Raw genomic sequence first — 242125 nt, forward strand, 5'->3', positions numbered from 1 at the left:
TCAGTCCACCTGGTGGGGGGTCGGCCAACACTGCGCTTACTAGTGCGGGGTCGCCATTCCAGCACTTTGGGACCCCAACGTCCATCGGCTCTTCGAACTATGTTCCCCGCCCATTGCCACTTCAGCTTCGCAACTCGTTGAGCTATGTCGGTGACTTTAGTTCTTCTGCGGATCTCCTCATTTCTGATTCGATCACGCAGAGATACTCCTAACATAGCTCGTTCCATCGCCCGCTGTGTGACTCTAAGCCTTCTTATGAGGCCCATAGTTAGCGACCAAGTCTCGGAACCATAGGTCATCACTGGCAACACGCACTGTTCGAAGACTTTTGTCTTCAGGCACTGAGGAATATCGGACGAAAAGATGTCGCGAAGCTTCCCGAATGCAGCCCAGCCGAGTTGGATTCCACGGTTCACCTCTTTCTCGAAATTGGACCTACCTAACTGGATCATATGTCCAATAATGTTGATTTTATATTTGGTATTTATTCTTGAATAGTTGTTGGTGATGAGAAGTAAATGAAAATGATAGATAATATTCACAGTGACACATTGCAAATAGGTTGCCTAGTTAAATTGCTGCCAGACTTTTTTCGTTTCAAATCTAGGAAATCATGAACTAAATTAAGCATTATATAAGCTTTCATTTGACATATTAAACGACTAAATAACTGATGAGGTTATAAAAATATCTTTGCTCAGCTGTTTATATCTGGGAACCCCAAAGTTCCAGTGTAGAAGCAGGTCACCTTTACATATTTTTTGCCAATTCTGTTGGATATGTCTAGTCTACATTTTTTTAATTAACCAATGAGAAAAGTAGATTAAATAAATTTAATAAATAAAATTGTCATTTAATAATCCGGCCGCAATTTTACTAGACCTATTATCGAATGAGGATATTTTCTCTAATTTATTTGTTATTCCAAATTCCTACAGATGAGGGTAGGAGGAGGAGGAGGTTTTTTTTATGCCGGATCTCGTACTGCGTTCGTCGTATTTGCGTTACAGAGTTAAACACCTGAAAGTTATCACCTAATCAGCTCCGTAGTAAACACCAAAGTACTCTACTAAACACAGCCATTAAAATAGGCTGAGTTCTTTTAAGTTTACCAAAATAAAAATTATATTTCCGGTTTCCTTTGATCCCGTGGGACCCTAGAAACCTTTGGAATGCCAAACCGTTTCGCTTTGTTAAGGCCACTCTCTGTTATTGAGTGTTTGGCTAATTGTAGCCCTTCATTTCTGTATTTGATTTAGCTTTTTGTTAAGCCGTGTTTCAAATAATTTGATTTTTTTTAAAAACAAAATTCAAAATTCATTTATATCAAGTACTCTCAGTTTACAAGCACTTTGATACGTCAGTTGACTATTTGTAAAGATTCTACCACCGGTTTGGAAGGCAGGTTCTGCTGAGAAGAAACCGGCAAGAAACTCAACAGTTGCTCTTTTAAAAAAAAATCATACAATATTATAATTTACAATTGATGACAACATTACAATTTCTTATAGTTTTACTTCCTGTGTGTGTGTGAAGGCAGGTTCTGCTGAGAAGAAACTGACCAGAAACTCAACAGTTGCTCTTTAAAAAAAAATCATAGAATATTATAATTTACAATTGATGACAACATTACAATTTCTTATAGTTTTGAAAGCTGATCCAATGGCCTCCAAGCGTCTTTGTCATTGAGGAACTCATCAATGATATAGTAACCACGACTAAGTAAATGTTTTTAACACATTGCTTAAAGCTATGCATTAGCAGGTCTATCACAGTCTTGGGGATCTTGTTATAAAAACAACGAACGCTTTTATAACGTCCGTTAAGGAAACTCTCGTGCAAATGAAGGCTTATTAATGTCAAAAGAGTGCTTTTAAATCTGTGTAAATAGCAGTACAAACGCGGAAGCTCTGCCATATTTTATAAGCCCTGAGGCGATACTAAAATACGAGATGAAACTTTAGAAACGTGGCTTCAGATCAGGTGGTGTAACAAGTATGACGTTAAACTACAAAGTACAACAAATTGCAACACTTCATATAAGAGTAACTGAGACTTAAGGTCGCTGCATACGTGACGTGATATAACACCGTCGGAACTGCTTAAGTTTTGGAAATATGCTTTATCAACACACAAACATGGTATAAATAAAATTGAAGTATCTATCTGTGATTTCAATGTTTTCTCAAGTGCCTATAGTTATTTACACCAGAATTTACAGAGATTAACACAAAAACGAACTTTTTGAAAATTTTTGTCTGTTTTCCGTCCTCTCTCTCTGGACCGGCTAAAACAATTTAAATAGAACTTTTACTGGATGACACACATAGGCTACTGCATTTATTACTGCATTTATTACTCCCGGAAAATTTATGGTTTCCGTAGGACTTTTGAAAAACTGGGTTTCAGGCGGACGAAGTCGTGGGCTTCCGCTAGTACAAAATGTATACGAAAGTGTATGCGTCCAATGTGCAAGGATGGAATGTGTGACGGGATAATTGTAATGGCGACACACTAAACTCACACAGTAAACTCACATGCCTGAAGTCGCGATCAGCATGATATCATGTACATCGCGACCAACACGCGAACAGTTTTTCGTCTGTCAATGCGCGCCACGTCTCCCACGTGTTTCCGAACGCTCCGAAGATCACAGTATGTATTTAGTTAAACAAAATAGACGACGCAAACAACGGCGCATAATATGCATTAAACTCTCGTCCATGTTATATAGTTACAACATATTAGCACGTTGCGTCGTCGTCCGATCCGCGCCTATCGTTACTTGTACATATGTTTTCTGTGCTATCGTCCATGTACATATAACCACGTTCCGTCGCGCCCTAGAACCGTTCCATATGCAGTGACCTTAAGTCTACTTTAAACTTAGTGTAACTAAAACTCTGAACGACCTCCCCGGAATATTCATACAAGTTTGGAGGTCGGCTAAGACTAAATTAGCGTTTTAATAATTTAAGGCAGCCGAGGCGCCGCGCTGTAGCGTTGACAAAAGAGTTATTAAAATTAATATTTTACGAGTTAACAGTGGCTGCCCTCGACCCGGTTACATTCACATTGTCAAAGTGTATGTCGACGTGTGTTCAACACCGACACTATTGTTTTATAGACCCGATAATAACCGCATGGAAATTCGTTTACTATTTCCGAACGTTTTAAACATTAAATTGTTGTATCAATTACTAAACTTTTATCGTATTTGTAATTTAATTTATCGCTCCATTTCGTTTTATTAATAATAATTTTATATGTGATTGATATTTTGTTTCACATTTTTAGAGTTCCGTTAAAATACGAAACCTTCAGAGGATCGCTCAGTTGTCCGTTTTCCTCAGAAGAATTATGTAAGGATCAGCAGGCTAATTCTCTATCTTTGACGTGTGCTTGTTAACATATACGAAATTTTATGTACAAATGTCATCCGGTGCTTACTGGTACATAAGACACAGTATTATACTATAATGACATTTTGTCAATTTATTTGATGATTATTTTAATAGGTTGATAATAAGTTCGAAATTACAGACCATTTTGTTAATGAATTTGGGTGGAAAGTCTATAGGTTTGGTCTGAGCTTTTTCTGTTTATTATTCAATCTCATCTTGTATCTTAAGTTGTTGTATAAGATTTGTTTCTTTGTGTGCATTCTACCAGAACTATAATAGACACACCCTGGTTGCATGCACTACCGAAGCCTGCCAAAATAGACAGGGCTGAGCCAATAAATATAAAATCTTCATTTAACCTGAGCTGGGAATGGATCCCTGGAACTTTCTATATTAAGCCATGTCCAACCAACTGCATAAAACAGTTTTGTTTAAATGATTTACTTACCGATACTTTACTCTTTGCCGATCTTACGTTGTTACATCTCTGAAGTCGGTCTCTTTTAAATAAATTTCAATTCTAATTGGAGCCTTTTAATGTGCTCGTTTCAATCCTTAATACGCTTAAGAAAACTTGTTATTGAGGAAGCCTTTGATGAAATAAATATTATTTTTCAACGAGCATCGAAAGCATTGTGAACGTGGAAATCTTTCCCGATCGTCAGTAATCCGATTGATTAATTTTATATTGAGTATGCCTAACATCAAATTGTGTAACATAATAACAAAAATGATATTTCAAGTATCTCTATTTTATGAGATAGCTTTCGAGTTTATCGCTGATTATTTTCAATAGATTACGCTGTAAGATTTAGTACTATATCAGACTTGATTTTTTGTATATTTTTTTGTAGATTTATCGTAGGGATACCAAAATACATAACCACAAAACTCTCTATCACCCAATAGTTCGGAAATAAAAAAATCAAGTACAAATAATAAGTCAATATTGGGGCAAGAATATTTCTATTCTGTAAATTGTTTTTATAACTTGACAGTATGAGTTTCGAATTCGTCTCTATTTCTTACTTTTACAATCACACAATACTGTAGGATTGTGTTAGAAAGTGATAGATGCGACAGCGATGAACTCGAAATTTACTCTGTCGAGTTATAAATATCGTTACACATTTAATGATATTATAAAGCTAAAGAGTTTGTTTGTCTGGTAATCTCAGGAACTACTGGTTCGATTTGAAAAAATTTATCGAGGAAGGCTGTAGGCTAAATATTATTCCCATAATCTTAAAGGAAATGGGAACCACACGGGTGAAACCGCGGCGTCAGCAAGTAATAGATAAATAAAACTTTCCTAATTTCCGGCTTTAACAGTAATAAATATAAGAGGACATTTGGTTGTAAAATCTGGTAAACTCGTCACGAAAGTCATGTATCTAATATGAGCCGACTGTAGTCCCAACTTTGGTTATAACATGGTCATAACTTTGGTTATAACATGGTTACAACCAAACAACCTGTCGTTGAGCCGAACTAAATGAAATGAAGTGAATCCACCGGAGCTTAATTATCAGTTTGAAGCGGAAAATTGTCTCATTTCATTGAAGAGGGACGACGGGCGTGAAACAACAAGCTACACGTTTACGAGACTTTTTTATAGTTACACCTAATTTACTTTTTGACCAAGGACCAAGCAGATTCACAAACAAATTGTAAGTGGATGACCAATCAAAGGGTACCTAAGTGAAAAGTCATGGTTTTTTTAGGGTCACAATCCTACCAACATAATATTCTAGTACGTATCTACATATATTATTATTCTTATATCAGTTATTGTTAATCAAGGTGTGCAACAAATTGATGTCTTATGTCCATCAACCTGATGTGTCACTTAGTTGTAATTATACTAGAAACCAAACCCTTCAGAAAAAACAGTAAAAAATGGTAAGACTTTTTTGGACGAACGTTTCAAAAGTGGTTGTAAACTTCTGTGGTTGATACTTGACATAAATGAATTTTGAAAATTTTGGACTTCGTATCGAAAACTATTGCCATCAAATATTATCATTTATTTACAAGTTCAATGTTCAACTGCAATCTCACCCGGTACACCGTTTAATTTTTTAAATTGCAACAGAACGCTTGAGCTTACTTTTAGGCCACGGGGTCTTGTATTTTGTTCCAGGGGAAATACGTTAATGTCTCCCCTTCAAAAGAGGTTTTATTTTTTGGACAGAGGACGCCAGGAGAGAGAGGAGAGTAATCGTCGAGACTCGTGAGTCGTCCACTCTAGATAATGACTGACTGTGAGATACTGCGAAACTCGCATACCAAAATCCGCATGCACTATTATTAAAATTAAAATGTATAGTTTGAGGTTTGTCTGAGTTGAGCACCGAGAGATCCTACGATCGATTTTCAAATTGGGTCATTGTATGGTTTTATTATTGTTGTCCATTAAAAAAACCACATCAATAAAACCATTATTGTTGTGTGTTGGTCGACCCCCACTAGGTGGACCAAAGACATCAAATGGGTTGCAGGGAGCCGCTGGATGTTGGCGGCTTGAGACTGATGTGCTTAGAAGTCCATGAAAGAGGCCTGTGTCCAGCTGTGGACGTCCATCGGCTGATAAAGATAATGATGATGATGATGGTGGTTTTATATTTTTTAAATTGGCTCCTCTCTGGTCTGGCTTGCTACCATCTGTACTAATACTTTATACTCTAACTACCACTCTTTAGGAAAAAAAGTAAGGTTTCAAACTAAAATGCCCTATTTAAAAAACAAAGTAACCATTTCGCATAGAAAGTCTCTACTAGTATTCATTATATTTTAAGACTATAATATATTACGTTAAATGTGTTTGTCTGAATAAAATACACGCAACAGTGTTTGTAATTTACCTACATTACGACATATATTACGGTACGAGCACGGAGCGAGTTAGCATCGCTTGTTGGGTCCAAGTGGGCTCCCAGCTGACGCTATATTATAATGTCTGAAAGACTTATAAGTGATGTTATAAAATATGGCGCTGTACAAACTTGCAGAAAATACTGCTTTATTATATTAAAATGCTTAACTTTGCGTTACTAGACCTACGTATTAGTCATCTATAAATATTATAAAACAAAGTCCTCCGTTTTTAGGTATATTTGTCCGTGATGATCTGATGTTCTGATGATGTTTTTTATAAAGAGTAGTAGTTAGAGTAGAGAGTAGTAGTAAAGAAGCCAGAAAAGAGAGGAGCAAAAAATATAAAACCACCATCATCATCATCATCATCATTATCAGCCGATGGACGTCCACTGCTGGACATAGGCCTCTTTCATGGACTTCCAAGTACATCGGTCTCGAGCCGCCAGCATCCAGCGGCTCCCGACAACCCGCTTGATGTCTTCGGTCCACCTAGTTGGGGGGTCGACCAACACTGCGCTTTCCGATGCGGGATCCTTATTCCAACACCTTAGGACCCCAATTATATAGCAAATAATTTACAATAGTGAAAATATCCAAGCTCAATATTTCATATAACGACCTTTTACTCTCTCACTGTGTCATTGTATAACATCGTTAATTAATTTACGTCTACATATAGATAGTTATGAGAACAAACCATCAAGATTCGTTTATTTCATGTAGGCTTTTAACAAGCACTTTCAACGTCAAGTTTGACTATTTGCAGAGGCTCTACTACCAAAGGCAGGTTCAGCTGCTTTACAGTCAACAGTAAACTCAAAAAGTTGTTTTTTTACCTTAAAGTTGTTTTTATCACCTTGCTTTAAAATATTTATTGTTTATACTAATATTATAAAGAGAAAAGATTTGATTGTATGTTTGTTTGCATTGAATTAACTCTGAAACTACTGAGACTATTTTTTTTATTCTCTAAAGTTAGCCCTTGACTATAATCTCACATGAGGGTAAGTGATGATGCTAAGATGGAAGCGGGAGGGAATAGGATTAAACCACACTTCTTTCGGTTTCTATGCGACATAGTACCGGAACTCTAAATAGTCTTTGTCGGTAGGGTGGTAACTAGCCACGACCGAAGCTTCCCACCAGCCTTACCTGGATCAATTAAGAAAACCTCAATCGGCCCAGCCGGAGATCGAACTCAGGACCTACGTCTAAATAAAATTTTAAAAATTCTTTCACTGACGGGAAGCTACACTGTCCCCGAGTGCTATAGGCCCCCGTATATTTTACCCCATATTCCTACGGGAACGGGAACCACACGGGTTGAACCTAGTCTGTTAGTCATTACATAGAATATCTAAATAATTCTAGGTAGGTACTTTTAGTTGTAACTTACAGGTGAATACGTAGAACACAACATAGTACAATTTCCTACTATTTAGGATTAAGCAAACAACGACCATTGTAACACACGGGTCTGAGTCCTTTGTAATACAATATTACCTCTTCACGACTCGCGCTCTGTGAAGCCTAATTCCCGTCAACACGGGCCCCTGCGTGCTTCAATCTATAATACAAAAAGGAAAGATTTTATGTTTGTTTGTTTATTCAATGAAAATTGTCATAGTGCCTATAGGGCACTTGACTCATATCAAAGGCGATGGTTCATTTCACTCTTGTACCCCGTATCATTAAAAATTAAAGAATAAATAAATAATAAATAAATATACTTAAACAATACACATCACTATCTAGCCCCAAAGTAAGCAAACAGAGTAGCTTGTGTTATGGGTGCTAAGATAGTTGATATTATAATATTAAAATACAATTATATACTACATATAAATACTTATATAATGTATAAATAAACACAGACACTGGAAAACACCCATGCTCATCACACTAATATTTTCCAGTTGTGGGAATCGAACCCACGGCCGTTGATGCAAAAAGCATGGTCACTACCCACTGCGCCACGCGGCCGTCAGAGTTTATTAAAATATATTTATGTAAAAAAAGTTTACTAAATATAATGAAATAAATAAAACGAAAACCCAAATTGTTAAGTTATATCAAGATGGCGCTCATAGAGCAAATCAAATCAAATCAAATCAAAAATCATTTATTTCAAGTAGGCTCAGTTTACAAGCACTTTTGACACGTCAGTTGACTATTTGTAAAGATTCTACCACCGGTTCGGAAGGCAGGTTCTGCTGAGAAGATACCGGCAAGAAACTCAACAGTTGCTCTTTTGAAAAAGTCATACAGTATTATAATTTACAATTAATAACAATTACTGTTTACATTTCTTATAGTTTTACTTTCTGTGTGAAGGTGGAAGCTGATCCAACGGCCTCCAAGCATCTTTATCATTAAGGAACTCATCAATGTTGTAGTACCCTCGACTAAGTAAATGTTTTTTAACACATTGCTTAAAGCTATGCATTGGCAGGTCCATCACAGTCTTGGGGATCTTATTATAGAAGAGTACACCCAAACCTACAAAAGATTTTTTTACTCTTTGGAGACGATATGCAGAAATAACTAACTTATGCCCGTGTCTAGTAAGACGTGGGTTTAAATCTCCTTTTCGTTTGTACAAATTAATATTTTGTCTTACATATACTATATTGTTATATATATATATATTGACAGGCTACTGTTAGTATACCTATTTCTTTAAACTTTTGACGAAGGGACTCGCGTGATTTTAATTGATATATTGCTCGAATTGCTCTTTTTTGAAGTACAAATATAGATTGTATATCGGCAGCCTTGCCCCACAATAAAATACCGTAAGACATTACGCTGTGAAAGTACGCAAAATAAACAAGCCTAGCTGTATCAACATCAGTAAACTGTCTTATTTTTCTCACGGCAAATGCCGCTGAGCTAAGTTTACCAGACAGTTTTTCTATATGAGCACCCCACTGAAGTTTACAATCCAAGGTCACTCCCAGGAAAACTGTGGAACTCTCCATTTCCAGTGTTTCACCATCGATCATTATAGACTTATCTAATTTTTTAACATTTGGCAATGAAAACTCAATACATTTAGTTTTCTTGGCATTCAAAAGTAGATTATTTGCAGTGAACCAATGCGACACATGCGATATGGCACGGTTTACGTCGTCAGAGTTATCTTTATTTCTGTCGGACTTAAAAATTAAGGATGTGTCATCAGCAAACAGTACAATCTCACATATGCCGCTGACATGGTATGGTAAATCGTTTATGTACACTAAAAATAGAAAAGGACCCAAAATTGAACCCTGTGGGACGCCCATTATGGTAGTGGAACCGTGCGACTTTATATCATTTATGCATACCTTTTGTGTTCTATCACTGAGATAACTATGACATGACAATTGACAGCATCAAATCCACTACTGCATTAAAAACGTCATCAATCCGCCATTATTACCCATATTAGTGTTGCAATTTTGGGAGAGAATGAATTTAATTTCGAGCAGTTGGACTCATCACCGAGGGGCTGTGGTTCGATCCTCACCCTGTTGGTCTATTGTCGTACCCACTCCTAGCACAGTCTTTCTTGACTAGTTGGAGGGGAATGAGAATATTGGTCATATTATAAATGATGTGGCAAATATTCTTTAAAAACAAAAAAAATAACTGCGCCTGAGAGGTCGTTAATAATCACTTTGTTTGTTCATTTGTTTCAATTAGGCTCCGAAACTACACCATCTATAATTATTAGGACTTAGTCGTAGACGTGGATGAAATATACCACACTGTTTAAGGTTTTTGTGAGACACATTTTGATCGTTATTAAAGTACCTATAAATCGTATTCCGTTATGAATAAATTGGAATCATATTTCCACCTCTTTCCGTTTGAAATTGTGTAAAATTTCCAAATCTTTGAGTTAACTGGCGCATGAATACGCTCAACCTGGCCGCCCCTAGGGTTGCCATACTAAAATAATAATTATTTTAACACATTTTTGGAATCTTGATTATAAGACCCAAAAATGAACCCCGTATTAATATTATTCTTTTCTTGATTACAAGTTTATCTTGTATTTTATTTCCTGTTTAGAAACTATTTATATTTCGAATTTATCTGAATTCGTAATGCCAATATTCTTAGTCAGTTTGCATCAAAGTTAATTCCTGTTTTCTAATAATACCATGGATTTTCTGCCCATTCCGACAACACATACAACGTGAGAATTCAAAGAGCCTTACAATAATAATTATTATTACTACCATAATATGGCTTTTTTTAAACTCTATGGCGTTTGCTAGTACCTCATCATTATCAGCCTATGGACGTCCACTGCTGAACATAGGCCTCTTGCATGGACTTCTAAACAAAACGGTCTCGAGCAGCCAGCATCCAGCGGCTCCCTGCAACCCGCTTGATTTCTTCGGTCCACCTAGTGGGGGGTCGACCAACACTGCGCTTTCCGGTGCGGGGTCGCATTACATGGCGGTTAAACTAAGCGCTGCGTCAGCCCCTACACCAGCACATTGGGACACCAACGTCCATCGGCTCTTCGAACTATTTGGCCTGCTAGTACCTATATAGTTTTATTGCCATACTATGTGTGTCATTCTCAAAAGAAATATTACGCTTTGGAAAGAAAGCCTTCTGAAAAAGTTATAGTTTTTAAAGTATTTTGATGCTTAGATGTGGCAACCCTGAATGCACCGGTTACCTTAATGCGATGCACATAGTAATGCCGCTGGAAGCGCCTTGCTATCAATCTGCCAGGAAATATACAGGGTGAGGTTTTGAGATGAGTCAGTAAAAATTTAAAATGTGATATAAAGTCAGTTTTTTAAATATCTTCTGAGAGTTCTCGCTGCCGGGATTTTTGCTGGTTCTTACATTGACCTATATTAGGAGATCGGTGGGTTATTAACTTCTTTTTCACTACTCTTGCTCAAAGACACTGTTATATTACCACTCCACAGCGGGGCTAAACAAGCACATTAGCCTCTAGGGACTAAAATAATTTTGTTTTTTTAATTCTTGTCTGTTACGAGTACTAGCCAAGTACTAGCCTACTATAAAACGGAAGAGGTTTTATTCGAAAATAAAATCATTATAGGTAAGGCCCCGATTGTTTTGAAAAATAAATAAAAAACTTTAAATTGGAATGAAATGCACCGTTCTTGTCTGTGGAATGCGTTTACTTTTTTATTTAATTTTATTGAGTTGCGAAAAGAGCGAGATTTGAAGACTTGGGACATCCTTTACGGTGTAAATACCTTTGCCTTTTTCTCATGTGAAAAAAATAAAATTAAAAAGCGAGAATTTAAAAAAACAATTGGCGTAAATAATACACCCTTAATTTTTTAGAAATTCATTGTAAATTTGTGACCGTAACTTACATATTTTTCAACAATGATTGTTATTGTTGTCTTTATCTATTGAGAATGGTAATCTTAATTTGGAGATGGATGAAATTTTCAATCTGTTACCATCAAAGTCGAGACGCATTTACTTAAATACTTACTTACGATACCTACGAATACCTACGAAAAATTTGTGAGAAAAAAAAAAGTGGAGAAAACAACAACGAATGGATTTACTTACGAAAGGAGTTTTTTAAACTATTATCTCCCACGTTTACCTCAAATTCATTATTCATCTTCACAGTAGTCGGAAATTATGTTACCGGGTAAAAGCATCTCCCTTAATATCCAAAATTGTAGACTTTGTACATTTAATTTTCAATTAAAATAAATCATTGAACATTGTACTAAACTATTTTATTTTCTCGCAATCGTAGTGAAAAGCAGAGTGTAACACGTGGGGCTAAACCCGTTATAAACTCGGTTTCTATTTAGGCGGCCCTCGCCTTACGTCTCGGGCCCTAAAAATACCTCGTATATAATGGGTCTTTTTAGCCCCTTATATAACAATCTACTATTTTATGTCGCTAAAGACCCAATCCTGTATATAAAGTTTCGCTAACAATATTAACAGCTTGTGATTTTCAGGGGTTAGATCATATTTCAAACATTCTACCTACTTTACTTACCATAAATTATTACTATACTAATTAAGTCGGCAGCGCCGTCTACCGCAAATAACCATGTTTCTATATTTTTTTCACTGCTACATCCCTACGCGCGCTGCATGCAGCACTGTCGACTTGGTCGTTAGTGGTCGGCATTATGACAAAAGGGATTAGAGTTTTATTGCGTTTTACGAGAATTTATTACGTACAGAGTTCCTTAATAACCCGATATCACGAGGAACAAACCGATTATCTACTCGTATGTTGTGATAAAAGAAAAAAAGTCTTTCCCCGATATTCCGGCATACGTGGGCCCTTTCAATTCAGCTGAGAGAGAAAAAAGGCGAACGTTTTCAGCGTTATCTTAAATGTTAATCCGCCATTTTACCTTTATAAGGATTCTTGTGCTTTGATATTACGTCTCATAAATGCGATGAGATACGAGTTCCCTTTGGGAGCTCGCTTGCGCGGTTATAGGTACCTTTGTAGATATTTGCTCGTATAAAAACGCAGGAATGCTTTATGAAACTTTTTTATTTCTCGGATATTAGGATTACAGTTATTCACGTTTCTGGAGCTTACTTCCCTTGTCTGACTTGGCCGGAGATAAGAATCCTTCGAAGATAAGTTTTTGCAGAATCATATCATCGTAAAGTTCTATACAATATCTATGGGAAGATTAAGATTTACTCCTATTTTTGGCTGGTGGGAGGCTTCGGCCGTGGCTAGTTACCACCCTACCGGCAAAGACGTACCGCCAAGCGATTTAGCGTTCCGGTACGATGCCGTGTAGAAACCGAAAGGGGTGTGAATTTTCATCCTTCTCCTAAACAAGTTAGCCCGCTTCCATCTTAGACTGCATCATCACTTACCATCAGGTGAGATTGTAGTAAAGGTCTAACTTGTAAAGAATAAAAAAAAAACCTTACATTATAGAGATTTTTGTGACAGAGCTCGTCGGAGGAAGTGCTACCACTGTGATTATGTCTGCCGCCAAGCAGCATTGCTGTTATAATTTGAAGGTCATGGTTGTCGATGTAATTACAGACACATACGGCTACATTTACAAAAATGGATTAAACCTCAATTTTCTTCAAAGAAAAGTGAACTTTTAGAAGTAGTGATTCGGTCCAATTTACTTTGAAAAAAATTGAGGTGTAACTCTTAATCCTTATTTATAAATATGATCGATAGGGCTTAACAGCATCAGGTTAATGGACACAGGATAAAACTTTACAGGATGTTCTATGCTATGCATGCTCTGCAGAATGGTGCGATAGTTTTCCACTTACCCTCAGGCGGAACATCTGATTGGAATGGCGACCCCCCATCGGAAAGCGCAGTGTTAGTCGACCCCCGACTAAGTGGACGGAGGACATCAAGCGGGTTGCCGCTGGATGCTGTTGTCTCGAGACCGTTGTGTTCTGAAGTCTATGCAAGAGGCCTGTGTCCAGCAGTGGACGTCCATATTCTATAAATGATATGAGATGGAAGTATGGCTTAGCAGCGCCATTAAAAAAATTATAAATGTACATGGATCACGAACATTTAAGTAGACTTTTAGATGTAGACAAGTGGATTTTAAAGTAACCTCTCTGGTTAGAGGGAATTATTTATCAGACTCAAACGCGATACAGTTCGTTTAACTTTAAGTTTAGAGTTTGGAAGTTTCTTGACGATGAAACATTGATGCTTTACAAAGTATCCAAGCAAGTAGTAGTATAGTTAGAAGAGCATCCTCATGCCTACATTACAGATAGAGTGAGTAAAGTAGTAAGTCATTTTTTAGGTAATTTTAGATTATAAAAAAATTATTGTTTTTCGGCTTACGCCTATATCCGGTGCGGTGCCGGAGAACATCGTGTGACATGCCACAGATATATATGTAAAACGCAGCGACACCGCTCCGGCGCCGCACCGCCACCGCATCGCATCGTGCGACATGCCACAGATATATATGTAAGACGCAGCGACACTGCTGCGGCGCCGCACCGCCACCGCAACGCATCGTGCGACATGCCACATATATATATGTAAGACGCAGCGACACCGTTCCGGCGCCGCACCGCCACCGCAACGCATCGTGCGACATGCCACAGATATATGTAAAACGCAGCGACACCGCTTCGGCGCCGCACAGCCACCGCATCGCATCGTGCGACATGCCACAGATATATATGTAAGACGCAGCGACACTGCTGCGGCGCCGCACCGCCACCGCAACGCATCGTGCGACATGCCACAGATATATATGTAAGACGCAGCGACACCGCTCCGGCGCCGCACCGCCGCCGCAACGCATCGTGTGCCCCTGCTCACACATCGAGAAAATATCCAAATACGTTTCCAAATAAATCGAGAGCCTGTAATAGTCAGAACTTTGTGATTTAAAAAAGTTGTAAGTAATTTTTTTCAGTTCATGCTTCCATTCTCTCTTTAAACTCTTTATTTTGAGGGGGCTTTGTGAGGTCATAGAATCAGAATCAAGAATCAAGGGTCAACCATCCAATCAGTCAGCAACGTCTCGGCGGCAGGCGACGGCGTCGCCGACTGCAGTCAGCGACGTCTCGGCGGCAGCCAACGGCAGTCGACTGCAGTCGACGTGGTCTCGGCGGCAGGCGACGGCGTCGCCGACTGCAGTCGACTGTGGTCGTCGGTAGAGTTGCCGCCCGTGTAAATGAACCCTTACTGGTCACTGGGAATATAACTCATAATATGCCAAAGAAACTGTTAAATTACGCTAATTAATACGCCACTGCTTGACACCGCCTTCAAAATGATCAGAAGGTAGCACATACAATGTTATTTTTTGCTTTTTACTTTATTTTTGTGATTTTGAAGTCGGTTGATTTTTTTTGTTAAAAAAGTTTTATATAATGATTTGTTTATTTTGCTATCATCTGCGAAAAGTCGACGAACCCACGACTTCGACTTCGTCGACTTTTCGCGGATGATAGCAAAATAAATAAATCATTATATAATCATGATGAATTTCCGCAAAGTAACGCCTGCTTCTATCCAATATTTAAAAAGGTTTTATTTATAATGCAAAGATCTGGACCTCACAGGCGCTTAGTCCAATATTGTGAAATTGTATACGCGCGAGCTCGCGTCGCTAACGGCATGCAATTTTCCTATTTCCGGTGCGCTGCACATCGCAACATCGTATGGAATACATTTTTGACGGGAACGCTATAGGTCAATCATTGTCAGCATATTTGCGAGTCGTTCAATCTATATTAATAGCCCGCGACTTTCTCTGTTGATTTATTTTTAAGGTGTTGTTAAACTAACCATTATACCCCATATTGATGAATAAGTTAATAAGCTATTAATAATATAGGCTATTATCTAGTATTAAAAGCTGCTAGACTTAGAGACCCAGTCACTTAGCCGCGAAACTGTAAAGACATATTGTTTTAATTAACTTAAAATAAAGTTAAAGTGTATTTATTCTATCTTTTAGTAATAAAGATCTTTTTTTTAAAAGGGGCTTTTATTGACCCCCATATCAGTGCGTTTGGAACTTCATGACTAAATACTAAATAAACATAATATAATTTGTGTTAACGCTAAAATGTGGCTAATTGGTAGTGCGCCCTCGGCCTTATAATTGCATAGTCAAATCAATTTCTATTATCTGTGAATATTTGTTTTATAAAGCATAATTCTATAAAGTCTATGACAATTTTGTATATAAATAAGAAATTATATAGTAACGGACACTCCGCTGCACAATTTCGAAATAATCATTTTCTTTCTTAAGCTTTTTGTGATCCTGCAAAATATAAAGAGATAATGTAGTTAGGTTTGTGTAAATTCAAATAATTTAAAATTTACTCTATGATAAAAACTCCGGTTTGTCATAGATCCATACATATTCATTACAGTAATAATTCGTAAGTATGTACTTATGGATTTTAAAAGGTAACCCGGTAGGAATCAATCTGTATGGATTCTTCGCCGCTGGTAGGTACATAAATAGAGACTTGGGTGTTCCTTTTAAGTGTTAACTGTCTGTAATTTCACCGATAAAGGAACCATCAAACCGGAAAACAGCATGGCTACTTTGTGGCAGTATTAAATATGGTGGTAGTACTTCCTTAGTTCCAATCTCACTAACATACATATTCATACATGTTACATGCAGTAATATGATAGTTAATTACAGTATATTTGAATGTAATCGAAGTATTAAGTTAATATGACCGCTCCCGTCATACGGCAGCGTGGCCGAGCGGTCTAAGGCGCTGGTTTTAGGCACCAGTCCGAAAGGGCGTGGGTTCGAATCCCACCGCTGTCAATTATTTTTTTACTTTTTTATGATGTTTAACATTGTGTAGAACGCACTAAACATGAGAAATACTAGCTGTTACACGCGATTTCATCTGCGTGGAATCAAAAATAAATGAAAGTAACATAAGTGACTCGTCATACCATCGGCTATCTGCCAGCGAAAGTCTCGACAAAATTGGTCTAGCCGTATTAGAGACTGGAGACAAAACATACATACAGACAGACAATTTTTTTTTGATAAATATCGTTTTTCACGACATTGCTTTTCATGTATGCATGAAAGTTATTTAATAAAAATTACAAACAGATACTTCAATTTTATTCAGCTTCAAAGTCTTACTTATCTCTTTATCAAATTTCATCCAAATCGGTTTGGCTTAGCTGCCAAAAAGTAACAGACCGACATACCGTCAGACTTACTTTCGCATTAATTATAAGTACTAGCGGACGACCGCGGCTTCGTCCGCGTGGAATTTACTTTTTCACAAATGCCTCGGGATCCATGGATTTTTTCAGGATAAAAAGTAACCTATATGTTAATCTATAATATATCTCTACTTCAAATTTCAGGCGATTCGGTTTAGGAACCGAGGCGTGAAAGAGTAACAAACACTCGTACCATCAAAATCATAAGGTTTTGGTAAATCTCATGAATCTAAGGATTTTTTTCGGGATAAAAATTAGCCTATATGTTAATCCAGAGTAAAATCTATTTCCATTCAAAATTTCAGCCAATTCAGTTCAGTAGTTGTAGCTGTTAAAAGAGTAACAAAAATCCAAACATCCATTAAAACTTTTGCGTTTATAACAGTAGGATTAAGTAGTTCTTGCTACCATTCCACGTGGGCAAGATTTGAATAGTTAGTAAGATAAGTTAGCTTAAGTTCCTTATTTTATATATATTATTTTCTCAATAAAAAGTAGTAAGGATTTCATCGTTTTCAAATGTAATTGCAAGAAAATAGTGATCTAATTACATTTAGAACTTAAGCGAATTCGATTAAGTACGTTTCGCTTCAAAATTTAATTTTGATCCGTAAAAGGGACGTAAAATCTGCGTAAAATGGCTTCAACGCTTTGTCCTGTGACAGCGGCAGGTGCTGGGTTATTGTTTCACGAGCAACGAGCTGGGGAGGGAAGAAAATCGATCTAAACGCCCCTTTCATCTTTACTTGTGAAAACAAAATTGACTTTTTACCTCCATTTATATTTTTGTTTTTGAAATTCGAAATTATCCTTTTACGCGTAGGTACTCGTAATCTACGTTTACGTGAAGTCTAACTTTTCACATTGTGTACAAACGAAACTATTATTTTTATTTATTTTATTTTTTTCTATATTATTTTTTTTAGGTTATAGGGTATTATGGGTAAATTACAGAAGTGCTTTAATTCCATCTTAAAGCACCTTTCAAAAGACACTTGACTTCTACTAGTAACTTTATAAATTAGAAAAAATACTCGTCGAATTTAAAACTTCCTCCTTTTTTAAGTCGGTTTAAAAATATTACAAGAGCCAATTTTTGCAAGAAAGATATTTAAAATCAAAAGGGAAAATTTTCAGTGAACATATTTGTTACTAGCTGACGCCGCGCGGTTTCACTTGCTTGGTTTCCGTTCCCGTAAGAATCCGGGGATAATATATAGTCCATTGCCTTCCTCGATAAATGGGCTATCTAACACTGAAAGAATTTTTCAAATCGGACAAGTAGTTCCTGAGATTAGCGCGTTCAATCAAACAAACAAACTCTTCAGCTTTATTATATTAGTATAGATGAGACGCACCGAAGTCTGGAAGTTAGCTTCGAAGGAAATCGCCTCCTTACCATGTTATCCTTCGTTCATAGTTTAATCCGATTCGCCATGTACATCTTATACAGAAAGTCTGAGTGTACTGCGGCCCACAAAACAAGTCCCGTAGACGCGGCACTAATATCTTAAGGGCGCTCATTGTCATTTGGGAATGGCGACCTTATTGTCATTGGTGTAAGGCGCTGTCAATTTTAGTTCAGGTTTTAGCCGCGGGACTTCTTTCGTGGCGCGGAGTCTAGTATGATAATGTGACGGCGGAACAGACTATATATTACTTCTGATGTCGGCGAAACCGTAGTCTAAGAGCAGGTTCTAAGCTAAGTCAAGGATGGCAGATACACAAAGTAACACTAACGTTCATCACCGAACGGATCATTTAACTTACTTATACAGTTCTACCCTCTAACTACAATATTAATCAAATACAGCGCTGATACTATCACACGTAAACCAAGATTAAACTAGCTTAAGGCAGCCACTTGACGGCCTCCGTGGCGCAGTAGTGGATATATAAGACGAAGGTCCTGGGTTCGATCCCCGGCTGGGCAGATAGAGATTTTCTTAATTTGTCGGCACGGCTTCGGCCGTGGCTAGTTACCACCCTACCGGCAAAGACGTACCGCCAAGCGATTTAGCGTTCCGATACGATGCCGTGTAGAAACCGAAAGGGGTGTGGATTTTCATACTCCTCCTAACAAGTTAGCCCGCTTCCATTTTAGACTGCATCATCACTTACCATCAGGTGAGATTGTAGTCAAGGGCTAACTTGTAAAGAATAAAAAAAAAGCCACGAGTGAAATTGCGGGCTGGTAACCGCCAGTGGCAGGGTTAAAGGATCTTTTTACAGTATACTAATACCCCCCTTCTCCACTCGTGTTGCCTTCCAGCTAAGTAACTAGCAATGCAATGTTATTATTAAAATGGCCTCACTATACGTATAGCTGACTCACCCAATTCTTTAACACACTGCAAAACTGACCAGATCAAGGCAAAGCGCTCAACCGAATACACATAAAATGTACCGCGAGCTCTCTCAGAGATCGCCAACTGAGAGACGTCCACAGACAAACAACTGACAGATAAACGACACGCACTCTTTGACGTTTCTAACAGATGTCGCCACCTAATCAATGTAAGATGGCGCTACCATCCAATCCTCCAACAAATACATATCTTGTTTCTAGCCCTTTGACTATTTTGATTTCGTTTGAGGTGATACGTATGAGTGACATGCAGTATCACTAGATAAGGCTCGAATGAGTTTAGATAGGCTATCTAACTTAGTTGATTACATTCGAGGAGTGTCTCCATAGTCATTATCTGCATACATCGAGCCGGGTCAACGCTCGCAACGAATTTGCATGCGCTAACCACTTGTCCACCTAAGCGTACGAACTCAGGGGCTATCCAACGATTTTATACTATAGACATGTTACGTGCCTATAAAATCACCGCAAAATGTGATCCAAATTTAGCTGCTCCACTGAGCGGCACACATGCATAATTTTGTGTTTACTTACATTATTTTACATTTATGTATATAATATATTAGCGGACGCCCGCGCGTTCAACCACTATTGCACCCCTTCTATTTTTATTTTATGGTCAAAAATTACCCTATATTTGCTCCAAGACCCCATTTGGCATATACCATAATTTCATCTTGATCAGTTTAGCCGTTTAGCCGTGAGAAGGTAACAGACAGACAGACAGACAGACTTAATTTAGCATTTATAATATTAAGTATAGGTATTTTTTACACTTCCTGAATACACAACTCGACATTGTAGACAATATTAGGCAACTAAATGAAATTAAGACAATTAGCCACCTTTGTTCGCCTCAGTTTCGACGCGCTAGTGACATATCTATTATTATAAAATTTTTGGAGGCTATTACTAAAATCAATATTTAAATATACTGTTTATTTTAGATATTCATAAGTATGCTCTTCTCATATCAAAGTTTTTTGTTTTTATTCTTAACAAGTTAGCCCTTGACTACAATCTTAATCTAATGGTAAGTGACGATATAAACTAAGATAAAAGCGGGCTAACTTGTTAGGAGGAGGATAAAAATCCACAAACCTTTCGGTTTCTACACGGCGTCGTACCGGAACGCTAAATCGGTTAGCGGTACGTCTGTCTGTTGAGTTTAATTATCACGTTTTGCTTATTATATTACTCTTATAACGAGTAGGTATATACTGAAATGATGATTCATTTTGTCTTTGATTTTGTCAATAGACCTAAAATATGTAATTCATTTAAAGTCATCTATTTAATTAATGAAGGGTCTACCGCTGCTACATTTTCAAGTCTGAGCACGTAATTCGACACAGAAACTCATCAATACTGTGACAGTGCATCCTCATCCATTACATTCTAAACATACATTAGAGCCTCAATAGCTCAGCGGTAAGAGCGGTCGGTCTCATTACGGGGTGGTGGTACGATTCACGCCCCGTTGGTCATTGTAATCATCATTATCAGCTGATGGACGTCCACTCCTGGACATATGCCTCTTGCATGGACTTCCAAACAAATAGGGGTTGAAAATTTGTATGAAGGACTCTCCATACACATTTTCAACCCCTATTTCACCCCTTTCTCATTTTATTTCCACAATAAATAAATTCTATAACCTTCTCCGTATTATGGTCTAAACTGTGCCAAGTTTAATTTGAATTCATTCAGTAGTTTCAGAGTGATGCCCGAATATGACATGACGGACAGGACGGATGCGGACAGACAGACAGTGTTACAAATAGTAAAATCTCAAATTGCGAATTAATTGTATAGAATTTGACCAGTTTCATAATAAGTATAGAGTATAGAAATAGATATAGATTGGCTACTGTACTTACCTTACTTATATGGTATATGGTAATAGCATCAGTTGTCAAACGATCACCTTCCAAAGCAGAGAAAGATATGGCCATCGCTGGGTCCATTTTATCGTCATTCATAGAGTACTAGAAAGAGAGTGAAATCACTTTATTTGGAACAACCAAAAATACAGAAATAAAATGTACCGACACGTTTTTCCTCAATTTACCGTTAGCCCGACATTATTGCCCGATGTTACGTTACCTAATACGCCGGGAAATATGGACAATATGGGAATTGTTGTCACTTATTAAATTCTTCGGTTACGGCGTACGACGTTCTTACAGATTATGCGACAGATATTAAAGCCGCTAGCACACTGGCGTTTTGTAAACGCGCATTTCTCAAACATTTTACAAGCGACTATTTTCCCAAAATTATCTGTGATGCTATCCTTTATGTTTCACTCATACCGGTAGATCTGAAGTATCGTAAATATAAGCATTAGAAGGCTCAGTCACTCAGCAGACGCGTATTTCTCAAATACTGCTGCTGCTATATTTTCTTGAGTGCTGCCGTATTTAAGAATAAGATCAAAGAATTTTTTGCTCAATAAATGTGATTATTTTATTAAAGATTATTTAATTGACATTTTTTAATAAACTTTGACGTAATTTATTGACACTTTAGAGAATAAGAGAATAGTGCGCATATGTTATTGTAAAAAACTAATTTAATATTGTATTTATTTTGACTAGTGATTTTTAGATAGTGTTTTAAGAAATTTGCATGCCAGTATATGGCGAATTGTATAATGTACCTATTTCAACATTTATTGTATACCAGCTAATGTAACTGTACAATTGCAAATAAATAAATTGAATTGAATTGAATACCGACAAAGACGTACCGCCAAGCGATTTAGCGTTCCTGTACAATGTCGTGTAGATACCGAAAGGGGTAATTTTCATCCTCCTCTTAACAAGTTAACCCACTTCCATCTTACATTGCATCGTCACTTACCATCAGATGAGATTGCAGTCAAGGGCTAACTTATAAAGAATACCAGACTACAGCGAAGCCAAAAGGAAGGGTAATGATTTTGTCAGTCTATGTATGTATGTATGTTTGCTCCATCGTAGCGCTTAAACTACTGAACCGATTTTAATGAAATAGGTGTCAAAAGATTCGTAATAATACACATTGAGCGAATAGCGAATTTTTGAAAAATCTTGTAATCGTGTAGATGACATTTCTCAATTGATTTGATGATTATTTTAATAGGTTGATAATAAAGACCACAATAGTGAATAGGCCAGCAGCAGGTTTATTCACTAACTTTGACATTGTTATTTGACATATAACTAAATCAAGATGTGATCTCAATTTCGTTATTATGTCAACTGACATAACAATTGTCATCCGGAGCCTACTGACAACCCTTCGTGAATATCATACAGTAAGACATTTCTCAGTTGATTTGATTTTTATTTTAATAAGTTGTTATTATAGATCAAATTAGTGAATAGGCCAGCTGTGGCTCCTATAAAACAGGCCTTTTTAGGGTTCCGAAACCCTTATTTAAAATTATGTTGACGAATATAGTCATATCCAAAGTACCAGGGAGGTAGGGGTTTATAAAATAAAATGAAACGCACAGAATAGTATAAATCAGATCGCTTTAATTTTAGTTTTATACAAATCGAATGCTACTTAGTCAATTTAACGAATAAACGTATTACTCGTTCAGTTTTAATATTCTTTACAAATTTACCTTTGTATCTTTTATTATGACGACTATTATAAAAACCTCCATAGGGGCTTTCTTTTTAAAAACTTACATTACACTCGGTAGTTATCTTACCTGCAGTCGTATTTTAATTAATTTTAATTAATTATTTTTTTGACTATGGATAAGCCACAGGAACACAATGTGGAGTGAATGCATACAAAAATAAATTATATTGTGAATGGTGATCATGCTTATCGATAAATAATTCCAAAACATGACGTCACTTGTTGCTATCCATCGCTTCCTAACATACGTTTTTTTTAATAACGAACATAACATCACAAAACAAAGATGGGAAATTAATCTATAAAATTTACCCCAATACTCACTTTACGAGTAAATGAGAAATTAAAGTGAATATTTATACTCGAATAAATACTCAGATTCATTATTAAGTAGATACATTTTGAAAAATTTCATATTGCAGAAATTTATTTCTGTTTTGGTGCGGTGAGATAGTTTATTATTTATTTTTATTTTCTTAAATGTAATTTGTGTACCTACTAACATAATTTTTAAGATAGCCATAAATAAAGAAATTTATTATTATTATATTATATTAATTACTGTTATTGTGATATATAAATAAACTAAGTTCAGAATGAACAACAGAATGATCGGGATCAGGATCACGAATGTAATTTTAACTAATATCGTTCAATAAAATTTAATGCAAATAATTTATAATAACTACTTACGATGGATAACAACAGTTTGACATTATATTATAATATTCATAAATATAATAGCGGTATATAATATAGCAGTGTATAAAAGAGAAATGTAAAATACAGTTTTGATGTATAGTTCAAATTATTATATGCAATCTTATAAGTATAATAAGCAGGATATGGCATTTTTATAATTATTATTATCAGTAACTTTGAAATCAAGGAATTTTTGAAATAAATTTTTACTCTCCGATGAATATTCGGAATATATTTTCCAAATATTACTTGAAATATGTTCATTTTCCATATATAGCTTATATTCAATTATGAAGAAAAATACCGCTGTGGCCAGCTTTTATATCGAAATTGGCTTGTCCAACTGAACTTGGCACAAATTCGGAAGCCGAATAGCTCGATATCGGACAGTGTGTGTACAATATCTTATCTCGTTTGCATCGTAATTGTCTGTGGATTTGTTTCTGGTATGGACGATATTTGTTTTAGGAAACCTTTTGTGCTTTTTTAGCTCTCACACAATTAGAACTGTATTTCTATGGAAGTAGGTATATACACACTGTATTGTAAGTATGTTATTATCTTATTACGTCAAATTTGACACTAAAATTTTAGTGTCACATAGAAACGAAACGTTAGTGTTTGTAAATAAAACGTTGCATAAATAAAACCTGGGTATTGAGTGGAAATATAAGAATAATAATCAAAAAGAAATAATGTAACCCTTGACTTTAAAGTTATTGTTTTAAAATATTAAATGTAGTTGTTTGTAAAACGTTAGAAATAAGGAGCAAAAAATATTTATTTCTTAATTTGATTACACACGATCGCCGTATTATTACCTTTTAGGACAGCAAGTTATAAAATATTAGCTAATGTTGCTTTAATTATAATTTTTATAGTAAAATGAAACTCTTAAGTTAGGGTCTTGACGAACAGTTTGATGTGATACCTGATAATTTATTAAAATTATTATTAGTCTGGAGAAAAATGCTTAAGAGTAAATTATGGTTATGGTTCAAATAAGAACACTTTCATGTTTTTTTAATGAAAAATAGCAAGATTTTCCAAATAAATGCTACAAAACTTAAATATACACTGACATAACTGATAGTGACAGTCCATTGTGATATTCAAGTGACGGAATAACAACTATCATTAAGAAATCATCAGTAGTTCGAATTCTGATGATTCTTGAGCTACGAAATCAATTCATTAGCTCGTAGCTCACAACTATTGCTGTTAAATCCCAACTAAAGATATTAAAAATTATTAGATAAAAGAATGAGAAAAGAGTAGATATTAAAAATGTAACAAAATAGCTTGGTCAGTAAAGACATCGCATGAAACCGCTCGCACAAGACAAAGATTTAGGGATAGTGTTTAAAAAGTGGTTAAAATCTTAGACTAAAGTCGTCAGAAGTACAGAATAAGTGATAAATGTACATGAAAAGTCAAAAATACCTGTTTTATAATTAAAGCATTTAGTTTCTGTCGTGCAATACGCATGAAATCTCGTTTTAATTGTGTCGTATTTACGGAGGTTTATAGTGTATTTATTTAGTATTTTTGATCTTTTACTATGCCTAGCTTGCCGGTGGCGATGTTGAATGGAAATAATTGAAATATATTTAACTCAAATGCTGCACAAATAACCAAAGAAAAACAATTAAACTACGAATAAACAAAACACGATTTTAAACTTATTGCAATTAATGAGAATGAAGTTAACAATAATGATATTGTTGGTGATAATAACACTGAAATAGATGCAGTGCAGTCTACATCTGCAGCATATAGTGATTTGGTTGAATAGGTTAAATCTTCATCAGATTAAAGAAAGTGATATTGGCTTTATTACATAAGATACTCAAAATTGTAATTAATAAATGCTGCATTAAAATACGTTAACATTATTAAGATAGACAATAAAGCCACTCTTTAGTCAGATTTCTTGATTTACTAGCTTTAGTAATTAGCAATATGAAAGAGTGGAAACAAATGTTATATTAAAAGTTTGGAGTGTTTTGCAAGGCAGATTACTATAATATTAATGGATGCCACCAGCTTCCTAGTACTAATAGTAGTAAGAGTTAATGGTATAATTATACTTGAGTGGGTAAATAAATATTAGTGTTAGAAAAAAAATGTCAATTTATTTATCTTACAATCTACAAAATTCAAGAGTGTCGATTTAGAAAATTATAGTGTTTTAACTTAATTTGTTGGATAATGTAGTAAAAATAAAAAAGCAGACACACAATCGGACGTTGCAGTTATCATATCATTAGATATTAAGACAAATATTTAAACTTAAACAATCAAAGTAAAACCCAAGCTCAGAAATAGTATGAGATAGCTTTGAGTGCACAAATCGTACAAATGTGTAGACATGTCAAAGATCTTAAAAAACTTGCTATGTTTTAAATAGTTATTTTATAGCTCAAAGTTATGCAGGATTTACAGGTGTTTAGAATATTCGCAAAATCAACTTATAGCCCATTTAGGTTAGAAACAATGTTTAACGATGTTAAAGGAACAAAAACTACCGATACTACCAGCAAAATTTTACTTTTCTTTAATGTAAGAGTCATTTATGCAAAAAATGTATTCCATTATTTATGAGCATGATTTCTGCATAATCTCTCTCTTACATTAAGAAAATAATTACTAGTTCCCATCGTTTCCCACATTGTAAACTTGGCAATCTTAGCTTATCAAAGGGCATCTAAAACATTGTTATTCGTAAATAACATTTAAAAATGAGATAAATATGGCAGCTTTATTTTCTTATTTTATCTATTTCTATAAACCATTGACTACACTCGCAATTAATTTATTATTTAATTTACTTTTTGAAATGTAATCGAAACTACTGTATAGCAATTTTAGTAGGCCACTTTTTGAAGATTTGAAATAAATTATTTAAACGTCCAAAGCTTTTACTGAAAAACAACAACTAACTATGAAATAAAAAAAAACGAAAAATACCAACCTAAATATGGGATTTGTCGTATCAGTAATTCTTAAAAATGTCAAAGTGGCGTATTAAAAAAGCTGAACTTAAGCTTAATGAATTTGAATAAGTACTTCGATAATTAAATAATTGTTTGTTTAATTCATCATAGATTTGATTTTGATTCTAAATTCAATATTTGCTTTTCAAGTGGCGAATACATTACTAGTCAGTATTATTTCAAGCGAAATGATAGCAATCAATGTAAAGTGAAGCACTGCAGATGAAATAGTGTTGTAATGCATCAGTTCTTTTGTACGTTTATTTCTAACCCGGTCCCAAACAGGCGTTTTAGTTATTTCATTTATTATTTAATTTTAAACGTAGACTCAACTCTACGCGCTTTTAATATACAGTTTATTAAACATAGAATCGCAAACTACGGGTTCCTTAAAACCTTTTCACAACCTCTTTATTTATTTATTTAAAATAAACTAAGCTTTTAAAATTGGCTGATACAACCCGTGCTTGCGGCCCAATGTTAAGTTTAACATTAACGTTAAGTTAACAAAGACACTATTTCGTTTTTTTTAAATAAGTTTTTACAATAAAATTTTCAACATTATCGTTTACAATTTAAATATCTCTATGAACAAACTTAATTTTATAAATCCTAAACTTTGGCACTAACAAATCTAACTTATTTTTACCGATTCTTAAATTTCCACCACTTGCTTTGAGAACACTCATACGAACATTGATCATCATGTCAATCAGTGCAATTAGATGTTACACAATGGAATCCTTCTTATCGATAACTTAAATATAACGAATACAGTAAAACATTTAAACTTTCCGTTAATCATTTAACCTGCTTATAGTTTCATACTCTACATACAAATTAAAAAGGAACTGGCAGTTGGAACACAGCAAGAAGTTTTAAAAATACAGCTCCATTACTGCCATTACTGCCTGATACAGTACAGTACAGTTAGTATGAAGAGTTTCCTCACTACATCTAATTGCACTCAATACATAACCACTTAAAAATACCAAAGTATAAATAAACCATTGAATAATCGAAAAATGTAACTTCTTAATAGTATAGGTATAATGCAAATAAATCTGCAAATCTTGATATATTTGAGCACCATACAGTATGATATACAAAATAAGTAATAACAATATATTAGATATACACTTAAAATGGAACAAAATTACCAAATAAGTTATTTCGTGCCATAAATAATGCTTTTTCTTCAAAATTAAACATGTATTTATTAATTTGTAAATTAATAAACGCCAACAAAATACATATTTGCAAAACTTCAAATGAAGATAACTATGTAATTATCAATGTTTTATCTGCGTTTAATTAAATCGCTAAAATTAATGAGCTTTCATTATAATTACACAGTATGGCTCAAGAGAGAGAAGAAAATTTTCAAGACGTGCTTGATAAGAAATAACGAGATTCTTTTTTCTTCCCTTAATTTGTTCATCTGGTATGTCAGTTGGTTCTGATTTCATAATAGTTTACTATTTTTTATTGCATTTAAATTATGTACCACAAAGAGCTCAATCAGCATTTATTTTAATGAATAACAAAACAATATTTTTTTAGTTGTGTGAATAACACAAACAGGCTATAATTTGCTACAAACATGTTCAAAGAAGATAGTCCTTTCAAATCTATCCGCAAAATGTGTTTGATTAAGATCAGAAATCTTATACACACATATTTTGCATCACTTACACTGCATTTTTATAAAAGCACGTTACAACCATTAAAGTAAATTATTTTTTACAAATAATATAATTATTTTACTAGTAGGCAGATGCACTTACTGATTTTTATAGAACAAGAAAATCTTATCAATTTTCAGATCTTCACAAGCACGTCTCGATAATTCACCACGCACTCTCAGTATAGTTGCCTTATAATAAGAGACACGACATTCACTAGGCTATCACGACACCTATAAGAGCGAAATTGAGGAACGGACATAGATTAAGACGTGAATAAATGTTATAATTACATAGTTTATCTATGTTACAGTAATTATCTAACTCTACGGTATGTGCTAAGGGATTTGTTACCCAGTACCTTAGATTGGAATTGCCACTCGATTTAATACAGTCAACTACCCCCTGGTTTCAGAACATCCGTTCAAATCAAATTGGTTGATAAAATTAAAAAGCTTTCCACGATGTTGCAGAAACAAGTAATTCTGTTAACACAAAGTAAACTGTACTCGTAGTAAGGTATTTACACCTTTTCTAATGTTAATGAATTTTAATCTTAATACATTTCAATATTAATTCTATGAGCGGAATATTATTTTGTGGATTTCAGATATTAAAATGTTATTAAAGGTTTCTGTGTTTGTAAGTATTGTTAAATCAAAACCGAAGACGATCAATGATTTATGACCGATTTGATAATCTAAAAGTTGACCACTGTTACTGAAACTGGAGTCAAGTAGTTGACAAAATATTAAATAAGTTCGCAGTGACCTCTAGGTTGCCTTTGGGTAATATCTACGTATTTAGAACGTTGCTTCTTATTTTCGATTTCTCGTTTCTAATAAAAAACTGCGTCATCGCCTTAATTATATACAAATACGTACTTTTGTATAAAATAATTAATAACAATAACATATAATCAATTTTCTAGCGTGATATAATTTGAACTACGCTCATAGGGTTGACTACAAGAACAAAAGAACTATTATTCGCATATCTATTAAATTTGTTCTAACACCGCAGGGTGAATGACATCAGTGATTATCCTAATAATATAACTATATTCTGAAACTAAGAAGTAAACGACGAAATTACGAGATTGCTGTAGTTCAAGATTCTAATTACAATATTAAATGAAAACAATGCAACAAATAATATAAATATTCATTTTAAAATGCTCCAACTTAATGCAGTACAGAAAATTCTTGAATTTTAACTCAGAAAATTTTATTTTTCTTTGTTAAATTAAATTAACTGTAAATAAACCATGCCATGTTATTAAAAGAACATATACTTATTCGTTATATTTAAATATTTTTAAACAGTATTTATTTTAACAAAAATCGCAAAAATTTTGTTATGTTTTTCCTGTTTAATAAGATGAGTGGTCGCCTGTACGCCTCACCTTTACGACAAAAGCCAAAAAGTCTTCCAACAGTACAAAACCTACAATCAGTCGACTTTATATGGTTTATTCTAGAACTTTTAATAATGCCACAGAATACAAATTAGAACAAGTTAATGGTAGGATGTTCGTAAAACCACTGACGTCATTTCCCATACGATTCATGTGGGTATAACATAACAAGATTGTATCTACCTGTTCATTCAACTCTCACACGTCACTTTAAAACAATACTTTTGTGATCATCATTCGCTTATTTCAAATATATCATTTATTTTATTATTTTCATAAATTTTCAGTAATTAATAATTATTTTTATTAAAATTCATTTTATACGCGTATCTACTTTCTATTCTACCGTTACTTTGGTTCCTTTTACTTATTTTATTCTGGCTCAATTCCGATACACTCAGTTTAATGTACAGCTGTAGACAGCTGTAACTGTAGTCTTGGACGCGCGAATACGCCCACCTAACGACAACCGATTCCTGATAATACAACTAAACAAACCAAGGAAATGTTTCAAAATGTATAGGCCCGAAATTAAGGCATACTCAGAAATGTTAAAGAAATAAGTGAAATGATTTTTACTTAAACATATGTACAATACCAAACTCAACTCGGTCGCAATAATGAAGTGGCAATTGTCGGGTACTTAGTTCAAAGAGCCAATGGCGACATTGCATTGGAAAGTATAATGTTGGAATGAAGACAGTAAACGGGCTGTAAGAATGCCTCTGGTTGCAAGCAGCTCAAGAAGGTGGTGTTTGTAAGTCCTTACAGGAGATCTATGGAGTTTCATCGTTTAAGAATGAGAATGGTGATTATATTTTTCAAAATGTTGCCCCACCCCGCAACCAGCAATTTTTATCAATACGCCATTCAAATATTATTTTTAGGAATTACTTTTCATGCCAACAAAAAGCTTAAATCAATTTATGTTTCGTAAACTAATGAAATCAATTAATCATGATTGGCCCGTTTTGAAACATCTCCTTTATCTTAAACATGATACAAAAGTCGTATTATAATTATTATTATGATACTAACAATAGTATTATTTAATCCTTTACGTTATGTACATTATTTAACATCCTACGGTAATGTCATTGATAGTGATCCCTCATTTACTTATAAAGGATTTTTTTCTCATTCCAATTTCAATATTTCCTCCGCAAAACGCAATCAATCCCTTAAGGTGTTAAAATTTTATTGGTATTACATTTAATTTGATAGTCTAAAGTAAAGCCAGCGAAACGAGATAAAGGTTTTAACAAAACTTGACGTAAACTTCGTGCGGGAGAAAAAGATTAGGATCTCAGTAATTTTCTTTCACATCTAAAATTGTTAAATTCTCTTTTATAATATCTCTTTTCACTGTTTTTACTTAACTAAAATTATTTTGTGTATCAAAATTACTTAATTAGAGATAATATATGTCTTGTGTATCAAAATACTTTAAATTATACGCGTTTTTTGTGTGTGAACCAAAGTAAACCGATTCACGCCTGCCTTGCGTTTTCCTTTAAATTATTTAACTAAACGTTTTAGTCTTTACATTTAACCGTATTTATTAGAAATATAATTATATATTTAACAAATTATACGTCAACATTTATATGTATTACATCCTAATCAACATCACAATCGTTTTATAATAATTAATGTTGGACTTAACTAATCTATATGTAACGTTTTATTCCTCTTTTTTACGTTTACCGTCTTCCGACTTAGTTAATAGAGACGTGTGCGTTTGAACCACGTACCGAAGTATATTAATAATAGTCTATACATACTTAAGTTTAGGTCTATAGCTAGGATTAGTTCTCTCATGTATCAGACACGGGCTCGGTTTGGGATGTTCACTGCACGATAATATGCGGCGCCGACAACAGCACTGCCACTGTTGCGATGATCGTGAACAAAGTGAACACGAACAAACAGAACCTGAAGACAAAGTATTTCAGTTTATTATAACATATCAACAAACATTTCTTTATTAAGATGTGCTAAGAACAACCTATGTTGCGTTTGAGTTACCACAACGCACAAACTATAAAGTTCATCGTATTCCATGGTAGCCCTCAAATGTTACACCTTGCAAACCACAGAAAGAGGTCTATTTTCTCTTTATAAGACGAATGAAAGGACATACGAATACTTTGCTTACAAAATTTGCTACATACTGCCTGCTAAACTAAAAACTGCTGGAAATAAACGGGGCCATCACTGAAACGTTGAGATTACCAGTTTGTATCCAGTAATATTATAATAGAATTTAACCCTATTTGAATCCTAACAAGATAAGAAAGCAAAATCGATGGAAAAGTGGAACAATCAGAAGGTACGATCTTAGCAGCTTTAGGAAAGAAAGAACGTTTACAGAGCGATCAATAAATATGAATGATATTAGAAACCACAATCATCATTGTGCGGTTATTGAATCGAGTTTCTCAGTGTTTGAACACGGATGAGAATAGTTCAGAAAGGAAAATCGCGGTGAAATTTGGCTTACAATGTGTCATATTAAAACTAAGGACAGCTTTAAAAACTTATTTGGGCTAATAAAATGCTGAGATTTTGATTCAACAAGTAGCAGAAGCAAAATATCATACCTCTGAATTCAGCACATATACAATATACATACCTAGTCTAAAAGTCAAGTCCGATAAGAGTTCAGCTTTCGACTAACAGTAAATAGATGAGATTGTATTCGATTAAAATTGCTTTGATATAACTCTTTTATAAAATCAGTTAATTTAGGTACACAAGAAGAAATGCGACATCATTTTTGTTTTAATTGTAAAATAACTGCATTATTGAAAACCATCGACATTTAAGTTGATAATAAATATAATTCTTTATTTCTAACCTCAAAAGTTAACTGGCTATTTAATGCATTAAATGAACTCATTGGAACTCACCTATCTACGACCATCGCTGCGAATTTCCAATCACTAATTAGTTCGGCTTCTTCGTCTGCCTTCTTCATTCTCGCTGTGATGAACTGCAATTCTCTCAAGATTAACTGTAGTTCTCGCTGATGCCCTCCGAGACCTCCAGCGACGTCCTCCATTGTTGAGGGTCGGACGAACGACCGCCGAAAGTCCGTGCGAAATATTGAACATCTGTTTACAAACAAAATTTAAATTAGTAATTGAAGTCATCACTAATGTTATCATCATTTTGTTTTTATAGTTCCCATTCCAATTACAGAATGACATTTTTTTTGTTGATAGAATGCTTTTTGGTATACCTCCAAAAAGTGTATTAATTTTGATCTCCTTTTGGCATGGTTCAGTACTAACGACCTATATACCTACGTGTCTTTTATCTTTTGGTTTTACCAGCCGCCTTTATTCTCAGATGAAAGTTTAAATTTACATCAAAATCGAGTCAAACGTTAAACGGATGCTGAATAAATGGATTTTTTTTATACTTTCAATCTTTTCAACGTTAGAACCAATATTTTTGTTTAAACATTAAATAACATAAGTTACTAAAACAAGTTTATTTTAAACAAATTACCCAGGTCCTAAATTTCCTGTAGACGCTGTATTATTGGGTGGTGGGGGTACATGTCTGAAATCGTCATCGATATCCAATACGTTAGCTAAGAGAGACTTGGACGATCGCTCCTTTAGCTCTAACTCTCTCATTCTGTTCGTCATCATTATTGTTTTTCTAGTTATCTTCTTCCCGGGCCTCGACATGCGTAGAATCCACGGCAACCATTGTAGGAACACAGTTTTTATCTGTATCAATGAACAAGGTGAGATGTGAAAAATAACAAATATATTTGGCAATATAGACACTTCTATAAAATCGTAATTGGTTACGTGTTCAAATCTTTATACGTTTGACATGAAAGAATACTTCCTAAAATATATGCGCTTGGCATTTTGCTTAATGTTAAAAATTACTGTTCCCCATTTTCTATCAATTGCAAAATGCAAATTTTTTTAATAATGTTGGAAAAGATTTCGAACAAAAAGTCTACTATACAGTCAATGTGAAAACGACTCATATCAAAATAAATCATAATCATGTTCCATATATGTTTTTAGTGAAACGCTATAAAGAGAAAAAGTAACAAAAACAAAAATTACCAACCTACATGATTTGTTCAATTTGAGCATCGATAATATGTATGTATTTAGTGTCCACTGACAATGCAATCTTTCCGTTCATAGGTTTTTCAAAATTAATTATGTATTAATGGAATTCTAATTTAATTTGAATGAACATAAGATCCAAACAATATTTTTATGTGAATGAATGATTTTCTCTCTTTCAATATATTTCTTGACTTACCCATTGCGGCATTTCGTGTATGTCTGCCGTCCTATGGTGGTAGTTTAGCACCACCACCGTTAGCACCACGGACGAGGCCACCATAAACATGATGCAATTGAAGTACGTCCCTGTTAGCCAGAATTTTTAAATTTCTAACTAAATTTACAATAACACAATGAAATTCAAATAATTTAAATTAATAAAATAAACTTGTCTACCTAAATAGTGATGTAGACTTTAAAAATAATCTAATAAATGTATGGTGTAAAAATATAACACTATAAAATCATGATAAGGAGAAAATTAAGTACCTTAAATTTTGTTCATTATTATTTATTTACTCAGAGCATTAAATTTTTTTTACAGTTTCAAGCGTATTTAGTTCTTTTTCACTATTTTATAAAAATACCTAAAAAAGCATCGTTCATGCATAATATACGGAAGAAAAACAACAACGTAAAGGAAGATTTTCTATGTGCAAATTAACATGAAAATTTAAATAATTAATAAATCAAGCTTTGAATTATTATTAATGGAATTGATTTAAGATAGTTGAAAAAATTATTACAATATAGTTAGATAAGTAACTATATCGGTATATCAAAAATAGCGTTATAGCAAATCGAAAATCAAAAATATTGTGAATATTGTCAGCATATAATACTGAAAATAAAATTATAAAAAAGTGAAAATTATCTTAAATGTAATTAGTACTGAATACATAAACAAGTGAATATATACAAATATTGAGTTATCGAAAGATACTTGGAGGCTGGGTAATATATTGATAATAAATAACACTTAAATACTACCAGCTAAAAGCTTATCTAATTTAAAAATAGTAAAAGTATAAGAAAAAAACCTTAAGTGAAAAAAGATATCCATGCTTCGATTAACGTTACTTTAAGTTTAGTATCAATTTTTAATGAAGAAAATAATTAAAATTGTGTGAATTATACAAAATTAAAATTGCAGATGGATAATTATTTTAATACATTACAAGAAAATCTAGATTGGACAGTTTGGAAAGTACCTTGTATCAGTTTAAAAGACATAGCGGTTATATATCTAGAGCTGTGTAGTTGCAATACCCCTTTGGAATATTAACAACCCATAAAGCATATGAATTCCAGAATCCTGAGTTTCTAAAATGCAAGTTAAAATTAAAAAAAGTTTAGGCACTATGCTGTTTAGATAGACTTCATTCAAGCATTCTATTTAGATATTTTGGTCTATCGGGAATGAGTAGAGGAATATTTATTGTGATAGCTAAAACTAATGAAATAATTAAAATATAATATTTAAATAACGTTTCTTGAATTGCCTTAAATTTCCTCGCAACCCATTCCCACGTATAATTTAGAAAATGTACTAATTCATTATTCAGATTTAAATTACTATAGTTATTTTGTATTTTAGAAGTTTATTTTTAGTCATTAGCAAACGCGTATTTCTCACCTATTAGGGGGATCGCCTCAGAGGTTTTAGTAATTACATGTCCCACCAATAGAGAGAAAACAGTTTGCGACAGGAGAATTGTTACACCTGCAAAGATCAATATACAAGTTCTATGATAAACAAATTCTATTTACAACTGCTTCTATAGAACCTAGTGAACTTAGTGACAGACTTCGTATCGGTTTTGGATGTACTTATTTGTCCTGATGTGTGCTGTTGGTAAAAGGATCTCAAGTGAAATAGTAAACAAAATAGAACGAAGTATTCATGCATAACACTGTTTTAGAAAATATTTTATATTATATTTTATAAACTGTTTAGAGATAAGATTTAATAAAGTATTTAAAGAAAGGAAACAAATTATCAACTTATTAAATTATATTGATTCCATTAAACCACCCTCCAAGTATCTATATTAAAGTAAACTCTAGGGTGCCTTAAATAAATGTCTCCCAAATAAGAACATCAAGACACAACACAATACACCATGGAATCGACAACGTTTATGGGATGTACAAATAATCGAAACTATCGTACAGTAATTTATTAATCCAAATGTCAGACTTACCTTCGACGTCCTTATAATACCAGAAAATACAACAAAATATGCTTCCACATGCAAATTCAATATTTGGTGATATTATAATAATGTTACTACGAAAAAATATAAATTTACTTACGTAACTTGAAATTGAGGTAAACGGCTATTATTAATGTGAATATTAAATGGCTACTTAATTGATGTATCATATAAAATTTATTTGTGTTGCATTTCCCAAAATGGTTTAACCAAACAAAATCGAAATCGATTCCAAGATTTATTATTTATTGAAATACATGTAATGAACAAACGTGATGCATTGCTGCTACGATGGTATGGATGGTGTTTAAGAAAATTGTCTGAGAAATAAAATTGTCTTTGTTCATAGACAAGCGAAATCATAGAGCTCTGCAGTTCATTTTATCACACAAAAAACTGTTATTACTGACATTAAAAGTTAAGATTTAACTGAAGAAACATTTCGTATTTAAGCATTTACAGTACATAATTAACTCCTTGTAATGTTTTAAAATAATGTTTAGTATTTAATTTTAAAGAGGATATAAACTATAAAGATAGCATTACGTTAAAAACAAAATGGATAGATTTGAAACAATAAGAAAATAGTAGGAATATGAAAATAAATGAAAAAGCGGGAAGTTCAGGTGTGGACATCGGGGTTTTGGTCTGGACTGTGTACCTAACAGGGGGATAGCATCGGAGACCTGCGGCAGGGTCTCCGCTACCAAGTTGAGGAACACCGTCAGCGAAAGTAGAATAGTGACTCCTGTAAACAAAAACATTGTTAGCCCTAAACACGACTTGTGGCAGTTTTGACTGTGATAGCAAGCCACAAATCAGCCAAGAAAGAAACAGAGTTTTGTAAAAGAAGTATATTATTTAATTACATAAATGGTCCAAATTAAAATTAACACTTAGGTATTAACAATACTAGAAAATGTAGTTTCGGGATTCCGATAGCGCAGATAATTAAACAAATTAATATCATGGACATCACGGGAGTAAACTACATATTCTATGGAATACCACGATGGAAAATGGTTAGGTTAGGACCTAGGACTATTAACGTTTGAACGTTGTTATATGAAGTTGAGATCAGAAATCCTACGTACTGCCAAGAGATTAACTGTTCTTAGTGTACCTATAAATTATAAATACACCTTATAAAATAAACCTTATTATGCCACTACAATAATACACATAGTCATTAGTCCTGACAAAAATTCAATTCTAGCACGTAAATTCAACTTCTAAGTGCCTAGTGGGAGTTTTCAATGTTTTCATACTGTGACGATCGCGTAAACGTAAACATGAATTTATAAGGAATTGAAGCAGCGCCATCTAGCGGCACTACTGCACAACAGTAACGAAGTGACTTCACCAGATTTTATTTCTCTAGTCTTTATTTTAAATAATACTCTCTTACAACGTTTTCTAAAGGTTTTACGTGAACATAGGATTGATACAGGTTAGATTATTAGAAAATTCTTACCTAGAGTTAATTTTTCTCCGGAATCCGGTGGCAGTGTGAACCCGAGGAGGGCCATTGAAGATATCAAAACACAAGGAACTATGAGATTGAAAAAATAATATAGCGTTCTTCTTCTAATCATGATTGTGAAGGTGACGTCGACGTACGGCTCTGGACAGCAAGCGTACGTTATGGTATTCTTTTTCCCTGGCATACCTGAGAACATTTGTATGAAAATTAGATTTATTGCATTTACACTGGGATATAATTTATTCCTGTGAGTGATTTATTTCTTAATCTCGGGAAAATATCTTATTATTTCAACGGAACCGTCGTTAGCATATGTTAGCGTGATATAATATAAATCGCTTTACTAAATTGTGTGTAATTGTGTAAATAAATATTATATATTGCTAAAAGACTATTTCCTACAATCAAGCTTATATTTCTTTTAAGTATCATTATCAAATTAATTTGTGAATTTTACACAATGATCAATATTTGCCCTTGAATGAGTGCGAAAATAGTTTCTTTCTTTCTAGGAGCTTCTTAGGACATGATTCCCGTTATTTAACCATAAAGTTGATATTGCTAGTAAATCAACACATTTTACATAATCAGAGAAAAGCAATTTTGAAACCGAAATACCTATCAGATATCTTACCGGTAAAATCTAAATTCAACAGCATAATGTTAATCTATAAAACATTATTGGAACTACACGAACCACATCACATCAAACCAAATGAAATACATTTCTGAACCATGAATTTCAATTTTCTTTGCCACAAATTGTCTTACCTATTAAATACCACTCTCCATTCGTGATGAAATCTGAGAGATCGCCGCCTGCTTCATCTTTGAGCACAAGATCCAACTGTTACAGTAAAAAAAGATTAGTTTTTGAATCTAATATGTTACTGTAATTTATAGCTAGAAGCTAAGCAGAGATAATGACTACATATGCACATTCTATTGTTGAAAAAAACCATAATACATTTAAAGAGTAAGTAAAAACAAGAATTGAAACAACACAAGGATACACCTTACGGAATGAGAAAACCTCTCTTAAGAAAGAGCATGCTTTAATCGATATTTAAATTAAAAGCTTAGACCTCGATATCTTAAATAAAGAATATACATATAGAATATCGGTTTATAAAGAAAACGAAAACATAACTAAATGAATAAGGTTTATTTAAATTGCATAATACACTATCAATAACATGCATACGAGTAAAATTCACCATTTTGGAGAAAGTAAATTTTGGACACAGATTGAAAATGTTTTGAAAAAATATAGTTTAGAAAATTTAGTATAAAAGGACGTATAAAATATTGAAGAGTTAAATGTATAATCAGAAGGGTGTAGAGAGTATGTAGTTTTTTTGCACCATGCAAAATAGTACATACAAAACTTTTAGGATAGACGTAATCCTTTTGGTTTCTCACATGGTTCCCTTAATGGTCAACTCTGCCCTTTCTAATTTGCCCTAGCTTAAATTGTGTTTACAAAAACTCGAATAGTAATTATTATAGAACTGTCACTAACATTGAATTCAAACTGTTCACTAAAGTTCAAAGAGCAAAATCACGTTTATATAGATTTTACTTAACCAAAACGAAATGTTTATAATGATATGCAAAAGAACTTTGTACTATTGCTGTTGAAAGTTAAAATATGCAAGTAAATTAATATATATTATTATTAGGAAAATTGGAATATCTTAAGAAAGGAGCTATTGCAATAAAAACTATTTGTGCTAATACCATTAGTTAAAATTAAATTGAGCTAATTCTTTTAAATTATAACAATAAGATCTTTGTGAACAATTTGCTATTAATAATTAGTTAACTTTAATATCTTTATAAATCAAACTCTCTTCTAAATTGTGGTTTACTTTCAAATATTCAGATGAAACAACTGAACTAATTCAAATAATAGCATCTTCGAAAACATTTTGAAAACCTTTACGATAAAACTTACTAATAATATTATTGAAAGGCAAAGCTATTTCTTCTTTGTTAAGGTTTTAATATTTTAATAACCAATAGTTTTTAAATGTCAAACCATTTTATTGAAACTCTATGTAATTCTTTAAAGTTTTAAAGAAAAACCAAGCCCAAAAAGGTCAAGAATCTTTTGCACAGTAATTTTATATGACCACCCTAACTCTGTACCTGATTGCCGTCGTACGTCCAGCTACCGAACTTCATGTCGCAATGTTGGTCATCGAAGGGAAACCAGGTGATGTCTATCTTGCATGTGCTCTTGAAAATGCCCGGGGGTACGTACAGGCAACTGCCGTTGTTTCTGACCACCACGTTTGTCTGGTACGTCCCATCAAAACCCTCGTCAGCACTAGAAAATCGTTAACTTTTAACCTAACATCCACTATACAAAGTACTGTTTCTTAAAATCCAAAATACAACAGTATTTTGCTCATTTTCTTTAAAAAAATACGCCAATTACACAATACCAACTGTTAGCGAGGTTACAACCTGACCCATTACTGATAAAAGAAAACCCCGAGCGAACGAACCTAATGAATCCCCACTCAAATAAATACGCTGATCCAAATCAAGACCCAAATTGTTAACCTAAAAAAGCTTTTTAATCAATATAAGAACGCTTTTAATTTACGTAAAACGTTCCGCTGGTGAACCATTAAAATTTATTAACACTTCAGCATTTTAAAACTTCGTGAAATATATTACAGTATCTCATACGACACTGTGTAGATTATAAATTAAATTTCAACGCTGAAAATTGAAATTTTAACATCAAAGCATTATACAAATAAATTGCAAAAGAGCAAGAATAAAGTTGAATTAAAACTAAAATGTTAATTAGACAAAGCTTGTTGTTAGAGAAACGTTAAGAAACAATTTTAAATTTATATATTTACGAATTAAAACTTTTATTCGAAGCTGTGACAAAAGCGTATATTTTTTATATTAGTTTTTACATTTTTATTAGTGCTTAGGTTTTATCAGGGACGGCTTTAATGTCGACCTGTCAACAGTAAAAGAACGTTATGGGAAAGAAAGTTCTTTTATCGTGGACGTCGAACTTCATCCCATCGCTTATTCAGATTATATTACATTTTGCTTTCATCGGGGCAATGAAAGAACATATTTCATCATTATTGTGATCAAAAGTTAAAACTTTTGCAATCTGATAAGCGAGACGATGATCGTGGTGCTTCAAATCAACGCCTAGCTAGCCATGTACTTTTATTTGATCATTTTCAAGTGTGGCAACCCGAGTAGGAACTGAGATGATTCTACGCACACGACTGTTACTTTCTGAAAGCAATGATCGTGATTTTTGCGTCTCACCCCCTACTGAATTGTCATCTTATCTGAAAGAAGCGTTGTTATGTTTATCCTTTTAAACTAGGTGTTAGATCGTAAAATTAAATTGTGAAGCAAGCTTTAGTTATGACTTTAATTGTAATTACTAACAGATTAGTTATAATATGACATATACTTACCTTTAATGTGCTATTGTTGTAAATTTTATGTAATATTATGTTGAGAAACAACACATCTTAAGTTATAAAGATTATTTTTATCAAACCCACCTCAAAGTTTTTAATTTAACTAAACTCTTTAATTGCAGTATTCGTTTCATTCTTACAATTTTATTTTAAAGTGCTTGCATTTTAAAGTAGCAAACCTTAATTAAGACTTGGAGATAACGTTCTAACGGCCCTAGCACACTCACTGCTACATTACAATACTTAATACAACTCGCTTTTGCTTCTAATGGCCGGAGTAATTCACATAGATGAATATCAGTAGATAACCACAACGTCAGACTTAAAAATTCTCTTACAAAATTGAGTTTTGCACTTTTTTCGTTTATCTTGGAATGAAACTTATTTTGTACATTAAACAATTCAGATTCACATAATAGCCATTTGCTTCTATTAAATAGATTGTGTACCTACTTAAGATTATGTTTGAAATGAAATGAAATGAAGATCTTCTCAAAAAATTTAAGCATAAATTAAAATATCGAGTGTGCCAATGCTCTAAATGTTACAATCTTAGTAATTTTCAGCGAGCCATAAACCGATACTATTTAGAGTACGCTTAAACTATTATTTGTCTGGACAGTTATCTGGGGAGCGTCTGACTTCAGTTAAATTGTAGATTATTTTGTGATACCCTCAAGTAGACAGATCTTGGGTATTAAATTGTGTACCATTAATATTTGAATGGGTGACGGTTCCTTACATTGTGCGATAAATGGAGGAATGATTCTTACTTCTTCTATACCTCGGGCGACTTTATGCATTCGCATAAAGTTGTTTTTTCTATATTTTATCGCTTAACGGGGATCTCGTCTTACAGTAACTTACGCTGAGATACTGATGCGCATCCTGTAGAAAATCTTCATTCAAATCTTGAAAGTTTTCTGTACGAAGCGTACTAGAACGTTAAGTCGCTTGGCAATACATCTTCGCCGATAGAAAAACGAACTAAAGAGTTTAGCTAATTGAGAGGTAAATGCCCATTTAAACTAATGTAAAAGATTTTCATATACTGAAATAGACAATCGGCTTAATTCACGGGGAAATAACAGAAACTTAGCCAGCCAAATCCAGCATATACCTCGGACCACCTGATGTTATTGGTTATAGGTGTATTACAGTAGCGAAGACTGAAATATTTTCGTAGGTAACTCGATCGTGTGTTTTTTTTAGTCTGATTTTGTTTCTGGCTGAGTACGTCAAAATATTTATGTCCGTAAATATCGTGGACTTTTAAAAGGTAACCCGATTGGAATCGGGTTGCTAGGAACCATCGCCCCTGGTGTATTATAATAACATACATCAATATGAAGTACGAAGGACCAATAAAGATTAGTATACATTCTTGAAATGGTTAGTTTTAATATAATTAAAAATAAATGGTTATTTATTATTAACTAATGAACTTATTTACTATATCAATATGTATAAGTGAGAAAATCACATTGAGCCTATATTTCTTAGTATGGATATCTTATGTGCATTATTAACGTGTGTTAAATGTTAAAAATTTACAAATAAAGGAAATTAATTGATTATGAAACACGACTAAACCTCAAGGTCGGAGTATGCCCGAATAGTTTTGAACCCTTAGTCATGAGCTGGTTCTTGCAACGCGGCACGATTAATTTAACATTGTAAAAAAATTACTGAGGGGAAAAAAAAAACTTTAAAAAGTTGTACGTTTATTTCAAAAACTTCTTTAAATCCTGTGTTAACTAAACTACAAAAAAGGAAGTTCGATAAATTGCAGCAAACCGTTAAAAAGTTAACTGAAACGCAACTCTGAGCATTCCACACAATCGATCACTATTCCACTTGAAATTAAAAGATACTCGGGAGAAAAGTAATTACTTTCTTTGCATTCAGACGGAGAGAGAACAAATTTCTTGTTAAATGTATTTCTTATTAAAACAAAGTTACCAAGATAGATCTTAATGCTTTTGTTTGTTTACAGTTTAATGGGAATCTCATTCAGTGCGTAGTTACTTTTCCAGTAAGTAAAAATGGCAATGTAGTTATTTTCTATTTTTTTTAATTTAACTGCTATATCCCGCAGTTCCCATTCTTATGGAAATATCGCTCAAAAATTACTTACTATTAGAAAGACTATCTTTCTCTGTACCAAATTTTATCCATATCAATTCATTTGTTGAGCCGTGAATCAATAAAATAATCATAAAATTTTCTAAAACTTTCTAAATTTTTGCGCGTTTTTCTTAATTCCAAAAATACTCTATAAAGAGAAAATAATAAAATAATTTAAATGAAATCTTCAAAATTGTGTGAAAACACAAATTATGGTATACTGAATTTCGGCCATGGCGGCCAATCTCATTTTAACTCACTCTATTATGAATCACATTATATCGAATAAATTTATGCTTTGTGACTAATTTTAGTGCATAATGTGCGCGCAAATACAGGTGCATTCTCTATATCTCATTCACTTATTACTTTAGACCTTTATATACCGTATACCTCATCTACTACTCTATAGTTACAGCCCACAGCAGGTAATACTTAAAATAATGCTGATGATGGGTATGGTTTAACAATGATAGCATTGTATGATAACACAATTTTTTTTTTATTCTTTACAAGTTAGCCCTTGACTACAATCTCACCTGATGGTAAGTGATGATGCTAAGATGGAAGCGGGCTAACTTGTTAGAAGTAGGATGAAAATCCACACCCCTTTCGGTTTCTACACGGCATCGTACCGGAACGCTAAATTGAAAACGAGATTGAAGTAAACGTCGCGTCGTGAAACGTTTGGCCGCGATCCAAAGTGGCTGTACAGTGGCATTTGATAAGGGAGGCTTTTAAATCACTTACAGGTTTCAGTAATAAAGGCTGTGTTTACTGTCGCTGTGGTGTTTTGCCGTCGTCGGGCTTAAACTGCCGTCCATCACACCGGAGTGTAACAATAATATGACAGTCATACGTTTTAATGATACACAAACTATTATAAATTATTTATTTATTTTATTATTATTTCAAGTTAAATGTTTTCATTTATATTCGTTGGTTTATTAAAACACAATTGGATTATATGTAGGTACACTATTTATAACACGTGACTGAACTGATTTTTACTATTTTTAATTTATTGGGTTTCTTTTGGTTCCGAATACCTAATTAATTGTTGGAAAAATTGGGAAAATAAATATTTTGAATGAGTGTGAGAAACCTACATAAACTTCGTATATCTTTAAAACAAATGGGTTTAAATTTTGTTTTCTAGTTTAGTATTACCCGAAAAACGTGACAAGTAATAGGTTTGTTTAAAATAAAAATCAGCATACTTGTTCTTGTAAGGCTTCGATTTCTTAAAGGTAAGTTAAGGTTGATAATATGTTTACCTACTCCTGGATATTAGCGCTACTTCAAAACTCTAAAAGGTGTGATATCTTTTAACTCATTTTTAATTGCTAGCATTTATTGGAAGTTATTTATTAAGTTACCTAATTATTATTGTAATTACAAAATATAATCTAATCATACAAATACCTGCCTTATTTTATGGATAAGACAGGATATCCATTTTTTTATTTATGGATAGGATTCATTTGGATTTAGAAGAATTCAAATATTTATAACAAATTATACCAATGAATTTAAATATAATAAAAAGCTTGTAATATCCAGACCGTTAAACCAATTTTGCAAAATTCCTACATCAAATTCCCCAAAATGTTTTTGGGAGGACAAACAGAAATTCCGAATGAATGATTAGACATAGCTTAAACATAGGTAATTGTCATTTTATTGTACGTATAAAGATATCGCGCAGTGAATCTATGTAAACACACCCTTTAGATCAACAAAAACTTCACCAACAAAAACATTCGGCAGTAAATTTTCTATTCAGACAACATGTTTTTCGAGTCCGCCATTCGAAAATAAAGTACAGGCGACAATAAATTCAAAGTATCTTTGCCCGGAGGCGAGACTCGGAGAAAAATATTTATCCCCCAAAAGGTGTATGACCTCATAAAATATTTTGTCCCGGCATTGTCCGGTGTGATAGTAGGACCACCTTAATACGGATTTGTTGGCGTCCTGCCAGCTTAGCGTCGTACATATAGTGGTTCCACAATTGTACTGGAATTTGAACCTTATTTTTATAGACATAAAGGTCAATGAGTTAAAAAGAGTTTTACGTCGCTGACCGTACAACTCATGAATTTTACATCCGCCACTAGAGATTTCTGTTGTCACGAATTTGCACCGATTTTGGGTTCTCTCGCATTGATAATGCATTTACTTCTTTTATAAGCTCCTGGTTGTCTAGTGGCTTTAGCTCCCAATTTGTACATACTTAAATAAAAACTAAGCCCGGCTAAATTAGACAGAGCGTACTTAATTTGAAATTACATACTTTTACATTACATAATATTTTAAACGTGATACGGATACGGTTTCACCCACGTGATTCCCGTTTCCGTAAGAATAGAGGGATAGCCTATAGCCTTCCTCGATAAATGGGCTATCTAACACTGAAAGAATTTTTCAAATCGTACCAATAGTTCCTGAGATTAGCGCGTTAAATCAAACAAACAAACAAACTCTTCAGCTTTATAATATTAGTATAAATTTTCATTTTAAGCACTTCGATACAATTAAAAAAATGGAAGTACTTAACTTCTAGTAGCACCTAAATTCTAAATTTGAAATAGCACAATGTGTTTCAGAATTATAGTGGCGCACGTGTAAATAAATACAAACAATTAAAAAGCATTTTTTTTTATTCTCTACAAGTTAGTCCTTGACTACAATCTCACCTAATGGTATGTGATGATGCAATCTAAGATGGAAGCGGGCTAACTTATTAGGAGTAGGATGAAATCCATACTCCTTTCAGTTTCTACATGACATCGTACCGGAACGCTAAATGGCTTGGCGGTACATCTTTGTCGGTATGGTAACTAGCCACGGCCAAAGCCTACCAACAGCCAGACTTGAACTAATTAAGAAAACCTCAATCGGCCCAGCCGGGAATCGAACCCAAGACCCCCGTTTTGTAACTCTCATACTCTCTACTCATAGTTCCAAGCAATTCTGCTTATAATAGCTCTGACAGAGAGTTACATATTTGTACCTTTTGCCGTGGAGACCCTTGGGCCGCAGTGCCAAAAAATTTTATCGTATCATTTCACCGCGGCTAGTTGCCCTGACTGGTGACAGAAGGGCTGGCTTTTTTTTTGCGCAAAGGATCAGCCTGGCTGACCAGCGCGGAAAAGCCGCCAGTATTCTTGCCACCATTCCACGTAGGCATGATTTGTATAGTTAGTTATTAGGATAAGTTAGCTTAAGTTCTTTAATGTATTCTTTCTCAATAAAAAAGAACTAATTACAAATTAATTCTTAATTGAAATTTTAGCTAATACAACTAAATGGCAGGCGTCCACAGATTCGCATCGTTCGTATCGGAAACATCGCGTCAAACGGATTTTAGAATTCTTTGTATAGAGTCATACTAGTGCCTCCACTAATCCGCGTCATACAGATTGCATTGAGCGCATTTTCATCATTATCAACCCATATACGGCTCACTGCTGAGCTCGAGTCTCCTCTCAGAATGAGAGAGGTTAGGCCAATTAGTCCACCACGCTAGCCAAATGCGGATTGGCAGACTTCACACACGCAGAGAATTAAGAAAATTCTCTGGTATGCAAGTTTCCTCACGATGTTTTCCTTCACCGTTTGAGACACGTGATATTTAATTTCTTAAAATGCACATAACTGAATCTGGAATTCTGGAATCGGAGACAGAGGTCATATCCACTGGGCTATCACGGATCTTTAACGAACGCATTTTGTCTACCGTAACATTAAAAATCCATTTGATGCGATGCGTCCGATACGAATCAGTGGACGTCTGCCATCATACATACATAATTGAAGTGAGAGTTTATAAAACTAGCGGACGCCCACGACTCTGTTTGCGTAAAATTTTGTTTTCCAGAAATCCCGCCAGAACTATGGATTATTTGGGGATGAAAAGTAGCCTGTGTGTTAATCTAATCTAGTCTATCCCTGATCTGAATTTTAATCAAACAGTTAAAGCGTTAAGTATTAAAAAACATATACACACACTTACAGATACCCACAAAAATTCGCCTTTATAATTTACTAGCCGACGCTCCGCGGTTTCACTCGCGTAGTTCCCGTTCCCATGACGATACGAGGATAAAATACAGTCTTTGGCACTCACAAATAACGTGGCTGTCTAGTGGTAAAGGAATTTCCAAAATCTTTTTTTTTTTTTTTTATTCTTTACAAGTTAGCCCTTGACTACAATCACACCTGATGGTAAGTGATGATGGAGTCTAAGATGGAAGCGGGCTAACATGTTAGGAGGAGGATTAATATCCACACCCCTTGCGGTTTCTACACGACATCGTACCGGAACGCTAAATCGCTTGGTGGTACGTCTTTGTCGATAGAGTGGTAACTAGCCACGGCCGAAGCCTCCCACCAGCCAGACCTGGACCAATTAAGAAAACCTCAATCGGCCCAGCCGGGAATCGAACCCAGGACCTCCGTCTTGTAAATCCACCGCGCATACCACTGCGCCACGGAGGCCGTCAAATCGGTTCAGTAGCTCCAGAGATTACCCCTACAACAACACGAACGTTACCTCTTTATAATATTAAGTATAAAGATAACATTACAAATTATAATAAGTAAAAAAGCGGAAAGTTACAAGCGACGCGGTCGGCGACAGTCAATGATACTGCAGCAGTTATATCCGACTTTATTCGGCTGCATGTCAAAGGAATAAGGTAAAGAGTCCTTAACCTGTCAGCGCTCTTCACTCGGCTCGCGTGATTTTTATTCTTATAAAGATTATAAGTTTATTTTATGATTCAGAAGCTTTTTGCTTGTATTTTTGAGTTACTTCTTGTTAACAGAAAAAACTACGTTGCATCGATGGATTGGCGGTTGTGATGTCTGACCCCTCTCATTTTGAGAGGAGACTCGTGCTCAACAGTGAGTCGCATATGGGTTAATGAGGCCTTAGTCCACCACTTTGGTCCAATAGAAACATACACATAGAGGATTAAGGAAATTCTCAGGTATGTAGGTTTCCTCACGATGAGGATGAGTTTGAGACACGTGATATTTAAATTCATAACTGAAAAGTTAGAGGTGCATGCCTTCGGAGTCGAACCTACGCCGTCTGAATCGAAGGCACAGGTCATATCCCCTAGGCTATCACATCTCACGTATTCATGAGGTTGTAGGGGGTAATCTCTAGATGTACTAAGCCGATTCTTTTACCAACAGAAAGCAAAAGTTGTTTGTGAGTGTTATAAAGTATATTACATCTATAGCCGCACGTAAAACCGATTTCTGGCAAGGCAACGCATGCCGTGGCGACGCGTCGCCACGCTATATGATGGTATATATTATATACAGACTATATGCAGTAGTGTGTACGGTGTGGCGACGCGTCGCCATGCGCAATCGACTGTGCGATTCTCTCCCACTCGATCCGGCGTTAAGCCATCTCTCTCGCTACACTTAGCTCGGATACCTATAGTGTATACTCCGCAGTGTTACAGTTGTTGTTGGTATACAGTGTTGTTTATCGTTTACAAAATAATGTCGATGTTTCACATGTGTGAGGCGTCCCGTGACGGCTGACATTTTTTTTTATTACCGTGTTCCTACTGAAACGGGAACTACGCGGGTCAAACCACAAGGCGTCGTCTAGTGTAAATATAAACAGCGATAGTCGAATCATTACTGTGACCCGATGACACATGACGAGATATGTTATTATTAAAGTTGAGCGTCATTATTAAATAATGATAACAAAGACTCCCCAGTAGGTATAGTTGTTGGGTTTTTTAAACTACAATCATCATTATCGTGTATTGTCCTCGAACAGAAGTTTGGGGGTCAATATGTAAAAGGCCTTCCTATTTTTAGCTGCTGCTTTTCAGCCTTTTTTGATGTGACGACGTTTTATAATTCGATGGAGTCGGCTGCACACTCGAAAAAAGATGACGTCATGCATCGTTCCCTCGCTCTAGGGTTGCCAACGTAACAAAAAAGGTATATTCTCGTCTATAAAGATTATTAAACAGTATTTTTCTCAGTAGAGTAGCTAAATTCGGGTCATTTTTTGCGGTAATTTTGTAGGAACGTAACATATCTATAACATAAAATAACGTTGAGTATCATCCTATTAAATTGTGGAATATTAGAATAATAAAAAGACATTAATATAAAAATCGTATTTAATTTTAACGCATTGTAAGACTTACAATGACAAGATAAAATATATTAACTAATTACTGAATAAATAACTAGATTGATAGTATTATACATTGCCGATATTTTTGAATATATAGTGGTATGCTATATATGTAATATGATTTTCATACATAACTAACTTCGTTACACAAATATACTTAAATCAGATAAAGAAATTTATTACTCTCTAATTCATTATACCATATGAATTAGTGACTCTTATTCATATATTTTAATGTCACAAACATTGCAAGTAATTCATAAGTCAAGTTTTACTTTCATATTTTAGGTGTAACCATAGTTGGCACAGTTTCAAAGCGAGTTCTCATAGAGATAATATTATTGGTTTAAGATTTAAGCTGTGACTCAATTATAAAGGTACGTGTTCATGATATATTCCAAGTCTATTTGAAAACAACAGAAAAGGTTTTAAAAAGCTAAAGAACGTTAAATTTAAACTTTTCTCCTTAAACAACATCCATTGCTTTTTTCTAAATATTTTATTCAATATGTCTTAAGTGCAGTAAATGAAAAATAGTTTTGGAAATCGGAAGCGAAAACATTAAAAAATATGATAATTAGGCACGTTAAAGAAACATTGACAAAATCAATGGAAAATAGAAGCCTGCTAACTTACGGCTAACACTACGAGTATATCGCAATTGGAATACTATTTTGTTACTTGTAACACACACACAATACAAAATCTTGTAAAATCATTAACAATATTAAAAAAAAAACCATTCGTATATTTGGTAATGTAACTCCCTAAAGAACTTATTAGAATTAGTTGTTGTGGTTTACTAATCCGAGAATCAATTTGAAAGTAGCTTTACTAAAAACTGTCGGTTAAACCTAAATTTATTCTGGTGTCTATGCCTTCAGCTTTGGGCACACTGAATGCCTCAGTGCTAATAGCTTCGCAGGTTGCATTGATTTCTTTGCCAATTGGAACTTTATAAGGAAATCGTATCCCTAAATTTCCCTCCACAAACGTCCAAGTCGCTTCTTCCGGCCTCACCATTCCTGGTATTATCTTCAAGTCTTCCATGATCAATGTGGCATTATCAGTAACCTTACTTTGTACAAAACGATGGAAAATATTCACAGTGATGTTGTAATTATCGTTTTCTTTCAGTACATATGTCAGGCTGTACGCGCTATCATCGTATATTTCTTTTGTAGGTATTTTACTGTTCTGATTGCACACCCTTTGCAGTTTAATCTCCGCTGCGATGATATGTTTTTTAATATCATCAAAATCTGTTTCGATATGTCGTTGTCCGCAGAATTTACCCACGTGACGATGTTTCCAAGGACAATGTCTTCTGTGATGATGCTCCCAATGGCCACTCACTATAATAAATATTGTCAGCATGTATAATATTGTATACATTTTGATGAAATAATATTCCTGATTCAATAAACACGATTATCTTGTGGCAACGCTGTGGAGATAACTGACGAATTAACTCATTATTAAATACAATAATAATAGATTTGTGATAGCTATTTCCTCTTAATAGTCACATGTATTAAATGATCATCAAAAGCTAATCAAGAACGAATCGGACTTCAATTGAATTTTCTATTTACTTATTTAAATAATAATTTTATGCTACTATATATTTTTTTACATATCGTAAGTGATTTGTGTCAAGCAAAAATATTTAACTAAAAAAAATATTCAAACTTTCACAAAAAACAAGACAAACTATCAAATACAAAACCATTATAATATCGATGGATAATTCACAATTCTGTTATATTTCAAGTTAAGGATTATTATTATTGGTAATATAATACTTACACCACACAATAATAAAAAAAATGTAAAAATATTAAGAAAGTACACATAATATACATGTATTAATTTTGTATTTGATTATTATTGATATTACTCTCCAACCAACTTCTAAGTTAATGTTGTAGACACATATATTTTTTCTGTCCCTATTATTTTTGTCCTAAAACCAGTCTTTCTGAGCTTTTTACATCACTAAAAACTATTTTATTATATTTATCAGTTATCTCATTATCGGTTAAATCTAAATTTATTCTGGGTTCTATGCCTATAGCTTGGGGCACATTCAATACTCCAGCGCTAATTGCTCCACAGCCTGCAATGATTTCTTTGCCAATTGGAACTGTATACGGAAAGCGTATCTCTAAATTTCCTTTCACAAACGTCCACGTCGCTTCTTCCGGCCTCACCATTCCTGGTATTACCTTCAGGTCTTCTATGATCAATGTGGCATTATCAGTAACCTTAGTTTGTATAAAACGATGGAAGATATTCACAGTGATGTTATAATTGTCGTTTTCTTTAAGTACATATATTAAGCTGTACGCGTTATCATCGTAAATTTCTTTTGTAACTATTCCACTGTTCTGGTTGCACAATCTTTGCAGTTTAATCTCCGCTGCGATGAAGTCGTTTTTTAAATCATCCAAATCTGTTTCGATATGTCGGTGTCCGCAGAATTTACCCGCGTGACGGGTTTTCCAAGGACAATGTCTTCTGTGATGATGCTCCCAATGGCCACTCACTATAATAAATATTGTCAGCATGTATAATATTCTATACATTTTGATGAAACAATATTCCTGATTCAATGGACACGGTTATCTAGTGGCAACGCTTTGAGATAACTGACGAATAAATTCAGAGTTACAAATAATATTTGTGATAACTACTTCCTCTTAGCAGACACATACATTAAATAATTGACCACCAAAAAGTAATTAAGAGGGAATCGCACTTTAAATTGATTTTAACATAATATTTACTAATTAATATTTATTACAAGTTGTCATGGAAGTAAATAAGTTCCTATCTATCATTGACACAGTTTTAAAATATGTCAATTGTCCAGTGATTTAGATAATCGAATGTCTTATATTATATTAAATTATATATACAAATAAATGAATAAATGATCCATGAATAATGGTTATAGGTATTAGATAATGATGAAACGAAAAATGCAATCCTATTACTAACTAGCCGACGTCCGCGGTTTCACCGCTTAGTTCCCGCTCCAGTGAAAATACGGGGATAAAATATAGATTATGACACACAAATAACGTAGCTTTACAAAAAAAGCAAAAAAAACACACGGTCAGTGAGTAAACTGAGAACCACAGCTGCGCCATAAAGGTCGTCTATCTGTACGGATATGATAAAAAATGTTCCTGGAATATAATATTCGACCTTGTTATATATGTCACTACTGAAAATAATAATCTATTTACTAAAATGTGGTAATTATTTATTTATTCACCCAACAACAAATACGTAAGTAAGTATTGTTTACTGGTGTGTAATATGCAGGATTTCGTGATGAAAATTCGTTCTACATATTTTGTCCTATTACATATATTACCTATTACACTAATATTATAAAGGCAAAAGTTTGTGTGTTTGTGTATATGTATGTTCCTCCTTTGGTACACCGGATTATCACATAGGCTACTTATCATCCTGGAAAATTCCATGGTTCCCGTGAGATTTGTGAAAACCTCAATTCCACGCGGACGAAGACACGAGCGTCCGCACGTAAAAAAGTAAACTTTGTGGTGTTGAAAATAATCTCTGGATGTACCGAACCGACTAAGATTCTTTTTCCACTAGAGAGCCACGGTATTTGTCAGTGTTATAGGCTATATTTTATCCCTGTATTCTCATGGGAACGAGAACTACGTGGGTGAAACTGCGGGATGTTGGCTAGTATAGAATAAGTTGCAACAACGCACATATGCTATCCACTGTGTTTGTTTGTTTGCTGTGGTCTCCTAAAATACTAAACGGATTTTACGCATGTGCGATCTATGTTTTATATTTTGAAAGTACCTACTACAAAGATTTTATTGTAATTTTTGCATTTAGATTATGCATAGTTTGAGTATTGGCTATAACAAACAGGCTTTGTTACATTAATTACTAATGAAAAGGCCCAGGACAGAAAAAGAAGAAGACTATTACAGGGTGATAATGTAACTTACTATTGGTGAAAGAATTTTTAAAATCGGTCCAGCAGTTTTGGAGCCTATTTGCAAAAACAACCAAACATTTTCCATTTTAAATTTAATAAAAACTTACGTTTTTATTAATTTCATTAGAGTAAGTTTACTACACAATTAATTATTTATAGTAATTTTACTATGACTACATCTAAGAAAAGCACGGGAGGGTACGCTAGTTACTCTTAGCATCCTATCCGAATCTGATTACATTTGTTACATACTTCCTTTGCCCGTAACAGCAACGTTTTCATTCTCGTCACGAAATCGTAATTCTACTCTAGATAGATCGACCGGCCCAACCCTGGCATTAAGGGCCTACCTTTCCAGTGAAATATCAAAACGTTTTACTTTCGCAGGCCAAGAGAAAATTAAGTCTATATGCGATCAAAAAACAAAGATGTCGTTTTAGTAACAAGGAAAATACGGATTTTTCTTTGTTTTTTGCATTAAATGTTGGATAATTTGTGATAAAAAAAATAATATAGGATTTTCGTTATCTACTAGGGGCCCAACCTACTATGTCCATTGTCCAGCGTCAGCATCCTGTATCCATCTACTAATACTAATAGATGTAATTAAGAAATAATTAATTGTGCAAGTTTCATAGGTAGCACAAACACAAAATAATGCCACAACAATATAGGTGCGTTTGCGTAGTCAACGAAATTGAAAATTACAACGAAAATAATATCTAACGGTAGAATGATATTTAGTTAAGTTTAGATACTAATAAAAAGTTAATTGAAAGTACTAAAACATATGAGTTAACAGATATACTCGTATCACATAAGTACATAAAGGCGGGCCCTTAACACGTATGTGATAAAACAGAAAGTTTTCTTGATTTAAGTGAAAAAGTTCTCGAGATTAGGTTATTGGCCGAATTTATTGCGAAAGCGATAAAATGTAGGTACACTTTATCTTATTGAAAATGTTATCGAATTTATTCAATAATGTATGTTTGAGCATGATACCTAAGCTCGCCGACCTCTTTTGAATCAGTAAGCGGTGTTTTAGTTAGCGATTAGAGTTAGCCCCCATTCGCACGAGCGTTTTTTAACGGGCCTTGAAAAAGCGTTCATGTGAATGTCTATTTCCAACGCCTAAAATTGAAAATGCAACACAGCTCGAATAAAAGCGTCGCGTTTTTAAAATTATGACGTGTGAACATTTACTAGGGAATGCATTTGTTATATTTTAAAGGACGTTAAAAAAGCGTTCGTGCGAATGCAAAAGTTCTAACAAAGCCTACTTGAAATAAACGAATTTGATAATATATTCATGATTTAACTGCCTCGTTGGTCCAGCGGCTAGCGTTGGCTGTGGTTTTGGATCAAAAGGCCTTAATTTGAATCTTGAGTCGGGCTATAAGAGATACATTTACTTTTTTATATCTCGCGTATAGACGCGCCTTTTGGCACACCACGCCCAACTCGTACGAGCGTTCTTTTTTTACGCGTATACGGTCGTTTCAGCATACGCGTCTACACGCGCGCTAAATAACGCGCTTCAAAAAACCGGGCTCGCGTAAACGGGCATATTTCGGTGGTGTCGTATCAATATCTGTGGCAGATGTCTCTCGCGGCTCGCGCTTATACGAGCTTAGAAGCGCGTCAACGTTCATCGGAGTTGAGCGTGTGCCAAAAGGCGCGCATACATGCGCTTCCAAAAACGCGCTCATACGCGTGTATAAAACGCTAGTCTGAAACCGCTCTTACCATAAAAATACTCTCACAAGCAACACATGTGGTTGCAAATGTAACAAGCTACGAGTATTTAACCGTAGCGAGAGCAGCGCACGGAATGTGGCAACGCGTTCGGTAAACGAGGCTCAATATCCCCTTACATTAGCGCTGGCTCGCGGCCAGGTAAATGGAAAACTACTGGCTCCTTAACTTCTTAGTGCCGGGGGACTTCGGTTTACTACACTCGTAGATGTTTTATTGCTTTGTTGATCCAGCTACGTGAGGCTACGGATCGCGAACGAGATTCGAGTCCTGGTTAACAAAAAAATGGGTATTTATAGTTTTTTTAATTTCAATGGTGTTGGTATATTATCTTCGTGCCTCTTATGATCTAAGATAATACCTAGTAGGCGTCCGTGTTTCCATGATCTTTGCCTGTCATCTATTAAACAAGCGTATCCCAATAAAGACCTTATCATGTATCATGATTAGGACATATAAAAAAAAATTAACTTACGAAACTAGTCTCGAAGTTATAGGAATAAAGATTGCATCTGTATTTCATCGCTTGGGTTTTTGGTATAATTCCTGAATCGATAGCGATAGTAAGTCTAGAAATGAAACTGATTGGAAATTGACACAATAATTACGAATCAGTCGGTATTAATTATAACGATACGCCAATTATTTTTTAAGGCAATTTTAATTTAAATTTTAAGTTTAACTTCCCATGCACTCAATTAACGAACTTTGCATCTATTAGTTAACTTAGATGAAGATTATTAAATATGCATCACTACATTAAAACTCAAACATATATATAATAATCATAAAATGCAACGTAGTCAGACACTGGAAATTTAATTTAAGATGAAATATATGGATATTTGAGCAAAAGTTCCAAACTTTTCATCGCCATAACAATATCTCTTGCGTTTAATGATATTTTGTTACTTGGCGAATGTTCAAACGCATTAGCAAAAGTGGGTGCAGCTCCTATACATATTCGCTAATTTAATGACGAAACTTTTACTTTAAAAGAGAAACTCCCCGAGTTTATAATGTACGAATTGTCGTGATTTTCGAAATGCAAAATATTTCGTCGTATTTAAAAGATCATGTTTGTTATACTTTACTTCTTTTTTCTCACGTTAAAAAATTACGCTTTAATTACGTGTATTTAAAAAAAAATATGCTTTTTTTCGAGCAGTGGCGCATTTTAAATTTTGGCCGTTAGAAATAGACCTTCATTTAACTTCATACTATATTTCAACGCTTATTTAATGTCCGTTAAAAAACTCTCGTGCGAATGAGGGCTTAAGGACATAATTAAATCGGATATTATCTACCGGTTCAAAAGAAAATCCCTCCTGACTCCAAGGCGTTACTGATTGATCCATCAACATACAGTTCAAAGCACTGAACGGATTACGGATTTTGCTATACTTTGTATCCAGTGGCGCGCACAACGTTTTCAACGAGGGTAAGCGTACAAATTGTACAAAATGAACAAACAATTCCTCATCCAATACAAGTTAGTGAGGAATCGTCAGTACAATATGCATTGCGTTGATGCATGTATGAAGTGCACGCCAATGCTTGTATGCCTGTATCTATAGTACGGACGCGTTATATATTGCTTATATATAACGCGTCCGTGTATAGTGTATTATTGTCCGTCCGTGTATATTGAATACTTCCTTTCCAACGTGATAACGTGATAATGCGAATTGTTAAATTGGAATTTAAGTTCAGAAGACTACATTATACTATTACAGCTCGTGCGAAATAACTCGACACCTTGTTTGAATGATGTTTGTACTGTATTTGTTTGGTTGAGTTTTTTAGCCAGGTGTCAAGTTCATGTGCACGAGTTCCACTTACATATTATGCTTTAAGCAACTTACATATTTAAAAAAACATCAATTAGTCTGTCAATAATAATATAATTGGTTTAGTAATTTAGTCAACACAGGTTTTATAATAATGTAGAATTATATGACACTGTTTGCCATACAAAAAATTTAATTTAAAAGTAAGCATATGGTTAGCGAAATAAAAGGTTCCAGTGCTATAAAATATATTATTATTTAAATCTGAACTGTTAAATTGTAAATGGAAAAATAATTTAAATCTTTAGTTTCAAATCAAGAAACAACTATAAAAAGTAAATAAATTGTTTGATATATTTAATAGTTGTATTTGCTGACTTATAGTGTATAGTTTTTATAAACCGAATGGTACTAGGTCCACATTGCCATCCTTTATCAACTACTCGCTGTTGAAAAGGATAGCAATAGCTATTAGGCTGAATAATTTTAATAGCTTTAAGACTCTGGGTCTGTGCTCTTTACAGCCTCAATCTAAATCGAACATCTACCATCTTTTATTAAAGGTTTTAATTTTTTTTTCTAAGTTTACGGCTGTGGGTTCTAGGCATTTGAACTTGAAAGCACAATGATGAAAGTAAATGAATAAAAATTACCAGTTCCACCATGTTTCTCGAGGCTGAAAAAAGTAAATTAAACATGTAATTCCATTCCACATCATGCAACAACTCTCACCTATTGTACATAAGAACGTCCGGTTTCCATAGTTTGTTCGGTGTGATGCGTAGATCTTTGACTCCGCCATAGTCACTGTCGTTCCACCTTAGGTTGTAATCATTCCATTCCTGTCGCACACAGAGAAACACGTATGAGAAAATGAGACAAATACTATTTATCATTCATGGTGTATCTAGTATAAGGCTGAGCGCATACCTATTGAAAGGCAAGCACAGCAGATAAACAAATTTTGGAAACAGGATAGACGTATATTTTCGTCCGCCTTGAATATGTTTATAGTAAAATCAGCTTTAATTTATCTGCGTCTATCATATATCCAGCTTAAAGACTCGACCATATCACCAGGTAACACAATGACGTCTGCAATATTTTTAAATCATTTTGTTTTAATTCAATCAATACGCTCGATAGCCCCAAAAATTAAGCGTTTTGAATTTTAATTAACCTTGCAATGGTGATGTGGCTAAACTATATTTTGAATTAAAGGGAAGTATGTATAAATCACAACAAAGAGTTAAAAATAAGATTTTAAACATTATAACTGAACAATTGTCATAGCAGTACTAAAAGCTGTACAATTGTGAAGTCTACGATATTTAAAGCCGTTATAAGACTCCAATAGAACTGAAACTCTTATTGTTAACTCTTTGTATAGAAATATTGTGGACAATAGTTCAGTAACGCTGCCAACTCTAGTTCTATAATACAATCACTAAAATTATTATATGGTTGTACACAAATACTTAAAATAACATAAAATGGCAAAAGTAAACAATTCGGTTAACACAGAAAACATATATTTACCGCGCACTTGCAGTACATCATGTCCTAATTTAGTTTTGAAATTAATTCGATGTATTCATAACATATCGACCATTTTTACTAACAAAAGCTAAATGATTCTCGTGATGTCATTGTACCAAGCAAAAATCGAATACGGTTAGATTTTGAACTATTAATTGGATTTACTAAATATAAATTCGAAAAACCGTTATTTTTATTACTTTATTATTTGTATACAACATAAAAAGCACAAGGCAAGCGCACATTCAAAAAGACGAAACCAAAATCTTGAATACTAATGCATAATAATATTGTTGTAACGTAAGAAATACATTCCAACATTTCAAAATCCGAATGCGTCGTCGTGCTAACATTGTGTGCGCTTACCTTAAAATATTTATTGAATCCTCAGAGCAGATAATAAAATGTCGGAGGATACAAACGGTATTCGAAAAGTGCGGGAAACAGAGTTCTTGCATTTTTATGCACAGTATAAAATACACTGTATTTTCATGTTATTTCGACGAATACAGTTTGTACATTCGATAAAACATATGATTTAAAAGAAATTCTGTCATAAAGCCTGTTGGAATGAATTTTGAACGTTTTTTTATTTTTTAAAAGAGAAATTTATTTAAACTGGATTTATATTTCTGTCTGTCTGCTTAATAATGTAATTCTAGCAAGATTTTATTTATACTAATATTATAAAGAGGTAAAGTTTGTGGTGTTGTAGGGGGGTTCTCTGGATCAACTGAGCCAATTCTGGAAAATCTTTTACATTTAGAAAGCCACGGTATTTTTGAGTGTCGTATGTTACATTTTATTTCCGTATTTTACGCGACACGGGAACTACACGAGTGAAACCGCAGGGCGTCGACTAGTATCTGATAAATAATCAATTAAGTACACTGAGCTGAAAATATACGTGACAAGAAAAATTAAGCATGATTAGCAACATTTATACGACAACGATATGGACACAATATGATTCTTAAAACTTAGTCTTAAAAATGATACTTGAACCAATTAAAATAGGATTATCATATATTATAGCATATATTCTCACAAATGTAAGAAGTAAGTGTGTTCAAAATTCCTTCCAACTAATCTTCACACACCATGCGGGCTATAGAGGCATACAACAACCGAGTGTCCTGACAACTGACAACTGAAACAAAGCGGTGGAAACTTCGCAGTTCGCTCGCCCGCCACTTATATTACAAAAGTTACCAACAACTTAGCGCCAATATCTAGGCGATGTGTTTAGAACCTTTTATAACAGACGATACGACACTGCTTTGGTTTTATAAAACATAATTCGATTTATTTTCACCTAACTCATACAAATGCCGTTATAGCCGCTGTATAATAAAATAAGTGGAATAAACAAATATTATCATTTAATCTTTTATACTCAATATTAAACTTATTATATCGTAGATAGAGATGATACATTGAAAAAAATGTATAATTCAAAAATAGTATAATATAAAGAGATTTCATAAGAAATACATTTTTATAACTTGTCCTTTCAGATAAATTTCTAAACTTTATAGTTAGTCTATAGTTTAATACGAATGCCCCAGCTCCTGTATGTTTTATTCGTATACGTATTTTCACAGCTAGTGTAAGGTGTACAATTTAAATGACGTTGATGCTTGCCTTGATAGCTCGTACGGTTAAAGCGGAACAGATGTAAGTCTAGCTCGTTTCCTCCTTGTTTTCTTCTCAACACAATAGAGACAATAGCTGTTGCTTCCACCACAGACATAATAGCAGACTACAAAATATGTATGAGGGACCCGTTACCACACAAATAATAAAAAAAGACTCTCTTTTTAAAAACTACAGCAACAGTGGAGTGGCTATATCGTTTATTGTGTCTATGGTTTTAGCAAATTAAATGATAATAAGATTATGTTTTGTTTCGTCATTTGCTTCAAAAATTTACTAAATGTTTGATTTTTACGTATTTCAAAGTTTTCTGTTATGACAAAACAAAATAATTGCATTTATATAATATAATCTTATATGAAGAAATGAGACTAATTTAATTAAATTGCGTATGTTACTTAGAACTAATATTTAATTATATTAATATAACTATAACAACATCATATAATGCTAAGAAATCTAGAGATATAAAAACAAACAGTAAACATACTAAACAGTTAAAAAATTAAACCATTATTCAAAAACCGTCAAAAAAAATTATAGCCGGTTTGAAGGTTTGAAAAAAGAAAATTCAAAGTAATAATTTTAATTAAAATATAAGATACAGTAAAAGAAGAATCTTTTGATAATAAAGAAATACTGTAGGAAAGTTTTCATGCCTGTCTTCATGCAATCCAAAGGCTTATAAAATAATACACGGATATACGAAAGCGCACACAAGATATGGAAAGGTTATTGACCGCTCTCGAAGATTTTTGTTATTAGGAATCGGGTGACTACTCATTTCTGAACAAACTAAAGCTGCCATTTTGGTAAATGCTATAATGGTACTTATTTAAAACTGCCATTAACGCACTTTTAAGGTTTAAATAAATTTGAATATCAAAACATCTGTGAGTAGACTTAAAAGTGCGTCAGAGCTGCGTAATTATTATTTTTTAATTAATGGATAATTATGGAAAAGAAACAAACGAAAAATAAAACTATTACATTCCATTTGGATCAAAACAAACGGGTAAGTAAAAATTCGTATTTCAAACGATTCTTAATTTTATTTAATCCTATTTAACATTCACAATAGTCTACTGATCAAAAACGTTCTAAATTTAATAGAGGTTGGGAAAACTTTGACATTTGCACAACAATGGCCGCCAATATGGCGCCGTTCTTCAAATAGTCTTTCACAACCGATCAGCGTGGCCATGCAAGTCGCAGAGCTTAATAAACCCTATAATCTCATTGTAGCGAAACAAAAAATAAACATTAACAGCGGGCATTTTGGGATGTGCAGAATAAATTTACAGTGAAATTCACATCGCATCCTCCATACATAATATACAATGTGCAGTAACATACTTTCTATGTTTTTGATAACTTAATAAACATAATGCATAACAAACACCGCAAAATGTTTTATTGTTGTTTCCATTGGAAAATTAATTTTATTCGTTTTTACCTATACACTTTATTTCAATTATATTTATAACTGTTATTAAATGCATTGCAGTTTACACGGCAGTTCGAAATTAAATAAATCGCGCAACGTATTCCGCAATTATTGCTGAAATTATCTTTGTGCAATAAGTTCAATTCACTTCAATGTCACTAGCATTAGAGAAAACTTTTTGCAACGATCAATTTGAAACTTTTCAGACAATGGCCAATGACAACATTGCACCAAAGACTCGTTTTAATCAAGATGTTTTTGCAGTCGGTGCTGCGGATAGTTTCGCCAATATTCACAAACTTACCTGAAATAGAACAAGTGACACTAAAGAAGTCGTACCATCCAATACTTAGAAACTAAAGTATAAAGTAGGTACCCAAAAGAATCAAGATGCTAATCAACAAATGACAGTCTCATGATGGGATGCATACAGGGACTACCGCTAAACTACTTACACGAGCTGGAAGTTAGCGCAATGATCAGGATTTTAGAAAAACACTAAACAATATCCATACAGGTAAATATATCAAAACTGCCGCATACGCCACAATGCAATGCAATTTTCAATACAGATAAAAGAGAAATCAAGGATAGAGTCAACATAATGAAAAGGAATCGAGAAATAAGGAAATAAAAGTAAAAGAAGTCGAACACAAAGTAAGAAATTTTATCAAGTGTTAATTTAGGTTCATTTTTTAATCACACTTACCAATGACAGCCATATATTGGTTATAAGTAGTTGATTCTTCTCGTCCTATTTGGTTAGACGATGTCAACATAAACAGAGAGAAAGGGCGCAGTCAGTACAATATTCTAAACAGCAGTGCCACTGGGGGGCCACGGAACAGAGGGGGCGGGCGAGGCGCGAGCGCCCCAAGCTACAAGGCGCTCGCGGCTCGCCCCACACACAATCTAATGTTAGGCGAAATGACGGTACAACAATGTAACACCGACTCTCCATGCGACAATGTGCCGCGATGGCGGCGCCCTCTAGCCGCTCCCGCCTCCTGTAATCGTCGGTCAAGCTGCTCAGTGACTTATCAGTTAGCCGTTTACAAATTCAAGATCGGTGCGGCTCAAATTTACTGTGAAAGCGTGTAATAGATAGAGATTGATTGCGTTTGCGTAGGAAAGTTTACCGTCGAGATGATTGCAAGGGCGGGTACAGCGAAGGCGCCGGGCCCGGCTCCTACCACTTACCAAGTTGAGCCAGACGTTCGTGGTGAGGATTTGATTTTTCTCGTCCTTATTTTGTAAAATGAACGCGGGTGACGCAAGAAAGGAACGAAAAAATCATCATGAACATTCAGAATGGAATTCTACGAATTGTGTAGCATGGGTACTAGATATCCTCTACAATTATACATACATGCTCGACGCTTACAACACAATATTGATTAATACATTTCTTTTCACTATAAAGATCATATGGAAAATGTACCTAGAAAACTTAGAGAATTCAACCCAGAATTAGTAAAAATTACAACATATAGATTTTTTACATAACAAAGGCGAGCGATTGGCTGCAATCATGCTTGACAGTAAGCGATAATGCAGCCTATGGTGGAACGCGCTTGCCTAGAAAAACCTATTCACTATTGACTTGAAGATGCCTTGACCTTGTTGTAAGTAGTAGGGAAAACGGAAGCTGGAAGGACATTCCTTAACTTTGTAGTGCGGACTAAGAACGATGAGCCGAAACGCTTCGTATGAGTCCAAAGGACATCAACTACGGAATAAATCCTGTAGAAAACCGACTTTTACCTGACCGATTCAGATCAATGTCTCAAATAGACTAAATGTCTCATTTTTACGCACTGGCTCACATGCATAATGTATGTGTCCTCTTCACGCAACGAACTTCAGAGCAGGATAGATATCAATGTTTTTGCGTGTAACGTTTACTCTCGCGCCTTAGTTTGTATCATCGAGCATGTATTTTAGTATATTACAATTTTTGTTTTTCTTCTGAGTATCTAAATGTACACAGCTGATAATTTATTTGCGATGAGTCTCTTTATATTTATCAATTTTATATAATTTCTTATATATATAATTGAAGTAATGCATTCTTACTATTTATTCTTATTTTAAATTTTAAATATGTTAACTAATTAATTTAATTTGTTTTAAATTAACTCATTCCATTATATATCAAATAAAATACCAAGTCTTAAATTTTGGCGCACAATTTAAGAAAGCCAACTTTGTTTTATAGAAGATCCGTTGTTAATTATTCTAGTTATTCTACTTACCTTTGATGCCTTATTAATATTAATATCTTATTAAGATATTTTGACTATATATTTCTCCGAAAATTCGCTACGCTTTACTTACCAAATCCATGATCAAATAAACTTTGCTTGGCTTATACAAAATTTAATATCGTCTACATTCTATCCTATTATATTATCTAGACATTATAACATGAAAAATGTTTTAATTAAATTTTGTATTAATAATTTTGTAATGTAATTACTCAATTATGGAATAAATAGATTGTAAATCTTTTGTTAACTTTGTGTCAACTTTTGTTGAATAGTTACTATTACCTACTTTGTATATGGATTGTTTTATTTTATTATTATTCCTTAATATTATATAAAGCGATATACCAAGTCAACCTTAACACTTCATTTAAGTGACATACACATTTTTAAAAAATTGTTTACTTTATCTATACTAACCTAAATTAAATAAACTTCTCTATTTTAGAAAGGAAGAAAGAAAATTATTTTTATGGACACACACACACACAATTTAACACAAAACAAAAAATAAAATATATATTACAAATTAAAATAAAGAAAACTAAAAACTAAAATATATAAAATAAAGCTAAAGATGATGTCTGTGGTAGCAAAATGGTCACCACTCAGCATGTGCTGCGCTGGTCTTCCGTGGGGTCATGTGGTAACGCGGGCGGAAACAAGAAGAAGTGTTACTAAATAATAATTGATAATAAGTAATTTTCAGTTGGATCGGATTTAACTATAACTGAACTACTACTACTACACTACACATAAACGCATTTAAATTAACACGCACCAATCATCCTCGTAATCTGTCTGTCTGTCTCAGATGCACACACACACGCACACACATACACACACACATACACATTTATGCATAATTACACTTACATTGTGAATTTTTAAAAAATGTAATAGATATAAGTTTTTTTTGGACGAGGCGAAAGCTGATCTATGACTCTGTATATTATATATTTTATGAGAGTATTTGTTTTAAATATTATAATGTGTGTTTTTAAGTAGGTATAATATAAAGATAATATAAAGTTTCTCTTTCTTTTGACACATTGATTTAGTTAAAAAAAATATTGATAATGATAAGTGGTAATTTATAATTTGTAATACTTGTAATTTATCTTTACTTATATTTTAATGTTATACTTATTTGAAACTGTATTGTTCTGTAAAGTTACAATATATACTGTAATCCTTGTAACCTTATGTATTAGTTAATGTTTTCTAATAATCATATACTATAACGCTGTTGATTAAAAATCCTACTTCCTACTATCCTACTAATATTATAAACGCGAAAGTTTGTATGGATGTTTGGATGTTATTATAAATAATTTAGAATAAGTTTAAATATATTGTCAATTTTAATTTAATTTTGTATGTAATTTTACCTAGTAATCTAATTTAATAATTGTATTCAATGAATTTATTTTCCTTTTATGCTAATGTTTTTATAATAGTATACTTTTATTAATTTTGACATAATATAATATTATTATAAGCTTGACATATAATTATTATGAAAGTGTTGACATGAAATTATATAAAATGTTATGTGCGCCTAGCGTTAATATACATATCAGATTTTTTGTGGCATATTGTATTGTTCTTAATGGTTAATATGTGTATTGTTGGCATGCTTTAAATAAATAAATAAATAAATGTTTGTTACTCTATAACGCCGCTACTACTAAAGCGATTTAGCTGAAATTTGGAATGGAAATAGATTTTATTCTGGATAACCATATATGCTACTTTTATCTTGAAAAAATCCATGGTTTCCCGAGATTTGCGAAAACTGATGATTTTGATGATATGAATGTTTGTTACTCTTTCACGCCTCAATTACTGAACCGAATTAGCTGAAATTTGGTATTAACATATATTGTAGCCTGGACTAACACATAGACTACTTTTTATCCCGAAAAAATCCATGGTTCCCGAGGGATTTGTGAAAAACTAAACGAACGAAGTCGCGGGCGTACGCTAGTAAATAAATAAATAATTTGGAGTAACGTTCGCTAAATTGCATCAACCGGCATGCGGCATGCTCGAATTGATTCAATCGTCGCCATCCATCGCCCGACACTGACGCTGCGTCAGCTCCATTATGTCTCATTTACACGCGACCACATCAAAGCTGTTGTGATTCTGTACACAATTCCCCGTTATTCGCTCGGCGGAAATTTAAAAATAAAATCCTACCATTGCGATTTTTGTTCTTTAAACTTTTGGTAACGAGTACTTTTATTATGTTTGCGAACTGTTCCGCGATTTAAGCAACTGGTGTTTTTAACTTATCAAAAAGATGCAATAAACGTAACTACGTTTAGGTACTAAATAACGATACTAAAGATAGTAAGTAAGATAAAATCAAGAAATAAATAGGCAGCTGGTACTAAATCATCCTTTTAGCCGTGATAGCCCAGTGGATGTGACCTATGCCTCCGATTCCGGAGGGTGTGGGTTCGAATCCGGTCCGGGACATGCACCTCCAACTTTTCAGTTGAGTGCATTTTAAGAAATTAAATATCACGTGTCTCAAACGGTGAAGGAAAACATCGTGAAGAAACCTGCATACCAGAGAATTTTCTTAATTCTCTGCGTGCCAACCCGCAATGGGCTAGCGTGGTGATATAAGCCTAACCCCTCTCATTCTGAGACGAGACTGGAGCTCAGCAGTGAGCCGTATATGGGTTGATAACGACGACAAACATTTTAAATTTCCCTTTAAAATATAATACATAAAATAATAGGCTATATTACCAGTAGTTATAGTATATTTAACCAATGGTTTAATGAATCCAGGTATGATATAACAACGTATATACCAACCATATATAAGATGAGCGCAATGTCTTGTAAAATATAAAATGTACCAGCAATTCGCTGGCAACTCGGTGAAATAGTGCAGAGTTCTCTAGATAATAAGTGAATTCTTCGTTCTATGCTAGATACAAAGTACAATATTGGCCGAGTCAAAGGGACTCACAAAGGACGGATTAGTGTTGTATCTATTCTCAGATTACTTTTATGTTAGTACCGTCTCGCGAGAAACGGATTTCCAATAAGAAGAGATACTTTTACTTAGAATTTAATCTGTAAGATTGTTATGTAAATATGTGACGCATTTGTTTCCAGATATTTTGTCTGCGTGGTATATTTACGGATTTTTTTTTAAATAACTTTCTCTTACAAGTCCATCTGATGCGGGTGGTATTAACATTAATTAATTATATTTTTGTGGAAGGGAACAATCAGTGTTGGTACAAATAAGAGGATATTTGAAGACTTAAGATCAGTTGTTTGTTAGGCAACGTGGACACCGTCACGCTGCCAGTCGCGTTAGTAATTCTGTGCAATGTTGTTCTTTGTTGTAATTATTGATCATAAATTGTTTAGTGTGGGTATGGAGAACATGTAAGGCAGGAAAGTGAGTGTTTATGCATTCTAAAAAGAATCCTTTAAACCAAAAGGTCACAAGTCCTGAGACCTACTCGATGTGTTTCCTCTACCACAACATAATGGTACAATCACTGGCGCTGCTGCCCGTCACGTCACATTTGTGTCCATATTCTTGACCTTAGATTTGTATTCATATAAGATATTTATTTCTTAATTTTAATTAGAAGGTGTTTCATGTAAAGCCTATAATGTATTGCTCTGAATTTAATATGCTTAATCTACCCGGAAATCACATAATCCCAAGATTAGAGTGGACCGGTAGGTAATAAATAGTTTGACATAAGTAAGCTATGTTGTATTTGTATCCAAAACTGAATTACACCAATCGACAGTCAATCCCACAATTTCATGTTGATTAAATAAAAACCAAGCCTTATTTATTTTGATGAAGCAAAATCCATCATGTTGGCATAGACTTTAGGTTAATTTATATTTGTGAAAACAACATTATAATGCGTTCAGTAAACCTATTTCATTAGCTATTCAAAATTAAGTTTTTATGTTTCTTCTTCTTCGTCTTTCAACCCATATTCGGCACCCTGCTGAGCTCGAGTCTCCTCTCAGAATAACAGACTTTAGACACGCAGAGATTTAAGAAAATTCTCTGGTATGAAGCTTTCTTCACTATGTTTTTCCTTCACCGTTTAAGACACGTGATATTTAATTTCTTAAAATGCCCACAACTGAAAAGACGGAGGTGCATGCCTCGGACCGGATTCGAACCCACACCCTCTGGAATCGGAGGCAGAGGTCATATCCACAGGGCTATCCACGGCTTGTTATTTTTTTATGTTTGGTATTGTTTTATTGTCATAGCTTTGTTGATGTTCATTTTATTCAACAAACAAGAAACACAGTTTCTGTACATAATTATATTAGAACAATATTAATGGATTATTATCACTTAATCGCAAGATACAGAAATCTAGTGTTTAAAGTTTTAGTGAAGTTTGTCAGATCGCTTTAACTGCGAGGCTAAATGAATTTCGGATTCCATTTGCAGTCCAGTTGTTGATACTGCTTTTGTTAGTTGCGCTTTTGTTGTTAGTTGCAGCAGGACTGTGAGTGCGCTGCAGGCATTCCATTTTAAGGCTTTGTTCGGAACCGGGTCACAAGTGTTAGCTTGTCAATCTTTCTTGTTAAGGTTGTAACTGTTAAGGGTTAACACCCGTTAGTGCAAAGCTGAAGCTTTAAGGCTGACACTACCTATTTTTGTGACCCTAATCAATGCCCAGACCTTCTTTGGCTTGCACACCTGGGGCTCCATCCATCATGCTGCGCTGATAAGGCTTTGTGGGCAAAGGCATTTACATCATTATCAACCTTTTTAAATGTTTCACTTACCTACCCTTATAGGATAGGACGATAGGTGATATGAAACTTAAACCCCTCAGGCTACTCCAATGCGTATTGGCGGGCATTTGTTAATGTTAAATTGTTAAGATTTGCTCTCGCATAGATAATTTTTTTTCCTAACAATGGCTCACTATTAAAATAAATCGCGTTGAAATCGGGATAATAGTGTGGGAGTAACTTTGAAACACAATGAAACAAGAGGTAAACTTACAGGATCCATGTTTCTCAGATTTATGAGACAAATGACTCGTTGATTTATTGGATAGTTCATGAATTACAAAATAATGAATTGAAATTTAAGAGGCAAAATATTTAAGACAAAAATATACGCCATCTAATTAACATGGTACCCAATACACTGGTGGTATTACTTTTCTGTACGACAAGGCGTATTCTTTGGGCCAATTAAACGCCAGCTCTTGGGTCACAATATTAATACATTTTTTTGGTATCTGATGACGGAGACCGAAAATCTCAAATGCAAGTCCAGAGGTTACCAAATCCACCACACTTATATAAAATTGAATATTTCAACACCTAATGGTCCTAATATTGATAATAACAGTGAGTGGATGTTGGATGTGATTGATGTTAAACTAATGTGATGATTTGGCACGTTCCGTGGAGGCTTTTATCTCGATTGCTTTCTGTTTCTGCCTTTTGGGCGCGCGTGGATGCTACTTTAAAATGAATATTTGTAAAGCTGTTTCAGCAGTAGATGTTTTTACCAATGCGCTGTATAAAAATGTGGTATTCATCATTTTTTCCGTTATAAAAATAATATGAGCTCCAAAAGTTATTTGCAAAAATTTAATTTATACAATTTTTTTTTTATGAAATATAGGCTTACGCTTGAACACAATTAAGCGTGTGGAAAGCATTAAAGTGGTTTAAGTTGAACCGAGCATACCTAGAAGATGCCTGTAGTGTTTGTGTATACTAAATAGATACCTACAATACTACATACACTATCTCATGTACATTGGTAGTAAAGGTTGGAGGCAAAGGGACGGTCTATCACCGGCGCTTGACCGGGGTGGTCGTGTGCGGTCTGCTTGCCATACTAGTGTAAGAATGAGCCTAAAATTTGTTAAAAAGGAAGGGATGTAGTGTTTGTGTATACTAAATAGATACCTACAATACTACAATGCCTATAACACTCTTGCTTTGAAGGTGTTTAAATTATCAGAAAACACAAACGCCGGAAAGTCGTTCCAAATGTTTGCTTTACAAATTAGAAATATGGATGCAAATCATTTCGTACGAATAGCCTGGACATCCACAATGTATGGATGCTACAGCTCGCGACGTCTTGCTGTTCTGTGGTAGAAAGGAGAAGGAGGAACTAGAAGTTCCTGTCAGACTCACGGTATATCCGGTAAAAAACCGTCAGACAAGCTACGTTGCGACGGTATTGCAAAGTCTGCCATTTTGCCTATGTACTATACAATAACAACTATATTGTTTGAAAGTTTAAACTTTATTTAAAAGTACTGTTATCGCCGCGTTGCAACGACTTGCGGTACGGACGGCTTCAGTGTGCTCGTGGCATTTGAGCCTTCCACATCTCTTGTTGTGTAATTTTTATGGGTTACTTGGGATAGGCGGGGAGAGTGACTTGAGTGGAAAAGGGGAGTGTTTGTTAACAGTCAAAGGCGCTTTTAACCCTACACACAACGTTCACAAGTGTGTGACTTCACTCAATGTCATTCTCTGCCATTCTAGGGTCATATTATGGTTACAGTTTGATTTGTTAATTAAATTGTCCTGACAAGTGTTGTGAATCATCCTTTGTTCGACATTAGTTTTCTTATTTTTGTAATCACTTAGGAGTCTGCTAAAAGTACATTACATTGTTTAAAAAAACAACCGCGGGTAAAACCGCGAGGTGAAGCTAGTGTAAGACAAAATTGTGTATTTTAAAAACAAGAATGCTATCCGAGATATTACGTTAAAAGTTATGAAGACATTTATTATCTTCGTAAAAGTTTAGCTCTTACTGAAGCGACTTATTTGTTTGTCAAATACTTTGAAAATAAATGTACGTACAAAATGTCCTTTTGTATCAACAAAAGACCTCTTAGGAAGTTTTGGTTTGATTTTGAACTTAGGTATATTTTGAAATTCTACGCCTTTATACCAAGGTAATGAAGCCGGGATTAAATTAAAGAGGTCCGGCTGATTAGCTGATAATGATGATGATGATGATGATGATGATGATGATGATGATGATTATGATGTGATGATGATGATGATGTTGATGACAAAGATACACAGAACGCATAGGCATATGTGTACAGAATAAGAAGGGTTAGGCCAATAGTCCATCACGCTGGCCCAAAGCGGATTGGCAGACTTCACACACGCAGAGAATTAAGAAAATTCTCTGGTATGCAGGTTTCCTCACGACGTTCTTCCGTTTGAGACACGTGATATTTAATTTCTTAAAATGCACACCCATGTGTACCCTTACCGTGCTTTAATTAGGCTTTTATTAAATAGTCAGCCAAAAAACTCGATAAAGCACACCAACCGATTCTACGAGTAATTAACAGACCTAGAATTTTCCAAACGAATGAAAACGAGAAAATCCCTATTAGCTCGATCTTGCCAATCCCCTCCTCTGGATTGCTGGGCCAATTGGACGGAAATTTGGAATGCATTTGCGAAATTGCCGACCCATTCTGCCAGTAGGTGTATACAAACCATCTTTTACTGCAGTGTTTAGTAATAATATGGCGGTGGCACACAGGTGTATCGTGGCCATTAGTTTATTGAGAAAGGTATGAAGTACTTAATACCTATAGCAAAGAGTACCTGATTACAGGCTTAACACCTACTCTACCTCTCTTACTCTCTACCTCTCTCACCTACCTTAAGTTATGGAAAACGTGCAGTACGTAAAAACGGCAAATAAAATAGAATCAAAATTCATTTCTTTTTAACCGACTTGAAAAAAAGGAGAAGGTTCTCAATTCGATGCGTATGTCTTTTTAACCGACTTCATATGTTTGTTACCTTCGTTCATTAACCAATTTTGAAAATTATTTTTTTGTTTGTAAGAGTATACTTTAATACTTTCCAGATTAAATGGGACCACCATTTAATGTTCACAAAAATCGGTTCGGTTATTTTGTGTTAAAACCAAATTAACTGTTAACTGAAATAAGTGAATGAAGTTGTGTGAATTTTAAGAAATTAAATATCACGTGTCTCAAACGGCGTAGGAAAGCATCATGAGGAAACCTACATAGCAAAGATTTTTTTCAATTTTCTGTGTGTTTCAAGTCTGGCAAACCGCATTGGGCGAGCGTTGTGGACTATTGGCTTAACCTCTCTCATTCTGAGAGGAGACTCAAGCTCAGTAGTGAGCTGAATATGGCTTGATAACGAAGTGAACGAAATTTCCCTATAAACTGCTAGGACACACTAAAAATAGAAAAATAATCTTTTTAACAATTAACTGACTTCAAGGATGCATTTTTAACCGCCTCTTATTTTTAAATCGCTATTTTGTATTTTTTTATTTAGCTTTTTGTATTAAATAAATGTATATAACAGCTAGTATCTTTGTGTATTGATTTCAATATTAAATAGAATTATTATTTAACAAAAAATTGTATTTTCATGATGTCTCTCGTGCCTCTAAGCGTTCTTGATTTCATAGATGTACCTTAAAGGCAAAATTTCGCCAAAACGTTATTATTTGGTTGGCAAATAAACAAGTCACGCAATTCAGTTTCCTCCCGAGTCCCGCATTAAAAGCGTGTTATTTATGTGACTTTTATTTATGAGCAACTCCATATTTTCTTTGGCAATTGACTACGTAAATATTATTTTAAGTAGATACTTGTTTGTAACATCGAATTAATTGCGAGAGTAAAAATATAATCCACTCTTCATCGTCATCATCATCATCATCATCATCATCATCATCATCATCATCATCATTATAAACCATATTTGGCTCACTGCTGAACTCGAGTCTCTTCTCTGAATGAGAGGGGTTAGGCCAATAGTCCACCACGCTGGCCTAATGCGGATTGGCAATACACACAACTGAAAAGTTGGAGGTGCATGCCCCGGACCGGATTCGAACCCATACCCTTCAGAATCGGAGGCAAAGGTCAGTCTACTCTTACGAGTATTTTTACCTTGCAAAACTGATTTCATCTGAAACAAATTTTTGAGTAGAAGTTGGTCTTCAAAGAAGGAAAAACTGTCTCTCAAACTTTATGTCTGTCTGAGTTTATTTGCGTGATTTGCAGAAGGTATACAATGAATTTTCATGTATTTGACTGGCTCTTTTTTTTACTTTAAGGCAAAGTAATGAAACTATAGTCTTAATTAAAAGTTGCTTCATTTAAAGCAACTTTTAATTAAGACTATAGTTTTAACTGGCAAAGTGAAAGGAAAGAGACCTCGAGGACGTAGCCCGATGCGTTGGTCAGACCTAATCTACTGCGCTCTCGACAACAAGATACACGAGGCTCTGCAAGTCGCGAAATCCGACCAAACAAAGTAAACTTATAGGGGTCACGACCCTCAGTAATGAGGAATACTACGCAAGAAGGAGTATTACTGAAAATCTTTCTGCAAATGCATTCTCTGTTATAAAATATAATGTGTTTTATATCAATTACATTTAAAAAATAAAGTAACTTATTTTTCCCTATTTTCTCTACAATTTTCGTTGTGGTTTTGCGTAAATTAAATGTAGTTTCATTACCATGGGTTATAACGAAGCTCGTATTGAATCAGTTCAAACCGCACTTCGCTGAAAATGTTCACCGTACAAATATACGAGGCTGTTGGGTAAATACTGTCAACTTGCAATCAATGACGACCGCGTGGCTCAGTGAATAGTGCTTTCTGCATCCACGGCCGTGGGTTCGATTCCTACAACTGTAAAACATATTTCCATTTACTATCTTCGTATAAATAACACAGGCTCTACTCACTTTAGAGCTTGATAGGTGTGTGAATTGTCCGAGTATATTTATACTCTACACTAATAATAAAAAGCTGAAGAGTTTGTTTGTTTGGTTGAACGCGCTAATCTTAGGAACTGTTGGTCTGATTTGAAAAATTCTTTCAGTGTTAAATAGCCCGTTTATGGAGGAAAGCTATAGACTATACATTATCCGCGTATTACTACGCAAAAGGGAACCATGCGAGTGACGCCGTGCGGCATCAGCTAGTTTATTTATAAAAAATTATCAACAAGGTTCATTCGAGCTCAGCACTGAGACGAATATGGGTTGATAACGAAGTGGAACCTCAGCTTACGCAATCACCATTTTTTTGTTTGTACTACTCGTATGATAAACGTATACGTGGTAAGATTTTGGACACTTCAGAATCTTAGGATGAGAAATTTTCAGCCTTCAAAAACTTGCTTAATATAAGATTTTGGGCACTTAAGAATCATAGGCTGCGAAAATATCAACCTTCAATAACTTCTTATTCAAAGCTCTCTGTCTATATCAATTTCTATTGACAAAGGCAAAATATAGAAGACTAGCTAATAAAATCCATGTGATATTAAAACCTTCATTTTAGACAGAGCGACCTAGCGACAGATGGTATTAAATTCAAAGCGGCAAGCGTGAGCGGCTGTAAGTGATTTGAACTGGCTTTGGTCCATCGCCAACTATTTCCGTCTTTAAACAATGTTCTAGCTATATCATTATAGCTCTTATGTAGAATTGTTTGAAAGAAAACTTAAAATTTTAAAAATATATCAAGTTTAACTCTATTGTATTTACAGAAACCGGCCAAGTGCGTGCGTGCCACAGATAAACGTCCCTAATATATTATATCGACATAGAATGGTGGTATGTAGACTTCAACTCTTTAAATAATATATATATATATATATATATATATTCTCTTTAAATAAATAAATATATATATAATATATATATAATATATATATAATAAATATATATATATATATATATATATATATATATATATATATATATATATATATATATATATATATATATCTTTTTATTCTTTACTAGTTAGCCCTTGACTACAATCTCACCTGATGGTATGTGTTAATGCAGTCTAAGATGGAAGCGGGATAACTTGTTAGGAGTAGAATGAAAATCCACACCCCTTTCGGTTTCTACACGGCATCGTACCGGAACGCTAAATCACTTGGCGGTACGTCTTTGCGGTAGGGTGGTAACTAGCCACGGCCGAAGCCTCCCACCAGCCAGACCTGGACAAATTAAGAAAATCTCAATCTGCCCAATCAGGGATCGAACCCAGGACCTCTGTTTTGTAATAACACCGCGCAAACCACTGCGCCACGGAGGCCGTCAAAAAAATAATTGACTGTATTATTTTTCATTTTGTTCTATTTACTTCTTATATATAATAATATCAACACATTTTGGACGCAATTCGGATTGGTTCTTCACACTTATAAACACGCAGCAACCTTCTCGAAATACTGATGGCTCACTACTGTTTGCGTCACTTTCAAACCAAATGTATGCGAAGGAAAGATACCTAAATATGCGTGTACCTTTTTTTTACACCAAAATACACATATGTTTTATTAACAGACGATATAGCCCAACTAGCTAGTATGACTAAAAGTCAAAATCTAAAAATTTTTAGTAGTAGTACTACACGTAAGTTAAAACTTGACTTTGAAATCTGTTTCCGAGAAATATCATATCAAAAAATATAAGGGTATTTGGAAATTCGTAACTCGAATCTCTAGTTTTTGAATTGAGTCTCGCCGCTGTAGAAATATTAGACGTCTGTCACATTGAATGAAATGGGTTTATCTGTTACAAAAAAGGGAAATAAGAGGAAAATGAGTTTTAGGATTGAGGTCAGATAGTTCGAGTTTGAAAGATCTTTTACGATCTCGATCTCTTACGATCTTCCGCAACCATAACACTAATAAAGTTGCAACTAGCTAGATTAATGAACCCTTATTTATCCCAGAATATCAAAACATAAACATAATACAGATATTAGATATACCTACAATATTGTACATCTTATTTTATAAACATTTTTATTTTTATGCTAATTTTTAGTTATTATTATTATTGTTTAATTTGTTTTAAATAAAGTATTTCTTCTTCTTCACTTAAGCCATTTTTTAGATTTAAGGACTATCTTTGGAAAATGATTTCCTATATCAGAGCAATACTTCACAGAGCACATCAAAAGAAGGCGTCATTCTCCAGCGGCGCTCTGCCTCCGATTTCGAAGGGTGTAGGTTCGAATCCGGTCCGGGCATGTACCTCCATATTTTTAGTTATGTGTATTTTAAGAAATTAAATATTACGTATCTTAAACGGTGGAGGAAAAACATCGTGAAGAAACCTTCATACCTGAGAATTTTCTCAATCTCTACGTGTGTGAAGTCAGCCAATTCGCAATGGGCCAGCGTGGTGAACTATTGGCCGCTCTGATTCTGAGAGGAAACTAGTGCTCAGTAGTGAGCCAAATATGGGCTGATAATGATGATGATTATTATAAGAAAACAAGTCGTACAATGCACTGCTCTGTGTCTATTAACCAACCAAGAATATGTGAGGTAACACTAATTCGAATATTTTTTATACACATGTGTTGATCAGTCAGTAGGCCTTTAACAGTGTGAGTGTTAGTGAACTTCAAATTTATCTTTACCTCTATTTCTCAACACCATACTGTAGATAGAGAGAGATAAATACGATTTTGTAACTCCCATTGTCGAGTTATAAGAGCGTAACAGAATAACGCTAATTATACCGAATCATCTTCAAGAGATGTCAGCAATTGGATTTTCACAAAGTAAATTTCAATAACATATCAATAAGAAAAAAATACTAATAAATAAATAAAATAATAATAAAAAATAATATCCATTCAAATTTTTAACTAAACGCAAAACAGGAAGGGAATGTTTCAACGTGAAGTAAAAATCGCATCGTTTATTTTTCAGCTTTTACTGTGAAAGGTTTTCCAGTGAATTGAATGAACATTTCTTTTCTAGGAAATAGATGGAATAATTCAATAAACCGATATACATTTTCCAACTCGTTGCCATAGTTGTAGACACAAAGAAACGTAGCTGATGTTTTAGAGGCTTTTTAGCGATAAATATTTTGAAAAGAGAGACGAATATCTTAGCATTCCATGGATTCACCGTGCAGGTGCCGGGTCCATCGCGTGGTAGAGAGAAAAACACCAAACAAAGTCCAGAACTTGTGACTACTGGATGTAGGGTTAAGGAATTCCTTGACGATCGATCAACACTCCCCTTCTCTGCTCGTGTTGTTCTCCCTACCTATCCAAATTTGGTAAGATCCTATTAGAGCAGCTTTGGATACTCGTTCTAATATAGAACTAGCTGCATTTCTAGAGAGACCAAGGTCTTTAAGCAAGTTATAGAGAGATTTTGCTGGTAATCCTCTCGCACCTACTTCTACGACGTACAAAATTTTTAGTTAGTTCATTTGTTAGGTCACAATATTTATTCACTTTTAAACTGTGGTCCTTCGGAATGTTAGTAATAAAAATGAAAAATCTATGTAATAAAAGTGGGAGTTGGAATTGCACATATTAATTTTGAAATCGACTCACATTCTAAAGACTATTTATTTATAGAGGCGAATTATGGTCAAATAGTTTATGGATTTTTTTGAGAAATTTACAAAAAATGTACCAGATTTATTTTCTTTATTAGTGATCGGGACATGATTCTTGCTAGATTCCATGATTTTTAGTGAGTTGTTTAAAATTAGTTTAAGGTATAAATAGTTCCAAATTTGAAAAATTTGTGACTTTTCAAAAAAAAAAGTAAAAAGCATTTTAACTTTGATTTTAGTAAATGCAAAACATTTGTACCATTTTTTCATGTTTATGTCGATCCTTTTTCACTTCGAGCTAGTTGGGCCACATGAAATTCAGCATACATCGAGGCAGGGTGAAAAATAAAACGGTATCCGACGCAATTCCTTTGACGCGTGCTATGAATGCGGAATATCCCCGCACCTGGTTGTATTTTTAAAGCCACCCCATCACGTCATATGCCGGCTATTTTCATAGAAGTGGACGCAGCTTCGCGATTTACTGAAAGCTTTCTATGTATAACTAGCGGACGCCCGCAACTTCGTCCGCGTGGAATTCAGTTTTTCACAAATCCCGCGGGAACCATGGATTTTTCCGGGATGAAAAGTAGCCTATGTGTTAATCCAGAGTAAAATCTATTTCCATTCCAAATTTCAGCCAAATCGCTTCAGTAGCCGCAGAGTAAAAGAGGAACAAACACACTTTCACACAAACTTTCGCCTTTATAATGTTAGTGTGATGTGATATATGGTCTTTGGTGTGTATGGTATAATTCGTTCGATTTAGGTGACGATGCATGTAGTACGTAGGGAGGAAAGTCATATTACTAGAAAAATGTTGAATGTACAAGTGGAAGGACATAAGAGGAGAGGAAGACCAAAGAAGAGATGGCTGGAGTGTGTGAAAGAGGACATGTGTTTAAAGGATGTGTATGATGAGTTGACGAATAATAGAGACGAATGGAAAAGATTTTCATGTTTTAAGTGGGTTACGGGAAAGAAGATGATGCTTACGTGATGAATAAAAGGAATATCCTGATGAAGTTTATTATCAATATCTATATATCTTCTATACCTACTTATTATGAAACTAACAGGTCAGTATAACAGGTTTTTTTTTTTTAATTCTGTTCATTGAATATATTTTACGTAGGAATACGTGTATGTTATATAACCTATAGTCTTCCTCGATAAATGGGCTATCTAACCCTGAAATAATTTTTCAAATCGGACCAGTAGTTCCAGAGATTAACGCGTTCAAGCAAACAAACAAACAAACTTTTCAGCTTCATAATATTAGTATAGATATATAACCAAACTTTCTATATAACATTCACACATTCACGCGGAAATATTGGCGCAAATATTTTATGTTATTTTAACACAAAACTCTTAGAGCAGCTTAAGAAATGTTATCTTCAAGTCGTGCATGATTTACGTAGGTTACATTTTACGAACGTAACCGGATGCTGGCTGCATTTATCTCTGACGGCGAGATTAATGGTCCAGAGTTGCCCGCAGACTTGCTATGTGGTTACAAGTCAGCTGTGCTCGGAGGCAAGCGGTGCTTAACTATAACTCAAAATTTTGATATAATTAATTATATTATCAAAATTATAAGTTTTACTTTACTACATACTCGTATTTTGTGTTAAATAGTAAGTAATTTTTTTTTTTTGAAAAGTCGGTAAAAACCCGCTAACCGAAATTTTTAAATCGAAAATTCGGGAAAACAAAAATCTAAGTATTTGGTAATATGTACTGAAATTCCTTTATATACAGAATACTCGAGGGTATTTCCCATAACTTCAAGGTGTTGACAAGTCCACCTATTAGAGCTGAACTGCATAACTAATTTTTTTAATAAAAAAAAAAACTTTTTATGTTTTCATACAAAGTAATTCAAGCAATTCCATGTACGTAACACACGCCTTTATCAATCCTTGCTTTTTTTAAATATTTAATAGTAGTGGTAAGACTGCCGATATCGACGTTATATTGCAACTGGCACTTCGCACTTCACTAGTAAGCTACTTCATGATATTTATCAATGAATATGTTTGGCTAGGTAAGGATACGGTATAAGGGATATAATTTAAGATCTATTTATAAAAGAAATGTTCTTTACTCCGAAACTATTCATTTTAGAACACTATTTTTTAATTTTCATTAGAGAATATAACCCTAGAGTTATGGAAAATACTCCCGAGCAGCCTGTATAATGTCTGCTCTTATTGAATTCATTTGTTTTATAGAATAACTACATCTCATATTAATTATTTTTAACATTATTTGATTGAGTGATTCGATTGTTAAAAAATTTGGGATACATAGTTTTTTATAATCAGCGTGGTTTCCAAGCTCCAAATCTTAGTCTCCCTCTCTAAAATATGCAGATGATGATTACGAATCAAGACATCGATGTTGAGCTTACCTTTATCTAAAAGTAGGAATGCTAGTGTGAAGTGTTTACAGTTAGAGGACAAAGAAGTTCTTAACGCTTTGACAATCACACAATATGCTTAGAGGCAGTGAATGTCAAAGCGTTAAGAGCTTTGTGACTGTCAAAGCGTTAAGAACTGTGCCTAAACACAGTAAATAGCAAGTGTAAAGGTCTCTGACTATGCCTAAGGATATTGAAGGGCAAGTGTGTAAGGCCTCTAACTTTGCCAAAGTATATTAAAAGGCCCAGTGTGGCCTCTAACAGTGGCTAAAGACAGTGCGTGTCAACCAAACAAGCAGTGAGTACGACTCCGGATAGCCGACGATCATTAATCTCAGCGCACGAGACAAATGTATCCGCTGCGAGCGCTGTCAGGACCGGGGAACCACACAACTAGGACATACCACACGACACGAGACACTGCCATACTCTACCAAGACAAAGGCAATTAAGTTAAATAGTTGTTATTAAAAGTAAAAGAGGAAATTAAAAGAGGACATCAGTAAACGTATAGAAGCGTTCGAAATGTGGGCGTTTAGATCTCAGACCAATTATTGTATAGCACCTGCCTCGCTAGTCGTTACTTTTCTGTCAAAGTATATGATCAAGGATCTAATGCGATTTTAGAAACTGTCTCTATAGAATCGATGTTAAATAGTTGTAATAGTGTTCTTCGGTTAAAGAGCTCCGTAAAAATACCTTTTTGTGTAAATGAATTGTGTAAAAAACGGGCAAAAACTTCTAGTTTACTCTAAGACCACCAAATTAAGCTAAGCTCGTTTTCTTCAGAAAATGACAGACAAATTTGTTTGTGACTATGAGTGCGATACAGGTCCTTCTATAATTGGTCTGAGGTTTAGACGCATGCTGGCTATCAATTTTACTCACAAAGTGACGAATGCCGAAGTTCTGCGACGCGACAATCAGAAGCGTGAACTTTTGCAGACCGTCGAGACGAGAAAAGTGGCGTATCTAGGGCACGTGCTACGACACGAGAGATACGAGCTTCTACAGCTCATCTTGATGGAAAAGGTTGCTGGTAGAACAGGCGTTGATCGCAGGAAGAAGTCTTGGCTGAGAAACATCAGAGAGTGGACCGGGATCGTGAGCGCCGCACAATTATTTCGCCTCGCGAAGGATAGAGACGAGTTCAAGAAACTGACTGCCAACCTTCGCTAGTCGGAGAGGCACCCTAAGAAGAAGAAGGAGAAGTTGTTATTTGTTTAAACTGAGCCGTGTTAGCCCAGTGGTTATGACCGATGTTCGAATCCGCTCCAGGGCATGCACCTCCAACTCTTCAGTTATGTGCATTTTAAGTAATTAGATATCAATTTTTCAAATGATGAAGGAAAAACATCGTGAAGAAACCTGAGAACATGAGAATTTTTTTAATTCTCTACATGTGTGAAAACTCCACATTGGGCTAGCGTGGTGGACTATACGCTTACCCCTCATCGTTAATGATAATGATGATAAAGTAGAAGTCATGTCTTATTTCATGATCATGATCTTATTATTTAGATTTACAATCTTTATAGATTTGGAGGGAAAACCCTTCATTTCCGTAATAAACTCAGAAACTACTGAACGGATTTTAATGTAGTTCTCATCCACGCGATACAGTGATTTATGACGAAGGTGAAAATGCTATGTAATTTGTTAGGGTATCCGGTATTGTGTAAATCGATCGAAATATGACAATAATTATTGGAAGTTTAGTAAAAGCCGTCTGGGCTAAATTTTCATTGAAAACGCTGCTTTTTAACTATTCAAGATATAACAAAGCAGTAGGCCTGTCTTTTTATGTTGTTTGAACCCATTTGGGCAAAAGGTATTGTATTTTATTCAACACTCGAAAAATTGTGGAAAAATGTTTCCACACGAAAAACTGCGAAATTTTTGGACTTGTTTCCGATTCTGCTCTATCTGCTCTATAACTCGTAATCCATAGATTCTTCGCCGAAAGCTATCATCTTAAATCATAGCTGTACAGGTGTACTGTAATGATGTTTTAAATAAACTTGCTTAATAAATATTATAATATCATGAGAGTAATTGATTATGAATATTTAGATTAATATGAATAGCTTAAATTCTAAAATCATGAGAGACTTTATCAAACCAAAGTCACAGGTATAGCTCAGCGAGTCGCGAAGCTGAAGTGGCAATGGGCAGGCCACATAATTCGAAGAGCCGATGGAAGCCAAGATGCTGAAATGGCGACCCCGCACCGGAAAACACAGTGTTGGTCGACCCCCCACTCGGTGGACCGAGAATATAAAGCGGGTTGCAGGGAGCCGCTGGATGATGGCGGCTCGAGACCGTTGTACTTGAAAGTCCATGCAAAAGGCTGTCCAGCTGTGGACGTCTATCGGCTGATAATGATGAATGATGAGATACTTTATCACTAGTCTGTGACGCAATAAATATATTGCCCCTTTTCGAAAATATATCAAATGAAAATAAATACGCTCCGGGCATTACAAAGTGTTGACGTTACGTTTAAAGAGCTTACGAAGTCATGAATGGAGGTTTTGTTACGTGAATACTCTCACACAGGCGTCCTCATAAGCCCTTTCAATATTTCCCCTCTACGTTGCCGGTCTCTTTACACTCTATTTAACATTTGACGGTTTCAATAAATTCCTCTTCAATGGATATATTTAAAAGGAACCTATATAACCTAATAATATTTCAACGTCAAGAATTCATTTAGATTTTTTAGTAACATGAATATACTCCTAGGATTTTGCTTCAAATTCATTTATCTTCGGTGATGTTTATTGATTTTCAGTTTAATTGAAGTTTATCTATTTCATCATCTTCATCATTATCAGACAGATTTGAGATTTGATTCGTAGCGACTAGGTTTAAATCCAGTCCGAGGCATGCACCTCCAACTTATCAGTTGTGTGCATTTCAATAAATTAAATATCACATGTCTCGGTGAAAAATGCCTGCATACATGAGAATTTTCTTAATTTTCTACGTGTGTGAAGTCTGTCAATCCGCATTGAGCGGGCGTACTATTAGCCGAACCCCTCTCATTCTGGGAAGAGATTCGTGCTCAACTGTGAGACGGCTGTGATTGTTAATGATGATGATGATGATCATCATTATCAGATAATCGACGTTCCTCGTCGTTGACGACATAGGCCTCTCGTGTGCTTCCAAACAACACGGTTTTAAACCGTTTACATCCAGAAATTCCATGCAATACGGATAATGTCGTCGGTCTACCTAGTGGAAGGTCGTCGTCAAGCAACCTGGGATACCAACGTTCATCGACTCTTCAACTATGTGCCCCGCCCATTGCCGCTGCATCGCCCGCTGAGTAACTCTGAGCCTACCTATGAAGCACATAGTTATTTATCTACATACTTGTATATAACATCGGAATAGTACTAGTACCAGTAGTACAATGTACAAATCAAAACATGAGCTGCTTCATCAAGTGACAGTGAATTCCTTTGTATTTTCAATCATCCAACATGTTTATTTCAACAAAATTATGTCAATTAACGTCATTTCTTTGAAATAACCATACTAGATGATCGAAGTATAATAAAAATATTATTCCACTACACGTAAAATTATCCCAAATTATTTTGGAAATAATTTATAGCAATAAATAATACATTATTTCGTATAATAATTTATAACAATACATTAATAATTATTTCGTTCATATTTCATTGCAAAATAATTATGAACACGCTGCATTGTATATCAGTGTTTCAATTAGATATTTATGTGGAGATTTTAATCAAATTATTTTACAAATTGAATAACAAATTTACTATCATGAATTAAATAATTTGTACACTTTTATCGTTGTAATATTATTAAATTACATTGTCATTAATAATGTGTATTATATGAAATAAAGGAATTAAAATAATAATTTATTATCGGAATTCATGGAATGATTTATTCAAGAACAATTCGCACAGAAAAACTCATAGTTGATATTTTTTCATCAGTGTTAATATTGTTTTTATTAGTTTTTGTGTGTTGATTGAATCACTAAGAATTTGATTTTAATTAACAAAACCGTTTTTATTATTTATTGTTGATAGACAAACATGACCCACCTGCTGAGTTATTCGTTATTTTGGAGGACATAGGCAACCAACCCTGTTAGAAAATACTTCGTTTAACATTGCAAATGCGTACTCATATATTAAGTGATACAAAAATATATTTCCTAACTTAGCCGAGAAGAGGTCTTCTGTTATAGACGATCCCAATTTAAGACAACCTTCACCCATCCGGATGAAAAGTTTTTATATCAACCTAATTATACTACTAAATATTATTCCAATGGGTTGCCTAAAAAATCAGCCCAGATTGGTTAATCAACTATTTCATTTTTTTATTTATTTTTCACTTGTTTGGTCTCAATCTCAACAGACAATTTACAGACAAACGACTGACTTCTGCCGTGACTTACGTGACCTGGACCAATTAAAAAAACCTCATTCGGCCCAGCCGGGGATCGAACCCAGGACCTCCGTCTTGTAAATCCACCGCGCATACGACTGCCTACTACAACGGAGGCCGTCAAAAATCTATACCATTAAGTAGCACTGGTATGGTAAATGAAATAATTATTACGAATTCGGTGTGCGATAAAACTGTCCTGGATTCCGGAAATCATCATATCATGGAATGAAATCTTTTAGACAATTATTTAATGACACATTTAATATGATATAAAATATATACTTTTCATCCAGTAAATATTTAAAAGCATCACGAAAGCTATAACACCGCTTGACGTGGAAAGATGAAATTTGGCAGCGAGGCAGTTTATAGTAGATGCCCGCTAAGAATGAATTTTGCGCCAGTGCTGGATTAAGGAGGTCTAAAGATGGACGCGGGCATCTGCTAGTAGACAATATGGAAACTTCGGTTGTAAACCACGTCATTACTCAGCGCCAGTACTTACTGCTAGCTGATATTATTAATGGTCAGATTCCAATCATCAGACAAACTCCACACATCACAACCGCAATTTACTTCTGACCACATAATCCTCTTACACGACTATCGCCTACAACAACAAACGTCTTCATAATTACGTAATTAATATTTTCTTAATAAGTATCATAATAATGCTTATTAACGTTGGCAATATTAATTGGTATATCGCTTTATATATTTGGTGAATAAATAAATTTCAAGTTGTATAATTATTTACATACCCTACATAAATTTCTCATTACGAGTACATATTATTTGTATATATTTTTGTGTATTTTGTGTATAAAAATAAGGATTTAAATTTATTTTCTCTAATATTATTTTCAGAGCCAGTACCATTCGAACTTAAATGTTTAAGTAAGTAAGAACATAAATATTTTTTGTTTTATGAAAATTCAATTATAATATGAATATTCATTTAAACATGACTATTAGTACCTGTTATCATTTTAAATTATTCTGTTCACAGTTCATAAACATGTCAATTCAAATCTCGTTTATCAATTTAATAAAATTCGTACAAAACTGTTTTGTGCAAATCCATACATCCATTCGTCTTTTTAAACGTAGATTCAGATATGTATTTTTGTGTCAAAATATCTAATAAATCACATCACTGATATATATTTTATCGGATTTACAAATACATTAATCATTCATTCATTGCTCGATCATAAATTATATTTAAAAAAATACATTTGAACGAAATTGAATAACCGATTGCTTCGATTTAGATGAATCGGCAAGTGAGTTCTAGATTTATTCATATATTTCTACAACCTTGCCAAACGATTAACTATATTACTTCTACGAACTTCTTAGAACTTTTCTACATTAAGAAACAGTATACGAGTATATATGTAAAGTACGTTTTCTTTGATATGTTTTAGACAAAATCTGTTGAAAAAATGTCATCACGATTCAGTTATATACCAAATTCTTGATATATATATCTAAAGCATTTATATAGAGCCTTCCAAAGAGTAGAGTCACTCGTCACAGCGAACAGACAAACCTGAAGTTTCTAACTACTAACTAACTGGCTGTCCAGATGAGGCAGTTTACTCGCGAGTTCACTCGCACGTCGCCGAGATACTAGAGAAACATATGTCCCGTGCAATCAAGCGATTTACGCGCGAGCGACGAAACATCACCAAACATAAGCATCTGCTGACCTATTCACTATTTTGATCTTTATTACTATTAAAATAAACATCAAATCAACTGAGAAATTTCATCTACTGTATCATATTTACATTTATTTGTATCATATCACGTAGGCATCAGATGACATTTGTAACATAGAATCTCAATCTATAGTAAATTTTATAAAGCTGAGGAGTTTGTTTGTTTGGTTGAACGCGCTAATCTGATGAACTACTGATCCGATTTGCAAAGTTATTTCAGTGTTAGATAGCCCATTTATCGAGGAAGGCTATAGGCTGTATATTATTCCCGTATTTCTATGGAAACGGGAAGCACGCGGGTTAAACCGCGCGGCATCATCTAGTTTCGTATACGTCACAGATAATGAATTAGTCTGCACGGGATATATGTATCTGTAGTCTCTTTATAGTCTTGGGTCTAAAACGCCTCATCTGGATAGGCTCTAAGACTTTTTGTAATAAATGAATTTTGAATTTTAGAATATCTCTCTGAATCTTATCCAATATTTATTTACTCTTTGAAGGCACTCTTTTCCCGTACTATCAGAAGATCGGCTCATTTATATATCCGTTCCTAAAATATTACGAATTTTTTTTTTTAATGAAGCATTTATTACTCAATTTCATTGTCTTCCTGATGATGTAAGTACCAATGTTACGAATTTGTTAGGGTTGCACAATAAAACTTAAATGTCTTTATGTTAGCACAGTTTACAATATGTACCACATATATTATACTTTAAAAGTCATAACCTGTTAAAAATAAACATTTAGCTTCATTAGCTAAATCTTTATTTAACTTTGGCAAAAAAAAATACTTATGTAATTGTTTTGTAGCCATTTTGTTTCACAAATTCAATGTATCGTTATGGGATAACTCTACATTGACGCTAAAAATTATGTGTCATGACCCTCACATATGAGGAATACGACTGAAGGAATGTGTATGAAAATTAGAAGATTTTTATGTTTTCTTAAGCGAGCCACACACGATCAAATTTACCAGTTTCTAGTGCGCTTGGGGATTTTTTTTTTCAATAACAAGATGTTACACCTGATGTTAAGTTTCGATGCGGTCTAAGATGAAAGCGGGCTTAATTGGAAGAGGTAAAAGTTTATTCTAGCCATACCTCTTACGGTTTCTACGTGGCATTAATACCCGAACCCTAAATCACTTGGTGGTACATCTTTGCCGTTATGGTGGTAACGGTAGCCGTTACGGTAGTAATTAGCCACGGCCGATGCCTACCACCAAACCAAATAATAAATAGAAATAATAAAATCTTAAACAAACCTGTGCTGGGAATTGAACCCACTGCACTACCAACAGTGATACAGAGATCGTCAAAAAAAATGTGAACAGTACAAAAAAAATATCGAAACTAACCCTTAACCATAATGATATAATTCAATCTTTTTTTCACTGCACATCCCTAAACGTTTTGCAAACTTGACAATCGATAAACTTGATCGTGTATGGCTAGCGTTACGCAAGCTGAGCGAAATATACTAATTTTTATACCTTGGTAGATACCTACCTACTGTTTTGTAAAGCGAATATTTTTTAGAATACACTGAAAACACATTACTAATTCAGTGTTAATTAGGATATTAATCAATTTAATAGGCCGCTGTTGTTAACTTTAGTATGTATAATTAACCTGTAATTAGTAATTTATCTTATACATAGAAACTGTACGATGCTTGTGCTAAACATACAGGTGATGTTTAATAAAATATTTTATCATATTTTTTTTAATAAAAGAAATATTGTCCATGTCTCACATGACTGTAATTTACCACGGAATCGGAAGCTAAAAAGTCCGACTCCATGTTGATGGATCATTGAGTTTGAAATCTTTCGAGTCATGGTTCAAAACGTTCGATTTTCAAAACGTTCTAAATCGCAATCTAAATTCGATTTTTAAATTTAGCAAGGCAAAGACTCAATGGCAAAGAGTATGTTTAATCTGTAGTTGGAAATGAAAGAAGTGTGAACTCACCACGTCAATGATCTGTTGCAGGGTGAGGCCGAACTTGACCTCGAGCGGGTCGGTCTCGTTGGCGACGGGCCGCTCCAGCGTGTTGTAGGAGTTGAGGAGGGTGTTCAGGAGACGCTTCTCGTGCGGTCCTTGCTCCGATACTGTGGACAAACACTTTCTTAACATTTCAAATGCCCGAATACTGAAACGTTACTTAATAGCTCAGAACAATTATTGTATAGGACCTGCCTCGCTAGACGTTACTTTTCTGTCAAAGTTATGATCAACGATCTAATGCGATTATAAATACTGTCTGTATAGTATCGATGTTAAATAGTTGTAATCGTGTTCTTCGGTTAAAGAGCTCCGTAAAAATACCTTTTTGCGTAATTGAATTGTGTAAAAAACGGGCAAAACTTCTAGTTTAGTATAAGATATATACCAAATCTAAGCTCGTTTTCCTCAGAATATGACAGACAATTTTGTTCGTGACTATGAGTGCGATACAGTTCCTTCTATAATTGGTCTGAGCTTAACCCATTTGAGGTCACTGTACGCAACTGAGTACAGACATATCCATAGGTGTAGATTGTAGAACTCGGAAAGTTAAGTAGGGTAATCATATAATTTTACTTTATTATAAAACTGTTTAGATATTTTGTTAAACATTATGCGGGTAGTCTGACATTTTTTGATAAATAGTGTCAGTTGAAGTTGCATCACGGAAACGTTGTGCACGTAAGTGAATGATATTATATTTTTTTTCATAACCATCGATAAAAAGTCTGTTTTTTCATAACATTAGTAGAAAATAGATGTCAAAGTAAGATTTGAATTAGAATACAATAAGTTATTTACAACTACAACGAAAATAGGGTCATACAAATTGTACTGTACGCGTTTGCGTACAATGACAACATACGTAAGTAAAATAACTGGTTTAGTTTACATATTCCTTGTAATAAATAAACAACAATTTACACCTCGAGAATGCTACTACATAGGGCTCGAGGCAGCTGTTGATGGTGTTTTACGAAATAGTGATGACGATGAAAGTGATTTTGCTATCATACCACCCGATCCAAGCACATTGACTGATGAAGAGGAAGGTGCCGAGGAAGATATAGCAGGGTGTTTCATGCCCCATGATGTACCTCATACTATAGAGGTATTTACGAATCCCGAAGATGGCAGTAACGACGATAGTGATGATGAACTGGCGTCAAAAAGAGGACGACCAGATGTTACCCGCCAATCCAATCCGATGCCAATCTGGCGGAAATGTGCCCCTTCATACACTTCAACATCACAACACCTTGCGAAGTCAGTGATAGGAAAAATGGGATTTGTGAAGAGCTAAGGGGCCTATACAAATATTTGAAAAGATTGTTGATATGATTATATTATATAGAAAATCTCGTATTTGGATATCACAAGTTACCCCAAGAAGCAATGTACTGGTTTCTAGATGAAGATATAGGCTTGGAATTCGTCGCCAAATCTATATCAAGACGTACGTTCCGGGATATAAAAAGAAACCTTCATCTTGTTGACAACAACTTAGCAGCAACATCTTATGATAAAAGATAATGCAACGATAATAGTGTATGTATAATGGCAACTAAGTACGACACCATAGAACCATAAGGGACTGTCAAGCGACGGAGTCCAAAATAGTGGGAGAAAACAGACGTAGCGATACCACATTTATTTCAAACTTACAACAAAAATATAGGTGGCGTTGATGAACTTGACGAGTCTATCTCGTTATACAAAATTGCTGTTCATGGTAAAAAGTGGTGGTGGGTGTTATTTACTTACATATTCGATTTGTCCGATGCTAATTCTTGGCTTTTATATGTAATGAATTTTGATACTAGTAACGATCAACGAGTACTATTCTATGAATAGGTCACACCATCAAAACTGAAAGACCGCTGCAGTGTGTCTTTTGTCATGTAAAAGTGCGCTGGTAATGTAAGAAGTGTCTCAAAACACTTTGTTTTGATAAAGCGTATTTTGAAAATTTTTATACATAAGCGGTCATTGTACTCAGTTGTGCACACCCCTGTAATTTCATGAAATCTAATATTTTTCAGTATTTTCTTCAATTTCATGCTTGTTTCTTTGTTTTTTAATAAGTAAGTGAAGATTATTTCAAAATATCATTTGTACTTTTCATTTGACCTCTAATGGGTTAATAGGGATGATGACATTTTTTTACCCGACTACGGCGAAGCAAAAGGAATGGGTTTTGACGGCCTCCGTGGCGCAGTGGTATGCGCAGTGGATTTAATGACGGAGGTCCTGGGTTCGATCCCCGGCTGGGCCGATTGAGGTTTTCTTAATTGGTCCAGGTCTAGCTGGTGGGAGGCTTCGGCCGTGGCTAGTTACCACCCTACCGGCAAAGACGTACTGCCAAACGATTTAGCGTTCCGGTACGATGTCGTATAGAAACTGAAAGAGGTGTGGATTTTCATCCTCCTCCTAACAAGTTAGCCCGCTTCCATCTTGGACTGCATCATTACTTACCATCAGCTGAGATTGTAGTCAAGAATAAAAGAAAAATATTTTGGCAGTCTATGTATGTATGTACCTACTATGCATGTTCCACCGAAGCGCCTAAACTACTTAACCGATTTTAATGAGTAAGATGTTAAAAGATTCGTAATATTAGCGTGGGTAACAGTTGCTATATATATACTTATTATAAAAAAAATATGACGAAATACAAACCTCATATTCTAACCTTGATAAAATTAAACAGGAAAACCTCCATTAAACATAGGTACACGTAGCACGGTAGGTATAATAATGGATGCGACCACGACTCTACCATAATCATTTTAGTATCTATGCATTTCTCGATTTCTATCTACAATATTTTCTTGTTTTGTCCTTTTTAGACCACTTTTTTACGTACTCGTACTCGTAGTTTTTAAAGTTATTTTTTTATTAACTTGTATCTAAATTAAGAATATGATAATAATCATTTGAAAACTTAAATTTACGAGGGTTCCAAATGCGCCTTGGTCCGAGAGGAGCCCACAACAAACTCAGCCAGGTTTATCCTTTATGTTTATCACTATTTAACAATAGGTATATAAGTAGCCTGTCATGTAATACATTTGATTTCCAAGCAATTTTGTCGTTTACGTAATCATTAACACTATAATACGACTTTTCTAAAAGCTTACGTTTAATACAAACTTTGAACTTGAGAGACATGCCAGTGGTTTCATGTGGCAGTTTATTATAAAAACGTATGCAAGTGTCCTTAAAAGAATTACTAATTTTAAAATCGCTCGAATCGCTTTTCATAGTATTTTAGTTTTTGTGATCAAAGTGTTTTCAATGAAGTTCAAACATAACCTCAACTCCGTATAAGCATCCACAACACGATAACTCTGCAATCAATGTAACTAAATTGAAATGAAAAAAAGGATTCCTGGATTTACAAAATGCTTTATTTACCGCTGCGTTCTCTCTGTCTCCATTTTTCTCCGCAATTCTTTTGTTCACTCGTTTGTACTTGCTAATTGGGACAGCCTTCCACTCAGTTTTATTGGACGTCACCGAAGACATTGATTCGAAAAACAGAGCGGAGAGATTACCTATACCTTGGCAAATTCGTTGATGACACTCCCATGATATGCGGGCGACAAGGGGAAGGACTGCGCGGGTGTGAAGTCGTACGCGCGAGTGTTACGAACGAATTTGCCAAGTTAAAAGTATTGTCCTACCGACAAAGACGTGCTGCCAAGGGATGTAGCGTTACGGTACGGTAGAAACCGTCAGAAGTATGAGTAGAAAATACTTCTACCTCTTCTGATTCTTACTTAGAAGAGGTAAAAGTTCCATTTTATATTGGACCTCTTCTTGGACCGAGGCGGATTTGGAACCCTCGTAACTTTAATTTTAAGTTTTCGACCAATTTTTATCACCATTATCTAATAATATTATTATCTCACCTTACGAAAGTGCGCGTAAACTAAGCCTTATTGAAATAAATGAATTTTGACTTTGAATTTAACATCAGCTAAGATCGCAGTCATAGGTTAACTTGACATGGTATAATAAAATAAAAATAATATCTGAGGTTGATTACCAAATACTTATACAGGAACAAAAAAATATGTTCATGATTATTGATCATACTGATCATTTGAGTTTGAGTTTGTGTATTATGTCATTTATAGCGAGTCAGATAAAATTATGATCGTAGCGAACCATTGGTGGGGTGTTTTCCTTTCACAACACACAAAGTTTGAGCAGTAGGGTCATGAATAAATATTATATTCCTGAGCCCCACAACTATAGAACTTGAATCAACACTCAAACCTTCAAGATGTACATTGATTGATTATTTATTAATTACCATCAGAACTTATATCGACGTAGGTATATTCGATATTAATAATTATAATTCAAATGAGTTCTAAGCGCTTACCGCGCATTAGCAGGACATAATCGCGATCGCTACTGAGCGATAAGGGCGCCTTTTACTTCTTTTGTTTGCTTGTTTTTTAATTATTGTAGTGTCCAAATAAAGAGTATTAAATAAATAGAATAATGCTTCGATCGTGTTTTAATATTTACTGTAGGTACAGATGTATTATTTTCATTAGTAAATCGTCGATATCCCACAAACGTTGTTGTATGAAAATAAACTCTGTAGGGGTAAAAGTGATCAAGAAAGATATAGCCTTACAATTTTTTTACCTGACTGCGTCAGAAGGAGGGTAATGTTTTTTACACTAGAAAATTCATACTTCGCATGTTCAATAATACCAACCAAGGACATCTTCAGAATTTCAGCTTTTTACGATATCACACCAGAATTACGACTCATGTTAATTATCTCCGACAAATCCTAAACATTTTTTATTAAAGAACTAGTTTGATTGAAAACATGTCTTATCTGACACTAATCTAGCGCTTAAATATTTCTTTTGTATCTGTGGTCGAGCGTGAGCGCTCCTTGTTTGGTCGGGTAGAGGCGAGAGGTATTAGGTCTCCCTTTGATGAATATTTCAGTATTTAAATGCTCGAGGCCTTCCCACGTAACTGTTGTGAGCATTTTGTTTATTTTACCCGACTACGGCGAAGCCAAAAGAAATGGTTGTGATTTTAGTCTCTGTAATCTTTTTTATTATTATAAAGAGGTAATGTTTGTGGTACTTTAGAGGGATCTATTTAAACTTACTTAATTTTCATTATTTTTTACCACTAGAGTGTCATAGGCTATGTTATCTCCGTATTCTCATGTAACAGAAACTCATCATCATCATCATCTGATGATGATGATGATGATGAGTTTAAGGACGTCCATCAGCTGATGCTGATGGACGTCCACTGCTGGACATAGGCCTCTTGCATGGACCTCCAAGCACAAGGCTCTGTGCAACCCGCCAACAATTGGCTTTCTGATGCGGGGTCGCCAGTCCAGCACCTTGGGAGGGACCCCAAGTCCATCGGCTCTTCGAACTATGTGGCCTGCTCATTGCCACTTTAGCTTCGCGACTCGCTGAGCTATGTCAGTGACTTTGGTTCTCCTGAGGATCTCCCCATTTCTGATTCAATCACGCAGAAAAACTTCAAGCATAGGTCGCGCCATCGCCCGCTGAGTGACTTTGGGCCTTCTATTGAGGCCCATAGTTAGCGAACAAGTCTCGGATTACTGGCAACGCGCACTGTTCGAAGACTTTTGTCTTCAAGCACTTCTGTGGGGCGTCGTCTAGGTTGTTAAATATTTATAGTCATGTTAAATTAAATAATCAGAGGCATAAATTCCCAACTCAATGTACAATTTAATTAAAACTAAATAAAAAAACGTTAAACGACAACGTTCTCACTCCCGACACCTTCAAAATTGTCGAGCGTTTGATTCATACGACGAGCGTCCGCACAATCAAGATGAACTTTTTTCTCACCTCACTCTCAAGATGAACTTTTTGGTTATTGCAGAGCTCTTTGTTACAGCGCTCCTCCGAGAAAGTACTACTTCTATGTCGCACACTGGCACCAAGTAGTATTTATGTGTTCCAATCCGAATAGAATGGTTGCAAGAATTAACACCTAATTAGAAAAAATTTTTTTTGCATGCGAAATATAACTTTATTATAGGCATGTTTCTTCAACTATTACTATTATTGCATCACTATCAAGCATTTACTTAATACAAAACATACAAACAAAGATATAATTTTCAAAATTGTTTAATAAATGACGAAGCTATGAGGTAACAAGCATTGAAAAAAATAATACGCGTCGAATTCCGAAGCTCCCTTTTTATAAATTGGTTAAAAATAGGATCCTTCCTAGTCCTTTCCTTCCTTCCTTCCTATGCAGTGAGAATATACGACAAAATCTCAAAGAAGCGCTCAAATTTTATAATTTATAGGTCGAGTACCTTAACGGGGGATTTACAAATGGCCGCGCACGCAACTACCCGCAACAAATTCCCCAAATCCTCGTCGGATACTCGAAGCGGACCGAACCGAAGAGTTACGACTGGATAAACCCGTTATCCACGCACCTGAACCTCTCGACTAAAATTTACGACCAATCCTATAGTGAAGACAAAAAGCGCAATTTCTTTTGAGCAGTCCTACAAATTCACCGAAGTCCGGCTCGAAGGACCAGCAATAAACACTCATTTTAGGGTCTCGGATCGCTCCTATGAACGTGATATACGGAGGTAGGAACGTGACAGGTATAAATCTCTTATAGCCGGCTTATTACGCGTGAAAGAGATGGGTATGTACTAATATTAAAGAACCTGCGATAGCCAGACTTACTTCTTTGTATTAAGGCTGACAACTAGTTTGTCAGCCTACGCTCTTACCATAGATAAGTACAAAGACAGCCAATGGAGTTTGAACCGTGGTGGCTAGAAAGATAGCAGGTTTCAAGGGCAGAGATTTCAGATAGGTACGGTCCAAGTATAAAACATAATTTTGTGATATTCTCGACGGGATATCACGAGAAACCATGTCTCCAGTCACCAGACAACCTGTAGGAAACCCATCAAAATAAATCTTTATGATGACTTTTGATATTATCGACTGGCGATTGGAAACATGATTTTTCTAATTATACCGACCAAATTATATTTTAAAAAACACGCTTCATACTTGGAGAGTTGAATAACTGTACCCTTGTAACCTGCTACCTCTCAAAACCACGACAGTCCTATCTCCATAAATAGTTACCGTACTTTCCTATGGTAGTAGTAGAAAATCCGAATCAGAAACGACCTTCGCCCATTTTTATATGAAATTTAGTACGTTAAAAAATCAATTGCGAGTATTGCCTCGAAAATTCCTGGCCAAACTATTATTAACTAACCCATCTAACCCAAACAGATGGGTGAAGGTCGTTTCTAATACGGATCTTAGACTAAAGAAACATAGGCTGACTAAACTCTCAGCCTTAATAAAATGTGGTATGTCTGACCATGACAGGCTCTTGGTCCATATAGCCTTGCGAACAGGTGATTCATGTCGCAGGGAATTTGACGGTACAACGGGGCGATTTGCGCGTAAGAGCGAGTTCCCACTACACCGCCGAGTGTTTAGACGGAAACCGGAGTTCGGCCGATCCATTAGCGAAATTGGTCAAGTTCTTAGCTAACCGCCTATTATTGTACAAATAATGGCGGTCGTATTACCCAGGTTGTTAGAGCTGATGAGTGGTCTTCAAGATTACGCTTTGTTTAAAGGTGTGGCCAATATTGTTATATAAAAATTGGCCAAGTGCGTTTCGGAATACGCTTACGGTTCCGCATAACGCGTATACGCGAATACGCGTACGTAACAAATGACTTCTTAGAATGGTGCGTTTTGTTATTAACAACAATATATTAAATTAGCACTTTCAACCTTAATAATGCACAAATAGATCCCGGAATTAAAAAATGTGTTTCTCCCAAAACATAAAACCTTTCCAACCCCACACCATGGGATAGAAGAGAAGAATAAAATCTCACTTTTTTGTGTTAAGGAAGTAAGATAAATGCCACCAAAAACAAAACTTGTACAAATATACAAATACTAGATGACGACGCGCGGTTTCATCCGCGTGATACCCGTTCCCGTAGGAATACGGGAATAATATATAGCCTATAACCTTCCTCGATAAAGGGGCTATCTAACACAGAAAGAATTTTTGAAATCGGACCAGTAGTTTTTAAGATTAGCGCGTTCAATCAAACAAACTCTTCAGCTTTATAATATTAGTATAGATACTTTAGTTTCGAACCCATACCATATGTTTTCTGTGCCCATACGGATTGCGCCTCATTGCAAGAACCAGGACATGAGAATATGAGTTGTAGCCGTATTTCATAATAAATAAAAATCTTTTATACTTAATAACATAGATTGACTTTTTAAACGGGCTCCTGTATGATACTAATTAATCGCTAATTAAAGGGCATGTTTATGTGAGCGCGACATGTTCTGTTCAACGGCGGCGTGTTGACGGATGAATAATAATAATAATTAACAGCACCCGATGAATGAGTACGAGTTATTGTGTCATTAATGAGCAAATAATGACGGTCGAGTATAACGGGAAAAATTAAATGAATCACAATCACATGCTTGATTTCATATTTTCTGGTTACGCCAGCGTTTAAATCCTCATATTATACCTTACCTGTTCCTAAACCATTAAACCTGAAGTCCCTAACCTTACCTTAAAATAAGGCACAATATATACTGGCCACACCATATTGTGGCTAGCAACACTGCGTGGACATTATGGCCGCGCAGACAGTACGAAACCTACAGTGGTGATGATATAAGCCGTTAAGTACTATCGAGAACTGCCACGTGTGAATGCGAAGTGCATCTCGGGATGGTGATGATATAAGCCATCCGTTCAGTGTGAACATTATATAAAAGTGTAATGTGTGCCTAAACTGTACTTTCCATTTGTCTCGGGGTTTCTTAGTTGCTGTATTCCCCGAGCAATCATATATATGGTGACATCTCATAAACCAGTGGTCGGCCGGTCATCTTCTCAAAGTCGGCGGGAAACGCGAGGGGATATCAAAGGTATGTGCCTTATTATTCCCGTCTGGTTCCTGTCTGAGTCCTGCCATATCACATCTTAAATCTAATTTTACAGTCCATTTTCGAAGTATACGTTGTCGTCATCATTTTCCATTGGTTAATATGAAACTTATCTATTTCATTGATGTTTTATGACAATTAAAGAAAAACGTCAATGAAATAAATTAATCTTAAATTCAAAAAATATTAAAATGAGAAATTGGTGATGTTCGTATCGGGTGATTGCATATAAGTAATAAAATCATCATAATAAGCTTTCTTTGTAAGTTTAAAAAAAAAGTGTAAAGCTACTGTTACACATGCTCATTTCAAGCACGAAAGCAGGCTACTATTGAGAAGTTGCTACTTATTAGCATGTGTATCGCAGCAACATTGCTAATAATGAGCATGCTTATTTCGAGCTTGCTCAAGAACTACAGAAGCTTGCTACAGGGGTAGGAATCAAACCCATGGCTACATAATTTGTAGCCGTACGCTTTAACTACTGTTGAAAGCAGATTACGTAGAGGCACTGATGAAGTTATTAAAATCGCATTCCGACACACAACAGCCAATGACAACACGTAGCCGTTAGCGCTGGACGTTTCAATTAGCCCTTGGGCGAAACAAACAGATTTCCTAATGGGGTCACTCGGTTTGTGTCACGTTCCACCGCGCTTACCCTCAACACGGTGTTTGTGTTAACGGAACAGTAGAATTGATTTTGACTAACGAAAAAGTGTAAACAAATTCGAATTCCCTTTATTTTTTTGTAGTAAAAGTATGACTAAAACGAACAGATAAATGTTAGAGAACATTAGATAAAGTACAGAACTAACCATTAAATAGTAATAGCGAGCATAGTAGATACATGCTAGGACTACTGGACGAGTACATCAGTACAAATGATTACTATCACAAATCACAAAATATGATTACTATCGCAAACAATATCAGTAGACAATGTCCCACACAATTTGTAGGATATTGTGGCTGTTAAGTTGTATATCGATTAATAAAGCAACAGTAAAAAAGGGGTTAGTAACAACTTCTACTAACCTCGTTATTGATACAAGTTGGGAGGAGAGTAGTTTACCAAAAGTTACTAACCAGATTTTTTTTTTACAGTTGCATAATTAATAGTTATACAATATATTATTTCGTTCCGACGCTCAGAAATTTTCATTACCTGATAATCTGTTAGCTACCAGAATCAAGAATATTCGTAAATACAAAAGTAGAGCGGCTCATCCAAATGAAGCTACTCACGAAAAATGTTGATAGTAATCACTTGTAAATTTGTTCCAAGGATTCCGGGCTAGATCACTTGTAAAGTAGACAGATGGTAAACTTATAACACCATCCTTTTCAGTCAGAGGTTAGCAAAAGTAGGCAGTTTCACCTGACTGGCTGACACAAAACCAAACGTCATCATCACATGCAGCGCAAACCACGCGGCATGCCATTACAGAAACCGTTTTCCTTGACAAAGAGTTAATTAAAACGTCCATCGCTCTAAAACGTTCACTTGTCGGATACAAAAGCTATTTATTGTTACCGCTCACAAAGAAGCGAAGTAATAATCACTCTCTCTATCTCATAATCGATAATAATAATCTCTCATAATCGATATTTACCGTGGACAACAAAGAGATTTTGCTGTACATTTTAATGGAATGTCACCGAATACAAACATCTCAATCTTACTCAATAATGCTGATATGGAATAATAGTTTTCGCTGACAATTTGTAATGGGAAAGGTTTCTTCCCTAAATACGGATTGGCAGACTTCACACACGCAGAGAATTAAGATAATTCTCTGGTATGCAGGTTTTCTCACGATGTTTTCCTTCACCGTTTGAGATACGTGATATTTAATTTCTTAAAATGCACACAACTTAAAAAATTAGAGGTGCATGCCCCGGACCGAATTCGAACCCACACCCTCCGGAATCGGAGGCAGAGGTCATATCCACTGGGCTATCACGGCTCTTCAATATATTTCATTTTGTACATATTTGAGAGAAGCGGAAAAGTCCTGTACTTATTCTAAACCTACAATCCCAATAGTGGGGCTAAAGCAGTCTCTAATCCCTTTAGATCCAAAGATTTATTTTTACAAATAATATATTTATCTAAAATTTAATGAGTAAAATTAAATTTTTCTCTTAATTTAGGGAATGCGATGGCTGGATGGATGGTTGGATGGATTGTTGGATGGATGCTAATTCCTTTTCTATCAACACTGCCACATACAAACAGAGAAGGAAATAAAAATCCATCGCATTCCTAAAAACAGAGAAAGATTTTCAGATTAAACTAAACTTAGAACAGGTATTGCGTTTGTTTTATTAAGATTTTCATAGTGATGCTATTTAGACGATTTTAAAATGAGTTTTTTTACCAGCATTTTTTCTTCATAGTTATGTACAAATACACAATGGAAATACATCAAGTGAGGCTCTAACGAGGGACAATTTGTTTTAATATTATTACAACGAGTATACCGCGATCTCGACTATAAAATACAGCACTACGGACGAGGTGAAATTGAATTTTCATGTAACCACCGTAGCTGATAATTATTAAGTTTTTATTTTGTTCGCCGTTCGCCCCCGGGAGCTGTCAATATTTATAACACGTATAACATTTCCAGGAATATTAAATTGGTACTTTTGATGCTACAATTAGCGTGTCAATAACAAGCACTCAAATCTGCTTTCATGTACACGCAATGTTTTTTGTAAATATCATGTACCTATTTAAAATATTTTTATACTTTTATATTAGTAGTAGATGTTCAGACCAAGCTGATGGTCAAAATAAAAAAAAAACATAATCAAAATTCATTTATTTCAAGTAGGTATAATTTACAAGTACTGTTGAAACGTCAAGTTTGACTATTTGTAAAGACTAAAAAGCCACAATAGCTCAACGGTAAGAGCGGTCGGACTCATCACCGAGGGGTGGCGGTTCGATTCCGGCCGCGTTGGTCTACTGTCGTACCCACTCCTAACACAGTCTTTCCCAACTAGTTAAATGGGAATGGGGAATATATACTTCCTGTGTGACAGTGGAGGCTTATCCAATGACCTCCAAGTACCTTTATCATTAAGGGACTCATCAATTATTGTTGTCCCTATGAAAACCGTCGTTTATGAAATCGGTTAATAATATAGCAATACTTCGCAGGGCTTTCAAGAAACTCCTTCTACAAAGTGCCACCTAGAGTCATCAAAGTGAGGTGTAGCAACTGTAGGTGGTAAGTTAAGGTTGTTTTTATTCTTTAGGAATAATATTTTTTCTTGCTTTAGAAAAAACGTAGCAGTAGTACCTAGGTCACAGGATAAGCTGTCACAAAAAGTACAAATACTAGAAACAATACAAATCCTTTGATTCGTCGGTTTTTACGGAACATACGGAAAGAATATTTTCTGAAATTTTCTTCTATCTGTATTTGATGCTAATCTCTGAAATTACTATCGTACATAGACAATGTCATTCAGTGTAAATTTATTTTCGTTGAACGGAAGTTTCATAACAGCGTATTTCCCCTGGCCAGCATTTCCCCTGGCCAGTATTTCACCTGGCCAGTATATCCTGGCGTAATGGTAACCGAGCGGTTGATTGAATCTTCGTGTCACCGCACGTACCGCGGCCAATTACGGTAATTATGCTAATTATTCCCCTGCACTCTCCCGGGGGCCATTAACGACGTTACTCGTTCGCTTCAATTATCCTCCTACCAGATATATCTAAATTATTTTAACCTGGCAGCCTGGCACCGCAAGACATTTTCACACTACATCAAGAATTACGGTACAATTACTTGGTAAATTTATGGAGCAACTATAACTAGACAACAAGTATGGATCTATCTGGAGATATGGAGCAATCTTGAGCAATATCAATAAAATTGGATAATTGTTTCGGCAGTATTTCTACGTATATACGAGTAGCTCAATAACTCAAAGTCAATTTATACAAGAACTCAACTAAACTCAGATAAATGAAAACCTCAATAGATCAACGGTAAAGAGTCGGACTCATCGCCGCAAGGTTGTGATTCGATTGCCCTCGCTGGACTATTGTCGTACTCATTCCTAATAGCCTTTCCCGTCTAGTTGGAGAAGAATGGGAATATTGTCATATTTAAAAGTTAAGGCACATGCTATTAAAAAAATATCTATTCAGATGAAAAAAAAAATCTCTTGTTGGCATAACTGTATGTCTCGCTATGGCAATTGTGCATGGCATTTTACTGCCGAATCCAATATTGCCTAGTTCTAGATTGATCCATATTACTCCATGTTACACAACACGTAGCACATGATGCAACTTTGGTGATTTCAGATATTACAGTAAATTGTTTCATGTAATCTTATCATCATCATTATCATCCTATATTCGGTTCGCATGAGTCTTCTCTCATTATGAGAGAGGTTAGGCCAGTAGTCCACCACGCTGGCCCAATGCGGATTGGCAGGTTTCCTCACTATGTGTTTCCTTAACCGTTTGAGACACGTGATTTTTAAAAAAATCAAAATCAAAAAATCAAAGGTGCATGCCTCTCATGTAGTCTATGGCATCATTATTGTTAAGAATGGAGTGATTCATATTGATCATAGTGTGGACTTTTAATGAAGTTAATTAAAAATAAATTATAATAAAGACGTAACACATAGTCTATATGCAAATTATGTGGCCGCCTGTACAAAACTACCTAGTGCACTCGTGTGCAATGTCACATGTAAGTTGCATGTAACCCATTTAATGGGCCGGACTGTGCTTTATTAAAGCGCTTTTATTAAAATTTAAAATTGCAATTTGTAATAAATGCATTTAATTTTAGATGTAATTTCACCTTCACACTGCTTTTAATAATAATATTTACTCGGGCGCAAAACCAATTTTGAGGGCAACAATAAAATTGGTTTGGTTAAAATGTGTTGGTTTTAATTTAAATGGAGATTTTATATTGCTTACATTATTACAGTGGGATCAGGTTAATTACATAAAATGACTGCGCTGTTGCACTATTAAGTAAATTTTTTATACTAGTTTAACTTTTTACCCGACTTTAAGAAGGATTATGTTTTTTTATATAAAACTAGCTGACGCCACGCGGTTTTACCCGCGTGGTTCTCGTTCCCGGAAGAAAACGATGTTAATAAATATATAATTTTTTTCAAATCGGACCAGTAGTTCCTGAGATTAGCGCGTAAAATAAACAAACGCTTCAGTTTTATAGATTGATATAGATATGCGTATGACTACGATGATGGTAGGTGCGGATGTGGACTAAGATGAAACGCGTTTCCTTAGAAAATGACTATTCAATCTTGATTTAAAGATACAAAAATTGTAAGAAGCGAAATTGAAATTGTTGGTAATGAGGCAAAAGAAAAAAAATGACGCAAAACAAAGACTTTTAGATACATCAGGAATGATAAATCATCCTAAATCATGATAGTTATTTAATAGTGATAGTGATCTTTAGGACTAACTCTTTCATAACACTGATCAATCATGTAATTCAGAGACTTAATGTGCACCAAACTATGTTGAAGCATGGAGCTGACAAACTAAATAAATAAATAAACAAGCTCTGAGACAATAATGAGAGTTCCTATAATTATTATAATTAAAGTTACTTGATATGAAAGTCTCTCTTTTTTTTAAGAATAGTTGTTATAGGTATTTTTTTTAGATATTTTCATTCCCCTTCAACTAGTAAAATGAAAAAAAAAGGAGTGGTATACTACAATGCCACAGCGAGTGGGTATTGAACCACGACTAGAGATTGAGATTAAACACCTAAAAACATAACATTTTATAAACAAGCGCTCATTTTTAGCTTTCTTGTAGAGAATATAATGCAAGTAAATGCAAAAGTACTCACAGCACTCACAGCACAGCACAGCAGTCTTTACTAAATTCATCTTGGGAAAATTATTATAGCTACGTGAACTTCTGCGAGGCATTAGAGCCGGTCTGTCGTAATGACCGAGCTTTTACCCTGCATTAGTACTACGAGTAGGTATACCTAGCTATACATTCCATTACTAACGCGTCCTGTGTGGTACTTTGATACTTAAAGTAGAAAATCCGTATTAGAAAAGATCTTCACCTGTTTATTCGATTTGACTAATTTCATGACAATCTAGCGGAATTCGGCGGCAAAGCGGGAACTCAGTTTTTCACAAATGCTGCGGGAACCATGGATTTTTTCGAGATGAAAAGTAGAGTAAAATATATCTTTTTCCATTCGAAATTTTAGCTTCAGTAGCCGCAGCATAAAGGAGGAACAAACATACACACAAACTTTCGCCTTTATAACATTGGTGTGTTTAAAAAATATATTTCGATTAGTTTGCCTAAAAATTCCTGGCCAAACTATTATTACAAACTGGCCAAACCATAATCAACTATCATTAATGATAGTTTGGCCAGGAATTTTTTAGGCAATCTCACAATATGTTTTGTACCGTACTAAATTTGATATACAACATTTTTCGTCCAATAAACAGATGGGTGAAGATCCTTTCTAACACGGATCTTATACTACTATACCTAACAAAACTTCTATTATCTTTTTAATTATTTTATTAATTACTTCAGTGTAAAAGTTACTAAACTCCGTATAAATTCTCTTTAAAACAAAACTTACATCTTACTTTTTTAACGTTTGTATGGATGTTTGTTTGTATGTTTGATACTCTTTAACGCAACTACTGAACCGATTTGGTTGAAATTTAAAACGAATATAGATAATTCCTTGGATTAACACATAGGAGACTTTTCATCCCGGAAAAATCCAAGATTCCCGCGGGATTTGTAAGAAACTGAATTCCACGCGGACGAAGTTGCGAGAGTCCGCTAGTAACTATATAAATCAACTCATCACCCGGTAGGTATCTCAAGGCAAGACCGTGCGCCCCCTCCCTCTGTGGTTGTCATGGCAACCGGCCTCGATGCCGACCCAATTCCAGGCGTCCGAGGAAAACGCGCCAAACGTGACCCCTCAATTTAATTCCTTTATTATCCTGCACCTTTGATTTTTTAGTAATTTGAAAAGAAATTGTTAGCAAAATATTAAATCTAGAATTCTAATCGTTTTGGTATCGTATAAATTATAAAGAATATATCTATCTTAGGTCTAGACTTTCTTCATATACATTTTATAGAAAGTCTAGATCTTAATCTACCGTTGAATAATAATCAAAGTTTTTTTCGCGTTTTCGGCGTTTATCATAGAGCTAAAAACATAATGAACGTGCAGGCACATTTACGATTATATTTATATAATGACAATTATTTCTCATGAATGTGATAGTAGTAATAAAAGCTTGTTTGTGTTTCTATAAATAAAATATAATTGTTATTTACAATATTAAGTTTTACATTAAATAATTAAATTAAATACTAAACTAAAACTTACCTATAAATAAAATATAAAAACAACATTCAAAGCTATTATTTACATCTACTTTATATTTTAATAAAAATTTTAATGTTTTGCTGTTAAGTCAATAATAATGTTTCGAATATTTAAAATGTGACAATGTCATGAAAAAAAAAAGTAAATTACCAAAAAGAAATAATATTAAAGAGGTTTTCTTTTTACATCTCCCCCCCTTAAAAAAGAACTTTATCTAAATAATGTTCTCTAATTTATAATTGTTCTCTCATTAAGAACAGGATACAGTTTTGTGATATGATAAAAGTTTGATTCCGCTTTTTTGTGGCCGGTATCAACTTCATAGATTGAATTGGAAATCCTTTGTACAATTTTGAACGGCCCAATTCTTAATTCATCGGTTTTCTTTCTATTTAAACGATTTCCGTTTTCTACATATACTCTATCTCCTATTTTCAATCTATATTCTTGCCTATTCTGGTCGAATATTTTTTTATTATAATTGTGGGATTTTAGTGTGTTTTCCAGAGCTAGTTTTCTGTCTCTTTCTAGATCGTCTTTAGTGTATCTTGATTTCAGTTCATTTGGCAAAATATTCACATTTTCTCCTTGTAAAAGGTATTTTGGAGCAAATTTCGTAACAGTGTGTTCTGTTTCATTATATTTTTCTACACATTTTTGCGCAATTGTACTCCATGCTGTTTTATTCTGATTTTCATTAATCTTACACCTTATTTTATTGACTAATGTTTGATTTAGCCTTTCATTAAGTCCATTTGAAAAAGGTGTATCCACAGCAGTGAAAATCATTTTTATATTTTCCTGGTTCAGAAATTCTTTGAATTCCTTGGAATTGATACCAGGGTACTGGTCTGTTAATACCATATCTACTTTGTAAGTTTCTGTAACATTTTTCATTAGTTTAATAAAATCTGTGGAGCTTTGTGTCTTTGATGTAGAAATATAAGCATATCTTGTGAAATGATCAACTAAAAGATGTAAGTATTTTTTTGTTGATCGTGACCCTCCAAAACCGCCAATGGTATCAATTGATACAATGTGAAAAGGTTGTGTTGCAGGACCTAAATGAGACATTAAACCATATTTTGATTTCTTCCTTGATTTGTTTTTAATACAAGTTTCACATTCATCACACATTTCTTTAATGTTTTTGATGAAATTTTTTGCTGTATAAAATGGTGTTAATTTATTTATCATCTGGGTCCTCCCAATGTGACAATAACTAACGTGAACATCTTTTATAAGATTTATGCTCATCTCTTCTGATAATATAATCTTTTCCCGTCTTTTATTCTTTGTGTAGTAAATTCCATTTTTGTTAATAAGTTTTTGTTTTTGTAGGTCTTGATTTCTATATTGGTCATTCTTTATATCTTGTAGACTTATTAAATTTACAACTTTTAAACAATCATCTCTGTTTTCGTGTGGTTCTAAAACTGGGTTTCTGCTTAAGCAGTCGGCTTCCTGGTTGGATTTTCCTGGGTTATATTTTATCTTGAAATTATATTGAGATAAATAATACATCAAATCTCCTAGTTCCTCATCAGTCCTTGATTTAATGTTCATGTTTTCTAATGGTTTATGATCTGAATATACAATAAATTTTTTTCCCATAAGCCAGTGTTGCCAATATTTTATAGATTCTTTTATTGCTAGGCACTCTAGATATATAGCTTTCTTCTTTTTTTGAGTTTCAGTTAACTTTTTTGAGAAATAAGCAACTGGTCTTATATCCTCATTTTTATCTTTTTGTTTCAAAACCGCTCCTACACCCTTTATACTAGCGTCTGTATAAATGTATATTGGTAGTTCTGGGTCAAAAATATTTAAAACTGGTTTTGAACATAATAATGTTTTTATTTTATCAAATGCTTCTTGACATTCTGCAGTCCATATGAATTTCACATCTTTTCTTAATAAATTGTGTAATGGATCTAAAATAATTGCACCGTGTGGTATGAATTTATGATGAAAATTAACTTTTCCTAAGAATTGGCGTATATTTTTTTTTGTTTTTGGAAGTGGAAAGTTTTTTACAGCAGACAAATAATCTTTCAAAGGCCTTACTGAATTATTTTCTATTATGTGACCCAAATATTTTGCGTATTTTTCCGCAAAAGTACATTTTGAAAATTTCAGTTTTAAGCCTTCCTTTAGTATTGCCTCAAGTAACTTAGATATATGTAATATATGTTCTCCAAAAGTTTTAGAAAAAATTAAAATGTCATCTATAAAGTTTACTGCAAAACCAGAAAGTTCGTATTTTCTTATAATATTTCCCAATATTCTTTGGAAAATGGCTGACGCAGTCTTTAATCCAAACGGAAGACACGTCCATTGAAAATGTCCTTCTTGTGTAACAAAGCCAGTTTTGTATCTATCTTCTATTTTCAAAGGAATTGACCAAAAGGCTGAATTTATGTCAAAAGTAGAAAAATATTCGCAATTCACAGCTTTGATCATTAAATCTTCAATCAACGGAAATGGTTGTGATTGGGGAATAACAATTTTGTTCAATTCTCTAAAATCTATACATAGCCTTGTTCTCTTACCGTCTTCTTTTTTATATGCTAAAGTAACTGGGGCAGCAAATGGGCTATAAGATTCCTCAATTAAATTATTTTTTAATAGTTTTGATATCTGGCTTTCTATTTCTATTCTGTCTTCAGCTGTACATCTGTAAGGACGTTTGCAACAATATTTATCTACACTTAAATCAATATGTGCTTCATAATCCCGTACAGTGCCAATATCATATTTATCCTTAGCAAACACTTGTTTATATTTTTCTACCAACTTATCAATTTCTGATTGTTGGGATAAATCAAGATGATTTACCAATATTTCAAAATTTTCCGTGTCAATATGTTCATTGAAATTCACTTCACATTTATTTATGTCTTCATTTTCTTTTGGATCATTAAATTGTACGATTTTTAGTTGTTCATTTTGCATCAACTTAAAGTTTTTAATACAATCTAGTCCAATCAAAAAGTCATAATTAAAATGTTCATTATCTATAACGAAGATATCCATAACTCTTTCAATATTGTATATTTTTATTTTAAGTTTTATTATACCTTTTGTTTTCTTCTCACCATTAATAGTTTTCAAGCTTACTATTTGGGTATTGTTTGAATTATCATTTTTCTGTATTTTTAATAATTTTGCATTAATCAATGATACATTCGAACCTGAATCATAAATTCCAGAAATATCTAACGTATCATTCAATAGTAACTTTACTTTTATTAATGGTGGCACATCTAGTTTTTTGGACTCTCTTCATTCAGTTCAACTTCCAATTCAGAGTTATTTACAGTTTTAACAACTCCTGTTTTATCTTTATCCTTAAACCAACAATTTTCTATTAAATGGTAACGTTTCCCCTTTTTTTCTTTCACACATATGGGGCATGGTTTTGTTTGTTCCTTTTTAATTAATTTAGTGTCAGAGCAAATACTGTTTTTATTATCATATTTATTATTTCTTACAAGGTGTTCCAATTTCCCAATTTCATAATAAAGATCCTCAGTACTTTTTAAAGCTGCTCGATCAATCTGATCCCCCACATAATTCGGTAATCCAACCGCTATAAGGTCAATAAGTGTTTCGGTATCAATTGATTTCCTTACTTCCAGTAAAAGTTTTTCTTTTTTTAAACCATATGCGAGTAATGAACCTGTTTGATATTTAAAGGACAGAGCATATCTAATGGGTGACAATCCTTTGTTTGCAAATGTTTCACAAAAACTTTTTTCCCATTTGTCCCATTTTGATTCTATTGTATATTTCATTATCATACAACTATACCAATCGACACTAGATTGCTCCATAAAATTTTTTAAAACTTTAATTTTCTTTATATCTTCCTTTATGTCAAAACGTTCACATTCTTTATTAAAATCCTTTAGCCATTGATAAGCATTTGAGTTTCTACCATTGAATTTTTCAATCATGAAATCTTTTGCAATATTCCCTAAATTTTGATTTTCAGGTTTGTTTTGTCTTTCTTCAAGCATTTTTTCTAACAATTTTTCTAGTACTCCATGTGAACTACTAGGTATAATTTCAGAATAGTTTAGAATTTCTTCGAGATAAAAATCATAAAATTGTACATTTTGCTCCGCATCCAAATAAATATCTTTTATTTCCTTAGTTAAGGTTATCCAGACTTTCCTCGTTTGGTATCTTTTATTCAAGGATTTTTTTACCTTAATAAAGTTTGGAGTATTATAAATTGTTTGGTGGAGATTTACCGGCTGATATTCCTCTGGTATACTGAAAGTTTTACCATCAGGTGTGGCAATCGAAGTTACACATATTGCGTTTGATTTTCCATCACTTGTTGGTTTTACTTCAAAATCAAACCTCAGTTTCTCCATTTTTCGTAAAATAGTTGCATAAATGTTGTTTTATAATGACAATTATTTCTCATGAATGTGATAGTAGTAATAAAAGCTTGTTTGTGTTTCTATAAATAAAATATAATTGTTATTTACAATATTAAGTTTTACATTAAATAATTAAATTAAATACTAAACTAAAACTTACCTATAAATAAAATATAAAAACAACATTCAAAGCTATTATTTACATCTACTTTATATTTTAATAAAAATTTTAATGTTTTGCTGTTAAGTCAATAATAATGTTTCGAATATTTAAAATGTGACAATGTCATGAAAAAAAAAAGTAAATTACCAAAAAGAAATAATATTAAAGAGGTTTTCTTTTTACATTTATACTTATACTTACAATTAAACTGGTCGAATTCAATACATTTATTCGCAATTTGAGATTTTACTTATACCATTTGTAACAACAAACGTTAGCGTGGTATAACGGACGCCAGCGCCATCTAGAATCTATTTCATTTCATATTCATTTTGTACATTCTGTACATTAAAGACATTTTGAAAATTTCTGTTGGCATTATATAATCGATACTGAAGCTAAAAATATTTTTTTTCGAGTTTTTGTCTGTCTGTTTTTTTGTTATTCGGGCATCACGCTGAAACTACTGAATGAATTCAAATGAAACTTGGCCCGGTTCAAGACCATAATACGGAGAAGGTATAAATAGTATAGGATACCTTTTATTGCAAAATTAAAATAAGAAGGGGGTGAATTAGGTGTTGAAAGTTTGTATGGAAATTCCTTAATTTTTAGAGTTACAGTTTTAAAAATCATTAAAAAAAAATACGAAATATAATGGGATTTAAAAACTTTTAAAATTCAAACTTTAAAGTGGTGAAATAGGAAAATAGTTTACATTGATTTCCACGCGGACGAAGTCGCGGGCGTCCGCTAGTTTAGTGTAATAAAACAGTTGTGTCTTTTCAGCGTCGGCTAATTCGGTTTGCGGATTTTGCATGTGTAGATAAAAGCGATGCAAGAGGTCACCTAGTTACGTGTCTGTACTGTATATAGAAGCTTGTGCACTTTGCAACGGAAATTGGAAGACTTAATAGTAATTACTGTTGTTATATTTACTTCACATTTGACCAAGAAACTTTTACAACTTAAGACAAAATAAAAATCGGGCGGCTACTTTGTAACTTAAACGATGTTTTGTCGAATTCATCTATACAGGATTATCAACTCATATTCGGCTCACTGCTGAGCTCAAATCTCCTCTCAAAGTGAGAGGGGTTAGGCCAAAAGTCCACCACACTGGCCCAATGCGGATTGGCAGACTTCACACACGCAGAGAACTAAGAATATTCTCTCAGGTTTCCTCACGTTGCTTTTCTTTTACCGTTTGAGACCCGTGATATTTAATTTCCTAAAATGCACACAAGTGAAAAGATGGAGGTCATGCCCCGGGCCGGATTCCAACTCACACCCTCCTGAATCGGAGGCAGAGGTCATATTCACTGGGCTATCACGGCTCTAGCTCTACTATAACCAAAATATCATGCAGAAAACGTTAAAATTTTTGACGGCCTCCGTGGCGCAGTGGTATGCGCATTGGATTTACAAGACGGAGGTCCTGGGTTCGATCCCCGGCTGGGCAGATTGAGTTTTTTTTAATTTGTCCAGGTCTGGCTGGTGGGAGGCTTCGGTCGTGGCTAGTTACCACCCTACCGGCAAAGACGTACAGCCAAGCGATTTAGCGGTTCGGTACGATGCCGTGTAGAAACCGAAAGGGGTGTGGATTTTCATACTCCAAGTTAGCCCGCTTCCATCTTAGACTGCATCATCACTTACCATCAGGTGAGATTGTAGTCAAGGACTAACTTGTAAAGAATAAAAAAAAATCGACTAAAACCCTATAGTATCAGAAATGCAGAATTATTAACTGTAGCATTAGCTGGTTTTGATCCCATGGGTATTAAAACAACATAGCCGGAGCTACAGCTTAGTTAGCGAGCGTGAAAAAGTGTCAACTTTATATTTTCGCGTTAAAATATTAAAAAGTTTTGCGGGCACTTAGATTTATTAGCAGCCGCGGACGCGCGCAGCCTTTGAATGTTTTATGAACGAATGTTTATTTAGGCGAGATTTATATTTATTTATTTGCTGTTAATGCATTATGATATTGCTTCTATACATTTTAATTGATTTAATAAAAGGTTCAATCTATTACTATCCGGTACTTTTACAACAGTATATTTATAACAGTGTATACTCGTAAGATTGTTAATCTTACGAGTATACACTGTTATAAGCGGACGGGCTTTTTTCCCGTCAGCTTATTTATATTACTAATATTATAAAGCTGAAGAGTTTGTTTGTTTGTTTGATTGAACGCGCTAATCTCAGGAATTACTAGGCCGATTTGAAAAATTCTTTCAGTGTTAGACAGCCCATTTATCAATGAAGGCTATAAGCTATGTATTATCCCCGTATTCATACGGGAATGTGAACCACGCAGGTAAAGCCGTGCGGCGTCAGCTAGTTTAAAATAAAACATCTAACCTAGCAGAAACTTCTCGACAGTGAAGTGTTTTAGGTGAATTAACCATAATTTTCACAATTTTCTGACAATTTTAACCCTTATAATTTCGTCTGTCTGTCCGTCCATCCATCCGTGAGTTCGTTCGTCCGTCCGCGGTTAAGCTCAGAGACTATTACTACAAGAAAGCTGTAATTTAGCTTGAGTATGAACATTTAAAATGTGAACATATGATGACGGTTACCGTCATGTAGATGATGACGGTGTTCAACCACTCCACATTCGCTCCGAGGTGTACTTGTAACAAGCAAACAAAGCAAATTCGAGCTAATAATTTCTTGAAGCTCAATCATTTAAAGTCCTACACAATATTCAAACTCAGGTCCTCATGATTCGAAACCACACACGTTAAGCAATGTACCAATATAATACTCGTAGTTTTAAACAAAAAAAAAATTGGTTGCCTGTAAAGTCGGTATACGGGCGAAAGTTTTACGTGACAACGACTTTGAGTGGTAAAATAATTTTAATGTGAATATTCATAATTTGAACCGGTGTGTATGCCTATCTCTCTCACTCTCTCTCTCTCGCTCTGTCTCTCTCGCTCTTAGGCGGGCTAACCATGCCCGAGTGGAAGGGACGCGTGCCTCTCACTCGCTCTCATTGTGAGCGCATAACGTGAGCGGAGCGTAACGCAGTTTCTTGAAGTGTCACCCGGCAAACCAATTTATAAGACGTTGTCACGTAAATATATGACTTGTGTTACTATCAATCCTTTGGAAATATAAAAAAGCACACCGAGTATGACCAACGGATGTTTGTCCTAACTTTGTGGAAGTAAGTATAATTAACTAAATACTTAACCGACGCTAAAGCTGCTCAGCCGCTGTGAGCTCCGCCACAGGGAATTAACTTGAAGATAGTTTTAATTACATCCGTGTAGGACACCACTTAGCGCGTCTTTAATACCTATCTCAGGTATTTAAGCTGTACTTGTAAGAACTAAATATAGAAATGCCTTCTTTGCGGCTTTCACTTGGTACATACGACGCTAAAGCCTCATTCGCACGAGAGTTTTTTTAACGGACGTTAAAAAAGCATTTAAATACAACAAATGCATTCCCAGGTATGTTGACACGACAACCTTTTTAAAATGGAACGCTTTTTTATCGAGTAGTGTTGCAGTTTCAATTTTGGGCGTTGGAAATAGACCATGAATTACATTAAGAACGTTATTTTTGACGGCCTCCGCGGCGCAGTGGTATGCGCGGTGGATTTTACAAGACGGAGGTCCTGGGTTCTATCCCCGGCTGGACCGATTGAGGTTTTCTTAATTGGTGGTCCAGGTCTGGCTGGTGGGAGGCTTCAGCCGTGGCTAGTTACCAATCTACAGGCAAAGACGTACCGCCAAGTGATTTAGTTCTGGTACGATGCCGCGTTGAAACCGTCAAGTCTTCCAAGTTAGCCCGCTTCCATCTTAGACTGCATCGTCACTTCACATTAGGTAAAATCGTAGTCGAGGGTTGACTGATGATTGAAAAAAAAAATATCTACTGAAAAGTTTTATCAAATTAGACTGATAATCTAAAGCATTAGGTCGATTTTACACTAACGGTAAATCGTCAGCAAAAGCCTGGAGATAAACAAGCGATTACACCTAAGCTGTACATACATAATTTAAGACGTCCATTTCTGACCACCTAAACTAACGCATGGTCAGCGGCCGACCGGTGGGAATTATTAATGATAAATTGCGACCATTATGTGCGTGGCGAGGCAAGTGTTACTGCCATGTAACTGGACTTACTCCAGTGCTTATTGTGTTTACAAGAACCATATACAAGTGCACTAATATAAATTTTTCATAAAGACAGGACCAGACCTTTACAGGGTGTCCCACAATTTATACTTTTATACTAATATATAAAGCTGAAGAGTTTGTTTGTTTGTTTGTTTGATTGAACGCGCTAATCTCAGGAACTACTGGTCCGATTTGAAAAATTCTTTCAGTGTTAGATAGCCCATTTATCGAGGAAGGAAATATATTATCCCCGTTTTCCTACGGGAACGGGAACCACGCGGGTAAAACCACGTGACGTGGCTAGTAAATGGATAAAACGCGAATTGACCATATTATGACTAATAATGACAGCTTAAGTAAATTTAAGTAAGTAGGCAGTTATTGTAAGATATTTTAAAAAAAGTTTGAAGAAATGTTTTCTTGTATTGAAAATTCAGCACCTGCCATACATTTTTACTAGCAACTATGTAACTACAAAGAGTAGGCACAAGTTTAATACCAATTTATCAACCTTAATAAGTGTACAAGCTTTTAAAATTATTATACACTTCAGTTCCGTGCATTTTTTACAGGATTTTTTTTAATCACGTTATCTTAATGAAAAACAAATAAAACAATATTTATAAAAATAGTACATTGATAATTAATTAATCCGTAATGTTTAAGAAAACTCAAACCGTTAAAATCTTAATTACAGCAGCCACAGCATAAAAAAAACTGATGCAAGATGAAAAAAATATAAAAATCCGAAAAAAATATAACTTTGGTCACTTTGGATTTTTGGAATACTATTCAAATTAGTTTTAGAAAATTAGGTAGTGTATCTACCGTTTGCGTCTTATCTATTAATAATGGGACATCCTGTATAGTAGATCATTAAAATCTGGTAGAAGGCGTTATTTTTATTACAATGTAATAAGACAATACAGTGTTTGTTTATATTTTTAAAGAGGTTGATGATCTTTTAAAGAGAGCGATGATGATGAGGATTATGAGTGATTGGCGGAACTTCGGAAGCTTTAATTGTACGTGACCTCATGAATCACTCTATTTGTTATTGAAAACCGCATGAAAAACGGTTTAGTAGTATTTTAGTTAATTGCGAACAGGATAGGTGTGACGGAGGATTTTGTTTAGTACCATGTACATTGTACAGATAACCGTAGCAGATTGAGCCGAGATAACTCAGTAGATATGAGCTCTGCCTTAGATTTGGAGGGCGTAGGTTCGAATCCGTTCCGGGCCATGCACCTCGAACATTTCAGTTATGTGCATTTTAAGAAATTAAATATCACGTGTCTCAAACGGAGAAAGAAAAACATCGTGAGGAAACCTGCATACCGGAAAATTTTCTTAATTCTCGACGTATGTGAATACAATCTCTGGCCCAATGTAGATTGGTATTTACATTGGGCCAGAGTGGTGGACAGACTATTGGCCTAACCCCTCTCATTCTGAAAGAAGACTCGTGCTCAACAGTGAGCCGATAATGGGTTGCTAATAACGATGAATGGCATTATATTCCGTAACACCAAACTATAATATATTCCGATTTATCTTTTATTCAGTTATCTAAATTGCCTTCAACCACGGAAGCTTTATAGTCGTATTCAAGTCAAAAGTTTAAGCTTTTTAAAGCGTTACGCGAACAAATCCGATCTCCAAGGCGATAGGTTCACTTTATAAATCCGCACCCGCGCGCCAGCTGCGGCGGGATATTTTATGGCGCGCGAAAATTATTTTAAAATACCCTCCCTCCTCTGTGAATTTATTAAAAACACGAGAGTATATTTTTCGCATAGCCATTTCATAGTCTTAGAGCTGGTAACCTCTGGATAATATTCTAAATTGACTTGACTCTCTCTCTCTCTCTCTTAAAGAAAAATAATATTATAATTTAAATGATTATATTATATTATAGGTGCTAGAATGGCGATCCCCAACCAGGTGGACTGACGATCAAGCGAGTCGCAGGGATTCGCTGGATGCAAGCGGCTCAGGATCGTGATGTTTGGAAGTCTCCACAAAAGGCCTATGTCCTGCTGTGAACGTCCATCGGCTGATATGATGATGATATTGAGTTACAGATAATAAAAAAAGCTTCGTGGTTAAGCACTATATTACTTGGCACCTACTCAGTTATAAATAATATTGTAAAATGGTAACGTTACAAGACTACATTAGCATTTTATTGTTATCAATAGAAAAAAATATTACACAAACGTATTTTTAGAAATGATATATGCTGGCAATTAATTGTAATAGTTCTGTACAACTTTTACACGATAGATCATTCCTCTACTATCTATATAAATTTCAATGATGAATTATATCACATCTAAATACATTTATAGTTTCAAATAACTCCACGTATATTTTTATCGTACGATCTTGGATTTTAAATGTCCATGTATATTAATTGAAATTTCACGTGAACTCGGAAAATTAAAGTTGTGGTTGGCGTGATAGCTGATATACTTCTTGACGTCAGAATAACCTTCTGTCTCAGAATGAGAGGGTTAGGCCAATAGTCCACCACACTGGCCCAATGCGGATTGGCAGACTTCACACACGCAGAGAATTAAAAAAAAATTCTGGTATGCAGGTTTCCTCACGACGTTTTTCCTACACCGTTTGAGACATGTGATATTTAATTTTTTTAATTACACATAACTGAAAAGCTGAAGGTGCATGCCCCGGACCGGATTCGAACTCGCACCCTCCGGAACCGGAGGTAAAGGGGCTAAATATCCACTGGGCTATCACGGCTTTTGCTATAGAGTGGTTTAATCCTTTAATTTAGATAACATATTATGTTGCTGACAGCACAATCTATCAGCCAATATTGTTTTATGAAATGCCTGCCAATACAGAAGCAAAAGTAATATTCACATCATAAAACAGTTAACTAACTCTCAGTCTATTAACAAAACCACGAGAGAATATTTTTCATATAACAATTTCGGATTTTACTTTCCGCGTAAATTATATAGCACCATATTCGAGTTGGCACTTTACGTAAAAAGCGGCCAATAAAGTGTCTAAAATATTCGCAACATGATTTTGGCGTTACGTTCGCTGAACGGTAAACGGCAGGTACATCGTCGAAATACCCGGACATTTGATGAGCTTTCATTTCACTAATGTTCCCATTTAAATTAATATCAATTGAGTGCTTATATGATTTAGTGCCTTCGTTATTTAAAAGGTTATATAACAACTGACATGATACATTATATGTCACTGTAAAATTGTTAATACCGTTAGATTATAACCATAAAATAATCTAACCATAGATTTAAGAGTCGGTACAGAGAATGTAACGGTATTTACAATTTGACAGTGTCATATGATATAACAGATATTTTTATTTTACTATCGTCAGCATATTTCAGTTACATATAGAAGAATAAGAAGGGAATTGTAGCATAGATTTCCCTTCACTGATCTGCACCTATTGATCGTAGCGTAATAAAAGTATACTATAACCTGCCCAGTAGAATGAAGAATAATTGCACCAAGTTTCTTTAAAATCCGTCGAGTAGTAATGTGTGGATTTTCATCCTCCTCCTAACAGATTGCATCATCACTTACCATCAGGTGAGATTGTCGTCAAGGGCTAACTTGTAAAAAAAAATAATCAATGCCTGCTGCTGTCTCTTGGAAAACAAATAAAACAGTAAAATTGCGATCCTCTAAAATATTCAGAACTAAAATATTAAAAAGAAAACTAAAATGTTAATAATTTCAGTTTTTTTTTATTATAACTTATGCAGCCAGAGCATAGTGTTCCAGCTGCATACACATAATTTGACTACTACTAGAGTAGTATTCTTGAGATAAGTTCTCTCCTAAATATCCAATTATTCAAGCAGATTCTCTGAAGTTTTGATGATGTAGGCATCAAAACTTCAGAGAATCTGCTTGAATAAAAGCACAAGAGGTCAATGTTCAACTAATTCAGTCGTGTATGCCGTATCACAACTTTCACCTGAATGGCGTTTGAATAATGCACTTTTATAATGGAAAAAGGCGGAATTCACTCGGAATAAACGATAACGATCCCAACATTTCATACTGCACTTTAAGGACCGAGAGGATATATAATGGTGATTTTGTGCTGCATGTTAGTGTTCGGTAGTCGACCCAACGAGCAGCCATCGCGCATTATAACCTCGAAATGCTGACGACATTTTTTTATAAGATCCATTTATATTAAATCCTTTTGATTCTTTAACTTTACGTTTCTTGAAAGGTTACATTGAAGCCATTTTGATATTCTGAATGACATTCTATACAAAGTTAATTAATAGAGGCGGGTAACGTTATCTTGTAAATAAAAAATCAGTCAACTAATTTCGTAACGTTTTCCGTCACCATCTCGATGATACGAAGATAAGCTAACCCTGCATATTTTTACAAAGCTCGCCGCTAGATAAAAAAATACTAAAAATATGAAAAAATATATTAGTAATCAGTTTTTGTGTGTATTTTTTTCCAAATTATAGTATTAAGTAATTATGTTATTTTAAAATTATTTATACAGTTCTTACAGTAAGTATAGATGTCGGATTCTACTGCATAAATTAATTTATTTATCAAAACAACATTAACAAAGTAAAGGGGAACATTGGCCGTACTTTAAGCGCGATCAAGCTGAAAGCCTGTGCCAGAAGTAGAATTAACAATAGTTCAACAGGCAAGTATCGAACCTAGGACCTCTTGACTGTGCGTCCGACCCTTAAACCGTTGAACCAAAGAAAACTATTTTTGTTCAGGTAAATCAAAACAATAGCAATAGAAAAGAAGCAATATCACGAACACACCAAGAAAGTCCTAACGATTCTCTGTAAACGTGTCATTTTTTATCGGGCAACACTTTAGCCCTTCATTTTCGGTGCGGGCTCGAGGCGTGTACTTTATGTTTATAGCCCGGAGCAGGCATCACTTTTGACAGATTTTTATACATTATGTAAAACAGTCTCTCGCTGTACGACCTTTTATGTCCTTTGTATAGAAAAGCCGAATATTTTTTTTATGTTATAAACATAATTGTGAAAGTAACTCAGGTATCTTGGTCAATAAAACTTGAAACTTCTAGTCATCAAACTTTTCTTGTACATCTTCATTATATTACCCTGTAAGGTCAACACATTCAAGCTTCCGTGGTGTTTATGAATTAATGCAATGTGTAACTTTCAGCGTCATGACGTCTTTTGCTTCACAGACTATATATAGCACTATCACATTTTAATAATCTTGACAGGCACCGACGGCTTGACGTACTTTCCGAGGCAGCGCGGTTCATGTGTGTGTAGGTTTACTCCAATCAATCCTTCAGGTTCGGGTGGGGATACGTGCTTCGAGGTTACCCATTTTATCCGAGTATGATGCTGATATAGTACATAGCAATAGTAAATTTCTCCTAGCAGAAATGGCCCGGAGTAATACTACTTATTTATTTTACAAATATCCCGAATTGTTTTCTATACATTAATTATTTTATATTGACTTAATAATCCCGAATAAGTCATAATCAAATTATTTATACCCAATTGTTAAAAATACTTTATAACTACAGGGCTACTCCCAGGGCATTGCGAATTTATTTAAAAAAGAACACCTTAATATCTCCTTGATTTACCAAGGACTCGAAATCAGGATGTGCATAGCCGCAAAGTCTAACTAGGATGAGGCAGTAGGTACTCATTGTGGTACTAGGTTACATATAACACCACTGCACTGCGTGATTTTCTCTTTATCAAAAGCATACCGCCAGTTGATGCACGTTCCAGTACGCTACGGCGTGAAAGCCGATTATAGGATAAACCGACACATCGCTTCTAGCAGAGTGCTTCGATAAACTTGTGTCCACACTCACATTTTCGTACATCGTATCTCTCTCTCTTCGATATTTTTTAAATCTCTTTTCTTCTCTAATTCTAACAAATAATTTAAAGTGAGTGTTTGTCACACATTCATGCTTTAACTATGATAAGCTGAGTTTGCGGGCAGTTGCCATGTTACTAGGTAGGCGAGTAATAATAATTAGTTTCTTTTATATTTTTAGTTTATTTTTGTATTTTAGTTTAAGCACATTAGCCTAGTAATAAGTTTATTATTATTATTTTTATTATTAACTATCCTATCATCATACATCTGGAATAATGTACTGAATACAAAGGACTAAATCTTTATATAAAAGGACAAAAATACAATTTTTGAAGGTTGTACGGCAATAACTCTTTATTATATGTATTACAAAAAAGTGCGAAAATAATCTATTATATTCTTAAATTCATTCGATTTGTTGTAGTGGCGCTACATTTTGTACAAAATATCGAAGTTTTTACCCAAAATAGTAGAAGAGGTACGTCAAATAAAAAAAAGAAAATAACTTCAGACATACCAAATTATATCTGATTAGGTATTATAAGACTAATGATTTTAAATATAAAATATTTTTAGCAAATTCTGTTTTGTTTGACGATTCTTATCATCACAATACATCATTTAAATGTCGCATATATCTCAAAAGACAATAAAATACCAAATAACAAGTAACAAGAACGAAATAATAGCACAGAACACAAACTGTTTACCATAAATCCATAACAAATACGCAAACATGGGAGAAATAAATATCTATGGCCACAAAAAGCGATACACGATATCATTTTCCCGCGAAACCCGCAATATCGTATAAAAAATCCATAACATTCGCCAACTAATACCAAAGATACCAAACTTCGTGTACAATATACTAAACAGCAATTTTGTAAACGCGTTCCCATAAAGCCATTACATACGACACTTCTAAACTGCTGATCGTAACACCTAAAACAATATAAGAGCACAACGCCAAATACTGCTAGTGTAAGAGCTAGCCAACGGTTTGTGCAATGTATTTTGTCATACATTTTTAAGTTAGCTTTTTATAGCTTTAAGTTTACGGCGACAACTTATCGCCATTACTTTGTATGTTATGACAACATAATAATAAAAACTGTACCAAATATACTGTAAAATACTTAACATTAAATGACTTCAGTTCTAAATTGTTATACTTTATTTTTTATATTACAAACTAGCGGACGCTCGCGACTTCATCCGCGTCAAAATCCCGCTTATGTGATCAAGTGACAGATCTATTAAAATCAATTCAACCATTCAAAAAATTAGGCGAGACAGACATGCAAAAATTTTAAAAAGTTTGTGTTTTAGTATCGCGTCAATATAATTATAAACACTTGAGATACAGGCAGATACTTTATTTACATTAGGTACATGAATATTTATTGATTATATAATTATTTATGGCTGCACGACGAACTGTTTTTATTTATTTGACGATCTCTCTGGTGCAGTCGTTCTCAACAAAGAGGGCATGGGTTCGATTTCCAGCGGGTCAGTTTAAGATTTAATATTTTCTAAATTAAATGGGTAGAATAAATTTGTACCCACCTCAAAATTCAAAATTCATTTATTTCTAGTAGGCTCAGTTTACAAGCACTTTTGACACGTCAGTTGAGTATCTATAAAGATTCTACCACCGGTAAAATCACCGGTAAAAGAATCATTTAATATTATAATTTGCAATTGATGAAAACATTACAATTTCTTATAGTTTTACTTCCTGTGTGAAGGTGGAAGCTGATCCAACGGCCTCCAAGCATCTTTATTATTAAGGAACTCATCATTGGTGTAGTAACCTCGACTAAGTAAATGTTTTTAACACATTGCTTAAAGCTATGCATACTCTTCTCAGATATATGAAATGTATAATTATAATCAACTTTTAGCCAACATTAACATACACAAATTCTGCAAATATTGCTATCTGGAGCACGTAAGGGAACCGTAAAAATTGACGATCCAATATTCTCCGAGTCACTGTTTGCGTCCCGCCCGCCCAACTCTCATTACGAGAACGACTCATTGACGGTGAGGGCCGAATAAAGTTGTTTCGATATCACCGGAACAAAAAAATCGTTACAATTGTTGTTCACTCCGTTGATTTTTCCGATAACATCACTAGTATGTCTTTCAATTAGGTTTTTCATATACACTGTTGTAGTGTTAGCAGTCCATGCTAATATTATAAACGCGAAAGCAACTCTGTCAGTCTGTTAACTTCTCACGGCTCAGTCACTGACAGAAGAAAGTGTGGTTATTGGCAGGAGAAACGAGCAACTCTATTCTCTTAGTAGTGAGATGTGTGACATAAAAATATGTGACTAGCGCACCAAAACTGAGGCGAACAAAAACGACTAATTGTCTTGATTCGATGGAGTAGCTTAGTAAGCAACGAAAGTTATTTAAATAAATAATACCTAAATATTGTTTACAATGTCGAGTTGTGTGTTCAGGATCTGTAAAAGCTGTATATATATAAATATACAATGGAATTAAACACAAAATTGTACATGTGTGCGGCTCAGCGGAGTAGCTAAAGTCTGATCACTTTTTGCGGTGATTTTGTAGGCACGTAACATGTCTATAATATAAAATGTCGTTGTACATGAAGGTATTCGTGTAGTAGTTAAATATGTCACAATACGTTCGAGTTTGAAACACAAAGTAATAATAACTTAGCCGTTTGTCTACTTCAGTATAATGAAAACACTCACGAATACTGAAAAGGTGTTACCTGTAGGTAGACAATAAAAAATACCCAATTCGCAAAGCCAATAAATACGAAATCTGTTGAATAACTAATGTTTTATTTATATTTACACACAGATAGCGTTCGATACGAATAACCATTTACAATCTCAATACAAACGAAGATAAATGACGCTCACGGCACAGATTAAAGAATATAAGCGTCGATGACACAGATTGGTTCGCTTATGGTATTGTGTTCCGCGCGATCGATCTGTTTCACGCTCAGTGGGATTTAATCAATCACCGACTGTTGGCGGTCCTTTGTTTACGGCTAAGAAAATTGTAAGTTCTTTTGAAAGGCTTTTTTCGTTTGCTTTTGATTGGTTTATGAGAAAAATTAAGTACTATAGCAACTCAATATTGACGGATATTTTAAACACCTTTTTGGATCATTGGTTTGTCTCTAAAACATATACAAACGCTTAGCTTAGGCACAGTAAAAATTGTATATATTTTTACTGTGGCTTAGGTTTGCCTATACGGCTATAGAGCTGAATCAGAGTCCTTGGTCTGCTTATTATTTGATAGGGAGGTACCTCGTTATTGGAGAGTGAGTGAATGAGTGAGTGAGCTACGCTTATGGTGACAATGTTTTATAAATTCTTTTAGAATCTCTTTTATAATCACTATCAGATGTTATTGATAATGGACGGTATCGACTGTTTACCGTGCTCTCCGAGGCATGGTGTGTGCAATTTTAACTGAATAATTCAAAAAAGAAATATAAGCTTAACGTTTAACGTAGCTTGACGCAGGACCTGAAGCTAAGACTTCATAATCCAAAGCCACAAAGACTAACCATTGAACTAACAAGGCAGTGATTGTTGGTTACTTAGTTTTATTGTGAGGCCCAATAATATACGAGTAAACTTATCCACAGAGCCGAGAGTTTTGTATTTCTGATCTGCACAACTGCGTCAAACTACTCAAATTTATTACCACTAAGATTTATATGACTATTATAATATATTAGTCCTATACGTTATGCGTGATAAATCTCCGAATGTGCCCGTCAATTCCATACAATTTATACACGTCAGTTGGATTCCGATCGATTGCACAGAGAGAGGCTCTAATGAAAGACGTCGCGAGATGTTCCGATAGACAACAAACAGATGCCTTTAAATTATCTCTCTCTATTGTTATCCTTATTGAGCGTAGGAATATACGCAACTTATAGTGCGAATGTAACTTATTATTTCAAGCTTTGGTTTATCTTGCTCTAGTATGCGTGGGTCAAATCCTACTAATATTGTAAACACGAAAGTTTGTTTGGATGTTTGTTACTCTTTAACGCCGCAACTACTAAACTGATTAGGCTAAAATTTTAAATGGAAATAGTTTTACTCTGGATTAACACATGGGCTACTTTTCATCCCAGAAAAATCCATGATTCCTGAGGGATTTGTGAAAAAGTAAATTTCACGTGGACAAAGTCGCGGGCGTCCGCTAGTATAAATAAATATTTGTAAAGCGTGACATAGCCTGTAAAGTGTTGGTATATTTATTTGCTGTGGATTTCATCTCACCATCAGGTTGGCAATCTGCTTAGTCCATCAATTACTATAATACGTAAACGTGTATGCTAAATATTATGACTCGCCTGAGTAGTTAAGTGAAAGCTTAATTCATATTTATATTTTAATGATATTAGTTAAATAAAATGCACGACACATCAAATAATAGAATTTAACTACACAATATTATTATAATTTTATCCATTCAGAAAATATAATATTTTTATTTTCGATGCAAAAACACGAAAAGGTTGTGCTCAGAACAGCGTTGTTGTTTTTTAATAATTTAAAAACATATCCAATTTTCCAGTAGGCCAAGCGTAACTTGCCAAAATAGCAACACGTTCCCGCGTTGATGGGAGCTGTCAAACGTTCAAAATGGCGACCGGGTTAGGCCTTCGTAATTATAAACGTGATATGAATTTTTGCATATAAATATACAGGGTGGTTACGGAAAATAACCAGACGCTTATGGTGTTCTTTTACTGACACCGCACATTTTTATTACAAGGACAAAATTTGTACCGTATTTTTAAAAGTTGTAAGGTCTAAAACTTGAATTTTAGACAAAAACCAATTTTAGCCAAGAAAATGCCAAGCCACGGACGGACAGGGAGACAGATTATTATTTATAATTATTATTATTATTTATTTATTATTCAACAAACAACACATTGAAATTAAGCCTAACCATAGTGCAACACAAACCACAGTTGGTTTTACTGTGCACTGGTTATTATTGCATAATACAATATTTAGGAACAAACAGAACATTATTAACAAACAGAAGAGGATAAATACCAAGAACTGTGTTATAGGGTAGTTAAATAAAAGTGTGAGTGAACCGGTGCTGCGACGCTACACAGGCTGTCCCAAAAAATAATTCTTTAGTTTCCGCTTATGTACGTTCGTGAGTATATTGGTATCTTTTAGAAGATTCTTTACCGCATCCGGAAAATCGTTAAAGATTGTTGGAACAATATATTCCAGCCTTCTCTTACCATACCCATTTATATATAGATAAAAAATAAAAAAAAAAGATTTTTGGCTTCAGTATCGATTATATAATGCCTTCCAACAAAAATTTTTAAAATATCTTCAGTGTTCAGAATTTAACCTGTTAAAGTTTTAATATAGGTAGGTATAGATTATACATATATGGCAAGCAGTATAGCTCGCAGAACGTAAAGAACGCATTGTTTTTTTTTTTAAATAATGAAGCAATTTCCGAACGAAAAAGGTAAAGCTTTTAAAAATAAACAATTCCATATTGTGAGCTCTTCGATAAATGCCAAATCCATCCGGAACACAAACACGGTCGTCGTCGGCGGCGACAAAGGCGTTTGATTGACTTTTGGTTCGACGGCGAAAAATATAAAAAGGGCCAGTTTTGTTGGAGAAAGGCGCGAATGTCGTCTATGCTTAGGAAAAACCTTTTTGTGCGGATGCCGTCCGAAAAAATCATTTTATTTGTATGACGCTGCTAAATGTATTGTTCTAGTCTTCGATAGTTTTTTAGCCTTTCAAAAAACCTCTTCGCATTCGATCGATCGATTTAATGTTAGAATCCTTTCGCTTCTTGATATTGATTAAGAAAAAACGTTACCTAATAATAATAGTACCACGAAGCACGCGCCATATTTATTGTAATTTTGGTGCTTACTTGCCGCCGAGGTCTATTCCTAAGTATGTGTATGACTGCTTAATAAATGTTAATATAGGTAATTAACCTGAAGTGGCAATGGGCGGGACACATAGTTCGAAGAGCTGATGGACGTTGGGGCCCCAAGGTGTTAGAAAGGCGACCCCGCACTACAAAGCGCAGTAGTGGTGGACTGACGACACCAAGCGAGTCGCAGATACGCTGGATGCAGGCGGCTCAGTATCGTGATGTTTGGAATTAGGGACTTCTAAACATCACCTTCCAAACAATCTTCCAAACTTAAAAAGGCTATGTCCTGCAGTGGAAGTCCATTGGCTGATATGATGATGATATTAGATTAAGATAACTTAAGCAGAAATCTGCAATTTTCAAATGTAAAATACGCGATTTCATTCATTTTGTTTAAGGAGTAATTTTACGAATTCCACAAATTTCTTAGCAATTTCAAAACGTATACGTTTAATACGACATAAAGGCACAACCACCTGCGTACTTGAAATGCGAAGTAATTCAAACTCACCCTAAATTAAATCCTACCCAGGTTAAAGCGTGTCCCCTAATTCAAACGCCACTTAGCAAGGCCTATGTATCAACATGAAACAATTTGGAAATTTTATAAGAACTCCAACGTCTCGGGCCTCTTCGCAGTTTAAGAGAACAAATTTCGCAATTAAGTCTAAAAAGCGTCTGATAAATTGCTCGCAAAGTGGGGGAAGGACACACACTTACACGCATAACTTCGTTTAACTTCCAACGCGTGAGATATGAAAGATGCTTCTTGAATTTCGCTTGTCATTCTGGAATTTCGGACGAATTTTAGCAGTACCAAGTATTATGTTATTATTTAGTGAAGCTACATATTAAAACTAATAAATAATAATTATATCATTCATTATTAGTTTTACTCTATATAGAACGTATTGTTAACATCTCCGTCATGTTCAATAGACATTATCTGTAAGGTCTCTGTTTCAATTCCCATCCTTTGAAATATTTTCGTACGCACTCTTAGCGTCTTAGCACAAACTTTTTTTTTTCAACAGTTTCGCTTAGTTTAAGGGAAACAAAGAAAGTTAGTCGCGATTTACGAATACTTTAAATAATATGCGCATCGAATATCAGATTTAATAAATTCATCAGCTTAAAACAATTACGCGTTAATCGTTTAACAACTCACTTCGTCCAATTCGAAGGAGAAAAACAAATACAATTAACAAAAACTTTTATAATCAGTTTTGGGGAAAACAATTAAATTTGCATTTTATCCGAACATCCATTAGCGTATAAATCTGCCGCCACCCTCGGCGAGCTGTCCAAGATATCTTCTGAATATTGACAGGGATTCCATAATAAATTTAATTCCGTAATCTCGCAACTCTGGAGGCACGGATTTGCCTAATTGTTTTGTTGATCTCGCCGGATCACAGCCTCCACTATATTGTGTTGAATGGAGCACTCAAACCCATTTAAAAGATTACGCTTTTGAATATTTGGATTAGAGATTAAACGTGTGAATGCGGTCTGAGGAAATGGAATTTATAATTGTATAAATGAAATGTACGGCTTGATGTCACAATACTACACAATACGACAACTACACGAAATTTTATTACATTAGAGCTGGACCCTTCTTAGGTTTAAGCCCAGGCAGAGCATGATGACCTAGGGCTGGAAGCATAATGGGCCACGGTGGTTCCTTGAGCCACGAGGGAGACCACCATAGGTCATAAGTTGGTAGAACTTGCGCTGAAATTCCTCTGCTAGCGCAATCAGCAGGGTTGAGAGATGAAGGCACATGCCTCCATGTGGCATCGGGCAATGAGGTTGTGATTTTGGCTACGCGATTAGCCTCAAACACTATTAATTTTTTGTTCCGTACTGGAATACAATAAAAATAACTTCTAACCACCTAGAGGGAGTTTCAAATATCATCATTTTTTATAATCCTTCTTATGGACCACTTACTGGTGGCACGAAAAGACGACCTCTAGTGAAGGAAGCGTTCAAGAATATTAAACAATATTAATCAGTCATCATCGGGACGGAACCGCGCGCGTCTACCTCCGGGTTCCTAATCCCATTAAAAATACAATATCGCGATAAAAGGACATTCCACTACTGATATTCGTTATGATTTATTTATTTATTTATTATTACTGATTAGAATGGACAAGTCCAGTTACACTGATTAAGTAAGTATAGGTACATCACAACAAAAATTTCAGCAAAATTTTAAACAAAATGACAAAAATAAAAGAATTGAACTGAGTGCGGATCAGCGGGGTCCAGGTTCTCTGCCAGCGGTCTCGGAGGAGCTGGCACTTGGCTGTTGTGTGAAGCGGAACGTTCATTGCATAGCTCTGCATCGTCATCATGTAGTAAGGAAAATATATCGATAACTTCTGGCACATTTGCGCTTGCTGTATCCATAGTCTGAACGCCTTAAAGTAAGTTCACGTTCCGAAGTCTCGATATTAAAATGATAATTTAATTGATGAAACGACGAAATTTTAAATAGTTTTTCAGACATATCTAGAGGAAAAACAACTTACAGCGAAGTCTTCTTCGGAACATTGTTCAACTTGTTTTATAATTTACAAAATGCATTGGGTTAGCTAAAAGTATATGCAAGTGGTTAGCGTCTGACAAGTACATACCACATGGGACATGGGACAAGGACAACCAATGTCAAAAAAAATCAAAATGAGATTTTTGTGTCTATGGTTTCATTGTAATGATGCCTAACTATATGCCGATCAAACTTACTCTATAACGCCGCTACTATTGGACCGAATTAGCTGAAATTATGACAGCGGTATTAACATATATTATAGCCTGGATTAACACATAGACTACTTTTTATTTCGGAAAAATCCATGGTTCCCGAGGGATTTGTGAAAAACTAAATTCCACGCGGACGAAGTCACGGGCGTCCGCTAGCCTGTAATAATAAAGGACTTATTCAGAATGCTGACTGTTGAAGAGTTGCGCGTGATAATAATGAGCAAAATCAGGTCATAACTTTAGAACAAAAGTAGAATTCCGCTTGTAAATTCCCTCGTTACCTTTAATGTTGTAATTTGGTCGCAATGCCGTATGAGGCGGGTGCAAATGTACGCCATTATAAATATTTCGTGACGCCGATGTCACGCCGAGTGCTAAATGTACTATTTTATTTATCTTTGTATTATGCGTGGACCACCGCGTGCCATTTGTGTTCGTAATGCGTCGTAATGTTCGCAAATTTAAGGGGTAATTGCGTAAATTTCAAGCCTCAGTAGCTCTATGATTCAATGCATATCGTCCTAGGTTCGATTCCGTTACAGTAATGTCAACTCGTAATACAGAATGCTGAGTTAGTTATTTTTGACGTTCCAAAGTATTTGTAAACTAATCCTACTTGGAATAAATGAATTTAGACTATTTTTCAAAAAATTTAAATAAATACATATCAAATATTTGATTATTTCAAGTAGGTTTAGCTTTCAAGCACCTTTGAAGCATCTTTGACTCTATTTATTGAACCTCTACCATAAGGCTGGAATGTAGTAAAAGAATAAACGTTACTAATAGAATTGTATTTACACTGAATATATATTGAAAAGAAGTAGGAGTTACTTTGCCAAATTTCATTAAGAATAGGGAATAATTGATTTATTTTGCTTTACTCCGCGAAAAAGCGACAAATCTAATCAGATCCAACAGAAAATCCTCTACGTTCGTTTCCCTCCGAAACCGGAGATGTTGATTCACCATTGTTGTCTACATCTCTCTATCTATAGTATGGTGTTAGACAGAAAAAGATAGAGTCGAATTCGAAACACACACACTGTCGAGTTACAAAATCATCATTACATTGCTACGGTTAGGTCAGTTTTGTTTTTCAAGTCTATAAAAAACTCAACTAAATTCAATTCTTGATAAAATAGCACACTGCAAATACAGGTAGATAAGTACTTTTTAGTTGAAGTAAGAGGCTTAATTTTTGTAAGCCTCTAATCCCGTATGAAAGCGTATCTACAATTGAATACGTACCTTACAGTGGCAGATTAAGAGGCAAAATGGAGTCGTACAATTCTCGAGCACTGCTTCAAGCTGTACAAAGAGGCAATAGTTTAAAATCGATGGAACAGAACAATGCGCTCTGTCTGGTGTCTACTCAACGTCGCTGAATAGGTCTGTTTTCTAAATTTCACTGTAATCTTTTCTAATACTATACCTGAATTCGAAATTGCGTCTTTTTTATTCTTTATTCGCGCCCGCGAGGAATAGAGTTTTTCACAACTCCCGCGGAAACCATGGATTTTTCCGGACTGAAAAGTAGCCTATGTGTTAATCCAGAATAAAATCTATTTCCATTCCAAATTTCAGCCTAATCGCTTTAGTAGCCGCAGCGTAAAAAAGGAACAAACATACTTACACACTTACACACTTTCACACTTACACACTTTCGCCTTTATAATATTAGTGTGATAGTGTGATATTAGTGTGATTAGTGTGATAGCCCTGACTACAATCTAACCTGATGGTAAGTGATAACGCAATCTTAAATGGAAGCGGGCTAACTTGTTAGGAGGAGGATGAAAGCCACACCCCTTTCGGTTTCTACATGACATCGTACCGTAACGCTAAATCACTTGGCAGTAAGTCTTTGTCGGTAACTAGCCACGGCCGAAGCCTCCCATCAGCTAGACCTGGTCCAATTAAGAAAACACCTCAGGACCTCCGTCAAGGAGGTTTTGTTTTTGATTATGTTTCAAGCTTTGGCTATTTAATTTTAAAATTTGCTGACGCGTTGTTAGGGGTAACTTTCATCTACCCTTTTCAACCACAAGAGATTTAAAAAGTCAGCGAATCCGCGAGAAATGGCTAGTTTAATACCAGGGTTATTCAAAATGAATTGTAAATTATTAACAATTTCACTATATCTACCGAAATATCTATCATAAAATACTACAAAACAGAAAAATAGCTTATTCAATACCAGGGATATTTAAAAGAATTGTAAATTATTAACAATTTCACTTAATCTACTGAAATATCCATCATAAACTTCTACATAATGGAATAATAGCTTATACGATTCATCGTACACAAATAACTAGCTTAACTTCTCATTATCAGGTTTCTATTAAAAATCGCGTCCAAATCTGACCAGTCACGGTGTAATTATAAGTTATCTTCACAGAACATAAATAAACTGCCTAAACTAGCGCTGCTATTTCATAAAAAGACGGTATGATAGTCAGATATGATTGCGTATATCTTCTACTAGCTGACGCCGCGCGGATTCGCCCGCGTGGTTCCCGAAGGAATAGGAATACGGAGATAATATATAGCCTATAGCCTTCCTCGATAAATGGGCTATCTAGCACTGAAATATTTTTTCAAATCTGACCAGTAGTTCCTGAGATTAACGCATTCAAGCAAACAAACTCTTCAGCTTTATAATATTAGTATAGATTAACACCAAACACAAAAGCGTCTTCAAAGACTAAAACATCTATACCTGCCCTGTTACATGTCGATAGTTAACCAACCTTGTAATGTAATTAGTTGGACACAAGACTGAAACATACAAGCGTCAGAGTAGCCTCAATTTTCATGATTCTTTTTTCAAAATTCTTCGAACATTGTGACTGTAGAATGCTCTACGCGCACTCGTGAAACAGAACGGTGACGTCACAAGCCTGTTCATCAGTGCTCAGTTGAGTGCACACTTTGTGCCAGTCGGTGGAATTTAGACCTTTGTAGACGACAATGTTATACGCCACTGCGAAAAATAAATTGAAGCAAAATATCGTGAGCGGTACAGGTGGTACTTTGTCTCGTTGTACGGATGTTTTCAATAGCATATCATTTTGTGTTTATATCATAACTAGCTGACGCCCGCGACTTCGTCTGCGTGGAAATCAATGTAAACTTTCAAGCCCTATTTCACCACTTTAACACTAAATTAAAAAAAAATTAAATTACATTATATTTCGTATTTTTTTAATGATTTATGAATAATTTTTTTAAACTGTAACCCTAAAACTGAAGGACTTTCCATACAAACTTTCAACCCCTATTTCACCACCTCTTCAAAAATCTTGGAATATTAATTTGACCCACTTACCGGTCTTCGTGTAAGATGAAATTTTGCACACGCTCTGAGTTCTGATGACAATACATGACTAGCTATGAAATGTCATTACAAATCCAATATGGCGGCCTCTCCAAGGTGACGGACTGGCTGTTTGAAATCCACCTCCATGATATGGATATATGATGAAAGGGTTTGCTGTCAGAAATACGAAAAAAATAGTTCAATATTTGTAATTTTTAATGCGTGCTAAAAGCGTGTTTTTTAGTTTTTTAAACTATTCAAAGTTATTTAATATTTAGAGAGTTACGAAAACATACGTACCTTTTAGGTAATGATAGATTTTTGGATTCTAATAAATTGTATTTGACAGTACACTTTTTACAACAACTTTTGTTTTCATGTAGTTCCTATACTGCAACCCAAAACTTTACATTCCACTCCACGGTAAAACATAAAAGTATTGAGGCGCTTCTTTGTTTGGCAGCAATCGTGTTAAGTTTGCAACAAAGTAAAGGCCCGGAGGCCGACAGCCGTGGAAGGGATCATCTTAAATGTATGTTCGCCTGTCTGTGGATCTGCGCTGTTGAATAATTCATACGTGCAAGTGTTGCCTGAGACGACGAAGCAAGTGCCGCCTGCGGATTATCCCGAAGCTGTTTGATGCACTAGAGAAGCGTTTTGCTCAATTTTTGGGATCATTCGAACTTTAAATTTAAAAATATAACGATAGACTCTTGTGTGTTGAAACACAGTTCCCACCGTTTAGTTTTTATCGACCCCGCACTAGTAAGCGAATTGTTGGTCGACCAGGTGGACTGACGACATCAAGTGAGTCGCAGGGATTCGCTGGATGCAGGTGGCTCAGTATCATGATGTTTGGAAGTCCCTACAAATGGCCTATGTCCTGCAGTGGACGTCCATCGGCTGATATGATGATGATGATGATGAGTTTGTATCTACGTGTATCTGTATGTATGTAGGTATGTTTGTGTTTCTGTGTAAATAATTCATACGTGTAACTGTTGTATGAGACTATTCCGACTTTTTTGATGCACTAGAGAAGTGATTTGCTCAATTCTTCGTACTACACGAACTTCAAATATTTAAATTATATTCCAATTTCCAATAGACTCCTATTTTTAAACCCTGTTGTCAAAGTTTTATATTTAGTGTGTAAATTTCACGCGGACGAAGTCGCGAGCGTCCGCTAGTACAATCTAAATTAGGTGTAGATTCTTGTTTTTTAAGCTTTGCATTTAGCTTTGTGTCTACTGTCTATGTATCTGTGTCTTTTGTGGCATCCACGTGTTTGATGTGCTCATTAACGTATCTTTCCACAAACAGACCCTGATCTAACAACACTCCTCTTGTTACATCAGAGGCTATCTATATATATACTAATATATACAGCTGAAGAGTCTGTTTGTTTGTTTGATTGAACGCGCTAATCTCAGGAACTACTTGTCCGATTTGAAAAATCTTTCAGTGTTAGATAGCCTATTTACCAAGGAAGGTTATAAGGCTATATATAAACCCCGTTTTCTTACGGAAACGGGAACCACGCGGGTAAAACCGCGCGGCGTCAGCTAGAACATTATAAGTAGTAGTTAATGTTCTAGTATGAAGCCATTCAAAAATGGTATACTGACGGTCCACAGCTGTGTGTGGTATACAATTGTTTTATACCCTCATAAAACTAAAACTAAGCCCATAATATGGCCCCAACATAATGTTTGCAAAACATATTGCCACGGCCCAGAACTTAATTATTAACCATTTATTAACCGACATAAACGAAAATAACGGCCATGTGACATTAAATAGAAGATATTTAAACAATGTTTAATTAGTAGCAAGGACAATATGTCGCAATTTAAATATAAAATAATTAAAAAGGTTTTGATTATTGGTATTATTGGGGATTAAAAATTACTCCATAATTAAATGCAAATGCCTATTAATATTTTTTATAAAAAAAACGATATAATTTTGAAGTGTTATCCTAAAAAATATGTATATTTTTCACATTTAACAGGGATGTGTCATACTTTGCGATCTTTATATAACTGGCATTATATAAGATAGCTATGTCGCTTCTTTAATGCTTAGCTAAAAATTTTCAAATTTATTGAATTTCAATCACACTAATATTCGTATCACACACTAAGAGTCGTGATAGCCCAGTGCATACCTCTGCCTCAGATTCCGGAGAGTGTGGGTTCGACTCCGGTCTGGAACATGCACCTCCAACTTTACAGTTGTGTGCATTTTAAGAAATTAAATATCACGTGTCTCAAACGGTGAAGAAAAACATCGTGAGGAAACCTGCATACCAGAGAATTTCCTTAATTCTCTGCGTGTTTGAAGCCTGCCAATCCGCATTGGGCCAGCGTGGCGCACTATTGGCCTAACTCCTCTCTCTCATTCTGAGAGGAAACTAGAGCTCAGCAGTGAGCCATTTAAGGGTTGATAACGAACGAACGAATACTATAAAGGCGAAAGTTTGTGTGTGTGTATGTTTGTTTCTCCTATACGCTGCGGCTATTGAAGCGATTTGGCTGAAATCTACAATGGAAATAGATTTAACTCTGGATTAACACGTAGGCTACTTTTCCGAAAATATCCATGTTTCCCGTGGGATTTGTGAAAAACTGAATTCCACACGGACGAAGTCGCGGGCATATGCTTGTGTAAAAGAAACGCAAATCTACAATGCGTAGAGATTAAAAAACGAAAGTCATTCTGGCTAATTCCATTTCCAACTGGAAGGCTTAATAATAAGAAAATGTTCCTAAAATCCGCTCTGTTTTTGGCAATTAAATCTCCTCGCTTTGAACTCTCTTCTGATGAGCGTCCTCTAATGACCTCATTCTGCCCGCACTTAATCCGAAAAGGGTTGGGGCTTATACGTGTTGATTTATGAGAGTGTTGAACGTCTTTTTGTCGTCTACGAGCTGTATGTTGAAAGCGAAGGATATGGCGCTGCCGACTTGTGGTTACTTTGATAAATTGAAAGAATTTAGTTTTCCATCGTGATAACGAATTGGGTGAGTTTTAAGAATATCCGCTCCGCTTAGTACCCGATTGATTGTCGCCTGACTGCTATAAATATTATCTTAATCTACCGTTCGTTTCACGTAGGATGGTTCTGGTGATAGTTCGTTTCATACCCTGTACCGACCATCGATATAAATAATTAGATGGGCCCCTACATATTAAAGAACGAACAATGTTATGTCATTACTCAAAGACAGCCTGCAGACTGTTCACATGCAGTCTATACTACAAGTATAAATAAAAGTTGAAGCTTTCGTTTATAAATACTAAAGCACAAGATCATAACAATATGCAACGTGAACATAAAGTTTCCCAAACGACATTTGTTTAATTAAACAATTAAATTTGCGAAGTGAACAGCTTTACATTCCGCTTCTGATGAGATTGGACGCCCTCTGGCCGCTGGTGGGTATAAATAGTCTTTTAATTATCCGTTATAAAGGCAAGGGGTGCCTTTCCTAATGTAACATTGCCCCTATCTATTTATTTATGCGTCTATCTACTTTATCGTAGCTATTATTTCTAAAAACATAGTTTCTCGGCTTGTGGTAATTTATTGACAAAATAATCAAACGAAATTTGATTATTTAAAGTGGGTTTTAATTACAATCCGAACAAAGGCGCTATTGAAACTCTCGTAATTTTAATGTTATATATTTGACTTTACTTATCACGAACGAACTTGTAAAGTAAGTCTACTTAAAATAAATTAATTTTAAATTTACTTTTAAATGTTATTTATTTAAAATACCCTTACCTGGGAACCGGTAGAAATCGTAATAACGACAAAGCTTTTGGTTCCATTATCGCCAATTGCTTGTCGCAATTTTTTGTTTAAAAAGCGTGAGAAAATTCAATTCTAGGGTTCGTATTTCTTTAAACTTTTGTTTTAAAAAAGGTGATAAGCCTTGTTTTAAATATAACTTGTACTTATTCCGTTTTCCCACCTTATTAAACGACAAATATTTTGGTAATGGACTAAGGAACTTTAGAAAATGTACTGAAGATTTTTAGGCGATTCACTTGATTAAGGTAGCAGTTTAATTTTCGAAACACAACCTTATTCATTTGAACCTAACATTTGCCCGCGGCTTCGCTTACATCAATATCTATATCATATATATTATATTATATCATCAGCCTGTATCCGTCCATTGCTAGACATAGGCCTTTCCGAGAGCGCGCCATCACATACGATCCTCCGTCTTCATCATCCAGTCACTTTCCACTACCTTCTTGATGTCGTCGTCCAAATAACAGTCTGAAAATTTCCCTACGAAAGTATTAGTCAAAAATAACACTTTTTCCTAGATGAAAGTACTCTTTTGACTCATAATAATACTCTTTATAACAATTTTATTCATATTTCATTTCATGCCAATAAAGAACAAAGTATCTGCACTCCAGACATCAGACGCGACTTTCGTTTTTATACCGTACTCATGACGCTCACGTACTTAACAAGCAGAAAGAGAATATAATGATATGACGCCTATTAATGGGATTTTTTGAAACGAGTTTATTATTTTTTCTATGACACTTGGTTATTTATCCTTGAATTTGGATTGGAGTGGTGGATAATGATTTTTTATTTGCTTTCGTACAACAATTTGCGATTATAAATAAAACTAGCTGACGCCGCGCGGTTTCAGTCGTGTGGTTCTCGTTCCCGTAGAAATACGGGCCTTCCTTAATAAATAGGCTATCTAACACTGAAAGAATTTTTCAAATCGGACCAGTAGTTCCTGAGATTAGCGCGTTCAATCAAACAAACAGTTCGGTGCCTACTGTTGGATATCACAAACAGTAGGTAGATGATATTTCTCAATTGATGTGATGTTTATTTTAATAGGTTGATAATAAAGACCAAAATAGTGAATAGGCCAGCTGTATTCCCTGCTTTAGCTGTGTTTAGAACAGTGAACGGATTCGAAAACAAAACCTCGCGGCGTCGAGTCCTTTTGACGTGACAACGTCTTATAATTCGATGAAGCCGGCTGCACGCACGAAAAATCATGACTCATGCGGCGTTACCTCGCTCTGAGGCGTTCCATTTAAGGCTTGAAGTGCAAGCGAGAGCGTGAAACGAGTGACAAAGAAGCACAATCGGCAGTACTCGACATCTGTCTCTCTCCTACTTGAGTGAGCGATGCGTCCGCGTGGACAGCTGCTATACAATAATACATTTACATGTTTTCGTCAAGTATGAAGTGCAGTGAAAAGAAATAAAATTAAAATTTTCCTTTGAAAAATGCAACCATTCCATCAGAATTTTCTTATGACGTTGTCACGTTCAACTATCGTCAGTAAACCGACTTTACAGATAACCGATTTTGTATCAATATGTATCTATCATTCTGTAAAAGATATACAAATACCACGTGTTTTTAACGATATTAAGACAATAGCAATAAACCACCACAGACAAAATGACCTCAATTAAAGAGTGATTCGTTTATTTTCTTATTGGGCCATTCCTCAAACGATAGCATTATCATAATTCACGCGGTAATCGCGATGCCTCCACAATGATTACCATAAATATTGCGCCGAAAGTGAAACTACGGAATCTTCTCCCGACGTCTGTTCGCCAGGTTATGGGCTATAAAATGGCGTCAGCCGCGTTTGGATACGCGGAGGTAAACTAGATCACAGTTTTTATGCGGCGTAAATAACATGCGACGGATAACTTGGCGGGAAATGAAACTTTTCCTGCGGAATAATGAGATGTTTCATTTGATTTTATAATGAAAGATGTTCTTAGAAAGGAATATTAAATTTTAGAAATATTAAAATCTTTTCCTGAACTTTATGGAAAGAAAAAGTGAAGGAAAAGTTCTTTGTTGAGCAACATCCTTACCGTCACTTCGTTTTACTGCGTGTAACAATTTTATGGTGTAATTATTGATTACAAATTGTTTAGTGTGGGTACAGAGAACATGTGGGGCAGAGGAAGTGAGTGTTAATGCATTTAATCCTACACTCAAGGTCACAAGTCCTGGGAACTCCTCGAGATGTTTCCTCTGCCCCAAAATGATTGTACAATCCCTATCGCTGCTACCCGTCACGTAACTTACTAATACAAATTACTTAAATTGACGGCCTCCATGGCGCAGTGGTATAAACGGTGGATTTACTAGACGGAGATCCTGGGTTCGATCCCCGGCTGGGCCGATTAAGATTTTCTTCATTGGTCCAGGTCTGGCTGGTGGGAGGCTTCGGCCGTGGCTAGTAACCACCCTACCGGCAAAGACGTACCGCCAAGCGATTTAGCGTTCCGGTACGATGCCGTGTAGAAATTGAAAAGGGTGTGCATTTTCATCCTCCTAGTAACAAGTTAGCCCACTTTTAGATGGAAGATGGTTGCATCATCACTTACCATCAGGTGAGATTATAGTCAAGGGCTAACTTTTAAAGAATAAAAAAAATGATGTAGTGTGAGATTTGGCATAGTTAAGTTCATATCGCGAGAATTAATGTAAACTGTATTTGTAACACAAAATTTAAAGTAAGAAAAAAAATAAAACTTATTTATTTAGTTTATTATGTTACAGATACATTAAAGTAAATAAATGTTAAATGTTTAGTTGCTAATATAAAATTTTACCACAATTATTTATAGAATATCAATTGATACTAAATAACAGTGTATGGAGAAATAGTAGGAAGGAATAAAGATTAAACAAAATCTATTTAGAAGTGTTTCTACAAACAAGTAACAATAAATTGCAAGCGATAGTATGAAATGTTTTTCAACCGTTTGCCATTTTCCTAGGTTATGGGCCATAAAGCCAGAATATGCGAATAATCGTGAAGTTAACCGAATCTAATAGCGTTATAATTTATAGATCACGGTTTGCTTACTTAGGGAAGTTAGGGAAACTAACTACAAATGGTACTCATAAAAATCAAGTAAACAAAAATACGCAGTGAAAACTGACGTAATTTTAATGTGTACCAACTTTTATACACGACTTCGTTAACGTAGATTTTGGTAATTGCAGTCTGACTTCCGAGCATCTATAATTTATTTTTCTACATCCGGGAACAGTATATTTTTTTCCGTTTTTACTGTCTGTACGCTACACATATTAAAATACTATTGTCAACATGTTTGTATTAAAAAGTGGATTACGATTTTTTTGTTCCTCACACTTTATGCATGTTTCCTCACGATGTTTTCCTTCACCAATTGAGACACGTGATATTTAATTTCTTAAAATGCACACAACTGAAAAGTTGGAGGTGCTTGCCCCGGACCGGATTCGAACCCACACCCTCCGGAATCGGAGGCAGAGGTCATATCCACTGGGCTATCACAGCTCACACTAACGTTTTTTTACTACTCAAATGGAGTAGTAAAAAATCGTTTGGCTGTAAAGTCGGTTTACTGACGATAGTTGAACGTGACAACTCATAGAAGTAAATAAATAAAATACTGTTCGTTTTTCTAAAATACTGTTTAAATTCTTCATACACCAGAATGTACCTACTGTAAAATTTTGGCAACCCTAGATCGAGGGAACGACTCATGACGTCATTTTCAGTTTGCAGCCGGCTTCATCGAATTACAAGACGTTGTCACGTCAAAAAAACGTGAAAGGGTGAGGAACAAACGCACATTTACATTTATAATTTAAAAAAAACCAATCATCAACATCATCAACTTTCTCGCGCGGTGCAAATCGCAAACGCGAATAGCAATGAATAGCATTGAAGAAGGCAAATGTACGTAACTGCGCTACGTCGTGTAGCAGCGCTACACTGCTACGCCGCGTAGCACCTCTACGGCGTAACTGACAAGCGACGTCTACGAGCGCATATCGCATAAGACAACGAGACGCGTGAAATATGGAGGTCGTAACAGAAACAAGACGTGCTCGGCTTACACTTTTATCGTTTCATTTTATGTTTTCAATTTCAAATTCACTCATAACTTATATGATATATTGCGACATTTATATAATTTAACTATATCACGTACCAGATTTTTTCTTGGCGGGCACTTTTGAAAATCGACAAAATGTATGGAACAAACGAATCTTCGAACCTGTATAACTTGGTCCTCCTACAACTTTCATGCCATATTAGCTATTACTCACAATGGCTAGCTCTAACGATTCGTGCCATTTTTTTTTGTTGGCCGGCACTTTCAAAAAGAGCCCAAAAATGTATGGAACGTGAATGATCTCCTTTTGACTTGCAATTTTTTGGCTTACAATTTGTCTACAACACATGCATATTGTCCACGTTATACTGTTGAACGTTTATAACTCGACAGTGAATCTCGTATTCGTACCTACGATACTATACTCATAGAGATGAATTGAAAGCTCACACAGCTAATAGATATGCTGCACTGCATATGGAAGAGGAAGTAGTGAGTTTTAAATATTTTGTGCGCATCGAATGAGCTCACACATGGTGTCAGAAGATCCTAAGCCTTGGCTGTTCTGAAAACTTCAAAGACAACATTTTGAGTAATTACAATGGGGCGTGGGCTTGTTACAGGCTACAAAAAATATTTGTAGCATACCTTTGGAGATGAACCTACTCACATATTCTATCTACATCTATCTAGAGAATCACTTTAATTACACAACAAGACACGTGACATAGAAAAAGTAAGTTAAGACTTTTATGACTCCTATCGTCTAAACTTTGGTTTTTCACAAATCCCGCAGGAAACGTGGATTTTTCCGGGATAAAAGTAGCCTGTGTTCTGCTCCAAGGTTCCATTTATCACTATACATTTTTCCGGCCCCCGTGGCGCAGTATAGCTCCATGTGCGCGATGGATTTACAAGACGAAGCTCTTGGGTTTTATTCCCGACTGGACCGATTGAAGTTTTCGCAATTGGTCCAGGTCTGACTTGTGGGAGGCACCTTCCGTGGCTTGTTATACTCTACCGGCAAAGACGTACCGCCAGGCTATTTAGTGTGCCGATGCCGAACCGAAAGGGTTCTCATTCGTTTTTCATCCTCCTCCTAACAAGTTAATCTCCATCTTAGATTGCATCATCACTTACCGTCAGGTGAGATTGAAGTCAAGTGCTAACGTGTAAAGAATAAAATAAAATTCACCCAAATCAAAGCATTTTAATCCTAAAAACGAAACAGGCAGACAGATCGACTGTCGCGTTTATTTTAAGTATGAATTAAGAGAAAATTTGGTTAATTTTGTACGCAGGTTAATTTAAAAGCGTCTATCTACGAAGCTTACGGCGGTTTGAAAGTAGAAAATCGATAAACCGCTTTATAGCTCAAAACGTTAGCGTATAATGTGGCTGTAAAAGCTCAGTGATTGTAAAAGGGATAAGCACGACATTATTTTCTCAGCGGTATCTTAAAAATAGACATTTTGAAACGCTGTCTATATAAGGCGATACGTGTTTTGAGTTTAACTTTAGGATTTTTTTAATCTTAAAGCATGGCTGCGAATGTAACGCTGCAGCAGCTGCTAAGCCATTAGGCCTACGATGATACGCGCCAGCCTAGTATTGACTTGAAGATACCAGGGTGTAAGCCAAAATCAAAATTCATTTATTTCAATTAGGCTTAGTTTACAACTACAATTTTTGATAAACTCATATATTTAGGGATATTAAACGATTATTCACAAAGCAAGCCAAAATTATACAGGCATATATTATAAATTTACGAAAATTCAGCCAGAGTACAAATTGTATCATTGTAATTAATAGAAAGTATATGTGACAACTGGAGAAGAGTTTTCTTCTTGACCATAAATAATTTTATCACCTAGAAAAAGTGAACTTTCAATATCAATTATTGTCTTTTCCTCAGTCACTATGGAAAATTATTTGTAAAAGTTTGGTTTGTACAAACACAGTACAGAGAGATTTTTCCGTATCTTGCTTGTTTACACAGTTTTTGACGAGCTGAAGAGATGTTAGTAGTGCTGTGATTCTCATCACAAAGGTCGAGGGTTTATTCTCAGCTAGGGTGCTATTATATAGTACTCATTTTATACAAAGAACCTTGAATAAGCTTAAATAATAGGTATTACAAAGAATAGGTGCATGGAATTCCGAACTGTGATATCTCTGCCAATCTTACTTTATGTAACCTTGAACTTTAGGGAATTTTAAATTGCCATAGAGTAAATAACGGTTTTCTTTTGCTGTCCCTAAGTATGTATAGTTTATCTATACTTAATATATAAAGCTGAAGAGTTTGTTTGCTTGTTTGATTGAACGCGCTAATCTCACGAACTAATGGTCCGATTTGAAAAATTCTTTCAGTGTCATATAGCACATTTATCGAGAAAGGCTATAGGCTATACATTATTCCCGTTTTCCTACGGAAACGGGAACCACGCGGGTAAAACCGCGCGGCGTCAGCTAGTAAATAATAAGAGTAAAGTGGTGCATTCATTTTATTCTTAAGAAACCTAAAATATATAAAAAAAACCAACAGTAACTTTATAGAGACAATAATTATATAGAGTTCATAGAAGTATACAGTAAAAACAAAAATTACACTCGAGCAGTTAATGTTTCAAGCCTGAACATCGTTTCAAGTGTTCAGAAGTCCTCCGACCTCTCAACCGAGCTCGTGGCCAAGTGATCTTCATCCGATAAGAATTCTAATTCTTGCGGAGTACCTCTCAGATTTGCATGCACCACTACAGTTGCGTCTTACGTTGGCCTTAAATTACAATTTGTGCTAGCTTTAATTTAACTTGCCTTGCTAGATTGTTTGGTTTAAACCTTGGAAACTAAATTAGAACCACTTTCTTAACGTACGATTGGTCTCAACTTTGCTATACTCACAACAACGCAATATTATAATACTATAGAGCTTACAGAATATAGATAAAGCGATTTATCTAGGCTTTTTAGCGAGCTAATTTGATTATGGATTCGCATCCAATGACCATTGCTTCTAAACTAAACAATACAAGCTCATCGAATTTGAGCTCATTTGTCTGTGATGAAATTCGGCAATTGTCTTTTATTTCATAAACTAATGGAACATGGATATACTGTTCCAAACAGCCACTAAGCAGTATTTTTGTTTTAAAAATATTGTTTCTGGTGAGATCACCTAAGGCTTCTAGAGTAAGACGAGTTCCTAGCATGCCCGACAACGTGTCTCTGTTATTGGTGATAGTCTTACAATTAAAGTGTTTTAGATAGCATGGGTACGGTGACAGTTGCCTCATGACGTACATAATACGAACTATTATCAGGAATCACAACCAACTTTCAAGAGCGAAACTAACTGTCACCCGTACCATGCTATCTGAACGACATCAAGTGTATGATCCGCTAGCATCATCAGCTGTAAAAACATCCTACTAAAATTGTATATAAATTACCTGCCTACACTGGGAGCTTGTACAGTTATAATAATATTTATAAATCTCTCTTTGAGTTAGCAAGTCCCAAAGGAATCGTTAATTAGTATAATAGCGATTACTCGTACATAGTAAAAAAAGTTTCTTTCAGCAAACATAGTTGTAAAATGTCCCCTTATCAGAGCAACGCTCGCAATCTCTTTAACAGCGTTATTAACTATGAAACATAAAAGGAAAGTTATGCTAAAAGAAATTTCATAAAGTACGGGAGGGCCAATAAAAGAGCCGAGCAAAACTCTAATAGCCGATCTCCCGACGAAATGGTTGCGAAGCTCTCGGGCATGTACGCTTGTAGAAAAAGTTTCAACAATATAATGAAGACTACAATGATGCAGCTCAGGAGCTAGTGGGAAATTTCGACGAGCTGCTTTAACTTGCAACTTCGTAAATCTTTATTGATTGTCCCATACCAGAGGACAGATTTGCTCTCTCTGATTGGAAAGGTTCTTTGCAAAAGACCTTGTCATATAGATAACTAGCCGCTAAACTTTGCAATCCTACTAATTATATAAACGCGACAATTTCTATGGATGTTTGTTTAGATATTTGTTACTCTTCAACGCCGCAACTACTGAATCAATTTAGCTGAAGTTTAAAATGGTTCCCGCGGGATTTGAGAATAACAAAATTTCACGCGTACGAAGTCGCAGACGTCCGCTAGTTATTTATAATTACTTGACAATTTTTATTTATGTACGTGTATGTAGAAATGTACCACATGTGTGTACCATTTGCTATATTGGCATGACAACTCCATTTTAAGTCTATCCGCGAGCGTTGTGAGAAATATATTCCATACGATTGACAAACATCATAATAATTATCTATTCTATATTATCATCGGTTGTAGATTGTCTGTCTAAGCACTTATCATAATTTCCCAGTGGCTCTTGGCCTACTATCAAGCGGAATAACCGGCAACCTGCCAGTTACTTAAAACTCGGAGATTCCGAGCTTGGCACAACACTATTATCGAGTCTACAGCTTTTGAGGCGGAGTGGTCTCACGTGAAGAGCCTCTAGCGAGTAATACTTCCATTATTGGCTTTTCTTACCTCTTGCCTCTTTATTACACAAAGAACATGTGCTAATGTTCTTCTCTCTTTTAGCACCTTTATAGAATGCACATTGTTATAAGCCCAAGTACCTTGTTGGTCCAATGGTTAGCCTATATGGCATTAGATAACAGGATGTGCTATGTAATACGAAGCTTATATTCTAGGAAATTTTAAAAAAATAGTCATTAGTGGGGATATAGGTAATGTTACACCCTGATGCCTCGAAGCGCACGTTAAGCAGTCAGTTCCGATAATTATCATTAACATCTGATAATTATCACCCTAACCCTAGGAATTTAAGATTATCACCCTAAGCCCGCCAACCATAGAGCTTTGAAGCAGAGTGGTAAGTCTGTATGGATGTTTGTTACTCGTTAACGCCGCAACTACTGAACCGATTTGGCTGAAATTTAAAAGTAAAATAGATAATATCCGGGATTAACAAATAGATTACCTTTTATCCCGAAAAAATCCATGATTTGCGAAAAACTGAACTCCACGCGGACGAAATCGCGGGTGTCTGCTAGTAGCAATATATTTTATTCTTATAACAGGGCTTGTGATAGTCAGACATACCTCATTGTGTGAATGGTTAAAGTTTTGTCAGCCTATGCTCCTAAGTAAAAAGGCAAGTTAAATTGTACTGTGGTGACTTCAGACGGTAACAGGTTTCAAAGGTCCAAAACCTCAACCTTTCAAGTACAAAGCGTATTTACTTTACTTCTATAATTTACTGTAAAGTGTGTTTTTTTATGTAACAAATAGTGGAACGAACATGGAACGGCACTTTCAAAAATTTTATTGAAAAGATCTTTTTAGAGGAATCTTAAAATGGATCAGTGATATCCCCAGTTATCCCAATTCTAAAACTGGCTCCCTAGATCGGGTTGTGTCAAAGTGACTGTAACGTTTTTACAACCCCCTTTACATAGATATTGGGCAATTCTGAACAAATACAAAGTTTCCCCATCCAATACAAACTCTTTGTTGTCTTCAATGATATTGAAATCTCACCGTCGGTTCTTCAAGGCTTTTACGAGGTCCTATAAAAAGTCTCATTGATTTTTTTGTAAACTTTATTTTTTAAAGCTTTACAATCTATTACATTTCGAGCTTACAAAGCAGTGTTCAAAGTTAATCAATAATTTCAGTTTTGTACTCGTAACTAGAGCTGATTGAATAGAAGCAGGCGACACTTGGTAGGAGTTATATAAATAGAGAATACATAATAATTTGTTTTTATATTATTACGATATTTTTACGAGCTCAAGCGTTAGCGTTACTCAGATCAGCAGGTAAAGGTATATCTACTCTTATACTTCGAATCCCTCGTCATAGCAATAGAATATTGTAGTGTCAACCTCTAGAGGATGCTCTGGTTTTGGAGTTAAGCATACGTACGTAGTGGATTTTCCGTTAGATCTCTAGCTTACGTAATACTCGTATATTCAATACAATAGGCTTTTATACGTTGCTATTACTATGGGCTTTTATATACACGATTTTGAATGTTTTAATGTATTAAAACACCATCAAAGTTACCGAATTTTTAATGTACTCAGTTGGAGACTCAATTCCCAACTGAATGGAAGAGAAGCCACTCAAATTAGCGGGATAAATCTGTTTACCAACATAAAAAAGCAATTTGGGAGTCTATTAAAAATAAAGCTATCCTTTTATCGGAGTTTCCGGTACAGTTATAAAAAAATAAATGGACCTTTATAATATTTTAGTTACGGTGGTAATAAAATTATTCCACAAAACGAGCACTCCTTGTCTGAATGACTCTTATATTTTTACAGGCCCCTTTACATAGATATTGGACTCAATTCTGAATAACAAATACAGAGTTTCGTAACGAATATAAGCGTGTTCTCTTTAACGATATTGGAGTCTCAACATCGGTTCTTTAGGCTTTTACGAGTACTCATAAAGGACCTCATTGTGTTTTTTGACGGTGACGGGCTTCACGCCGGTGCCTCTAACGCGACGCGTAAAAGATTTCTATCGGAGAAGTAAACTCGCAAATGTTGCATTGACTTTCCTTCATTATTTATTCTTCTTTTGTTTTGTTTATGCACGATTCGTGATGAGACAGGGGAAAAGTTTTAGATGCAATTAATTAAAATGAGTTGTGTGTTTACGCACTTCAACTTATCTGCACTCCGCAACAGTATGGTACTGCCGTGCCGCTTGGCAAGCGTTCTAAGCAATCTTATTGAATATAATATGTATTCATTATAAGGTATATTGTGTATTCATGCGATGGTCAAGTCAATCTATGTTATTTAAAATATAAAAGATTGTTAATATTGATATGGTCACTATAAGATGTTGTTAAGTTAGCTAATTACGTAATAACCTGAGACAGAAGATCCCTTGATTACGGATTGAATAAAGTAATCGACTTGGTATTACATGGATCTCACAACTTTTTACGGTAGAATAACTGAGATGCGAGAATTGCTATATTTTACAAGTATTGTTAATGTTAATAAAACATTTATTAATTACATTCAATGATTCACTCAGATATCGACTCAACATCAGCAGAAGAACCTTGATATTACGTATTCAATTTCAAGCTTCACGCATCGGTTCCCTATTTTTTATACCCGCCCGGTTTCAACATACGTGCACAAGATACCATATTTACATAAGTACCAACAGAGGTCGGAAGTCGGTTTATAAAAAAAAACATTTCGGTCATGATATCTTTAGATGAACTTACACTTACTTACTTAAATAATTAACTTTTGGTAAAAAAATCGTAGGTTAACATCATCATTATCAAATCTCGAATCCAGGACTTCGTATTCCGAAACAACATAAGCTAATCACTGGACCCACGGACGACTTATTGACGAAATTGTCACTACGCTATTGCCTTTTTTTTTTTATTATTATCGTGTATTGTTTGTCATTTCTTGGTTGTTGAATTTTTTTGTTAAATTATTGTAGTTAATTAATTGGATTTAAGCGCTTACGAGAACAAAGAAGAAAAATCTTTGTGTTAATTTTTTACGGAAATAAAATAAAAAAAATCGAAGCAGATTAACATAGATAATAAGTCTGTAGAATAAAATAGCCCATCGAAGTAATGGTTCGAAAAGCTTACTTTCCGTTCGAGTCATTACAAGGGAACCACTTATCTCCGTGATACGCTAAAAGGATACAAAATTACCAACGAGCACAAAAGGCGGAAAAAAGGAAAGATTGACATTTATAGGATCGGCTACACTCAAACGGTCAATAGTGATCCGGGTGTACTTCGTAACTTCGCCCCGGGGACATTAATCTAATTGCTATTCCGTACCGTCCCGGACAATACATACGCTGATATGTAAAGTTCTTTGTAAACCTTTTTTTGCCCGATCCCGTTTGTCCGATCGAGGGCGACTATACTAGGTATATGGAGGTATGTGAGTATTGATTGTATTTTGTTTCAAAGATATGGAATCTAACTGGCAATCGTGTCTTGTTCGAATTTAACGTATCTAGTTCGTGAGAGTTAATTTTTATTAGTTCTATGATTATTTAGTTATATCTTCATTTAATGAGGAAAGGCAAATTATGCACGCATTTCCCAAAATTTACTACAAGAATCACCTTTAAATTTTACGTCTGGGTGTCGCCATATTGGATTGTATTTACTGTATATAAGAAGAATCGATTTACATGACATGCGGGTTACTGATATAATTGATAGCCCAGTGGATATGACCTCTGCCTCCGATTCCGGAGGGTGTGGGTTCTAATCCAGTCCGGGACACGCGCCTACAACTTTTTAGTTGTGTGCATTTTAAGAAATTAATTATCACATGTCTCAAACTTGAAGGAAAAACATCGTGAGGAAACCTGCATGCCAGAGAATTTTCTTAATTCTCTGCGCGTGTGTCTGCAATCCACATTGGGCCAGCTTGGACTAATGGCCTAAACTTGCTGAACTCTGCCCTTGACTACAATCTCAGCTGATGGTAAGTGATGATGTAATCTAAGATGGAAGCGGGCTAACTTGTTAGAAGAAGGATGAAAATCCATACTCCTTTCGGTTTCTACACAACATCGTACCGGTACGCTAAATCGCTTGGCGGTACGTCTTTGTCGGTAGGGTGGTAACTAGCCACGGCCGAAGCCTCCCACCAGCCAGGCCTGGACTAATTAAGAAAACCTCAATCGGCCCAGCCGGGGATCGAATCCAGGACCTCCGTCATTAAATCCACCGCGCATACCACTACGCCACGGAGGCCGTCAAATTATCGGCATTTGGCAAATCCCGCGTGTCTTGATGTTTTGAAATCAACAAACCACCTACAGATTAATGTTCTTATATTTTCCTACGGTTGCCTGGTAGACATCGCTACTGAGCGATAAGTCCGCGTTTCGTATTCTAACCCTCCCTTGCGTCGCCTAGTTAAGTATAAAGAGAAATGTCATGTCACTATCTGCAAATAAAAGTTTTGTTGCCAATAAAATATTCGACGCTGAGGTGTCGAAGATAAAATAACAATTTCAGTATGCAATTAAAGCACAAGCAAACATTGTATCTGAAAGTATCACTTCACGCTAACGACTCTCCTTTGACGATCATATCTTGGCCGCTTTAATGTGCTCCCCTTTAATAGCTTCCCCGAGCAAAATAGTCTGAGAGGTAGTGTCATATTTATTCACTACTTTTACACATTATATATTCTGATGCAAAAGTGTTTCGTGTTTCTGTGTGGGTACTTATATCTTACCTGTAGCATCATAGCAAATGGAAGATAAACGGGATGAAAAGCAACCGATTATTAATAACTAGCGGACGCCCGCGTCTTTTCCGTGTGGAATACAGTTTTCCACAAATTCCGCGGGAACCATGGATTTTTTTCGGGATGACAAGTAGCCTATGTGTTAATCCAGAGTAAAATCTATCCAATATCTATCAATCAGAGTAAATCCAGAGTAAAATCTATTTCCATTCCAAATTTCAGCCAAATCGCTTCAGTAGCCGCAGCGTAAAGGAGGAACAAACATCCTTACACACTTACACACTTTCACGCTTACACACAAACTTTCGCCTTTATAATATTAGTGTCATGTGATAGTGTGATAGTGTGAAGTGTGATAAAAAGAGAATTTTAGAGAGAAGGTTCGAATTAGAAGAAAAATAATTGACTTATTTTCCTATATTTGTCGGTTTTCGGTGTATTAGAGAAATGTTGACTAGCTCTTGGATGTTTCGAAAGCTGTAACCGCTCTTGCAAGTTTATTAAAATACAATGTATTGGACTCATTAATTAAGAGTTTTACGACCAATTGGCAGTAAAATATGTATTGCTCAAGTATGGTATTGCACTGAAATGTAGCAGCAAATGACGCTGGGAAATTGGGGATTTAAAATATGGAAATTGTCGTATAAAATACACAAATATTTTTATTCACGAGGATAAGCTTGCATAAATTATAATGAATGAATTTATTGGAAGATTTCATGTAAAGCGGTACAGTATAAAAATATCGACAGAATGATACGTCCGGCTTTTTAACAGGAGCTTAAAAGAAAATTAAATATGTACGAGTAGTATCCACAAATATATTTATCCTTATATTTTCGATAACCTCGCATAAATTATATTAACGTATTATGAATTGTATATATAGTATACACAGCCAGCATTAAATAATCTCCTTTTTGTATAAAGCTGTCCATTTCTATTATTGCCCTTTTGAAAGTTATCGGTGGTCTGTGGACTACAAAGAATGGAGGAGAATTGTTTCAACGAACAAGCGGAAGATACCTTTAACGTCCAGATGTTACAATTTCATAATACTAAACTAAAATACATGTTCATTTCCATAATATAATATCGAAAAGTCACGTACGCCGGTCACAGATGCGATGCTGGGACGATAAAATATATAAATATACTTCGCACACCCTATAGTTTAGCGGAATATTAAAAATACTCTTTGCGCACGTGGTGGCGTGTATGTTTAGAGATAATTTATTTTAGATGTGAGTCGCACGTACGCCGCCGCATGCAGTGAGGATAAAATACGCGTTTATAATGACAGTGCTACACTCAACACGTATTTGCTTCGAGTGCATTACAAATATTGCGATGGCAGTGTGTGGCGAGCATCGCGTAAATGCGAAGAGAAAATAGTGGAAATAGGAAAGGAAATATTAAAGAGAGCCGTGATAGCGTAGTGGATATGACCTCTGCATCCGATTCTGGAGGGTGTGGGTTCGAATCCGGTTAGGGGCATACACCTCCATCTTTTCAGTTGTGTGCATTTTAAGAAATTAAATATCACGTGTCTCAATCGGTGAAGGAAAACATCGTAAGGAAGCCTGCATACCAGAGAATTATCTTAATTCTCTGCGTGTGTGAAGTCTGCCAATCCGCATTGGGCCAGCGTGGTGGACTATTGGCTTAACCCTTATCATTCTGAGAGGAGACTCGAGCTCAGCAGTGAGGCGAATATGGGTTGATGACGAATATTAAAGTCTAGAATATTAGAGATCTACCTTTCTGAGAAGTATGAATAAATTATTTACTTAGCCTACCTTATATAATCAATTACTATTACCTTGTTTTTGTACCTGGTAAAAGGTATTTCTGTATTAAAATATTGACCGTAACTGGAAGCTTTTATATTGAGAGTAGCATTTCCGTTTCCGTCGATTTCATACCAGTTTTCGTACTTTTATTGACGTCACGTCTGGCTATGTGGCGCCACCTGGCGGTGTCGGGCTCGGGAAGTTTCGTAAATCGCTGAGCGCGACTTTAGCTCATTGGCGTTTTGTTTGCCGTCGAAGCAACATCTTGCAATCAGTTGGTACCCGACATTGCAAGATAAAGTGTAATAAGTGAAGTGAATTCGCTGTGAGTACTTTATATTTTATTACGTTGTAATTATTACGTTGTTACATACAACGTTAACGTTATGTAAAATGTAAATGTAAAATTTCAAATTTCATTTGAAAATAGTATGTGATCATTATTTTAACGGTTTTTCCGTTCGGATCACTACTTCATATGTTTGAAAGTCTTGCTTTTTTGCAAATGTTTTCGTACTTGCATGTATATAATAATATTTTCTTTGTAGTGATTTTTCAACAGTTAAAAAAGTATTAAAAGTGGCGGGGCCCAGCGGGCTTCCTAAAAATGTGAACTCAGAAACCAAAGTGAACGTTCTAGCAATAGACTGTTGTCTAACATAATATAATATATACTGCAAAACGAACGCGTGGCCAGTGGCTTTCGTTTCAAAGGAGTACATAAATTACGAATGCTCGAAGACAAGTTAGACAAAGAGTTTTTGGAAGTTACTCAAACATATTGTTACTTCAATTCAAACCGGCATTGAAAAAAGGTTCACAAATCCCGCCAGAATTTAGCACAGGAATTTTGATTCGCCACCCCACGCAGGGGCAAGGCGTAGACACTGTTAACGTGCCTGGACACATTTGCAGTCAAATATCGGTCTAATAGTTTACCGCCCCTCGCGGGGGCAAGGTATACATAGTTTTTAACCGACTTCAAAAAGGTTTCTCAATTCGACCGTATATATTTTTAACGTTCCTGGACGTATTTGCAAAAACAACTTACTGAGTAAGATATAGAAAGTTTAAATATTCCTGGACGTATTTGCACAGTCAAATACCGGTCTAATAGATTACCGCCCCTCATGGGGACGAGGTTATAGAAAGTGTTAACATTCCTAGACGAATTTCCAGTCAAATACTGAGGATCGCCGCCACTCGCAAGGGCAAGGCACGAATAGTGTTGAAATTTCATCACGTAGAACACACAACATGGAATATACGTACAATGCGCAATCGCTCATGCACAGCCATGCTTGCATGATAATTACAACCCACCCTCGCGGGGTGTTTATTTCTTTATATAAAATATTCAAATACCGGTGTCCTTGATCGCCACCGTCGCGGGCGTATGCATGAAGAGTAATGTTCTATCGCGTGGAACATACAACACGGATTATATCTGTAATGCGCACACGTTCATGCACAGCCTTGCTTGCATGATCAATACAATCCACCCTCGCGGGGTGTTTATGAAAGATGTATGGATACGAATATCTTATCTATCTATATAAATTATTCAAATACCCGTGTCGATGTCGTGTGTGTGATCGCCACCCCTCGCGAGGGGAATGCATGAAAAATTTTAAAATTCCATAGCCTGGAACGCACGACAGGAAATATACATACAATGCGCATACGCTTGCACAGCCTTGCTTGTATGATCATTATAATCCACCCTCGCGGGGTGTTTATCAGCAATGTACAAGAGTCTAATGTCCTAAAGCCCTTGCAGGCTGACTCGCTATCTTTTACGTTTGCTAGTTGACATATACAAAATTGAGTTTCTATGTAAAAATGTCACTCATAAATAAATAAATAATAAATAAATATACTTAAACAATACACATCACTATCTAGCCCCAAAGTAAGCATACAGAGCAGCTTGTATTATGGGTACTAAGATAGTTGATATTATAATATTCATATACATGTATAAATACACACAGACACTGGAAAAAACCCATGTTCATCACATAAATATTTTCCAGTTGTGGGAATCGAACCCACGGCCGTGGATGCAGAAAGCAGGGTCACTACCCACTGCGCCACACGGCCGTCATTGCTTACTCGTGAATATCCCACAGTAGGTAAATGACATTTTGCCAATTGATTTTTTGATTTTCAAAATAGTGAATAGGCCAACTAGATTTGTAACCAATGGGTGAATTAATTACTTTGTGACAATGGCGTGAAAATCTGATGAACGAAAGCGTCAGAATAAACATCATGTACATTTTGGTATAGAGGTTAAAGTCAGGAAACTTATTTTTCCAAATACATCTAAGTTTTCTAAAGATATTACTGGATGTATACAGTTTATTATTTGCATACTCCAGGTTTCATAAACTTAGAAACAAACGAAAAGGTAAAACATATTATGATACCCTCCGTCACCTAGCAAAATGTAGAAAAACGCATAAGCGATAACATAAAAATTTCTATCAAAGCAAAGGATTCTAAATGAATTCTTTTTCAGGGGCTCGAGGCCCATCAAGGGTATTATGTATGCTTTAAAGTTTAATGTATCCAGAAAACTTAAAGTATTTTGAGATAGACTTCATTTCAAGCGGTCTTTTTAGCCACCTTTTTCACCACCTTTTTCAATGGGAGAAAATGGTGGCACCAAAAACGTACAGAGGTTAATCTGAGGTTATCTCCTACCGTTCTCTCGAATAACCTCGTGTTTTTCTTAATCTATATGAAACATCGTTCCACACTCCTGTTTTGGAAGAAATATCATTAATTGTCTACTTAATGAAATACAAAGGATCATAAAAGCACCATGCTCTGTTGCTAATTACGCATGGTCCACTTGCTAAATACGCACAGCATCAGAAACTCAGTTTGAAGAATAGACACAAGCCTACTTGCATGTGTATGTAATAAAATTCCAAAGGTGCTTCCTACGTTTTGTATACAGGGAATTGTTGGAGATTACTTCCTTGTCATTTGAACTATGCATGTCTCTTTCTCAAATACTTTCTCAATGCTATCGAATCGGCAGCATGTTTTGTAAGAGATATGTAGAATTAAGAATCCCGGTTCATATCGACAATTTTATCATTTACTAAGAAAATAATACGAAACGTAGATGTAGACTATATCGAAAAATTGCCCGTACCATTGAATGAATCAATGACCTTGTTTAATATAATCAGATTGCTAGCTACCTACTTCACTAACACCCTCAGCCAGTGTTTTTGTTAGTAGCAAATGCCTTTGACCACGCTTGGGCAGCGTTACTAAACATTCACCCTCTGAGGAATTCATGGTCACGAGAGGAATAGGTACTGCATTCCAATAAAAAGGAAATGTATGTCATACTACTCATATATGCTCCTAGAATCAAGCTCACCTCCTAAGCAACATTCAATAGGACAAAATGACAGCCGTTACATATTACGGAGGAAAAGAGAGATGACTTTAAATATAGAATATAACAGTTAGAATTGCAAGATCTTTATGTCTAATAACCTTAATTAGACTATCACTAAGTTCACAACAGTACACAATAGTATACGCGGCAGGAACAACAAGCATGCAAATCACTTGTTATACAACATCGCCATCTTCCTTAATTGGCGCTTTCATTACTGTAGCATAGAAAAAGTGAGTGTGAAATAGGGTATCTCGGTGACTGATCTATACTCATTAAATAAGGTACACGTAGTCCATGATTACTTGTACGTATTCCGAGATGTAACTTACGCTCAAGTTGTTTTATACGATGTGTACAGTGTGTATAGGGAATTTCCCACTTGCTTTATGGTATCGCCACCACTTACACTGATTCTCAGAGAATCATCAGAATCGGTTGACAGGAATATATTTAATAGCCTTGATAAGAGTAAGTCTTATGTCATTTGGATCTCAGATTCCGAATGCTAGCAGTACCGATAATTCTATAGAATGAAGACAAATTTATTATAATCACGACAACAGACTTAGCAGTTACAAAACTGTTAGAGGTAGTCTTCAAGAAATATGGGAAAACCTGAAATAATTTTTAAATTCCTGTCAAAACTTAAAAATCGGCTTGTGTAGTGTTTGTCTTAAAGTAAAAGTTTTAGTACATTATATGACTTAATGTCTAAGAACTGACTCAGTTTAAGTTTCTTGAATCTTCAAGTAACCTACTTAAGAGATCATAAATTTGTAAAGCATATCCTTAAATTCATGCCAAATCGTTAAGAAAGCCTAAAAATTCTATGCCACCAGTTTGGCATGTCAGTAACTTCTTAATAAGTTATTTTTTCAATAGTTATATTTTTGTAGGTACTCTCTGAAAAGCGTGTATATGACCTAACATTACTTAGTATAGGGACAACATGGTATAAAATCTGATGATTTTATTTAATTTTGGCCGAAATTTGGCTCAAAAACCGATAGAAGTATTTAATCTGGCTGGAAATTATTTGTAAATAAAATAATCACTATCATAATTTTCCTTCAGGAAATAATAAGTCTATTTCATTATTGAATGAAATAAATGAGTAAAGACGTCACGTAAGAAATCTTCATAACGACTATATCGGTCAGCAGTGTTTTTCCTAAATTTTGTGTGAATATCAATTATATGATAAAATCCTTAAAATTTATTAATATTTGTAAAATATAGTGAATAGCTGATGACATATTATGACACTTGAATGTCCAAGAGATGACAGTTTAAATAAATAATATCCACAGACAATAGATACTTATTACTGGCTACCATTCAACAAAATGCATTATTAACAACAAAATGCATTATTAACAAAATGGACTATTGTATTATGCACAGACACAGTCAAGCTTCGTTACTAGCTTGTTCTCTAAATAAAGTCTAATCGAATTAGAGATAATATTGTTATAAAAAGTTTTATTTTAATAATCACATTGGCGAAATAATATCATAACGTGGCGTCACCAGGCGAAAACAAACAGGCTCTCAATATAAAAGCTTCCAGTTACGGTCAATATTTTAATAGCAGCGTTTTACCTGAAATAAAACGCATATTAAAATACTTACCTCACTGGAAGCTTTAAGTAATTCCTGCCTGGTGATATATTGAGCCAATGAGCTAAAGTCGCGCTCAGCGATTTACGAAACTTCCCGAGCCCGACACCGCCAGGTGGCGCCACATAGCCAGACGTGACGTCAATAAAAGTACGAAAACTGGTATGAAATCGACGGAAACGGAAATGCTACTCTCAATATAAAAGCTTCCAGTGAGGTAAGTATTTTAATATGCGTTTTATTTCAGGTAAAACGCTGCTATTTTATAAATATTACTTTTTTCCTCATGACCTTTTTACATGCATCCAAAAATTCATGATAATAGATTTAGTTTTAACTCCATATATATGCGTAACAAACTGATTAGTGTTCACATTTGCAATTATAATATATCAATCCTACTAAATATAAGTTATTAGAAATAATCATCAGATAAAAGATCATAATACTCAAACGAAACCATAGATCCGCACAAGATCAAGTCCGCAAAGGAATAATAATCCCTTCTCATTCCGAATCGAAAAGCTTATAGTGTTATTAACGGGGGGAGAAAGGAAGGAGACACGATCATTAATGTAGAATCGACTTCAAAGGTCTTAGATGGATTTTAATGTTAAGTATACTCTCGCTGACTGCTGATTTGCAATTGTGAATAGTCAAGTTTGTTCAAACAAATTTATGTTATATGGTAAAATGTAACAATAGTATTCGACGGAACCAACATTTCGGATGAAAAGTATTTTTTTAATTAGACATGTAAAAGAAAATGTCGTGAATGGATTGCCTATCTATACTTATATTATAAAGCTGAAGAGTTTGTTTATTTTTTTGATAGAACGCGCTAATCTCAGAAACTATTGGTCCGATTTAAAAATTAAAACTTATGTGAACTTCTACCCTATCCCTATCATACCCTACAATACCCTACTTCTACCCTATCCCTATCATACCCTACAATACCCTACTTCTACCCTACCAATTTTTAGCTTTCTACCTTTGAAAATTGTGAATTGCTCTATACAACTTCCATCCCCCATTTTAGGGAATTGGGGGATTAGAAAGAGACAAAAAGTAACCTATGACACTCTCCGTTCCTCTCCTTTCAACTATCTCCACTTTAAAAAATCACGTCAATTCGTCGCTCCATTTTGCACACACACTTTCACATTTATAATATTAAGTATGTTTATTTTTTTTTGTTCAAATTAAACACACCTTTTTATTGCAAACTAAAACGAAGGTATAAAGTTATATGCGAATATAAAAAATTAAATATAGAAAGAAAGAAGAAAGAAGAAAGAAGATCTTTATTTTTAAGTAATGCCACATATCACATTAAATCTAAATTATATTATGGCTTAACTGTCCACATAAACAGTGGAATTCTCTATAATATGTGGCATAACCTAGAAAAAGGCCTCAACTCAGCATTTTGTCGCATACTTTCAATAAAAAAAGTATATAGCACTGATTTTCACTTAGGACACAGTCAAAGTGCCGCCACGCACACAGTTCAACATCCTATGTAAACTATTAAAGACAATTATTATATACTTAATATGATGCACAATTGCACATAGGTACCTGATTCACAGGATGATCTTTCAAGTTGGGTAAATAGAATAGCTAAATAATACTGAATAGGAAATAGTAATTAACAATTACTTTGTCAAGTATCTGTATCGTAGTAGAGGTAATGAATGAATAAACGCTCTCCCCGGACCTAATGGATGTTGGTAATGATGTAGCGAGATCTCTCCATTATCATTACTAAGCTGTTACGAGTATATCCAGGAAGGATTTGGGTACAGTGGCGTGCAGGGTATTAACTAGGATAGGCACTAGACATGCAAATTATGCAAACTGGAAAATTCTTTTTCATTTCTCATACTCGGAAAGTAGTGTTGTTTTGTTCTGAGTATTGGGTGGAAAATGCTGCTTCCCTACACAGAGAGGGAATAACTCATACAAATTACTTCCCACCTAAGGGCCGAAATGAACTTTAAAAATAGAACTCCTGTCATTAGATGTGAAGAGTTTTATGTTTTTTTTTTCTAATTTTTCCACAACTAAATTCGGGGACAGGCAAAGATCGTTGACCATACAGCCTGTTCAGACGTCAATGAAGTTCTAGAGGAAAACTTTTATGTAGAAAGTAAAGTAATTATAAAAAAAATGCTACAGCCATGTGTATGCCAAGCAGTCGTCCAATTTGACGTCTGTTTTACCGACGGCGACGTTCCAAGAGCGGGCCAAATAAATAGACAATAATTATAATTTCCTCGTAATCGAAATGAAATTTTCTCATATTCGAAATGAAAAGTAGAGTGTTTAACACGGGTAAAAGAATCTACTATATGAGCTTGTAAGGCATTCCCGACATAGCTCAACATCGTGATGTTTGGAAGTCCCTACATAAGACCTATATCCTGCAGTGGACGTCCATCGGCTGATATGATGATGACGATAATGAAGGCATGCCCCGTGTAGGTTTTTTTGCACATATGCGGCGCATTGTTTGAAATGTTGTCGTCTATAAATTATCATTAAGTATATTATGCGTTTATTACTACAATACAGTCTCACAATAAGTTGATTATAAAACTAGTAGATAAGAGGAAATGTTCACAATAAAATATGGGAGTTTGATATTAAATGATTATGAACCACGGCTAAAACTCACGTGATATTACGTCGGAGTATGCCCGAATTTTAATCGGGATCATGGATGGTTGCTGCCCACAGCGTGGAAACCGCTATTTTTTTCATTGTCACATACAACAAACTTGGAACAAGATAGCATTAGTTCGGTTTGCTTACAAGAAGACGAGTCTAATGAAGATGACATTAATGAACCGTCGGAGAGTGTAACGGAACCTTCACTCCCCACCACTCAACCCCTCTCCGCGCGCGCAATGCGTGCAGCAGCGCGTCGCGCAGCCGCTTCGCAGTTTGGATCGTGCCGCGATGCAAGAACCAGCTCATGACTAAGGGCCCCGTATGGGTTCGATTCTAGTCGGGCATACTCCGACGTAATATCACGTGAGTTTTAGCCGTGTTTCATAATCATTTAATATGAATAACACTCACGATAGTTTAAATTCTAAAAGAGAGTTTGATAATTTATGTTGAACTTTTCGTACTCAGATATAGATGTTGCTGGAAAGAACTTTGCAAATTACTAATGTAAATATTTTTAAGAAGAACCAAAATATTGTATTTTGTGAGTTAACAAGTTTGTATCTTGTGGCAAAATGAGAATTTTGAACTCAAATTTGAAATTGAACTAATAATATGAAAGAAGTAAAAGCTGTAGGATCAAGTTCAATGAGAATATTCAAAGACATAATCATCGGTTTCAACGACTTCAAACAATAGGCCATTTTCTTCATTTGCAATTCTGAATTCGGTCTCGCACTAATGCAGGGGATAGAATGGCATCCTTTGTAATTTTGAAACAGGACTTACTTCACATTACAAAAAAGGAGCTCTTCGTAATGGGCTCATTTTACAACGTCAATTTGTGAAAGAAAATTTTTAAAGCTTAAAGTAGCTATTTTGTAACTATAATCATTTGAATGACCCTAATTTAAAGGTCATCTATTAAACTAGAGCCCATTCAAAAATACATACAAAAATAATTGATAAACATAAAAAATAGTCCCGTTTTTTGGAAAAAACTTACTTTGCAGTATAAAAAATTTAACTTTCATTACTTGAAACAACTATTAAAAAATAATTACCAAGTTTATAATCAATGCTTAAGTAATTTTTCAGCACATGGTATGACTAAACTGCACTGAAGGCAGGGATTTTTGTATTTTGTACAAAAATCAACATAACTTAAAAACCGTAAAATTTCGGCTTACATATATTGCGTTATTTTAGTAGGCCTTGATGTCAGCTATCACCCTGTGGAGTATATCGTACTATTTATGGGACACCCTGTATATATAAAACAAAGACTGGTTTATTACAAAACTTGAAACTCGAGACCAATTTTCATAATTTTTGATTCGTTGGATTTGTCACCACCAAGAATAGCAGTACATTTTAAAAACAATGAAAACTCTTCGAATACAGTATAATATATGGATTTAAAAAAAAAACCTAAAGATATAAACAAAGTTGTTCTATTTTAGAATTTAAACTATCGTGAGTGTTATTCATATTATTGGGGGGAAGTTGTTCTATAGTAATCGTTTAAGTGGTGAAATACTATTGATATTTTGTGAGCGGGTAATGGAAATTACTGGACTCCACGCGAACGATATCACATGCTTCCGCTAGTAAATAATACCTAAAATAAATAATATACAATAGAAATTGTAATTGAACGATGCAGAACGAACGGAGAGCGTGGTTTCGAATCTGGTCTAGAGCATGCAACTTTTTAGTTGTGTGCATTTTAAGAAATCAAATACGTGTCTCAAACGGTGAAGGAAAACATCGTGAGGGCACCACCATACCTGAGAATTTTATTGTATCTCTACGTGTATGAAGTCTGCCAATACGCATGAAAGGGCCTAAGTCCTCTCATTCTGAGAGGGCTTAGGCCCTTTCATGATCAGCAACGAGCTAAATATGATTAGTGATGATGCAGGCGGATTAAGACCCGTATTTGGAAGGCCCATATCCAGCAGACTAACAATGGACTCCGTTGTCCGTTATACTATGATAATAATGATGAAAAAAGCACATCAGTAATTCATTCTTATTTGAACTGAGATAAATTTGAATCACAAATTCGAATTATGATAGAAATGGGTTAACAAGAAACACGGATTTAATTTACAAGACAAAAAGCTCTTCCAATATAAGACATTATATTTAAAGAGCTTTGTGAGTTGAATACCAAAGGATTTAAAGATATCAAAGGAGATAAGGAATCTACTTAACAGAACTCATGTAGCTTTCTGTTTTATACTCTATTGAGAATTATATTTATGGAAATAATCCAAAACATGACACTCGTTCCATTTCATTAGACCTTACTCTCTAGAGGCAGTTACTGCTATATTTTGAGTCCGTAATGTTACTTACGAGTAGGTATAGTTATTTTAATAGTTCAAACTTAACAGATATTTTTATGGAATATATGCTTCGATTGCTGCTATGCTCGCTTATTGTTAATTTTTATAATATTTTAAATCAACTACAACAAAAAGAGATGTGTTCAAAAAATAAAACATCATCATTATTAGAAAAGAAAGAAAATTCGGCAGGTTTTTCCACATCACTAATGAGGCATTTTTCCACTAGTAAGCGAAAAAACTGATGGTATGGAATAGATATGACAGTAATCCAACAAGCGGATTTCGATTTTACGGATTTTGATCAACCCACAGTTTCGAACAACGTCACCTTTTAGTGTAATTGTAACTTGAACTAACGTTATGTGAAATTTATTCCAAATTCTCCATACATCTACATATTACAGAGATCCCCGAAATGTGGTTTGGTAGGTTGTCTGTGTAAGAATCCGATTTGCAATTGTAAACTGAGGGCAAGGGATCGATAGAGGGCGGCGCAGGTAATAGGAAAATGTAAATGAGCAAGCTAACTGTGGATTACGTCTCTCCTAATATTACGAAAAGGTTGCTACTGCTTTGGGGGGAAATTGAAGTTGTTCAGTATTCATTGATAAAGTTATTTATACTGAATGTCAGAAATCTAAAATCGGATATAAAAAGTCATCATCTAAATCAACATAATAAAAATTAGAAGTCTATAAACTTGTGTGAGAGTTATTATACGTTGTAGTAACTCAGGACCTGTATTCGCTAACTACTAAAATTAAAACCGCCGCACTCGTTTGACATTTATTAGTTTTTTATAGAACATACGCTACAGAATATGTTTTATAACCCGAAAGAAACTTCTCTCGTTACACCTATAGGGACTTTAACCGCGACGTCCTAGGTCGTGCTAAGAAAAATTGATTTCTCCTTTTTCCAAGAAACTTTTTAGTGAATATCATGATCGTGAAATTGGTAGAGAAAAGAAACAGTGTAACACGTTCATGAGTTAGTGACCACTTTAAGCCGGATTTACATTTGTCTAACGTGTCATGTCGTGACGCATTAGAACAGAATCGGTATCATATGTTTTATATGACAAGTTTACACTTACGTGCTATGACAATGTATGATACCGATTCTGTTCACGACACGACACGTCAGACAAATATAAATCCAGCTTAGTGATATATTAAACAAAAAAGATATGGCAAATATTCTTTTTGAATTTAATAACGATAGCTAACGTAATAATGTCAGACACAAGCTCGGTTGACTATATCCTCCGAGGAACCTAGATTATTTATTATCCCAGCAGTTGGTCCTGAAACAAAAAGCTATCAATAACATTTTATGAGTTCATGTAATTACTACAGCTGCCCTCACAGACGTGCAAGGATCTTCCATTATCGCAATAAACAACCAAATCAATACACCGGCGGGAGCGAAAACGTTTAATTACAGTTTACGGTTATGTTATCTTTTATTACCGCCGTCTCGCGGCACTGCATTATAGGAACGGGCAATGGGAGCAGAAATATAACTTTTATATATTTACATCGACATTACGGAAATTTTATGTTAACTGAATGTTAAATAAGCAAACGTTCGTTCTAGAAATAAACACAAAGTTTGGACGCCTTAATAATTCAACGGTTTAGCTAATGGTACCGAAATACTCACAGAACATTCAACGCTATACTACAGAATACTACTGAATACGGTTATCTCGATTATATAACAGATTTTTCTTAAAATATTCTAGTTCCCTTCCAATCCCGACAGTGAAAATCTTGTCTTTTTGTCTTGGTATGTACCTACTTGGTATGTTGGTACCCTAAATATTTGTTTAATTATGTTGGATAACTTCAAAATAAGTTTAAATTTATTTTGGAATAAATTACCAAATTTTTTATTAGCAATTAAAAAAGGGCAAGATATATATTTTTTTAATATTTTGTCTGTTCGTCGTAACAGCTCAACGGCATTTGATGTAGTTGTCACAAGAAGATTAAGGTAATATTTAACATTGCTTCATTAAAAAGTAAAAATAAAAATGAAGTTTTACATAGGACAGATTATAGGAGTTAGGCACTTATTTGGCCCAAAGGATAAGTCTTGCCATCCAGGGGCGTATTGGGCACCTTGCCTATGGGTGAACAATTAGATGGTGCGTATATAATATAATTATTTTATTTATTTAAAATTTAGATTTTATTATTCGTTTGATTCTTAGTCTTAATTTAATTTATTTGAAAATTTCAATACATAACTTTAAACTCTGGATTAACACATAGGCTACCTTTCATCCCGGAAAAATCCATGGTTCCCGCGGGATTTGTAAAAAACTGAATTCCACGCTGAAGTCGCGGGCGTTCGCTAGTTTATTATAAATCTTGAAATAGAAAATACACATGAGGACATAAGAATAAAATTATCCCAAAAAATACGGATTTTAGCGAAAGTATTTGCGTGCGTCAGCTTGTCGTTGATACAAATGATCGAGAAAAGTATATTTTATGTAAGCGAAAATTACGCTTTGTAGATTTGCTTATTTTCCGCGGACACCTCTCTATGCGGTAACATCAAAGTCCAACAACAGCCTCGGGCGGTTTCTGTTTCATCAACTTAATTCGATATTAAGAATTGTGGAGCGCCGCGAACGACAGATCAAAGATATACTTTCTCTTTGACCGGTCGAGGAGAAACCAAACGGTTGATCGGTTTGTTTATTTATTTCATTTCAAAAAATCACAGCTATGTTGATACATTGAAAACATAAAATCTTGTTAACAAAAATATAACTGACTGCAAAGATGCATAACTCCATCAATATAAATCGTTATATGGGCCCTTCCATACTAAAGAACGCACAATTTTATGTCATTACTCAAAGACGTGCACGCACATCTTATCTTAGTACGTAACAAGCGCATGCTGTGAGTGGACGTGGACTTAAAAATATATTTACTGTTTTTTCTTATTTTAATCCCTTAATTATACCTTCGTGTTCATTTTGGAAGTGTAAAAACACAAGCCACAACATAAATAAAAGAGAAATGTGTTACAAGTGATGACGTACTCAATGTGCGAAACCAATGACAATTCCGTGACCTATCTAACGATCTACGATCGATGCATTGCTCTAAAAAAAGAAAAATAACCGATTGATAAAACCTATGTCCTTTTTATCGATCGGTTTAAAAGCGGTGCTATGCAAATAGGCTCCTAAGATTTATTTTGGTTTTTTGGCGCCGCCTTCAAATCGATCAATAGGAAGGACAAAGGTACAATAATATTTTCGCTTTTTAGTGTAATGCATTTTTGAAGTCGGTTAAATCTTTTGTTAAAAAGATTTTAATTTACTGTTTCATTGTGTGCTAGCATCGTAACCGTAAACGTCACAGTTTTGGCAATTTCGGTCACTTATTTCAGTTATTTTGATTTTAACACAAAATTACCTTTTAATTTAACCTATTTTCGTGAAATTTAAATGGGACCAATCTGAAAGTATACTCTTTCCAACAAAAAAAATTTTACAAAATTGGTTAATACATGACGAAGTTATGAGGTAACAAACATAAAAACAGAATAAAAGCATACGCGTCGAATTGAAAACGTCCTCGTTTTTTTGAAGTCGGTTAATAACAAAGTTAATAGACATAAACATTACAAAAAAACAAATAATCGATAATGTAATGTTATCTGTCATACAAACAAACAAAAACACGTTTGATATTAGCTTTCCTAAAGTTTGAATATCGTTTACATACCTATTGACTAGCAGACGCCCGCGAATTCGTCCTCGTAGAAAACCCTAACAATTACCCTTACTGTAGTTATTTGAAGAACAGTATTTTTATATAATACTAGTGGACGCCCGCGACTTCGTCTGCGTGAAATTCAGTTTTTCACAAATCCAGCGGGAACAATGGGTTTTTCCGGGTTGAAAAGTAGCCTATGTGTTAATTCAAAGTAAAATCGATTTCCATTCCAAATTTCAGATAAAACGCTTCAGTAGCCGCAGTGTAAAAGAGGAACAAACATACTTACACATTTACACACTTTCACACTTACACACAAACTTTCGCCTTTATAATTAATATTAGAGTGTGATTTCCATAACTTTTTAATAAACAATATTACTTATTTATTTATTTAAATTCTAACAATTTCTGTAAATATTTTTGAACACCAACATTAATTTTATATTCCACCAAGTTTATATCTCTTCAAAGCAACCCTGTCTGACAAAATACAGTAAGATAACACAAGTAATTAACGAAATAAAACAAAAAGTGATTACAACAGTATTACAGTAACAAAGGAGTCTTGGCTGACGTAATCACAAAACAAAATGGCGGAGGCGTGTGATTCGGAACAAATGGAGCGCTGAAGGGATCCACGCGAACAATCATATCTAAGCAACGCTAACGTAGCAAAAATAATATTTTTCTTTAATAATAGAACACGCAACGATTTCTCGTTTGTTATGTTTAGAAGAACATAACCTTTAAACGTGCTATTAATTGTGGTTTGAGCCCTGATTTGTGATTAATAGACCTTTGTTAATTTATGATATACATATTTATAAATAAGGGTTCCGTTTTGTACTACGTACGTTCGGAACCCTAAAAATTACTTCATACTTAGACGGTTGAGGGTCTGGATCCTTAAAAACTGCTACCTCCCAAAGCCATCACGGTTCAAACTCCGTATTTGGCTACCGTACTTACTTACTCGTATGGTAGGAGCATGAGCTGACAAACTTCATGAGCAAAAACATGAGCTTTTTAGAAATTCTTCCCCTAAGGGGAGTTCCCACAGGACTGTAAAACTCTAACATTCGCAGGCTGGTGTGGAAATAGGTGAACTTTGGAGACAAAGGATCTCGTGAACTGACCTTGTGAAGCAGCAAATCTCACAGGGCTGCTAGGCGCCTTCGACAGCTCATAGAAGCCCACCAATGCACAACACAACACATATTATAGTTTTTAATAATCACTGATTTAGAAAGCGCGCGAGCCAATTTATGCGTAGTTATCAGGCGGCGAACATTGATTGACTAATTTGATCGAAGCGTCTGGCGTTGCGGGTTGCAATTGTCTCCCTCTCACGAGAATAAGGAAATGGAAAAGGTAGGAGAAGAAGGGAGACAAGTATATATCTGTAATGTGTGTGTATGGCGTTAACATTTATCCCCCGGGCTGAGGCAAAGCCTTCAGGAAAATAAAAGTTTGCTATGATGCGATAGCGTATAAATAATATAATAAAGTTGTAAGAAAAGACTAACTATAAATTAAAAATAAACATTAATTAATTAGGTTAAAGCGTTAATATTAAAGTGCGAATATTATTGAAGAGGTAGAGGGCAAAGCCTTACTACAGCTCTCGTATAGTAACCAATTCTGGTCTTAACTCTAGCGGCTCGTACGATACCGTCTCTACCGGGATAGAGCTCCTCTACTATGGCTAGAGGCCAACTAAGAGGCGGTGAGTTATCGTCTCGTATAATGACAATACATCCTACTTTAATCGGATTTGATGGAGTGTTCCATTTTTGTCTACTTTGAAGCGAAGTTAGGTATTCACGGTTCCATCTGTCCCAATATGATTGGACCAGTTTTGACAACAACTGATAGCGAGTAAGCCTGTTCTGAGGTACGTCCGTAAGGTCCTCAGCCGGTAAGTATTTAAGTGGTGTTATATTCAAAAAATGCGATGGTGTTAGAGCAGTGAGATCGGAAGGATCTGAACTTAATACACAGAGCGGGCGACTGTTCATTATTCCTTCAATTTGAATAAGGACAGTGTTGAGCTCTTCGTATGTCAAAATTTGATTTCCAATGACCCTAAATAGATGGGTTTTAACAGATTTAATGTTACTCTCCCATATTCCACCGAAATGCGGAGCGTAAGGGGGGTTTCTTTGAAATTGTATGCGCAAATCTGCTAAATGTTGGTCTAAAAATTTATCCTTTGACAAAAGCTCGTGAATTTCCTTCAGACATCTATCCGCTTTAACAAAAGCGCCTCCCGAGTCGCTTCTTATTAAGGAAATAGGGCCCTTTCTAGAAATAAATCTTTTAAAAGCGTTTAAAAATGACTCTGTACTTAAATCGCTCACTAGCTCTAGATGTAGAGCTTTTGTAGTTAAGCAAACAAATAGGCACAGGTAAGCTTTTATACTTTTTACACCGCGGCGGCGATAAGGCGTTATGTAGAGGGGCCCTGCGAAATCAACGCCCGAGAAAACGAAGCTTTTTGCTTCGCTTACGCGATAGGGGGGCAGGTCGCCCATTACAGGGAAGGTATTTTTTGGCTTAAGCTTGAAACAACGATTACAGCTTTGTACTCGTTGGCGTACCATGTTACGAGCGGCGATAACCCAATAATTTTGGCGTAATAGAGCAAGCAATAGAGCAGGCCCTGCGTGTGTATTCTGCCTATGAAAATAATCTACGAGCAAGTGCACTATGCGATCTTTAGACGGAAGGACGACTGGGTGCATCTGCGAATATCCCAATTGTGACTGAGACAGTCGGCCTCCAACACGTATAATTTTATTTGAATCTAGGAACGCATTGAGCTTTCGCAAAGCTGGGCTATTAATATTTAAACAATGCCTTTTTTGTATAGCTCGTAAAATGTAATTTTCAGCAATTTCTAAATCAGCGACAGTAATATTGCCTTGCGATTTTAATGTTTTAGTAAAGCGAAGCACATACACCCAAGAGTGTATGAATTTATTCCAATTTGACATGCGCATCGCGGAGTTATAATATAAATCGGTACTTTCATTATCTGTACAGACTTTAGCGGTTAAAGAAATAAGCGTTTTATGTTCAGGTAGTTCATCGATAGCGTGAGAATGACATTCATTGATTGGCCATTCTTTGAAAGGAAGCGTGGCCCACGGAGGACCGTGAAACCAAAGCGTATTATTTATAAACTTAGCGGGTAAAATAGGGCGTGATATTATATCGGCGGGATTTTCTTTACCAGAAATATGGAACCAGTTTTCAGCTGGAAGATTAGCGGATTTATAGCGGCGATTCTATTTGCAACAAAGGTTTGAAACCTATGTGCAGGCGAGCGGACCCACGAAAGTGCGATCGTGGAGTCAGAAAAAGCGTATATTTTATTTATTGTTACGCGTTCACTTATTGAGTCATTTACAGCGACAATTAAATTTGATAATAAAAGATTAGCGCAAAGTTCGAGTCGCGGTAAAGACACATTGCCTTTAGGGGAAGCTACTCTAGACTGCGAACAGAGTAATGTGATTTGACCGTCACCTGATTCACTAGAGCTTACGCGCAGGTAAATTACAGCTCCGTAACACTTTTCACTAGCATCTGCAAACCCTATAAGCGAAATATTGTTTGTGGTTTGAAAAATACCTATATGTCGCGGAATCTGCAACCTTTCTAACAAATGTAGCTCGCGTTGTAACTGAAACCATTGGTCACTTATACTAGAAGAAACTTCTTCGTCCCAGTGTAGATTTTGTTTCCAGCATTCTTGCACTAATAATTTTAATAAGGCGGTTACAGGACCCAATAAAGAAAGCGGATCGAAAAGGCGGGCGGTGACGGACAGAATAATGCGTTTGGTGCACTTATATTCTGTAGGTACATTTACTTTAAACGTAAAAACATCATCGTTAGGCTCCCATTGTAAGCCAACTATTTTTGTACTAGCGGTTATTGAGTGTTCATCAAACTGAACGATGTTAGGCGAGCGTAATTCAGGCGGAATTTCTTGAAGTAAGCGAGTATTATTTGATATCCATTTTGTTAATTTAAAACCACCAGCGTTGAACAGATTAACGAGCTCATAGTAAAGGTTCGTAGCATCTTCTAAAGAAGGGACGGAGGAGACGAAATCGTCCATATAGAAATGCCGTCCAGCTGCCCAAGCGCCTGCTGGATATCGTGAGCGTTCATCGTTAGCTAGTTCTTTAATCACACGCATCGCGAGGTATGGTGACGCTGACAGACCGAAAGATACACAATTAAATTCATACGTATCAATAGGATCATTTGAATCGAACCTATACAGAATACGCTGATAACGATGATCTTCTGGTTTAAGTTTAATTCTAAAATACATTTTTTCCACGTCAGCACTTAAAGCGACAGAATACAGGCGTAGATTAAGTAGTAGATCAAAAATATTGCTTTGTAGATTTGGACCTGTATATAACAAATCGTTAAGCGATTTTCCTGAAGTGGTTTTACATGAGGCGTTCAAAACAATACGCGTTTTGGAGGTTTGCTTGTCAGGCCGACAGACAGCACGATGCGGAATATAATAAGAATTAATATTGCGTGAGGATTGGCTAACTTTATTAAGATAACCTTCATCTATGTAAGATTTAAGGGTCGCGTTGTAATCGGAGCGTAGCGATGGATTATTATTAAATTGTTTTTCTAAGCGTAATAAACAGCGTTTAGCAATTGCAAATGAATCACCAAGTAATTTGGTATCATATTTGAAAGGAAGGGAGACAATATAACGACCTGACGATATATCGCGCGAAATATTATCTGAAAAAATGCGTTCGCAAGCGGAATCATCCTGACTTACATGTATCTTAGTAGGTACTGAGTCCAGTTCCCAAAAGCGTTGCGTTAATTTATCTAAATACGATTCAGTATTTTCAGAGAAAATATGAAAAGATTTTTCTTTTGAATGCGAGGGCGTTAAGTAGCTTGCTTTTCCCATTAAAATGTAGCCTAGTGTAGTTTGAATAGCGGCCACGGACGAATCAGGGTGTGCTACCTTATTATTTTCTAAAAGAAATGGAAATAATTCATTTCCGATAAGGCAATCAATATCACCAGGCGAATAAAATTCCTCATCAGCGAGAGGTAATCCTTTTATATGATGTAAATTATTTAAATCTATAATATCATTTGGAATATTTCGCGAAATTGCATCCATAACGCAAGCCTTTATAGAATATTTACATCTATTTTGTAAGCGAGATTCAAACGTTAAAAATGCGTGTCCCTGTGCGTTCACTTGATTGTCACCTAAAGCGTGTAGTGTCGTATTAGACTTATTAATTTTTAAGTTTAATCGATTACAAAGCGATTTAGTTACTATATGACACGAACTACCGGTGTCTAACAGCACTCGCATCTTAAAACGTTCACCAGCATTGTTATAAACATATACTACTGCAGTCGGAAGTAACACTGTCGTATCTTTCGTCTGTATTTTTAAAGAATGAAGTGACGCGTCGCTCCCGGCGGCGGCCGGCGGGCGACTGAAGTTGGTAGGCACATTCCGCGCGAGCGCCGGCGATTCGGTCGATCCCACGTAACGTCGAGTGCTATCGCACTCGGTCAGCGGTTGCGCGTGCGCGGGCTGCGGGGGGGCAACATTTTTACAGAGGAGCGTTGACACTTGCGCGTGGCTATGTTTCACGGGTTCGATTCCCGAATGCAATTTCGAATGGTGTGCAGCCCCACAGAAGCATCTTATCTTACTTCTCCAATTTTCTAGTACATGAAATCCACTTAAACAATTAATACATAATTTGTTAGACCAAACAAATTGTATCTTAGATTTTGGATCGCGTTCATTGAATTTATTACATCTGAAAAGATGATGATCCTGTTCGCAATCAGGACATCTTTGAGTTTGAAATTGCCTATTATGATCAGACGTACTAGGTTTATTATAATCTACGTGAAGCGAGCGAGCGTGCGGCGTTCGGTTTATTTGTTTTGCGTTTACCTTCCAATTTTGTTTAGAAGTCTGCGGCGATGAGTTACGTAACGTGTATATTTTGTTTTGTTCTTTGACAAATTCTACTAAAGACGCGAAAGATGGTATTTTCTCACTACGATGCGTTTGCTCGAATAGCATTACAGTTTCCTTGTCTAACTTATTCAAACCTATATGTAAAAATATAAAGTCCGTTAAGTCAGAAATACCTAATAATGATAATGCGGCTTGTGCAGAACAAAATTGCTCAATAAATAATTCTAATGAGTTTTGCGTTAGCGTATGAGTACTTTTGAAATTCAATATTTGTTCTAAATACATTGATCCTAGCGTTCTTTTGTCTTCATATTTTTCGATAAGCGAATTCCAAATTAATTCATAGTTACTGGCTACCGGTTGTATCCCAGAACAAACTAACAAGGCTTTTCCTGATAATTTGCCTAATAAATATTGTATTTTTTCGGCGTTACATAAGTTTTCGTTGTTGTGTATAAGCGTTTTAAAGTTTTCATAAAAAGCAGACCAATGCGTTGGATTTCCGTCAAAACCCCTTAACTCCAAAGCAGGCAGTTTTTTGAGGAGATCTAAATTGTGCGTTTTATTTCGTGCCAATTTAGATAATATATCTGATTCAACACTTTTAATGTGACAGAATAGTTCGTCAAAAGAAGTTAAAGTATCAAAATTAATAAGCGATTTAGGGTTGGCTTTTAAGTTAGATATATTCAGTTGGTCTGTAACCGACACGTAATCACTTCTTAAATTGTCTAAACATTTAAGTCTAATTAAAAAGTTTTTGATGGTTACGTCATCTTTTAAATTTTGCGACAAATCGTACAGGGTTTGTATATGCTTATAAAAACTTTGTTGCTTCGCTTGAAGCAAGCGTATTTCTAACTGCAAATCTTCTTTCTCGGCCATTGTTAGAATTTAAAAGAAAATGGCGTCGTGGCGTTAGCGGCGTGTGGCGTGTGTGTAGCGTGTAAATGTATGTAAAAGTATGTAAATATAGCGGATTAGGCGTAGAAATGAAAGAAATAAATAAATAGCGGGAATAGAAAGTATATCCGGCTCGAAGGACCAAAAAATATGGTGTGGAAATAGGTGAACTTTGGAGACAAAGGATCTCGTGAACTGACCTTGTGAAGCAGCAAATCTCACAGGGCTGCTAGGCGCCTTCGACAGCTCATAGAAGCCCACCAATGCACAACACAACACATATTATAGTTTTTAATAATCACTGATTTAGAAAGCGCGCGAGCCAATTTATGCGTAGTTATCAGGCGGCGAACATTGATTGACTAATTTGATCGAAGCGTCTGGCGTTGCGGGTTGCAATTGTCTCCCTCTCACGAGAATAAGGAAATGGAAAAGGTAGGAGAAGAAGGGAGACAAGTATATATCTGTAATGTGTGTGTATGGCGTTAACACAGGCTATTATCTCTATACTCTTTAACTCCGTAACTACTGAACCGATTTGGCTGAAATTCGAAACGAAGACTGATAATAAATACCCTGGATTAACATAAAGGCTCGCTTGATGTTGTCAGTTCACCTCAGCGAGTCGCAGGGATTCGCTGAATGCAGGTGGCTCAGTATCGTGATGTTTGGAAGTCCCTACAAAAGGCCTATGTCCTGCAGCGGACGTCCATCGGCTGATATGATGATGATGAACATATAGGCTACTTTTATCCCGAAAAAATCCACGTTTTCCACAGAATTCCACGAGGACGAAGTCGCGGGCTTTCGCTAGTACAGTATATTCCTCGTATATTGTAGATTGAAATGGTACTTACTACCCACATTTTTCTTTGCCGGAAAGTTTTCCTTTTGTTCGGGAATTTTTAGTTTTGCACTTTTTTCCCGTTCGCTCATTGCTCTCATTAATCTGATATGATTTAAGAGTTCCCGAGATCCGCTGAATTACTCCACAATGGCTAAGGAATAGAACTTTAATGGTAGCCACATGATTTATGGGAGATGGATAAAGTAACCGTGTTTTTAGGGTTCTCTTTTACTGAGTTTGTTATGTTAAAAGACCCTTATCTGGCTATTAAGCCAAAAGATATAAACTACTTTTATCCCGACACACGAGGACACGATTAGTCTTTCTAGGATAGTATTGGTGAGTGATTAATTTGAAGAACAAGGGCTACATCTATTACATACCGAATAACACTTCAAAACCCGAATATTTCTTCAATCTCATATCCGTGCATAATATAGAAATATTTTATCTCAATGGTGAAATAATGAGTTACTAGATTTTATTATTCAAATTAAATTACATTCTCCATGCAACAGTTTTTCCGTAAATGGGTAAAGAAACTTCCGCGCTTGTACTCATAATATGGAATCGCAATTTGTAATATTTTAATATTTTTAAGTATTTAACCATTCGCTAGTCCACCTGGAAAGAGAAGCGTCGGCAGACCAACTAAAAGGTGGGCTGATGACATCATTATCAAAACAGGGCGAGAATGGTTGTCTCTCGCAAAAGATAGAGATTACTGGAAGAAGAAAGAGGAGGCCTTCACCCAAACGGGATCCACATCACAAGAAGATAACTAACCATACTAACATTAGATTAATATATAGATATAATTATAATTTAAACTAACACACCTAACAAACGTTTGAAATGTAAATTGATGTGGAAATAAAAGGCTTTTTTATTATTATTATTAAGGTTAAATTTGGTTCAAATATAGAAAATAACAAGTTTCTAATCGAAGTAATTTTTGACAAAGTTATGAAAGTTTATATAAAGAAAAATGTATATTTATTTATAGTATTATTTACAGATAAAATTAACATCAATTATAAATTAAATGATTAAACTAAAGAGACATACGGAACTCATTTCTAAAGCCCAACTCGCTGTTGTCATTCTATGCTCCTATAATATGTTTCTTCAACGCAATAGATTACGTCGGTGTTAAATGTACTTGCCCTTTTTGCGAAAGGTTCATTGTTTTGGAGCTGGGAATTGTTTTTTTTTTCGTATTTTTATTGGGGTATTGTGTTGTTTCCGGAATTGCGGAAAGTTGCGTTGAGTTGGCAAGATTAATTGCATCGGAAACGGTGCGTAACGGCATAGTGTAGCGAGCGTACAGTAGAGCTGCTGTAAGTGAAATACACAATCAAGGGAATAAATAAGTTGAATACATGACTTTAAAAAAAAAAGAATTCATGACTTACTAAAAGTTGTATATGACCGTTGAGCAAATTTGCTGGAGTTTTGATATGTAGAATTGTGGGACCATTTTAAAAATTAAATCAACGTCATGAAACCTAACTAACCAGCTCAATCAAGACACAAATCCGAGACATCTAAAATATAATAAGAAGCTGTTGCACTCTCAGAGCAATTATAGCAGGACCAGTATAGCACGTGCTAATATTTGGATTTCTTATACTAGAAGTTTTTGCCCATTTTTATATACCATTCAACTACACAAAAAAAATTACGTAGCCCTTTAACCGAAGAACGGGATTACAATTATGAAACATCAATACCTTAGAGATAGTTTTTATAATCGCAATAGATCGTTGATCATAAACTTTGACAAAAAAGTAACGTCTAGCGACGCAGACGTCCACTCCTAGCCACTCTTAATATAGGTTTTTCGTACAATGGGAATGACAGTAAAATATTCATCTGTAAAGTAATTTTTCATTGTCATATTCGAACTGCGCAATTGATATACTGCGGTATCACGCAATGCCGTTTCGCGACTTAAGATGTGATATTTTGGTACTTTACGCGATCGTATGAAAAGCTTTTTGCAACTTTCGGGATTTATTAGCTTTTTGAAAGAAAATTGTGGAAGGGAGAATTAATAACCCACAGCTGGGAAAGCTTTCTCCGGTCCTCCCTCTTATAGAAGTGGGGTATTTCAAAGCTTCGATCACACAATACTGCTGCAATGCAGGTTAGCGAGATTGAGTTGACGTTTGCCTCAGTAACGATCACAACCGGACATTAATGCAAATGACCAGGTACCAACGTTAACGTGCTCTCTAAAGCACAAGGCTGTAACATCACTAAATTCCCAACACTATACCTGAGAATGTCTTGGAAGAAAGAAACCTCAATATTTAATAGTCCTAGACTAGCATAGTAAATACTCGGTCATATTGAATGACTGTGTAATTGCGGCGCTTGCCTTTGCCTTTAGGCCCATGGTCATTTGATACCAAAAATATTTTCAATTCTATGTCTGACAAATTGATCCATACGTCAGGTGACCTAAGAGCTGCTAATTTGGCCCAAAGGATAATCCAGAAGGGTAACACCAGCGTATTGGGTACTTCGGCCATGAGTGAACAATTAGATGGCGTGTATTTCTTATAAATGTATTATTTTTTTTAATTTTACTACTGTTAATTTCTTTTAATGTAATTATTAATATGTATTTGTTGTTAGCTGAATGACACCTACGACTCAAACCCTCCTAACCCGTAGACAAAAGAGTCTATACAAAACTTTAACATTCCATTAAACGGATATCAAAAAGAAAAACTTTAACATCAGCTAATATAGCTTCTTAACTCTCTCGCCAAATATTAATATTAAATCGCACTCCTTAAGAATTCAATCCCGGCTAAGCGATTTAAGAGGTGTATTTCAATTTAGGCGAAGTTTAAATCTTTCTTGCCGCTTGGAAGTTCGCCTAGTCTCCGCGGTTCCGCCTCGCTCCTATCTCGTGCCCTGAACTTGAAGCGTTTCAGCTTTCCACAAGAATTAACTGTTACTTACGTGTTCAAGTGATGGAATAATTGGTGCGAAAGTCATCCATTTTTTTACAAACTTCTGTTTATTTTAGAGCCGTGATACTCACTGGGCGGATAAGAGCCATGATAGCCAAGTGGAAATGACCTTTGCCTCCGATTCCGGAGGGTGCGGTATCGAATCTGGTACGGGGCATGCACCTCCTAGTTGTGTGCATTTTAAGAAATTAAATATCACGTGACTCAAACTGTGAAGGATAAACATCTTGAGGAAACCTGGATACCAAAGAATGTTCTTAATTATCTGCGTGTGTGAAGTCTGCTGATCCGCGTTGAACCAACTTGGTGGATTATTGGCCTAACCCCTCTCATTCTGAGAGGAGACTCGAGCTCAGCAGTGAGCCGAATATGGGTTGATAATGATGTGTTTAATTTGCCTTGATAATGTGTTTTAAGTAAAAGTTTACACAAAGACACAGTTCATGTTTATGAACTCTAGATTAGCAAAGAAATCGAATCGAATGAATAGGCCATGTTCGGACCTACATGCATGTGTTACAATGAATGTGTGTATGTAACACATGTTTAAGGTAAATAAATAATTATTATTCCTAAATCACTTCACTGTTCATAATTTTCGCAATTCGACACTTGCTTCTGTTCGAAAAAACTCTAGGATGTTTTTAAAGTAAATAGTAAACTTTGCTACCATAAATCTCAATATCGTACTTAGCTTTTACGTCTTACTAGCAGACGCCCGCGACTTTGTCCATGATGACATGAAATTTAGTTAATACAGAGTAAAATCTATTTCCATTCCAAATTTCAGCTAAATAGGTTTAGTAGTTGCGGCGTTACAGAGTCACAAACAACCAAACAAACTTTCGCGTTTATAGGATTCTAAAACTTAGTGTAAGAGCTACTCATTCGGTCTATGGAGAGCCATTCGTCGCCCGGTCACTGCCAACTTTGTGAATTTTAAATTAATTTCAAGATTAACCTGTTCGCGTTGCCTCCTTCGCCTTCATAATGTAAGCTGTGTTATAATTTGGCTGAAAATTTTAGTTGCCGGAGATTGTGAACTGTGAACCTTGTCTAGTGTTGCCATGAGATTAACTTTGTTCGGAAACGTCCTAAATACGATGACTTTTCTAGCACAGACAAACATTATTAACCTACTTTTAATAGCCCACTGTAGAGTCAGGTTTAAGGAGAGGGAGTTTGGAGTTTAAGCCCGTCACGCTGCTCCAAAACTGGTTGGCGGACAATGTTTGACCCTATAACGATAACTGTAATGACCGGAAAGGACCGACTTAAAGTGTTTTTTGAGGTACAAAGTAACACCACTAGTTTTCGATTTTTAGTGCAACAAATTTAAAAATTCATAAAATGTTTTTTTTTATATACAAAAATAAATTTAATTTTCCAGTATGTAGGAAAAAAATGTGTATGTGTTTGAGTGAACGTAGTTTATAGGTGCAATTTGACCCGTTAGCGTTAGCGTTGCGAATGGATTTTAGGATTTTTATTTTTTCAAGTTTTTATCAACAATATGTTAGTTAGCGCTTGGCTGTAACAAACCCTGATGTTATACAACAATGCTCGAAGTGTAGAGTACTAACTTTGAAAAAGTGCTTGTCCGAGGTTAACGCGTATTCATGGTAACTGTACTGGTTGCCTAAAGTGTTGAATTAATTCTGCGACCTAAGTCCGTTAAGGCAAAGCGTTTAAGTATTTATATAAGTTGAGAGTGCTTTCTACTTTCTGTTTATTAAAGATTTTAGTACTGCAAATTGAATGGTTTCTCTTGATTAATACAGATTTCTGTAGCAACGTTTTGATATAACTCAGGATATTATGTTAACTTGCTATTTAAAGAAAATCGACTATACTTTGAATGAGTGTCTCTCAATAAGACCATCTTCAGTTGTTTATTTTAGGACAATAACTGATATTTGACTCTGTAAAACTTAAATGATAATAATTATCGTTATGCACTTCAAGAAAACGGTGTAACACTTGATAATAGCAAATTCTTCTTCATTCATCCATATAGCAGAGGAGCTTCGATCCACCACGGTGCTCCAATACGTGTTACTGGGGGTCAATCCAGGACCTCAGGATCTTCACACCCAGGACCTCAGGATCCTCACATCCAGGACCTTAGGATCCGAGGATGTGGCGACGGATCCTGAGGCTAACTAATGCACGAACAAGGCAGTTAATTTTCATATAATAAACAACCGAAGTTAAAAGCTACAGTTTGAAAGTAACGTAATGTTTAAAACTGCAACAATAAGTAGGGTAGTTGCAACATTAGCATACAATATGAGGCACAATGTGGGTCATAATATGGGGTACAATATGAGGTACAGTGTAGGGTACAATGTGGAGCACTAGTCGTACCACGCGCCGCCGCCGCCGCTCAGGAAGCACACCGGAAGACCACGGGACGATGCTCAAAGCGGCACGCTTTATGTTGTTTACGCCCTATTTCACATTGCTACTTTTACTATGCAACTGCTTTGTTGATCCAATGGTGTTAGAAAGATTATGAAGAACCATATTCAATTTTGGATCATGTCATGAAATATTTTTTAATATTTTTAAATTGATACGTTCGTTCGTCTAGAATCCGGGAAGCATTTTTACAATTGTTTATTATCATGATAGTTTTCCTTGAGTAGCTACATCTATCATTAACAACACATATTCGGCTCACTGCTGAGCTCAAGTCTCCTTACAGAATGAGAGGGGTTAGGCCAATAGCCCACTACGCTGGCCCAATGCGGATTGGCAGACTTCACACGCGCTGAGAATTAAGAAAATTCTCTGGTATGCAAGTTTTCCTCACGATGTTTTTCCGTTATCGTTTGAGACACGTGATACTTAATTTCTTTTAATGCACACAACCGAAAAGTTGGATGTGCATGCCCCAGACCGGATTCGAACCTACACCCATCCTACTACCCTACCATCGGAGGGAGAGGTCACGCCTTCATCTATATAAGACGAAAATTCTTGATTCTGGGAGCTAACAGGGTTACTACGCAATTTGTAAGACAATGTAGCTATAAAGTTGGATAACTGTTAATTAAGCAACAATAAAAAAAACTGCTACTCAGTAACAAATCAGTAAATTTTTGATAACCTCGTATTTGATTCAAGTTGGAAGGAGAAGACGTTTAACTTGAAGTTTCATAGAAGAACCCTAGACCCTGGATTAAACCATAGAGTAAGAGTAGATATTTCGACCCAGTTGCATGGATCGTGGTCACTACGGGACTGAAGTTGCGAGATGAGAAGTGAAGTCAGCTGTTAGGGGCAGAATCGATCTACCCTCTTTCTTGTTCTTTTTCTTTTTTCAACGACCTCGCGATTTTGGCTGTTTAGGCAAATTCATAATGAACAACTACGAAATAAGTTTAAAATCATAAGCCAAATAAGTCAACGAATGTCATAATTAGGGCAATTCGTAAATATGTTGAAAAGCTGTGCCAGTGGAGCAATAATTTACAGAATGTAGGCCATCGTACATGTCGAGACAAGTTTGAGTGAGCAGCAGGAAGCGGCTGGAGATCGCGACACGCTGTATAATGTACCGTGAACGTTATACAGGGTGTAGTTACGACGAGCCTGTGCTCTTTTGTTGGCCGATGTTTTACAGAAAGCGCTAAGATTTGGAACACCTTTAAGAGTTTTATCTCCAAGGTTCTCTAACTACCTTGAACCAGTTTTTTATCTGACTATCAGGAAAGAGTATTTTCGGTTCACTCTGTTCACGAATGATAATATTTTTTTACAAGTTAGCCCTTGAGTGCAATCTCAAATGGTAGTGTGATGATGCAATCTAAGATGGAAGCGGGCTAACTTGTGTAGGCGTAGGCGTAGTCTAATCTACACCCATTTCGGTTTCTACGCGAGATCGTACCGGAACGCTAAATCGCTTGGCGGTATGTCTTAGTAATTCTATTATTATTATTATCAGCCTACTTTAACACTCACTACATGGCTAGTTCTCCATACTTTGAGGACAGGGATATTTAGCTTATACCCACCACGCTGTTCCAACGTTATATTTTGTACTGATCACTATCAGACATTAATAATAATGTTCGGGACCGACGGCTCAATGTACTCTTCGAGACAGGGATGTAACACCTCCAACTTCCCAAATTCGAACTAAGAAATTTCTTGAAAGAAAAAAATATTTGAACGCAGGTTCTCGTGAGATGAAGGCGCATAGGATAACCACTAGACCCACTAAAAACTAAAATTATTGTTTAATACGATGTAATAGGCAAAATGTAGGCATCTTTTATGGTATCAAATAACGCTTCATTTTGGATCCTAGCATTATTAACAGGCAGACACGGGTAGACGCAGTCGCTCAAAAATAATTGAAGAGTGAGACTTACTAACCATGGGGCCCATGGTTAGATAGTCTCACTCTTCAATTATTTTCTCTTTTACTAAAATGACTATCAATTAAGAAGTAATAGCAACTTTAAGCTTTTTTATATATCACGTTACTTTACATTTTTGGTTCCTAGCATTATTAACAATCAGGCAGGGTACAGACGCGGCCGATCGAAAAGAATGAAACTGTCAGACTAACCACCGAACCTTCTCTTTTACGATATAATAGGCAACATTTAGGCATCTTTTTAGGCATCATCTCTCCACATTTTCGGCTCCTAGCATTATTAACAGGCAGGCAGGGTACAGACGCGGCCAGTCGAAAAGAATGGAAGTGTCTCGCAAACAAGAGCTGTTATAAATTAAAAATGTCGAGTAATGAGTTTCGCGAAGACGTGCGCTGCCTGTAAATAAATACTAACGCCGGAGCTGCAACTCGGGGGCACGAGACGGAATAATGCAAATTGCAAATTTTGTAATATACAGTCGACTCGCTGTCGTAATGGCGCTCGCTCCTGTCATTTCCCTTGGACTTTTTTCCACGACTTATTTTGTAACTTTGACATCTGTTTAGCTAAATATGTTTTTCCTCATCTCGTGAGTCGTGATCATAAGAGTTTGTTATTGAGTGGGTAAGTGAATGGTCCAAACGGGCAGAGATCCAACCATCTGGAATTTATGTCCAGCCTCTAAAAAGTAGCCTGTAAAGTAACTTCGCGCAACGAAATAAAGCTACTGTTACACATGCTCATTTACACAAGCACAAAAGCATGCTACTATTGAGCAGTTGCTACTTATTAGCATATGTATCGCAACATTGCTAATAATGAGCATGCTTATTTCGAGCTTGCTCAAGAATTAACAGTCGTGCGATTTATGAGTATGCTACTAGAAGGGGGCGTGCTTTTATCGCGTCTGAACAGGTTTGCTTATTGAGTATGCTAATCGATCAGCATTGCTATTCTGTATTCTCTTCACCTTCATCTCTCCCGATACTATAGACAGAGAGCGATAGATACAAATTAGCATGTGTAATTGGAATGTTTGCTTTAAGCATGCTTATACTTAAAAATAGCATGCTTATTGCTAGCAAACGTAAACTGATGATAAGAATGCTCGTATGGAGCATAATTAATAGCACGTTTTTAGCATGCTATTTTAGAGCATGTGTAACAGTTCCTTAAGTCTAATGTCTTAATGACGCTCATTGACATTTGGTAATGGTGGTCATAGTCGCCAGCCGGCGACATGAAAGAAGTCTCGCGGCCGGTAGTCAGCCGCGAGACTTCTTTCATGGCGTGGAGTCTATATTGAATGTATTTTAACAACACCAATGTTGTACAAATGCAAGTTTCAAAAGTACAAATGATTGGGATAATCAAATTATCATCTACCTAATTGTATTATCTATGACTATACAGCCATTATATAATAATTAGGACCCCGCTGGCCATTGTTAAAACAACATATCACAATACACACAAGCGGGACATTACAATCTGCGCGCCTCGAGCCCACAAAATGTATTACCATTGTTGTCCAAATGTCTGTTTCGGAGGCAAAAACCAACCGCAATTGGAGGCAGGCAGGCGGCCGTGTACCCTTTTTGCAACGAACAATTAAATTTCGCTAGAGCTACGTGTAAAATGCCTGGAATTAATTTACTCCATTCCTCTAATTTTTGCTAAAGTAAGAGAGGTAGTTGGGGAGAAATTTATTGTCGGTACAGCGGTTTCTTTTTATAGTGTGATAATTACGATGTTTTGTAATAAAATTACATTAGACTAGTTTACAAGTACATTCGGGAACTGCGCGACATCTTTTAGTCCGATATCCCTCAAGCCTGAACTTTTGCCTGAAGACAAAAGTCTTCGAACATGGCGTGTTGCCAGTGATGACCTATGGTTTCTAGACTTGGTCGCTCACTATTGGCCTCGTAAGAAGGCTCAGAGTCACATAGCGGGCGATGGAACGAGCTATGTTAGAATTATTTCTGCGTGATTGAATCAGAAATGATTTGATCCGCAGAAGAACCAAAGTCACCGACATAGCTCAACGAGTTGCGAAACTGAAGTGGCAATGGGCGGGACACATGGTTCGAAGAGCCGATGGACGTTGGGGTCCCAAAGTGCTGGAATGGCGACCCGCACTAGTAAGCGCAGTGTTGGTTGACCCCCCACCAGGTGGACTGACGACATCAAGCGAGTCGCAGAGATTCGCTGGATGCAGGTGGCTCAGTATCGTGATGTTTGGAAGTCCCTACAAAAGGTCTATGTCCTGCAGTGGACGTCCATCGGCTGATATGATGATGATGATGATGCCAAGTACATTTTTAAAATAATCTCAAGCTACAAAATACAGTTTGGTTTTGCGTTACGTCTACATTCAGTATTTATTATACCACTCGATTGCATTGAAGAAGCGTAGGTGTAAATACTCTCAGTTACCTATTGGCCCTTTAGCCAAATAAACTGATGTTCATGACAATGATTCTATAGTTGTATAGGATTAAATAATTTGTTATGTTGAATAAGAAATAATCATGCCACCATTTTGAATAGGTATACAGGGTGCTAGCGTTTTAAAATACGTAAAACTTGGCTACGTCATTATTGTAAGGATGCGTATTAGGGACACATTTTAAGTTCTATTTACAAAAGAAATATTATTTACTCAGAAAATGTTAATTTTAGAATACATATTCCTTGAATATTTTTGATTAATTGTCGGTAAAGAATATAACCCGGGAGCTATGAGAAATACTTCCCAGCATCCTGTATAATACATAATTATCCTGTATGTATTTGTATTATACAGTAGAAAAATTTAAACTTACTTTACAACAACTATTCAAAAATAATTAACAAGTATAAAATCAACATTTAAGTAATTTCTTTTTACGTCTAAACTGCACTGAAGGTAGGGATTTTTGTTTTTGCAGAAAAATCAATATAACTTAAAAACCTTAGGCCTTAATATCATCCTGTAGTTTATGTACGTAATATTTACGGGACATTCTGTATACGTCCACATTGAGATTACCTTACGTACACGTATTCACATAAAACTGCTTTTTAGACTGTTTTTACCTGTAATAATAAAATACCAATGAGTACATAAAAGACTGTATTGTTCTTACAATTTTTTATAGTTCCGCTTTGCTAGTATACAATTTCGGTAAATGTTTTAATAAAATATCCGAGCTTCACTAAAGAGGACTCTTGAATATTCCTTTCTTAATTGAGTCGAAACTCCTTTATGTATTTTCATGAAATTTTAAAACGGAAGTATGGTTAAATTACCGTCGGCGTCGACTATAGAGCTAGTCGAATCCCATCCTGAACTAGTGACCCCATTTGTCAGATTTTCCCGGATATATCCCATTGTTCGAGTGTTCAGTTTTATGTAATTAAATATTTGTTGTACTTTGTAGATCACTAATAATAATGAAACTACTAAATATTCATTAATATCTGTTATACGGAGTGCACACTGCATGGTAAAAGGGTCTGGACGTGATCACGGAACACAATATTTTTTTAATTTTTTTAAAAGAATATTTTCCATATCTTTTTTTTTAATATGACCAATATTCCCATTCCCCTCTAACTAGTCAGGAAAGACTGTATTAGGAGTGGGTACAACAATGAACGGTGACGAGCCCGACCGCTCTTACATTTGAGCTATTAATTTTGAGCTATTAATCTAAATAATAACAATTGTTTGATTATGTTTGTGTATTTTGTGGTTACATTATTTTCGTACGTGTATTCGTGGATAGTATTGTTGTTTACATGTTTAAACTATTTTAACATTTATTTTAGATTTAAGAGATAATATGTAAATGTTAACTATCCCTAAGTGAAATAAAATAAAATCAAATAAATAATTTGTTTTTCATACTATATGTTGAATATAATTAAAGAGTAGAAACTTACTACCAGCTGTATACTTTAAACAAAACACGACCAATTTAATTGTAGAGCTAAAAGCAGAATACAAAAAACTCATTTTTGTAATGTTGTTTGTCAGTCTGTTCGAGCTAATCTCCGGAACTACTAAATAAATTTTCATGTGGGTTTTATGGGTATCTGAAGAATCGTAAAGCTCTTAATAAAAATTGTTGTATAGAAAAATAGTTGTCCGAATAAAAGTAATTTCATGTAGACAGAGTCGCGGGCGCGCCATATATGAGTAATTACCAAAAAATTGATATCAACGCCTCTCAAGAGACCTAAAAACCCATTTCCTATTTTGATATAATTTTTTATTTAAAAGTTGATAATTATGGCAACCCTACGGAGAGCATCGAGCCCCGAGAGACAAAGGAAAATGTAAATGATAGACAGAGCTATATACATATTTTAACGTATAATATCTCGATGGATTTAAATGTAAACAAGTCCATTTTAAAGTGTTATATCCTCTTCAATTAGTACTGATTTTTTAAATACGTGACTGATAAAAAAAATATTTTCAAATACCTATTTTACGATACCTATCTTACTTAAAATGTTTAGGTTAGTTCGTCGACTATAATTTGCTTTTTTTGACCCGACTGCAAGAAGCGTTGTTTTAACTTTACACCTGACTACCAAACGCAACCCAACAAACACAGTACAAACATTATTCAAGCCATGTGTCGAATCCGCACGAGCTCTGCCTCTGATTCCGGAGGATGTGGGTTCGGATTCGGTCCGGGGCTTGCACCTTCAACTTTCCAGTAGCATGCATTTTAAGAAATTAAATATCACGTGTCCCAAACGGTGAAGGAAAAACATCGTGAGGAAATCTGCATACCAGAGAATTTTCTCAATTCTCTGCGTGTGTGCAGTCGGCCAATCCACAATGGTGGTATAACTCCTCTCATTCTGAGAGAAGACTCGTGCTCAGCAGTGAGCCGAATATGGGATGATAATGATAATGATGATGACAAATACATGCACTGATAAACACAAAAGTATTCATCTCTGAAACCAGTTACAACTAGTTACTCGTATAACACGTAGAAATTATCACACATAAACCATCACGAAATTAGTAAAGTAAGGCATTAAGTCATTCATATATTATACCTACGTTACCCCCGTGTTACCACCTTTCAGTTGTATCTAACCCCCCGCAGACCCGGTCTAGTCTAGACAAGATTTATTACTCATATCGTCTGGATCGAGAATACAAATAACACGTTAAATCTTACCTACTAGTATGTAAATACAATGATAGTTTCTCGCGAATAGTTAAACCTTGGATTGGTTATCATTTCTTCACCTTGAGATATTACGGTTTATACTTGTTATTATGTTTTATTATTGTTATTATTATGTTTTCTGTGGTTTTAATAAGATACACAAACAGATTATGAAAATTATTAAAGTTACCGGCACTTGACCATATTTCGCCTGATGGAAAGCAGTAACGCAGTCTTAGTTGAAGCGTACTTTCATACAAGTTTCTAATTAAGATGAAAGGAGATGGTCCATTTCAGGTCCACTCTTGTAGCCCGTATCATTAAAATTTTAAAAAATACAAGGATTTTATTAAAATCTAAGTAGAAAGAAACAAATAAAATTAAAACCCAACCTTTTGAGTTATATCAAGATGGCGTCCATATAGAAAGTATGACATGACAATTGACAGCAAACGTCAAAACGACTACTACATTGAAAACGTCATCAATCCGCCATTATTAGTGTTGCATTTCTTGGGAGAGAATGAATATCATTTCGAAAGAATTAAGGTAAATTCGTAGAATTATATAATCAAAAATAGTTAAAAAAATATATTTTTTTTTATTTCCGCCAAGGTACAATGACTGATCCTGGTCTCCATACAATTTTGGACCATCTCCTTTTTTAACATAAAATGAAACCGAGTTCAAAGACGTATTTTAGTTATTTTGATTTTAACACAAAATTACTAAACTGATTTTCATCAAAATAAAATGTGACCAATCTGGATTGGGAAAATTGGTTAATTGATGACGAAGCTATGAGGTAACAAACATTAAAAAAAAAACATACGCAACGAGTTGAGAACCTCCTCCTTTTTTTAAGGTCGGTTGAAATATAAAAAACTCTAGATATTACAGAGTGAAGCAACCATACAAAACCGCCGTCTTAATAAAGTAATATCCAAGGCAATAGTCGCAAACTTGCCAGTCACAGTATAAGTTGCCGTCTCCGTGCTTGTTCAATGTTTAGTTTGCTGGCAGCTATGTGTCTTGGCCCAACAGCTGTGGCCTACGCCGACGCAATATACCGCGGCTGTTTATTTTAGCCACACGAGATGTTTTATGAAGCTATCTACCTACTTTGATACAGTAGTAGGGTAAACAACCTTATTTACAAAATATCTCAATTCAACCCAAACTTACAGTAAAATAGTACAAAATTACACACACTAATAGAAGCGAAAGTTTATTTATAAGTGTATAATTTTGTGGATTTTTTTGCTCTCTCACGCTGCAACCACTAATCATATATAGCTGAAATTGATACATGGGCACAATACTTTTTATCTTTTGATTATAAGTATAAAATGGATGGATTTTTTATCTCAAAATAACCATGGTTCCCGAAAATTGTATTTTATTGTGAAAAGTCGCGAACGTCCTCTAGTTTATGGACTATAAGTATGATCTGAAAGAGAAGAAAAATATCATGTCCATTTTAAACTTTTTGAAACTTAAATTAACACACAAAAAACAGTCTACTCGGAATGCTGTGTATTTTTAAATTTTGTTTAGATTTTTTCTTTATTATTAAAGAACGGTCGCGTATTTCGCTAATCTCAAAATAGTAAATATATTTTGGGCATTAAATATGTTATTATTTGATATTGCTACATTATTGGTATTTAATAAAATCTGGTTAACTACTAATTTCATTTAAATTCCTATCTCCGAGGCTGCATTTAATATGGGACCGAGGAATTCTGCAGTATGGCACAGTCTCCGGAATGCAGTAATTAGAAAATCTCCTATACTTTATTAGATTACTGTTCTCTATCTATTTATTAGTTCTTAGAGCTCTATTTTTTAAAGACAGTATTTTTATTCAACGATGTATAAATTGTACAGTGTGGAAGGGATATTTAACTTTAGTATATACTGTCTAACGATTAGTATATAGTAGGATTGAAATAATGATATGTCCTAATGGTCACGGGATCAGATACTAAAGTAGTAATTTCACATTGTCTTGTATTGTGTGGCACTGCGTTTATTTACGGTTTTTAACCGACCTCAAAAAAAGGAGGAGGTGACCAATTCAACGCGTATATTCTTTTTTAATGTGTGTTACCTCATAACTTCGTCATTTACTAACCAATGTTGAAAAATATTTTTTTGTTCGAAAGAGTATACTTCCAGATTGATTCCATTTCATTTTGATGAAAAACTGTTTATTGTTATATTGTGTTACTTACTTATACCAACTTGTACATGTTTTCTGTGCTTATACTTAGTGCGTGTGCTATCCAAATATATTTTTTTTATTTATCGGGTCTGGCCAACACGGTCACTCGCTTTAACATAAAGTATACAACAAGTTATCAAAGTTCCCGAAACGTTTGTTTTTTCAAGTGTAAAAATTAAGATAATTAAAAAAAAACAAAAGTCAGTCGCGCGCACCGGCCGCCCGCCCAGCGCCCACCACGCTCGGGCGAATCGTATAATTGAATCAAAACACAAAATTAAATTCACTAAAGAAGTATTAATTTAAGAGTAGCTTTTATCCGGTCCGTGTTTCTATAGAGCCTATTTAGTTAACTTTAACGAGATTGTTTTGGACAGAAGCAATTTTTTGTTTTTTTTTTGGAAAGAAAATTTTTCTTGTTTTTGAAAATATCTTGTCCAACTAAGCAAGAAACATGTGCTACGAATTGATAGGGCAATAAAACAGGGTATTTAATTAATAGATTTATGGTATTTTGATGATGATGGATCAGGCAATTAAGAGTACGTATCATAACTTCTTGATGAATAAAGATATTATCACTTTCAATGTCATTTATAGTAAAATAATACGTAGCTGAGTGTATAGTAGGTTCGTCGTCGTCATCAACCCATATTTGGCTCACTGCTGAGCTCGAATCTCCTCTCAGAATGAGAGGGGTTTGGCCAATAGTCCACCACGCAGGCCCAATGCGGATTGGCAGGCTTCACACACGCAGAGAATTAAGATAATTCTCTGGTATGCAGGTTTCCTCACGATGTTTTCCTTCACCGATTGAGACACGTGATATTTCATTTCTTAAAATGCACACAACTGAAAAGTTGGAGTGCATGCCCCGGACCGGATTCGAACCCACACCCTCCGGAATCGGAGGCAGAGGTCATATCCACTGGGCTATCACGGCTCTCTATAGTAGGTTATATATTGGTTATAATAGTGTGAACTGAGCGCTTTTAGATCACACTCGTAGCTACGCGTTTGTGCAACATAAAGTTCAACAGTAAGGGCTTAAAAATTAATTCCACTTGAAACCTGCTGTTGAATTAATTTAAAATCTCTTTAGACAGCAAACGAAGTAAATATGTAGTAAATTATCAAATGAAATAAATTCGTAGTATAGATATTAAATTCGTTATAAAACCAAAATGAATCGTTGCATTAAGTATACGATTTATAAGAACACCATCTTTTAAACCGCCAAAAACGCTTACGTCTATTCAATGTTACAAGGCATCCAAGGTACAAGCATTTTAATTTGTATTTGTTCAACAGGAAAACTCCTTTGTACCCGGTCAAACGGAATGCCTATTAAATTTCCCTTTCAAACTTTTCAAGTGACAGGAAATACTAGATCAAATACGCAATAAAGAGATGAAGAGAGGCACGCCAGCCGAATTTCAGTCACAAAATAATATCCAAGGTTTTATATACTTTATCTAATGAAATGCAAAAGCTCTAAGTTTCGTACGACTCTGAGGCTTCTAAGAAATTGACGCCATCAAAGAGAAAAAAAGGCTTTGTGAAAACGGAACGCCTGTAATTTTGCACGGCATCTCGGCTTATCTCGGGTAAAATACTGATTATTTCGGACACAGCAATTAGACGTCAAAGCTGCGGGTAATTAAGCAAGCGAGCTTTTGTTTTTGAACAATTGATTTTAAAGATGAATGTCGGGTTCTAACGCGCCATTAAAGCCTTCATGTCTCGTGAATTAATCACACAGATTAATAAGACAATAGCTAGTATCTTAACCATCTCCATTCATTCAAATTACGATAGTCATTGTATACAATATTTTATTTAACTGGTTCTGGTTTCCATTACCAGCTTATTTTAACGGTCTACTGCCGGGTCAGGCGAGTACAATGCAATAATGAGTACGGACTCTTACAGACGATACGAACGATAGGGGCCAAATGTTGGCTGACTTCATGGAGAAGGAGGGCCTCTTTATGATGAACTCCTTCTTCAAGAAGCCACCACACAGGAAATGGACCTGGATGAGCCCCGATGGTTCCACGAAAAATGAGATTGACTTCATCTTGTCTACCAAACGGCAAATATTCAACGATGTTTCTGTGATCCATAGGGTGAAAACCGGTAGCGATCACCGAATGGTTAGAGGCACGTTGAATATCAACGTTCAGCTGGAACGGTATCGACTGGTGAAGTCTACGCTCCGACCTACTCGTGCCCATATCCAAAACCCCGAGTCCTTTCAACTAGAACTGCAGAACCGCTTTGATTGCCTAGCAAATTGCGAAACTGTGGACGATCTGAACAACAGGTTCGTAGAAACTGTCCATTCCGTTGGGTCTAAGTTCTATAAGACCCACCGTACGAAAAGAACCAAAAAGTTCTCAGACCATACACTTAAACTCATGGAAGAGAGGCAAGAAATGAGATTGCAGTCTTCAGCAGATGCGTCAAAATACCGACAAATCAGTAGACAGATCTCTAAGTCGCAAACCAGCGACTTGCGAAACTTCAATACCGAGCGTATTAAAAATGCGATTGAAAACAATCGCGGCTCGAAAGTTTTCGCCAGAGATCTGTCTATTGGACAGAGGCAGCTGACGCGTTTGAAGACCGAGCACGGTAATCTGATTTCTTCCAAGCCCGAGTTATTAAGTGAGGTCGAGAAGTTCTATGGACAGCTATACACGACTACCCAGCAGCCTGTTGACAACTTGGCTAAAGACCCCAGAGCCAAGTTGACCCGACACTATACCGAAGATATCCCGGACGTCAGCCTATACGAGATTAGTGTGGCTCTCAAACACCTGAAGAACAATAAGGCGCCAGGTGAGGACGGAATCACAGCAGAACTCCTGAAAGCGGGTGGAAAACCGATACTTAAAGTCCTTCAGCGATTGTTCAATTCCGTCATTCACGAGGGCACGACGCCTGAGGCGTGGCATAGGAGCGTGGTGGTTCTGTTCTTCAAAAAAGGTGACAACACCTTGCTGAAGAATTACAGACCCATCTCGCTATTAAGCCACGTTTACAAATTGTTCTCGAGAGTCATTACGAATCGTCTCGCTAATAGGTTCGACGACTTCCAGCCTCCCGAACAAGCCGGTTTCCGAAAAGGCTTTAGTACCATAGACCACATCCATACGCTGCGGCAGGTTATACAGAAGACTCACGAGTATAACCAGCCACTTTGCTTAGCGTTTGTGGACTATGAGAAAGCCTTCGATTCGGTAGAAACCTGGGCTGTGCTAAGGTCATTGCAGAGATGCCGAATTGATTACAGGTATATCCAAGCGTTGAAGTGCTTGTACGAAAACGCCACTATGTCAGTCCGTATTCAGGATCAGACTACGAGGCCAATCCAGTTGCAGCGAGGAGTGCGTCAGGGAGATGTGATCTCTCCGAAGCTATTTACCGCCGCATTGGAAGACGTCTTTAAGCTTCTGGACTGGGGCGGACTTGGCATCAACATCAATGGCGAGTACATCACTCAACTGCGGTTCGCGGATGATGTAGTCATCATGGCACAGACTCTGGATGACCTTAGTACCATGCTCAATGACCTCAGCAGCGTTTCTCAACAGGTGGGCCTGAAAATGAACATGGGCAAAACAAAAATAATGTGTAATGCTCATGTATCGCTCCACCCAGTTATAGTTGAGAACGCTGCACTCGAAATTGTAGACGAATACATATACCTAGGACATATGATCCAGTTAGGTAGGTCCAATTTCGAGAAAGAGGTGAACCGTCGAATCCAACTCGGCTGGGCTGCATTCGGGAAACTTCGCGACATCTTTTCGTCCGAAATTCCTCAGTGCCTGAAGACAAAAGTCTTCGAACAGTGCGTGTTGCCAGTGATGACCTATTGTTCCGAGACTTGGTCGCTAACTATGGGCCTCATAAGAAGGCTCAGAGTCACACAGCGGGCGATGGAACGAGCTATGTTAGGAGTATCTCTGCGTGATCGAATCAGAAATGAGGAGATCCGCAGAAGAACCAAAGTCACCGACATAGCTCAACGAGTTGCGAAGCTGAAGTGGCAATGGGCGGGGCACATAGTGCGAAGAGCCGATGGACGTTGGGGTCCCAAAGTGCTGGAATGGCGACCCCGCACTAGTAAGCGCAGTGTTGGCCGACCCCCCACCAGGTGGACTGACGACATCAAGCGAGTCGCAGGGATTCGCTGGATGCAGGTGGCTCAGTATCGTGATGTTTGGAAGTCCCTACAAAAGGCCTATGTCCTGCAGTGGACGTCCATCGGCTGATATGATGATGATGATGATGACTCTTACAGAAAAAGTTATATGGACCTTTGACTTACGGTTAGGGTTTAGTGTGATGATGTTAAAATCTTTAAACCAGTTTTACCTGCGTAATTTCCGTGGTAATACGAGAATGACATATAGCCTTTGTTTTTTTTAAAGAATATTTGCAATATCTTTTAAATATGACTAATATTCCCATTCCCCTCCAACTAGTCGGAAAAGACTGGACGAGTAGGTACGACAATAGACCAACGGTCAGGGGATCGAACCACCACCCCTCGGTGATGAGTCCGACTGCTCTTACCGTTGAGCTATTGAGGTTATATAAATTGTTACTCGTTAATAAATAGCTTACCATTGCTGAAAGATTTTTCAAAATCGGTTGAATAGTAAGGCCATGAAAACAATGTACGAGTATATAGTACAAGCAGACAGCCCGCGATTTCACCCGCATAGTTTCCGTTCCCGTAGAAATACGGGAGTACAACATATGTTACCCGCTCATAATATTGCTTTCTAATAATAAAAAATAAACGTTACAATCCACCAGTAGTTTTTGAGCCCATTTGTTACAACACTCGAACAAACAAAAAATCTTTCGTCTTAGTATAAATTTATAAAAGGGTAATTTCATGAAAATTTTCAAAATCTAGAAATCGCACAAAACTGCACGCCGATAAATGGTTATTGCAGCCCGGAGATATTAAAACTACTCCGCCGCAGCTGTTTTGTTCTACAGCCGCTTTCTTTCACAGCTAGTTGCACGGGCTCATCGTTTGAACTGCACTTTAGTGTTCCACTTTAAAATAATAACTACAAAGAAATGAATCTGTGCTGTGAGTTCGTATTGGACTGCTCGATCGTAGAGATTTTAGCCAACGGTGTAGCTGATGGAAATTACTGTTAAAAACCGGGTTTCTGCTGTTACGTGTTGCGATTACTATTATGTATAATTTCGCTGTTCTAGCACAGGACTGCTAGACTTTACATCGTTGAATAAAAATAGTTTTCCTAGCCACCTTCAATATGGGTATATCCAAGTCAAGAATGAATAGGCATGTTCTAGGCAAGCGCGTTCCACCACATATTATATCATTATTTACCATCAGATTGTAGCCAAGCGCTAGCTAAACAAAAAAATATATATTTTGTATATGTATATATGTGATTTTAATATGACCAATATGGGAAAATTTTGAATTAGTCGTTAAGACTGTGTTTGGAGTGGGTACGATAGTCCAGTGGTATTTAAATTTAACTCATGACTCTTAGTGTATTATACGGCACCTTAATCGTGGATTTTTTACAATTGGGGCGGGTACAGATAATGAAAAATTGACGAGCATTAATATAGATAATAATACCTATCTCGCCAACAACAAATGCTTGTATAATCTGGCGAGAGAAAAGTTTAAGTTTATAATTAAACAATTATTTAAATGTTTTGCGGAACAACGCAGTGCGAGCACACTTAACCGCGTGACAACTTCAATTCTTAGAATCGCGCAGTGTTTAGAAGTATTGCATTGACAGTTTTTACGTTAAGCATGGTAAATATAAGCCGTAAGTAAGGATATGACCTCTGCCTCCGATTCTGGAGGGTGTGGGTTCGAATCCAGTGCATGCATTCGGGGCATGCACCTCCAATTTTCCAGTTGTGTGCATTTTAAGAAATTAAATATCAAGTGTCTCAAACGGCGAAGGAAAACATCGTGAGAAAACCTGCATACCAGAAATTTTTCTTAATTCTCTGTGTGTGTGAAGTCTGCCAATAGGCACTATTGGACACTCTCTTTCTGAAAGGAGACTCGAGCTCAGCAGATAGCCGAATACGGGTTGATAATGAGTGGTAAATATGGTGTACAATTCAAAACATTAGTCACTACAGTTAAGTTACGAGTTCGGTTCTCATTTCGTTCTTTCACTTGCTAGGGATTGATTAAAGTTGCAACGCAGAACCGCACGGTATGCGCCGCAAAACGCTATCGTCAAATACTCAGAGACGCGCGTTGACGCTTGGCTACCTGAACATAGCCTTAGCCAACACAAGCAATTTTTACCAAAACAATAGCATTTCTGTTTTCTTCCTTTCTTCTCTCTCTCGAAAAAGACAATAACAAATGCAGAGCAACCTACTACGTACTCATCGCTAAGAGCCGGATTGTTTATTTCCGTTTGAACCGTAAACTTACCTGAATCTCATTAAAAATTAACGAGGAAATTGTCGGTACGAGGCGGAATTAAAATTTTTCAAAGAGAAACAGAAACGTGCGGCTGAAGCGATAAAGCCGACGCAACTAGCCGTGAAAGTGGATGAAGAACAAAACACTTGCCTCGGTGGATAGTTTTAATAACGGCACACTTTTTTATAAAAGTGCTGGGATTTTTGTTTCGAATGCATATAGTGAAAGCTGCATGTTAATCCTTTGAACTAACATTTGGTTTTTACAAAAATATTTTCTTTTTTACCTTTGTTTCGTTTTAGATAAACCAATAACGGTTAAAATACGAGAGTATTTACAATAACATAATAATAGGAGACAATGTATTTATCCCCCCTTATATAAATAATAGAATGTGACTTGTAAAAATAATAGACGAGGGTTGTTGGGCTGATACTATTGACGCTTGGGTAAGTTTATTAGATATTAAGTCCTAGAAATCATTAGTAATGACAACATCACCCAAAAGTTTAATATGTTTACTAAAACATCAAGAATTTTTTATTTGACTCATCAAATCCTCTAAAACTCTCTTTCCATGGACCAAAGAATATGGGACAACCCAACCAATAAATCCACTCTTAGCCATGTCCAGCATACATCATAATGTATAGCCACGTGCTCCACGTGGAGCAGCGTGGTGGGTCTAAGCTCAATATCCACTCCTACCTTCCTCCAGTGTAGGTGTATAGATCCCTTAAAATTGGCTGTAATGACGAAAGATTAATCAATAAATAGGGACTAGTCTAACTCGGGGTCGTTGACTGCAAAGTGATAGTTTTAAACATTTAAAAAGCGTAAATTTTCCACCGACCGCAGTTTATATTAACTCTTCGCTAAACTGGGTCATGAAAAAAGGGATTTTCAGTGAATTTGTGCGTCAATACCAATTAGCTTGATTTGAGCGTACACATTGAAGTGAATAAATCCGCCGATTTTGTTTGGCCTGTTTAATTTCACCGCAAATTAAACTAGGCCTGGTTGTTTATGTTTATATTTTTACTTTTTTATTTGATAAATAATGCAATAGCACAGAATAATGAACTGTTTATTGTGTAGTTTTCAGTTTGTTTTTAATTTCTGTAACACAAACACTGACTTTTTTTACGGCTTCCATGGCGCAGTGGTACGCGCGGTGGATTTACAAAACGGAGGTCCTTCCTAATTGGTCAAGGTCTGGCTGGTGGGAGGCTTCGGCAGTGGCTAGTTACCACCTTACGGACAAAGACGTACCGCCAAGCGATTTAGCGTTACGGTGTCGCGTAGAAACCGAAAGGATTGTGGATTTCATCCTACTCCTAACAAGCCCGCTTCCATCTTAGATTGCATCATCACTTACCATCAGGTGAGATTGTAGTCAAGGGCTAACTTGTAGAGAATAAATAAATAAAAAGCTGACGATTGGATAGTGGCAATTATAAAGTGGAAATATTTGATTTTTTGTGTGTTTTCTACGATTAAACTAAATAACTACTCAACCGATTGTAAAATTCATTCATAATTACAAAAATACATCTACACCAAGTAACATAGGCAATGTTTTATTTCCGTATCGGTAATTCTATCCTAAATGACCCGAGATTGGAATCAAACCCAGGAACTCTATGGTAGAAACATCACTAACGCTGAAATCTATTTCAATAACACGCAAACGTGTGTCGTCGTGGAAAACATTTTACTAAAAGAGAACATACATCACACGTCGAATATTTATTTAGGAATATTTTCCATTTCCAATTTAGCTATCATTTTTGAAATGCGCGTCGTGCATTCATCCCCGATGCATCTGCCGACGCATAATTTTAACGTTTTAAGCGATTATTTTGGACGTCCAAATTTAATCCTGAACACATATCACAAAATGCTGATATATGTATGATCACGTATAAAATGTTGAGAATTGTCTCAACCTGTACTATACACACTACAACAACCTGTACTATAAACGATGTAATATAGATCCCTTGCGTTGGGAGGACATGACTACAAATCGTGCAGACAGGGCCGGCCCGTCCATACGGCGAACGGAGCGGTCGCTCCAGGCGCCAAATCCTAGAGGGCGCCTAAATGGTAAAGAAAAATTTCTTTTATTTCAATTGTCTTTAAGTGCGCGGGCGCCATCATTTCGCCATCCGGTGTCCGGGAGTATGATTTTAGAAGTTATCAATATTCTATTACCTACTTTTAAAATTCTAGTCGATCGTAAACGGTATTGCGCCTAAATTTTCAATTGGTCACTGCAGAGTGTGGTCGAGATCTTTGCGTTCCATACTTACTTTGGACTCACAATTGGCACATATAATTATTATTAGGAGCCTGGAGCAAACAGGAGAGGCGCCATAATCGGATCTCGCTCCATTCTAAAATTTACTTCGGGCCGGCGCTGCGTGCAGAGTGGAGAAAAACGGTGAAAGACAAGACAAAGGAGTTTGAGCAACAACGTCGACTCGACTTAGATCGGAAGTGAGATGATCTTAAGCTTCGTCCACCTGCCGCAATTCCATACAATTACTGTGATGGTGTGCTAACTTGTACCCTATTTAGTCGTACTTTTAAGGCCAAAATAGGGTACATTAGTCACTGGAAAGCACACCAGAGAACTATACATCCGAGTTCCTTACCCAGACTTGAGGAGTCAGAAGCGTCGCTGTAGCCGAAATCGGCTTTGAGGCATCATCATCATCATCACTATACACACAAACTTGTATGTACTGTTAAACGTAATTGAACGTCAAACTTCACCCAAACATATTCCGATAATTGAATATCCATACTGTCAAGCTATTTAATTTTTTTAATATATTTTTTTTCGTAATTCTCTACGTGTGAAATTTGGCCATCCGCATTTGGCCAGCGTAGTGGACTAAGGCACCTCTCTCTTTCTGAGAGGAGACTCGTGCTAAACAGTGAGTCAAATATTGGTTATTAAGGATGATGATGACAGTCAAGTTATCACTAAGATCCCGTTTGAATAATAATATCAAATGGTATCATAGTGATTCGATAGTGACAGAGAGAAAACGGCTGTCCCCACAAGTTCGCACAAATTGGCTACTATATTTATAACTCAGCAAGGCGCGAAGCTGAAGTGACAATGGGCGGGCCACATAGTTCAAAGAGCCGATGGACGTTTGAGTCCTAAGGTGTTGGTTGACTACGCACCGGAAAGCGCAGTGTTTTTCGACCCTCCAGGCGGTCAGAAGACATCAAGCAAGTCGCAGAGAGTCGCTGGACGCAAGCGGCTCAGGGCAATGGTGGAAGTCCCTACAAATGGCATATGTCCTGCAGTGGACGTCCATCGGCTGATGTGATGATAGTGATGATGATGGTATTTTTTATCTAAAGTCCACAATTCATTTTTGGCTGTAAAGTAGTTTTATTTTTCCTGGTTCAGCTCATTCAGTCTATTCATGTGAACGAGCGCAAACTAAAAGCCGACCGGCTAGTGCCTTTAAAATAATACGGCCTCATAATTTAGACTGTATTTTTTTTCGGGTTTTTATTTTTAATTCCGTGAATACACGGACTTTGAAGATGAAAGCAAATACGTACGGGCAATTGCGAGTTTTAGACGTAAACTTTTTCTAACTTATAACTCGCCTTTTCAAACTGGGATTTGTTAAGTTAGAAACATACGGCGGTTACCTTATTTAGGAGTTGAGGATTCTCGGGAGTTAGCCCGCGTCGAGTTCAGTTTCTGTGGTTTTTGTAACATTCAAAGTTAATTCAAATGTTATTTACAAGAACTTTTGAAAAGTCAAGTTACCAACTAACCCTCTGCCTAACAGGATAGTAGAAATTCTTGTAAACTGTAGTTATTTTTTGTAGTGTGTTTGTATAATACTATGGAAGACAAAATTTACAAAAAGGAATAGCAATGAAACTCAGTAAATTCTTTTGTTTAACTTCGTACAATTATTCTAACATCCGGATCAAAGAAATACGAGTAAAACTATTATAATTAGAACTCAAACCTTTTATTAATTACAACCTTGAATATATCAAGGTTGTGAATAACAAAATATAATTATATTAAACAACCCCATCGCATGTAAATCGGTGCTATTTTCCGCGAATATACGAAAAAATAAATTATTCTTACAAGTACTATGTAAATATTCGAAAGCATTTTGTAAAAACCTAAAAAATTAGGTTAATATTCTAAAGCATGATGCTCGACATGCTCGCTCACCTTTACTGAAGCATGACTCTTTACATCTCATAAAATAAGTAATCCCATTAAGAAAAGGGCGTTTGCTCCATTCCCCTAATTAGCTCCCTTACATTATTCACTCGACATTGGAAAATTGACCTGCCCTTGTGTATGTAGTTAACATATTATATGTATATGTTATATATTTTTTATAATAGTTTTCTACCTGCCGGACTTGATTAGCAATGCTATGGTTTTCATTGGTCTTGGATTCGATTACCAGCCCGTGTTTATTTTTTTTTATTCTTTACAAGTTAGCCCTTGACTACAATCTCACCTGATGGTAAGTGATGATGCAATCTAAGATGGAAGCGGGCTAACTTGTTAGGGGGGAGGATGAAAATCCACACTCCTTTCGGTTTCTAAACGGCATCGTACCGGAACGCTAAATCGCTTGGCGGTACGTCTTTGTTTGCTGTCAATGGTCATGTCAAGTAATCTTGACATGACCATTGACCATTGATTGGTCCATTGACATTGGTCCATTGACATGACCATTGGACCAATGGTCATGTCAAGTAATCTTGACATGACACATGAATCTTGATTTATCTCAAAAACTTGAGTTTTAATTTTATTTATTTCTTTTTATTTAGTTACATTTATTGACTTATTTTGATTTTTATAAAATCCTTGTATTTTTTAAATTTTAATGATACGGGGTAAAAGAGTGGACCTTAAATGGACCATCTCCTTTATTTTTTACTTGAATTATGGATGACAAAACTATGCTATTTCCGCCGCTATAATCTCTATAATAGTTAAATCTCTATAATACAACACTTGTTGTTCGGACAAAGATATGCTAGTACTTATACCAAATTAAACGTCAGCAAAGTTCTAATTTAGCTTCAAAGATTTGACCTTTTGCTACGCATAATCAAATGTTCAAGTGGTTTTGACTTCCAAATGAAACTTAAAATATCATCGGAAAGAAAAACTAATATTACCTTAGTTTACTTTCGCGTGGGAACGAACAGTCCTCGGAATATATTAGTGCTGGCACTGAGATTTGTTTATGGAAATGCTACAGTTATCTTAACATTGGTACGGGAACTGGCAGATGCTGAATGTATTGGTTCGTGTTACTCTTGAAAAAACAGTGAAACTTGACAAGAACTTCTATCTTTCAGTAGGTTATGGAATGCTCTGCCAGATTTATCTACAAGCAAAACTCCCGTTAAAATCACTTCAGCCTTTCCAGAGATCAGCCCGAACAAACAAATAGACAGACAGACGAAAATTTTATTACAGTATTGTTGTGTTTTAGTGACGTGTAAGTAAGTAATATTGTTTATTTTGAAATGACTGACGGACACTTTTAATTATACTTTATTTAATTTAATTTATATTGATCTACTATTTACTAATGTTAGAAAGAGGAAAGATTTGATTGTTTGTTTGTTTGCATTGAATAGGCTCTGAAACTACTGAACCGATTTAAACAATTCTTTAATTGTTGGGGAGCTGCACTATCTCCGAATGCTATAGGCTATATTTAATCCCCACATTCCTACAGGAACGGGAACCGCGCAAGTGAAACCGCGCGGCGTCTTCTAGTACATTATATTCCTAATGAACTCCTGCAAAGTAACGCTTACATCTATTCAAGTTCTATTGGTATATAGGTACTAGCTGACGCCGCGCGTTTTCAGTCGTGGTTCCCATTCCCGTAAGAATACGGAGATAATATATAGCCCATAGCCTTCCTCGATAAATGGGCTATCTAACACTGAAAGAATATTTTAAATCGGACCAGTAGTTCGTGAGATTAGCGCGTTCAAATAAACAAACTTTTCATCTTATAATATAAGTATAGATTGGACACGTTACAATAGATCAATTTATCGTTCGGCACTACGACACTGAGCCGCATCTTGGTAAAAGCTAGTGCACTTACTGTTCACCTTTGTAGTCAAAAGGAGGCTGAATGGACACGTATACATGCAGGTGAAGATCGTACATATTTCGATCCCGCTGTATTCGCTTTGTAGAATAACTTTTATTTCTAGTATTCACGAATGCATTGCTTGTAGCCGCGGGTAAAATATTGGTATAACAGCGTGATGTTTCCACAGAAAATAGAACGCTAGAGCTATCTCTTTAGAATTCATTATTCCGTGGATTCCCATGCTCCTGACATACTAGGTAAGTGTTGTTTTACCCATCACGCTGTTTCAATAGTAAAGTAGCGTGGTAGGAGTAGATCAAAGTTTCAGATCCTCCCTCCTATAATGACAGAGGCTTGGCTCAGTTTTCAAAATAGGCTGATAATTACAAATGTTACTTTGATTTATTTTTTATTTTCTACAAGTTAGCCCTTGACTACAAGCTCACCTGATGGTAAGTCATGATGCAATCTAAAATCGAAGCGGGCTAACTTGTTATGAGGGGAATAAAAATCCACACCCCTTTCGACATCGTACCGCTAAATCGCTAGGCGTACGTCTTTGCCGCTAGAGTGGTAACTAGCCACGGCTGAAAACTCCCACCAGCCAAAAACTACTCTGATTACTCTTCTTTAAATGCGGCTACTGTTCTTAGTACCTACTATATTATGTAACTAGCGGCGCCGACGACTTCGTCCGCGAGAAATTAGGGGTTAACTTTCGTTGTCTTTTTTAACCACATTACACTTTTCCTTATAAAGCTTAATGTGACAGCTATTGACCTGCAATGCAAGTTTTCGAATGTTATAGCTGACAAAATATGTGAGAAACTGATTGTTTCGTGAGGTATAAATGGTGTAACCAACTCGACTTTGTTTTATTTATATGGATGTGTGGAAAGCGCAGTGTTTGTCGACCCCCCCACTAGGTGGACCGAGGATATCAAGCGGGTTGCAGGGAGCCGCTGGCGGCTCGAGATCGTTGTGCTTGGAGGTCCATGCCTATGTCCAGCAATGGACGTCTATCGGCTGATAAGGTAGGGATGTGCATGTTATTTTACCGTTATCTTTTAGACGGGAACACAGCTGTATAGCGGTAAAACTTCCCCGGACGAGCCCTGGCACAAAAAGCTCTACCACGGCTACATATAATTATAATAATATTTTAAAGAGGAAATATTAGATTGTTTGTTTTTGTGCATTGATAAGGCTCTGAAACTACAGAACAAATTTGAAAAATTCTTTAACTGTTGAGAAGCTACACTATCCTAGAATGCTATAGGCTATATTTCATCCTTGTATTCCTACGGGAACGGGAACTACGAGGGTGGGACCGCGCGGCGTCTAAACTACCATATGATACAGTGTAGGTAAGCCACACCACAACAAGTCGATATAGTTCGCATTACGTCGTTGTGTTTCCACGAGTAACAAGCGCTAGGTTGGAACTCTAATGGCGCACAGATGATAGATGTTAAGCCCGCACGACGCCAACGCGCGAGTAAGGTAGCGACTACACAAGACGTAAAGTCGGGCCATACGGGCCATACAAACAAAAGCCATACGGTCTTTACTATAGGCAAGTGTTTCAGTCATTACGTATTCACGTAGAAAGGAGGTTCTGCGGACCAGTATCGATAAGCGCTGAGGTTGATCACACTATAATATTATAGGCGAAAGTTTGTGTGTATATTTTACTCTGGATTAACACATAGGCTACATTTCATCCCAAATCCATCTATGGTTTCCGCGGGATTTGTGAAAAATTCAACGCAGAGAATTCGCGCGCGTTCGCTATTATCATATAAAACCTCCTTTCGGCTAATGTATCGTGTCTCGGAGAGCATGTTAAGACTTGGTCGGCCATAATCATTAAAAAATGATAGTATAATCGTTAATAAGTCTAACATTATATACCCTAAGCTCACCAACTGCCATTAAAAGAGCGTGTTGGTTTTAAGCTCCACATTAGGCCTAGCCCAGTAGTGGACCATTCAAGTGTTCATTACACAATCAAACTTTAACGCATTAACGCATTGACTTTCCGTCAAATGTGAATACTGCTTTAGACTTGCTATAAATCTTAGGAACCCCGCAAACCACGCAATTATTTCGATCGGCTCGTAGTCCTAATGGTCAACGCCAACTGGGCGCAGCGTGAACATTCATGAAATATCTAACTCTGAAGCATTTTATTACCAGTATTAGTGAAAACATTGCTATTTCAATGGTACAATAATAGTTAACATATTAATTTTCCTATTTTTCGCGTAAAACTGATAATTTTACGCGGCAACAAATAACATTGAAATGACAATATGAAATTATTTACATTGTAGTAAGTCTCAATATGTTTGCTTCAGTAGCGCTATTCTGTAACATTTTTTTTGCCAGAGTCTAAATACCAAATTATAGACACACAATAATCAATCAACGGTCGACCATTAATAGAATTAAAAGTGTGACTGGGTGTGTGTTTGTGTAAGTAATTGAGCACATCATAGTTCTTCGATTAAATTTATATGTAAGTATCTAATTACCTATAAACAGTAGATGCGATGATGTCCAATATGTACCTACAATGTGTACGTATGCCTACCCTAGTTAAAAACCTTGCACACGCCACATCCGTATTAATGGATAGCTGACAAAAAAAATAAAATTATAAATTTCTTCTTCAAGGGGGAAAGAATATGAAAGTTGTTCAAAAAGTAGGAAACATTAAATTTTTAATTTCAAATACTTATCCTGAATGATACCTAATTTTATTTCGGTTTATTGTTTTTTAATGATCAAATTCAACGGTGAGGATAATGTCGTTTTAAATTGGATAAGTTTATGTTTTTTTTGGTTTAAGGATCAGTTTTTTATAAATGTAGGAACTTACAAGTTATTTTTGTATTTACTCATTAGAAAAAAATTATCTGAAAAACCTGAATTAAACGCGTACAAAATTGCAGGCATCCGGTAGATTACTCAGGAACTATCGGTCGATCAAAAATTTGTAGACAGCGAAGCCTTTACGACGCAATCATGATAGATGCCCCGCCCACACGATGTCAACATAAGACCCGCTATAAATCTTGCTCAGATGTTGTGCCACTGGATATAGTCCGATATACCCGCACAGCTAAAGTGGGACTTCTCTATGATGTCGTTATGATGTCGGGGTTTGTGCCCGATGTGTTTCATGTTTATAAACTGTCGGGTGAGGGTTCATATCACGTACACCACGTGTAAAGTATGATGCTTAATTGAATTATTCGATTTGAAATATTCAATTTTAATTAAGAGTTTTACTAGCTCATCAAGCAAACATTGTTTTGCCTTATCACTATTAAAAATAAATAAAAAGATTCCGACGAATTGATACCTCCTTTTTTTGAAGTCGGTTAAAAGAGGGGTTGGTGGTAGATGGGCTTATATTTTACAATGCTACATCATGAAAAAATTAAAAAAAAGTTAAAAATGTTTGCAATTTTTTATCTTCATAAATTTTGCAGTGGACCACCTTCATCACTTAGGGGTCAAATTCTAGGTTTAGCCGATTCTCTGACCTATACACAAAAAAAATGCCGTTTTGGACGAGTTTGGAAACAAACACCGGTACACGAGAGTTTTACACTACTACTACTACTACTAGTCTACTAGTACTAGTAGACGCCGCGCGGTTTCACTCGCGTGGTTCTTGTTCCCGTAGGAATACGGGAATAATATATAGCTTTCCTCGATAAATGGGCTATCTAAGACTCAAAGAATTTTTCAAATCGGACCATTAATTGGTGAGATTAGCGCGTTCAATCAAACAAACAAACAGACAAACAAACAAACTCTTCAGCTTTATAATATTAGAATAGATAAGCTAAAAAATTACCACACTAAATTACAAGGATCACTATATTATAACAACAGCTTAGCGTTTTCTACGTTCTGTGCTTATCACTACACACAACTTTTTCAACCTTGCAGTTTCAAATTGAGCTTTCAGAATCTCCCAGAGACAAAGCAAGAACTTCCTAAAGTAAACATAAATCGTCGTAAAAATCTATGAATGAAAACCTAAAAGGAAATAAATATTACCATTTATTACACCACCTGAATAGTTCGATATCGGCATGAATAAACACCTGCTTCGAAAGTATTCTGAACACTATCTGACGCCGACAACCTACTTTCTCGGTGCTCTATTTCTCTCACGGTCGGCTCCCAACAATGGAAACACGATAAACTTTGTGCCGGTGGAATTTTTGGACACAACCCGCGGAACAAAACGGAGGATGAATTCCAGAAAAAAATCAGGAAATATGCAGTTTCCGTTACTGTTTGTGGAGCTAACGAATTATTTCAATAGATTCGTAGCAAGAGACGCGGACTTTTTTGAAACTTTGAATCGTGGAATATGAGAATTGATTTATTTCAGTTTTTGTGGCATAACATCGTTCTAGACTTTTTTACTGACGGAGAAGGTACGAGTATATAGCAATCAATCATTATAAACCCATATTCGTCTCACTGCTGAGCTCGAGTCTCTTCTCAGAATCAGAGAGCTTAAGCCAATAGTCCACCACGATGGCCCAATGCGGATTGGCAGACTTCACACACGCAGAGAATTAAGAAAATTCTCTAGTATCCAGGTTTCCTCACGATGTTTTCCTTCACCGTTTGAAGCACGCGATATTTGATTTCTTAAAATGCACACAACTGAAAAGTTGGAGGTGCATGCCCCGGACCGGATTCAAACCCGGAGTCGGAGGCAGAGGTCACATCCACTGAGCTATCGCGGCTCTTATATGGCAATGGAAAGTCTAAAAGAAATATAGTACGAGTAATGTAATTTAAGGCAGTAAACCGATAATATAGAAGTTTGTTTAAGGACGAAGCACCAGCAAAAAAAATAGCTAGACCAATAATTACTAATTATTCTAAAACTAGACAAGCCAATTAAAAATTGTTATTTTTTAACTTGCGAGGAGTTCATAATGATAAGAATGTCCACATTTAGATATAAAAATACATATACTTAATTATTATAATTCAGTATTAAAAGCAAGACTCTTTTAAAGCAACTTCAAAGACCTTTTTAAAGTAACTTTTAGTACTTATTTGAAAAACTTATTTATGTTCAGCAATTTGCACCATTTTTAAATCTTCAACTTTAAATAAAGTGCTCTTAAACCGGATTAAACTTACTTGTTCCCACCAATACTATAATGTTACATAAACATTTCAAAAGTAAAGAACGCCCGCAACTTCATCCGCGTGAAATTCAGTTTTTTAAAAATCCCACGGGAATCATGGATATTTCGGAGACACAAAGTAGCTTAAATGTACAAAATGATACAAAACCTGGTCTATCATCCAATGAAAATTCGTTAAAATCGGTCCTGCCGTCCCAAACTTTAGACAAGACATATAGACAAATATATAAAAATTATAAAAAAGCTTGTTTGTGTTTAGGTACCATGTCTTGCAATTGATAAAACACAGACATTTTGAAATCACAAACAGACACTTCAATTATATTTATATGTATCACTTATTATCTACGTTAACAAAGCGCTTTCTTCGATCACACTGAAGATAGACAAAAACCGCTAAACGATATTTAAAGGGGGATCCAAATTGAATATCGATCAGAGCACCTTTGCTGAGGCGACAGTGTTTAACTTTAAATGGAGTTTACATAAAGTTCCCTCTAAATATATGCGATCTTTATTACATTGGATAAGATCAATTCTGAAACTTTTTCGTTTTACGTTTAGCTTGGATCAAAAAGATTTGTGAAATTACTTACACAAGAGACTTTGAAAAGTTTAGAAGTTATTAGCTATATTTCTCTAACTTCGGAGGGCACAATATCTACCTAGGAATATGTCTACATGCAACGTACGCGCCTGCAAAATCACCACAAAAAGTTATTCTCCAAATTGATTTACCCCACTGAGCGCACACATGCACAATTTTGTGTTTATTACGTTATTCATGTATGTATACGAATCTGAATGAAGAAGCAAATACATATTCATTTTTTATATGTATTTGCTTCTTCATATACTCATATATTGAACTCTAAATTTGGCTTTATGATACTAATGTATTAGATATATGATTGATGAGTTAGTTATATATTATATTGTAAGTTGGGCTCAGTTAAAGGACACGATTCGTAGCTATATGATATTCTTAATACTGGCGATGATATTTTTTTACTAGCTGATGTCCTCTGGTACTGGTGACTTTATTCGCGTGAAATAAGGATACTAACGATCCTGCGGGAATTTTTTGTGATAAAAAGTTTCCTATGTCCTATGTCCCAGGCTAATACTTATTATTTATCTCTGCATCGAATTTCATCACAAATACAAATTTCCTATCTATACTATACAATCATCATCATTATCATATCATTATTGACGTCCACTGCAGGACATAGGCCTTTTGTAGGGACTTCCAAACATCACGATTATGAGCCCCCTGATTTACAATGTACATACATATTATGTACAATATGTAATATTTATGTACATATATTACACTTCCTGAACACACAACTCGCCATTGTTGACTATATTTGGGTATTATTTGTTTAAATAACTTTCTTAGTTTACAATACGACTAAATGAAATTAAGATAATTAGCCAGTTTTGTCCGCCTCAGTTTCGACGCTCTAGTGACATATCTAATGGTATAATTATAATACATTAATATCTTTGAGTACATGTCGATCTGAGGCACAGATTATTAAACTTTTTTAGTAAAAATAATCTCTTCTAACAATATCGTCGTATGCCCTGTATGATTTAAATCCATCCAATCATCTATACTAATATAATAAAGAGGAAAGGTTTGTTTGCATTGAAGGGTATATTTAAGTAATTCATAAGTTTGCTAAAATAATTATGTTTACATAAACATAACTAACTAACTTTATTTCATTATGTAGGTATTATGTAGAATAAATTATATGAAAACAATTTTTTTTTTTTGGAAATTATAATAAAATTTCTATCACTCGGCGACGACTACTAAAATAAAAACATATCAAGTTGATAAGCGCATTGAATATAATTATATATTTATAAGTATACTAATCAACATCAATGTAACCGCCTGCTTCGCTATTATAAAAAAAAATCATTTTCATGAACTTGTAACAAGCTACATACTCATAAAACGGTAAGGAGCTCGCGTTGATTCGTTCATACGCAAAGCAAGCTTCAGATCCCATTTATTTTCATACGCTGTAGCGACTCTGTTCACATTCCCCGCTAAATGAATTAGGAAATTCCACTTTAGCCTTAACAAACTAAACTTCCTTAATAAAGTGCTAGTAGGAACGCTCTAAAATGTATTTTCTCTCAAACTTGTTAGCAGGAAACCAAGTTTATATAACCTAGCGCGAATATTAATAGATTTTTATAGAAAATTAACGACTTTTCTAACCTAAATTTTTCACATTTCTCTCCAACTAAGCGCAAATCCTGCATAAACGAGTTGGCACATTAATAGTGGCGTTGCGTAGGGACCGAACTAATGGAGCTTTCTTTGAAAGATAGGAGAAGAAAGAAAATAAATAATTTGTCGTGCACTACATACAAGCATACATACACAGCGCTGATATTCAGTTCATAGATAAATCTATGAGCTATTGGATATTCACTTTGTAGTGTTTCATAGTATGTACAAGTTGCTAGTTACAATATTCAGTCATATAATTAAGTCTCACAAACACTAATAAAATATGGCAAATATTTCATTCCAAAAAACCACCTTCGAATTAAATGCAAATTCATTAACCTTCGGCCAAAATATCTCTAAACAAAACCCGAACTACTCGTATTTTAAAACTTATGTATTGTATTCCAAAAAATCCACCTGAGCCAGGAATCTAATCCGAAACGTAGAAGAACAACGCCAATTTGCTATTGAAAACTTTTTGACCAAAACCCAACATTTTCTTTTTACTTTTCCACCCAATACATTTTCCTGAGGCCACAATGGAAAAACACTAGTAGAGCAACGAGGCAGAGGTAGAAATAAATAAAACTACCCGTTCTCTGTATTTTTCATATTTGGAACATTTAACCCAAATGGAAATGGTATTTATTCATTGCAAAACACGAATACATGAAAATAATTCATGTGTACATTGAAAACTTTTTACAGTAGAATCAAATATTTAAAATATGAGTTTATCATAATGGTAAACTCGTATTTATTTTTTGAATCTCGATTGATAACTATCAGATATTAATGATATAGTCTAGAACCAATGGCTTAGTGTACTGTCTTAGGATGGAGACCATACAGCACGAAGAGAGAGAGTTCGACTCACTGCTAAACTCGAGTCTCCTCTCAGAATGAGAGGGGTTAGGCCAAATAGTCCACCACGCTGACCCAATGCGACTTAGGCGATTAGCAGACTTTACACACTCAGAGAATTAAGCCGGTATCCTCACAATGTTTTTCCTTCACCGTTTGAGACAAGTGATATTTAATTTCTTAAAATGCACACAACTGAAAAGTTGGAGGTACATGCTCCGGACCAGATTCGAACCTACACTCTCCGTAATCGGAGGCAAAAGTTATGTCTATTGGACTATCACAGCTATGACGGAAGTCTAAGTATTCCTGTCCTAATCAAGAACCAGAACCTAGAGCCTCACAGTCTATAACAAAAACGGGTAATCACTGAATTAAAGAGGCAGTTAGGCTTATGCACTCAATGCCTAGTGCATGTTAGTGAAAACAAGTACATGTTTAAAAATTTTCGTGGTTATCATGACGTAGTTTTTTCATACGAATAACAATAACCACGCATTTCCGCCATCATTTTCCGCTCTGCGAGCTAATACTGCTCTAGGCAATGGTTCTACATCAGATGAGTCATTTACTTTTTGTAACCAAAAATAGTAGAAAAAAATACGTTTCGATGTTCGAATAAAAGGTAGAAAGAACTTTTCAACTGTCAACAAATTTCCGTTTGTAAAAATTCCTAACAACTTTTAGTTTCAAATTTCCGATACAAGAGTCGAAGCATTACGAATTTACTTTTTTTTTTCAAAAAGCAACTGTAAATTAATCTGCCATTTTACATCACCGTATTTATTATATACCCTCACATTAACAATTTTAATTTAAGTATATCAACTTTGTATTGAAATGTGCATATCTATAGTACATTTAACTCTATTTCAGAATACCGAAGGAAGGCGACGAGAGACTCAACTTTTCCGTTCTCAAATCCCTTTGGTGCCTGCTCTACTTAGCAATACATCACTATACAATTTTTATATCAATCATTTGCATAAGACACGGAGCTGAACAAAGTAACGGTGACGGTAAGTCCCTTTGTTGCCGTCATAAAAGAAACAATGGAAGAACTTTATCATAAGCAATAAAGGGTGTTGGCTTTAGAGGGATTTATACATTTTTTATACACCTACCCACGCCTTTCGGAATGAGAAATGTATCGCACTGGTGTCATTAAATATTCTTTAAACAGTCAAAGCTGAAAAAGTGCTAACAAAACAGCGGAAACTAGTTACAACCGTTGCGTGTCTTTAATTAGGCCTTCAGATAAGTAAGGCAATCGATCTTGGACATAGATTTGATGCTGGAATATCAAAGTTAACGAAAATTCCAACAAAGTTTATTTGAGAGTTTTATAACTAAAAAATAAACCAAAGTAGCATTGTATGAAAGTCTTTCGCGACGCTAAATAAGATACATTGTCTAATTAGCTACTTAAAATAATAGTTGTAGGTGTGTTTTAATTGAGTCACCTTCGGTAATAGTTAATATCAAAAACCATACGTGATAATTAAATGATGCACAGACACACTTTGCCACACAATGGATCCGGCTCCCGCGCGGTGAATCTATAGAATGCTAAGATATTCTCTCTTATACAGATAATTCAAGGTCGATCGAAACATATATAAGGTTGAAACTTTAGTAAGTGCCACAATACGGTGGTATGAAGAAAGAAAAGAAAAAGTAGAATGTAATTTCAACAATGAAACCCTATAAAGTGTGACGTAGCTGTCAAAACGAAATCTTAGGTCTTCTAAGTCTTTTTAAATCCTCGCGAAAGATATAGATGAATTTGGTGATGAATTAAAGTAAAGAAATAAGAATAACTTAAGCGATGGGCCTTAACAATCGATTCAACAAGCACCTTATGTTAAGTGTCCACCATGATATAAGTATATAGTTATTCCTCGTGTGACTGTAACTTCACACACACACACCCTTAGACCACAATATAGCAATGCTGCTTGGCTGCAGAAATAAGCATAACTGTAGCACTTCCTCGAAGGACCTCTGTTTTATAAAGTAAGTGGGAAAACAATCAAAACAGCTACTTTGTTTCCTAAATTTTATTTTTTTATTCTCTACAAGTTAACCCTTGACTACTATTTTACCAGATGGTAAGTGATGATGCTGTCTAAGATAGAAGCGGGCTAACTTGTTAGGAGTAGGATAAAAATCCATAGCCCATAGGAACGCTAAATCGATTGGCGGTACGTTTTTGCCGTTCGGGTGGTAACTAACCACGGCTGAAGCCTCCCACCAGCTAGACCTGGTGCCAATTAAGAAAACCTTAATCGGTCCAGCCGGGGTTCGAACCCAGGACCTCCATCTTGTCCACAGCACATACCACGCGCCACGGGGGTCGTCGAGGCCGTTGTAGCCGTCTGCTACAAAGAGCTCTGCTACTATAGTTGTGTTATAAATGATAAACCTTAACAAAATGGTCCATCTTGTGTCATTGACTACGTGGACACAAGATAAACCAATTTAATGGAACTATCTCTTCGTCCGATATGGCAAAAAACTAATAAATTTAGAAATAAGGAAAACTAGCAACGTCTGTCTCTATATTCCCAATTGAGACTTGGAAAGTAATTTTCTGACTGAGTAGGTGTTTTTCTTAGAACATACGAGTATTTTCCAACCTGATATTTTTCAGTAACTAGTACCTAGAACTGCACAGCAATATAAAACCCAGGTACTAGATAGAATCAGATGTCAATAAGTGGAAAACTATTTTTCATTTCCGATTTCACTAGAAATTTCAGTGATTCTAGTGAAGTCTAGTCTAGCATTCAAGTGTTGATATTTATGTTTATTGTATACGTAGCTTGATCTTGAGATCTACTATATAAAAATAAGTCGGATTTTCTTTCCTGACGCTATATCTCCAAAACGCACGAATCGATTTCCACGGTTTTGCATTCGTTGGAAAGGTCTCGGGCTCTGTGAAGTTTATAGCAAAGAAAATTCAGGAAAAAATTCAACGTGGGGGTAGGGTAGGGGTAGGGGTAGTTGAAAGTTTACATCGAGTTTCACGCGGACGAAGTCGCGGGCGTCCGCTAGTCTAATATATAAAAATAAGTCGGGTTTTCCTTCCTGACGCTATAACTCCAGAACGCATGAACCGATTTCCACGGTTTTGCATTCGTTGGAAAGGTCTCGGGCTCCGTGAGGATTATAGCAAAGAAAATTGGAGGTAAGGTAGGGTAGGAGTAGGGTAGGGGTATGATAGGGGTGCGTTAGGTAGGGGTAGTAGAAAGTTTACATCGACTTTCACGCGGACGAAGTCGCGGGCGTCCGCTAGTTTTCTATAAAAAAATCTATCTATTTGGCTTATAATACGATTATTAATTCCAGTCAGTAAAGTGATAAGTGCAACAGTCACTAAAATGTCATTATGCGAACTGGAATTTCATCTTATGTAAGATTAATCGTATGTACAGTGACATTTGCACTTGTCATTTTACTGACTGGAATTAATAATAATCTTACAACAGTAAGAAAGTTATTCGTCATAATAAGAAAGTTCAAGTATCAGTGCTAAAGGACTTGATATACCAGTATTAAAATATGACTGAAATATCTTGATCTCTATAGGTGATGAGGATGATGATACGCCTACCTCATTATCATCACTTATAAACACAATTATAGTAAATACGCGATTAAAGCCGCAGCTTTATAATTGTTTGAGACTTTTGTTAATGAGAGATTACACAAGTCTCTTTAATTCAACTTTCCTGTATTTATTCAAGAGTTTAAAATGGAAAAATGACATTGTTCCGCCGAAACAATTGGATTCTTGAATCCTGAATGAAAACGCCCTCTCACGTTAACAGAATAAATTATGTGCGTCGAGAGTCGGGACTTTTATTGAATAAAGCTCTTGTTGTATTATTTATTTCGCGAAAGTAAATTCATTTTGTTCAAAAGACGCAGTCGAGAAGTTTTCTTATTTCGTGTACCTAATTATTAACATAAAAAGCTACAAGTTGTTTACGGTACTTTTTCTGTAACGAAGTTTTATTTCGAAGAATGCTTCATTTGAAAAGTTTGTCGAGTGTTATTTCGAGGGTAAATATAAAAACTGTGCGAATCAAGCGGACGCAACGCCGATGCCGCTGAAACTTGCGCCGGACGAACTTACAGCCGAAGTTTACCTGAGCGCCGCGCCGCCGTCGCATACCTTACCCTGAGCAGCACCTCATCCAGAACACTCACTGACACGTTATCGGGATCGATTGATAAACAAGGAACTTCGCGGTAACTTGGGCGGAAACGCCTGTTGCGCGCGGGTCGAGGACGGAGGGCGGAGGGCGGAGGACTCACCGGAGATCAGGGCGAGCAGCGCCCAGGCCAGCAGCATGGCCATGGCGGCGACGCGCGGGCATACCACACCCGCGCACGCTGCGCTAGCACTCCGGCGCGCTCATGCGGCCTGACGACGTTCGGCGGCCGGCCCGAGCGGCGCTCGGCGCGGGACTGGGCCGCTGCCTACCGCGCCCTCGCCTCCCCCCGCCCGACCGCCCCCGCCCGGCCTGCGCAGCCTCCAGGTGCGCGCGACACCGCGAGCCCTGCCCCTTGAAAAGTCCTCCGATTAGGCCATTGTGTGGACGCTGTAAATGAGGATGTTCGGGTTACGAGCAGGGGGGAGTGGGGCAGCGAGGGCAAGGTCGCTGCAGCCCTGGCCGCCGGGCCCTGTATCTCGATGCGCCCTTGTGTCACGCGCGGGGGTAGCCCGGCATATTCATCGAGCCCCGGCCTCCCCCGCGCTCCATTCATCACCCGGCGGAAAGTTTAATTAGCTCGCAGTTTTCTTTCTTATCAGTCTTACTATTTTGTTTATTGCTTGGCGTTGACCGTAGTGAGACAATCACAGGTACTACATAACTCTACAACAACATTTTTTTTTGTAATTATATTTTTTCTTTACTCGGTACAATGTGAATGTAGAGTTAGTTGATCTAAACTAAGCGAAACGCAATACTTGTGTACACACATTTTATATACATGGATGGATACACAGAAAAATATTTTACAAAAAATGTGAGTTTAATAATGTACATTGACAAACAGCCCCTGCATTCTGTAAAGTAACAACGATGTGACATCGCTCATTTCCATGAGGACTTCTTGGTTAGAGACATTTTATTTTTGGCATCCCATACAAATAAAGCTCAAATTCTGTAAAAACTTGTCATAAGCGAATATAAAATAGATTATAAAACATCGACGAGTATAAAATAGCGGAATCACACCCCAAAAATATAGACGGACGCTCAATTAAATCAAAGTATGAAATATTATATCGCAGATTAATTAATCCGATTTGGTAAAGATGTTTCAAAGGTGTTTTGTTAATTCAGGCCACGTCACGTTATCGGCGTGCCAAATTTCATTCAAACTCGAACATTCGTTTATACATGATTGAATACTAATAAATATCCATAAATCTTCGCGTACCTAAAATGTTTTCATTCAGCCTTCCTGTTCCATTCATCGCAGTAATGCTATACGTTTAATGATTGGCTACTGTAGTTTCAGAATAGCAAAATAAAATAAAATATCCAATAATTTTAAACAAATAATTCTTAATTTCATTCATAAAAATCCAAGGGACTTCTACCACGTCAAATTAATGCCAAACTGGCAATTCCAAAAATTATCAATTTTGATGTCTTCGATATTTCGATTATTTTGTATTTTATATCTTGTTACATCCAGCAAAAAAGCTCGGTCAAACCGTTTTTGAGTTAACGCGAGACAAAAAATAAAGCGTTTTTCAGATACTATGGGTACGGTGACAGACAACTTTATGACATTCATAATACGTAAACTTTCATGAATGAAATGAACTGTCACCCGCACCATCCTACATGAAACGAACTGTAGTAGATTATATAATTATCTAATCTAAGATCATAAATATATCTTTCGTGGAGTAAAGTGTGTCATTATCATATCAGCCAATGGACGTCCACTACAGGACATAGATCTTTTGTAGGGACTTCCAAACATCACGATACTGAGCCACCTGTACATGTGTTGGTCAACCCCCCACCAGGTAGACTGACGACATCAAGCGAGTCGCAGAGATTCACTGGATACAAGGTGACTCAAGATCGTAAAATGTATGTATGTACTTTATTATAAAAATCACCGACATATTATCTCGAACCGAATATTTGTTTATTGAAAAATTGTGCGAGATAACCAGTGTAGTACATATTATTTTTTATATAGGATACGTACGAAACGTATAGATTGCCTATGCGACCAGCAAAAACAAACAGTATTAGTTGAAAGCGGAAATTGAACTTTGAACCAGTACATATCAGATCCGGTTGAAAACGTAGCGCCATACTACGGCGTAGCGCTCGTAGCAATATAAAATTCATTATTCTATTTTTTTAACGCGAGGAAATGAAACAACAAGTTTAGCAATTTGTTCTTTTTCCTTGTATTCTGGGGAATACAATAAATAATTTATATATCCCGATAGTCGTTTCAGCAAAAAATAATAAACTAATGGCGAAAAGATACACCTTATTATATCGCTTGAAGATCAGGGTCGGATACAGAAGGATACAGAATTTATCTTTGAGGTGGTACGTATTGTGAGGAGGTTCTTCGTTCTGGAGCCCTGACTGTCGGTTGCTTAGTATTCTTAAAAGTTAGTTCTTCACTCTGGAGCCCTGACTGTCGGTTGCTTAGTATTCTTAAAAGTTAGCCCTTGACTACAATCTCACGTGATGGTAAGAGATGATGCAATCTAAGATGGAAGGGGCCTACTTGTCAGGGTAGGATGAAAATCCATACCTTTCGGTTTCTACATGACATCGTACCGGAACGCTAAATTGCTTAGTGGTACGTCTCTGCCTATAGGGTGGTATCTAGCCACGGCCGAAGCTTCCCAGCTTGAAAAGCTTCGCAACGGGAGGGATGGAATTTCGTGGAAGATAATGGTTGTCATGGTAATTGAAGGCACATGAACCTTGACTTTTAATACAATGATTAGTCTATAAGTTTTTCTTATCATCATGCGACCCTGGGTCCGAATCCTGGGTCGAGCTATGAAGTAGGTACTGAGATTTCGTAGGCTTTTTGAACGGAGTTGGCAAATTAGTTTGTCGTTATAACCCCTTGCCTCGAATGGCACGTTAAGCCGTCGGTCCATCTGATTGTAGTCGATAAATAGTTTGACATTATCATGTTACTAAAACCGCGTTGGAGCAGCTTGATGGGTCTAAGGCCTAAGCACCAAATTCTCTACTATAAGGTGGGAGGTGGCCCTGTACTGGGCTGTTAAAATAGAAGAAGAAGAAGAAAGAAGAAATATACTTTATTGTACATTAAAAACAAAAATAAACAATAACTTATAATAACACTTAGAAACTAATGTACAAATGGCGGTCTTATCGCTAAAGAGCGATCTCTTCCAGACAACCACTGTGGAAGAGAAAAAAAAACGTAAGCACCGATTAGGGTATACGCACACAAAAAATAAGAAAAGTTAAGTAATTTAAATACATAAATATTAAGCAATAATACATAATAATAATACATAGACTATACTAAACTACATCATACATATATACAAAGAAATACATATATACATACATACATACATACATACATACATACATACATACATACACACATACATACATACATACATGAAAACCTGCAAAACATAAAAACAAGACGAATAGGCTACTAATCAAAATTCAAAATTCATTTATATCAAGTAAGCTCAACGTCAGTTGACTATTTGTAAAGATAATCATGATGAGTATAAATCGTGTGCCACATATAGCTATACTATAGCTATGTAGGTGCTATAGAAATGTCCGCCGCAGGAGCGAGGCGCGATAATATCTCACAGCCATGACACTCACTGGATATACGGAGCGGTGTGATTTGTGGTTATTGTACATGGATCGAATCATATTTTATCTTATTTGTTCATCATTTCTAGCCTACGGATTTTTATAACAATGGATTATGAAATAATTGCTTTATAAACATTTTTATAGCTTAACTTAAAATAGAGACCCGAAAATAATTCACACTTCTATACAAATAATAAATGCGAGAGTAGGTCTGGACCTTATGTTACATATTCACGGCTAAACTTCTAAACCAATTTGGATGAAGATATAAATTAGATCTATATATAGTAAAATCCATAGTTCCCGTGGAAATTGCAAAAAAAACAGAATATCACGCGAACGCAGTGGCGGACTTCCTGTAGTCTTTATAAGTTTCTAGCAGGGCCCCGGGTTTCACCTGCGTAGTCCGCGTTAACGGGGATAAAATATAGAATTTAAAAAATCTATGAAGTAGTATTTGAGTTGAATCGTAATCAAACAAATGAAAAAGAAAATCGTACCTGTTTATAATTAACTGGCAGAACCCAGATGTCCCGCGTAATAACCGTTCCCGTCAATAACGAAGCTACCCAGGGGCTAGGCGGTGCAAAGCCCTGGGACCCTCAAACTCAGGGGGCCCTCGTATCCTTACCAGGAAATCGCAATCGAACTGAACTTGTAGAGCTGATGATAAAGTGCCTTAGCATTTTTATGTATTTGTATATATTTAATATTTTTGCTTAATAAAATCTAACCAATTTAACCTCTATTCTCTCATTAACATTCAGTTTAAACAATACGTATTATTTATTGTAAGCGGTAACTTAAAAATCTGTAAAATGTATGGAGGCTTATATATACTATATAGATAGTATATCCAAGCCTCCATACTATGTTCTTTGTCTCCATATTTATCAACCAATAAACGACAAACTTAAGCTTTAAAATATATTATCTTAAGCATATGCTACACTAGCTAACGCCGCGCGGTTTCACCCTCGTGGCTCCCGTTCCCGTAGGAATACGGGAATAATGTATAGCCTATAGCCTTCCCCGATAAATGGGCTATCTAACACTGAAAGAATTTTTCAAATCGGACAAGTAGTTCCTGAGATTAGCGCGTTCAATCAAACAAACAAACAAACAAACAAACAAACAAACTCTTCAGCTTTATAATATTAGTATAGATAATATCGTCAACCCTAATTGGTCACTATCGTCCTTCTTATAATCCTATTATATACCTACCCTACGTCTTAACTAGTCTACACCTCTCCAACCCCTACACTACCTCTACCCCACCGTTTAGATAGCCCCATTTTTTTATTTGCACCAGGGCCCTTGGTTACCTAGCTACGCCACTGGTTCCCGTGGGAGTATAGGAATAAAACTTAGCCTTTGCTACTTCATAAATTAACAAAATAAAATTAAAATCGGTCTAGTAGTATCTGAATTTAATCATATCAAACAAACAAAAAATCGAGTTTTACCACCTTAAAAAAATGTTTGGATTAGGTAGAACCGAGTATTTGTCAATGATTCATAACCACGCCGGGTAGTTACTCGTACCGTACCTGCCTGTAACTCAACTTCTGCAACTTCTGTAATAAATGCTAGTCTTATTACAACTCGCTGGTAGAACGAAGTTTTCGGTGTGTCACACTGATATATGATCTAAAGATACACTGTTCAAGAAAATACCGTTTTATAAAGATGTAGATTCGTTTTGAGCCCAGGATCTTGTCATCAGGGTGTCATGAAAACATTGAAAACTCCCACTGGTCTTCATGCTGTGACTATCGCGTACCTAAACGTAAACGCGAATTTCTAAGGAATTGAAACAGCGCCATCTAGTGGCACTACTGCACAACTGTTTCAGTTCCATATAAATTCGCGTTTACGTTTACGCGATAGTCACAGTATAAAACCATTGAAAACTCCCACTAGGCACCCCAAAGTTACAAAAGCTAACCACTTGACTGGACTGAAAAATACGGTACCGTTAAACGAATAAATTCACTTTGTCCGTCTGTCCGTCAAGATGCTTTAACTCGGTCACATGTGGAAGTATTGAGACATAATTTGCACAAACTGTACATTTGTAATTAAATGTCGGTTACATTTTTTTGTTAAAAAAGATTTTTCACTACTCTTGCTCAAAAACATTGTCATATTACCATACCACAGCGGGGCTAAACAAGCATATTAGCCTCTAGGGGCTAAAGTAATTTTGTTTTTTTAATTATTGTCTGTTACGAGTACTAGCCAAGTACTAGCCTACTTTATATCGAAGGAGGTTATATGGCTCCGCGCGTCTAGCGATTGAGCCAGAGGTAAGGTCCTGACTGTTTGATAAAAATAAAACTTGGAATTGGAATAAAATGCAGCGTTCTTGTCTGTGGAATGCGGTTATTCTTTTTTATTTGATTTTTATTGAGTTGCGAATTTATAGAGCGAGATTTGAAGACAAGGGTGCACGGTGTAATACCTTTGCCTTTTCTTCATGGGAAAAAATTATATTAATAAAGAAAATAAAATTAAAGAGCGAGAATTTCAAAACAATTATTGTCGTGAATAATCTAATTACTTGATATTTTTAAATAAATTCATTGTGAATTTGTGAACGTAATTTACATGTTTTGCAACATTAATTGTTATGTCTTCATCTAGTGAGAATGGTGACCCTAATTTGGAGATGGATCAAAAAAGACTTACAAATTAAACACCTACTTACTAAAAATTTAATAAGTGGAGAAAAGAACAACAAGTGCATTCATACTTACAACTTATGCATGGTGTTTTTTAAACAATTATCTAACATGTTTACCCCTCATATTCATTATTCAACTTCACTGTAGTTGGAAATTAAGTTACCGGGTAAAAGCATTTCCCCGAAACATCCAAAGTTGTAGCATTTTGTACCTACATTTTAATTTTCAAATAAAATATATCATTGAATACTGTACTAAACTATTTTATTTTCTCGCAATCGTAGTGAAAAGCAGAGTGTAACACGTGGGGCTAAACCCATTATAAACTCGGTTTCTATTTAGGCGGCCCTCGCCTTCGTCTCGGGCCCTAAAAATACCTCGTATATAATGGGTGTTTTTAGCCCCTTGTATAACAATCTACTATTTTATCTTTCACATAAATTACTAATATTTATTTTTCAGTTGTACAGTACTAACTTGGTACTTCATAAGATTACGATTTAGTCTACTTATGTGAATAGTTAGTAATATAACTTTTACTTGAACTTGTAATATAATATTATTATCACCTATTATAACTAAGATACGAGTAATGTCCAATAACTTAATTTTAGTCTTTGACTAACTATTATTTACCTATTGTTCATGTGATCTTCCATGTAGCACTTACGACTAACACTATTACAATTTTAAATAATTACTAATAACAATATCTACTGTGTATCCTTAATATTTAGTATATGAATGGCGACGCTATTTAACTTCGCCTCTGCATTAGGTTTATTTACTGCTTTGGTTTACAGTTTTATTTGAACTCCCGCGAGCCCACTCTGCGTGCTTGCTTTTTTACTTGGAAAATATTAATCCGTTTTTCAATTAATGCTTTAACTTTTTTACCTTTGTTGAGTACGTATAAATAGTAAAATTACAGTATATGAAAATGTATTCCGGTTTTTATACTTTTTTGGTTTGTAGTAACTAGTAGATCGTAAACCTAGATATGTGGTACATAGCACCAACCAATGATGTTAGAAGAAAAATGAGTTATAGATAGGCTATAAGCGGACAGCAAGTGGCACGTTCAAACTATGCTAATTAGCAAACCTGAGGTCAGTCGCCGCACTGTCATCGCGCTGTTGACAACGCTGCTGAAATGATTTTTGCGTGCCTTTTGTAACCGTGGAATGTGGTTTATGTAACCTATCTACTTTTTTCTTCTAATATCATTGGCACCAACGATATATTATACTATAGATATGATACTTGCCTACAAAATCACCGCTAAAAAGTGATCAGAATTCAGCTACTCCACTGAGCGCACACTACAAATTTTGTTGCTTACTTTTAGACCCAATTTAACGCTGCACCGTTGAACGTTAATATTATATTTTAAAAAAAAATTGTCCTTTCCTTTAATATGACCCTGGAATATTCCCTTAACTGCCAATGAAAGAAAAGAAACTACTTTTTTTCTATTCTTTACAAGTTAGCCCTTTACTACAATCTCACCTGATGGTAAGTGATGATGCAGTCTAAGATGGAAGGAAGCGGGCTAACTTGTTAGGAGGAGGATGGAAATCCACACCCCTTTCGGTTTCTACACGGCATCGTACCGGAACGCTAAACCGCTAGGCGGTACGTCTTTGCCGGTAGGATGGTAACTAGCCACGGCCGAAGATCTCAATCTGCCCAGCCGGGGATCGAACCCAGGACCTCCGTTTTGTAAATGCACCGCGCATACCACTGCACCACGGAGGCCGTCAAAACTTACTGTATTAGGAGTATGTACCTACGACAATAGACCGACGGGCAGGAATCGAACCTATGCCCTCTTGGCAAAGTCTGAACTATTAACCGCGATTGAGGTCGTCCACGGATAATCTTGTGATGTTTGTTTTTACATGATAATAATATCTAGAAACCCATTTATCCACATTATCACACAGGGTTATTCATACACATTTTGCTTACTAAGCCAATGCATAGCATTCAAAATACAAATTCAAGATACCCCTAACTCCGGCTATACAATGAAGCTAGTACAGACTACAGTAATACTTCATGCGTCCATTGTTCTACAAGCCGATTCGAGCCGATTCGGGCCCATATTAATGATTCATTCCCTCTACTTATAGCGATGATTGCGGCCCGACGGATAGGGTAACCATAAATGTGGAAACTTTGCCGTAGTGGTGGAAAATTAACAGCTCTCCACCTAACCTCTTCTGGTTTCTACATACTTCTATCTACAACTGAGCAAATGCGAAAGCAAAAAGTTTTTAAGCATTGATTATGTAAGGAGATTTCTCATATTGGCGGAGAGTTGAGAGATAGAGACGAATTTGAAACTCAGTGGAGTAAAATTTAAAACATCATTTATTTTGACGGCCTCCGTAGCGCAGTGGAATGCGCGGTGGATTTTTAAGACGGAAGACTTAAAAAGTTACCACCAAGGCTAGTTACCACCCTACCATCAAAGATGTAACGCCAAGCAATTTTGCGGTCCGGTGCTATGTCGTGTAAAAACCTAAAACCTATAGGTTCCTGAGTCAGCCCGCTTCCATCTTAGATTGCGCCATCAATTACCATCAGGTGAGTCAAGAAGTAACTTGTAAAAAACAAAAAAAAATCATAACAGAATAGCACTACGCTACTGGCTCTAAATTTTTTTAAAGGATTGAAGGACCTACGTAAGTCAAGTAAAGTCGTCAATAACTAAAAATAATATTAAATGTTCTAGTCCAATATATCAAACTTCGACCACTTCGCCATCATCATCACAGTGAGCCTATTTTAACGCAGCTGCAATGCGGGTTGTTGGATTAATAATAATTAACTGTTTCTATCGTCCTATTATATGTAATTGCAATAGTAAATAGGGAAACGTATTTCAGTAATGGTCACTCTACTTGCAGAATATTTCCCGAAACTAAAGACCCACCTTAATAATTTGGAAACTATCGCACCTTCCGATCTCTATTGTGGTCAGAATGGCTTATCAAACTAATCTGCGATGTTAGCGGCTCCTTATCTATTTTAGGTTCAAGCCATTGAATAGACGCCCTTTAGTAAATAGAGTATAACGATTCATCTAATCTTACTCCTACTAAAACTTTTGCTTGGAACAAAATTGGGTTACGGTAGATATAAATTATGAAAGACCTGCCTATGAATATGTACCCCTACCCTACCTTTGTTGCAAAATGTACGTGTATTATATTTTTAATTTTAGTAATTTATTTAGGTGAACTAAGGCCTAGTTCGGACTACTTTAGTATTTTAGTCGAGTACGAACAATTTTTGGATTTACCGCCCAAAATTGTTTGTACTCGAATAAAATACTAAAGTAGTCAGAACTAGGCTTAAGTCTGGACAACCAATCGGCGACCAAACAGTTTTTTTTTATTTTAGGTAACCGAAAAGACCATTTATCGATATCGAGGTGTTTTTATTTAGTACCCCCTTACCCCTTTGTATTATGCAATCGTCAACATTGTGCAATATTGAACGTTTTAGTGCCACAAAAAACATGTACAAACCTAAGTGCGCGATAAGCATAGTGACTATTTTGAACGCATCCTTAACAGAAATGACATTGCCAAATTCAAATTCAATATGTCAATGTCAAATGTCGTTTGTGGTGTGGTGGTGGCTGTGGTACAATTTTTGTTTGTTTTCATAATTGATTAAGGATTGCGTATCACTTGCGCATTTCTGAAGTTAAAATAATAAAAAATCCTTAAAAATGAGTCAAACTATAAACGTGGAACAGTTAAACTCCGCGCTTACTTCTCTCAGAACTCTTCGCTCAAGTGTCAGTCATGTGTTTGAAACCTTATCAAATGGCCTCCGCGCCGACCACGGCGAAGATGGCAAAGATAAGTTCCTCCTCGAACTGCAGGAACTACTCAACAATGTGAACATCAATTTGAGAGACTTAGAACAAACAGTGAACGGCCTACCAATACCCACAGCGCCATTTAATCTAGGCAATACGACGTTTTTGAGTCAAGAGACTACGCAGGATCGACAGGCTCTGTACACTCAACTGGTGAACAGTTACAAATGGACGGACAAAATACACGAATACTGCTCCTTCGCAAACACATTACTGAGCCAGAATTCACTGAAAAGGTCTTACATAAACTCGGGGAGTACTAAACGCCGCGGCAAGCTGCAGAGTAACCACAATGTAGCACCTCATCAGGTAGACAATGTCATAAACAACATAGACCGGTCGTACGGAGCTATGAAAATCACTATATCCCGCCCTTTCGCTAGCAATGCTGTTGTACAAATTAATTTGAGCCACGTTTTAAAAGCAGTTGTTGCATTTAAAGGCTTACTTATGGAGTGGGTTATGGTCAAAGGCTGCGGCGAGACGTTGGACTTGTGGACAGAATCTCGGCATCACGTTTTCCGGAAGGTGACAGAAAATGCTCATGCCGCAATGCTGCATTTTTATTCACCAACATTACCAGAGTTAGCAGTCAGATCATTTATGACATGGTTGCACAGCTATGTCAGTCTTTTCAATGATGTGTGTAAGAGGTGTGGCTGTCATTTACATCATACGTCAATGCTGCCACCCGCTTGGCGTGACTTCCGCACCCTGGAACCATTTCACGACGAGTGCAAGCAATAGTTAATGTGGTATTGAATGGGAAAGCTTGGAACGCCGGTCACATTGCTTGTGTTGCAGCTTTCTCCTTCAATATAAAAAGTGTTTATATTGACAGTTTGTGTAATTTAAGTGTAAAAGTTATATTATGTGTGAAGCAGTTTATATATTGAACTAGCAGTAGCTTGTGAAATTTTCATATGAACCCTGACTTCATAGAACAAAAAATATTCTAATGATCTTTCCCCCATTTTCCAGAAGTTTCTTAAATCCCTTGGAGTTTATCTCAACTTCCATGATTAATTTTAGGATGTTTCAGTAGTTTAACCTGGTTGACTGAACATGTTAGTCAATGATCCTTTTATAATAATATATTATATAGATAAGTAGTTCTTAAGTTATGCAAAATGTGTAATAATAATACACATATTATAATATATCATCATTTATAATCATGTGATTTGTAAATAGCAATTTAATTTTTTGTAGTGGGCTAAATGATATAGTCTTTGAAGATGAATTTTCATGTAGTTATCATGAGAGGTCCACAGATTCAATATCTATAATGTTGCACTGTTATTATACCTGTAACAACCCTATTACACAGACGATCAGTCATTCGTTCAGCTCACGGAAGATCGTTAAAACTTGGCAATTAGTTGCTCTCTGCTCAGTATTGGTAACAACTTGCAGGCTCTACAGGTTGCTGGTTAAAAAATTATTACTGTTTTTTGTTAATTAAGATGTATAATACACTACAGAGGTGATCATTGTATATCTGTTGTAGACTATTCTAAAGATCAGGTGATAGTTTTAAGCTGTTCTACAAGCATATACAATACATATATAAATTGAGATATCTATAATGACAAGTAAAATAATTTATTCACCGTATTTTGAGTTTTGTACATTAAAATTTTTCCTGTTACATGATTAATCATAATCTAAGTTTCTTTTTTATCTATATGACTAGGACTTTTTTTTCAATCTGTTAATTGAATATTTAATCACCTCACACAGATTATGTCAGTATTGGAGATACTTTGCCAGAGGTGCTGCATTCCTTAAGTTCAAATAGATTTCCATATGCACTTGTATAAAAGTACTATGTAATAATTTATAAGACTTTGTGTAAAATAAAACTAAATTTATATTTGTGCTACCTTTTTTTTATTTCATATAACATTACTTAAATTTTAAATAAATAACTATGTAAAAGGTTTACACATAGCAACAGTGTGGTCTACACTGCAATGCACAGACAACACGTGAGCACCAATGCTGATTTTCAATGGAAAATGTTGATCTTTATCATGACCTAACCCTAAACAGCCATGCCTGTTCCGCCCCCACATGTATAGGTCTCCCTTATCTGTGATGGCGGCCAAATGACCAATGCCGCAGGCAACTTTAGTTATCATGGAATCTGGGTTGAATTCATTTCTTCCAAACAAAGGTGCTGGTATTTGTTTTGGTCTTGTTGAGTGTTGGACGTTTGGACCTAGTCCCAATAGTCCAAAGCCCCATACAAACACATCTCCTTGCTCTGTAATGAAAAAAACATGATTTTTTATTCTCTACAAGTTAGCCCTTCACTACAATCTCACCTGATGGTGGTGGTGATGATAAAATGTTATCATCACTTACCATCATAATAGTGATGGCAAAAGTTAGAAGCGGGCTAACTTGTTAAGAGGAGAATGAAATCCACACTCGTTTCGGTTTCTACACAACATCATAAATAAATCGCTTGGCGGTATAAATAATAATAAATAAATCCGACAAGTGCAAATTGGACCCATCTACCAAGGGTTCTGTACTTCCAATTGGATTGAATTGCACATTCCATTTTATCCGTTTCAAGTATGGAGCCCTTAAATGAATATATCTCACCATTACAAATAAGACAGAAAGATCCTCCGGCTGCTACGTCTACAATCTTCCCCAAGCCTTTGGTGAAGTTGACCAGTGCATACGACATGTTGACCTGCTGCTGGTTATTTGACATCGGCACCTGGCCGTACTCTGAATTGCCCCAGCCAAACAGTTCTCCCTTATCTGAAATTATTGTTAAGAATTGTAAGGGACCATAATTTCCTATCCTATTTCCAGTAAAAATAATGGATTTCTTCATGTATGAATTTGTCATTAGACAGTTAAAACTTTTATTCTAATAAATATCCAAAGAAATGGAGAATGTAATTTGTCACATGATAGCACAATATCAAATGTTAAAAAAGATAAATTCATACTGTTACATGCAAATTCAAAATGTAACTTGTCATCTATACTTATAATAAATCTGTAGAGATGTCAATTCTGTACATGAATATATCTCCAAAACAACTATTAGGGGTGATTGATACTGATGCCAAAAATGCAATCACTAAAATTTTCGTCTGTCTGTCAGTCTGTATGTTCATTATAGAAACAAAAACTATTCAACGGATTTTAACGAAACTTGGTACAATTTATTCTTCATGCTCCTGGGCAGGTTACAGTATACTTTTCATCATGCTACATTCAATAGGAGCAGAGCAGTGAAGGGAAATGTTGGGAAAACTGGAGAAGTTACTCCATTTTTACAGCGATACCTACTACTGTAAGGGCTTGATTATAGATCTAAGGACGGACGAAGACGCGGGCGTCCTCTGGTAATACACAAAACAACTACCGTTTAGAGCCAGCACACAGTCAGCGGTGGAGGCAACCTTGACAATGTTCTCACTGGTGACGTCACCCTTGACCAAAGCCGGGTGGCCCTGGTTGTTGTACGTGCCGAGACCGGTCTGTCCGTCCGCGCCCCAGCCGCAGGCGTACACCCGACCGCCCTCTGTGATGAAAAGACTGCAACATTTTACTGTTTTGTAACATCATAGACCAAATAGCAATATTTTCGTAATGTTGTGTGTTCTGTGAGAGATTCCCAAAAAATATAATATGGGGACTCCCCATATTATATTTTTTTGTCATGTCATGTATGGTCATTTTGGTCATGACTCTCAATACTCCCCAATGGGGAGTATTGACATGTGAAGGAGCTCTAACTCAGAACCCGGTTCACAGATACTGGGCTCTGCTCGGGGCTATTTCTGCACGTGCAACTGCATCCATGGAGTGCTTATACAAGTTATTATAAGTCAAAGTTCATTTATTTCGATTAGGCTTAGTTTACAAGCACTTTTAATAATAATTGGTCGAAAACTTAAAATTAAAGTTACGAGGGTTTCAAAGGGCGCCTTGGTCCGAGGAGAGCTATGCATATATACCACAACCAACTATAATAAACAATTTATCGTAACTATTCCCTCTCAGACTATTACTTACTTACTTATTACTCAGACGAGACTCGTGCTCAACAGTGAGCTGAATATGGGTTAACAATAGCTATAACGATAATGAATGGAATGAAATAGAATAGAATAAAAAACCCAAACCTCGTTTTGATTTGAATTTTAAATTTTTTTAAATCACATTATATTTCGTAACTGTTTTCATGATTTATACACAATCTTGTTAAATAATTGCAAAAGCTCGAAAAATAACCGCTTGGTGTATAAAGCTGAAATTTGGCAGGGAGGTAGTTTATAGTTAGTAGGTATCCACTAGGAACATATGTTGCGATAGGGCTGGATTAAAGAGGACCTAATAAAAGTCAAAAATTGACTGTTTGAAATGAAAAATTTTCTATTTATGTATCGGCCCCTCCTATGACACTCGCACAGCAAGACATAGAGAAAGATTTATGAGTACATACAACCCTACTTTAAAAGTTTTTACTTTTTGAAAGAATTACTTTATTAAGGGTGAAAATAAATTACAGTTACCTATGATCTTGTCCACAGCAAACATCAATAATTTTCTCTTTCCCCAGACTCTTGATATTATGTGAAGCCATGCTACCTCTATACTCCTCATTTGGGTTTATTTTCCTCCCGCACTGACCATATGCGTTATTACCAACTGAGTAAACACCTTCATTGTCCGTCTGAATGAGGGTATGAGCTCTGCCGGCCGCTAGGCCTGTAATCTGTAAATTAAGTCATTTGACCTTAATGCATACAGTCAAGCCTTTTGTGCACAAAGAACATGTTTCCTTAATGTAATGTAACCAAACTACAAAGACTATAGTATGCTAAATTGTGTTGTAAAATTATAAGAGATCTAGAGGATGCCACAACTTCTTCATTGTTGAAAGATTTTTCAAACTTTCATCTCCTAATATTTATATGAAGTGATGAAAGTTTTTAAAAAGGTCCTATCACCCACTCATTATTACATTATGTCACAGGAGCCATCTGCTTAAATTAACATGCTAATTGGTTTCCAGGCTGATGGTCAATTCACTCAATATTTGACACTTGACATATTGAAAAAAATTTCGGGTAGCAAGCCCAATATAGATGACTGACCAAGAGATAGCGATTCAATTTAAATAAATGGTTACAACATTTATAACATAGCCAACTGGGCAAACATTGTTTTGCCTTATAAATTTTTGGGTGAACACCCTTATCACTTTGGGGTGTGAAAATAGATAACAGCCTATTCTTAGATTGACTAGCATATACATATAAAACTTCATCAAAATTAATCAAGCTATTTCAGAGTATGGCAACTAACATTTTAACATGAGTTTTATACATAAGGTTAACATAACATCTCTTGGTTACCTATATACAAAAACAGTACCTTGGTTTCCAAAGAAGTATAAGGTATATAAATAGGTGCAGGGCTAAGGAGCATTTCCAGCGGATGTCCAATCCTAGGGGCATGGTAGCCTATCTGTGAGTCAGTGTTGATGCCTGTGCCAAACACTTTGTGCTGTTCTGTTGTTTTTACAGCTGCTACTGTGAAGCCATAACCACAGGCAATCTTCAACACCTGTAACACAAAAGGTAAATTTAGTTAACCTAACATGATGATCAAATGGTTTTTCTCAACTTTTTGCATATACCGATAAATTCATTAAAAGCATCTTGAATGTGGTGCAACTCAGAATTTTTACTCCTACCTGCCAAAACTATTTTCAATGTGATTATTTGTTTTGAAATTACTTTAATGATTCAAGATGAATATATAATACGTAGATTGTAAAAACGTAAAAAAAGATTGTAAAGTCCATGAAGATTTTATATAAACTAAACTGTTGGTAGTTTGATTTACTTTACACTTACATCAAATCTTTCACAAAAACTGGATCTCATAGGATGCCAAACCAAATTAAAGTTGTTCTTGTAAGCCTTCTTGCCTGACTTCTTGTACCTTGGCATGTGTATTCCGAGCGCACCTGTCTCGGCTAGTCCCCATACATACACTCTTCTGTCTGAGCTTTTGCTAACTGGGTACTGAAATACTGGAAAATTGACAAACAAAGTTGATTGTATTAACAGCAGACATTGATAAATTATCACTATTTATTCCACAGCAGCATATATTACACAGAATGGCACCTATGCATATATATTAGCTAACAGATACGTTCCTGTAGGAATATGGGGATAAAATATAGCTCGTAGCACTCGGGGATAGTGTAGCTTCCCAACAGTGAAAGAATTTGTCAACTTGGTTAAGTAGTACCAGAGCCTATTCAAAACTTTACAATCAAATCTATCCTCTTTATAAGATTAGTATAAAATTATAGATAAGCCTGAATAGATTCTTCACTCAGAGGAAGTGGTTTAATCCCCGCTCACTGAACACTGAACTGACATACCCACTCCTAAAACAGACTTTACTGACTAATTGAAGGCAATATGAATATTTGATATAATTATGTAAAAAACATGTATAATAAAATGTAATACGGAGGCTTGGTTATTTAATAGAAAAGTTTATAGGTTACTTTCTAATCCACCATTTATTTACAGTATGTATTATAAGCCTAAAATTATTTATGAATATTTCATGTGGTTGAATATTACATATTATTTATATTACTTGGAAGCTGTTCTTCTTCATTGGGATCGTGTATTTTCTTCTTTGTTGTGACAAAACGACTTACGACTATAGCAGGACTTCTTTGGCTGATAAACAATTTTAACTTATTCATTTTTGTATTTTTGTTTTACCTCGAAAATACATGGAAATAACGAATAACTAATAAATTAATAACTGAAATTTAATTTTAAACCGGGAACTTCACGTTCACAAAATAAAACCATTGATTTGTTTTGTTGACAAATGACAATGACATATAATGATTTGACAATCACAGATTAGTAATTGCTAAATTCTAAATCTAAAATAAAACATGATCACGGAGAGCTAGTTCTCATCTAGACAGAGAAGCAAAAGAGAAAAGTACAACTAGCGGCGTCAAAGTCTAGCACTGCAACGAATAGCAACGAATAACGATACGCGGATATTCCTGCGTATCGGTTTTGTCCAATGACTAAAGATATACTGTACCGAGACCGAGAACTACGCGGGTGAAATCGTCTTCTACGATTTCACCCGCGTAGTTCTCGGTCCCGTGGGAAAACAGGGATAAAACGTAGCCTATGACACTCGCAAATAACGAGGCCTTCTATTGGTAAAAGAATGTTTAATATCGGTTCAGTAGATTCAGATATTACCTCCTACAAGCTCACACCTTTCACACTTTTACCCTATAAAACGAAAAAAAGGTTCTGTCGCACACATACTGAAACACGCATACACTGGAAGTGCGCGGGGGCGCGGGGTGGGTATGACTGCGGGGGGACAAAATATTGATTTACAACAGAGGTCTTGGGTTCGAACCACGGCTGGGCCGATTGAGGTTTTCTTAATTGGTCTAAGTCCGGTTGGTGGGAGGCTTCCGTCGTGGCTAATTATCACCCTACCGGCAAAGAAAGTTCCGGTACGATGTCGTGTAGAAACCGAAAGGAGTGTGGATTTTCATCCTCCTCTTAACAAGTTAGCCCGCTACCATCTTAGATTGCTTCATCACTTACCAATTCTTCTGATTTATACGTAATCAGCCTGCAGATGAGATTGTAGTCAAGGACTAACGTGTTAAAAAATATAGCTAGAACTGGAGAGCCAAATGCCAATGCAATCACGACTGCCCTTCACTTCATCCCTCTAGCCTCCCATGATACCATACTTTTGACTTCAGCACAATAGCGGCCACCGCTAGTTTCATAGATTTTGAATACTCTGTAAAAAATTTAGATGAGGACTTCACTAAATATCGGTGATGTCGCTTAGCACTTTTTTAGGCACAACAATGATTAAAACATGATTGTTAATCTAAACGTATTGCGAATACAAAATTACAGCCTCAACATAATTTTACAGTTTATTCTAAACAATGGAGTAGATTTAGGGATGTCAAAATCGTATAATTTCAAGAATTTTAGCTACTGTACTAGCTTGGCTGTTGCAGTAGCTAAAATTCTTGAAATTATCTCAATGCGCATGTTTTTGTTTGATTTCCAACTCTCTCTTTAAAAAAATAATAATGACATTAGGTTATCTATGAGTTCACATAATCACATAATGGAAAAACAATGAGGACACTGAACATTATAATATGCAATATACATGGGCTGTTTGTTTCAGGCAAAATAAAACCACCAAAACCATTAAACACATAAATTCGGTAATATATTTGATTACCTATTAATATTACACAGACTACACATAACACTGACTTATTTTTATTTTATCTTTGAAAGTAAGCTGGCGCGAAACTGCGTGTTTTGGAACAGTGCTTTGATGAGGCTTCGGAGCTCGTCGACCTTGAAGTGAACGGCGAGAGGACCCGTGCCCTCGTTCCAGTGGTTCTCAATGTCCTTCAAGGAGCCGCTGAGAACGAAGATCAACTCTTGCAGTTTTATCCATGACTTCACGTACTTATCCACGTCTGTTGGTGTCTAAAAAAATTAATCCATCATTATCAACCCATATTCAGCTCATTGCTGACCTCGAGTCTCCTCTCAGAATGAGAGGGGTTTGGCCAATAGTCCACCACGCTGACCCAACGCGGATTGGCAGACTTCACATATGCAGAAAATTAAGAAAATTCTCTGGTATGCAGGTTTCCTCACGATGTTTTTCCTTTACCGTTTGAGACAGGTGATATTTAATTTCTTAAAATGCGCGCAACTGAAAAGTTGGAGTTGCATGCCCCGGACTGGTTTCGAACCCGTCAAGTTCCACTCAAGAAAGTCCCGTCAAGACCGGATTCGAAACTCAGTTGTTTGTGGGGCAGCATGACGGTGTCTACGCTGCCTCACAAACAATTGAGCTTGAGTCATCTCAACACAAGTAAACAATGTTAATGCCACCTGTAATCGAGGAACTTGTAACACGCAATCTCTGAGCGGCCGGACTTTATCGGAAAACTAGCCTTGAAAAATTTATGTTTATTACTCACAATAAATAGCTGTGGTGCTTTCTGAACAACAAGTGTGTACATTTCAGTGAGCTGAGTTGCCATCTCCATGGATATGTCTTCTACTGTGCACACTCTGTGTATGAGTTCATCCACAAACATATTGACTAGTGTTGCTATTAGCCTGAAATATAATGAATATAAATTATTTTTTCTTTTAAAATCGATTCTTAAGGAGTAAACTCCAATATAGTGATAGTAAATTTTCAATCTTTTAAGTGCTTTATTTAGCCGCAATTGCGGTATTTTACTTTTAAAGGAATGGTTGCTATTGCCAGTATAGAGCAGTCACATGATGTAATGCTCAGAGCATATAATATGTTCTGTTATAATAGCTAATGGTGATGCTACTACAACAGGAGCATCATATTTAAGTTTTCTGTTAACCATATTTTGTATAATAAGTAAATTTTTTCTTGAAAATAAAACAAAGCACCTTCAAATCTATATAAATAAAAATCAATGCCACTTTTTGTTGTAATTTTATAACTTAAGAACAGACTTACCTATCCAAACCAAATGTTTATGTTTTGTTCAGACTATTTAGTAAATGGTTTATGTAAAGTTTGCACAAAATCGGACAAGTGGTTCTTCATTTATCACATTTTTTTGTAACAAATGAATTCAGGGGTAGGGTAGGGGTAGGGTAAGTGTAGAGCGAAGCTTGACTGGGTCTGCTAGTTTAGAATAAAACAAAGTTTAGCTTACTTAGTAAAGACATTAGAAGGAAAGACACCAATCCACACATTCTTCAACGCTAATAGCTGCCGCAAACATTGCCTCACCGCCGCTTCAGCATTCTCATCCAGCACGTCTTTGACCACAATGCAGTTTAAATCTGTAAATAGGTTATCTGTATATTCGGCTCACTGTCGATTCGTACTCAAAAAGAAATAGTCCACTGTGCTGACCCAATGTGGTTTGGCAGACTTCATACTCAGAGAATCAAGAAAATTCTCAAGTATGCTGGTTTCCTCACCTAGTTTTTTTTGTACAGATTGTAAAAAATTGAAAATTTCTCATCCAAAACAGGTTTTTAATAAGTTCTCAGGGTAGGCAGAGCAGTTTTGAAAGGTCAGTAACTTACCAGAAGAGCGTATATTGTCAAGTATTTGTTTTCTCTGCTGCTGCATATGTATAGCGAGGTGCCGATAGCCCAGCTCCCTGATCTTCTGCACTAGGTCCAAGAAGCCGATGGCGTAATCCAACATGCGGCCTTCCATCAGATTGAGCCATTTGTCGCCCAACGTTTGCAGATTGTGCGCCAAATACATGCAGTTGTTATGAAATAGAGCTGTAAAAATATAAGAATGAGTAAATATGCATATATGCCACCCATGATAAAAGACAGGCGGACACAGCATTGAACTTAGTTCCATAACATTATGTATATCTATACTAATATTATAAAGAGGTAAAGTTTGTAAGTTTGTAAGTTTGTAATTTTGTAACAATTCTTTGAAATGGGGTAATCTTCGGAACTACTGGTCCGATTTTAAAAATTCTTTCACCAGTAGAATGCTATGTTATCGGGGAGTGCTATAGGCTATATTTTATATTTCTATCATATATAACTACTGAGTTATCGCGGGTTTTCTCTTACAGGTCGGACCGAAAAACTTACTTATACGCATGTGCTGCCTCAACCATTGCGTATAACTCAAATAAATGTATGGAGGCTTTTTGAACCATTAAAAGTTGGGGTAGGGGTAGGGTAGGGGTAGATTAGGGGTAGGGTAGGATAGGGTATGGATAGGTTACGGGTAGGGTTAGGGTAGGGGTAAGGTGGGGGGAGGGTAGGGTTAGCGTTAGCAGTAGGGTAGGAGTAAGGTAGGGGTAGGGTAGGGTAGGGTTGGGTAGGTTTACGAGCAAGGTTAGGTAGAAGTAGTGAAGTTTACATCGATTTTTACGCGGACGAAGTCGCGGGCGTCCGCTAGTAGATAATATTTTGAGTTAAACTTACCAACAAAGTGAGGGATTGTCAGCAAATAATTCTCATTATGGTATGGTACGACTGCATCATATAGTTCAAAAGTAAGTCTCGCTGTATGGTACAGTTTCTTGCTCACCACCTCCGAGCATTGCACTGCTTGCTCCATCATCACATAAACTAAATCCAAGAGCTCTTGCGCTGTGCAAGATATTAGACACCGAGGAAAATAATATAAACTATTTGGTATTGTCTTTTCAAATAAATCCAGTGCTTCTTCCATATAAACATATGCTACACCAGCAGGTTTTGCTTCTTGTGGTTCTTCTGGTATTTTCTCGAGGCCTATTGACATCGTAACATTTAAATCCTTAAGCATTATAGTCCGAGCTGTGTCTAGGAAATACTGACTCGAACTGTTAGCAAATAGTACATCTATATTCTCCATATAACTAAGTAGGGGCAATGTTTCACCCTCTGTATACAAGCCTAGTTGTTTTATAAATCGCTGAAACTCTTGTATTTCTGCAGTTACTAGATAATAAGATTGCAAGTCGCTAAGATTATTGGGTATTGTACGTATGAAACATTCGTTAACCATGAAGTTACAAAAATCAATATTGATCAGTTTGCCAAACATGCCCATTAAAGTCCTGCCATTTGTGAATTGTACTCCAAACTTAGTGTTGATAAAACTCAACAGTGTCTTCATCTTGGAAATTGTTTCTCTAAAATTGGGCCTAGAACATGGTTTGTTGTGGTTTATCGATACAGTCATCACTTCAGCAGACTCACACTCAACTGAAGATTCATTTTTAATTACAGGTAAAATAACCTCCTTCAAAATGAAAACTGCAAATTCTGCACATTTGTCAGATAGCTTTTGGCTTTTGTATAAAGCGTTTAAAATATCAAAGTAATGCCTTGTATTTTGTAATGATAAATTTAAAATAATAATTGTCTTGCGGCTATCTGATTTAGTTGTGTGAGAGATCATTTTATCCCATTCATCGTATAAATCTTGACATAGTTTATCAAAAATCAACTGATAATTGCTTTTTGTTTGAGTGTATAAGTCTAATTTTTCGAAACCTTCCACTGGCTGATTTAAATGGCATAACAGTTCACAAAGAGCATCCACTGACTGCGAGTAACTCTTTGCCTCCTTGCCTTCTTCATAAATTTTAATATAATTTCCACATTGGATCACTGAATAGACTATGAGCCAAGAGAATTTGACAGTTTCTAATTCTTTGGCAATTTTATCATGATTTTCAATGGTTTCTAGTATTTCTGCCATTGTCTCATTTTCTATTTCTGACTGGCATGCCTTCATTTCCTCAATGAGCTCCTGGCTCTCTTCACGTAAGCTTGCAGCCTCATCAAGTATAGCTGGGATTTCAAAATCTGTGTTACTCAGGAATATTTTCATGTCATTTTTTAACTTCTCTATTTCTTCTAACAGTAATGGCATTTTTTCTTTGATTGTCCATGTTTTGTTACAATCTAATATTATTTTAATTTTACTTTCAACATCATATTCTTCCATTATATTATTTTCTTTTAGTTCTGTCTTTTTTGATAGGGAGTTCTGGTTTTCTTTCATATTTTGGAGATTTGTTGTGTGAAGTTCTGCTACTGTTCCGTGAAGTGTGGTATTTGTTAGAGGTCACTGCATGCCTGAGAGTGTTGACAAGGAATCTTTTGTTTGTTTTCTGCTGAGGTGCCTTTATCCAACCGGAAGGGCCAACAATTTCTGCTCTGGCGGCTCCTTGGACAGCCTCTCGTAACAGCTCTTCAACTGCTAATCTACAAGATTAATTCAACAAAGTTTTCATTTACTATTATTTCTAGGAATTCTAAAATTGTAAAATTATGATGGATGCAAAAAAAACGCTTAGTTTTAGTAACACAGTGTTATTACAGTTTCATGACCTATTTACTATCTAATTTAGAAATAAACTTCAAACTAATATAATCTACAGTTATTTCTTAAAAAAATTATTCTCAATAGAACCCTAAAATAATCTCAGGAGGATGTTTTAAGGTGAATATCACTGTAATAAGTGACTCTTGGTGATTATTTGGTATCTTTATCCACTACATAAGCCCCAGCCGGAAATCGAATCCAGAACTTCTCGCTTCTATTATTCTCTTCAGTACAGAGGTTTCTCCAATATCTTAAAGCTACAAAATTACATTTTCTAGTAACAAACAAATTTTTACTTCTCTAGGGCTTCGTCATCTAGTGGTTCTTTAGCGGGTTCTTTGCTCACGTCTTCTTTATCTGTCATAGTTTAACTTAATTCTGCTTCTCTAATTGCCGTCCAAGTAATTAGGGAATATTTAATTAATTTAATCGAACCATCCTTATTTAATTTTTCAATACACCAATACACAAATTCACCATAAATCACACAGATAATGATAAATAAATCACAAATCACAAACCAACACAGAGCACAACCAAAAAGTTAAACGTCACGGCACGTCAAACAACATTTTATTTTCTTTAGAACTTGGAAAATTTAATATTTTGATATAAATTTCTTTGGTTTTCAGAAACGATACAGACAGTACGAACATGAACGAAAACGAGAAACGAAGAAAACTAAAAAGATTTCAAAAGATTAAATTGAAATCAGAAGAAATGAGTTTTGTTTGAACCGTCAATTTATTAATTTGAACGCATTTTTAACAGTACATTAATTTTCAGCTGGGTAAGATTTGACGCGTGGAGTGAAACGTCAGCCACGTACTTTGAAAAGTTGTCAAAAATACGGAGCATTTCACTTCTCTCGGCACCTTCTATTTTGTAAAAATACTTCATTTACTGATTTAGCGTAAGGTAATAAATTAACTCTTCTTTCTCTATGTTTTTTCGGAGATATTCAGTATTAATTACAACGAAAAAAGTTCGTTTTCATTCAAATATCAGTCAATACTCAAATCTGTTTCTCGTGCTAACAAATTACTTTTAAATTTTCAGTGTTTTCTGAAGTACAATGGCATCTAAACTGCTGGCACTGGTACTCATCATAGCTGCTGCGGTTGCAGCAGACGAGGAGCCCGCTGTCGCGAGGCTATTAGTTCTAAAACAAGTGTTAAACACATACTTAGTAGAGAACATGGATATCCTGATTAAATACACGTTATTTAACGTTGGAACGGCGCCTGCGGTGGATGTGAAGCTTGTGGACAACGGTTTCCACCCGGATGTGTTCACTGTAGTAGGCGGACAGCTGTCTGCGGAAATCGACAGGATACCTCCACAAACCAATGTGTCCCACGTAGTCACCGTCAGATCGAACAGATACGGCTACTTCAACTTCACGGCGGCCGAAGTCACTTACAAACCCACTGAAGATGCTGTTGAGGTGAGGAATCATACATTTTTGAAAAATATAAAATTTTGCGAAGAGATATGAGTAGGTACAAGCTGTGATCGCCCAGTGGATAAAAACTCTGCCTCAGATTGTAGGTGTAGGTTCGAATCTGGTCCAGGGCATCCACCACCAACTTTGAGTTGTGTGCATTTTTTAGAAATTAAATATCACATGTCTCAAATGTGTCTATAAAACATTGTGAGGATATCTGCATACCTGAGAATTTTCTTGATTGTCTGCATGTGTAAACTCTGCCAATCTACATTAAGAGTAAGCTTGGGGGACTATTTTGCCTAACCCCTCTTATTCTGAGAGGAGACTTGAGTTTAGCAGTGAGCCAAATATGGGTTGATGATGATAAATAAGGAGATAAAAATTATCTATGAGAAGTTGTAGTGGACTGTCTTCTAAATCTTAAGTTAAGTTTTCTTAGTATTAATATTGTGTCATTGGAGGATTACTTCTGAAAACACTGTACATATTTGATAATTTCTCTTATCTTTTCAATGGTAAATAAATTCAGAGGAACAAAATTTATACAGTGTTGTGTGTCAGTCAGTCTTTACCATGGAGTTATTGAGAATTTTGTGTGAACTTTTAACATTTACATGGTTATGACCTTGAATGTCTATCCATTGTTTTCCTGATTCTTAGTGAGCATTTTTAAATATGAGTTGGTAAATGGGTTTTTCTACTTACCGTTGTAAGATGGGGGTGACCTAAGATGAGCACCACTATATCTACATATTTAGGAAAGCGAAAGACAAATATCAACCAATAGCAGAAAAATCACAAATTGTTGTGACTGGATGAAAGAGTGATGATTTAAATTCTGCCGCTTTTGTTCAAAATTTCTCTGTCCTTGAGATATGTTGTGGTGTGCATTTTAGGCCTGCTGGTGTACTTGTAACAAAGCTAAAGCTGACCTTATTAAATAAAAAAGTCATAGTTGATATAAGCCCTAGATCTGCCTCTACTGGAGACATATTTACTTTTTTTTTGTGTTCAATTACATCATATCAGTGATCAGTCACTGAACTATAAACTGAATTTTTCATAGCATTGATATAAAATACATTATTTTTTTTTTAAATTTCAGGTACAATATGCTATCAGCAGTTCCCCAGGTGAAGGCACCATTGTAGCATTCAAAGATTTTGACCGCAAGTTCTCATCCCACATTCTGGACTGGGCTGCTTTCGCTGTCATGACCCTTCCGTCCCTCGCGATACCCTTCGGCCTCTGGTACTCATCGAAGAGCAAATATGAAAGGCTATCAAAACCCAAAAAGACTCATTAGATTTAGGTGATACGTTAGTTTTAAATATACTATTATTATTGTTAATGTTTTTTCTATTTCAACTGTCTTTTATTACTTTTGATTTTAGGGTTGCCCAATACATTTATTGCAAAATATTTTTAAAAATACAGTAAATAACTATATTCCATTAAGCCTGATAGTAATAAAAATATAAATAAAAGAATAGAAATGACTGTGGAATATACATTGTAAAGGATTCTTGTAGATTTTTATTATAGAAACCACCAGTGCATTATATTATGTGCAGTACTCAAAAACAAGCTTATTTTTTTTTATGCTGTGTATCACAAATTATTGAATGGTCATCTATTGAATATAAATAATAAAAGAACATTGAATATGATTGATCAAAGAACATTAACAATAATAATTTATTTCTTATTGTTTCATTAGTTAGCTCATTCACATCATTAATTTGTTAATTTCTACCTAATTTATAAAAGAACAATAAATGTTTTTCTAATTTACTTTTATAGTTTAAATTAAGATCTCTTCAAAGAAAAGGTTAATTGTAAGCCAATGTTTGGTGTGTCAAGGATGAATTAAGTGTCCTTTTAAAATAAACAATTACCGTTTTATGTAGTTATTTGGATTTTTAAATATGTATACGTAAGAGTACAAGGTAATAAATTATGGACCATTATTAATAATAATAAATATACTTAAACAATACACATCACTATCTAGCCCCAAAGTAAGCATACAGAGTAGCTTGTGTTATGGGTGCTAAGATAGTCAATATTATAATATTCATCATCTCCTTACCCTTATCCCACTTAAGTGGGGTCGGAAAAATATGTCAATCTTTTCCATTCGTTTCTATTACTCGTCAACTCATCATCCACTCCTTTTACACACATGTCCTCTTTCACACAATCCAACCATCTCTTCTTTGGCCTTCCTCTCCTCTTATGACCTTCCACTTGCACATTCAACATTTTTCTAGTAATATGACTTTCCTCTCTACGCATTACATGTCCATACCAAGCTAACCTTCTACTCCTCAATTTTTCTGTCACTGGCGCCACCTTCAGACTTCCTCTTATATACTCATTCCTTATTTTATCTATTCTTGTCACACCACACATCAATCTCAACATACGCATTTCGTTCACATGCATTCTTTTACTATCCATCCCTTTCACCGCCCAACATTCTGATCCATGCAGCACGACAGGTCTTACAACCGTTTTGTATATTTTACCCTTAAGTCTAAGAGGCATTCGCGGGTCACATAGTACACCTGAGACCTCATTTCATCCATCCCGCATTCATTCTACTTTTTACATCTCGGTCCACATTGCCATCGTTTTGAAAAAGCGACCCGAGGTACCGAAAATCGGAGCAAGCTGGTAGGGTTACATCATTTAAGGCAATTTTGGAAGATTGAGATGTACCGCCAAAGTCCAAGAATAAGTATTCAGTTTTCGTTTGACTGATTCGTAGACCAACACTTTCCAATTTCTCCTGCCATTTTCCCAGTCTGCTCTGTACCTCAGATGCGTTTTCTCCGACAAGTACAATATCATCGGCGAACAGCATACACCAAGGTGCTTCTTCCTGTATGTCTGATGTCAGAGCATCCATTACTAGGAGAAACAAATAGGGGCTTAAAGCCGATCCTTGGTGTAAGCCCACCTCCACTTGAAACTTGTAGTAACACCAGCTTCTGACCGTATGCTTGTGCATGCATCTCTATACATTTCTTTCACTATTCTAACATACTTCCCAGGTATTTTCTTCACGTTCATAGCCCACCATACAACCTCACGGGGTACTCTGTCATACGCTTTCTCTAAGTCAACAAACACCATGTGGAGATTCTTTTGTGCATTCCTGTATTTCTCACACAGTTGACGCAAAGCGAAAATGGCATCAGTTGTACCCCGTCCTGGCATAAACCCAAACTGATTTAGAGTAACCTCACTCTCCTCTCTTAGTCAATATTATAATATTAATATACAATTATATACTACATATAAATACTTATATAATGTATAAATACACACACACACTGGAAAACTCTCATGCTCATTACACAAATATTTTCCAGTTGTGGGAATCGAACCCACGGCCGTGGATGCAGAAAGTAGGATCACTACCCACTACGCCACGCGGCCGTCAATTATTATAATTGACTGAGCAATTTGATACCTCTACAAGTCGAATATTTCCGTACAATGGGTACATACTAAACTTTAGGTACTATCTACATACATCTCCGTCATAGAATGATCTCGGTGCCCCAGAGAAAGTAAAATAAAACCCTAAACCTGACAACTGAGATTGGAAGTGGAACAGCGTGATTAGTTTGAGCACAGAATACATATGTACAAGGTTTGAGCTCCAAAATGCTCCTGATATTGATATTGAGATTGGGATATGGATTATGGAGCCCGAAGGCTTGACTTATGATGAATTTTTTTTACCTATCTGGCGCTGTTGTTAATGTTGTGGTTTTTAATAGAGGACCTGTATTCAATTAATTTAGTATGGCAAGGCTATTTAATCCTTCCTTTTCTATTTAAATAATTATTTATATCAGGCGTTCTGGTACTCAGATTTTAATGTTATGTTTTTTAACCGGAAGTATAAAATCCCTACGGACTTCTGCCGTCAGGCAAGGCATGTCCGACTCGCACAGACTAAAATCCGGAACCGTCTAGCATTACTTCGTGCTGACCGACCAGTTATGATTCCTCACGTTTCTTTTTCTCTTGTCTTTATCTCATTTCCCTACGAATCATTATTGTTAGGAGCATGTTAGCGCATTTGTGCTATTGGGAAAAGTCCTGCTTCTGTGGAGACTGTCCGGACTCCGGTAGGTACCGCATACTCCTATAGTCCTATCCCAAGGCGTCTTTGTACTGTCTCTGGCTTTTTACGGTACATCTTTTATTTTTTATTCTTTACTTTTTAGTTAGCCCTCGACTACAATCTCACCTGATGGTAAGCGATGATGCAATCGAAGATGTAAGCGAGCTAACTTGTTATATATCCACACCCCTTTCGGTTTCTACGCGATATCGTACCGGAACGCTAAATTCGCTTAGCGGTACGTCTTTGCCGGTAGGGTGGTAACTAGCTACGGCCGAAGCCTTCCACCAGCCAGACCTCGACCAAATTAAGAAAACCTCAATCAGCCCAGCTGGGGATCGAAGCCAGGACCTCCGCCTTGTAAGTCCGCCGCGCATACCACTGCGCCACGGAGGCCGTCAACGGTTCCCGTACGACGCCGCGAAGAAACCGTAAGACTTTTATGAGTAGGTAATAAACTCTACCCCTTCCAAGTTAGTTCAGTCTTCTACCAGAGAGTGAGAGATGAATATTTTAGCATTCCATATCATATCCATTCATATATTAACAACTAGCGGACGCCCGCGACTTCGTCCGCGTGAAAGTCGTTGTAAACTTTCAACTACCCCTATCCTACCCTACCTTAAACTACCTCTACCATACCCCTACCCTACCCTATCCCAACCCTACCCCTACCCTACCACTACCCTACCCTACCCCTGCCCTACCCCTACCCTACCCCTACCATACCCCTACCCTACCCGTACCCTACCCCTACCCTACCCTACCCTACCCCTACCCTACTCATTAAGGCTGCACTTCGTTATTTATTCCTCCCACCGCGAGTGGTGTCGAGCGCGGGAACCGTTACACAAAAATTATCCATATAGCATGAATTAGTATTTACGCGCGCAATGGCTTAGCATATTTCTTGTATAAGTTTGGTGTTTCTTTACCGATTTTTATGATTCTTTTTTTATTGAATAGGTTATAATGTTAACTTTCTTATTAGGGATGAGTGATGAGTGTTATAAACATAAGAGTAGACAAATATAATTAGAAAGCTCCGAACTGCTAAGCTATTGGGACTTACACGTGTTATTGTGAGTCAACCATAAAAGATAGATATATATATGCTGTTGTGATTTTATAGATAATTTTAAGGAGAACATTTCCGTCATACATTATTTTTATGTAGCTTTAACCATTAAGGCTGTACACGCGATGGAAGCTTAAAAAACTGAGTAACTTCTCCCGTTTTCTCAACGTTTCTCTTCACTGCTCTGCTCCTATTCATCATAGCGTAATGAAAAGTATACTATAACCTGCCCAGAAGTATGTAGAATAATTGTACCAAGTTTCGTTAAAATCCGTCCAGTAGTGTTTGTTTCTATAAAGAACATACAGACAGACAGACAGACAGACAGACAGACAGACAGACAGACAGACAGACAGACAGACAGACAAAAATTTTACTGATTGCATTTTTGGCATCAATATCGATCACTAATCACCCCCTGATAGTTATTTTGGAAATATATTTCATGTACAGAATTGACCTCTCTACAGATTTATTATAAGTATAGAAGATATATGACCCGAGCTCTGTTCTTTCTTAAAGGGCTATAGAGTTTATTTACTTCAGCTAAAGGAAGAAGGCCTTCCTATTCCTATGTACAATCAATAAACTAGTTAGATGTCCTACGACAGTAATTATAATCATTCTTGTAATTAGGTCGCAGGGCTGTCGGGAAGCCTTTGAATTCTCCTAAAACAGAATGTTAAA

The 242125-nt window shown here is 35.7% G+C and overlaps 5 protein-coding genes and 1 non-coding gene across 11 annotated transcripts; 3 read left to right on the forward strand and 3 right to left on the reverse strand.

The window, feature by feature from the left end:
- Window positions 1-16499: 16499 nt before the first annotated feature.
- On the forward strand, window positions 16500-16579 carry Trnal-uag (transfer RNA leucine (anticodon UAG)). Its single transcript has one exon. It is a non-coding gene; the product is annotated as a tRNA-Leu (tRNA).
- Window positions 16580-23275: 6696 nt separating this feature from the next.
- Window positions 23276-211791, reverse strand: LOC112044283 (neuronal acetylcholine receptor subunit alpha-7). Of its 4 annotated transcripts, XM_052882173.1 has the most exons (12): window positions 211650-211791; window positions 87859-87998; window positions 62291-62335; window positions 57672-57781; window positions 39765-39945; window positions 38385-38460; window positions 37605-37799; window positions 36792-36878; window positions 34111-34220; window positions 33325-33551; window positions 32721-32924; window positions 23276-31743 (listed from the first exon to the last, which is right to left on the reverse strand). In XM_052882173.1, the coding sequence occupies exons 1-12, from the start codon at window positions 211690-211692 to the stop codon at window positions 31659-31661; spliced, it is 1503 nt and encodes a 500-aa protein (XP_052738133.1). In that variant the 5' UTR covers window positions 211693-211791; the 3' UTR covers window positions 23276-31658. The 4 variants fall into 4 exon arrangements, 2 of the variants coding, with proteins under 2 accessions (XP_052738133.1, XP_052738140.1); XM_052882180.1 differs by lacking the exon at window positions 62291-62335; XR_008250921.1 differs by lacking the exons at window positions 23276-31743; window positions 32721-32924; window positions 33325-33551; ... (6 more) ...; window positions 62291-62335; window positions 211650-211791 and adding an exon at window positions 164987-171247.
- A 9740-nt stretch (window positions 211792-221531) lies between these two features.
- On the forward strand, window positions 221532-223682 carry LOC112044282 (mediator of RNA polymerase II transcription subunit 27). Its single transcript, XM_024080082.2, has one exon. It carries the CDS (start codon window positions 221648-221650, stop codon window positions 222545-222547), a length of 900 nt encoding a protein of 299 aa, XP_023935850.1. The 5' UTR covers window positions 221532-221647; the 3' UTR covers window positions 222548-223682.
- LOC112044280 (RCC1-like G exchanging factor-like protein) lies at window positions 223671-228715 on the reverse strand. 3 transcript variants are annotated; one of them, XM_024080079.2, is made up of 7 exons: window positions 228464-228715; window positions 227701-227879; window positions 227216-227407; window positions 226351-226553; window positions 225198-225370; window positions 224417-224581; window positions 223671-224069 (listed from the first exon to the last, which is right to left on the reverse strand). In XM_024080079.2, exons 1-7 carry the CDS (start codon window positions 228573-228575, stop codon window positions 223732-223734), a joined length of 1362 nt encoding a protein of 453 aa, XP_023935847.2. In that variant the 5' UTR covers window positions 228576-228715; the 3' UTR covers window positions 223671-223731. The 3 variants fall into 3 exon arrangements, with proteins under 3 accessions (XP_023935847.2, XP_052738159.1, XP_052738162.1); XM_052882199.1 differs by having other exon boundaries at window positions 228595-228701; XM_052882202.1 differs by having other exon boundaries at window positions 228528-228679.
- A 1375-nt stretch (window positions 228716-230090) lies between these two features.
- LOC112044279 (centromere/kinetochore protein zw10 homolog) lies at window positions 230091-234591 on the reverse strand. Its single transcript, XM_024080076.2, has 5 exons — window positions 232870-234591; window positions 231994-232200; window positions 231615-231744; window positions 230889-231030; window positions 230091-230385 (listed from the first exon to the last, which is right to left on the reverse strand). The coding sequence occupies exons 1-5, from the start codon at window positions 234440-234442 to the stop codon at window positions 230170-230172; spliced, it is 2268 nt and encodes a 755-aa protein (XP_023935844.2). The 5' UTR covers window positions 234443-234591; the 3' UTR covers window positions 230091-230169.
- A 934-nt stretch (window positions 234592-235525) lies between these two features.
- LOC112044281 (translocon-associated protein subunit beta) lies at window positions 235526-238010 on the forward strand. The gene is made up of 3 exons (XM_024080080.2): window positions 235526-235684; window positions 235826-236213; window positions 237322-238010. The coding sequence occupies exons 2-3, from the start codon at window positions 235842-235844 to the stop codon at window positions 237520-237522; spliced, it is 573 nt and encodes a 190-aa protein (XP_023935848.1). The 5' UTR covers window positions 235526-235684; window positions 235826-235841; the 3' UTR covers window positions 237523-238010.
- Window positions 238011-242125: the final 4115 nt, after the last annotated feature.

This window comes from Bicyclus anynana, chromosome 1, assembly GCF_947172395.1.
Source record: "Bicyclus anynana chromosome 1, ilBicAnyn1.1, whole genome shotgun sequence".
Classification (NCBI taxonomy): Eukaryota; Metazoa; Arthropoda; class Insecta; order Lepidoptera; family Nymphalidae; genus Bicyclus; species Bicyclus anynana.

What these genes read in the sequence shown, in the direction of transcription:
- LOC112044281 (XM_024080080.2), top strand. Translation starts at nt 235,842, where the DNA reads ATGGCATCTAAACTGCTGGCACTGGTACTCATCATAGCTGCTGCGGTT. An exon ending in CCACTGAAGATGCTGTTGAG is followed by an intron (nt 236,214 to 237,321) that starts GTGAGGAATCAT and finishes TTTAAATTTCAG; the next exon opens with GTACAATATGCTATCAGCAG.
- LOC112044282 (XM_024080082.2), top strand. Translation starts at nt 221,648, where the DNA reads ATGAGTCAAACTATAAACGTGGAACAGTTAAACTCCGCGCTTACTTCT.
- LOC112044280 (XM_024080079.2), bottom strand. Translation starts at nt 228,575, where the DNA reads ATGAATAAGTTAAAATTGTTTATCAGCCAAAGAAGTCCTGCTATAGTC. An exon ending in ATACTTCTTTGGAAACCAAG is followed by an intron (nt 226,554 to 227,215) that starts GTACTGTTTTTG and finishes CTTAATTTACAG; the next exon opens with ATTACAGGCCTAGCGGCCGG. An exon ending in TGCTGTGGACAAGATCATAG is followed by an intron (nt 225,371 to 226,350) that starts GTAACTGTAATT and finishes AAAATGTTGCAG; the next exon opens with TCTTTTCATCACAGAGGGCG.
- LOC112044279 (XM_024080076.2), bottom strand. Translation starts at nt 234,442, where the DNA reads ATGAAAGAAAACCAGAACTCCCTATCAAAAAAGACAGAACTAAAAGAA. An exon ending in TGACAATATACGCTCTTCTG is followed by an intron (nt 231,745 to 231,993) that starts GTAAGTTACTGA and finishes ACCTATTTACAG; the next exon opens with ATTTAAACTGCATTGTGGTC. An exon ending in CCTTCTAATGTCTTTACTAA is followed by an intron (nt 231,031 to 231,614) that starts GTAAGCTAAACT and finishes ATTATATTTCAG; the next exon opens with GCTAATAGCAACACTAGTCA.
- LOC112044283 (XM_052882173.1), bottom strand. Translation starts at nt 211,692, where the DNA reads ATGGCCATGCTGCTGGCCTGGGCGCTGCTCGCCCTGATCTCCG. An exon ending in GACGTTCTTATGTACAATAG is followed by an intron (nt 39,946 to 57,671) that starts GTGAGAGTTGTT and finishes ACGATTTTCTAG; the next exon opens with TGCTGACGAGGGTTTTGATG. An exon ending in GCAGCGATGGTCGTAGATAG is followed by an intron (nt 31,744 to 32,720) that starts GTGAGTTCCAAT and finishes CTTTGTCTTCAG; the next exon opens with GTTCTGTTTGTTCGTGTTCA.